The 260,338-nt window shown below is 45.1% G+C and overlaps 6 protein-coding genes across 7 annotated transcripts; 2 read left to right on the forward strand and 4 right to left on the reverse strand.

The window, feature by feature from the left end:
- Positions 1-52,539: 52,539 nt before the first annotated feature.
- Positions 52,540-107,196, reverse strand: BRIP1 (BRCA1 interacting DNA helicase 1). 2 transcript variants are annotated; one of them, XM_071575061.1, is made up of 20 exons: positions 106,720-107,196; positions 105,802-105,934; positions 104,949-105,060; positions 103,654-103,833; positions 103,231-103,358; positions 102,245-102,379; positions 96,889-97,182; positions 96,247-96,468; positions 95,777-95,976; positions 92,070-92,202; positions 91,413-91,564; positions 90,766-90,937; positions 90,516-90,653; positions 89,230-89,391; positions 70,067-70,226; positions 68,761-68,882; positions 58,147-58,259; positions 56,900-56,982; positions 55,481-55,753; positions 52,540-54,765 (listed from the first exon to the last, which is right to left on the reverse strand). In XM_071575061.1, exons 2-20 carry the CDS (start codon positions 105,892-105,894, stop codon positions 53,897-53,899), a joined length of 3,741 nt encoding a protein of 1,246 aa, XP_071431162.1. In that variant the 5' UTR covers positions 105,895-105,934; positions 106,720-107,196; the 3' UTR covers positions 52,540-53,896. The 2 variants fall into 2 exon arrangements, with proteins under 2 accessions (XP_071431162.1, XP_071431163.1); XM_071575062.1 differs by lacking the exons at positions 52,540-54,765; positions 55,481-55,753; positions 56,900-56,982; positions 58,147-58,259 and adding an exon at positions 63,246-63,504.
- A 1,485-nt stretch (positions 107,197-108,681) lies between these two features.
- INTS2 (integrator complex subunit 2) lies at positions 108,682-126,847 on the reverse strand. The gene is made up of 24 exons (XM_071575064.1): positions 125,687-126,847; positions 125,105-125,243; positions 124,325-124,427; positions 123,989-124,102; positions 123,154-123,284; positions 122,896-123,069; positions 122,124-122,350; positions 121,411-121,536; positions 120,488-120,559; positions 120,279-120,393; positions 119,560-119,628; positions 119,255-119,389; positions 118,630-118,806; positions 118,288-118,396; positions 117,231-117,335; positions 116,650-116,814; positions 116,281-116,482; positions 115,577-115,702; positions 114,659-114,848; positions 113,353-113,586; positions 111,984-112,091; positions 111,012-111,117; positions 110,675-110,851; positions 108,682-109,844 (listed from the first exon to the last, which is right to left on the reverse strand). The coding sequence occupies exons 1-24, from the start codon at positions 125,977-125,979 to the stop codon at positions 109,675-109,677; spliced, it is 3,567 nt and encodes a 1,188-aa protein (XP_071431165.1). The 5' UTR covers positions 125,980-126,847; the 3' UTR covers positions 108,682-109,674.
- A 4,120-nt stretch (positions 126,848-130,967) lies between these two features.
- On the reverse strand, positions 130,968-186,133 carry MED13 (mediator complex subunit 13). The gene is made up of 30 exons (XM_071575349.1): positions 185,835-186,133; positions 183,486-183,720; positions 173,743-173,911; positions 160,467-160,612; positions 159,305-159,502; positions 158,115-158,309; positions 157,033-157,195; positions 156,622-156,732; positions 153,999-154,679; positions 150,045-150,261; positions 149,102-149,186; positions 146,480-146,601; positions 145,259-145,349; positions 144,868-145,082; positions 144,256-144,452; positions 142,014-142,930; positions 140,455-140,622; positions 139,164-139,387; positions 138,424-138,613; positions 137,461-137,926; positions 136,595-136,814; positions 135,835-136,026; positions 135,464-135,687; positions 134,885-135,027; positions 134,499-134,657; positions 134,228-134,413; positions 133,908-134,056; positions 133,517-133,690; positions 132,341-132,441; positions 130,968-131,687 (listed from the first exon to the last, which is right to left on the reverse strand). The coding sequence occupies exons 1-30, from the start codon at positions 185,898-185,900 to the stop codon at positions 131,555-131,557; spliced, it is 6,537 nt and encodes a 2,178-aa protein (XP_071431450.1). The 5' UTR covers positions 185,901-186,133; the 3' UTR covers positions 130,968-131,554.
- Positions 186,134-216,228: 30,095 nt separating this feature from the next.
- RNFT1 (ring finger protein, transmembrane 1) lies at positions 216,229-225,145 on the forward strand. Its single transcript, XM_071575384.1, has 9 exons — positions 216,229-216,309; positions 219,200-219,597; positions 219,914-219,990; positions 220,560-220,660; positions 221,224-221,377; positions 222,434-222,592; positions 223,485-223,550; positions 223,972-224,073; positions 224,254-225,145. The coding sequence occupies exons 1-9, from the start codon at positions 216,305-216,307 to the stop codon at positions 224,386-224,388; spliced, it is 1,197 nt and encodes a 398-aa protein (XP_071431485.1). The 5' UTR covers positions 216,229-216,304; the 3' UTR covers positions 224,389-225,145.
- A 1,397-nt stretch (positions 225,146-226,542) lies between these two features.
- Positions 226,543-241,839, reverse strand: RPS6KB1 (ribosomal protein S6 kinase B1). Its single transcript, XM_071575383.1, has 15 exons — positions 241,650-241,839; positions 238,584-238,633; positions 237,497-237,617; positions 236,786-236,854; positions 236,243-236,390; positions 235,573-235,630; positions 234,657-234,757; positions 234,167-234,257; positions 233,896-233,986; positions 233,486-233,593; positions 233,141-233,203; positions 232,240-232,317; positions 231,394-231,501; positions 230,748-230,860; positions 226,543-229,789 (listed from the first exon to the last, which is right to left on the reverse strand). The coding sequence occupies exons 1-15, from the start codon at positions 241,719-241,721 to the stop codon at positions 229,552-229,554; spliced, it is 1,509 nt and encodes a 502-aa protein (XP_071431484.1). The 5' UTR covers positions 241,722-241,839; the 3' UTR covers positions 226,543-229,551.
- A 164-nt stretch (positions 241,840-242,003) lies between these two features.
- On the forward strand, positions 242,004-249,109 carry TUBD1 (tubulin delta 1). Its single transcript, XM_071574973.1, has 9 exons — positions 242,004-242,013; positions 243,029-243,223; positions 244,203-244,350; positions 244,949-245,165; positions 245,705-245,936; positions 246,624-246,788; positions 247,366-247,497; positions 247,986-248,169; positions 248,792-249,109. Exons 2-9 carry the CDS (start codon positions 243,052-243,054, stop codon positions 248,892-248,894), a joined length of 1,353 nt encoding a protein of 450 aa, XP_071431074.1. The 5' UTR covers positions 242,004-242,013; positions 243,029-243,051; the 3' UTR covers positions 248,895-249,109.
- Positions 249,110-260,338: the final 11,229 nt, after the last annotated feature.

Consider the following 260,338-nt stretch of genomic DNA (forward strand, 5'->3'; position numbering starts at 1 on the left):
TGTGCAGCAAGGACTGAAAACTGCAGTCCTGAGCCTGGGCCCACCTTTGGAACGAGGCCCTGGGAGAAGGAAATAAAACAGGCAAGTAATTAGTGCCAAGTGCTAATAATGCTGGTTCAAATAAAATCAGAATAATTGTGATTTTGTTCACTGGAAACTTGTTTAACAAAACAAAAGCAAAACCCACAGGAATGAAAATGGGAGGATTGGCTACAACAGGTCACAAGGCTCTTGTTCCACAGCAGAATATTGGTGGGGACGAGGTCTGAGTGAGTTTTTGGCAGATGCCAACATCTTCCATCTGGAGTTTTTTTGTTGTCATTTTCCTCAGTTTTTAGCAAACACTAATTTCTGGCTTCCAACTATACATTGCTACAGCTTCGAGGAGTATTTTCAGTGGGGTTTGTAGCTATAGACTGGTGGGAAGTGGCTTTGTAAAAAAGAAAAATGATGTGGAATGTCAGCACCATCTTCTTGGCCAGCAAGGATTTTAATAATTCTGAAAGACAGAACTTGACAAATGCAGCTTCTAGTTGGGAGGCTGACACTGACAGCAGGAAGCTGGGCCAAGTGTGTGTACTCAGCCCCTGCCAGCAGGAATGGACACATCCTTGAACAAGTATTTACTAGAGAACAACATGTCCAAAGAACAATATGTACATCACCACCAGTCCCCCTCAACAGCCTCTGTCTTGTGAAAGGCAGACAACAACGTGTGATGCAGTTCAGCAGAGAAGAAAAAGAATATTTTTGTGTTTTCACGCCAAAAATTATAAGGCTCAGTCCTATTTCTGTTGAAGTCAATAGGAAAACTTTTATAGACTTCAGTGTAGCAGCACCAGCCCTCAAGCTTCCTTTCCCCAGCCCAGCCTGCAGCCTTGGCCTGCAGTGCAGCTGAGGATTGAGCCTCAGGGTGTTTGAGTTTGATGGATGACACACTCTGAAAGTCACACTTTGCTCATGCCCAGTGCATCTGAGCAGCTACTGAGAGAGCAAGTTTGAATCTGATATTGTATCCTGTTTAACACCAGTGGTGAATGTGATACACAAAGGATACCTCAAAACGTAAGAGAATAAGACTCAAACCACTGATTATCCCCTCAAAATCCAAGCACTCATTTTAGCCTGAAACTTTAGAGCAGATTGCCCTGGACATGAGGAATCAATCACGAGACATCCTGGAAAGGTGATGAACTCTCTTGGTGCATCAGAGTAATATGAAACAGTCAGTGCAGGGGATACCCAGGCAAGGGGGCAGCCTCTGGGCAGGACACACATGGAGTGGGGATGGGGAGCAGTTCCACCAACAGGAGCAAATTAAAGCAGCCACAGTGTCTCACCTGATCAGGCATCTCTGGGTAGGGATTTGGTCTGAGCCTCACTCGTGAGAGCACCAAAGGTGACGAAGAGTAAAGGATTTTAGTCAAAAATTCTCCTTTAAATGAATCTGTTCTTCTCACTCATCCTTCTAAAGACACAGCCAGTTCAAAGCCTAGGTAGTTTTCCCCCCTCCCTCCCCCTTCCCTTCCCACCATTTATCATCATGAAGGCAAGTAGACAGCTTGGAGGCAGGAAAACCTTCCTCAGGGATTTCTGTCCAGTGTCACTGCAAAGGACTAGATTTACACCCAGCATTAGAGCTGAGCACATGCCTGTAGTTTCTCTCCATTTCCTCAGCAGTAACATGGAAGGAGAAAGGGGTTTTAGCTCTTGATAAACATTGTCCAAGCACTCCAAGCCTGGAAGGTGTCAGGCTGGAGGGGTTTGCTTGAAAAAGTAAAGGGGCAAATACTGTCCTTCAACATACACAGGACATTTAGCATGAGACAAGTGAGGGCTGGAGCACTGATGGCCTTGTGGATCCACTGACCACCCTCCCTGGAGTGAGACTGAAATGTGGGAGCACCAGAGACATTAAACCAAGAGCCTGGAAAGTGGAACAGCCCAAAGCTCTGAGAACCCAGGGGACAGAAGGACCGAGGCACTCAGCAATAGGACAAGGGGGCACGATGGGCTCAAGCTCTGCCAGGGGAAATTGAAGTTGGAGAGCAGAAAAACTTCTTTGCAGAGAGAGTGCTCAGGCATTGGAATGGGCTGCCCAGAGAGGGGGTGGATTCCCCATCCCTGGAGGTTTTTCACCCGAGCTTGGCCGTGGCACTGAGTGCCATGATCTGGTAAAGGGACTGGAGTTGGACCAAGGGTTGGACTTGATGATCTCGGAGGTCTTTTCCGACCCAATCCATTCTATGATTCTATGAGGCAGCACATCCCATGGGAGGGCACTGCTGTGACCTCAGTGTGTGCTGTGGCTGCTGCAGAGCCCCTCTCCTCCCAACAGATGCTGAGTTAGAGATGCAAAGAAGCCACTAGTGAGTCCTTATTTAGACCAGCTAGTCCTGCAAATTACATATGAAGCTAAACCCCCATACCTGCTGTACTCCTCTGTGAGAGAACAGCTCCAGTTGCCAAGGATGAAATTCAGGATTTGCAAATGCTCATTCCCTCAGCAATGATCCAGCCTGCAGCCTGCAGTGATGGCTTGCTTCTCTCTTGCAGAACATGGAAACAACATTCACTCACCTCTGGGAAGGAGTTAATTAGATTTGAAGTCAGGTTTCATCCTATTAACAGCAAAATAAGGAGAAGGAGGTCAGTAGCTGGAACTCAATGCAAGGAAAATATGAAATGGAAAACTCAAAAAAAGGGGAGAAAGGGAGGAAAAATGAAAATAAAAATAATGAAATATAAGTGCCCTCTTCTTGCCAAGGAGGAAAAGCACGTGGCAAGAGGCAAAGCAGTTGCCTGGGGCTCTGAGTGTGGCTGAGGGCATGAGGCTGTGATTTCACCTGGAGGAACAACCAGCCTGGCTGTGGCTGTGCAGTGAAGGGAGTTCCCAGGCCCCAAACTGAGGCTGGGACCCTCCTTTATCTGCAACACTGCAAAGTCTGGCAGCTTTGGGTGACATTGGGGGCTGTGTCCACTGCAGTAACACTGAGTGTGGAGTCACAGTGTGTGCCATGGAGAGGTTTAGGTTGGTCTCTTCTCTTGTTTTAGCCACTTCTCTTATTTCATAAGGACCTATGGATAACACAGACATGCTGCTCGTAGCTGAAAAACAGGTCTCTGCAAATGTGCAAAAAAGGAGAAAAGTAACTTTTATCCTATTTAAGACAGACTAAACATCCCCTTCCCTCCTGGGATCTCTTATTCCTTCTTCAGTTAAGTTTCAATTTTGCAGGTATATGGGCCAGTCCTGAGCATCACATTGATGCTAATAAAAAAATCCTATTAATTTCCAAATGACAGGGTATTCTCCTACCACATATACTGTATGACCCTTCCTGACAGGCTAATACAGTAATAATTCCTTACTTGGCTCCAACACCATGCTCAGATGTTTCCTTGGAAATGCTTTGTTCCTTTCTGTTGTTCCTCACTGTGGATTGAGGTCCTTTGTGTGGCAATGGTTCCTCGAATTGGTTTTCCACAGCATAACTTCCTTTGTGTCCTTCCCAGCTTTCCTCTCCATAGATACTGGAGTGCACCATTTCAGTGATTCATGCTTTCTCCTAATAAAATATTATTGGAGTCTGAAGCCAAAGGCCACATCTCTATGAAAGATTCAGAATGAGCAATAAGGACAGCAAAAATAACTTTTGTTCTTCTGTGTTTCCCTCCCCACCATCATTTTTGGGGGTCAGAGACTCCTTAGAAGACCAGTAGCATTAGAAGAACTGATATTTTATATCTTCAGTCCTGTTTAAGAGATACCTTTTCTGTTGCAAGCTGAGCAGGGAGGTGTTTCTGTCTTCCTTATGCTCCTGGGCAGGGCCATCAAGAGCCATCCCAGCTCTTGGGTCAACAAAATACCTGTTCTCTTATTCCCCTGAGCTTTCCCACCCATTTCTAAAGCACTGAAGGTGCCCAGTGACAGCTGGCAAGGGTCAGAGCAGAGGGTGTCTGGGGTAAAAGATCTTTCCTGAGACCTCCAGGCCCCAGGGGACTCTCTCTGGTTATTCCCCTCCCTGTCCCACCTCCCCCCTTGGCAGGACGGTGACCCAGCACCCAGCAAAGTGGTCACCCAAGTATTTGGATGGTCACACCACAGAGAGAAGCTGAGCCAGCCTTGCTGGCAGCATGGAGAGCTGGGAATGAGGGTTATGGTTCCTGGCTATGAATAGCCATTACCCAGAGACTCCAGGAGGAGGAGAAAAGTCAGCAGAGAGCACAGGACAAGTCAGTGTAACTTAACAACAGGGATACAAAGAGGAGCTGCTGTGTATGAGCCACCACACCAGTGGTGTTACCACAGCCCATCTGGCCTGGTGCACACCCTGTGCATTTTGGGTACTTTGGTGCCTGAACTGGCAACATCCCCAGCCCTTCAAGGTATCAGCAATGCCTTTCATGTGTTGCTCCAATGCCCCGAGCAGGGGAACGACTGGGAATTGCCAATATAAAGTGATAGTAAAGCCTGTCCTCACATTTCATTTAATAGGGTACATTCCTTTTTGTAATATTGCTGAAAGCCACTCAAATATAAATGAAATAAAAACTGTTCTTTTACTTACTGCTAATAACAGCCAGTTGTACTGTCCTTGAGAGCACATTCAAGAAATATTTTTAAATGTCTTGCTGTATGGTAAAATACTGCACCATAAACGAGACTTCTGGAGATGTTACCTAAATTAGTCTTGCTCAGATGCCTTTGTGATATTTAATCATAATAATAAAAGTCAGAGTGCTTTTGCCTTTCCATCAGAAACTAGTTTTGCTGGTCCCAGCCCCATCCTGGCAACGTGGTGTCGCGGTGTATAATTTCATAGACACAAAGACACTTCACTACCATAGCTCTCATTATTAAACAATATATTTTAATTGTCACCACCTTTCTCATATAGACATGGGCCAAATCTACCCTTATTGGCTTCAACTGAGCTCCACAAGGGATGAATTTGGCTCAATATATATAAAAAATACAGCAAGTCGAGTAATAAAAAGCAATGTTTGGGTTTCTTTTTTTATGGCAGTCAGTGCTTTTCGCCATACAAACACACATGCCTGGCCAGTAAAATCCCATGGTAAGGGACTGAAGTGTTTAAGACTTCATATGCAGAATAGCCCTTGGTGTTTAATTACAATAGCAAAGATGCCATGGTATAAAAGCATTTCTTACCTGGAGAAGGGATCCATGCTCTGCAGTGCAGCTTAATTACCCAGGGCACGCTGGGCTTTCCCCTCTGGCAATAACCTCTAACACCAATAACTCCGCTATTTCTTTTGACTTCTGAATAGCTGAATACTGTTAATTTGGGGGCTAATTTCCTTATTTGGATTATGGCTTTCCAGTGGTTTACTTCTGATGAAAGTATTGAACATTAGAAGAGCTTCATTCCTGGGACACTCCTCTTTCCTCCTCGCCTTTTCCCTGGAATTCCGCGCTCCCTCTGCCCGCTCCAGCTCTGCTGCTCCCCCATCTCCCCTCACCTTCCCAGCACGGCCCCAGATGGAGATTTATGCATTTCCCCTCCTGTGATCCTCTCCTGCTCCACCAGCAAGGTTTCAGCTTCATCCCAGGCCCAGAAGATGCAAATTTCTGCAGGAAGAATTTGCTTGAGACGTTAAAGGAAAGGCTTTGGCTGGCTGGGAGTGCCCAGCACTGCCGAGTCAGAGGCTTTACAGCCTCACACCCCAACACACCAATGCAGCCCCTCTGGAGGCCACAAAACCTCCTCCAACCAATATTATTTTGGGGAAACTGAATCCCCAGTATTTATTAAGTTATATCAGATTTACAGCTCAGAGTTCTCCTGATCTTTTAGTGATTCATAAGCAGGAGACTCAATTTTCTTTAGAAAACGCTGCTTTTTTCAAGGTGGGGAGGAAACTTCTCCTTTGGAAAGCGATGGGATCTCCAGCCATGATTTAGAATCATCACCTGCATGATCCTCCTCATCCTCACGCCTGGATCCTCAGCTTTTGATGAAGGCAATTTCCTGAGTGCATGTGAGAGCCTGTGGCTGCAGCCTGGAACAATCCTGCCTCAGTGCTTCCCTTGTGTTGTTGATCCTTTAATTTCCTCCAGCCCACTCCTGCAGGGGACTAACTCGAAGTTTTATGCTACTCTTTTGGACTAATCATTTACGACTGACTTAAAAAAAAAATAAAAATCCCTTCTCTGCTGCTACTGCTCCATGGAAGGGTCACTAATTGGGATGTACTTGTGGCCAAATGGCAACACAGGCTTAGCAGCAGTTCATGGGGACCTAAAAGTCCTGCCCAAAGCTTTATAACCCGAGCAGTTATTTGGAATCTTATTCCAAAATATGGTTGCAATCCATAAAATACCTCTGCAGTGCAAATTTTCACACCTTGGAAAAGCAGGCGAGCAGAAAGTCATATAAAAACTGATTAATAGATGAAATCACAGTGTCAAGAGAAAGATCTCCTGTTCTGATGGCTGGGAATGTTCCACACAGGGCTCTGAGCGTGGACACGGTGCTGGGGGCTCAAAGCACCCAACTGAGGAGGATCTGCCAGCTCAGGTCTGGAAGAAAGGCACATGCTGGATTAATACCTGCCTTGGGGGTAACTGCTGACTAATGGCAAAACAGGAAACCAGATGAAATACAGAAGGGACATATATTAATTTCTCCAAATTTTTGATGTTGGTACTCAGTAAAACGGAGATCAAAACAGGAATTGCTTTATATAAGAAAACCAATATTCATTTAAGGCTATTTTTGTAAAAAAATCTATTAAATTCCAACTTAAAGCTGAGAATCTGATGCTCAACCCTTTGGCAATAGCCTTAGTATTTTATTTTATCATGCTAATTGTGTAATCACAGATGCACATCCTTCCAAATGCTTTTTTTTAATAGTGCAGCTTTTTTGAGTTGTGCTGTTTAGGAATATCACAACAGTTGTGACCAAGCTTAAACACAGAGACATGAAGGATCAATTATTATAATTATTTTTGTATTTTTATACATTATAGATGATAAAATTGTTCTTGAAGAATTGTTTCATTACATTAAAGGATAATTTTATGCAACAATTTGATGTATTTTACACACCACCTACCACTACAAACTATTGTTAAATCTTTAAATCAATGCAAGGGTATTACTTAAAGTGAAAACAACCCCACACTCCATTTGCAGGACCAGAAATGAGGTTTGCAGCGATTTCTGCCTGTCTTTGTCAGGTCAGACTCTCTCCCCCAGTGTGGCTGAAATGAGGAATTCACCCATTTCACACGCCCATGATACAAACCTGAGTCTCAATTAAAAAAATCCCTGGCATCCTAAATCAAGTGTATTCCAGAATCCTTCAGGGAGCAGAAAGGAGGAGATGGAGGGGCTGCAGGGGTGGCTCTGGGGTCGGTCCCACAGGGCAGGAGCAGCACAATCACAGCCGGTTTATTCACTGCTAATTCCCTCCTGAGACAGTCAGAGCTGGGCTGGGCTGATCCCAGCAGGGAAATCTCTGCCTGGAGATCAGTGCTGGGCTCAGGCATAAGATCCTAATTATTTGAAAGGCATTTGTTTTCATAGCTTTTTTTTTATGTGTCCAGGTCGATGGCATTTTAATGCCTTATTAAAAGGTTGTTTTACAGCAGCCTGTCTGTTCTCTCTCTGTGCCCGTGTCTGTGCTTTGGGCTGCAGCATTTTGCCTTTCATGCTGCCCAAAGAAATATTTTCCAAATTCCCTGTAAAAGTTGTCGATATTTCCTAAGGCAAACAGTGTGAGGGTTTTTACCTGCTCTAAACTGACACTGAGCTGGGAGATGTGACACCCATGTCTCCATTTATGGCCTGCTTGCAAAAAAGGTTTGTGTTCATTAAAGGATATGCTTGGTAGCTTGGGCTCAATTTTGTATGACTTTTTGATTACATAAACAAATGCAAATGTTTTAATTTCTGTTTTTCTTTAATTCAGTTTAAATCACAGCAATACAAAATATGCCAACACTCCCCTACCATATTTCCAGCCCAGACATTTCCGTGTCTTTAAATGCACAAGAAATAAAAAAATGAAGCAATTCAAACTTGGAATAAAATGGAATTGATGTGAAGCTTTTATATCAAATCACTTTAAAGTGTTTGTAAGGTAAACAAACATTCAAATGTGAAAAGGTAGATTTAAATATGATACATTTACCAGCATTCAGACAATAATCCCAGTGAAATATTTCCTTCAAACATATGGTGAAGCCTTTGCTTTGTTGAAGTTGAATGGCAGGACCCCCACTGAGTTCAGTGGGGCCAGAATTCATACCCAGGTAACTCCTTCCCATCACTCACCCCCCAACATTGTGCTGCCTCTCCACTCGTGCTGAGCAGCAGCTTTATGGGAGCTGGCATTAAATAACAAAGTACTTATCTGTCTTATTAGTCCTGATGAATACACAGCCTGGATCAGCAACAATCTTTTAAGGTAAAGTATGATCTGAATTGCCTGTTTCCAGTTCTTGAGGGTTGTGCAGCAGCAAGCAAGAATGGACAGATGAGGGAAGCAGCCAGACCTACAAAAGAAATAGTATTTTAAAAGTACTGTACTTAAGGGGGAAAAAAGCTTTGCCTTTGTACATAAAGAGCTCTATTCATTAAAAGAAGTTTTTACAAATGTGGTTATTTCAAATAGTTAAAAAGTGTGAAATACACTTAAAATGAGTAAAATTTGTGGGTTTTCCTATGGGTTAAATATGTGCCATACTAATAAAGCTCTCCTCACACCTCTTCCAAACTCAGAGGCTTTGGCCTCATTCTGCAAATGTTTTGAGTGGAGGGAGCTCAGCACTTTGCTGGAATGGACCATTAGTTCTCTGAGTCCCAGCTCTGCAGAGATTACTGGGCTTTAAAGGGACCCAGGGCAAACCATGTCAAGTGGCTGTTCAGGGTGGCACAGAGCAGTGCCCTGCACAACCTGCTCCTGAGGGAGCATCCTGTGCTGCCACAGCTCCTGGCAGTCCTGCCCAGGATCCAGGGTGGCACAGAGCAGTGCCCTGCACAGCCCCACATGCTGCCACAGCTCCTGGCAGGCCTGCCCCAGGATCCCACTGCAGGGCAGAGCAGGGAGCAGCTACTCGGAGGAGCAGCTAGTCAGAGGGGCAGCTGTTTGGAAGGGCAGCTACTCAGAGGAGCAGCTACTCAGAGGGGCAGCTACTCAGAGGGGCAGTTACTCAGAGGGGCAGTTACTCAAAGGAGCAGTTGCCACACTGAGCAGCCAAGCAGGCTCAGTAAGGGTGGAATGAGAGCAGAGACCAAGTGACCCAAGTCAGGAACATCAGGTAACCTCAGAGCTTCCCCCACGCAGCCCCAGCAGGTCAGATTGTGAAGCACAGATGGCTCTGCATTCTGTGTAGGGGCTCAGATCTCAGTTACTGCAGAGCCCAAGCACCTCCAAGTACACACCTACATTTTATGGGGTCATTGATTCAGAGGTCTCAATATTAGGCATGTGGAACACCCCAGTCTGTTATTTACTGACAATGTGCCTGCAGGAGGGCTCCCACTTCCCATGTCCTGTTGCTCTCCTTCCCATTCCTCTTTTTAAAACATACCTGGCACTTACACTGTATAAAACCCCCATCAACAGCTTACACATGAAAGAAACCTCCCTGCCTCATGTTTCCTGAAGGTACCCCTGTGATGCTGGTCAGCATTGCTGGATAACCCCCAGGGACCCTGCAGTACATGGGAGCTCAGTCAGCAGAGCTTTTCCAAACTTTGCAGAACTGATTTGCCAGTGGTGGACCCTTCCTACTGCCTGAAGAAAGCTTCAAACAGCTTTAAAATGAAACAAATGTGTTAAAATCTGATTATTTATAAGTACCCACTTTTCTTGCTGTTGTGCTTTCAGTTTTCAGCTGCAACTGATGGCCAGAAATTGAGATATCAGTGTTTGACATGAACGTGTTTCAACCATTTCCCTTTGATTCTGTAACTCTGGAATCACAGTCTGTTGCTGCACATGTCACTGAGACACTAGAAATACAACATGACATCTCCATGGTGGTTGGCATACAGAAAATTCAGACATTTGGGAAAGCATGGCTTGGATATCAAAATTTTAAAGCTGAATCTCTGTTTGCTGTAGCAAAATCCCCTCAATTTTTCATAGCACTTGGTTTAATGCAGCAAGAAAATGATGAGTCTGTTACTGACTTCATGAGCATTGACCACAGAAATCCTAATGATGTTTTATGCATGAATAGGGATACAAACACATATATTTCAGCCATGTGGTGTTGTACCAGCCCCTCACTAAGGTAGAGATTTGCTTTGCTTCATCAACCAGCAGGGCTGGAGGATTTCACAGCAGCACATCTTCTTGAACACAGACAAATTAATACATTTCATTTTATTGCCACATACTTCTGTCAGGAGAGACTAATGGAGGACAGAGCCATGTGTTTCCTCAGCACAATTGTGCTTGTGTAATGAAACCAAGTCCATAACTCTGTGCACAGCAGGAATCCTGTCAAAGGAGGGATGTCTTCACACCCCTCCAACGCCTGTCCCGAGGGAGCACAAACTGTCAGAGACAACTGGGGATCAGACTTCCCCAGAGGTTCCCCTGTTCCTGATGTTCTGGGACAGGGCAGTGCTGGGGATGAGCCTCCAAGGCTGCTCTGTGGATGAGGCTGTGCTGGGGCCTGTCCCCCCCTCGTGCCCTGCACAGTCCCAAGGATTTGTGCACACCATATATTCTTCTCCAAGTAAAGGACAGCGCAAACCTTCTCTGGATTTAACCACTGTCAGGTGTTCTTTGAGCAGAATATTAATTCCCCTCCTGAGAACATAAATGTTTCATTGTAACAAGCCCCCAGCCCCTCAATGCTTTGATTCCCCCTGTCAGGGCTGCCTCCAGTCCATGAGCATCTGTATCCAGTCTGGGAGGTGTTGGAAACGTGGGGAGTCAAAAATGGGAGCAGTTACAAGAGCCTTTTTAAAAAACAGTTTTGAAAACATTAAATCACCCTGTGCCAGCCACTGGAATGGTTTCCTTCTCACCAAACTCGTGCAGTGGTTTGACAATATTAACAAAGCCACAAAAAAATCTGTCTGAAATAATAGCAGTAATCCTTAAAAAAACCTTAAACCCCCCAGGAACCTTTACCTGAGTGCCACTGTCTGGAGAGCTGGACAAGACTGTCCTGCCTCCATGTTCCTTTGGTCTGTGAAAGCATTCCCTGGCTGGCTGTGCACTCACAATCAACCACTTCTGCTTCCAATGATCCACTTGTCTTTGGAGTTGATTTCAGGTTGGGGACTTTCAGCATGTCACAGACCATTTGTAAATACATCAGTTCACATTGAAATGTTTTACTTTGTACCAAGATACCATCTAGAGCTAATCTGATCCAGGCCTGTTGGGTCACAGCTCCTTCCCATCCTCACAGTGCTGCAGGTGCTGGGCCAAAAGCCATCTTTTTAACTTGCAGTAGGTCTTGTCCTGCTCTAAAAGCTGCTCCCTCCCCCTTTTCCTGTTACTTGGCTCCACAGAACCCACTCAGGCCACCATTGGACTTTAATCAGAACGGTGAGTGAGGTCCAGAAGGGCTGGAAGCTCCATTATCCCATCCCAGTTCCCCTCCTCGCTGCCCAGTAGCACCTCTGCCTGCTGTGCTGTGGATGGCTTGGCTTCCCTCAGAACCCACCTGTGGCAGAGCAGGCTGGACATTTACTGGATTCACAGAACTGGTTTTTAACTGCAAAACACTTTCAGGGATCTGAAAAGTCCACTGGGCCATGGGAACTCTACCCTGCTAACAGAGGCCCCAACAGCACTGGTAGACTGGGAAGGTCAGTGGAGCCTGGAGGTACTTGAAGGACCTTTAGGACTTGTACTGACCTCTGAGCTGTTGTATTTCAAAGTTACAATGAGCTGTGCCAGCTGGAGCAAAGCTGGAGCAAGGACACCCACCCACCTACCTTTGGCACCTCATGCTGTGAGGAAATTACCTGAGAACCCACTTAAATTACTTTAGAACTTAAATTTCCTAGTGCAAGAGAAAATCACCCTTCCCTTCAGACCTAGCAGCCAAGGTTTCTGTAAAGGCTTGGCCCTTAAAATACAATTTGCACCACTCTAACCTTTATTTTGGTAGAGAGATGCTGCCACCAGGACCTGCTGGAGTGGCTGACTGATGTGCTAGGAAACCCTCCTTGCTCTAAACCAGTTATCTTCAAATACTCTGCTTCACCTGGGCCACTTAATTAAAGAAAGTTTCCAGGGATTTAATTTGTAAGACAATACTTCCAGCATGTATTACTCTATTACCAGCCATAATGAACTCCAAATCCTTCCATAGCCTATCCATCATTTTAGTTCCATTTCTTGCTCAGAAAAGGATGTATTTCCTCAGTCAGTCTCCCACCTCTGGAAAGCTCCATGTCTGCCAGCAGTCACTCTCCCTGCTTGAGCCCAATTTATTCTTTTCCAGTCCACCTTGTCCAATAACTCCAATTTGAGAAAGGGGACTTTATTTTATTCATTTCACAGACCCTAATACACATTCACAAAGTAAACTGACCAAATCTAGAGCAAAGCTTTAAGCTTTATCCTCATTCCTTTGGAGCTCAGCACTTTCAGCTTCATGTCCTCACATTCCCTGAACTGATTGAAGAGCATTCCCCAGACATTTCTGAGGCTCTGTCCTGGCCAGCCTCACAGCAGCTTTTATGGCCAATTTTTTCATAAGTCTAATATTAAACTGAACTACTTCCCTTATTTTTTTCCCAGCTGCCAATTTTCCTTGTTTTACAAACGAAGATTATCACTTTTCCTAATTGCAGAGTAAGGGCAGGGATCAGATTAGGATTGTCCCTTTTCATCATTCATTTTGCAAGCAGCACTTGACTTGCAGGACTTGGCAGGCTCCCCTTTCTGCCCACCTTTCCAGCCACTCATCAGGGCTGTGATGTGAAAGCACCAGATGTGCTCCTCCTGAAACCCACAGCTCAGAATGGAGGGTTTGGTAGTTTTTAAGTTGACCTGAAATATCCCATCAGGCTATTCTTACATTTCAAAGCATGTTTTTCCTCCTAATTTCTCCTCTCACAGACATCACTGCCTGACTATCATTTTTTTCACACTGTGGACTTCAAATGTGACATGAAATTCTTTGATTTTGTTCCAGAATTACTGTTTTAGCTTGTATCTTCATCTGACCCAAACTTTCCTCCTTCCTGCTATTTTCTGGTAACCTTTCTGGGTGATGGCAGTCAGATTGCTGGCTGAGACAGTGACCTTGCCACTTCAGCCCTGGAGCTCTCTATCCAGCTCTGTATCCAGCCTTCCCTCTGGCCTGAGAACTCTGTAGATGTTCCCAGATCTTTTTTTCTCATCACAGGTCTCAGCCTCTCCAAAAAGGGCTTCCAGATGTTGCAGAGTCTTGTAGCAATTACATCTGAACACCTTTGATTACTGTGAGTCCTGCAGAAAACAAGGTACTTGTGAGAAAAAAAAGAGGAAAAAAAGAAGCAACAACTTTTCAGATACTGGTGTTTGAAAACACTGTCTGGATGTTCTGAATTAATATTGTGTTGGAAGAAGCCAAATGGCCACATGCCAAGGCTCAGCCCAAGGTGTATTTTTATGGCAAAGCCATAAACCCACAAAATAAGTGGTTTATAATGGAAATTCTGACACACTTTAAATATTAAGAGCAGAAATATACTGGTTGTGGCAAGTAAGTGTTTGACAGCTGTGGCACTCACCTGTCAGCTGCACTGCCTGAGCAGCCCCTCTGGAGGGGAGGATTCTCCTGCAGCTCATCCTCCTTCAGCCACACAGGCTGGGGCAGGTGGGTCCATCTGTGCTCAGCAGTCCAACCTGGTGCCTTTTTTCTGGGTCCAGCCCTGCTCAGCAGTTCCTCCTGGAGCCTTTCTGTGTCCAGTTCTGCTCAGCAGTTCATCCTGGAGCCTTTCTGGTTTCAGTTCTGTTCAGCAGTTCATCCTGGAGCCTTTCTGGGTCCATCTGTGCTCACCAGTCCATCCTGGTGCCTTTTTTCTGGGTCCAGCCCTGCTCAGCAGTTCATCCTGGAGCCTTTCTGGATCCATCCTGGAGCCTTTCTGGGTCCAGCCCTGCTCAGCAGTTCATCGATCCCTTCTGGGTCCAGCCCTGCTCAGCAGTTGGTTCTGGAGCCTTTCTGGGTCCATCCTGGAGCCTTTCTGGGTCCAGCCCTGCTCAGCAGTTGGTTCTGGAGCCTTTCTGGGTCCAGTCCTGCTCAGCAGTTCATCCTGGAGCCCTTCAAAGGCCTTTTCCTTGCTGATTACAGAGAAAAGCTCCACTGGGAATCCCAGAGCCCTGCAGTGGGAGAAGTTCATACCCAGCTCCAGGAAGAGCAACTTCCAGCAGCTGAAAGATGGGGAGGTTTCCTTGACAGTGCTGGTTTTGAGTGGCACTTCCCACAGGGAAAGAGGGTTGGGGAGACCTGTGGGACTGAGCAGATGGGCCTTGCTGTCAATGTGATATTCAGTCAAAAGCCATCCCTGGAAACCTGTTGATTCCCAGAGCTCTGGATCAGCCCACACACAACTGGAGAAAGGAGCAGCCTTGGGCAATGTTTAGGGCACATTATCAGTTTACACAGGTATAAAAGTTATTGATAAGCTGTGAATGTGATGATGATAATAGAAAATAGTGGCAATAATGATAAAGGACTAAAAAGAGTTCCATAAAGCTGAAATATCACAGAATTAAAAATTTTCTCTAACACAGTGTAACCCTAATTGGAGAAAAGAGAAGGGACAGTTTTGTTTGCACATGAGTGCTCTGTCCCCTACATCAGCAGTCTCCCATCATCACACCACTTACAAAATACATATATATATATCTATAGATCTAGAAAAGCAGGAGGGAGAAGAGTGAAAAGGCAGAGTAATTTTTCAGTTCTAAATTCAAGATGACAATATTCAGTACAATGGTATGTGCTGGCTCTAGATCTGATCTGTCTGTATGGCAATAAAGCTGAGATTTCCAAATACAGTTAGAGAGGTTATGGATTCTTTTCCCATCCCAAGCACCTTGATTTGCAGTCATATTCTTCAGGAAAATCAAGAAAGAAAGGATTCAAGCTTCTGCTGCCAGAACAGAAGTGGAGACCTGTGTACACACTCTTATATACACAGCTTGAACTTATTTCATACTTGAGAAAAGACTGGGAGGCAAAGTGAAGGAAATCTAAACAGCTGACAAATAAACACAGGCTGATGGATTGAATCCCCAAGCAGCATTCACGCCTTCTGTGTTGGGAGAGTGACTTTTAATGCACAGATTAAGTACAACAGCAAATAATAATGCAGAGAGAGCTTTCTTTTAAATAAAATAGAGGGGAAAATGGAAAGTCACACATTACTTAAAAATAGTCTGTCTGGAAATGAACTGAAACGTTTGTGAGTACGAACCAGAATTCATAGCTTTACTTCCAACATCTTCAATTAAGACCCCGAGGAAATTTAACACAATTAAATTAATCTTCTGGAGGGTGTGCTGGATGGAGGGAAGCAGAGCCTGGGGCATATTAACTGGCTGCAGTCTTTAGGAGAGTCTGAGAGCTTAAAGACACAGCAAAGTTTACTTGCATCTTGAGGATATTATTCATAAATGCACATTAGCTTGGTTGGGTAGATTCTGTGGGCATTCATAGCCTAGAACTGAGATCAAAGCTTAAAAAAAGCCATTGTTTTGTTTTGAATCACAAGCAGGACTTGTCTGAGATGGGAAACGCTCTGTGGTTCTCCACAGAACTTACTGGGCAAACTAAACTCTGCTGAAACCACTCAAGGCAGGGCTGAGACACCCCTGACCAACGAAAGTGCTGCACACAAGGCAAGAATTGGATGGAGGCTCATGGAAAGACAGAATACAAATGAATCTTAGCAAAGATACCGCTGAAACATCGATAATTAGACAATTAGGAGCGTTCAAAGGGCTGCGAATTCAGGAAAAAGTCGGTGCTTAAACAAGTTTGTGCTTCCCATGCTGGGTGAGTTGAACTGCAGCCCGTCAGTCACGAACCCCTCGGTGGGTCTGTGCTCTGGTGTTTGCCTTTGGAAGTGCAGCCAGGAGGTGAGACTGAAACGTCCCGTCCTGAGCCTGGACTGGGAGATCATTCAGAGGCAACACAACCTCCCTCCCTTTATCAGGTACAGACAACACTGTTTTACAACGTGGCCCAAAGCACGTTGTGCTCTACCCAGCACACATATCCCTACAGCATCTGGTCTCTGGACCTTTAATTAATTATTTCAGTTGCTCTTTTTATGATGAGGGTTTTTTTTAACATTTTGGTGATGGAGGTTTGTTAAGGCAAAGTTCTGTCACCAACAGAAATACAGATCCTGCCTCCTGAACAAGTGGTACCTGCTGTGCTTTGGCTGTTTCCTGCAGTAAAGCCTTTTGGGTGCTCCAAGCACATACACACAAACATAGTTAGAAATGAACTCGAGTTTTTAAACTCTACAATCAGCTCTGATGCACCCTGGGGAACTGCAGGGCAGCATCGACGTGTCTGGGGAAAGAGCCTTGGCAAGGGAGTTTATTCTGATTTCTGGGGAGTTTGGGCTTTTCTTTATGATTAGTTTCTTGCTGATGAGTTGGGTTAATTTTGAAATACAAATTCATGTCTGTGTTAGTTTAATCTCTATTTGGAGGCTACTGGAAAGGAGCCCCAGTGCTGGGACATGCCCAGCTGTGCCTTGCAAAGGAGGAAAAGGAAGGGGATTGACAGCAGCTCTTGTTGCTGCCCAGCCCAGCTCAGCAGACCTGCAGCAGCCACAGTGCTTTCCTTGGACCAGCTCCCTGCTTTTATTAGCTCCTAGATGCTTTCCTGGATAAGAAAATCAATGGAAACTGGATTCTTCAAAATATTTGTTTTGGTGTAAAACAAAGATAGCCCAAGAAAAGTACTTCAGGCAGAAACCTCAGGACTGAAAAACTAAACTGGTAAGATTTTAAGAGCAAGTTAAAAGTTATGGGGTTTCTTGGGTTTACTTTCTTTGGAAGCAACAGAAACTTAGAAACCCTTTTTTGGTACAACAATGCCCAGGACCCTTGAGGGTCTAAACATCACCTTCTGATATGATTTAAGTCAAAAGATTTTTCTTAAGTAGTATTAACTAGGAGATTTAAATAATTTAGATTTAAAGACAGCTACACAACTTTCACCACTGAGATGTAAAAGATTTAACAACTCAGACCCCTCCAGCCCCAGCACAGAAGAGCTCCAGTATTTCCACTATGGCATGGAAGCAGGATACGGAAAGTTGGAAGGGCAGTGGGGAAACTGTGCCACAGGAGCTCCATTTAGTTCCATTTTGAAATCATCAGGGGAAAATAGAGGGGTCCAAGCCATGAGTCCAACCCCAAGTAGGGGGAATGCAGCCATGAGGAGCTGCTGCAGCTCTGGGTCCACAGCGGGAATTTGGGAATTCCGCTCCCAGAACAGGCACTGAGAGCACAGCCCATTGCACAGAGCAGGGAATGGCTCCACCTGGGAACGTGTCACGCTGGGTGCAGCAGAGGAGTCCTAAAACCACTCAGGCAAAGGTAAATCTGCTCCTCAGGTCGTGCCCAGAGCCCAGGAAGGTGGGCTGTGTCCCTCACTGCCTGGGCTGCATGTGGCCAGATGGACACCTTGGATCATGTCCATGGTTGGATCATGTCCGTGGTTGGATCATGTCCATGGTTGGCCCTGGCATGGCTTTGCAGGACCGGTGCTGGCTGGAAATACCACACCACCAGCCTTGGGAGGGGCAAGACCAACATGTCCAGCACCAAAAATAAGGAGTTTGTTGAGCTACTTCTGCTCAAGCCTCATCTGCAGCCGGACAAGGAAACGCCAACTTTCCCACGCAGAGCAAAAACACGGGAGGTCCTTTCCTTGGAGAAGAGGACAAGTCCAGGAATAATTGTTAAAATAAATACTTCAAAACTTGGCTCTCTTTCTTCCCCTTCACGAAAAAGAACAGTTAAATCCATGAACCAAAGTTTCTGACTAACTTGTACAAAGTATTTCTCCTTTGAAAGAGTTAAGCAGCATTTCTTTGATCTTTGTGCATGAAATACTTCAACTTTTAGAGGAATAACAGTCAATGTCCAATCTCATTTTAAAGTACAATTTGTGGCTTTAATATTTACAATGTTATTTTGAGGAAACACAAAAAATATAATTCAGTCAGGATTGTTTATGTCTGGTGTGCAGTCACACATGTTACAAACTCAACTTCAGATCTTCACATTTTTTAACATCTTTTGGAATTTTAAACTCTGCCTCTATGGGACAAAATTTCTGCCTTCCCAAGGCTCCTTCCCTGCCTCACCTCCAGCTGATTTCAGGGTGATTTGGTTTCTACCTGACAGTAGGAGACAGAAATTGGCTAAAAGTAAATTCTGCATCATATGAAGGATTATTTTGCATTCCAAGTAACAGTATCCTGAAAGTCTATACAGGACAACCCACTACAGTCAAGGAATATTTACATATGAATTATTTCCATAAAAAAGAGACTGATTGAGAACTACAGCACAAACCTGTCTTGCCTCAGGACTGTGCCATGTGCAGAGGGCTGTCAGAAAGGGGGAGCCCAGGGTGAAGGTTGGGGGACACAGTGAGAGACACCCCTTGGGGTGTGGATTCATGGAAAATGAAGAGCTGGAAGATGTTCATGGACTCTAACAGGGAGCACAGCAACAATTTAAACACAGATCAACAACAAATAAAAGTTTATATTGACAGAAAGATTATCTAATATAACACATACCATTTTCTATGTAATAACAATTTTTAAAAAATAGAGAAAAAGGATTGGCTCAACCTTGTAAACAGTTCAATGGGAGTACTGACAACACTTCCATGTTTTCCTGTCTTATTTGTGATTGTTTTTATAACGTTGGATCAGCTGTGTTACCTTCAGTTGCCTGAGGAATCATCTCTCTAACAGCCTGACAGTGCAAGTCATGCAATACTCCTTGTGAAAACAAGGACTGAGTAAAATGACAGCAGCGTCTTTCCTTGGAGTTCTTTTTTCTCCCAAAGAAAACTGCTGTGTGCACCTTAGATGAGAAAATACAACATTCCCTCCTGTACAAACCAGTGTTTTATTGGCATTCATTTCATGCATTTCAAACAGAAGTGAGTGCAGAAGATCATTCTCAGAGGGCAGAGAAAAGAAAGGCTCCCGTGCCCTCGGAGCTGTCGCTCCCAAGAGGCACCGAGAAAATTAGAAATAGGTGGCAAAGATAAAGCTAATTAAGTGCTTATAAAAAAAAAAAAAAGGAGCATCCCCCTATCTCTGTTCCTTTCCAACAGCCATCTGGGATTTATTTCCAGAGTGCCCATTGCTCCTCACGGGTCCAGCACACCCATCTCACACCGCGCAGCGCTGAGAGCCCTCGGCGCTCCCGGCGGAGCCGCCGCGATTCCCAGGGATGCAGCTGATGTGTCAGACTTGTAAAAGAGCTCTTAGTGCCCGAGCTGCATTTGGGGAAGGACGGAAACTCACTTTAAATACTTCAGCCTTTAATATCTAGTCCATTATGCTGCAGCAAGGTCTTGTAAAGAGTCAATTATGGGATCCTTCTGATTTGATCCACATGCGAGGGAAATCCGCTTCTCTGCCTTTAAACCCCGGCCTAAGTGTCCTGTTTAAATAATTAGTGACACTTTTTCTTTGATCAAATTGATTCACATTGTTATTCTTTTATGTTAATTTAAAGCTTAATCCAAGTAAAATCCAAGACAGATCTCGAGCCATCACTCAGGGAGCTTTTACAGAAAGGCACTCTGGTGAGATTGTCCAGAAAACACGACAGGTTAAGGACAGTAGTGAACCAAATTGAAGGAAAATGCCTTTTTTGTGGTGGTTTTTTTCCCATCTGAAAACACGTGAATCACCAAGCCAGTTTAATGGCAGTAGCATTGGTAAGCAGTGGGACAATTTGGAAATAATTGGGAGTGGAGACACAAAGCTGGCACAAAGAGCAGCACAAACTCTGCTCTCCAGCAGATTTAATAATGAAGCCAAAATCTGGGCGTTTTCGGCTATTAAAAATGTGTTAATAATGGAAAATATTTTAAAATAAACTGTGGCCACTTTTACTTATATTCTTGTTTTCTACTCAAAGCTTAGTTGCCCAGGTTACAGGGGAGTTACCAGCAACAAAGCTGGAAAGGTTTTCAGCCAGACAGAGCTTGTTAAGGTGTCAGCCAGTCGAATACACAGGAGAAAAAACACTCTCAATATTTATCATTTCACGTCCATGCCACTGAATTTGGTAAGACAGTTCTGTAAATCTATGAATGAGAGGCTGATAATAGAGTTACCTCTGTAAGTACAGGTATTTAAGCTTTGGCCAAGCCCATAAATTCAACAGAATGCCAACTCTTCCCTTGCTGTACACATTCAAATAATTGGAATTAGTGTCTCTATGCTGAGGTGAAAATTAGTTCAAGTCTTAATAGAACATGAATAATGATAATTTCTGGATATCAGTTACATTCTACTGTAACATTTCAGATGTTTGTATGTTTTCAGTTAAGAATTAAGGAGTTCAGTTTCCAGACAGCAGCACTGCTGTGCAATGACAAATGAGGCACAGGAACTGAAATATTGATATGTAACTTCCAAAGATTTGATGGAGGGGCACTCCAAGTGTCTCCCTAAAATATTACTGCAACAAAGAAACAACGACAGAAAGTACTCCACAATAATTATAGAAAATATTAAGGCAAACAGATGATTGTTTTGTTTATCTCCATGACAAAATCCTCGAGCAAAACTCTTTTATTAAGTGACTAATAGGATGCAATTGCTGCAGAATTCCCACGTGGATGAAGAGCTGGCTCTGGAGGACCTCTGCTGTCCGGGCCCTGCACAGCCACGCTCTGCCACCAGCTCTGCTCAGCAGCCACGGGGACACCTTGCCTCATCTTTAGCAATTCCTCAGGCTCGGAGTCTTAAAAGCCTTAAATATTAGGAAAATATTTTACTTTTTACTGAAATACTTAAAATTATTTCGTTTAGGATAAAACCCCCCAGTGTTTCTGTAAAGGAATATCTTTCAGGCATCTACCATTTAAAGTCAGAGACTGCCACGAAAATTTCCATGGCTGGTATTTTGATTCACTTACATTTGGGCACTGGTGATGGAACATGGAGATTTGGGTGTGTTTTCCTCTCGCCATTTCACAGAAATTTGCAGAGAGCATCAGAGACACCAAAGCACTGGAAATACAGTCAGGTGAGCTGCACCCGGACAAATCCAGATAAAGTCTTCCCGGGGCTCCTCCTGCACAGGAACAGTCTCCACCTCCTGGACAAGGCGGAACACACAACACCCAGAGCTGGGACAACCCCAGAGCCCCGGGAGGCTGTTCTGACACCCCAGGGCACCCCAAACAGCACCAGAACCGGACAGCTCAGTTAACAGGAGGAAATGTCACTGCTCACAACCACCAGTCACTGCTCACAACCACCAGTCACTGCTAACAAACACCAGTCCCTCTCGTGTCCTTGCAGAAATACCTGTCAGGGCTACACTGGGCACTTAGGAAAAGAATGCCTTGCTATTAAAGCAAGGAGGCTTTTGGGAGGCATGAGAAAGGGAAGACCCTCAGGCTTTGGAAGAATTCCCCTTTCTGTGACAGCACAGAATACAGAGCTCATACCCAATCTCAGGACTTGCATGTACTTATAAAACACACACTACATATACTTGTAAAAGCAGCTGGGGCATATTCTGATCTTGTTAAGCCACTGATTTTCCTTCAGTAATAATAATTTTGGGTTTCCAGGAGAAGCTGGGCAGCACACTGCTGTGCCAGCCCCTGCCCCCCGGCTGTGGAATGCCCTGGGCAGGGAGGTGCCCAGGCAGAGCAGCAGGCAGGGCTCCATCCCCACCAACTGCCCTTGACAAGTATTCTCCTTTCAGAGGTATTAAATCTTGGCAACATCCACTGCAGTTCCCACTTAAGCTGAAGTAAGTACATGTACAGAAGGGCTCTGTCAACATATCTGAGTGGAAAGATGTTTGGATTAACTAAGAAAACCTATTTCAAATCTCAGATAATAAAATGTCCTCCTAAATCCTAATTGCAACTTTCATCTTGTGTCTTAGGCCCTGCCAGCAGCTGATGTGCCGATACAGATCAAGTGTTTAGTTTGATAAATGCGGCTTACGAGGGTCTTGGTATTGCTGACTGACAGAGTAGCTGAATAGGATCCAGGCTCCTAAAGGTGATTATCTGCCTAAAGAAGGAAGAAGATGAGCACAGGACAACCTTGTTTGTCATTTTGTGCACTTAATCAGACAAAGCTCATAATGCTAAGAGCTTCTCTATACCATCAAAAATAAAACAAAAGCAGCTTTCAAATAAATTACACTACCATTTTACAGAGGGGGAAATCCACGAGCATGCATGGGAGAATTATCTTTCAGTTGCTGTTTTCCAGCAAAAGAACTTATAACTGGAACATTAAACCATATTCCCAGTATTTCCTTACACTGCTGAGGATTTTGCAGGGGGATCTCACTATACAGGATATATAAAGCAGCTTTCTTGCTTTAAACAGGTAGAAAATCACGGGATAACAAGACCTGCCCTTTTAATTTGAATTGATATCTTAAAATACAATATTTTTTGCAGGAAGACTGTCCAGGCTCACTCACTGACACCCTTTCCTGTGTTAACCCTGGGGTGTGTGGTCACTGCTTTAGCTTTGTGTCTGTACCAACAATAATAATAATAAATGCAGAAAGCACTTCAAGTGAGATGTGACAGAGAGGTGCTTTTCTCACTTATTTCATTTATGGAGCATCATGTTCACAGAAGGACAGGGAGCAGTTACACCTTCCCTTCAGCTTTGTTTTATATGACACAGGAAAGAACAATTTGTTTGCATGGAGTTCTCTTGACTTCCAAAAGGGAAAATCTGAGAAAGGGAAAGAAGAAAATTTTGGTTCTCCTTCAGGATTAACACAAAATCTACAACTCTGTCACAAATGTCCATTTTGTAAAATATCTGTGGTATCTACTTTGCATTTCTTAACCAGGAGCTTGCAACAGATTTAATGCAATCCTGAATTAATCCTTCTATAAATGCAAATGGAATATTAAACCCAGACATATTCAAAATACAAACAAACAGGATTTTCAGTGGGGAGTGCCCCACTGGTCAAATGACAAAAAAACAAAACCCCAGACCTGAAGAAGCAATAAAGTTGCCTAAAGAACACCATTTTAATACTAGTATTTAAAAAAATAGTTAAAATCTCAACTGAAATGGACTCAAAGCAGGGAAAAAAACCCACATTCAGATGGCAATTAATGTAATTGTCGTTATTAACACAACTTTACAGCAATTGAATTCCTATTTCATGTTGAAAAGTCCTAGTCTTTTCAATATGGGCAGTGCTGACACCAAGAGCTGCCCTTCTTGGTCCTTCATATTTCAGTTCCCAACTGCTAAATTTTACAGATAATTTTTTCCATATCGTGTATTCCTCTTCATTTCACAGCTGAAAGGTTTTGATTACCAGCTCTGTCACTCCAAACAATTTCCAAGTGTCTGGTAATCACACCTAATTCCACATCTAAATCACGGGGAGGATGAAGTTGTTATACGTGTAATGGTATTTGTCCTACTTTGAACATGACCAAACTGTTTGCTCTAATCCTTTAGGAAACACCCTAATGAGGCTCATCTAATGGCTTCGACTAGTTAGGAAGGCAAACTAAAAGATTTAGCTCCTCAGCCCGTCTCTAAATCTTCTAAGTGAAAGATGATTTACAGCTAAGCTACGAAAAATGTGACCACTCTCAGGTCTGGAAAGCCTCAATGTGATTGCAGCAAACTCCAATCACGGCCAAGGATTGTGTCTCCCTCCCCACAGCTTGGCTTACCTGGGCAATCAGCAGCTGGTGTGAAACATTCATTAACTTATAAAAGCTTTATAGACTTGTCTGAGCTTCCATTAGGAAGAAAATGGTTAGATTTTTCACTGCACACGCTGATCTGAAAGGTTAAGTTTATAACTTCTGTGTCCAAGACCTAAAATAATGTTTTTCTGTCCCACTTTGAAAAATGTTATAAAATCAAATACAATCTAAATTGTTATGGTGAGAAAAAAGAGTCATGTCAGTGCATTAAGACATTTACAGAAGTGAAAAGAGAAAGTGGGGTGGTGCCTGTTGGGATGATACTCCAACAGAAACCTGGGCAAGAGCCTGGTGTGGGGGTCCCAGGGCCCAGCACCCTGCGGGGCTGAGGGGGCTCCAGGCTGAGCCCACACACACAAACACTGCTCCTCACTTCGTGTTTTACTGCAGAGCTTGGGCTTTGCAGTTTCTTGCTATGACAACACTGAAAATGTACTTTGAAAAGGTTCTTTCATTCAATGCTCCCCATTTGGCTGCTGAGCCGTTCTGGGGGTTTGTTTGTTGTTCCCCGAAGTTGTTGTTGTTAGCAACTTGCTATTCAGAGAACCTGTGAAAAGTTTAGTTTAACTAAAGATCAACTGAAAGCATCCTCAAAATCACAATGACTTCAGGGTGTGACCCAAGATGGGGAGCTTTCAATATTATGTAGTGTTGCTTTAGCACAGAAATCCTGTATGGAACCTTTATCAGACACAGAAAAGCCCTTCCAGAGCTCCAGGTATCAAAAGCTGATCATTGTTTCTGCTGAATGCAGCACTGACAAAGAGAGAACACTACGAGGTGTGGCTCAGGCGGAGAAAATGAGCATCTGAAGCTGTGAATTGCTTATTTGTCCCAAAGAATATATTCAAAGTTCGCTTTGAACCTCCCCGTGCTGTGAATGGTGGCTGGGAAGAACAGGAGAGAGTGGAGGGAGAGCAAACACACCCCATTTCCTGATTTGCAGCTCCATTGTCCCCAACGGGGCTTTTTACCCCACCTTTGCTTTGGGAATAACTGTGGGATTAAGGAGAAGCTCCTTTATTCACGAGAAGCTTTGATTCGTGGTCTCCTTCATCTCACAGCGCTGCCGATCCATCCACAGCCACATCAAACAAATAATTTGTATTTAATTTATAAGCATTCCTATAGTATTTCAAGTTTTTAGGGACAAAGGTATTTTGACAAATGGGAGACAGATTATTGTTGTTCTCAGCAACAACTGCATTGAAATTCAGGTAAAATTATTGTCAAATCAAAGATGCAGGAGTACATGTTTGCCAGAGACAGGAACTTTTCCTCTCCTAGCTCTGATAGCACAAATTATCACACGTTCTTCAGAGAGGGAATTTATGCCAGGCTGACAGCTCTTCAAATAACTCACTTCCAAGTGGGTTATATTTTTATTATGCTGCCACTTACAAATATTTTGTCCATTTTAATAAATTTTACAGGATTCTCTACAAATCCATCTGGCAAATCGCCCACTCATGCCTAAAGTCACAGTGTTAATCTCACCAGTGCTGAACATTCCCCGTCCTTTTTTATGTACAGCACCTCAGGGAGACTTACAATTAGTAAATAACTGTATCTGCAGGTATCAGCATTCAGATTTAGAGCTCTGGCAGACCAGAGTGCTCTGTAACACTGAAGACAAAAATTAGTCTTATTTAAAAAATAAATAAAAATATTTCCAGGTTGCATATAAAAATGTAAGTTTTTTCAACAGCATAATCAACTTCCATGTTATGAACTTTTACATTATTAACCTCAGAATAGTTCACTTAGACAGTGGGGCTGGGTAAAATAACACCAGTGTTCTGCTGCCACCTGCAGCTGAACCAAGAGCCCTTGTTCCCTCAGCAGAGCTCGTGGATGAAGTTGTCAACTATTTTCAACCCTTACAATGGTTCTAATCCCCAAACCTGGGTGGGTTTTATTATCTTGCATTACTGAAGAGAGAACAAGTGAGAAATTCAAAAGGCTTGTGCACTTATTGAGCAATTCATAACAGCCAGGAAGAAATTAAATGTACTACAGCATTTCCCAGCCTGGGGATCCCACGGGACAGGCTGGAGCAGCTGCTGCCCAGCCCCAGAGCTCCACTGCAGACCCTGCCCAGCCCCAGAGCTGTCCCTCCCTCTCTGCCCAGCCCCAGAGCTCCACTGCAGTCCCTGCCCAGCCCCAGAGCTGTCCCTCCATCCCTGCCAGCCCCAGAGCTCCACTGCAGCCCCTGCCCAGCCCCAGAGCTGCCCCTCCATCCCTGCCAGCCCCAGAGCTCCACTGCAGCCCCTGCCCAGCCCCAGAGCTGCCCCTCCATCCCTGCCAGCCCCAGAGCTCCCCTGCAGCTCCCTGGCTCTGCTGCCCACGTTACCATCTTGGACAGCACAGTGAAGCCCTAAAGGCATTGTAATTGAATCATGGCCCACAGCAGAGTGGTGCTGTGCTAACAGCCAGGGCTGCCCTGGCCTGGATTTGTGCTGTCAGAGGTAAGCACATCAGTCACCAAGAGCCACCGTGGCACGTGTTTACAGCCATCACAGGTCACCTGGTATTGGTGCCTCAGCAAAGCCTTGGCACAGATGACACGAGATCCATGTTCTGTATTCCCAAAGACATGAACTGCAGTAGATCACGTGGAGTCTCAGGAGCTGAGAACACAACACTGACAACAAAACCATCAGGCAACATTTGCTTATTAAGTTCCAGGAGGATGCCATGTCTGCTACTGGCACCCTCTCCCATTGCTGCTCCTATTGATTTTGCAGCTTTCCATTTTATAAAAAAATACAGCTCCTCTAAATGTGTGTGTGTGTGAAACTCATCACTTCTGGTAATGTCATCAGCCATGAATTATTGCTGAGCTACATCGAGACTTCTTTCAGAGTTTCTTTTGGCACTTCATGTGTTCACTTCCACTTTCTGTCTGAAGCATTGCGAGATCATTAGCTAAGTCTGGAATGCAACTGGAGAACAAGCAGGCTTGACAGAAGGATCTGAAAGTTGGATTCCAGAGAGAAAAATAACTTATCAGGCAGATATCCTTATAGCTTTAAGTCTGTGGCACGGCGCTCGCCGGGAAACGGCGCTGGGTGAGAGCCACAGACACTGCCGGGAGCTCCTGCTGCGTTTACTGCAGCTCCTGATGGCAAAACAGTGCTCACATCTGGCAGCAATCACAGCTGGGCATGATACCAGCCTGTGATGCAACTCTGTGCCCCCCAAGGGAGGTAAAAACCATCCTGACCCTTCTCATTCCTGGATTTACCTGTGTGTTTACCCAAGGACTGCAAGAGCAGTAAAGCTTTGCTCCCCATGGCTGTCTCGCATTCTGGGTCGTGCCCACGTGCTGACAGAGCAGGTCTGAGCCTTCTTAGGCTGACTCCAAAGCAAATAACACCCCAAGGATGCACAATGACTGTGCAACTGCTTCTTTTTGTGGCAACTTCTTCCTGATTCCTCTAATGAGGACCTGCTCCAGCTGCCAGTGTTCCCAGGTGAGGTGAGCACTGGCTGTGTGTGACACTCAGCCCCAGCTGAGGAGTGCCAAGCACACTCACAACAGAGGCAGCGCTACCTGGGCTGTTCATCAGCAGATGCAGAGCTCTCAGACTGCCCACACGACCAAACGAGTTATCCAGCAGGACAATACTAGTCTGAAACCTTTTTTGGTGGAAAAACACAGGAAAAAGTAAAAAGAAACAAGCAAAAGGGCAAAGGGGGAAAAAAAGCTCTAACTGCCAAGTCCACACTGCCTTGCCTGCAGCAGCTACTTGCACTTCCTGGATGGTCACTTAATGAACTAATTGGTTCATCATTTCTTAGTTTAAATGCTATGTGCCCGGACAAGCTTGGCTTTTGTACATCTCTAATTCCCTCATCCTTTGACTGGCTCGAATGCAGCTCAGCAGTGACTCAGGCCATGAAGGAGGGATGCACAGGTTTAGTTTGGGCAGGAATTCAGTGGCTCTCCAGTAGCAGCAAGTTTTTCCTTCCTGCCCCAAATGCTCTTCCCCCTTGGCACACCATTCTTCCATTGTGGCCCTGATCAAATAAACTGAGGAAAGCAAACATCTGTGATTCAGGAGGTGTTTGATCACTGCCTCTCCTGTGCACTGGAGCCCTCTGGCAGGAGCAGTGCCCCCTCCCAGGGTGGCACAGTGACTGCCTGGGTGCTGTTGTTCCAGCGGACATGCTTAAACCACCTATTGTGTGCACCATCCATAATGCTGTTGGGGGTTTTGTTCCATTCTGGCTCCTGCTCTGTGAGCTCCTGCCTCTCCTAATCCTCTTTAAATGAATGAGACACAGTTCTGGGGCCCAGAGATCCTGTTACCAACAATTACCGATTTCTGCCTTTTTACAACACTTAAGGAATCAAAGGTACAAAGAGGATATTAAGGATCTTTCAAATACATGAATCAATAAGTCACATTGGATTAAAAGAATTTATCAGCGACCCTTTAATAAATCTGGCAGCATTAAAACTAAGAAATATTACAGTGACCCCAGGTTAAGCACAATAAGGGCACAGAGATGATGAAACATGGCTAATGATTGTACTGAAATACATGTGCAGAGACACACAGGAGGCTGCAAATGCAGGGTGGGTTACCCCCTCCTCTTAATCTTGCACCACAGTATTATATTTATTGTGTAGGTACACCAAGAATATCCACAGTCCATGGGACTAATTAAAGCAAAAAGCCCATTCTTCATTACAGAAAGGCTCTTTAAGAAACTTGAGGTACCTGCAGCCCTGCAAGGCCTGGCTCTAAAGCTTGATGGAAATCAGAGCTGGGGGAAAAAACCCTGTCTTTAAAGGTCAAAGGTATCTAATGTTTGACTGAAATTTGAAATAGAGAATAATAAAAATTACATTGAATTTGGGACACAGCAAAAACAAAGTGTAAAAAAATCCACTTCCATAATAAAGCCAGTCTTGTTTTTGTGTCACTTATTTGATGTATAAAAGGGTCTTATACCTTACCAAAGCTACCAGCTACACTTGTATTGATTTAATTTAGTTAAACAAACAACTGCAGGATTACTGAATATATATTTGTTATATTTCAATGAACATCTAAGAACTGTGCCCCTACAATAATCATATTCATTCCAGAGATAAATATTTTATAGCAAGACCTTACTGCAAAGTAAGTATATTAACTACATTCTTTTCTCAAGCACAAGAGACAAATTAATATCCACTCTATGCTGATACCACACATAAAAGGTACTTAATTTAATTGGAATAGCTGGTGGAGTAAAAGGAAAAATAATATTACAGACTGTACTGGAATACTAACACCATTTCACAGTCCTTAGTATATTTATTTCTTTACTGCCTAAGTCTGAGGGTTTTATTTTCTTTCCTCTATACAGAACCTTTACATCTAAGTGGGATTTGAGAGATTAGAAGGTGGATGGAAATTTTTCATTGCAAGTGGCCAAACTGTGAAAGCTGAACAGCCTTTGGCGGGCGAGGGCAGAGCTGTGTGGGCAGGAACACACACCAGTGCTCTGAGAGGGCAGGATGGCAATGACTGGGGTCCCCCACGACCCCACACAGGTGAATCCAACAGCAGGGTGAGCCCATGCCCAGCTCCACCAGTGTCAGCAGCACCTGGCTCAGACTGGGGCAGAACTGAGGGAACAGCCACAGCCCTGCAGGTTCTGGAGCCCCAGGAAAAGAGAGTGGAGAGTTGGGCCAGCCCAGCAGAGGCTGCAAGGGGGTCACAGGAGTGGGGAGTCCCAGAGGAGCAGCTGGGAGTGGGCTGGTTGGGCATGGAGAGGAGCAAGTGTAAAGGGGACACAGCAGCAACTCCTACAAGGCCCCTGAGGAGGTGGAACTCAGCTCCTTCACTGAGCTGCTGTGTGGGACAAGAGACTGCTCATGAATGAAAACAAAGCTCTGACTGGGATGTAAGGAAACAAAAAACCCTCACTGAGAGGAAAATTGAGCTGTGCAACAGAGGCCAAGAGAGGCAGGGAAATCTCCACCCTGCCTTGGAAGTTTCCGAGGCTGGACAAAATCCCGAGAAACCTGGTCCAAGTTAAATCCTAAGGCTGGACTACAGATATTCCAAGGTCTCTGCTAACTTCAATAAAGCTGGTCTGGGCCAGGCTAAACATCCACCTGAATCCACAAGACCATTCTGAGAGTGGCCAGGAATGACCATGAAGACAAAAAAAGCAGGAGAGCTCCAATGACTCACAGCCCAGGTTCCAGTTTATGGGTTTCCAGAGCTGGTAGGGTGTTTCTTCTTTGTTAGCATCTTGTTTTCAATTCTTGAAATAATGAGATCAATTCTGGCTGCAGAGCTTTCTTCCATGAGTATTTCTAATTGCTTTTGGAATCCATTTATGCACAAGGCACATGTTACAACCCGTTTCAAGGAGTCTCACAATTTAATTCAGCAATGCATGAGAAGTACCAGAGGCTTTCATGTATATCAAACACTTCTGCTTCATTGTTGAGCTCATTTTTTTCCCTCCTCATTAGAAACCCTGGGTTTGGGTTATTATTTTTAAATAAATAATTGAACATAAGTTTCCAGTGATTCCTTTGGAACAAAGGTAGCACTGATAAAATGTCCTTTTCAGGTTTGTTTGTCTTCTCTCACAAGCCTACACACAGACCTACCACTACTTGTGACCTCCAGCCAGCTGAGGTTGCTCTCTGGCTCAACCACTGCCCTCTGGCTCAGCCAGGCTCCGGGTGGGCAGGACCTGACACAGGGCTCATGCAGGAGCTCACAGTTGCTTAGGATTTGCTTTGTATGCAATTTCTTACCCTGAATATATCCCTTCTCATTCTGACAGTTCCAGATCAGGGAGGTTGACAACAATGAAGGGCTGCCCTACTTGTCTTTCAGCAGCTGTAACTCTTCTTCTGATCTTTTGCACTAAATTTAACTTTGCATTGTTACAAAAGTTGACTCCTCCCAAACCTTTCAACATGTGCTTGATGATGTCTCATTGGAAACTGTTCTTCTGCTCTGCTGCTGGAGACACAAGCAATGAGTTTAATTTGCAGCAGAGATTAAGGTGGCACAGGGGAAGCCTTTCCAGCTCTAGGCAGCACAACACGAGAGCAGCTGCCCAAGGAGCCTCTGGGATCTCTTTCAGTGGAGCTTTTTAGGATGACAACCACTTGACAAGGATGGGCTTGTTCTGTTTGATCTTGTCTCTGTGTGAGGGCCCGAACCAGAAGTCTCTTTGCTCACGTCCTGATGAGTTCTGTGATTGACGACTCTCTGTCGAGTTTTCCCCTCTGTGCCTTGAGCAAACAACCCTTTGCTTCCAAACCACTCCAGTCCCTTCCCATCCATCAGACTACAAAGCTGTGCACACTGTAACACCCAAGCAAGTACAGCCCATGCCATGCAAACCTAAACATGTCTGAGGAAGTTTTGTGCCACTCCAGCAGATCACAGGGATTGCTTCTCTTCAAAGGCATCACCAGAGTCTTGCCTTATTCTCCTTTCAGAAGTGTCTAAATGCACTCCTCACATTTACCATTCATGCACAGACCAACACACTCCAGGAAACTTGGTAAGTTTTAAAAATCTTATTACAGAAAAAATGGCATTTCCTTGGCTCCCTTGTTCTACTTGCTGAAGTTTGCTTTAAAGCCCTATATCCTATAATTTGGCATAAACTGTTTATATCAAGACAAAAAAAATTTCAAATGAGGTAACTTGGGCAAGTCACTTCTCTTAATTTATCTTTTGCAAGGGAGAAATGAAAATATATTTACTCCAAAACAGGCAGGTTTGCTATGGGAAAAGGAAACATTACTCCAATTAAACCTGTAGAACCTGCTTTAAACTGCTTAAGAAACATTCTTGAAAATGCTCTAATACAATAAATACTTTTAGATGTATTTTCAGACAGTTTTATCAAGAGGCAAATAGGGCAAGTTAAGAAGAGAATGATGAACTGAAATATGAAATTCATTGATACTTTCAACAATACCTTCCATGTTACTGCAACATATTTTAATAGAATTTAAACTAGGCAGAACCCCCTGTACATCATCCATAAACCTCCACTGGGACAAATCCTCAATTACTTTCTGCATGCATAACACCACTGCATAATAACCTTAAACTTCTATGCAAGAGGAGTTGGAGTTTTTAACCAGGGATTTAGTCACACTTCATCAGTATCATATTTACATGAGCTCAGCCAAACACGAGTGAAAGTTTTACTGTCAACTTACTTTGCATGTTGTGTTATTAATCCATACAAAGCCCATTGAGGGCGTCCCCAAGGCCCAATGTTGTGAAGAGTGCTTAAAATCGAGGCTAAATGGATTTGCCAAGGCATGGATTCTGTCCTATGGCAAGTTTAAAATGTGTAGGGCAATGAAAAACATTCTGTAGTACCAGGTACCAGCTTTAAAGAGGACAGGGAAGTGATGCAGAATATTAAATATGGAGCACTGTGGTTTGGTGTGATTTGTACATACATGTACATTAGAGATTTGAAAATAAGTGCATTATAGAAATCATATAAAATTATATATTATATTATATTATATATAAATATATCTATCTAGACAGACAAGTCCCAACTGTGTTAATGGTTTTGTACATCCTATAGACAAAAGATACAAAACAAACACTTACAACATTATATGTCCACGTACCTTTACAAGTGTTTAATTTATATTTCTATGTAGTAACAGTAATTTTTAACTCTTTAACTACCACAAATAACCAGTGGGATGTGTACATGGGAATTTAAGGTCTAAAAAGTAAGTGAATATGAACTATTCTTAAAGTGAGTCCAATAAAACTGCACTTTTGAAAGCCATAAACTTCCCAGTCTATTAGAAATAGAGCACGTTTGTATTTTAAGAGGTTTTCCAAGTGCAAGTGTGATTTACATTGTTCAGACACTTACAGTTATTATTCCTTCCCATGAAGGAATGCCCAGGAGAAAGGCTCTGAATGATTCATCTCCAGCTTGCACAGGTTCTGTACTTTCTGTTTACACCTGTGGCGATGGCAGAGATTTTGGTGGGGATTTTTTATCCCCCACAGCTGTATTTTCCCTCTAAACTACCTAAATAAACATTACACCCCTTCTTTTACAAATATCTGCCATTCTTGCAGAATATTTAAACTCTTCTATGTGCTAGAAAAAATTTCCACATAGTAGTCAAGAACTATCAAGGTCATGTCCTTTAGATGAGTTATGTTTTGTCTGGATTTTTCCATTTTTTTCCTATGGCAACATATGGCCAATCAGAATAAGAAAATCCCATCTGTTTGCAATTGGTTTCAGCCACCATGTTTTAGTCTGCTGGAGATATTTTGAATTCTAAGCTAAGTAGGACTTAAGCTGAGATTTTCTTAAAAACAGACCTTGACAAAGGAGGAGATTCCAAACCAGGTTTAAAGCAGCAGTGATGCTTTGAGAAACAATGTTTGTTTTTTCATTCTGTACTGTTATCAGAACAAAAGCCTTTGTATAATATCTGCAGTTCTAAAAGATGAAAGCACAGAGGAAGTTACAGACCCGCTTATGGTGCCTTTAATATTTGTATTATGGCTCAATAGAGCATTCAATGTGCTGAGAGATCAATAATTGAGTTCTGATTTAAAGCATTCAGTAGCAATAGTTCATAACAAAGCCTGGCTGACTCTGGCATTGAAACAACCTGACACTGGACTTGTCCAACCAGCTCTGAGTGGAATTCCTCTCTCATCGTGTCTTCCTGCTAAACAAACACCTGGGTGGGGAAAGGGCCTGGATGAACCAGGACTGCAAGCCTGGGCTACATTTATTTTCACTGGATTACTTATAATCCACACCATTTCTTCTCTCTAAAACTCTTTCATTTATCTATTCTTAGAAACTTTCAGTACAACGTATCACTTCTTTTAAAGCAGCTGAAGTCCTCTGAGAAGGCCAAGTGGCCATGGCATGATCACATGGTATATAGAATTTCCAAAAAGAGGGCAATATTTGCTATATTTAAGCTTATATTCACCACATGGTGCTGTACCAGGTGCTCTGAAGGGTGAGGCATCAACCAAACCAAGCTGCATTTTCCCAGGACAAGGCAGCCTTTAGGATTAGTGTCTGATAAGGGAGCAAACAAACCCTACACCAAACAGGAATAATAACCCAAGCATTTAAGTTATTAAACCTACTGTGCATCAAATCATCTCAGCACGGTGCACGACGAAAACTTTTGAAAATAAACACCTGATAAATCTTCTGTGCAGAGACACAGCTAAACACCAACCCACCCAACACCCACGGCCAAAGGAAACTTCAGGACAGATTTATTAGCTTGTGGATGTTCCCAATTATTTGAAAAACTATAGTCTTCCTACCAATAGTAACAACAGCCTGTAATAAGACTCTAAATCTTAGGGGGGGAAAAAGGGTTTAATTTTCTCTCTCTTTTTATTCTTCAGTCTTGTAACACAATGCAAACCCGGAGGGCCAGGGTGGTGGAGCTGCTCTGCTCTCCTGCCACTGCCAGCCAGTGTGGGCTCAGGGACACAATGCAGAAGGCACAGCCCAAGGAAGGCAGGCAGTGATTTACTGCATTCAATTATTTTTGTTTAAAAGTTTCCTCTGGGGCACAAGCACGTAATATATTGGACTTTCCATTACCTGGTGCAAATGTAAAACATACCTGAGGAACACATTTCATGCTTATAACATGTTAAAACAACAAGTAAGATGTCATGGCAGGGGCTTGATAGATTAACTGCCACTTACTGCTGTTGTACTATATTAGTTAACAGCAAATTAATATCATCAGGCATATTTCCTCTTTTATACCTAAAAAATATTAGTATGGAAACAGAAATTCCCATAAACTCTTATCACCAGATCCTAGAAGAGGGCTTTTAATCTAACCTGGGACAAGATAAGCAGCAATTCATACATTTGTTTGCAAATGTATTAATCATTCAAACCTTTTTCTGCTGCAGATGCCTTTTGCAAATTAGAAAATTGTTATCCAGTAAGCCCCAAACCCACTCAGGCTGTGTCCCCGTGACAGTGATTCTGCCTGACACACACAGAGACACACAGAGTCACAGACACACACACATACAGACACACAGACAGACAGACACACACACACACAGACACACAGACAGATACAGACACACACGCAGACACACAGACACACAGACACACAGAGACATACACACAGAGACACACACAGACCGACACACACAGACACAGACACACACACAGACAGACACACACAGACACACATGCAGACAGACACACACACACAGACAGACACACAGAGACACACAGAGACACACACAGACACACACACAAGAGACACCCACACAGACACACACACACACACATGAGACACCCACACAAGAGACACCCACAACCACACACACGCACAGACACACACCCACACATTCACACTGCTGTACTTTCTGGTGCAGCTCCCCAAAAGCCTTTCAGCAGTTTGTACTCAGGCTCTGGAACTGTCCCTGCTCCAAAACACCCTTGGGCCCTTTCGTCACCCACTCTGCTCCACACCAGTGCCAAAGGTGGATTTAAGGTAATCTCAAACACTTCAATCACCACACGTTTTTACTGTTATGTGTCTGGCATTTCGACTATTCATAAACTTAATAATTTTAAAAAAGCATTAATAGATAAAAGCCACAAAACAGAGGCAGACCAGGGCTATGTTTCTACCTTTTCAGTGCTCTGGTGTGGTACTTATGGTTTAATAAGGAGTGCAAAGAGTGTCTCAAATGTTAACATTTCAGCTTTGTTCTCTAGCATGAAGCACCAGAATGGCTGATACTTCCATCCTGCTTCCACCTCCATTGGAAACCAACTCCTCTGCAGGGTTCTGATGCAGACCAAGGGCTGACAACATGAACCCGACAGAGCTGAGAGTCATGTCACAAAGACACAGTCAGGGAGAGAGCTCTGACCTCCAGCTCAGCACTGACAAACAGGCTGCAGGGCTTTGGCCAAGCAGAAGAGCAACAGCATCTCTAATGACTGGCAATCAACTTAATGATACCAAACAACTGGCTGAGAACCCTCCTGTGATAGCAACAGGGCTGTGTTAATACAATAAAATTGGAGTTATAAAGTTGAGGAACAGCTCTGAAGAAGAGCTTGGCTGATGCCAAGAGGCAGCTGGCACAGCTGGAACTGCAGAAAACAAAGATCTGAAGGGTCAGGATTCAGTTTATTCTAAAAATATTAGTAATAAGATGATAAACAGAGGAGAAGAGAAAAATTAGTTACATTAATTTGTGCTATAAACCCAACTGCAGAAGTGAGTAAACATGAACCTCTATTAAATCCTTATTTTCATATTTTCCAGATCCAGACCAGAAGGAAGTATAGAGTGGAGGAAGTGGGTTCAACTAATTAAAAAAGAGGCAATACAAGAGTGCAGCTGTTCCTGCTTAAGCAACAGCTTCACAAGACTTGGTGCAGTTTTACACCCTTGATCTCAAGGCATTTCATCCTGGTTTCCCTCAGAAGAGGATGAAGAACTTGAATAATGCCTTACAACGTGGCTAATGTTTCATCCAGAGTATCTCTTGTGGGTTTTCCTCTGCTTAAATTAAGGAAAGGCTTTTAAAAATAAATTTGGGAGAAAAAATTAGTAAATAATGAAACATAGCTGGTGAATTAGAAAGCCAAAATGTTCTGGTAAATTGTTATTTTAATATTTTGGAGTGCTAAGCTAAAACTGTGAAATAACTTGTGTTGCATTTAGATTATTATAAACAATAGAAAGGAATGACTGTGCCTGGTTTATTTAGGATCTAATGAGTGCTCTCAGTGCAAAGGGGGGAAGGAAGAAGTTCTGTGCTGGAATCCTAAAAGAGCAAGTATGGAAAAACCAGTGAAATGTGCAGCCCAGTGAAAGGTCCAGCATCGAATGACAACAGCACAGCAGTGATTCAAAAGCAAACAAATCCTGCGAGAATGAAAAATCAATGAGCTTTGAGAAGTTGTGACAATGAGAAGGTCCCTCTCCCTGTGAGATCAAATGGAGAAGCCCCATTAGCAGGGCAGCCATCTGCCTTTTCCTGCTTCTGCACAACCATCCACACTCTACTTTCTCCTTCACCAACACAAGGACATTCCCAATAGACCAACCAGGCCCAAAATCTGTGGGGAAAAAAAGGAAAAATGAATGATCTTGGGTGACACAGAAGGGTGCCAGAAATCAGCCTTTCAAACCAACTAAACTCAAGCCAGAACAGTATCTGGGAATCAGAGAAATGACTCCTTGCTGCACAGAATATCTCCAGTGCCAGGGAAATGGATGAATCCATGAGGATCTGAGCCTGTGCCTGTCCCACACAGAAAACATTATTCACTCACACAGAGATTAAACATTCGTAGAAATGCTTTTGTAAGGGGATCCAACACAGTTTATGGAGGCCAATGTCAAACAAGGGAGATTTCCCTGACTCAGCTGAATGAACTTCCAGATGAAGGACAAATCTGGATTATTGACAGGCCCCTCTTTGACTTGTCCCCTTTGATTACCCACCATGGCAGTGCCTTTCCAGCCAGGCTGAGCATTTCTGACACAAAGGCTGAAATACAAACTGTGCAGAAAGACATTTTACAAGAGACACCACATAACAAAGTGCAGTAGATAACACGAGTTTAAAAGAGAACAGGAGGAAAAATTCCACTCTCTTGAAGAGAAAATTGGCTCTGACTCATTCCCTGGAGGTGACATTCATAACAAAATCCAAAGCAACAAGTGGTTTGTATTTGGGCTCTGTTTTATCAGCTGATAGCTGAGATCCAGCTGTAAGAAAGGCAACGTTCTGCTTCTATTCATGGCACTTCTCCTGTTGCTTTGCATGACTTTCAAAGCAACTAAATAGTTGGGAAATAAATTAATAAAAGTTAAAGTACTACTCATTAACATTCAGACATCTGCATCTCCCAAACCACCCAACCCAAAGCTGGCTCTTGATCCCAGTGGATCATGTGGCCAGCAGACTGTGGGGGAATGCAAGGAGTGTTTTGGCTACAGCACTAACTCTTTTCAGGGAATACATTTGCCTAAAAAGTAATGCAAAACATACATATTCCTTTCCAAATTCCCCAAGTGCCTCCTCTTCTTTTCCCCAGCCTGTATTCAATGGACAAAGGTTCCAAGTCCTTCCAGCTAATTAAGAGGATGTGCCAGTTCTTTACCACTGGACTCCAGATCTGTTTCTCTTCAACAAACTCTATTCCTCAATAAAATTTATACTGAAGGTATAGAATGAGCAGACTTTATACAATGGGTCTCACGTTTATGACATGGGAAAAACATTTTTCCTATTAGTATAAATTCTAATGATTCATTTTAAACCAGTAAAACAGGGGTTCAGCTGCACTGATGAACTTACACATGCACCGTGGATTCATCTTTTAAAAGCACAAGTAGAGCAGTGCATCAGAAAACCCAAAGCCAATCACCCCTCAGCTTGTGGCTTTATGAGTTCCAATAAAAATAACCTTTATTTATTTCTTTTTCCACCCATAAACATGGGAGAAGGTTGAACTTTGGCATGATACACATGCATCAAGCAAAGCAGGCTCGTGCAGTGATGAAAGGGATGGCAATGGCTTGGGAGATAACAAGGCCTGGTTGTGGCCCAGGAGAACGAGGTGTAAGTTCTTGGTAGGGGGGGTCCAACAAAACAACATTTACCCCAAAAAACCCACCCCAAACCACTCTGTGAGCTGCACATTTCTGACTTTCAGAAAGAATGTGCAGTTCTATCATGGCTTACTAGGATTTCTCAGATGATTTCCAAATGTTTCATTTCTACAGAGCATGGGATACGATTTCTGATCCAGATGCTTAAAAGAACAAATCTAACAAAGAAACTTAATCTGAGCTGGACTTGGCAAATTTTCCAGAAAGAAAAAAAAAAGGAGAATGATGTTTTGGAAGCTGCTCAAACAAAAGCCAAAATGGAAATATGCCTCTTTCAACCATACCCTGGGCTGCTGTTAAAAGTAAGAGGGACACTTAGAGTTTCCACAAGTGTGAACTGCAGCTGAGGTTTATGAAAGAGAAAACCTGGATGTTGGAACTGCCCAAGAGCAGCTCTTCACTTTTCTCTTAAGCTAAACCCACCACTTTCTATATTGTATTAACTAAAAAAGAATATGAGATGTATTACATACACAGGGAAGATTCTGTATCCATTAGAAGGAAAACACTCATCATTTTGAAATTATTATGTCTTCAAAAATAATCTGTAAGTGGCAGAAGGCTGACACAAGTTCCCTAAGCAATAATAACAATGATTCAGACTGTTAGATAGAGTTTAACATCACCATTTCAAAGCAGCTGATGAACACAAGATCAGCTTACACAGAAGGTTGTTCCACCCCTACAGTGGGAAACTGTAGGAAGAGCCTGAATGTCTCTGGAGTCAGGTGGGACCTACAGGGGTTCAGATGTGCTTTATCTGAGAACCTCCTTCCTCCCCTGAAGAAAGACATGGCTAAATCTTTGTATAGCCACACATCCACCTATAAACACCAGAACTTCAAATCTTAGCCAATTCTCTTTATTAGTACTATTATTATTATTTCAAGCCATTTAGAGAGAAGAAAGAACCAAATTCATTCTTGGCTTCACTTACTTCAGGGTAACACTTTGGCCAAATGTTTGTATTTCATCAAGAGGAAGAAACTATGAACTCAAACAATAAAAATAACCAGGACCATATACAAATTACATATGGAATTGTATGGTGGTAATTGTCTGTCTTTCCACCCCACAATAATATAAGTATTACTGCTGTATGGTTGCAATTTAAGAGCTAGAGAAGTTCCCAAACTAGAATTCCTCCAGTGAAGGAGCCAGAGGTAACCACTGCAGGGAGTGTCCCTGCTCTCTGCTGGGCTCATACACAGCAGGCACTTTAATTATGTAAAGCTAGAAGAGCATTTTCACCTTCTATAAATCAATTTTATCCTGATTTCTTACCAAGGGGGAATGGCTCACAGAACCCAGGGGTATCTGAGCCACAAAACATCTGCAACAAATCTAATTGTTTCATTCTACTACAGCCACTTGGCTCTCAGGGTGTGAAAAATGGCTATCACTTAGTAAACCTGGTGGCCAACTACTTGAAAGCACACTTGCTTTGAGAATAAAAGCTAAATTATAAACAGCACAGAAATTTATAGGAAGGGCAAGTTCAGTATATAAAATTTCTGATGAGAAGTTTAGATGCTTTAACTACTTCACCTATATTTAAATTGTGGCACAAGATACAATTTTAGAAAAGGCCTTGCCCTAATCATTAATATGGGACATTTGGACTCCTGTCAGTGGATTGTGGAGCTTTTCCTTTCCCTGTGCTGGTCTGAGTTCTCCCCACAATGGTCAGAGTTTCCCAGAGTGATAACAAAGAGGGGTTTGTTCCCCCTTGGAGGGGTCAGTGGCAGCTGCACTGAGTGCCTGCCCCAATCAGGAGCAATATTGCTCTGCCACAGTGGCTGCTCCCTGGGATACAGAACAGTCGGAGTGTCCAAGCTGGAGTTTCTGCAGCTGCTACTGGACATTTCCCACAACTTTGAAGCAGCAGCTATCAATGCACTAACCTTGGGCTTCTTCACATCCCAGGGCTCGTTTTAGTGATAAAAAACACTTGGACCACAAATCAGATGCCTGAAATAAGCCAGTACAAAATTAATCCCACAAAAATGGCAATATTTCTTAATCCAAACCATCCCAGAGATGCCTTTGGCAAGGCAGATTCTCCAGGAGTTGTCCTCATGGGGCAGAGGGACAGACTAAAGCCCAGAGACAGGAGCAGGGGAAGGACATAACTTTTCCATCTGCAGAGATACCTGAGTTTATTTAAACCAAACTTGGGTCTCTTTTGCAGCATAAGCCAGTAAAATGATTGCATTTTGCCACTCACAGCTTCAGTGAGCACTGGCCTTGCTGATGAAAGATTGCTTGATTATCAGCACCAGGCAGCCAATAAATCAGTGCTGGGACTGTCTCAGCACTCTGAGAAAATTTTAATACACATTGGGCAAGCATGATACTGTGTTTTGTTCCTGTATTTTTAAATATGTATCTCTCTCTAAAGATATTCAAAGAAATTGTACATATTTTAAAGCAAATTTCAATACAGTGAAATTTAAATAAGGCTGAACTTCAGAATGGCAGCATGAGAAGGGAGGTAGGAGATGAATCAGTGCTTCATTTATGCTGTTTATCTACTAGAAAAAAAAATACTCAAGTGGCTTGACAGTCTAGCCTGGAATTCAAACAATAATTAGCTGATCACTAAGTCCTTTCCTTCTCTCCCCCCATGGACAGACCTGCCCCACATGGGCCTGATTCCCAGACTAGTCCCTTCCACAGTGCAGTCCTGGAGTGACAGAGGCAGGGGATTTTGGGTCCAATACCACATTAAATGGCAATAATCTGTCAGCACCAGTGACAAAACCCCTCCCCAACAACAAGATCCTCATGGTAAAAGTGTGTTGTATCAGATGCTACGAACAAACCTGCAATGCTCAGGGGAGGCTGCACAGCTTGTCCCTAACCCAGCCAAGGAAGGAAAGATACACTTCAGGTGGGAAAGATGTTATCACTTTTACTGGCTTGTCCCCAGCCACTGTCCCTCTGCTGCCCAGCTCTCTGAGCCGTGTCTAACCCCCCCTGACTCACCAGCTCTGCCAGAGCAGACCAGTGTTGCTGCCCCAGCCTACAGAGACCTTGGCACACTCAGTCCCCTCCTAAGGACACCTCCCACTCCTGGAGACAGCCCTGATTAATGAACTCACCTGTGTAACGAGGGGAAATGCTTCTCTTAAAAGTTTAAAAATCAAACTGGGGAAGGACAGTAACTTGTATCCTGAGACTATCAGGAGGCAATAATGGATTTGATGGTTTCAGAGTCGGCTTCGTTCCTGCCCTTTACAGGCCAGTTTCTTACCCCTTCTTGGACTGGGGTTATGGGGCAATACACTCCTTAACTAGGTAGTAGTTACTCAAGAGTTATCCCTTCTTGTCAGTGACTGAGTAAATACACATTTGTACAATGTGTATAAACTTTTAGGTATCTGTTACTATAATTCAAGAGAAGGAAAATTCATGCCTTAAAAAAAAGGACATCAAAAGCACCAGGAAGTGTAAGACAGCATTGAGAGGCTGATGTGTGTTTCTCCCTAAATAAGATTTAGCTTCACTTAAATATAGATCTTAATGAATTAAAGAATAAAACCTTCAGCCCCTGACACCAAGAGGTTCCAGCCTTGTAAGCACAGGTATGGTGATAAATATATGGAAGATTTTGGAGTGATAAACATTAACACACGCACAGAAGCATTTACTGAAACACTGTTTGGCTTCTTCCCAGAGTTATAAACCCATTTTTTTCTTCTTTAATAAGGCTGCCCCTTCAGCAAACCCCAATACCCCCAGAGCTGAAAGCAGCACTGAGACAGAAGGAACAAACTCCTTCTGGCCAAGTGAAAATAACCACGTTCAGTGTCAAGCACAGGCAAAGCAACTCAGACAGATAATTCCTGGGAGACCACTGGTTCTGGCACCAGCAGGAAAAGGCAACAAGAAAAACCTTTTCCAAGATCATCCCTGGCTTTTTCCCTCTGACAATGTGCATACAGACCCCTGGAAATTATTTAATGGATTGACACAAACTCAGCTGAGTTTCAATATTCCCTGGGAATCACTTGTCAGAAATTCTCAACAATCCTTATGCTCAAGATTGGCTGTGCTGGGGGTGCAGACTTTCACATGGAATACACTGAAAATAACACAGATTAGATTTGAATTCATCTATTAAAATTGGTAACTAAACAGACCAGTTAAATTCAAAGTAGCAGGGAAAGAAAATACCCAGAGCAGGAAATGTCATTTCATAGGAACAAAAAAATATGGATTGGAAAGGAAAATTGTCAAAAAAATGGAACACTTCAGTGTCAAACCACTGTGGACACAAGTGCTTTGCAGCCTGATTTAACAATTAGCTGCAATGCTTGTGAGTGCTGCTGTGAAAGGGAGTTCACATGCACTGGTATTATATTACAGACACATCAATGTGCAATATTATCATTGAAAATTCAGAAAGCATTTATTAAAAATTACTATAATCAAGCTCCCAGAACCTCTATGTTGATAGTACAGCTGAGCCTGTTCATAGCAATATATTCCCTACCATTTCAAATAACCCACTTAAACCCTTATTCCTGCAATGCCACGCAACTATTTTCAATTTTTATCAGCCAAGTGATTTATCAAGTCAACATCCACATGCCCAGCAGTGAATGGGGCAGTAAAGAGAATTTGGCCTCTGCAGAACAGTTTCATTTTGATTTTTTGGAAGTGCAATATAGGCCTGTCCTTCATAAATGCTCAGTAATGATCTATTATATATGAAATATTTAAGGAATATTTTACAGCTCACGTGCTCCGTTTAACTGGCATCATATGAAGCCACCTCCATGTGGAACTGGTGGTATCAGCTGACATAAGCAACTATTTAACATCAACCAAATGCAGTTAGACTCTAAAATTACTTAATGTAAGTAATGTCAGATGAATGTTATTATCCTCCTAACCCTCCAAGATATCTGTTTCAGTGCTCATATATAATAAATAATTGCCAGCCACAAATACTTTGCCTCATAAAAAGCCACTCTCTGACTGGGGTGACACTGTCAACAAAAGCAACCTCAGGAAAACTGCAGCTGATGTCATGGTTTTCATGGCATCTTTTCGACAACAAAGCTTGGATCCAAGATCTGACCACTCACAATTTCTAAACCAGATTATAAAGCTAAATCCACACAAACCCTGAATGGATCAGGATTTTATTTCCAGCGCCGCAAAAACTTCGGCTGTGGCCAAGTCTTATCAGCTACGGTGGCAGACAGATTACAGGAGCTGTGCCATGGATAAGTAGGAGGCACTACCAGCTTAAACCAATTACACACTTAGCACAAAGTTGTCAAACTCCAGACAGATGCCAAAGCCTAACATGGCACTCCCATCATGCTCACAAATTTTAAGGAGAGTTATAGTGAATAAAGAGTTTGTAGGAAGTGTGAAATGTAGCTGGGAAAACACATGGTGGAAAGAGCAGTGTTTGGAGACACATCAGATTGTGGTGGAGTGAATAAGGAGGCCATGCTAACCCAACCTTTGCCACTGCACCGTCCGCTGGGTTTCTTACCAGAAGCCCCAGTTCAAACTCCTCTGTATCTACTCCTTGGCAGATCTATTAAATTATTGGCCATCTGGGAGTCACTTCTTTTACAATAAGCAGCGTAGTGAGAGGTAACTACAAAGCAATCCATAGCTGTCCTAATTGCTCCTTCCAGGCAGGAAAATGTGTGATAAAATGTATGTTTTGTGGTTGCCTTGCCCTGCTTCTCTCACTCCAGCACCGTTAACCTGTAGCTCCTGATGGCCTTCTACAGTGCTCTTAAACCATATGAAAAACATCTCGGCAGACAATCACTGTACAATTTAAGGCACATAATTAGCAATTATTTCATGCACACTTCACAATAATAATCTGTTATGTACCAAGGGAAAGAAACATTAATGAGCTACTTCTGGTGCCGCTCTGTGTACTGTGTTTGCATAATAATGAGCTCCAATCTGCTGGAAAACACATAATTAATAAGGTCGTCATTTTTGTCTAATGATGCTTAATACAGTTTTAGCAATCTGCTCGAGACAAAAGACGGGCACTCAGACATAGCCGATTATGCATTCGCGTGGCAGCTGAAATCTTTATTAAACAGAATGATGATGAATCTGATTACCATGGAATCCCAACGCTGCAGGCTGTGCCGGGCCCTGGCACCTCCGCCCGCCCTCCACGCCGGGGCTTTACCCAGATTGAGGTCAGTCCGCAATTCCCCGTAGGCGCATTAAGATAAAAGTTTGCCAAATGTGGCAACATGATGAACAAAACAATATCCTGTTATGTAAAGGCTACTGTCTCACCAGCTGACTGTCTAATCAGCGAGAGCAACGACTCCTTAATAAGTTTAAATTTTTAATTGTTGGTTTCATTCACCTTTTAGCATCTGAAAGACAGTTTATTACTTTAGCTAAAGCAACCTGTGGCCCCTGCATTTATGGCATCAAAACATTTTCTCTAATGCCAAAGTACTGCCTTCTATCCCATTTCACACACACAGCTGCAAACAGGAACATAAAATTCATTAGGTTATTTTAAGGAATATAAAGAATAGCATTAATTTCCATGCCACTGATATTAAAGACAGTTTATTACATTAGCTAAAGCAACTCATGGCCCCTGCATTTATGGCACCAAGGTATTTTCTCTAATTCCAAAGTACTGTCTTCTCTTCCATTTCACACACAGCTACAAACAGGGATATAAAATTCTTTAGGTTATTTTAAGGAACATAAAGAATAACATTAATTTCCATGCCACTGACATTAAAGACAGTTTATTACATTAGCTAAGCTACACCCTAAAGCACCACGAGTCTCCTGCACTCATGGCATCAAATATTTTCTGTAATTCCAAAGTACTGTCTTCTGGTGCATTTTACACAGACAACTGCAAACAGGAGTATAAAATTATTTAATTATTTTAAGGACTCTAATAAATAACATGAATTTATATGCCACTGATTTCACATGCAGTCTGGACATGTTAATGGAGGTTTCTAGGTCAGTGGGAAACATGATGCAACTGAATCAGTAGAAACGGAGCAGCAAATTTAAAAATCTAATTTTCAATACAAATAATTGATAGAAAAAGTAGGTTAAAAACGCCCAAAATGTAATTTGTTAATCCCATCTTAAAGTCATAGTGTTGCCTCTTTAAATGCTGACCAAATGTAGAAGTAAAACCAGCTATTAAATCCACTGTGAGCTTGCTTTGCTGGAGCAATGTGATCCCTATCAAATGAACAATTCCTTGCCTTCCAGAAGCAACTGCACTTGATTTATGGACAGCACATGACACCCAGTAATTTAAGATGCCACATGATACCTCCTGACAGTGTCCATGATTTAACACAGGATAGGCAGCAGGATAAACCAGAATGTTGATTTTATCTCCACATACACACAGCTCAGCAGCAGCAGGATCTTGTATTCAGGAGTCCACAACTGGCAGCTAAGACTGACTGAGTCACAGCTTCTTCCCTTTAGTGCGTGTGTGTTTGCCTGGGATGGGACAGCATGGAATAAATCAGCATTTTTAACTCCTTTCACTCATTCTATGTCTTCAATTCCATGGATATATTCCCAGTTACAAGAACACAGCCACCACTGGATTTAAAGCAAAGAGATGATAAAATTAAAGCCACCAGCATTCACCTTCAACCCATCCTGCCTTTCTAAATAAATATTTTCACACGCAAAACAGAAAACAAAAAAATAAAAGTTTCCTTCTTCAACCCCCAGCTTTCATTGTAACTCAGAGGATTCCTTTATTTCATGTTCTTCCACAATAAATTCCCTCAATGGAACATTTCATTATCTTTGATACAAAATGAATGCTCAAAACAACATGACATTTAGTGGTAGTGTTTGAAATCCCCACATTCACAGCAAATAATGCTCCATAAACTTTGTCCCATCATCACACTGTCATTTCAGAGAGCCTGGACAGTCATACTGACACACAGGCCTGAACACGAGGATCCTACTCAGTTTTTGGCAAAGATTTAGTCTCAAAAATGTCTCCTTCACTGCAATATGATTTGATGCCCAGTGTAACTGAAGGGAAATCCAGAAAGGCAGAGGTGTCCTGGGCTTACCTGCACAGCTCCCTCAGGGTGGAGCCTCACCCTCTGTGCTCTGAAGCACTTCCAAGAGTACAACAAAAACACAGTTTTCTCACCCACATTTCAAAGGGTTCTACTGAGAATTGAGTTTGCTAACACTGTTGGAAATACAATATGGATAAACAAATTTCTTCCTGGTGACTCCTTTAGACCTTGTCCATGTTCATCCATCAGGGGCTGATTAACTCTTTTTTTAGTGCCAAAAATAACATGAAACCACAGGTCAGAAAATTTGAGTCTATAGAATTTGTGCAAGTATGTTTTGTTCTGGTTCTCCTCTCATGGAACACGTGGATGGCTGCTATTTTCATATCACTTTTCATAAGACACTGAACCAAATCAGGTATAGACAATTACAAATACATTAAGTGACCTGAACTCAGCTCTTAATTCTTCAAATCTCTGTGGTTGAAATCAGACGAATCATATAAAATTTATTTAGATAAAGAAAAGTGTTCATTCTACCTTATAGAGAAGTGATATTTTGGTATTTACTTATGCAAATAATTCAGTAATCACTACAATATACAAACTGAACTGATTTGACTTACCCAAGACTGCACTTTGTTACTGAAATGAGTGACCTCAGCTCCCACCACAGGACAGGGAGAAATGGCCTGAAGGACACAGCTCCTGCATTGTAAGTAACTTGTCAGAGAATGGTCCTTCTCATTCCAAAGAGCATTGAAAGACAAACTGCCATTCAAGTCTTCCAAAAAGAAAGAAAAAGCGCTTTATGGAGGTGTCAGGAGAGACTTTAAAACAGATAAAAGTCACAAGTCACACTTCACATTTCCAAACATCATGTTCTTGTTTTGCCAGAGAGTGAGATGGTAAAGCATGCTCAGGATTCCCTGTGGGTTTAGGAACTCCTAAAAGTGAGTCCCTGTGGCCAAAATCACGTATTATTAACTGTGCCATCCAAACACCAGTGGAATGCAACAGAACTGCCCACATATGAACTAAAGCAGGCACTTTGCTTTTGGTCACCTGAAGAACCAGAGGGTTCCACATTCCTTGGGCTGAGCCCTGGAACCACTTCCTGTGACAGCCACCCCTTCTGCAGAGCTCTGCTCCAACCACAGGGAAACACCCCAGTTCACACACTTCAACTTGGTATGAGAAATGTAAAGGATTCTGTTCCCATCATCCTCATCTGTTCCATCAGAATACTGTGTAAAGACCCGAGAAATTTGGGAGTGGAGGGAAAACTGGTGCTGATCTTCAGTGTTTGGTTAAATGTGCAGAGTCCACAGAGCTTTGAGCATCAAAAGGGAAAAACTGACCCTCAGCTTCCCAAAAGGTCAAAGGGAAGGGGTGTCTGTTGTGAATGGTCCAGCTCAGAGCAAGTAATTACATATAATACACTTTCTGGCCAAGTACCACTGTCAGTAGCCAAGTCTCCAACTTCTGTATCTCCACCTCCTGACAAAACCCACTGACCCACATGGTGTTGCTGTTCTCTATTAGGTTTATTGGCTTTCCAGCCAAATGTTGTGCCTTGGACAGTTAAGACTCTGCTTCCTTACTCCAAAAAATAGCTGAACTTCTCCTAAGCTTAAAATAATCATCCTCATTTATCTAAAGACCTGGTTACAGTTGTCATGAACATCTTTCAGCATTGGTAGTAGAACTGGTGTGCTTGTTTCAGATATTTCCTGAGGTTTCAGAAACATTCACAATCCTTGGCAAAAGGCATAAAAATACCAGAATCTTGAAAGATTTGGTATTTTCCTTAAAAAAATCATTTGTTTTAGAAGCAAAATGTTCCTTTTAAAAAGTTGTGGAAAAGAAGGATATCCTTGAAGGAGAAAGTGAATGGCCAGAGCGTTTCATTCATATTCAGTAAAGAATTGTTAGATATCGGATTTCCTTCAAACTCATGGGAATTTCAAAGGAGCAAAGGAAAGGAAGGGAAGTTAAGAACAGTGGGGACTCACCCACCAGACTGTGGCAATAAACACAACACTGTTAAACTAAACATCTCCTCAAAGATGTACTGAAACAAGGTAAGAGATCACACAGCAAACCCAGCCAGAATTGTTGATCAATAATTGAGCAAAAATCAATACCAAGAACTTACTGACACAAAAAAAGAGGATCTTTTTGAAACCTCAGGTGTTTCTCCTGGTTTACAAATGATTTCCACTAAAAATACCAGCAAAATAGTGCTATTTTGAATAGTTAGATGTAGAGAGGCAAGACCCTTCTCCATAGGAGGAGATTCCACACACAGATCAAGAGATTAAAACATCATCAAAGCAGGAAGGAAACAAGGCGTTGTATTTAATTTAAAGGTATAAGATCTGACAAATGTTAGCTGGTAGTTATCAGGAATCAGTAAGATTTACCTTCACTTTCCACTGGCATCTGATAAACCTTTAAAGTTTCCTTCAGACAACCAAGACTTGCAGGATCTGAGATGACCAACATCATACTGTCATCTTCCGAAGTGGCATCCAGCTCACACATACAATTCTTAATGGATCCTTTACTTCTTATACTGGTATTTCTGAAGAGTTTCCAGATTACTTTCACTTCACTACTACTGTAGCAAGCTTTTCTCAAAATTCCTATAATTTAAGAAGTGGGGTGTAAGACTTGTGTACACACATGGCTTTGAATACAGCACTGTTCGACCACGCTGCAGACTTTCCACATTTACAAGATGGGAATTTAGGCCCTGGTCCAATACCCACTGCAGGCACTGAAAAGACTTCTATTGCTGTAAATGGACCTTGGAAGAAGGCCTTATTTAAAATTTTTAATGTGTCCAAAATTTACTTTTCAACAGATAATTTTCCCCTTGTTATTACTCCCAAATCAACCAGTGGGTTTGAATCTACTTTGAATAAAGCCATTATTTTTTCATTTTTAGATTTTTTAAACTTTCCTCAATCAACTGGAATCTGAGATTCAGTTTAAACAACATAAAACTTCTCCCTGACAAGGGGCAGCCTGGTAACTGTGGCCATTCATGTACCTCATGGATTCAGAGAGCTTTGTCTTCACACACAGTGATTCACTCCACAGGTTCTGCACCAAATTGCAAAGATATGACAATGCTGATAAATTTGTATTAAGAAAAAGAATTAAAGTCTACTGAGGAGATTGCACAAGTGTTAAAGGGCACCAGGCACTCAGCAATAGGACAAGGGAGCATGATGGGCTCAAGCTCTGCCAGGGGAAATGGAAGTTGGAAAGCAGAAAAAACTTCTTTGCAGAGAGAGTGCTCAGGCATTGGAATGGGCTGCCCAGAGAGGGGGTGGATTCCCCATCCCTGGAGGTTTTTCAGCTGAGCTTGGCCGTGGCACTGAGTGCCATGATCTGGTAAAGGGACTGGAGTTGGACCAAGGGTTGGACTTGGTGATCTCGGAGGTCTTTTCCAACCCAGTTCATTCTGTAATTCGGTTCCTTTGGGAAGACAGAGACATTAAGTGTATTAAGCATCTCTGTCTAATTGTTTCTGCATGTTACTGATGAGACCACCTTGTAATTAGGTCATTACCACACCTGGCCCAGTAACCTGAAGGTGGGGCTCATTTTAAATAAAAGGAGCAGAGTTGTTATTATCAGCCTTTAGACCTTTCCAAACTAAAGTGCCTCACAGAAACACAATTTCCAAAGGCATCTAATGCCCATTTCCTACAATGTATGACCCCAGGACAAACTCCAAATTCACACAAGGCAGAGTAACAGCATCATCACAGGGCTCTTCAGGAAGACTTTGGATAGTTCCACCAAAACATGGAGCAGATTCCCAGAGTTACTGTGCCAAGAGGTTACCAAACTTCTCTCCCAAACTGGAAGCAAATGAATGCCCAATACTAAGCAGGAACACCCTCAGGGAACAGACCACTCTGGTACAGATCATTCCTTTCTGCCTCCCTGATGTCAGGAGCAGATGCCTCCAGTAGACTCTGCAATACCTGTCAATGCCCACGGCAATTCCAGACAGGGCAGAGTGAGCACCACCAGACCAGGCAACAGAAATGTGCCAGAAAAAGCAGCTTATTTAAACAGCTGTCACTGGGACAACTCCCTCTTTCTCCCCCCAAAAAAGACCTCCTGCAGGTCTTCAGCGTGTTTGTTGCAACTCCTCTACTGGTTCCCAAATCCAGTGGAGAAATGAACCAGTTAGTCTAAAATATCCCTCCAGTACCAAAAACTGTGGAAGTAAAAAGGCAGATCAGAAATGCCACCATTCCCAACCTAAACACTTGACTTTCCATGGATCTTACCCTCTGCTTTTGGCAGTATTTCAGCTCCACAGACAACACAATACAGTCCTTTCTTGCAAGGCTGGTTGTGTGTTTCCTTCTAACAAGGCAATACACAAATAATGTATGTAAATACTGCTTTGGGTACAGTAACTATGCAGATTGAAGCATTTCAATACAAATAAAATATAACAAAACTGCTTCACAGAAATACACTACTTTAAATATTCAATCTATTTGAGTAAATGTTTATCATTTATAGTAGCTAATCATTAAAATATACACTATGCTAAAAATACTTAACCTAACTTACATAGAAATACTGCCATATAAAGTGCTTTATACTCTCCAAGACTCCTGGCTATCAATTTATTTGGAATTTTGCATAGGATGAGGGCTGCCTTTGTGCTTCCCATGAGAAACTGAGGTATGTGGGAGTGTGCAAATTGCAGAGACCTACAGCAAACTGTGCAGGTCATGAAGAAACTGTTTCATGTATCATTTCACTGAGGATATTATACAATAAATCACTCTCATTTCCCCTGCACCTTCACCATCCCAGCAGCCACTCAGGACAGGTCCTGCCCTCCCTCTCTGGGTACCTTTCTCTCCCGGGTGGAGCCACTTTGTCTAACTGGAGCTTTTCTTCTCCTGCATTTCCTCCGAACTTTCAGTCCTTGAATGAATTCAAGATTTTGTTATTATTTTAGACAGCAGAGACTATACTTAGTTACTATAGCAAAGTGTGAGAGGAATTTTCAGTCATTTCTCACAGATTTGAGCAGTGCACGTAAATAATTCTAGGAAAGCTGGTGAATTGACTTCCCTTCTATTTGCAGGCTGGGCAGTATTTAATTCTGGGAATCACCATAAATACATTAACCATAAAGAGCATTCTTACCACCAACATATTCTATAACTTAGTTATTAGATATAAAGACAAATTAAGAGTGGATTCACACATTTTTTACACAAAGTAAACAGTCCACTCCTTATCCCCAAATCCAGCAGGAATACAAAGGATTATTGTCCATCAGTTTTCCCAAGAAACAAGCTCAGGATTTGAGTCTTTTGTGGATAGAATTTTTCAAGAAAATAGAGGATCTTGTAGGAAAAGTGTTGATATTCCACATTTTAAAAAATATGGTTAAGGAGAAATTTGCTGTAAAAGGTAGATGTTGTAAATTAGCACAATGTATTTCACATGAAACAGGTCTTGTCTTAAAGGATTTCTAATCAAAGTAAGACGCAACACAAGATCAAGAAAGGAACAATCTGCTCCAGATAAGGAAAGGGAGATGGATTTTCTTTTTTTTTAATGTTATGGATTTAAAGACAGACAAATCTTCTGGAAGACAAAGAAGGGCCGTGGGCCACGGGCTGAGCAGACAAGCCACAAAGCTTAAGTGATTTCTGTGATTGAGGGAGATACACATGGATGTGAGCAGTGGCTTGGGACAGAAGATTTGGTTTAAGAAAACTGAGCTTTAGAGACTCCAGAGGATCAAGTCGATGGACTCTTGGGAGTGTGGCACAACCACCTGGCCCAGCATTTGCTGGGGATGTGGGACAGTCCCAGCCCAGCAACCCAATCATTGCTAACCCTAAATTAAGTATTTTTATCTTTAGATGTGCCAGATGTTTAAGTTGCTGTCAATACTGGAGCTTCTGCCCTATCAATACTTCAAACCCAGCAGGCTCCAGTGACTCAGTGACAACCAGGAAAGACAAACCAAGAGGACATGCCCCTCAGGTGGCTGTTTTTTCCCATCTTCCCAACCAGATGCCTTACACCAAATGCTGGCCCTTAGGGAATTCCAACAGCCTTCTTGCCATTCTTGCAAACAAGTATCTAAGTTTACAGAGATGCATTTATTGTGGAAACAAAGGGTACAATTTAAATCCTATTGATACAAGAACGTTCACAGCTCTGGGGAGATGGATACTATTTAGATGAACCTCATTGGAAAATGACCAGTTAATAACTTAATTTCTATTCTCAGACAAAAAGCATCAATACCTATGAACCAATCTGAAGATTGCAAAAATCCTGCATCTTCTTATTAATGTGTGATGGAAATGAACAATCTTTTCTTGAAAAGTCAAGCAGAGTATGTTTTATTACAGAAAAATCCTGGCTGTTCTGATTGCAATAAACAAAAGACATTTATTAAATAGACTGAGGAGGATTGGAAGACCTTTGTGCACAAATTCACATTGTTATATACTGCATATAAAAGGTGCTTGTATGGCACACAAATGAGACCATGTTTTGATATGAATACACAGAACCTGATAAAAAGAAAATGAATTCTTGCACAGAAGAGAAATTTAAAGAAACAGTAATTTTTATATAACAGAAAGATCTCTGAAGAAGCCTCTGCTCATCATCAAATATCAAAATGTTCAGACACTTGTACACTGCTCCTGATAGACATCTGGACATAAGAAATTTGAGGGAAACAAAGTAATGAAGAATACACCTACTTTGGTGTCAATCTGTCGTATGACCTGACCTGCAAAGATGCTGTTCTATATATTTAAATTTAAAAAAAAAAAAAAAGAAGCCCTAGCAAATGCAGAAAACTGTAATTTGATTGTGTGTTTTTGCTTTCTGAGGAAAACACAATTATTTAATGGTATCTAATGGTGAATTAAGCCTGTAGTGGATAAACTTCCTCAGCCAAGTCAGATCCTACTCGGGCTTGTATTTAGAGTTTCCAGACACGATGTCCTTTACCATGCAGTTAGGATGAGGAATCTTAATTGCACCTATAAAAAACTGCATATTGCACAAGTTTGACAGTGAAAACCAAAAAAAGTAGAGTGAGAAATTGAGTCTGAGAGTAGCCTGTGTGAGATGAGCAGGAGGAAACCATCACTGCCCTGTGGTGGGACAACACTTTGCCAGCTGCTCACTGTGATTCCCACACAGACTGTCTCCAGGTGCTGCTGTTGCTCCGTGGAAAAGAGGACACACCTTTATTTCGTGTTCTGGACAGGCTGATTTTCCGTTTGCTGGTGCCCAGCCCTGGAGCTGCTCCTGCTGCCCCAGCCACCTCTGTGTCATTAACTGCACTGTCCTCGCTCCTCTCACTCTGCACCACTCCAGGTGGGCTTGTGCTCCTGCCAGCCTCCGGTTTCTCAGCCACACTTGGCGTTCCTGAGGTGCTGATGGCCAGGCCACCATCGGGGGCTGTGGGGTTTGCACATGGCACCTGATTCCTGTTTGTCCCACAGGCCGGGACGGGGGGCTGGAGTTCCTGTTCCTCTGGTTCTGCATCATCATAGAGCTCTGGGCTGAAGTAAATACTCTCATCCTCATCCTCATCTTCTGCAGACACGTTCAGTGCTGGCAGCTCAGCCCTCCCTGCTGCTGAAGGGCCCTCTCTGCAGGGCTCAGCTGGGAGATGCTCTTCAGCAACTGCAGCCTTGGCATTTTTAGCTGGAAAATCAATTCTTTCCAAACATGATTCTGGTCCACATGGTTTATGTTCTGCAATTAATGGTGATTGGCATTGATTTAGACTATCAATAAGTTCTCTAGGCCGAATCACATTCTCCTGTTTGCTGTTAGCTGTGAGGCTGCAGTTCTTGGCTGCAGGCAAAGGTGTTGAAGTCAGTGGTTTAAAGCAGCAATTCTCTGTCCCAATATCACCATTAGTCCAACCATTCATCTTTTCTGTCTCTGTTTTAGTTGTTGGCACTTTGGGTGTGGAGTCCATATGTTTTCTTCTTTGTTTTACATGGTGAGAACGACTCTCTACCCCAACTTTCTGGCCACCTGTGAAAAATCAAGACATAAATTCATTGTATATGTCTTCCCCACAGATTTACAGCATGTTTAGCACTTCAAAATTACCACTGTTTTATCAGGTTTGCAGCTATTTTACAACACTCATTAGGAATAATACAAAGAAAAGCCCAGATATTACAACTCTATTTGCATAATTGTCTTAATTCAATCAATGGATTAACTGGAGTATGTAAAGAGAGTATGACTGGACTTCAAATTTGTAATTTTTTGTTATTGTACTCTTATCTTATTCATATCTTTCTTGACTGAAGTCATAAGCTTTCCTAAAATTTAGGGATGGACAAATATTCAGAGGTAAAGATGGTACTGAAGGAGATCAATGAAAGGTGTCTCAGCAATGCCCAAACAACAGACATAGGTTGAACCAGGGCACCCATTTTGCAATAATCTTAATCTTTGTATTTCCAATTTTAAATTATTTTCAATTTTCAATGGGAAAAGGAATATAAGTGAACGCATTTTGACTGTACTGTAAACTTATCAAACATTGTCAACTGTTTTAAGACACCCAGATGGAATGACAATTCATTTCTGCCTGTTCAGAACAGCTCAGACTTTGTGAATAGTTATCACTTTGCACCACAGCACTTCTGTAATTCTGGAAAACCTTTGTTTCTTCTAAAAGAGATGCAAGTTCCCACTTGCAGTGCCAAGGGAGGTTTCAGCACCGGGGATGACCCACCTTGCTGCACTGCTGGGCTGGCCAAGCTGGGCTGGGCTGGCCCTGCAGGACTCGCCTCTGACGCCAGACTGGGCTCCTCGCTGTGAGCAGCGACATCTGGGGACAGAGCTGGGGTTGCCTCTGGCTGAGAGCCCCGGGACAGCTCCTTGGAACACGGAGGGGGGTGGAGAAGCTCCCTTTGCTGGTTCCTCACAGCAAAGGCCTGCAGGGACTTGAGGGCACTGCCAAAGCTGCCGTGGTGCTGGATTTGTTGGCGAATCCATTTAGACAACCCTAAGGAAGCAAGAAGTGTTACCACAAAATGCCATCAGTAAATAGTATCCTAATACTGCAAATATTTCTGTGCATAGTCAGATTCACAAAGATTTCAAGAAGTTGTTCATCAGGTACAATAACTCAGTTCCTCCTTTCCAGGGCTGGAAATTTGCATTAATCAATGGCAGTATTTTCATGGGGAATACTAACAAAAGACCTTTTTGTAAGTTCAAACTCTTGCACTGCATAAACATCATGATATTTCTTTTACACCTGTTCATTTTGCTTGTTATTAGGAGATATTTAAAAGCAACTTACACAGAGTACAGGTATTTATTATCATACTAACAGGGTCTGATAAAAATTAGAATATAATGAAGCTTTTCACAACTTGGTCTCAGGTTTTGTAACAGTAGCTCAGATTTTCAAGAGGAATCACAACTGCCCAATACCTATAACATAATACAACAAGCTCCTATCAGAATAATATTTAAAAGGCTGTAATACCAGATGTCTTGAGCATAGAGCTGTCTAGATGATGTAGGAACACACAAGGGAGAAGTAAAAACTGCCTTCCTTGATTTCAGAAAGTGCTTTGAAACCCATTTAAATATTCTTTGAATATCAATTGAAAAAGAAAAAATAACAACTGAGAACTTGATTCTTCTGTTGAGTTGTACTTTTTAGAGGCAAGTCTTGAACACACAGATTATCTGTGTTACTGCATGTTTGCTGCAGCAGTTCCAGAGCATTTTTGAGACAGACACGTGAGAAGCAGTTTGGACTCAACTGCAGCCGCTGAGCTCCACCTGCTGACAACACCCAGCACGGGCTGGTCACCTCAGCTCTGCCCAGCCCCTCTAGACAGGACAGGAACAAAGAGAAAAACCACATCCCTAAGCAATTTCTTTCCTGATTTTTATTTCTTTGTTAAGGTAGTGTCCACAGCCTGTTGTGTTTCATCTGCCTTTACTTCTACCCAGAAGAGAACTAAGAACAGAGAACACCCGAGTCCTGAGCGTTTGGTGGTTCCATTTGTGCTCAAGGGATATTTCTGCATGGCTTTTCCTGCTCACCTGTATTTGCACAGCCATATTTCTGTAATTCTGAGTTTCCCCTGTTTGCTCACAGTGGAACTCTCCCAGAGGGGTTTGTGCAGCTTACCAGTGATGTATTTATCGGGGTTGTTCCGGAACCGATCGTCCACCAGAATCAGAGCCCCCCAGTCATTCCTGTGTCTAATGCACCTAAAAGGGAGCAACAAAAGGGTGTCTCTGTAACCAGAGGGCACAGAGCAAACATCTGTGGGGATCAGGAAACATCCCCCTCAGTGGAATGGCCTGGCTTTGTCCAAACAGTCATTACACACCATCATCCTTCACCAGACCTCAGGTTACAAGAGCTCAATTAATGGTTTATACACAATTTATACATTTGAGTTTAGACCAGCAGAATGTCATTGAAATGCTAAATTGTACAATTAGCAATTATCACTAAAACTATATTACAGTTAAAACCTATTTCACAGCATAATTTCTTACTATTATTATTCCATAACTTCCTTACATTTTTCTTAAATTTTAACTAATGCTTTTATATTCCCAAGAGGAATCTATGAAATCAGACCTGCAACAACATTTTACTAATGTTCCTATTTCTCTCAATTTTCTTTCTAAGCCTTCATTTATGTCCCCACATTTGCATTAGGTCTAACTCAAATGAGAAGACTCTTCCAGCTGCTGTTTCTCATCCATAAATCTGTGTTTCTACCTCTGCATACCCATGACAGACATGTAGCATCTCTGATAGATATGGATGACAGCTATAATCTTTATTTATACGATAAACGTTGCTGGAGAAGGATGAATTAATTCTACCCTGTTAATAGAATTTGGGGGAATTTTCCCCTCCAGGAAAGTAAACTGTACCACTTCTTCTAAATCTGGAAAGAGATCAGTGAGCACGATAATTGAATTGACCTTTAGCAAAGGTCTGAAAAACCCCACTGCTATTTCTCCCTTTCAAAAATACTTGTAGGCTAAATATCAAACAACTGTTCTGAGCCCACTGAGAGTGTGAACAATTAGTGCATTTGAAAAGCCCTAAGAATTTTCATTGTTTATAAGCCCAGAACTATTTGTCTCTGCTAATGCTTCCCTTTCTATGCATCTGCAGGACAAGCAATAAAACCTGCAACCAAAGTGAAGGGGGTTCTGAATGTAAAACAAAGACTGAATTATAACAACACAGGTTGAAAACCAGAGAACTGCCAGCACAGAGCAGCTGAAGAGACAGTTCCTACAAGATGAGGCCTTATTTATGCTCTTTGTGTTAACAGGGAGGAATTCATCCTTAAAGATTCCACAACATTCTACAAATACATGTTTTTAATTATGTTCCATTTCTCTCACCTTCCCAGGGCTTGGTTGAGAGCTCTATAAGCTTGAATTTCATACCACTGACTCCCTGATAAAAGGCCTCTTGTACTTTTGTGCAGGTCATTGTATTTCCTCTTTAATTCAACCTAAGAAAGAAATCATGAATTATTTGGTTTATTAATGATGATGAAAATGAAATATTCCAAAAGGGGAGAACAAGCAAACATGGATTAAAGAAGAGAAGACACAAAGTGTGCTTCAGCAGTTCAACTGTATTCTGCATAGTAACCAGTTATGGCTTGTGCCCTTCTCACATTATTCTCAGCTGTGACCTGTTGCAATAATTTCACTCTAATGACACCAGCACCACACACCTCTCCAAATCCCTGTTCCAGCAAGGGAAGGATAAGCTGTTCCCACAGGCAAACCCACCCCAGACACAAGGAGATGGAGTCCAGAGCCCAGTTTTATTGGCTCATCCGAAAGGAAATGACCCAATGGAGACCTCGAGCCTTCCCTTGATCACAAACTCCTGACCTACTGCTGGGACCAGAGCACCATATTCTCAAGTGAGGATTAAGCAAATATAACTTTTCTTCTCCCCCAGAAGCTAAGGAAGAGCTTTAGGGACAGAGTGGCCTGTCCCAAGTCCCAGGGGTCAGCAACACCACCCCCAATTCCCAGCTTGGCCTCTCCCTCCATGCTTGGGGACCATTTCTGTGGCTCAGGGAGAACCAAAGCCCATGGGCCCTGTAGGGCAGAGAGGAACGTGCTCCCCTTGTTAAAAACACTTTCCCTGGTGCTTCAAAAGCAGATCTGGAACCAACTGCAAAAGAAATGCCCTTTCCAGTCACACAGCAGCCACACATACAATGCCTGCTCCCAACTGGACACTGCAGACTGTTCCAACAAATACCAAAGGATTTGTTATTATTATTCAGAGAGCAAGACTGAATTTTATTTTTTTAAAAATAAACAAAACTACACCAAAAAGGGTCTTCCCATTGCTCTTTTGTGCAGGATTAACCTTTCTAAACTGACAAGTGGAAGGACACGCTTCAGGAGAGAAACCAGCAGCCTTCTAACCTCTTCTGACAGTTAACTTTCAAGTTGCATTTGGATAAGAAATTTTATTTTATGTACTTATGCCCTTTAAATTGCCTGTCAAATTTACAAATTCAATCTTTACAGCCAGAAAGTAAATTCAGTTTGATTTCACAGATTTAATATTTGTTCCAGTCACTCAGAATTTATTGACTGGCATGTGAGGTTTTCCTTTGGAATTTTCCAAACAGAAGATGATTTCTTCTGAATGGTTTATGAACATTAAAACCAGTCCTTAAAAAGGAATGTGGGTATAGCTGTGCATTTCTCCAAATGGAAATACTACCTGGAGAAACGAAAGGGAACCCCCTCAGCACTGGAAAAATGCACTGAAGTCTTTAAAACATAATCAATGAGAATATACTCCTGTACATATTTTGTATTTTGTGAACTCCTGGGAAGTTTTATAACTGACAAAAGTCTCTTGAAGCATTTCTGTTGTCAGTAACATTATGGCCAAGTGGAAGAAATGCAGCTGCACCAGCCTCTTGCTTTGCTCTTGGACTGTTCAAACCAGCATTAGAATAATTAGTCACGTGTCTTACACTGAAAAAATGATGGTGTTTTTAATTATGTGCATAAACCCACTGAAGTAACAGGAGAATGCAAACCAGTCAGGTCATCTGAATAAAATACAAGACTTCTACATTCTTCTAATACATGTCAGCATTATGCAAGTGTTTGTTCCTTGTACTGCACATCAACAATGACATTTCATTGCTCAAATTACATAAAACCCCATAAGAGTGTAATGCATCTTTAAAACTTCTCCTTTCCTTTTAATTTCAAAAGAAAGGGTTAACAGAAAACAAACCTTCTGTTTTCTCACTTAAATGATCCTGTCTCAGCGGGAGATGACAAGTTACATGGCTGGGAGTTCAGTTTGCATTGTAAGGCTGCTGAAGGTAAAAGGCCAGAGCATGTCATTTTAATGCAATCAGAATCCATTTCATTGTATAACTCCTGCCTTGCCACCCATCAACCCCACGCCCGATCCAAAATGACATGTTACATATGTGAAAAAGCCAGGCTCTCCTGCTAGCAAATATCCTGGATGTGCAGGAAACCACAGGCTAGAAGGGATTAGTTAAAATGTCAAAAGACAGCCTTTTACTTTTACCTGTTCATCCTTAAAAACACACTGGCAGCTGAGGGGCAGGATTTCCAGACAAAGAGCTGCAGCACAAGGCCCCTGGCAAGCTCTGCCATCCTGTAGCTGTCACCCAGATTAGGCTTTGATCTGTCTGGGAGGTCATGGGCACATCCACATTAACTCGAGTCTCCCGACATTATACCTGCTAACTGCTCCTTCCCTTAATGCTTAATTACCTCCACATCTTTCACCGGCAACATCAACTGAGAAACAGCAGCACAAAGAGAAATGCCACCGACTAAGGGGTTTTATTAAGGCTTGGAAAGGTATTTTGAGGCAGTTTCTGCTACGATTCAAGAGAATTTTCAGGTGTATTTTTCAATCATAATTAGCAATACGATTTTTTCTTCCATGACAACAACATGAAACAACATTTGTTATATCAGATTTTAAGTGTTTGATAAACCACCAAGAAAAGTCACCTGTGGTAACATCCCTTCACATGAAGACACAGACAGACATGGAGGATTCCAGTGATACATAAATACATGATGTGGATTTATACTGTGCTGACCAGGGACTGTATCACCAGCTCATGGCACTAACTCAAAACTAGAGCTTGTCTCTGACCCCCAAAATAACCAGCAAATTCAGACCCAGAACCTCAGCCTGTTGCCTTTTTCCCAACACACCAACCTGACCCAGATTTATCCAGAATTAACAAACACACTGCCTGCATTTAACAGCAAGGGCTACAAATACCAATCTATTATGGACTGTTTCTAAAGAAATATCAATCAGAATATTGTAAACTGACTTATCAGTGCCAACACCACGTTGAAGGTTGAATAGGCTAAGCCATAGTATCATTTTGTTTTTATTTTGTGCAATTTAAATCAGCAAAATAAACAGTGTTTGGTTTTATTTCATCTGGCAAGTTTTGAGATTTTTTTTAATGCATTACTTTACTTAAACAAACACAGTCCTACTTTGCTTTTTAAAACCAAACAGTAGTAACAGTGAAATTCTTTTGTTTAACAAGCCAGGCCTGTTCCTTGACAGGGTATTGCCTCAAGAACATCTTCACCTGCCTCAGATTTTGTCAGGTAGATTAAAACCAATGTCCAGTTTGCAACCTGTGGATTCCAAACCAGAGTACCCAGAATAAAGACAAGACAGAAATCCATGGGCACAATGGCACGTTGTGAAGAGTTGAACTGGACTCAGCTAAACCTGCATTTCTCTGTCCCCCTCTGTGTTGAGACAGCCCAGGCTGAAGGAAGAGGCAAGCCCTGGAAAAGGCAGCTGGGGCTGGCCCTGTCACTGCACACAAACACACACGTGGCACCTCAGCACACAGGTACAAACCATGCCCTGCTCTCCCCTCCACAGAAATACAACTCAGAAAATGGATATAAATGTTCCCTGCCACTCCACTCACTTGTTTCTCTGGTTTTATGAGAGGAAAAATGGTAATGAAAACAAAGCCCATTGCTCACATCATCGAAAAAAACGTTCAAAGACACATTCATGTTTAACATCTACTCATTCCCCACGTCCCAAAAACAAACAAGCAGAAAAAATACCAGGTGGTCACTCCCCATTTCCAACCCCCAAAAAAGACATAAAATGCTTTTTAAGCAAATCTCCCATGCTAAAAATCTCATGTGTCCACTTAAGAGTCTCCCTTCCACCTGAAATAGCAATAATTAGAATTCTTCAGGAACACACTTGCCATCTACTTTCCTCCTGACGAATGCCAAGGAACCATAAAAGTCTGTAAGTGCAGGAAAGTTAAGACATGAAACCCCATTTCTTTTCTTTTACATCTGAAAATTCTCAAGTAGAAGCAGCATTAAACAGTGCAGTATTTAACTCTCCCCAGTTGACTTCAAAAGCAGGAACAACTGTGAGGTTTAAGACAAATAATGCACATTGAAAGGCCTGGGTGAGTCCCAGAACGAGCTTCACTCCTCAGCAGAGCCACTCAAAGCTGTGCCTAAACACAATGTCTCAATTTACCAGCCCACAGGAAAAAGAAATTATGGTGGGATTTATCTTTAAATTCTCCAAGCATTCCAAGTGCACTGTTAATACATAAACAATATGAAATAAGAAAGGTTTGTTAGCTGTATTTTACCAAATTTGATTCTGTATATTACAATAATTTATTAAGGCCATTCTAACCATCCCCCTACACCTAAATGTGGTCACTAGACACACATAACACCTATTTTCACATATAAATACAGCATTTCCTTAAAAAAAAACAACAAACCCCCAGCCTGTGAATGAGACATGATCAATACTTTGTACTGCTGAATTATGAGCAAGATGTTACTCATAAATAGTTCAGGTGACCTTTTCTGCCTGAAAAATTTTATGTGCACTTAAAATTTTTGCCTTTCTTGGATACCACTGACTAAGGAAACAACACGTGTGCAGACCCAGATCTCAAACCTGTCTCTGACAGACTGCTGCATGTAAACAGGAGATGTGGAGAGATACTGTGGGATTAAACAGTGCATGAAGGTATAACCAAATTAGAAAAAGTTACTGAAATACACCAAGAAAGGTCAGAAAAGTGGCAAATAAGAAACTATATGGAAAAATGGTGCTGGCTTGTTTGCCCCTAACCCAAGAGGTGAAACGTGGGGTGTGACTCCAAGCAGGCAAAGCCAGAGGAGCAGCAGGGGTGGGCAGGACCCCGGCCCGGGGCAGCACCTGGGCTCTGGGCAAAGCTTCCCTTGCTTTGAGCTCCCACAGCCCCTGGTGGCCCAGTGCTGCCCCAGGACTCCCAGCGGTGCAGAGAGGGGAAGCTCAGGCAGTGCTGGAGCTCCCAGAGCCATCAGCCCCACCATGTGGCACCCCCAGCCCCGGGGCTGCCCCGCTCTGACAAACCCCCCAGCACACCCACCCCCCCACCCCAGGCCCATCGACTCATCTCAGCCTCGCAGGCTTCGAGGGACTGCCAACAAGGGACTTGATTAAAATCTAATGCAACCAAAACTCTGCTCTGAAGAGAAAATTCAATCCATTTCCAGTGAAGCAGAAGTGAAAATAATCCAGCAGGTTCCCTTGAGGTCCAACACGGGTGCCTGTGCTCGGCGTGCTCGGCGGAGGGGAGTGTGAGTGTCAGTCAGCCCCACAAATCCCCACGGTGGGAGCTTCACTTCTAGAGCTTTCAACGTACTCTGACAGCAAAGCAAAAACTTAAAGGTCACCACTACTTGCTAAGGACAAGAGAAACACAAGAAAATCACTTGGAAAATTTTGATGGATGAGGGAAGTAAAGTATTAAACGTAAAGGCAAAGTTTTGATTTGCTGTATTATTTATCCAAAGGCTTCACTCGTGGATACATTCAGGGATGGTTTCTGTGATCTGTGCCAACACACTGACAGCAGCAGCACAGAACTGCCAGCCCTGATTCTGACATGTTACCTGAACTCACATGTTCCCTCTGCATTCCAAGGGATTTTCCAGCTGCTCCCACAAATTAAGCTTCTGAAATCAATTTTTTCCTTGATTAACACAATTTCTATTGGATATGAGAAGTGTGTGGACAGCTTTGACTTTTTCCAATCATTCTTATTTGTGGAAAAGTGGGAAGCAAAATGCTTTTGAGGTACCTTAGTTGTTCAAAGTGGAGCACAGAAGACAAATGTGTATTTGTATGCAAACACACACACTGCATGTTGTCCTGTTCACTACCTCCCTCCTAGAGAATACCTAATAAATAATATCACAGGATGTTTGGCTCTCCCATCAAAGTTCCAGAAATCTTTTTCTGTTCCTCACTTTCTATTTATAATTTTTTTCACAGTACTGGAATGAAGACAAAAGTGGAAGTTTTCTCTCTCTAATGAAATCCTTAACTTCACAGGGAATTTTCAAACTCTACAAAGATAAACACAACAAAGACCTTCCCAGTAAACATCATTTTCTGTACCAGTTTGCCCATATTTTTTTAAAAAGAAGTGAAAATATGTTTCTAAGTGATGCAAAGCTACGATGAAATTAATACAGTGCAGGGGATGTTTCTCAACTCTGGTTAAGCATCTAAAATAACAGTAATTTTCTCAGAAACCCATCTTTTCCTAGAGTATAATAAAGAAGAAATTAAGCATTTCAGCAACCACTTATGTAGCACATGATTCTTTCTCCTTTCATTTGGCTTAAAAACTGCCACAAGGACTAGAAATTAACTTCAACATTTGGAAAAATGCCATTATTCTGAAATGATAGAAATACCTCAGTTTGCTGAGCCCTGGAGAAAGGAGGAAGAAACTTCTGCCAGAACTGCAAAATTTTTTGTGTCATTAAGTTACATCTAACCCTGAAAATTGTAATTGGAGTGATGTGTTCCATCATGTTACAAATTCTGTTACTGGAAACAAGGAGGGAAACATTCCCCCTATGGCAGCCACGGAAAATGCTCCTCACTGATACAAACTGAGCACTGTCCTGCACACTCACCGAGCTCATTTTCCCTGCACTCCTTCTGATTGCAGAGCTCTGACTCTGCTGTGTTTCCCTCTGCATTTGGGGAAGGCTGCCCTGGCTGCCCCCGGATCAAAAGCACCTGGAGAGGTGGGAGTGCAGCAGAGCTCCCTGGGAAAGGCGGCACTTCAGAGCTGCCCATTCCCAGCCATTCCCAGTGAGCTCTTGACTTTCAGGTCCCCGAGGTAAGAGCAGTAAATTATGACTTGAACTAAACAAGTCACACTTGGCTCCAAAATCAGATTTTCCTACCTCTACTTTCAGGTCCCAGAGGTGGGCAGAGGAAATCCTGGTCACAGCCAAAGAAGTCGTTTCTGGCTCTGAAATAAATTTTCCTGCCTCACTCGAGCCAAACCCTGCCATTGAGAGCACCAGAGCTTTAAGCAATACTTGAACATTTCTTTTATATTATTTTGTTTTAGCAACCTGATTCTGCAGCAATATGAAACCATTTTAATAACACAGAATTAGGGCTTTGGCCCCTTTCTTAAATCAGCTTTGTTTATTATCAAGTACAGTTCTGAGCCTTAATCATTTCTTTCTCCCCAGTGCTGACAAAGTGTTTCAGACTCTTCTCCTTGTGAAAATCTAAGATACAATATGCTTAAAATTAAATTAAATTACTCTCTTTAAAGCCTCTGCAGAAAATACTGTAGCTTATAAAAGCCTACAGTTACTTAAAGAATCCAAATGTTTGCCATTTAACACCAGGACTTGTGGCACATGTTTAGCACAAACATATGGAGAAATTAAATTTGGATATTATACATCACACTTGACAATGAGCTTCTTGCCCAAGACTGATGTCTGGATCCAAAATGTTGCACTTAAAATACAAAACAGAAGTTAACTAACAGTATGTTAGCATCAGATAACAAGTCTGTAGGATTATACATCTCTTTCTGCTACATTATTTATGTTCTCTAATATTACAGCTCACTGGTATTCAATCAGGTTACAAATCATAAAACATGTTTTGAAAGCAGGTTGATCACAGACAAGTCATATTAGTGGAGATGAGCCAACATCAAACTGCCAACATAAAATATTGGTCTCCAAAGGTCCCATTCTCCAAACCCCTTTGGTTGTGCACAGTCCTACAAGCATTAAAGGGATTACTCACACAAGCCAAAGCTCTGTGGAGAGTAAGGGGTTATGGAATTGAGGCTTAAGAGGACTTTTACTAACCCAAAAAGCAGACATTCAAGTGCTTTTTCATGTAGAAGCTGAGCACTTTTTAGTGATTTAAACCAATCCCAGAAGTACATAACTCCTGGATATGCCAAAGGAATTGCTAATCACTTGCATTTCCTATTTTTCAAGGCTGTCATTATTAACCACCTGGTCGGGTTCCTGTGCTGAGCATCTCTTGCTGTGGAAGGACAACACAGACCTGTGCCCTCAGCTCTGCCTGTGTCAGTCCAGCCTGGCTTGGTCTGAATTTCTGTAGAGAACTCAAGGTCCTCCCCAAACCCTCCAGAGTTCAGGCAGTTTTCTGGTGAGCCCAAAACATCTAAAGAGGCACTAACCAACCACACCATAACAGCCAACGCTGTAGCTATTCCATGAACTTCAACTGGTTCATTTGGGAACTCCAATTCTTTCTGAGCTGACACGCTGCTGAAAAAGATGTTTAATATTCCAGATTCCCTTTGTATCTGTGCTTATGTTTCTACAAAGCTACTAATTAATCTTACTGAGTGGATATGTGACTCTCATTCCTTCACTATCCTTCCTGCAACTCAGCTGGGAAAAGAAATGTGCATTAATCCAGAAATTTCAGGGGTATGTGATAAACCTAAAGCCTTGGGCAAAACAGAACACTGTCCAATTTAAAGACACATTTCCAATAAAAACTATTTCCCTGAGCATCCTGCTCCAGGAGCACCAGCTCTGCAAAGCTGATGCTGAGAGACTGGTGCCTGCCCTTCCCTCATCCAGAATTGATCACTGCAGGGCTTTGTGCATTCCCCTCTCTAAACACACACACTCAAACCTTCAGCTGCTTGCAATTTGGCAGCTACTCTTTCTCTCCATACTGAAAAATTCAGAGGTTTTCTTCAGGCTAATTAAAAAACCCAACTCAGTACAACACTGATTTTTAAAATATAGTTATCAGAAATGGGCTGTACTGCCTGTGATTCTGTTACATGAAATAGTCAGTGGAACTCAAAGTAAAGTCAAATCCAGTATTTTAATCTTAAAGAACATAATCCACTGTGAAGATAATTCACCCTTGACATTTTATATCATTTAAAAACCAAAAATTCTGACTTTCAGGAAATAATTTCAAATTATTTGTGAAGTTTCAGCCACAATACAGACCAAGGATTTCCTGTCAGCACATGCTCCTAAAACACAGCATTTCTAACTCTAGAAAGAAGAGTGCTGAGTATCCTTTGAATGGAAATGTTTTTATACTACAGTACAGAGTATTATATTCTAGGAAGACAAAAAAGGTTGTGGCTGAATAACTGCTCCAAGGAATTCTGCAAACACTGGGAGGACATTGCCCTGGGCAGCCACCACTGACACAGCCCCCCTGGTCCTTCAAGGATGTGGGTTTTTCCCAGCAAGGCTGTAATTAGTCACCACTGCAGACAACAAAGAACCCTTTGGTTGTTCCCCTAAGCTCAGAACACATCTCTCAAACCAAAGCTGAGACTCTTTGGGCTTCAAAGTGCAAACCTATGATTTTCTTGTTTGATTTGGCATTAGTCATAACCAGAACCCAGCTGCTCCTGGTATTTATTTATTCTGTGATACCTCACTTTGTTTCTTGGCTTCACAAAGAGCTCTAAAAGGAACACCTAAGATGGAGCAGTGACAGTGACCATGATCACTGGAACAAAGTGCCAGCACCTGGGTGACATGTGGCATGCACAGGCCACTGAAAATAAGTGGTATTGCAAACTAGCCAATAATAAATGTTCTTTTTCAGTAAGTACAAAGTCTAGAAAAACATTTCTCCATATTCATTGGCTTTCTTTTCCTTTCTGAATGCCTGGCTTCCACTGTGAAGTGCCTACTCTAATGGAACATCATCTGTCCACCACACAAGACCTGCTGAAGCCCAAAGGAAGGAAGGAAGTGTTGATGTTGGGCAATTACACAGCAGTGCAACAGGATGCTGCTTTCACCACCTACTGACAAATACAAATAGTTACACATTTATTTAACTGGAGGCCTTTCAAAATACTATTTTTAGAAGGCACTTACAAGTTTTTGCCTAAAGTTACACTAAGCTTGAATTTTCAAAACAGTACCATCCTCAGTGTCCAGGAAGAGCTTATTTTATGTCATAAATTCATACAGCAAAACTGTAGGCTAATAAAACTGCTCAGGCTTGGAAAAGGTTTGCATTTCTGCACTCTTTGTAAGTGGAACACACAGTTACACTAAAGGCAACAGGGACTAGAAAGGTGCCCTCTTGCAATCAGTAAGGATCTACTGTGACACATGTGGTTTCACTGTGTTATTATTTTACAGTATAACTACCCTTATCTTCCCACCTATTTTCTGAAATAACCTGCCTTATTTAAAGGAGTATTTTCCTAGCATTCATCCCAGACCTTCACAACCAAACATCCCACCAGAGGCAGTGCCTTTCCTTCCATACAAACAACACCAGTTTCAGCTCTCGAGAACAGGCAAGTGCAATGGGAACGTGTACAGCTGTTTGGCAGAGTATAAAGTTAAGGAGCATTTTAACAATGCAACAGCCTGCACTGGCCGTGCCAGACCAAGACTGACATCTGGCATGAGGTCTGTTCAGTCAGAGTGGCAGAAATGAGCCCACAGACACGCTGTGCCGTCCCTCCTCGTGCCGGTGAGGAAAGTAACTCACCCAATTCAAACGAGTCCAAGGGCAAACAGAGAGATAAAACACTTGGTGCACATTTGGAAGATGACACAAGAGCACAGTGCCAGCGTGGGCTGCTGCCCTACCTGCAGGTCCTTGACGTTGGGAAAGGGGATGCCCACAGTCAGCACCGCACGCGCATTCTCGTCGCAGAAGTCGAGCCCCTCACTGACCTTGCCCCGGCACACGGCGATGAGCAGAGCCCCATCTGCAACGAGCACAGCGGCACTGACACACCTGGGCAGGGCTGATGGCAGCAGAGCTGCACCACAGCCTGCCCTGCAGCTCAACACAGGACAGTGTAACACCCTGTGTGTCAGTGTCACAGGACAGTGTAACACCCTGTGTGTCAATGTCACAGGACAGTGTAACACCCTGTGTGTCAGTGTCACAGCACAGTGTAACACCCTGTGCGTCAGTGTCACAGCACAGTGTAACACCCTGTGTGTCAGTGTCACGGCACAGTGTAACACCCTGGGTATCAGTGTCACGGCACAGTGTAACACCCTGGGTATCAGTGTCACGGCACAGTGTAACACCCTGTGCGTCAGTGTCACAGCACAGTGTAACACCCTGTGTATCAGTGTCACGGCACAGTGTAACACCCTGTGTATCAGTGTCACAGCACAGTGTAACACCCTGTGTGTCAGTGTCACAGCACAGTGTAACACCCTGTGTGTCAGTGTCACAGCACAGTGTAACACCCTGTGTATCAGTGTCACGGCACAGTGTAACACCCTGTGTGTCAGTGTCACGGCACAGTGTAGCACCCTGTGTGTCAGTGTCACGGCACAGTGTAGCACCCTGTGTGTCAGTGTCACAGCACAGCCAACACCCTGTGTGTCAGTGTGGAAAAGGTGAGTGGATATAGACAGAGAGGGATGAGATTATCTCCACCTCCAGCAATAACTGACTAACAATAAGAAAATAATTTTACACTAGAGAGTGGTAATTACTTATGCAAGAAAAATATCTGCAACAAAACCCCTTGAATTTTGCACTCCATTTTTTGTACTGTTATTCCTTATTCTCTATGCTAATATTTAAGTATTTTGAGGAAAAAAATCCTATAGTGGCTGTAATATAAGATGGTAAATCACAGCATACAACGCACTGTAAGTCTGACTCTTTGAGAAGCCACTCTGCACCCCCTGGCACAGACCTGCACACCCCTCACTGCCTTTCCAAAATCACTACTGGAATTACACCCCTGCACCCTCCTGCAACAATACAAACAGCAGTCACTTTTTTCATTTATGATAACTTACTAAACTGAGGTAAATATAACTATGTATCCACTCCTTATTGCAACTGCCAAGCACTTAAAGAATCCCTTTATTCTTTCAACTTGAAGAGTCTGCATCAGCTGTTCTGTATGTCTGAAGAACGCACCTTTTTCTCCTTTACATTTGATGGCATCATAGTAGATATTGAGCAGCTCATCAAAGTCACTCTTGGCCCCTCCCTGGGGCTCTGCAATGACTGTCTTCACCAGCTCCAGCTTTCTCCACAAGCCAGTGTGAATCCAGCGATCCTTCAACTTGTCCAGCATCTGAAAACAAACAGAAAAATCCACAGCACTCACCGTGACTGTTCAAAGAAAGCAAAGACACTTATTTTAGAGAAGTGACATTGTTCAGGTTTCTCTGCCACACACCAGCTCAGCTCTGCAGCACTTGGCAAACATGGTGGCCACTGATTTTGCTAATTAGAAATGATGCAGATGTTTAAGTTACCAAAGCAACATTCTCTAAGTCTGTAAGACTGGACACGAAAGAGCATCTTCTGGTATTCCTGAAAGCAGAGGAATGTCACCCAAAATAAAATGGAAATTACCTGTTTTGCTGATTACCAAGTAAGAGATCCACAAGTGAGGCTGGAAACAAATTCTAAATTGCTTTGAAATAGCCCTTTAGAACTTGGATTTCCAGAAAACGTCAATATTTTTAAATTTACATAGTGAAGTTGAGTGAGGAAATATTGATGTAGGATTTATCAACAGGCTCCTCTGCTTCTTTAAGGGCCTGTCAGCTCTGTCAAGTTCTGAACTGTGCACATTTCATTCCCAAACAGAATGTGTTCAAGTCTTGCAAGCAAATGAGTTTGTTCCACATTTAATGCAAGTAATCAAAGTGTGTGTAGCATCACAGAAAGCAAAGTGTAAGGTCAGCACAGAACCCGAAGCCAGCTGGGTGAGGGCACGTTGCAGTTCTCAGTCATGGCATGTTTTAATTTCTACACTGGATTTTATAAGGCCAGGGAGCTACAAAGTCCCTCCTTCACCTGCAGGTCTGTCTCGAGGGGCACAGCACTGCAACCAACACACTTCAGAAAGAACCAAGCAGATCTGGTTCAGTGGACAGAGTTAAATACTTTATTTCACCCCTCTTACTATTCAGTGATCATTCCTATGTCACTACTGTGCAGTCACTGAGCTTCATCTATACAGGCTTGAAATTTGGATTCTGTACTAAGGGTTGTGCTCTTAATTTGTCTGTATCTCCCTCACCTCCACTCACTTAAGACTTTTTCCATATTCTGCTTCAGTCTATATGAACTGCTCCATCTGGAACCTGCACTTGCCCCAGTTTAACCAGTCAAAAAGCCACAGCATTCCTTAACTCCAGCCCACTTGCCTTTCCAGTGCACTCCAGCCAAGATCTTGGGAACCGGAATGGTTCGACTGCTACAAAATAAATCTGTCCCATGTCCAAGTACACACTTTAAGTGCTACAGTAAAGCAGAACTAATTGTAACTAACTGTTGTCACATTTGGGGTTTACAGAGAGAACACTTGCAGATTTATAGGAAACTGGTTACAAGACCCTTTCTATATTTCATGTCCTCAGCATTAAAGACCTGAACTCATTCCCTGACATTAAATGTTTGGATTGGTTCCTTCTGAGGAATATGGGGCGACAAATTCTCTGCTATTCCTGCATTTCCCTGGCTTTGGTCCAGTCCCTGCTCAGGGAATTACACTTGCTCTACTACTGGTGTGACACAGAGAGCAAGTGAGGAGCAGTAGGAACAGTTTCCTACGGGCAGAGACGTAACTACAGAATAAATCATCTCTGCTAAATGTGTCTTTCCTCCTGTTTGTCCCCTTCTGCACCAGCTCTGTCATTTCCTGGCAGCATCCTGCCTGTAATCTCTTTTCATAGAAAAGCTCCTAATGCTATGACAGAGCAATGAGTGTCCATCTTGCCATCCCAGGCTGCCACCGTGGCCTCGCTTCTTGGATGTGACATGGAGACAATTCTGGTAAAGAAAAAAAAGTCAAACATATTATGGCTCTGAGCACATCCATTTGGGAGCTCTTAGAGCTGCCAGGGACTGGGGCATCAGCAGCTTTCCAGATTTCACTCTTCCCTCTGTCAAACTGGAGTTGCCTGGGCATCCACTCAGCAATCCATGCTAAGCCCACTCCTATGCATGGAAAAGAACTCCTTACAAAACCCCTCAATTCCACTGTATTTATTTCACATCTGAAAGAAGTATAACTTCTATTCATAGCTGCAAAGATGGCAGCAGAAAAACTTCTTCCAAATTCTTAAGAAACCATCTTTTCTTTTCCCTTTCCTGGGTTCCCCAGCCCCTCTAGGCAAGGATCTCCTGGACCAGACCAGGTTCAGGTTGGTTTAATTGACAGCAACCATTCCAACAGAAAACCTACCATTTCTGATGGAAATAAGTGAATTATTAATGAAAATCTTTGGCAAGGATGAAGCAATTCATTTAATTCACACACCAGCTATTACCTCCTTCCATTAATGGGGTTTGCTAGATATGGAAACTTTCTTGTAGGCAGGAAAGTATTCACAAACATACAGTACCCACAGTACAGACAGACACTAAAACAACAGGAATTATGGACCTGACTGAATACAAATAAATAAAATATAGAACACACACATGCCTCATCAGAGCAAGGAATCAAGTGCAGGTTCCTCATGAAAAATTATTTCACTTTGGGTTGGAAAAGTGCAAATGGGAGCAGGATATAATGCCAGGAATCACAGGAAGCAACCATTAATGCCCCAGTCAGTCACTTCTTCTCCCCAAGGGAATAATAGTTTCTGCAGTGGAAGGCAGGCTGCATATATTTTATTAAATCCCGTAAAAATGGATTCTCAAATGGTTTATTAACAAATGGTCTTCCTCCAGGAGAGCAGAAAATCTTGTTAGAAAGAATCTGTCATCTTCCCATGCACTGAAGGATGTTTACTTGGATAGCTTTTCCTTTTTCTTTCTTTCTGCAATTTAAAGACACCTGTAAGCCACGACCCATAAAACCCAGGAGCTCAGTATTTAGATTTACCATCCATCTATGTCAGCATCCCCCTGTTTAAGCAGTTTTTGAAGCCTTCTTGAAGTTTGGGAGTGGGGGAAGCAGTTTCCTCACCACCTCTTGCCAATGTGTTGCACTCCAGGGCAAAACCCTCCCGTCCTGTGTCCACAAAGGAAAAGCTTTGCCCCTTCCATTTGCTGCTCTGTGTTACACAGTGCCAAAAATCACATTAGGGGGTTCCCAAGTCATGAAGCAAACCCAAAGATTTGTTTAATGTGTTTTAGCCTAAGGCAAGTTGATTGTAATTTCCAGCAGTGCATCCAAGTTAACTTGCAGCAGTGGGTTGCTGGGGATGCACTTCCCTGCACATCCATCACCTCTTGACAGGCAGGTCTGAGGTGGAAATTAGCTGAGAAGAGGGAGGGTCTCACAGAGAACAAAGACAGGGTGAGTTACTGATTCTGGCTTATTGCAGCTCTTGTCCTGCTACAAGCACCTGCCACTAAGTTTCTTTACACAAAATATTCCTTAAATATTTTCCCATTGATTCAATTAATGAATGGATTGCACCTTGCCAGCAGAGGAAAAGATATGACAGGAATAATCCCTCCACCAAAAGTGCTCAGGGAGGCAACAAAAGCCTTAAAAATATGAAGAGATGTTCTAGAGAAACACAGGATATAAAGAATGACCCAAGCAGAGTAGAATAACTCTGGCTTATGGGTTAGCTTAACAACTATTAACAATTACAAGTTACAATTTCAATGTATATGCCACTGCACCTTTTATACTACATGTTGCCTTGTTATACACACATTTATACAATAACTGAACAAAAGGTGTTTCAAGGTGAACAAAACTTGTACAAATACCTCATAACCCTTTCAAACTCTACCACTATACACTAAAAAACCCACTTCTCCAAACTTGGCTGGTTTTTCATCTTGTTTCCATGCAATGACACAAAGTTCCATTTTTCATTGTTATTCAAATATTCAGGTAGTTGAGGGGAGAAAGGGAACAGCCATTAGGTTTTTCTTAATAAAAATCACAGTATTGGCACCACCATCAGTGCAAAGAGTCAGAGATCCCCGAGGGACCAACATTGATCTAAAAGCCTTTTCCCAAGCAGCTCTTCCCGTGTTTGCTCCCAGAATTTTCTTTGTGAATAAGCACTGCTTCAAATCAAAGCGTGTCTCCAGCGGGCTGGAAACGTGTTGGAAGGGTCAAACAGAAGTTCTACAGCACAAAACTTGGGGAATGGCAAACAGGGCCAGCACTGGAGCCCCTGCAGCAGAGCCAGCTCTGGCAGGACTGACGGACACAGGACTGCAAGGGAGCCACTGCAGGAAACTGGGTTATTGTCCAAGCCACCCACATGGGAGGTGCCACAAAGCCACACAGAGCTGCTCTGTGTGCTCTGACATCATCTTTAAGTGTCAATTAATATCCATTAAGGCACATTCAACAGACACAGGCACTCAGCAATAGGACAAGGGGGCACGATGGGCTCAAGCTCTGCCAGGGGAAATTGAAGTTGGAGAGCAGAAAGAAATTCTTTGCAGAGAGAGTGCTCAGGGATTGGAATGGGCTGCCCAGAGAGGGGGTGGATTCCCCATCCCTGGAGGTTTTTCAGCTGAGCTTGGTCGTGGCACTGAGTGCCATGATCTGGTAAAGGGACTGGAGTTGGACCAAGGGTTGGACTTGATGATCTCGAAGGTCTTTTCCAACCCAACTGATTCTATGACACCAACATTCTGCACAGATGGAAATGGAGGGAGGAAGAGGAGGAGTGTCAGTGTTAGAAGCAGCTAAAATGTCAGAACACAAACATTTTCCCTTTCATTTCAAGCTGTGTTACACAGTGGCATGGTTGGGGTTTATAAATCAAGTACAGACAGACACATCTTAAGATCATGTCCAGCTTTGGTTTGTAAAACTGGGAAGAGTGGCCTGGGCCATTCCCTGCTGAGAGCCTACAACTGATTACACAAGGTATTTCCAGGGAATCCTAGGCTGGAGTTTAGGGAATCCAGACTGAAGTAGAACACTGCAGACATGCAGGAACTTCAAACATGCACTAAGGAGGCAGGAGAAGCTGTCCCGCTGAACTGGGCTCTCCCAGGCCTGTCACAGCCTTACAGTGGGAGAAAGGCCATCAATTCCCTTCCACGCAAAACCAACCACAGAGTGAGGAAAACGTATCCAAAGGCAGTTCCATCTGCCTGGAAATCTGGCCAGGATGAGGAACAAAGCTAAAACATACTCCTTTAGATGAAACAACACCACTTTTTCCAAGACATGGTGCTCCAGTGTCTAAACTAGTGATTCTTCTACTCCCACTTGAGTCACACATTTGTGAAAGTGAAAAGGCACACCTGCATATTTTAAATATTTATTAATAAGGTCTGGTACCTTTCCAAAGTGTGTAACCCAATGTCTTACCAGCATTTCAATATCAAATTATAAAAGAGAACAACTACATCTTAAGATAGACCATATGAGATGCAAATCTGATGAATACTGTGACTCAGTAACCAAAAATCCTGGAGCTGACACTCCAAACATCTATCAATAAAACTTTATAGTATTAAATAACTTTAGCTCTCTGTAAAATCTTTAGTTAAAGAGTACAAATCAAACCTTCTCCACACACACACTACTGAAGACAGCCCTCACCAGCAATGTCCAAAACACTGGAAATAGCTCTTCCTCAGGTTTCATACTGGATGTAAATAGAATTCAAGCCTTCCTCAGTATCAGAAGACATTAATTTCTGTATCTTTGCTCTCCTCCTCTCCCACTGATCTCATACACTCTGTTTTGCTTCAAGACAAGTAACCCAGCCCTCAGTGAGTGCTTTTATCTTATCAGAGCCACAAGGCAGCAGAGGAGGAGGCCAAGGAGTGCAGAGACCAAACTCCTACCCCGAGTTTTATCAAATGTTTTTGCTTCCATGCTGTGCTTGTATCTTGACAGAAAAACAACAGGTGTCAAAACCAAACAAAGAAGAGGCTTTTTTCCCCCTCTGCATCTTCCTGAAAACCCTTGAATTCAGAGAGACTGTCATGAAGAAATGCAGTTTTCTTGTCTTACCACAAAATGCTTCCCCCTACTTGGGCTGCCTGCAAGAAAACAAGTGCAGGTTGTTTTATATCATATCACAGAACAACTCAACCTGCATCAGCATCAGCTGCCTCCTCTTTTGCTCTCAGTAAAACTAAACCTAGAAACAAACCCCCCCTATACACTCTGACAGCTCCTTCTGCAACTCGAAGCTGTTGGGCTGGAGGACATCACATTTTCCACTCCAGTAATCCCGATGATCTCAGGGCACAGATGTTTTTATAATGTATCTAATTCCAGAGGTATTGCATTACCTTTAATAAGGTTCCAGGAGGATATTTGCTGAGTCAGCTGCTTACCTCCAGCTGCAACTTTTTGTTCCAGCCCCTCTCCCTCTGGTCTCAAAGCTCCAGTCTGCTCAAATGAGGGATAATTCCCTGGATGAAAGTTCTACTTCTGTTATGAAAGGATGGAACTGTCCCTACGTTAGTGATAATCCTGAAATATATTTGGTCATTAAATAAATGCACTTAGTATGTTGATTAAACAGAGTGGCCTTAAATTAGTCTTATTTCCAAGTAACCCTGGGGAGTGGGGCCTGGCCAGGCTTCACCTCTGTTTTGGAATTACAGGTTCCTCTTAAATGAACTTCTTCAAGGACTAAGATGGTCTGGAAAAGCACAGGATTAGCAGAAGTTTTCTGACAGTTCTCTGCAGTAAAAACTTCTCCAAGTCTTGGTATGAAGTGACCCAGAATCCTACAGGTAACTGACCTCCAGGAGTGTTGGAACTCCTCACTTTGGGAGAAACAGGATCACTAATTTATTCCATTTCCAGCTTTAGTTAAAAAAATGCAACCAAACAAACCCAAACACCAACAACAGCAACAAAACAAAGTCCTTTGACGTTAAAAAAAATAACAGAAAGGAAACAACAGAAGGAAGAAAGTAAACTGAGGAATGAAGTGGGAATAAAAGAATGAAGGGACAAGGAGAAACTGCCTGGAAGGATTGGTGTGAAAGGAAAAAGCTGAGTTTCCTTCCAAAAATAGGAGAGAAAATATTTGGGCTAACTAACCAATAAAATCTAATGTCCATTATCCAAACCTTTCAAATACATTTGGAATAGCACTCTAGAACTATTAAAAATAACACTATAAAAGCACAATGTCCCCTAACAAGAGTAAAAGGTCACATGTATGAAAAGCAAGCAATGAAACCCAACCACATTTATCACAACCCCCCAAAACGTTTCCCCCTTTCAGAAGGACTCAGAACATGCACCTTTGGGCCACGAGTCATTTACCAAATTGGCAGAAATAATTTACATCTCCCCTTTTTTCCTCCCTAATCAACCCTTACACTTTCTCCAAAGGTCATTTAAATCATATTCCTCCTCAAAAAAAAAAAAAAGCAAAAGCAAAAAGCCTCCCTTTTGCCTGATACCCAGAGACTTGCTCTGCTCGGGGCTGGGGCTCCACCAGCCAAGAATAACTGAGGCCCTTCAATTATTTAAGCCGCTGTTCGCACTCAATTAGATTTTCATGAAAGGTTAAGCAATGGAGTGATTCACAGCCCCTCCTCTGTTCTGGGAGGGATCCTGCACAAGACAACCAGGCATTTAAAAGCCATTCATTTGAATGGCTAAACCCACACGAAATACAGATGTATCTTTGCACAAAAAAAAAAAGTATTTAAAGCTTCAAGTTCCATTTTCTCCATTTCCAGTTCTAACAGATTTCATTCAAAGAGAACATGAAAATACCTGTGCCAAAAGACCTCGTTTTTAAAGTCAAATTTACATTCAAAATAAAGCATTGAATTCCCACTGTTATTGGGAAACTGGAGAAAAATACCAAATGTCCATATAAATACCCATTCACAGGTAATCTTTGTGCCAGAAGTAAATTGATTTAATGCAGCATTTTAATGGCAAAAGGCCACACAAAGGTGTAATTCTTATCAAGCAGAGGCTACACCTGCTTTGTACTGCACATTTCCAACAATTCATTGTCATCTCTCATCAGGGTTCTGACTCAGTCTGGTTTCCAGAGCATCAATTCCAGGGGAATTTCTGCCCAATTTCCCTTCCCAAAGTGTCCCAAAGCCTCTGGAATGAAATGCCCCATAACAGCAAAATAGAAAATAGTAAATAAAAAAAATTATTCAACATTTTTTCTGTAAATCATAAATGCAATAATTAAAGAATACAGGGAACATGGTATGTCCAGGGAGCTGGATTGCTGTGGATTAAGGAATATGAAAAGCAGGCAATACAGAGAGGAATTTTAGTGTGGGTAGAACATGAAAAGGCCTGAAACAAAAGCAGAGCTTGTGAGGACTGAGACCATGTCATGTTCCTGTCAGAACTTCCAGAGGGACACACACATTCCTCATGGTTTTCAGACCTTCTCCTCATCAGCTGATGAAGGTTTTCTAATGAGTAGTTAAGTGTTAACTCTTACCATCCCCTACAGCAAAACTCTAAGCAAGTGCAGAAAATAAAAGCAAAATTAGCTTAAAGGAGAGTGATTTAAAAAACCTGAACTTGCACAGACAGTCATGATTCCAAAACTCAAAAACCATCAAATTGCTGAGGTTGGAGGAAGCTCAGCAGGTTCTGCTCTTCTGTGAGAAAATTTACATTTCATTGGAAAGCCTTGAACTGTGCAGAGATGGAACCCAAGGAGCTGCAAGGGGACCTCATGTCACACGTTTGTTCTGGTGTTTTACTTTCCTCCAGAGTTATGAGGAAAGAGCACAGAACCTTTCCATTTTCCTAGCAGGGGTCTGTCCTCAACACATCCCCTGGGAAAAAGCTGCCCCTCCACTGAAACCTCCACCACTACTGCCTGTGCTATTCCAAGGGACTGTGCACTCAAATCTCCCACCTTTTCTTCACCCCAGAAAAAAAGGAGTTGGAAGAATAAAACTTTAAAACAATCTAAGTGTCATTGGCAAGAACCTGCATGGAAAAGGTGTCTCTAAGTTGAGAAGTGCTGATTTTCTCAAGGAAAAATTTAAACAGGAAATGAAAGCAAATATTCAGGGCTAAGACTGGTGTTGAGATACCCACAACATGCTGGGAAATGCAGGTAAAATCTGTGTTAGCCCACGAAGGCTCAGCAGACACTGAGGGGGAAATAAAAAAAAAAAAAAAAGAAAAAAAACAGATAAAGCTCCTGTGCAACTCAGCTACATAATTAAACTAAAGCCCGAACATGGTGAAAAACTCTGTATTATGAACAAGATTCTGATCACCATGTGCACACTCCAGCACAATACAAGGTGAATAATTTATCATCATTTTCCAAGGCACAGTATGCATCACTCAACTTGGGCCAAGCACAGGGGATTGCACTGGTATGATTTTTCTTTAGGGACAATGACAAAGTGCCGCTCACCAGCAGGAAACTGAAGCACTGAACTGTGCTCCATGTGCCATAAATCAACACTGCAGCCCACAGGATGTCTCTCTGGTACCAACATACCATCAATTTTTCAATAACCTCCTTAAATAATGGAATATGTGAACGGCGACAACAGTAATGAAAAATGAAATGTTTTGCACGCCAAAGACTCAAGAATAACACTGTTAATATGTTGCTCCTACAGCTAAAGAAGCTTTTTTTCACAGAAATCTTTGCCCAAAAAACCTAACATGTTTTCCCCCCAACCAGCCTGGAGAGCCTTTGAAGTGTTCAGTGTCTGAGCTCCATCGCAGGTGTTTAGAAACAACCTGGTTCAAAACAGGGTTTCTTTTGTGGTTTTAAAATTAACCAAGACAAGAGCTTTGTGTGTTCCAGGAACTGCTTGTACATCCACCCTAGGCTATCATTACACCTCCTCCTTCCAGGGAGAGAGCAATCTTTCATGCCAGGAGAAGCTCTCCAGAAAAAAATACTTCCCAAAGCCTTGTTTAGCTCCTGGCCTGGAATAAAACCCTGAGTGATAAACTGTCCTGGAATGAAATCACCCTCCCACTGCTGCCCTTCACTGGTCAGAGCCCAAGCTCAGTCATCTCTGACCTCCTTTCCTCCCAGAATAAAGAGGAAAAAATCCCAGGTTGTCTTGGTGGCACATCAGCAGTGAAGCACAGAACACCTGGCAAAGCTGATCCCAAGGGAGCAGAGTGGAATCCTGGGCATGAGACCATGGCCATGGTGCTCCAGGTGCCTGTCCTGGGGAAACAACCCCAGGCTGGGACAGGAACAGCTCTGAGCTTTCCCTCTGCTCTGAACACCACAACTGACACTGACCTAGACCATCTCTTTTCTCAACAGTAAATGCTGAATATACTTTCACCACATGCCTCACACAATTAAAAATAAAAAAATAAAGAAGTTAGTCTAAGCATTTCACCAAAGTAGACAACTTGATCCCTTCTCCCTCCTTCCCTTCTGGCCCCCTAAAAAAAAGTAGGAATGGAGAACAGACTTTTCAGAATATCTCAACCTTAAGACAATAACTTCTCACCTCATGATCAAAAAAGGGAAGGAAAAGCTGAAAACAAAGTTTACAATGTAAGCAACTGCAAGTTATTGTTTCAAAACATTTTTGCTAGAAATAATCCATTAACAAGCTGTGAACTGAATCCAAACGCAACCAATAGTCTTTAGAATACACTGTCTCACTAATTAAGTGTTCTCACTAAGACTGGGTGCCCAATTAGCAACTAAGAGGATTTTCCAAGACACAAGTTGCTGCCTTCCTGACTCCCCAGTGAAGTAGAATTTCTCTGCATTTAAAACAGCCCAAGCATTCCTTGCAATGCATTTACTATTCAGATTCCTGTACATGCTGCTACATTGCTGATGCAGAACATGCTCCCTAAATATATCCTTTCAGGGATATTTTGTCTCATATACAGGGTTTTTCACACATGAAGAAGTCACTTCTCTGCCACATCAGCCACTGAACCTCTCACAGAAACCAAAGGAACCAGAACTCTGAAGGTTTCAATGATTCAGAACAACGTGAATGTCAAAGAAAACTGGCCAAGAAACACTTTCTTCTTAAAAATACTGTTGCTTATGGATATTGTTCCCTACTCATGACTGCTGTTTCCCACCCTTTCTTACCCTGTCATGAAAAGCTCTGAGGAAAGAAACATGTTGACTGTAATTGTTATTTACTGTCTGGACTCCATCACTCACAGAGTGCAAACTTCTTGACTGTGAAAACTCATTTTCAATGCAGTTCCTATTTAAATGGGAGGAAAAATATGCAAGCAGAAAGTGCTAATTACAAGGGAAATTGGAGCATGTGTTAACTAGATACAACAATTCAGCTTGCAGCACTTCCACAAGTCCCAGCTCAGAAGTGAGAAACAATAATAGATTTTTAGTTTATTTTCCTGATGCTGTAAGCTCAGGGTATTTAAATTAACAGTGTAATGAAATATTAAACTGCACAGCTCTCAGGGTGTGAAATTCCCAGGCAATACACTCATCTACCAGTATGGCATCTAATTTTTTCAGACATAATATCCAATAATCTGCCAGGGCCTGTCGCTGCGGATTGTGCTGTGTGTGCAGCGCAGCCCCATCACCAAGTGTCTGCTCCGTGTAAAAAGCAAGTGCCACAGGGCACCTGAATAATTGCACAGCCCTGGCTGGTCACTCAGCAGCTCAGGAAGTCATGGGGAGTGTATTGGTTCATTCTTTGCAGCCAGGAATTCAAAAGGATCCTGTGGGATCCAACCCACAGCTGGAAATGTCCCCTGAGCCGGCAGGGCTGAGGGAGAGTCTCGGACCCCCCAGCAGGGGCTACTGCACAGTGAGTGAAGGGTCTCACTGCAATGAGAGGGGCAGGTGGGCAGCAAACAGCCCCATCCCACTGCTGGGGGCTCCACAGCACGAGCAGTCACAGCAGTTCATCACTTTCATGTCACCTCACCCCAATTGCCACTCACCCAGAATATTCACCTGAGTGAGTCTCCGGTTTCTTGGTTAATACACAGCCAGACACGCTCAGGGACGCTGCAGCCTCACACCAACAGCTTCAAAACATCAACCACATTTCAGGAAAACATCAGAACTTCCAAACAAGTATCCTTGCTCTCCTAGTAAGCTCAACCACCGGAAAACATGTCTAAAAAAAACCCCCAGTAATGTTTCATCCCTGAGACTGAAATAAGGGATGCTCACGGTCCCTGCCTTGAATGTACAATATCATCCCTTCCCTTGAGCTGCCTGACACTTCCCTGACCTCCTGAGGAGCCACCTCAGTTCACAAGGCCACCTGAACACTAACCAGGAAAAAAAATAAAACAAAAAAAGATGAAAACTTCTCCTTTGTTCAGGAGATGTGAACAGCTTACACGGAATTCACAATAGCACAGGGAGGATGGCAAGGACAGAGGGAAGAATCCAGACATTCTCCTGGATCATCTCCTCTACCTTCTCCTGATGTTTGGATTGTCTCTGATTTCCCAGAAATCAGGAAAATCACTCCCTAAATGTTGCATGTATCTAGGATCCTGTCTCATTTTTCAAGAAAGAAAGCACATATTGTGCAACTGTCCAGATTGTCAGTTATCACCCCCAAGGATTAGATTTTATCTTTGATGTAGCCCAACATTTTCTTGGCCTGTTCTTGGTAACCAAGCAGTGGGGAAAAGCAACCAACAAAAACCCCAAACCCAGACAACTAAAGGTCAAAAAGCTGTAAGTGAAAACATTCTAACAAATCATGATAAAGTTCAGGAGGACTTCAGCTCCTTTGGAGCATCATCCTGCACTACTCTGGCTGTGTGTTTGCTGTGGCCTCTGTAACTCCTCAAAAATGATCCTGTCAGGGTGTGAAGTGCCAGCTCCATCTGCAGACTTAGTTGGGCACAGGAATTTGATTGAGGACATGAAAGATAAATATTATATACCTGAGTATAGAAGAACTCTTGTTCTAATCATTTGTGTACAAACTTCATTATTCCTTCTGCTACTGTTCTGTTTGAACCAAATTCATCACAACAGTCTCAGAGTCCAAAGCAGAGCCACGATGGAATGGCTAAAAATCTTCCCTCACACAGTGATGTTCAGAGACGTCTGTGCCCAACTCCATGGGAAAAACTGGAGACTTCAGAAATCACATCAGACTTACAGGAGCTGCTGGAGCCCTCAGAAGACACCTCAGATAATGTACATTGAGTCTGAAAATTGTTCTTTTGGATGGATTTGAGCTTCAATAGCTGGACAGTTTATTTTAGAGATATTTAAATGATGGAAAAATAGAGAATTAAACTGAAAGTAGATACTGTATATGATTAATGGCAACAAAAAATCCCATAAAACAAAGAAGTTGAGATAAAGTTCAGAGAGAAAACTACCAGTGCAGAGTAAGATTAGGTACAAATGTTGAAATGAATAATTTTTGAGTCATTGGAATTCAGCTTTTTTAAAGCACATTTTGCCAAAATCATGTCTCAGAAATCACTTTACCAAGATTTTCACCAGAGTGAGGCAAAAGGCCCAGCTTTAGAACCTGGCAATGAGCTTTTTCCTTCCAAAGAAAACTAAGAAACCCCAAAGGGTCACTCCAGTGTCGGGAGGCCTCCTGAGCCCTTGAGCCACCAGAACAACTCCAGAGCCTTCCAGGGGCATTGCCAGTCCTTGGTGCCAGCACAGGGCCCAGAGTGCTCCTCACAGTTGCCCTTCCCTCACTCTGCTCCCCTTCCACTGAGAGAGAGGCTCTTGCCCGGGTTTGAGGGAACAGGCTGACAGGATTCTAGTCCCCAAAGCCCTCTCCTGGATTGAGGGTTTCTCTCATGCTGTCCCAGCACCACTGCAGCTGTTTGGCTCCAGCACATGAGGAAGCCTTTCCCTGGCAGCAGAGAGCAAATGCTGGGCAGAAAGTGAGGAGCATTATTAATTGACAGTTATTTCATAACTTACCCCTGATATGCCAAACCTTTTTAAAGGCCTCGTCTCCTTTCATCCCAGGGAATGTGATGTGGGGTATGAGCCGGAGTCAAAGCAACTAAAACTGGATGCCACACAAACATCCCTGTTCCCTTTAAAGGCTGTAACAATGTCAGTCACACTAACATTGAAATTATACACAAAGTTAATGTTTTTGTAACTTTAAAGAACACATTTCTGTAGGAAACCACACTTGCTGCACACAGATCCCTGAAACCTGCAAATATTTACACACAAGAGTGAATCCCTTCCTCAAAGCACTTCTACAGCTGCCAACAGAATATCAAGGAGAACACTACTCTGATAAAACATTTATCCTGTATATAATACATGGATCCACCTAACAGGATAAAACCCCCAATCTTATGGAACTAACTAGATAATTCCTCACATAAGCCCTTCAATCAGTGTGACTGAACCATCTGTGGAGCAAACAACTATTTTCCTATTTAATTTCCAATCCACCTTTTAACTGCACAAATCTAATGGTTTCCAATTTTCCCTCCATACACATTACAAGCCAAAAGACACTGAGGAATGTTTATCTCTTATCTGGATATTGTCATTTTACTGTCTCAAACTTCTTAAAACAAGCTTTTGGCTCGGGAGGAAATCAGTCAGCATCAGACCTAGTGGGGAAACCCTGCACTTGCTCAATGTCTGTGGCTTTACATAGTTCCAGATGTTCAGAACATTAATAATGCACTACCTCAAAACCTCTTTTTGAAACTTTAGAATGTGCAAATTGCATTAAAACCTCTTTGCCCTCATTAATGGTATTGTTACAATCCCAGTCCTCTGGAAAATGTTTTTTGGCATTTGTTTAACTTTGTGATATTGCCATTTACTCATTTTAACAGCCAGTGCCTGAATCTTAATGCTTTTAATAGGCCTGGCTAAACAGACTACCATCTTTTGGAAATTTATTGAGGTAATTTATTAAATAAGTAAAAGTTGTCTGAAGGCAGCACTGGTTTGTTTTATTGATGGCAGAAAAAATTTGGTCTCTTATTTACAAATCCATGTTTTGGGCAAGTTTTAGAAATTCAAATATTCTGTTGGTTTTACAGTGTTCAGTTCATTTCCTGCCACTCTGAAACAGACTTGGTGAAAAGAATAATTTCCACCAATCTCATGTACCTCAGCAAGAAAAGGGTTTGTCTCACTCAAAGAATAGGAGGACATTCAGAGCTAAGGATGGACTGGTCTTATAGAATCACAGAATGGATTGGGTTGGAAAAGACCTCCGAGATCATCAAGTCCAACCCTTGGTCCAACTCCAGTCCCTTTACCAGATCATGGCACTCAGTGCCACGGCCAAGCTCAGCTGAAAAACCTCCAGGGATGGGGAATCCACCCCCTCTCTGGGCAGCCCATTCCAATCCCTGAGCACTCTCTTTGCAAAAAAGTTTTTTCTGCTCTCCAACTTCAATTTCCCCTGGCAGAGCTTGAGCCCATCGTGCCCCCTTGTCCTCTTGCTGAGTGCCTGGGAGAAGAGACCAACCCCCACCTGGCCAGAACTTCCCTTCAGGGAGTCTCCCTCCTTCCTCTGTGTCACACAGAGGGGTGGCACAGTCACACCCAGGCCAGGGCACTGCATGTGCCAGGGCTCACACCCAGGTAGACACAGAGGGCAAACTGAGGTCCCTCCTGTTTATTCCACTCTGTCTCTGCAGCTCCCCAGCCAGCTCAGCTCTGCTGCCACACTGTCACACACTGTCACACACTGCCACACTATCACACACTGCCACACACTGCCACACACTGCCACACACTGCCACACACTGCCACACACTGCCACACACTGCCACACACTGCCACACACTGCCACACACTGCCACAGAGCCAATCCATGTCCTCCAGACCTGCCTGGCTGCACTGGGTGGCACTGTCAGGAGGGGTCTGGCAATGGGAGGGTGAACAGCACCTGCCCACAGCTTTGGGTGATCCCTCACACCTGGAAAGGGAGCCAAGCAATAAACACAGAGCTTCCAGTCCAAAGGGACTCACTGTCACCCAGCCCTGGCTGTTCCACTGACAAAACACCCTCAGCCCTGAGCGCAGGAAAAGGGGATGAGACTGACAGAGCTTCAACCCTGAGCTGGCAGCTCTTAAAATACGAGGTACACAGAAGCTCAAATGTGAAATTTAGTGTTTCGTTTTGCTACTTTTTATCACTATAAGCCTTACCCCAATACGGTCAAGCAGAACAGCCAATGCAGTGCAGCATTAATTAGTTACATGCCCATACATGCTAATTGTGCCACCTTCCTCACTCACACAGTCCATGGCAATGCCAATTTATGGTCACAGAATATTTTGGGCAGGAAGAAACTTTAAATGTGATCCAGCCAACCCCCCTGCAGTAAGCTTGGGTTCTCAGGCAAAGAATTATCAGTTCATAAGTTTCCCTGTTAAAAACAGTCATTCAAACCCTCAATTTAAAACATTTTGTTTCCAAGTTAAGACTTTTCAATTAGCAGCTACAAATTAACCATCAATCCCTCCCAGGAAAACACAACAAACCAACCACACCAGCATTAACATCATTCTCCAAAGCTTACTTGGTATAAAAAAAAAGCTACTAAGAAAGGTCAGTTAATTCATCATGATGGATTATCACTAAAATTTATAAGCATTAGCATTTTTCTCCTTGCTGGATACCTTGACTTTGATATGACACATATTGAATGAATCATCTAAGATGCAGCACCAGGCAAGATATATCTTAATGCAGACAGGTCGGCAACATGAGCTCTAATGGGCCTTATCTTAATCTTGTTTAAAAGCATCTTAGATTTCTGGGTAATCTTTTCACCTTCTGATACTCTCTTTTATAGAGTGTTTTTGCCAGAGTTGCTACTGATTTTCACATAAATGCATTTTTGTTGCATACTATCACCAGTTTTCACAGCCCTAAAAATGACCCAGGTTTGCAATTTAGTAACTGTTAAGATTAAGCTTATTTTTCAAAAAGTGTGCCAGAAGGCCAAAAATGACAATAAAATTTCGAATGCTGTTGATAAATAATCCCACTGATGGCCCATGGCATCACAGCTGTGCAGAACAAACACCTATCAAACGTGCCAATGTGTTGTCTGCCCATCCATGTTTTCCTCCAGGGCATTATTCACTCCAGATATTTGCCATACAGGTATTTTAAACAGTCACTTTTCAATTAAAATATATTTATTCAAATACCTGATGAAGATAAAGGTAAATGTCTCTACTGTTGCTTTTTTTTTTGCATTCCCATTGCCAGCAGTAATTCCAAACAAACTCAGTGTACATGCCCAACCAAATTGCAGCTCCAGCAAATTACCTGGATAGATATTACTCAAAATCAATGTTGTCCTCACTTTCCAGACATACAAAAATACTTCATTTTTCACTTATTCCAAAGCTGAAGCTTCAATTCCTCAAACAGGTGGAGCCCTCAAGGAATCTGCTTAACTATTAGTAGTGAAGTCCATGACCACGTGTATTAATCAGATCTTGACAGCCTTGAAAAAATCCTTTAAAAGTTGTAGTTTTTAAAGAGAGGCAGCAATTTCCTGAGAAAATCTCCAAAAATCAGTTTTGAAATGCAAATATTCTGGATGATGATGATAGAAAAAGACCTTGTTTTCCCCTGTACTAACATGCTTACATTAGTCTGTGCTTTCAACTTATTAATCTCAGACTTACAGGCAACCCAATCCAGAATAAAAGTAGTAGAAAGAAAAAGGGCATCCATAGAAAAATATTGGCAATGTGATTTTAAAATATCATCCCTCAATTGTGTGCAATTTGTATTTATCAATACTTTGCCTGGGCTCAGGGCAGTATTCCCATAAAGAACAGCACACTGGGCATGGAGCGGGTTGACCTTTCAGAGAGACTCAGGGACGGGGCTGGGGGAAGGTTCCAGAGCTGCCCAACAAGCCCTTTCCTCCCCCATTAAATGTCATTACAAAGGCTCTCTATACTTGCAATTCATATTAATATTCTCACACAAACGTTCAGAAATGTTTGTCAGGTCTGTATCTGTAAGATCAGCCATGAAGGTAACACTGAGAACTGAAATGTGCTCCAGCTCAATTCCTACATAAAATCCACGTGAAATTTCCTGTCAGATCACTCCCTTCGCATGTAAGATCGTGGGTTTGTAGCTGTGTTAAATAAGTGTACAGTCAGTAATCTGCTTTTCCAGTGGCTTCCATTACCCGGTCTGATGTGGTCACCCAGTGGTTGGTGCCAGGAACTGCACTGGTGGCTCCAGTTCCTGAGGCACGGCCAGGAAATCTTTGCAGCCCCATCAGTCAAACAGTAAAACATGGAGGGTTTGCACAAAGGAATAAATAGGTTTTACTTCATTTTGTGAAATATTCTCTGTTAATGAACTTGAGAAATGAGAGGAAAGGTCTGAAACCTTTATTCCCATTATACTGGAGGCAGTCGATCACTTGGGAGGATTTTTTGAGGGTTTTTTTTTGAGATGTTTTTGGTTTCTTTGTTAAAATTATTTTTTTAAATCATTAATGATTATTTAAAATTTTCAAAAGTCAGACCCTTGCAAGCATTACAATGAGTATGAATTACAGAATTATACTGCAGGTTTATATTCCTGTTCCTGCCCACAAATAACAGCAGGAGCCAACAGAGAAGAAAGCAGAACTACTGGGAGGTACAGATTAACCATAATTAGGAATCTGTTGTCAGTGAAATTAGATATTGCATAGTTTGAAATGCAGAAATTTGATTCCTTTCAGCCACTGCCAGTGAGCAATTCCCTCGACTCAAGAAAAATATACTCCAATCTGCAATGCAGTGAAATGGAACAAGAAACAAGGGAAGAAGAAATGAACTGGATGAATTCTGCATTCCAACAGCACAGAAGGGATATGCAAAGGCATCCTTGTTCCTGAGCAACACACATGCAGTTTCCTTCCATGACATGTGCTTACATGGAGGAGAATATTAAATGTTAATAAATAATTTCAAAAGCTTTAAAGAAACAATGTAAGAAAATGCAGATCAGTGTGGCTTTTCTTGGGTAAAACTAATCAAAACAATTGCACTCATAACTAAGACAGACAACTGATGAAAACAAATATGAACATGTTTGAGTGCCAGGAAGTATAACCACCCAGCAATGACAATATAATCACTCTGTGTTATTGCAATACATTTTATAAATACTTGTGTATGTTGATGCAAAAGCACAAGATTACACAGTGCATTTCCAAGTAAGGGGTGTGGCTTCAGTGGAAGGAAGAGTGTGGCTCAGGATGCCCTTACCTTGTAGGATGGCAGGAAGCACAGGATGCCTTGGCCCACTGCCTGGCACACCTCGAGCAGCAGCGCTCCCACCTCATCCTGGAACTCGAAGGTCTCGGTGTGCCGGAAGGTGGCACACAACCTGCGCCCGCTGGGGCCGGCGCCCACCGTGCCCACCCACACCTGGGGAGGGCACAGCACAGGGTCACATCAGGAACACAGCACGTGGGAGCAGTGCAGCAGTGACACTTCAGGGGTGAGGGAAACACTGAGATATTTCTAAAGAAATTCACTCCAGTACTTCATAACCTGATTCCAATGGGATGAAGTTCAACAAGGCCAAGTGCAGGTCCTGCCCTTTGCCCACCCCAAGCCCTGCAGCGCTTCAGGCTGGGCACAGAGTGGCTGGAGAGCAGCCAGGCAGAGGGACCTGGGGGGACTGAGGGACAGGAAGCTCAACAGGAGCCAACAGTGTGCCCAGGTGGCCAAGAAGGCCAATGGGATCCTGGCCTGGATCCAAACTAGCGTGGCCAGAAGGCCCAGGGCAGTGACCCTTCCCCTGGACTCAGTGCTGGTGAGGCCACACCTTGAGTGTTGTGTTCAGTTCTGGGCCCCTCAGGTCAGGAAAGGGATTGAGGGGCTGGAGCAGGGCCAGGGAAGAGCAACGAGGCTGGAGAAGGGACTGGAGCACAAGTGCTGTGGGGAGAGGCTGAGGGAGCTGGGGGTGTTTAGCCTGGAGAAGAGGAGGCTCAGAGGTGACCTCAGCACTGTCTGGAACTGCCTGAAGGGGAGTTCCAGCCAGGTGGGGGTTGGTCTCTTCTCCCAGACACTCAGCAATAGGACAAGAGGGCACGATGGGCTCAAGCTCTGCCAGGGGAAATTGAAGTTGGAGAGCAGAAAAAAATCCTTTCCAGAGAGATTGCTCAGGCATTGGAATGGGCTGCCCAGAGAGGCGGTGGATTCCCCATCCCTGGAGGGTTTTAAAGTGAGCTTGGCCGTGGCACTGAGTGCCATGATCTGGTAAAGGGACTGGAGTTGGACCAAGGGTTGGACTTGATGATCTCGGAGGTCTTTTCCAACCCAATCCATTCTTTGATTCTATGATAACCAGTAAGGTGGCCATTACCAACACAGCATGACCTCAGCTCTCCCAGGGAAGTGCATGCCTAAAAATTGCTGCTGTTTCAATCCAACAACAGTCTGCTCTGGACAATTCCTTTAGCTTGCAGAAGGGTCTGTCACCCCTTTTCTTTACTGTTCCCTGCAGCACAGACAGTGTTACAGCTCGGGGAGGGAGCAGAGCTTACCTGGGAGTTCCGAATCACGTGATTCGCCTCCAGCTGAATCGAAAACTTCACGCCGAGCTCTGAAGAAAATGAGTCCATGGGAGAGAGTGTTCCAGATGTCAGGACAATGGTCCTGACCTCACTGAGGTCAGAAAAAGCCTAGGTGGGAGAAAGAAAAGAGGGAATTGAGAAGAATCAATACCATCACTTTAAGACAGGTATTTGTTACCACTCCGGTTCCTTTGGGCCTCCCCCTCCACACCCAGCTCACCACAGCGGGGTTCAGGCACCAAAAATTCAGCATGTGCACGAGGGTTTTCTGCCTGGACTTCTTTCTGTGCCTGGGCCTGGCAAAGAAGGAACTTGAATCTGAATCTTCTTGTTGGTTTTCATTCGTCCAAGTGTAAGTTTGCTGTAGAGCAACCCTGTAATCATCTGCAAACCTGTAAAGAGATATGGAAAGATCAGTAAAAACTAAAATTAAGCAATCAAATTGTGAGCATTAAGCTCATAAAGTTGAGACAGTGTTGTTTCAATGCATTTATAATTGAAGAACAAATCATTTCCAAAAAGACAGTGAAACCTTGCAATACTTAGTATTTTTAAAATAAGGTTTAAATCAGTAATTTTTAGTAACTTGCTGGCATTAGTAGTCAAAATTTGAAGACAGTCAAATGATAAGTGCTAGACAGAGAAATGAACAACATACACATTTCATATGGCAACATATCAAATAAATTTCTTCAATATTTAATTTATGAAGTGAAAACCAATTTGGTAGTGTTTAAATTCTGCCCAAAGGTGAGCTTTGCTCAGAAGCCAAACTCTGCAGCTGAGGTGTTCCCACATGAAAGAGGCAGTTTGGCAAAGCAGCTCAGCTAAGGCCAGCCCAGAGCTCAGGCCCTGCACTTCACTGACCTGCTGTTCTCTTTGAAGAGACACAGAAGGACCATGAAGAGCCCTTTCAGCACTATCTGCGTGGCAGGGCTCACAACTGGGATCTCAACAAGTTCTTCTCTGCCATGCACAGACATTTTCTCTTCTTTTTCCAGGACAGTCAGAAGATGTTTCTGCAAGAGGCAAATTCCGTATTAAAAACATGCTAAATGTCTTCTCAAAACCCAAGTTAGTACAGATACAAAATTCACCTCAGATACCCAGAAAGCCAGAGGGAAGGGGGCAAAGAGAAAAGGAACAATGCCCTTCATTTTTAACAATGCTTTTAACATATCTGGCTTACTCAGAAAGGAGGGATCAGCTTGAAAATAGGGTAAAAACGTTTCAACAGTCAATAAAAATGCAGCTGGATGCAACTGCAGAACTATCACAGGCTCAATAGTTCCATTGAAATAATTGTATGTGATCAATTATATCCTTTAAAGCATTGATTCCTGATGAAAACCAGGAGCAATCCACTCCAGCTACTGGAATTTGTGGAGGACCATTTTCAGGTAACTTTTCAGTATTGCAGTGAATTAAAAGATCTGTTTGCATTTAACTCATGTCCATTTTAAGATGTTTAACAGCACCAGTATTATGCACTGTGGTACTCATTTATACAGCACACAACATTACCTGTAAAATGGGAAAAGTAATACCAGTTATTCCCATTTTGTGCAAAAAGGTGAGCATTTCTTTTCCACTCCACACCTTACAGAAACTTTCATACCCTCTCTCTTCCAGCTGACCAGAGCTCTCCTGTAGCCAGCTGGAAAAGAGGAAAAGCAGAAATAACCTCAGCATTGATTTGAGAGATTTACAGATACTTTGCACATACAAACCAAACCTCAGAAACTGCACCAGATTTCTGTAATGATGACAGATATTTTACTACAGATAAGGAGAGAGATTCTGCTTTCCCTTTATGCCTGTTTTTCTGTTGATTAAACTTCTCCAGAACTGCTCTTGATGCAGCTCCCTGTAGTGAGAAGAAAATGGTTATACTTTATCATCATATAGTATCTTTATTTTAAAGGATTAAAATGTCACTTCCTTGTGATATGTCAGGCTCATTTAAGAAATACTTCTCTGCTTTTACAGCCAAACACTGTTGCCCTGATGCAAGTTGATTTAGCATCCCTATTAATTGCAGGCTTTCCTATGAAGAACAAATCTTGAAGCATGAAATGAGCAATTTTAGTATTTACACATGGAAAGTGAGGCAATTTACACCTTCCCACAGGTATTGGTCACTGCTGCAATTTGAAGATCACAGAATCATAGAATGGATTGGGTCGGAAAAGACCTCCAAGATCATCAAGTCCAACCCTTGGTCCAACTCCAGTCCCTTTACCAGATCATGGCACTCAGTGCCACGGCCAAGCTCAGCTGTAAAACCTCCAGGGATGGGGAATCCACCCCCTCTCTGGGCAGCCCATTCCAATGCCTGAGCACTCTCTTTCTGATCTCCAATTTAAATTTCCTCAGATTAAGCAGAATAATTGTACATACAACGCAAAACAAGGTAAGACTTGCTAAAAACATGACCTAAACAAGGAGATCACCTCATTTGTGGCACAGTTCAAATTTTCTCCGTGCCCCACATCATCCCTGCAGTATGGCAAGACCTTGCCTGTGTCTGCAAAGGCAGCAGGTTCCTCCCTCCCAGAAAGGCCGGAGCTGTCTGTTCCATCAGCCAGGAGGAGGCATCAGAAGGACAGCTGTCACTGCTGCAACAGCTCAGAATATCCACCTGCACAGGCACTTAATCATTATCAACTAAAGCAACAAGGCTTCCTGACTGCTTCAGCTCCAGACTGCCTGCCCTGTCACTGCAAATCATCTGATCCAGGCAACAATTAAAATAAAACTTCCCTCTTGCCAGGTTAAATGCAAACAAAACCCCATAAATACTGTCATAAAAATCACTTCTTTGGCTGTTAATTTGTTTTATCTCATTAAGGAATGGTGATCACAAACACAGGCAGAGCATCAGCAGAATAGGGCCCCATTTCCTCAAGTCCAAAAAGACCTGAACCAAAATTAGGAAAAGGCCACTACAACAGAAATGAAAGATTTACAATGGATAAAACACTTCAGGAAATGTAAAACTTCTGTTTCCCTGTTATGAACTTCAAACACCATCACATACTTTTGAAATGGTTATGCTCTAAATGCAAATACAAACTTAACACAATGGCCTTCCTAATGGCAAAGTATCACCAAAACCCACCTCAAATTCTCAAATAAATTCCATCTAACATTAAGGCATTTACTTGAAATACCTGGCAAATTATTTTTAGAGCAAAGCAGTAAGCATAAATAAAACTAGCCTGATTCCCAGAAAGGCATCTATGGCTTTGAAGAGAAAATTGGTGCCTGCAACATTTCCAGGAAAAGATCTAATGGATGCTACAAACACCTTCAATTCCAGAAAGTGTATCTGCTGCTTCCCTCATTACCAGAAAATCCCACTGCTGACACAGCATATTCCATTGAACCAAGTCATTTGTCCAGGTAAATGTGCATCTCATCAGCAAAGTTTGCCAGCTCCACTGGTATATCTTCAAATTCCTCCCAAAGGTCACTTCAGCACCCCTGTGGCACCAAGCCCATCCTTAAGTGCCTTCTGGAACGTGGGCCCAGGATCTTTATAAGTGAAATAAGACTTTTTCTCATTACCCATGCATTTGGCAAAGCCATGTCACAATGCAACAGCATTTTAGCCATTGTTGGCTATTTACACCCAGTCTTCTGCTTTCCAACAACTGCTTTTCATGCTGTTGGCAGATTTGCCAAGACAATCAACCTGAGTTTTCCTGATAAGGTTAAAAAGCTTGAGGCAATCAAATCTCCAGCCATGCTGTTCTTACCTTTTACTAAAATGTAACATTTGAAACAGCCAAGGTAGGAGAATTAGCTTCTGGAAAACTGAAAAAGTCACCTGTCCCTGTGACACATACACATCAACCCTCAGAACAGAGAGGGGATGGGAAGATGGTGAGCTACTTGCTGTGCTCTACTGCAAAAACAACATGATGATATGACAAGCACTGAATCAGAGTTCAATTAACTACAAAGCCACTTGTATCATCATTCACCTTTTTCTGCTGACTTATTGTTAAGTTGATTCTTCCACCTCACCCAAAAGACTTTGCCCTTTACCCCCTTGTTTCTTTCTGGGTTTCTGTACATTTGCTTCTCTTCCATCCCCTCTCATGACTTTCAACTTATGCTCATGTCTCCCCCTTCCAACAAGTTGTTTCACAAGGAAAATGAAAGGGCATAACTGATAAATTCACTTTCAACTATGAGAAATTTGATAGATTCCAATCTGATTCCAAGCACAGACTCCAACCTGTTCCAAACTCTTCCTGTCCAAGGCTCTGAAAGTATTTTATAAATGTGAACTAATTAATTGTTTGACAAAATAATGCTGCTGTTTGTCAAATAACTAAACAGCAGCATGTGAAATATAATAATTCATCCTATGCAAATTCTCATACTGAACTAGGAGCCCATAAAAGCCCACAAAGATCAGCACATCATTCAAGAGCATAACATACTGTGCAAACAAGAATGGCAATGCTCCCATTTGAGTAAGACCAGCATTTTTTGTGATTGTTCAAAACCCTCTGGATTCCTCAAGTGAACAAACATCAGATGACTGCAGAGTTTGAAGAATACCTCTGCTGCATTTTGTCTGATGTGTTACCTTAAAAGTCTGTAAAAAAGACTTTGAGCCAACTTATAGCAGGAGATAAGGGGGAGTTCCTTTAATGAGCAATCCGGCTCATCCAGGAATACATCGACGTGCACGTGTGCAAGCTTTGATTTCCATGGCTTTTATAATATAATCTGTCCAATCACTACTTTACACATGCCCAGTTCCACCTCTGTCCCCTCCCAGTCCCCACCCCCTGTGGAATTTGGGCTGGGGGTGATGAGACCCCCTTCTTCATCCACCTCCTCTTCTTCAGCGTTCAAAGGGCTTTTGGATGCTTTCCAGTGTTCTGGGTCACTCTGCTTCCTGCTTATGTTTTTTTCTGATATTCTCCAATCTTGTACCTTGAGAAAGAGACTAAACAGCTAGAGAATCTTGCTGCTTGTTCTGAGGCAGGGGTAGAGATAGAAAGACCTTATACTTAAGTTGCTAAATATTAACCCATTAAAATCTACTGCTACTGTGTTCCTAAAATCTACAAAATATGAAAATCAAAAAATCAAAAACCCCTTCGGCATCAGATGCAACACAGTAACCTGTAAATTCCACCAATAGAAGGACTCCAAATGCAATTTGAAAAAGCCCTAATTGATGCAGAGGGATGAAAGAGCTGCCTTACTTGCCCAGGGAGCAGCAGACGGCCCGCAGGGGCTCGTGGTCCTTGCGGCGGATGTCGTTGCTGACCATGAAGTCGAGCTCCTCCCGCGCCGCGCGGAGCTGGCTCTCCGTGACCCCGAAGCTCACAGACTCCCGGGCACAGTCCTCGATGTTATGGGCTTCATCCAAAATCACCACCTGGCCCTTCAGGTTAATGTCCATCTAAGAGAGGAAATCATTATCTGGTAAAACAGAGTGAAAGAGAAATAGCAACTAACAGGATTGTGTTAAGAAATGCATATCCTGTATTACGGTGCAACAAACTTTTCAGGTTTTGATCTGATTTCCATAACCTAGGAAATATCCACGGGGGAAAAAAACCCCAGGAGTTATTTTGTTGATAATATTTTGGATCTCAGCAGACCACTGGAACTGAATATCATGTTTCTTTTTAACCTCAGTTGTTGCAAGCTTTGTTACAAATGTACTTACGCTCTCCCGGATCTGCGGGTCGAGGAGATAATTGTAAGGACAAAACACAATGTCTGCGCCCACCATGAGCTCTCTGGCTGCAAAATAAGCACAGGCACGAAGCTTCCTGGCCAGGCTCACCAGATCCTCGATGTCCCAAGCCTGGTACACCCCATGTGCAGACTGCAGGGCATGGTGCTCACTGAGCTTGTGGACACCGTGATAGTAAGCACAGGACTTGCCCTACAAGCAAATAAGTGCAGACAGTGGGTAAGAGAAGTAATGAAAACCAAGTAAGTTTAAATCCCCCAAGCTGTTACATGCATCTATTTCTTGGAAACATTTCTAAGACAATAACGAAAAACACGTCATGTCAGGCAAATCTATGTGCCTAAAACGCACATCAATAAAGGACACTTTTCTTCTTCATCTGTAAACTCAAAGACAAATTAAGCCTTACTAAAACATTAAGCTGGCAGTCATACCTACCAGCCCTACCACCATAAGATTTTTCAGTATTGCCACAGTGAATCAACATTTTCTAACAAACCAAATTACCAGGAGGCATTTAACCAACACAGTATAAAGAAGTAAAACCCATGCCTGGTTGCAGCTGTTCCCCTCCCTCAGATCTGCCTGTGCCTCAGGAGATGAACCACTCACGTGTTTGCCTTCCAGCAGCTCCACGCACAGCTCATTCCTGTTGCTGACGCTGTTGGACACCACGGGGTGGATGCAGGTGTGGTCCCTGCTGGACAGGATGGTCATGGGCACAGAGGAGTAGGCCGTGCGCTGCAGCTCCCGCACCACCTGCGCGATCTGCTTGTGAGTGCGCGTCCCGAAGAAGATCTTGGGAATGGACACCTCATCCCCCTTTTCTTTCTTCTTGGTGTGACTGGGATCCTTACTGCGTTCTTTTCCAGAGGAACAGGAGCACTCAGTGCAAGGGCTGGAAGACTGAAAGCCAAGACACAAAAAATTAACCAAACCCCAGTGTGGGATGAACATGCTAAGCCTGCTTATGGTTTGTTTAGGAAAGGCTCTCTGGGATGGCTCAGGAGAGCCTGAACAGTCACCAGGCTGGCCTATCAGACTCCAAAAACTTACATGTTAATGCATCACACCGTGTCCTGATGCCTGAAAATCTTCTAATAAAGCTTTTAGCAATCACAGCTTTACCATAATCCAATCACAGAAAGAATTGTTAATCCAGTGGAATATTTATACATGTGAATAATGCAAATAAACTCCTCACATTTAAACTTCAGCCAAGGACACTCCTGTTACAGAACAACGGTCCGGTACCTTCAATGAGGAAGACTGGGAATCAGACACCCAAATTAAAACATTGAGAACACTTTTCCTCCAAGCAAGCAGAAGAAATCTAGACAGTTCAAGGAACTCTGTTTGCACATAAAGCAGACTGTGTCACATACTCTCCATTAGAAGCATGTTTGCTGTGCCATTATGCCAAAGGCCATCCAGTAACCATGAGAATAAAGGAACACAGGGAGTAATTCTAAACAGAACATAATCCTGTAAAATATTTGTTACAAGCCATTTGTTTTTCTTCCTGAGAAGCACCAACTTTCATAACATTAAATATCAGAAAAACCAACATGAAGTTGCAACAATTAATGTGAAAAGACCCATGGAAAACAAAGAACTCAAGAGCAACCACATCCACACACACCTCCCATGAAAAATAAAGAGTTCTTCCAGTGTCCAAGAGTTGGTATTTGGTTTAGTGCAGGTACCAACAAGCAGCTGCCTCCTCAAATCCCCCTCCCTCCCCTTTCAATTGTATCAGCAGGATTATCCACTCAAACAAACGCCAAGTCCTGCCCTGTGTTACACCACAACTCTGGGATCAAGCTGTCTTTGAGCTGCACCCCGAGGAAAAGCCAGTTCGTGTTACCCTCAGTCCCACTCAGCCTTGTCCACCATTAAATATTACAATACATGATAGAAGGCATGTAAATGTAACCCTCTGAGCTGCCACTCACTGGGATAAAAGGTGCACTGATGTGCCAAGTAAACAGGCCCTCAAAGCAGCTAAAGTTACACCCATGCTGGAATTGTTACATTCCCCTCTCAGGTTGCCACTAACAGCAGATTTCATTACCCTGTGCTGCCACATTAAATAGCCAGTTCCAAATATCCTGCCTTCTATATTGAATAATTACTTATTCACTGAAAGGATAAAAAGAAGAGTTATGAATGGGGCTCTTGTCACCAGCGAGGCAGGAAACAGCTGACATATGGTATATGTTACATACGTGCAGTGCTCAGAGTGCTCACACAGAAAACACCAGTGCAAATGGCACTGCCAGCCCATATTCTGAAATAATAAAAGCCACATTACAATGCTAACAATTAATATCACCAAATCATTTGCTGGGTAGGCCCTTTAACAACACGCTTATCTTTTAATTTTAATTCATGTCAGATGGTGCTTTCAGAGGGAAAAAGAACACACAGAATGCCAAGATGATGCTTTACCACCAATACTTCACTGCTCATATTCAGTTTGCCAAATAAAAATAACAGGAAAATATTAGGACTAATCAGGAAGCTATTTTGCAAAAGTTCTTAGAACAGGAAAGAGCAGTTCAAATTGATATAAACATGACCAGAATGCTCTTCTGTGATGGGCTTAAAATACCAGATATATTTCTTTTTTATGAAAAGAATTAAAAGTGTTCTTAGGGGTAAGGCTTATAAATTACAGTATTTTACAGGTGGCCTTAAAAGTTTGGCTTAAAAGGTTTGCAATTGGTATAATAGTGGCATTAAGAAGCACTTTAGCCATTATTCCAGTACTAAAATGTTACCTTTAACTTTGAAAAGAATTTATTTAAAAAAAAAACCAAAATACTGAGAAAGTTGTAAACTCGGGCTGATTTTATAGCAACCAGAAAGAGTATAAAACTGCCTGCAGTAGTCAGAGCAGTTCTGAAAGCTACAGACACCACTAGCCACAAATACATTAATAAATAAAACCTTTTCAGACAGTCCTTCGTAGTGAAGAGAAACTTTAGGAAAATGGCTAAAACACAGTTTAAAAGCCCAGTTCCTCCATGTTCTTTGCACATTACTTAATTGTGTCAATTTGCCCTTGAATTCTTAAAACACATATTAAAATTTTATTAACAAACCATTTTAATCCTGTATTTCTAGAAGCAGAATTTCTTGTGGCTATCATATAGCCAAACCCAAGGTGGGGTTCTCTGCCATTGCTGCAGCCAAAGAAATGAGAACTCTCTCCAGCTGAACAAAGTAACCCCAATGTAACAGTTTCCTTGGCACTTTGTCTCAAAGGACAAATTCTTACACTCATCCCACAGAGATACTGATTGATATAATAAAATTTAAAAATGTTTTGATTTACCTATGAGAAAATTAGAGAGGAGGCTGATTAGAAATAATTCATATTAACACACTAGAACTGTATTTCATAATACCCTCTGGCTTCAGAGCTAAACCTGTTTTCAGTTGTTTGAATCTGAAATAGAGATTTTCATTTGGAAGAGAGGAAAAAAAAGACACTCCCCTACTTTCTGCAGCATTTAATCAGAAACACCCAGTAACAGATGCTGTTAGAGATCTGACACCAGACTATATGGACCTTAGGCTAATGCAGCTTGTTTTTACTGCTGTCAGGGGTAGATAAAACAGCCTATCACATCAATATTTATATGGCCAAAACGTGGAAGTCCGATTAAAAAGGGAATAATCAAGTCCACCAACCTGTCCTGTGTGTAAAACTGAGCTAAACAAACACTGGGGCTGTGATCTTTGAAACACAAAGAGGTAAGAGGAGTTCCTCTATCTCCATCTACACTGCCCAGTTACAAAGCCACCTGAATGATGGAGCCCTGAATGCCCCTTGTGTGAAATATCACACAAGCACAATCTGGGGAGATATCAGCAGTGACATGACCAGAGCTTTTCAGCCCTCCTTTGGAAGCTTTCAAAGCCCAGTATTCTGCTGCTGCTGCAGCCTCTTGATTCAAGCACACAAAGCAGCTGTTTATCCTCCCCCAGTCACCAGCAGGTGAACCCGGTTCAATATTTATCACAGGCTTTCACAGATCACTGCTAACCAAGCAAACGTTTTAATTAAGCTGGAACTTGCTTCAAAGGGCTCATTCAAAACGTCAATCAGCGGAAGGGGATCAGATACGGTGTCAGGTGAGAGCCTGTAATACAAATCCACAACTTTCTTCAGCCCATCGTGGTAAATTAGCCCATTCTGGAGTCCAGACCCTGATTGTAACAGGCTGCCAGTCCCCTGGAATGTGTAACAGAAGTCACTCAAACCCCATTGTGAGGGTTGTAAGCAATATGTTAAACTGCAATGGGCTAGCACATTAAGACAGATTCTTTTCACAGTTGTTTTCTGATACCCCAAGTGTTTGTTACACTACTCTCCATTTACTGTTTACTTCTTTACCTGCTATAAATGGGGTTTCCTTGAGCCAGCTGCCCCAGTTTCTCAGGCTGTCTGCTCTGACACAAGCAATCAAGAGAGCACCATAGGGGTATAATTTCCCACTTAAACCCACACCAAAACTGCCCTGTCCTGCAGGGATTAATAGCAGGACAGGGATGGATTCCCAGGCTCTGGTCTGAAAGCAGCTCAGAACAGGCTTGGATCCTCACCAGCAAGATCTACAGGTGTTCTGATACAGCAGCTCTGGGCTGCACCTCTCGTGCTCTTCCAGCAACCATCCCATTCTCTCCCTTGGATTATAAACAGGACTTGACAAGAAACTAAATTTGCTTTTAAACAGAGGGTTGACTACAGTGAAACACAGGTCATACCAAGGCAGGGCTACTTCAGTGATGAAGAAAATGCTGTTATGACATTATTGTATCATCCCAAATACACAGGTCATTATGATAAGTGCTGAACATAACCTCTGCTGACTTTAGGTCATGAGCTACACTAGAAAAGCATTTCTGTACCTGACAGCCTATGCTGTGATGCTCTTCATGTTTTAAACTCAACATATTTGCCTTAGTAATTCTGAGACATAACTAAGGCCTTATTTCTGCTACTCTTTCTCAATACCAGACAAATCCTCAATCTGCTAAAGCAAATGTTGATCACAGCAAAACAATACTTTATTCTTTCATTCTTAGAAAGAAACCTGAACAGAAATAAAGGCCTTTATTTTTTTCCTGGGTTTCTCCTCTCTAAAGATGCAGCAAACACTACAGTGTTTGAATAGCACAAACTGTACTGTCTACCTGCCCCATGGCTGGCACATCTCAACACACACAGGTACAGTTCACCTCTGGGAGCTGTGAAACAGTTTCCCTAAGAAAACTCTTCATTTTCTAAGTATTTTATTACTTAATTAGTTGAACTGTACTAAAAGTTTTCAGTTTTCTCCACTACAGGAAACCTCTAGAAGTTTTATATCTAGTTTTTCAGATACCCACATCAAAGTACCAAAGGAAATTTTACAATGAAGGAAGAAAGGTCTTTTAATTTGAAAATCAACAGCACACTCTGCTGGCCTTTGGATTTCAAACCATCAGTTGAAGCTCAGTGGCACAAAGCATTTCAAATGCTACTCAAAAATCTATGGAGTTTTCCAGAACTAATAAAAAATTACTTCCCAGCACAAGATCTACAACACAGATTCATTTTTGTTCAGAAAATATTTAGCTCCTCATGTTTTAAAGTAACACCACAGCTTTTGGGGAGTCAAAGTAAAACAGCTGAACCCACTGGGAAGATGAACGGCTTGGAAGAACAACTACCACAGGATAACTTACACCTTGCACACCTCACACCGGGGTTAAAAGCACTGCAGTTCTCACTATTCATAGAGACAAGATGTTACTTCAAAGCAACTTACACACTGGGCAGCCTTTGCATCAGGTGTGATGCAGCCAGAGGTGCAATTTTCCTCCAACTGCATCACTTCACACATCACCTCTTTACATAAAATGTTTTTTAAAGTTGCTCCTGAACTGCTCTAAGAGATATCACTGTAGTACTTACTGTTTGGGGAGAACAAGCAGAGCTTTTCACACTTTTTTCAGAGTGAACAATCAGCTCTCCATTTTTCCTCTGATGATAAACTTCTAAAGCATCAACAAATTGGACTCCTCTTGCCAAACAGTGGCGTTTTCTGACCTGTTGGGGAAAGAACACTGGGAACAAACGCCCTGGGCAGGAGGATGTGCTCACTCTGGCACTCATGGGTTTGCTCCAGCTGTTTTCACTGGGTCTGTTTCAGTAACACTCTGCATTACTAATGTTTGTTAGCAGTTTAAGCAAACCTAAGCCACATAAAAGTCATTAGGGAAAGCTATCAGGTTTTAATTACAAAAAATCTGCAATTATTGCTGTTCTTTTCTGCTTTAGTTTCTCACTGTTACAAAACTCACAGGAAATATAATGTAAAGATATAAGCAGAAAATTTTCTTAACAAAAAGAAGAAATGAATTCAAGCCATATTGCTGTAAAAACTCAACCAAAAGGAAACAGCTGAGCAGTGTCTGCAGAAATGTAACAGCTTTTTAATGCACAGCTGAACACAAGTCCTCAGCCCTGTGATACCAACACTGATACAGATGAAAACACACCAGAAATATTGCACTCCACACACCAGGCCAGAGATACATCTCACAGGATACAAACCAGAACTCTGCATTATTTGAATTTCTCCTACTTATTTTGCAGAGCACTTTCAACTCTAGAATCTCACACATTGGCTTAATATTACAGATCAACTGGGGATAAACACATTTTGGGGATATTACTTGTTAGAATATGCAAGATATGATTTAGGACAGGGTATTACAAACAATTTAGTGCAACAATGGACTCCTTTGTAAGAAGTAACAAAAAAATGAACAGAAACCTGTCAATCCAAGCTGTGCCTGTGACATGACTCAACCACACCCCTCCCTGGAGCTGACTGGTATTTGACAGCTTGGTTTAGCTGCACCTGGCTCATTTCACAGCCAGAGCACTGTGCTCACCTGCTGCTCTGTTTCTAAAGGACGAATCCTTTTCCTGTCTACTTGAAAATCATCCTTCTCACTCTCATGTAGAGATAACTTCTTTTTGGCAGCCAATTTTGAAGCCAGTGTTTCATTTTCCTTCTGTTCTGTAATTAATAAAAGAAAATAAAATTCATTCCCACTACTAGAAAAGCATTAAGTAAGGGCAGCATTTTAAAAACAGATTTTACCACAAACACACATGCTGTAGGTAACTGTATTAGACTTCTCTAGACCCATTAACCACCATACAGATTTCATGCAGGGCAGAACTATGTAAGACTCTGCTATTATGGTAGTTAAAAAAAAACACATCCCTGGCTTGAAAGCACAAAGCCTGACATCTCTGGCTATGAATTTTACTTCCAGAACAGGTGTTTAGCTGCCCCTGTAGAAGGTTACCTGTGTTTGTTAGTGGGCTTGCAGGGTTCATGGAAGTTGTTTCACAGCTGTTAGGCCAAGAGGCACTGGGAGGCACAGCCTGGCTGCTCCTGGGCTGGGAGTGGCACCGGCAGTGACACGGTGGGGACGGCTCTGCCCTCCTGTCCTCCTTCTCACCCGATGAGCCCAGCACAGACTTCTCTGGGGACAAAGGCATTTGTCTGTCATTAACACCACCCAAGACTCACAGGAGACCCTGGAGATGAAAGCTCAGGTACAGCTGTGAACCTGGGTCTCTACAAAGGCCACACCTTGAGTGTTGTGTTCAGTTCTGGGCCCCTCAGGTCAGGAAAGAGATTGAGGGGCTGGAGCGGGGCCAGAGAAGAGCAACGAGGCTGGAGAAGGGACTGGAGCACAGGTGCTGTGGGGAGAGGCTGAGGGAGCTGGGGGTGTTCAGCCTGGAGAAGAGGAGGCTCAGAGGTGACCTCAGCACTGTCTGGAACTCCCTGAAGGGAAGTTCTGGCCAGGTGGGGGTTGGTCTCTTCTCCCAGGCACTCAGCAATAGGACAAGGGGGCACAATGGGCTCAAGCTCTGCCAGGGGAAATTGAAGTTGGAGAACAGAAAAAACTCCTTTCCAGAGAGAGTGCTCAGGGATTGGAATGGGCTGCCCAGAGAGGGGGTGGATTCCCCATCCCTGGAGGGTTTTAAAGTGAGCTTGGCCATGGCACTGAGTGCCATGATCTGGTAAAGGGACTGGAGTTGGCCCAAGGGTTGGACTTGATGATCTCGGAGGTCTTTTCCAACCCAATCCATTCTGTGATTCTATGGATGTGGCACTGAGTGAGAATCCACCACATCTTGATCCAACCCCACTGTGATCACCAGCCCAGGGCACAGAGTGCCCTGGGCTGGTGATCACAGTGGGGTTGGATCAAGGGTTGGACTTGATGATCTCAGAGGTCTTTTCCAACCCAACCCATTCTATGATTCTATTCTATGAAAGCTGAGTGAGTTTCCATCACCCTCTGAAGAACTGCAAGGAGTGCAAGGAGCTGTAACCACCTGTAGAAATTAAAACCACCTCTCTCTCTCAATTCAACCCACAAGTACTTTCCTCCAAAGTTCCAACACCCAAATAATTCCCTCCTGATATCTAAATCCAGCTCAGCACCACTGGCCATCACTGCTTGATGCTGCCAGCAAGGTAAGACCTGCAATGGTGGGCAAAGACCTGAAATGCAGGCTAATCAACAGCAATTAATTATAGTGTATTTTGGTGATAAAAATTGTATAAAGAGACACTGAGACAACTCACCCTGCAGAGATTGCTGCCAGGACAGTGCAGAACAGAGCAAGGCCAAGCTTTTGCCACTGCCTGTAGGGCTCTCCAGCAAACAGTGCTGCCTGGTATTTAAGCCTTTAACAATCTTTAGGGAGAAAAACAAGAACAAAATGAGAATTAATAGAAAGCAAAGCAGCTCCCTGTAGCTAATCTTAGAAATAACTTCTAAAAATAGGTCAGCACACCTGCTGGCTTGTAAAAAGAAGAAAAACAAACCCCCAGTCACCTTTAATAATAACAGGTAAATGAAGCTTAGTCATACCTCTGCCAGGAGGAACACACCTCATTAGCAATAACCAGTATCAGAACAGAACCAAACCATCAGTCAGACAACCAAACCACTTGTCCCACAGAAAAAAAACTGTTTCAAAATGGTTAAAACTCTTCAAAAATTTTTAAATGCAAGTGCAACAGTTCATTTTTAAAAACTCTCAAAGAAGTGAAAGCCTATTGAAATACAGCTGTGTTTTATTATCCTATTTAAGAGAGACAGATGTTTTATTAAATCATTGCCCCCTCAAAGTTACACACAACTTTTGCAACAGCAAAGCTACATAAATAACCACATATATTATATTCCACAACACACAACTTGTTTCTCAGCATAAACACAAATCCAAAATGCACCTCAGCACTCCCTACTCGTGGTCCAGACATTGCACAGCACAGAGAACAGTCAGCTGTTCCAACTGAAATCCTCAAGACACTGGAGGGTCTGAATTTCATACCTCAGTTTTCTAAACGCTGATCAGACACTGGAATTCCAAAGAGTGAAAAGAAAACACAGGCTCTTGGTTTGGCAAATATCAGGGTAAGTTCTACTCACAGCATTCATCATGGCCAGCTGGGAGGGGTAAGCCTTGCAGGGGAAGAGGATCTTCACCCCCCCAATGGTGTATTCTGCCCCCTCAGAAGGCATTGCTGCTGCTGCTGCCTCCCCCTTTACTTCACCTTTACAGCTGCAACAAGAAAATACCCTCAGCAAGTCAACAGTAACAACCAGACAAGGCCTGAAACGAGACTGAGCACCAAATGAAAACAGGCAGAAGCTGTTCAGCTGGAACAGTTCAGGGTCTTGACAGAACTGGAGTGTGGGAATTGACACCACAAACCATCAGCTCTGACTTGGTCCTCCTTACAAAGGAGGGCAAGTTGTCACCAGCCAATGAGTGACATCAGCAACTGCAATAAAAACACCCTGAACTGCACACGGGTTCACATCTCATTAGCCAGAGTGGAGCCTGCTGGGAGATAAAAACACAAATCCACAGGGAAAAAGGATTTTAGATATTTAGTAATGAATTTTCAATTCTGCAGGTCCATCAGCTTGAACTCCAAGACTCCAAAGACACAAACCCCAAAGATACAGTAGCTGGTACTGTTCCTTTTATAACAATGAAAAACAAAACTGGGCACTGACCTTAAAAATGAGATGTTTAAAAACGAGCAACTTTTCTTCCACAAATAACACAGTAATTTCTCAGGGGAAACTCTGTGTCAGTCACTTGAATATTCTGTGATTATTACCTTCAATATCTCTCCCTCTAGATAATAAACGACAGGTAATTTCCCTCTCATGCTAAAAAGCTGAAGTTATTGAACTAAAAATACTGAAGAGGCTTAAATGGCTTTAAAAGAGACCATGTATTTTAAACAACACGGGTTGGGTTTTTTACAGGTTTTCAGCCTTGACCAAGTAAGAGCAGCTTTAAAGTGGCAGATTCCAGGTGATAAATCAACTCACCAAACTGTGTCTTCATCCGACTTTTAATCATTAAAGTACAACAAAAAAACACCACTATGCGACATGATTCAGCTTCACCACCGGGTTTCTCAACAGCAAAAGCAATCCTCGCAAAAAAGAGACTGCTGACATGAGTTCACATCCTACCCCTCCTTCCAAAAGGAAGGGCCACTCCATGAAAAGGCTCTTCCCACACACACAGTGTGGGGGGCTCCTTAAACGACCGCTGCTCCGAGCGGAGTTTGGCCCCGGGACAGCGGAGAGCCCCTGGCGGTGGCAGCGCGGCCTCCTCAGCCCGGGCAGCGCTGCTGAGCCTCGCGGCGGGCAGGCGGCGCTGGGGAAGCGGGGCCGGCCCAGCGCGGCCCCCAGAACAGCACCGGGTGCTGGTTTGCGGGTTCGCCGTGTGTGCCGTGCCCGGCCCGGCCGCGCTCCCGCCCCGCGCCCCTCACGGCCCCGCACCGGCGCCCTCAGCGCCTCCGTCCTTCCCGCCTCCCAACCAGCCAATCAGCTCACGGGACACCACCGTGTGCCGCCAATCGACGGGCCGCACACTGCGCCGCTCCCGCCTTCCCCCTCCGCCCTCAGAGAGCCAATCGCAGGCCGTCTTGTTGGCTTCCGGGTTGTGTGCGTTGCTAGGCGACGGCGCGGTAGGGGCGGGGGCCGTATTGCGAAATATTCTTCTATTGTTATTATTAATTATTATTATTAGTTAGAGTTGGTGTTGTTTATATTATCTTTACCGTTATCATTGCTATAATTATTGGTCGTTATCTTTATTATTTTTTTTTTCTATTGTTGTTGTTACTGTTCTTGGGGGTGGCTGTTTTTTGTATTGATATCTTTATTGTTACCATTGTCATAATTATTGGCTATCATTATTTATTTATTTGTTTGTTTGTTATTGCTGTTACTATTATTGGTGATGGTTGTTTATATTATTATTTTTATTGTTATCATTGTCATAATTATTGGCATTATTAATAATAAATTTATAATTATTATTATTAGCGGTGGTTGCTGTTTATATTATTAGCTTTATTATCATTGTCATCATTATTGGCTATTATTATTAATAATTTATAATTGTTATTAGTGGTGGTTGCTGTTTATATTATCTTTATTGTTATAATTGTCATAATTATTGGCTATTATTAATAATTTATTTATAATTGTTATTATTATTATTGGTGGTTGTTATTTATACTATTATATTTATTGTTATCATTGTCATCACATTGGCTACTATTATTACCATTATTATTATCATTAGGTTTCATTATTAATGGCAATAACAATATTCATTATCATTACTATTATCAGCCTTGCTCTAAGGACAGTGCCCAGAGAACACTGTGGGGTCTGTTTGGGAACAGCAGATGAAACCACCTGGCACTAAAAATGACCAGTTTCTGTGAGTTGGTGACTCTCCAGCCCTGCCCCCACAGCCCCAGGGCTCCTGTCCCTGTCCTGTCCCATCCCTGTCCCCTGTCCCTGTCCTGTCCCATCCCTGTCCCTGTCCCGTCCCTTTCCCTGTTCTGTCCTGTCCCGTCCCTGTTCCATATCCCCTGTCCCGAACCTGTCCCTGTCCCCTGGCCCATCCCTTTCCCTGTTCCTGTCCTGCCCTGTCCTGTCCCTGTCCCCTGTCCCATCCCTGCTCCCTGTCCCTGTCCTGTCCCCGTCCCCTGACCCTGTTCCATATCCCCTGTCCCGAACCTGTCCCTGTCCCCTGTCCAGGTCCCTGTCCCTGTCCCGGTCCCCTGTCCCCGTTCCATATCCCCTGTCCCTATCCCCTGTCCCTGTTCCATATCCCCTGTCCCTGTTCCATATCCCCTGTCCCTGTTCCATATCCCCTGTCCTCTGTCCCTGTCCTGTCCCTGTCGGGGTCTGTGCCCCAGGGGGTCCCTCAGGAGAAATCTGGGATGAGTCTGCAAAGCTCAGGAATCAACACCAGGCAATCCCCTCTGACCTTCAGTCAGGGTTTTTACTTAAATACCACTACAGCATATAAAATTACACTTAGAACTGAGGGAAAAACCCACATTTAGATTATTTACATAATTTACACAAAGATGACAAAAATCCCCACAGTGGGCTCGATCCTGGTATGGAAAAGAAGCACCGAGGCCCTGCTGGGGCACAGAGGCCTCCTGAGCTGCTGGCCCTGCTCTGGCCATTCCCCCACCATCCGTCCCAACACACATCCTTAACATCCCTTTCTTTTTTAAATCCTATCCTCATGACAACTTAGGACTCCTTTCTTCACATCTTTCTCATCTCTTTTAAGGTGAAAAATACTAAACCACCAGAGCTGCATGAAAAACACCCATTCTTTAAAAATCACATTTATACAACTCATTCTTACTATTAATAATTTTTCAAGCACCTTCTGGGAGTTTCAAACCCTCAGCAAAAGCTGTAAATGAATGTAAATGGAGTTCCTGATTCTCATGAACTGAAACTTTGACCAATGGTTTGACAAACAAATAAAAAAAGAGAACATTTTCTTAGTACTCAGTGAGATGGTGCAAGTTATGACACCACTTCTTCAAGTATTCCATGGAGTACTTTATTCCACCTTGCTCTGCAGAGCTCTGGAACAGCAGCTCATTTAACTCAAGCAGAGCACTTGAATCTCCAATTTTTTTACCCAACATTTTGCTGTTTGCTCCACCAACTAAATGCTCCCTTTTCAGTGCTCTAAAACCCTTGCAGGTGTGTTGCTGTATCACCTCAGAAACTGGGCAGGCCTGAAAATGCTGCTGCTTCCCTGGGAACCATTCCCTGACCCCACCATCCTCAGAGGGTGGCACTGGAGCCAACATGAGCCTCTGGAAAGGATTTCCTTCTCAGCCATAACTGAACCAAATGAACCAACACCGTGGACTTCTGCTCCAGCTTTCCCAAATTTAGGCACCACAGACAGTGGGACAATCTGCAAAGAAACTGGAGCTCTTCCTAAACCCCACTGACACTCATGTTGATTATCTCAATGATGGTGTTCTCCACGCACTGGCACAGCCGAACGTCGGGGTCCAGGCTGGCCACGTCCCTGGGGCAGCTCTTGTTGGATGAGTCTTTACACAGTCCTGAGAGATCATGGGGTCTCTCCTTCAGTTGCTGGAGACCTAGAAAATAAGGTAGAAACAGCACAGCATATCTTAATAAGTTGTTATTTTACACCCTAACAAAAGCATGTGTTATGAGATTGCAAATCTGAGCCATCACTCTTTTATTCCCCAGGCTTCCCTCCACAGATCATTTCGAGAGACAACATTTCTTTTACATTTAACTGTCTGACTCCTTTGGGGGCTTTTTTATACTCCCTTTTAATGCTTCCAAGATAAATATCCCAGCACAGACAGCAGCAGGGGACTTTGTATCCCGTCAGCAGAGCATTTCTCTTTAGACAAAAAGAAAAAGAGACAAAAACCTGCCCAAGATCAGCTGATAGAGTAGAACAGCCAAGCCCTGCTCACACAATCACTGTGGATTTATCCAACCACACCGTGTCATGACTAAAACTTCAGGCAGCTCCTTAGACTTTGCATTTCCAACAGATGAGGAAGATTTCCATGGCCATTATGCCTCAGCTGAGGGGCTGAGATGTCCTTCAGCTCCAAAAACCAGTGGCCTCTGCTCATGTCTTTAATCCTTAGACTACAATGGCAAGTTCTCTGCACAACACTTGCAAGCCTGATACTTGACATGATAAAAGCAGGGAAATAGAAGAGAATGAAGCAGTACAAGGATTAATAAGTAGGGTATTTTCAGCCCCTGTAGCCTCTAAACTCTCTTCTCCAGTCCAGCAAACCACTTGTCCCTATTCCTTTTGTATTTCAAAGAGCACAGCAGTGAATTCCACACTGCATCCCAACCACACTCAAACTCTGGAAACACCAACACAAGTTTCTCCCCCTCCCACGATGTTACTTTGGAAATCAAGGCATTGACTTACGAGTGATTATGGGGTCGAAGTCTCGTGTCTGTGTGGCAACATCAGAGGCACAAACTTGTCCTATTTGGATCAGCAGAGACATGATATCCTCATACAAGGGAGGGAAGGCTTGGCAGAACGACACCAAACAGGGCAGGGTTGGCATGAAAAAAACATAGCGCTTGGACTGGGTCAGCACTGCCAAGGAGAGGGAGGTGGTAAGTGAAACCCTGTCAAGAACTGCTGTTACTGTTACAACAGAAATGGCCACAGCAGGGGCACTCAGAGAGAACTGCCCTCAGCCTGCACAAACCATCCTGACTCACACAAGGAGTTTGGGGGGTGCTGGAGCACTCACCTGTGAGCAGGGTCCCCATCACGTTGATGGCCAAACGAGCCACACTGAGAGATTTGGGCAGTGCATACTGGATACACAAATAGGAAAGTAACTGGATGGCAAAGATCTGGAAAGCAGGGGAAAGGCAAAAGAGAAATGAGGAATAAAGTTACAAATTGCTTGCACTTTCTGAATCCCAGACTATTCTGAGTTGGAAGGGACTCACAAGGGTCATCGAGTCCAACTCTTGAGTCAATGGCCCACACAGGGGATTGAACCCCCATGACCTCTGTGTTACTGCAACCAAGTTTTAACCAACTGAGCTAATCTCACCTAAACCTTTTCATGTAACTTATGAGTTAGCCAATATTCTGTATGTTACCAATGAGGAAATTAAAGCCAAAGAAGCCTTACTGTTATTCTAATTTTTTCTTTCTAATATTTACAAAAATAACCCACACTTGTTTACATTAATCAAAGTGACGGTATCAGCGTTTCAGAATCGCCCCCACAGACACAACTTGCTCCAATATTGATGATGAACAACAAAAATACACAGCTTACAACCCAACCCTTGTAAAAGCTGTTTGGGTCTGATGTGTTCTAGTTGAGTGTCTTCTCATTAGCAGTAATTAATACTGAGAAGAGATTAAATAAGATCCAACTATAAAGTTGGCTTGATATGGCAAATTGGTCCAGAGGGAGGTGTCCCTGCCCAGGGCAGGAGGGGTTGGAATTAAATGCTATTTAAGGTCCTTTCCAACACAAACCATTCTATGATTCTATATAGAAACAGAGGAAACTTCACCCAACAAATTCCAGTTACCTGCAATGCCAGGCCTTTAATTTAAGGTAAAAGTGCCACAAACACTACCTTAATAGCCCAGGCAAGTCAGAACAGGACCTTTTCAGTGCCTGCTTTTTCTCCTTAGCCAGTATTTCATCAGGGTTAACTACCCACAGTGATTCCCAACCCAGGTGCCTGCACAGTACCTGTTTTTCAAGTTCAGGCTGGGCAATGAGCTCTGGAATGAAATCCAGACAGATGTGCATGGATGGAATCCCTGCCACTGTCAGTGCCAGAAGTTCACATGGATAGCCCTGTGGGATTAAGGACAGAGATGTGTCACAGCTGTTTTAAAGATTCTGCACCAGCCAAGATTTTAAATTAGATCTGTGGCACTGCTTTTATCACCATGAGTACATTTGTAGCTCACTTTTGCTCAGTTTGCAGCAAGCCTGTAATGCCAAGGCAACAAGAGGCAGGCTGGGTACAACCCCAGGGCCTGACTCAGTTCTTTGCCCTCCATACTCGGGGCATTACTTGCACAGAAACTGTCCCTCCACTCCTCAGACAAAACCAGACTTCAGTGGTCCTTTCCATGTTCCAAACTGCACCATCAGCCCCAGTTTGCTCATTTCACAACTGCATCATAATGACTTTTCTTTAGTACTTAATCAGTTCCAGGTCAAGGCAAATTAACTCCTTGTAAAGAGTCTGCCATCTGGCAAGGAGCAATTTAACATGCATTAAAAACACATTTATATTTTAAAAATTTCTGATCTTTCCCCTCTTTTTTTTTGAAGGTGCACAGCTGCTTTGGCAGGAACAACCATTCTCCTTCCCCTCCAAAGAGATAAACTGTGCCCTAACAAAAAGCAGAGATAAGATGTTTACATTTGAAGCCAACTGAGTTCTGAATAATGGGAATACTGATTTAAACACATGGCCAGGAAGAAGTAACCCCCGAAAGATGTGGAACAAGTAATGAGGCCAGTTTTCCTTGGCCTAGATGGACAAACTATGAAAAAGGGCAGAGGCCCAAACAAAGCACGTGTTCAATGATGAAGAAGAGGCACACTTTAAGTGCTCCCTTCTCTCTACAACAGAGTGCAAGCACTGAAATAGAGAAGAAAAGTAAGTCATAGAAATTTGGTGAGACAGGAAGCAGAAGAATGGGGCACTATTTCTGAGAAACACAAACATCCACAGCATTCAGCACCCTCTGACCATTCATCTGCTCCCAGGCACTCAGCAATAGGACAAGGGGGCACAATGGGCTCAGGCTCTGCCAGGGGAAATTGAAGTTGGAGATCAGAAAAAAATTCTTTCCAGAGAGAGTGCTCAGGCATTGGAATGGGCTGCCCAGAGAGGGGGTGGATTCCCCATCCCTGGAGGTTTTTCAACTGAGCTTGGCCGTGGCACTGAGTGCCATGATCTGGTAAAGGGACTGGAGTTGGACCAAGGGTTGTACTTGATGATCTCGGAGGTCTTTTCCAACCCAATCCATTCTGTGATTCTGTGATCTGGCTCTTTCCCAACCTGAGGAGAAGGGCAGAGGTGAACCAGTGCCAGTCAGACCTGGAAGTGGACGAGTTTGACGATGTTGGGGTCAGCGATGTACATCTGGTGCAGCAGGCAGCAGATGAGGCACTGCACCTCCCGCAGGTTACACAGCAGGCTGTCCCCGGCCTCTGGCTCTGCCCCTGGGGCACTGGGCACACCCAGCAGCAAACCAGCAGAACTGCTGCCCTGGCCCTTCTCTTCTTCTGTGGGTAAGCAGATCTCCAGAAGAATCTGCACAGCAGCACTGTCCTGTGGAGAAAACAAGCCACAGAACATGCATTAGGCCCCCAGTGAAATAAAACCAATCAAACACAGAGTAATGACACTTTAAGGAACAGCAGCAGGCTGTCAGGTGACCAGGATCTCCAGCTAGAAAATGTTTTTGTATAGAATCAAAAGGACTCAGATCAAGAATCACACATGGGGAGAGGCTGAGGGAGCTGGGGGTGTTTAACCTGGAGAAGAGGAGGCTCAGAGGTGACCTCAGCACTGTCTGGAACTCCCTGAAGGGAAGTTCTGGCCAGGTGGGGGTTGGTCTCTTCTCCCAGGCACTCAGCAATAGGACAAGAGGGCACGATGGGCTCAAGCTCTGCCAGGGGAAATTGAAGTTGAGATCAGAAAAACTTCTTTGCAGAGAGAGTGCTCAGGCATTGGAATGGGCTGCCCAGAGAGGGGGTGGATTCCCCATCCCTGCAGGTTTTACAGCTGAGCTTGGCCGTGGCACTGAGTGCCATGATCTGGTAAAGGGACTGGAGTTGGACCAAGGGCTGGACTTGATGATCTCGGAGGTCTTTCCAACCCAACCCAACCGATTCTATGATTCTGTAGAACATTAAATAAAACCCTAACACTTGATCTCAATCAAGACTCCAAGGAAAAAAAGGTTAAATCCAACAGATAATCATAACCACTGATCAAAAGAGTAAATTCAGTGGAATCTTATACTGCTTCAAAAAAAATTCAAAGCACCCAGATGAGACAAAATAAGGACAGGGCCATGTAATTCACAGAATTTATGGGAGATCACCCTGCTCATTTAAATACAAAACTTCCTATTAACTCAAAAGTCATATTGTAATGGGAACTGTGTAGGTGACAGGGAACTATGTATGTGACAGGGAACTATGCATGTGACAGGGAACTATGCATGTGAGAGTGTTCCAGACAGAGGGCTGAGGAGACTGTCTGTGACACAGGACTACTCAACAATTTCCCCAATGTGAAGCTAAGGAGGTGAAAATTTGGTAAAAAAAGAAATAAAATTCCTCCTTTTATCACTGCGTTTCCTCACATTCTTTAATATCCATTTCTTCCCCCTTACCTGAGCAGCAAGCAAAGCATTTTTTAATTCTTCCCTTGTAACTTCTGGGGCTTCTGGACCCATTGCATTGTTCTGGGATGGCCTAATGTCCTGCTCTGCTGTTTCTTTGAGGTGAGAATTGAGGTAAGCCTTCGAAGCAAGGAGATAGCCATTCAACATGTGCAAAATTATATCCATCAGGGGAGGGCTCCTGATATGGGAACACATGATAAAAGACAGACATTCCAGTAGGCAGAACCACAAACAGTGATAACATGAATGAACTACAAGCATTCCCCAAGGCTCATGTGGGAGTCTGGCTCAGAGTGAAGCTTTTTTTCCTAACACAGCAGAAGGTCCCAGTCCCTTCTGCCACACTGCCATTCACTGCTACTCCTCTCATGCACAGACAGGTAAATATACACTCTACAAACACAAGGAACTGCTCTGAGTGGACTCATTTATGATGAATAAAGAAAACTTGAAATGGGTCAGATGTACATAAAATAAGGAAAAACAATTACCTGAATGATGGAGGAAAATAAAGCAGACCAGCTCTGAACTGCTTCCATAATAGATGGAGTTTTCAGATCACACTGCATAATAAATCTCCCTAACAGTCTCAGAAAGGTAGGATTTTCAATTTGCATCCTGGGCTGAAGGGGCATGTATTTAAGTATTTCCCCTATGGGTGTGAGGCTGGCCAACCACACACTCAGCTGGACAGCAGGACGTGCTGGAAGAGCACACCCAGCTCGCTCAGTCCTCAGATCAGGAAGCTTAAAGCAAAACAAGGAGCTTACAAGCCCAGATGATTAGTTTGAAAAGACGTTTTCAAGTTCTGAGAGCTTTTAGAAGCTTCCTGTGAGACAGCTTTAAGTTCAGCATTCACTCTGTCAGTACCACAGAACACAAGAAGCTGCAGGAGGAGACACTCACCTGTGGACTCTCTGGTCACACCGCAGTACAATCAATGGGTCAATCATCAGGTCGTTCTGGGTGTATTTCTGCTGCCGGACTATTTTGACTGAGGGCTGCAGGGCATTAACAGTCATCACCCACAACCTGCAGGGAGATTTTGATGATTTTTAAATAGATAATCCAAATAAGACAAGGAGTTCCTGAAGCATTTGGACATTCACCTATCTCAGTTCTATTTCTCTAGGCCTACCCAGGAGCAAAAACCCCCCAGTTCATTTGCAGCCCTTGCAGTTAACCAAGATGCAGTTGACTTCCACTCACTGGAATTACACCAACCAAACTGTTTTCACTGCAATACAGCCTCCTATTCATAACAAAAGGCATATTTTTACCAAAGGAAGTGAATGTTTCATCTGTAATTCATCATAAACAATACACACTATAAAATCACACTCCTGTATTTTAAGTCAACTGCTGACTTCCTTTCCCCTAAGAACAAGAAGCATCTTCCTTTTAAATGCAAAGGATCAAAATTTCAGCAGAACAAAAAGGAATGCAGCTCCAACACATGCTATCCAGTTACAATTTCCCAAGTCAAGGCATTGTGTCACTATTTTTAAAACATAAAGAGGTCAGAACTGGATGATCTTTAAGATCCCTTCCAACCAAACCATTCTATGATTCCACGTGCAAGAAGGACCCAAGCAGTGTTCTGATCCCACCTCCTGGGCATGACGGTGTTGAGGACCATCCAGAGCCTGTTGACAGCCTGCAGGATGCCACGGGGCACGCCGGCCTCCAGCAGCCGGTTCATGTTGGACGTCAGCACCTCCGCGTACGGGATCAGCTCCCCGGCCGAGAGCAGGGTCAGGTGCTCCAAGATCTGCATCAGCTGGGTGTGGTTCCCAGGCAGCATGGAAAAGGCTGGGAAGCAAACACAATGAGATCTTGGCACAGCTGGACTTCTGATGGTTTTTCTGCCTTGATGGCAGAACATTTGGGTTATTTAAATGCAGTATGATCAGCAGGCTTCCAAATTCACTACATTCCAACACAGCTGGAAAGAATTCACTTCAAGTGAAGTTACTTACCTTCTTGGAGCTGTTTGGGAGAGTGATTCTTGGCAATGTTTGTGAGGAGCATCCTCCTCAGCAGGGCATCAGTGCCTGTGATCTGCTCCTCACAGATCCAGTCGTCCACGATGCACAGGTGGGGGTAGTTGGTGGCGAGCAGGCGCAGCAGCGCAGAGTGCAAGCCTGAGGGGCATGGAGAGTTCACAGCTCAGACCTGAGCAGCTGCACCGCTCACCTGAACACACCTGTGCCCTTCCTGTCAACCACAGACCTCAACTGAATCGCTGCCTTGAAGCTCAAGGAGTCTGCACGTTCATCACCCGACATTCTAACTCCACCAGAAAGCAACAATTACCTTTTGAAAAGGTGGGAGGAACCATTCTTGGGCAATTCCTGCTCTAAAACCTGCCCTAGGCTGAGACCCACTCTGAAAGGAACTGCCTTCCTCACACTTTCACTGTTACCCCTCAAACATCTCTATAATCTCACGGGTTACTGACAGATTTTAAAGGAAGGCAAACCATGAAAGAAGCCACAGCCACCGAGCCGGAGACCCTGAGCCCTCCTTCTCATGCCATTAGAGCTCCACTCAGACTTACCCCCCAGCTCCTGCTGCAGCCCCTGCGCCTGCCGGATGAGGTACTTGATTGGAATCTGATCCATTAATGCTGAAGAGTAAGACTTGGGTTTTTTCTGCATGGCAGCTACAAGGGAACAGAAGAAACCAGTTACAGCTGGAAACAAATATTTCCCCAGCTCAATCAATAAAGGAAATGTAAAGCATTTGTCTCTATATAATCCAGGTAAAACAGGGGAAAATTTCCAACAACACACCTCAGTCCTGGTAAGGTATTAAATTAAGCTCTTCAGAAAACTATTTCTGTGAACATTTTCATCTAAAGATTTCCCTGGCATTTAGACTTGTTCTCAAGATCCCTGTATTGCCTTTGAAAGCCCAGCTGATTTTGAGATCATAGCTCAAATGTGCACTTTCTTAATTTAAGGGCTTTCATTCTTAAAGAAACTCATTGTACCTGGAATTCAAGCTGTTGGCACACACAACATCCTGCAGTGAGGAGGAAGTTATAAATGCAGGAAGAACTGTAATTGATTTGACAGTATTTCAGGTTTTCTTAAATAACATGAACTGATGGCTACTGGAAGTTCTACACCCTAAAAAGGGATTGCAAATACACCCACCAGACATAAACACACTGTTTTCACTGGAATTTAACTCTCAGTAAAATACACAACATTCTTGCAGAATTTCAGTTTCAATGGGAAAGAGTGATCATTCAGGATTATCACCTATAAAGCTGCCAACCCAAAGAAATGTGCATGCAAGTTTGATGACAAATGAATAAATGAAGATCTCAATAATGAAGTCGTTTTTAATTGTTGCTGTATTCATTAGATGGTCACAACCATTTCTAGTAACTTCTTTGCCAGATTGGACCTTTTTTCATCTGGAAAACAAATTACTCAACCACAGTTTTAGCAGAAACTTTATCTCCTGGATTTCTACAGCAACGTGGTATTTACCACAAGAACCTACATCTTTTGTGCTGTGCTTGAATCTGACAGCACTGTGAATTTTTCCAGCCTTTGCATCTAATTTCCAGTCAATCTGTTTGCCCCTGATGCACTCACACATACCCAGAATCTTTGTGTTTGCCAGGAGTGCTTCCTCATAGGACAGGACGTAGTAGAGGACGAGCAGCTGTGTTGTGATGCTGTAGCGCTGAGAGGGACGAGTGTTTTCTCCCTGTGCAAAAAACCACATACAGAGGTCATGCTGCATCCCTGAGAACAAAAACAGGGATTCACCTACAAATATGAAGGAAGCACTAAGAAGATTCACCTCAAAACACATGATTATCACTGCAGCAGAAGGCAGTTTACAAAGGTGAGGTGACCACAGAGTGTGTGACATTCACACAGAATTTTGAACCACATGCTCACATTGAAGTAGATGAAAGAACCAAACAAATCATTTACCCCAGAGAGTCCTTGGAAAACATTCAGTATCTCCTGTTCTGTGACAGGCTGGTTTGTGGCCTCTGGGTTGGATTTAGATGCAGGAGTCAGAATGGAGTTGATGTAGACATCAATCAGAGGAAGCAGCTGAGGATGGAGTGGGGTGGTGGTTTCACAGAGCTGCCGATAGATCCAGTCCTAGGAGAGAACATCCCATGACAGGAGCACTTGCCAAGCTGGAGGGCAATTTGTTTTGCCTGCAAGTACCTCCCCTTTCAACTAGTTTTAAAAACTGTAACTAGAGGTTTTGACTATGAGAAGTGCAATAGCAGTTCTGAGTTGGTCATAGCTGTGTACCCTGCTCTGTACAGACTCATAAACAAAGCTTGTTCTGACTACAATTTTATTTAGCAGAGGTGGGGGAGAGAGAGAACATTTTTATTACTTTTAACTTCACTAAGTTGTGGTCTCTGGATCTCTGTGATCTCTGGGTACCCTACCTTAATACACAGTTCTTCCTTAAATTACATGGTAGTGGGGTATGAGGTTCATCAAGAATTCTGCTCCAATAATTCAACCAAGAAACCAGCCTGCAAAAGCTCATTAACATTCACAGTTATGAACAGAAACAAAAGGAAGGTCATACCTTAATGGAGACCTTGTGCTTGGTGAAGGAACGGCTCTTTAAAAGCTGGTAAATGCAGTGGATGGGTAAAAAGCCAGTGATGTTGGCACTGAGATTGCCTGTCACAGGCACTCGGACTGCGTGGGCTGTGACAACCTGCAGGGAGGGCACAAATCAGCAACAGAAACACCACAAATATCCACTCAGTACCACTGCACCAGGGGACAAAGTCACACAGCTACAGCCTACTCTGCATTTCCTTATTTTTGGTGGTTTGGAAGTTGAAGGGGAAGGGAAAAGGGGAAAAAACCCCTGGCTGAAAATACCTGTTCAGTGAAAATCTCCTGTGTGAAGATTGTCTTCATTCTGCTGAGCGAGCTGGGCTTAATAACAATCTGAAATTAAGAATTGCAAGTTCTAGTTTTCTCCTAAGCAAGGACTGCAAATTTGTTTTGTAAACTGTTAACTTTCAGCCTTCTAAAACTTGTCTTGACAGGGATACCAGAAAAACATCCATATCAATACTTCAAATGTCAAACAAAAATATTTACAAATGTCAAAAGTTCATTGCTCCATGTCCCCCTTATCCTAAAAACTCCCTACCCAGTTTTTATCTTTGATGAGACATTTTTCATGATAGTAAATTGTTGCCAAGTCTCCCTTGGTAATTTCCTGAAATTATTACATATATATATATATATTTCTTCACTTAAAATTAACAGTTTGCAGCTCAGTTTGGAAACTACTCCAATTTATCTTGTAAAAAAGTTTATTTCTTGCAAATAATGACTTCAATGAGTCAGCATTTTTTGAAGATACTTTTATCATAGCATTCCTCTGTATCCAGAATCATGAGTAACTTAATGTTCTTCCAGAGGAATTAATGGGATAGTTACCTAATTTTTTCAGGTTATATTTGCTTTAAGTAAATTAACAAACCTAATGTTCTTTATATCAAAACTGAAGGAAATACAAAAGCATAAAAACACAGTAGAAGTTGATTTTAACAGTGAAATGTACATGCCAGGAACAGCTGAGGCTTTACCTTCATTCCCAAGGTGGAGCAGACCAAGTCAATGATGGCACTGAGCTGGTTACTGTGGAAATACATGGCGACCAGGAGAAGCATCTCTCCAAAGGAAGCAGACACACCAGAAATGCTGGTGAGAACCAAGGGGAACAGTTAGTTTCCAGCAGGACATAAGTAAATGTGGGATTACTGGAGTCATTAAAACAATACAAGCCTGCTCTCACCTTTCAAAGTAAGCTTCTTCCTTTATCATCCAACTGAGCCACATGACCATCAGTTGCTCCTGCTCTGGGGTGCTACACAAAGGAAATCCATAAAAGATCATTTTCCCCAAAACCAGTGCTCATTTTACTGACAGTTACTCACAAAAGAGCCAGCATTTGAGGAATCCTCTGCCGGGAGACTTTTTGTCACTTTCTCTTTAGCATCCAACAGCTGATAAGGAGTGAACTTTAGCACAAAGGTCAGTCCAGCTGCCAGGGAACTTCCTGTCTGGAATGCAGCCAGCAGAAAGCTACACCCCTTAAATATCTGCACTGCTACTCTTTTGAATAAGGTCTCTCAAGAATTTAGCCATCAACTTGTTCCATGGAAAAGTGAACTAGTCAGGCCTAATTCACTCTTCAAAAAACCACTCCAAACTAAGCTAATGCTCTTCCCTCAAAAGATTTGCTAGAAACGAGGGAGAACAGAGTGAAATACCCATTTAGTCAACACAGAGTGAGACAAATCCCTTCCATCAACATACAGAGATCTATACAAAGAATTAAGGGGGAAAAGCTGTGCAGCTCTGGGGAGGGCATTGCCTTAGTGCTGCTAAACCAGCAAGACCTTTACAAGGCTCCTCCTTGTCTGAGAGGTACCTGACCAGGGCGGAGAAGGCCAGCAGCATGCAGAAGGACAGGGACACAGCCCCTGCTGTGCTGAGAGGTACCTGACCAGGGTGGAGAAGGCCAGCAGCATGCAGAAGGACAGGGATACAGCCCCTGCTGTGCTGAGAGGTACCTGACCAGGGCGGAGAAGGCCAGGAGCATGCAGGAGGACAGGGACACAGACCCTGCTGTGCTGAGAGGTACCTGACCAGGGTGGAGAAGGCCAGCAGCATGCAGAAGGACAGGGACACAGCCCCTGCTGTGCTGAGAGGTACCTGACCAGGGTGGAGAAGGCCAGCAGCATGCAGAAGGACAGGGACACAAAGCGGACACCGGCAGGCGTTGCAGGAGGGCGGCTGGTCATCAGCTGTAGGAGCTGCTCAGCTTCTTCATCTGTTGGCCTGAACAGCACAGAAAACAAAACAAAGCCCACACTGGTAATTCAACAGTGAAGAGATTTCCAATCTCATCACAATGGTTAGAAATTGAACTTTCCCTGTTATTTAATCTGTTCATCAAGTTGCTATCTATGAGTATCAACATTAGCTGGTAATTCTTTCTGGAGTTAGATGTAAAAATCTCTGTTGAGAGACAAGTGAGATAACTTCCCCAAGATATAATTCTGCCTAGTAGTACAAAATACTTAAATTAAAACTGATAATGCATAAAGAAAGTAAAAACAAAGGAATAGAAATTCAAAATTCATACAATGTATGTTGACAGAATGACCAGCTACTTTCTCTTCTCCATAGTGCCCCAACCATGTGGGCTTAGACTTCTTTTAACAAGTCTGCAGAACTGATTTTGCAGCAATAAAGAGCCTCCCCTAGAACCGAAATTGTTGGGTCCTGCCACGCCTGTTTCGAGGACACAGTGGCATTAAAACACAGTGTAATTAAGACACAGCTCATGGGAGAAGTGCCCACAGCTCTGAACCTGTGCTGAGATGGAACACGATCAAACTCCAGAGCAAGAGGAGGCTCCTTACTTGAGGCCAGCGATGCCCATGAGGGCGCAGTAGAGGCGCAGCAAGGCGCTGGCCTTGACCACGTGCTCCTCCTTGAGCCCCGAGTACACGGACACATTGGGCTCGGTGTCAGCATCCGCCTCCTCCGCGACGCGCGTGCTGCGCACCGTGGGCAGGATCCCCATCAGCTCCAGCAGCAGCTGCCGCCTCATCTGCCACAGCACCGAACTGATGTTGTCCCTTTTTCTCTGTGTGAGAGGTTACAGATGAGAACAGCCATGTGAAATTCATCCCAAATGATGGCAAATTCATCCCATCCAACAAGGTGTTATGCAAGAGCTTCCAAAATGAGGAACTCAAGGGAAAATAAGAAGGAAGAGGATTGGTTTAGGGGTCTTTTGCACTTTCCAGTACCAGGGCAATAAGCAACACATGATCACATTACAACAGCTTCTTACACCAAAACATAAGCTTTAACTAAGTCAGCTAAGCAAGACAAGATGCACCTCCCTCCTGTGAACACTGAGGATGAACATACTTCTCAGGTAAATATTATCAACATACAATTCCCTGGTTCCCATGCCTAAAAACCTCTTAGAGGAACACCCAAATAGCTGCTGCCTTCAGGGACACCGTTTATAGACCTGACAGTCCCATAAGAGGAGGTTGCCCTCTAAAGGTTCCTCCAAGAAGGTTTATGTGCATTCAGACAAACATGGGTGCCCACATTCAGAAGGGTTACAGCAAGCTACAGCAGTATTTTTTTAAGCAGAATATTCAAAGGTTTTCCTACCTGTTGGCCATTTCGGATAAAGGTTCCAAACCAAGTTCGGACCTTTGCATTTGTTCCAAGCAGCAACCCACTCACAAAGCACACCAGGTCACTCACTCCATCATCCGAAGATTCATTTTTGGTGTGATCCAAGGTCAAAGCCACACCAAGACCTGGTAGGTGACATTCTTCCACCTAGATAAAATGCTCAGGCTCAATCAACTTTGTTGGTTTTAAAGGTCTAGAAAGGGTCATAGTTGATTCCCATGCCAGACTCACCACCATGCCCCGGACCCTCAGAGCCTGGGAAGGGTTCATCTTGCACAGGTGGCGAAGTGCTTCTGTCCTCCGCCGGCCTCCAACACTCTCCTCATCCTGCCGCTCCCCGTTCTTAATCAAACCCCTGCAGACTGCACAGCCAACAGGAGCTGTCAGGAAACCTGCCCTTTCCAACAGAAAGCCACACACTGGCACAGGTTGTCCAGAGAAGCTGTGGCTGCCCCATCCCTGGAAGTGTCCAAGGCCAGGTTGGATGGGGCTTGGAGCACCCTGGGACACAGTGGAAGATGTCCCTGCCCATGGCAGGGGCTGCAATAGATGATCTTTATGTTCCCTTCCAACCCAAACCATTCTGTGATAAAGCCAAGCTGATCTGCTCAGCTCACCATGATCTATTAGCTGGGCCATGAAAGCCTTGTTTGGGCAAGAACTCATGAGCTGCATTCTAGGAGCAGAGCAAGGAAAAGGTCTTCCTCCCCAGGTAAAGTACAGGGTCATTACAGATTACCCAATTACTACTCATACCCTACCCAATGCAACCTGGGCACCTGGCAGCCCTGGACACTGAAACCTTATTGCCAGGTAAGGGATGCCAAACATGCACCATCGATACAAATTTTCACCTCATAAAATGTCTCAGTGTAAGGGACAAGATCTGTTAGCCAGGCTAGAGGCAGCCCATCAGCATCTCTAAGTACAAATGCATCCAAATTATATTTCACAGGCCAAAGACTCTTCACTTCAAATGTACCACGTGGGTTAGAGAATTATCTACACTGCTGGAAATCATCCCAAACCTGCAGCAAAAGCTGGACAAAAAGAAGCTGTGGCTCACCCTCATTGAAGCTGTCAGGGACATTGGCCACCAGAAGGCACAGGAACCAGGCCCCGTTTTTAACGTGCAGCAGAGCCTCAGCCACATCCACTATTGGCAGCAGTGAGGGCAGCTCTGCATGAAAAGAGGGTGTTAGAGGTCACAATGGCTCATGGTAAGACAAGCAAAGCCTTGTTTTCAATGTACATTTAAATAACATGCTCAAATCAATGAATGTATAATCAATCTGTGAGCTGCACAGGTCAGATTAACCTGAAATCCCTCACAAAGGCTCCAAAAGCTGTTTTGTTACATTTGTAGGAGGTCAGAAAACACAATAAACACAGAACACCACACCTGCTTGTAGAATGCAGAGAACATCTGCTGCCTCTTCCAGGTAAACAGGACTCTCGAAGAGCTCAGAAGATTTGAGAAAAAATTCACCATTTGATTCTGACACCTACAAGACATTTATCACTGAATGGGTTTTATGAAGTCATTTGTCTACATCTGATTTAAACCCAGCAGATTTAATAGATTAAAAACTGTGCAAAATGTACAGCTATTAACACAGAACAAGCAGGAAAAGTGCTTAGAATAAGAAATATTTACTACTGGAAATACTTCAATATGGATGCTACCACTGCTTCTTCCCAGAAGAAAGAAAAATAGCTCACTGACAATTCTGAAAACATTCTAAGTTTACACAAGGAAAATAAAATGCTGGGGTGGGTGAGGAGTGGAGGGAAGTGAAATATGGTGGCTAATACCACACTGCAATAGGAACAAAGAATTGGATAAAGTCGTAATTTCATCTTCAAATATGATTTCTGCGCTGATACATCACCAAATCATGTTATATTTGAGTACAACACGTTACACAGTCTGCATCATATTAGCAAAGACTGGGCTGGTTCTGAGAAACAAAGGCTTCCTCTAGGATGGTGGGTTCACAAGGAGTTCAATCAACAGCCACCATTCAGTCAGAGAGGTTTTAAGCCATAATGAAGCAGGTAAGGACTGAGGAGTGCTCACACCACCAGCAGCCCCAGAAACAACCAAAAACCGTATCAACCCACCCACAGAGCATTTTCACCAACCCAAACCCCATGGACGTGCAGCTCTGGAGAGGTTTACCTTGTTCATAATGGCCAGCAGCTCGCTCAGCACCAGCCGCAGCCGCCGCGGGGAATCGCTGTGCTCGAACTCCAGCGTGAGCCCGTGTTGCAGCTGCGACACCAGGATGCTTTCTCCACTGCCACCTCCCAGCTTGTGCCTGCACACAACCAACAACTGTTACATGCTTCTGCAAACACAGAAATGTCTTCACTCAAAGGAAGGCAAAGATCAGAAAAGAGTGTTGCAACTGTGCTGCCTGAAACCTAACTGGGTAAATTATCAAAATTTCAAGTGCTGCTACTCCTCAGTAGCACAAACAGTCAGGAAAGTGCACCCACATGACCTGCCTGTTTAATCCCAGGCCATTCCCAGGCCCTTCCCGGCCGGTGCAGCTCCCCCGGTGCCTCCCACACCCCCCGACCCGCCGTTCAGCACGGGCCGACAATCAAACCCCGCTCCGGGTCAAACCCCGGGCCTTTCCCAAGACATCCTCACGGGACACGAAGGGCCGGGCCGGGCCGGGCCCTGCACAGCAGCAACACCTGGAACAGCTGGAACAGCCGCACAGGCCCTCCCGCCCATCTCCGCTCCCCGCCTTACCGCAGCTGCTGCTCCTTGCTGGCGTCCTGCTCCAGCGCGTGGAAGTCCACGGACAGCAGCGCCACGATGGAATTGACGGCCTCGACCCCCGAGAGCAGCCGCAGGATGAGCTTCTTGTCCTGCGCCCAGCTGTGGCTCTGGTCGGCGGGCGCGCACAGAGCCATGCGCACCAGGCAGGGCAGCAGCAGCCGCAGCTCGGGGTCGCTCAGCGCGGCCAAACGCACCACGTCCACCTTCTGCATGGCCTCGAAGGCGTACGGGCTCACGAACTGCAGCGCCGAGCAGTCGGACATGGCGCCGGTGGCTGCCCCAGGGCCGCTCACGGCCCCCAACGGCTCCCTCACGATTCCTCACGGCTCCGCCAGGACCCTCTCACGGCTACCCGCGGGCCCCTCACGGCCCCCAATAGCTCCCTCACGGCTGCCCCAGGGGCCCCTCACGGCTCCCTCACGGCTCCGCCAGGACCCTCTCACGGTCCCCCCAGGGCTCCTCACAGCTCCCTCACGGCTGTCCCAGGACCCCCCTCACAGTCCCCTCACGGCTCCCGCCGCCACCACTACCGGGGGAAGCGGGAAGTGACGCCACGGCGGAAGGCGGGAGGGCTGAGGGGAGGGAGTGAGGGGCGGGAAGGACTGAGGGAGGGGCAGGAGGAGGAAGGCCGAGATTGAAGGGCTGAAAGGGGGAAGGTTGAGTGGCAGAAGGGCTAAGGAAGGAGGAAGGCTGAGGAGGGGGAAGGCTGAGGGGGGTAAAGGCTGAGGAGGAAGGCTGAGGGGAGGAAGGCCGAGATTGAAGGGCTGAAAGGGGGAACGCTGAGTGGTGGGAGGGCTGAAGGAGGTAAAGGCTGAGGAGGGAAAAACGCTGAGGGAGGAAGGATGAGGGGCAGGGGGGCTGAGGAGAGAGAAAGCTGAGGGAGGAAGGCCGAGATTGAAGGGCTGAAAGGGGGAAAGCTGAGGGGCGGGAGGGCTGAGGGAGGTAAAGGTGAGGAGAGAGGAAGGCTGAGGGGCGGGAAGGGCGCGAGGGCTGAAGCAGAAAGAGCTGACGGAGCAGGAAGGGCTGAGGGAGGAGGAACGTTGAGGGGAGGAAGGGGCTGAAAGGGGGAAGGTGAGGGGCGGTAGGGCTAAGGAGGAGGAAGGCTAAGGAAGGAGGAAAGCTGAGAGGGGCGGGAGGGCTGAGGGAGGTAAAGGTGAGTAGAGAGAAAGGCTGAGGGGCGGGAAGGGCGCGAGGGCTGAAGCAGGAAGGGCTGAGGGAGGCGGAACGTTGAGGGGAGGAAGGGCTGAAAGGGGGAAGGTGAAGGGCGGTAGGGCTGAGGGAGGTAAAGGTGAGGAGGGAGGAAGGTTGAGTGGCGGGAGGGCCGAGGAGGGAGAAGGCTGAGGGGAGGAAGGCTGAGAGGAAGGGCTGAAAGGGGGAAGGTGAGGGGTTGAGGGAGGAAGGCTGAGAGGAAGGGCTGAAAGGGGGAAGGTGAGGGGCTGAGGGAGGAGGAAAGCTGAGGGGAGGAAGGCTGAGTGGCAGGAGGGCTGAAAGAGGTAAAAGTGAGGAGGGAGAAGGCTGAGGGAGGAGGAAAGCTGTGAGAGGAAGGCTGAAGAGGACGAAGGCTGAGGGGCACCACCCCCTCAATAAACCCACACTGCAATCAAGGCTTCATGAATAATTTATTCCATTTGAAATTATTTTTGTTTTTTTAAAAAGTATAAACCTTTTTTTTGTTTCATTTCCTCGATCACAATTTGTACAACTCAGTGTTTATGGCATTCGGCAGCAATAGTGTTTGTTCCTTAAATCGCTTTTTATTTCTGTTTGTCACGATGAGTACGAGGCGACTGCACGAGGCTCCCCGGCATGTCCAGCCGTGCCAGAGGCATTGGAGCAGCTCCTGGCCCTGTCCAGCCGTGCCAGAGGCATTGGAGCAGCTCCTGGCCCTGTCCAGCCGTGCCAGAGGCATTGGAGCAGCTCCTGGCCCTGTCCAGCCGTGTCAGAGGCATTGGAGCAGCTCCTGGCCCTGTCCAGCCATGCCAAAGCAGTGTTGGAACATCTCGCCAGTGCATCCAGCCGTGCCGGAGCGGTGTCGGAGTGGCTCCCCAGTGTGTCCCGCTGTGCCAGAGCGGTGTTGGAACGGCTCCTCCGTGCATCCAGGTGTGCCATGGGGTGTGGGAGCAGCTCCCTGGTGTGTCCAGCCGTGCCGTGGGATGTTGGAGCAGCTCCCGGTGTGTCCAGCCGTGCCAGAGGGGCAGGCAGGGCGACATGTCCAGTCCCGAGGCCACAGGCTGTGTCCTCCCAACCTGGTGCTCCGCAAGGTCCTCACCATCCAGTTGACTCGGAAAAACCTAAAGCTCAATGAGTAACGTCCTGAAAAAGTGACCCTGAGGATTGTGGTAGGTCCCAAATCCAGTTTTACTGTAAATTAAGCTTTACTCCACTGAAAAATAAAAAGTACACCCAGAAATAATAGTAAAAAAACCCCTTTAAGTATGAAGTATAGTCCTGGGTCCTTCACTTAAAAAAAAAAAAAAACAAACCAACAAAAAAACCCGGCAAAACCCAAAATAAAACAAAACGACCTTCCCAGCTGGAGGCTGAGAGACAGTAACGTTGTACAATGTCACCTAATGAATGAATTCTCCAAAGAAACCCAGATCAAAACAAGGTTGGTGCAGCATTACCACCCAAACAGACTGATATGCGGTGCCATACTGTTGTGCAGCAAATTATATGGTGCAATAGTTTTTTTTTAAAAATGTTTTACTCTTATTTTTGAAAGCTTTAAAATAATGCAACGTAATATTTTGATATTACAGTATTAACAAATAGTGCTTGATTAAAGACATTGGCAAGTCTTCATAGCAACACACCAGGTTAAAATTACCATCAGAGGTAAATATAGAAATACAATAATCTGCGCCATAACTGACAGCTAGGTAAGAACATAGCTGAGGATTTAAATATAAATCCATTTATGTTTCATTATTTCAGAGAACGTTAAAAAGATCTAAATGTTACAGCTACTTTAAAAGGGTTGTTACAAGTACAGCTGGAGGCCTTGCTGGTGTAGCAACAGGGTTTTCAGCAACCTAATTCCAATAGTAGTGAGTCAAAGGTGACTAAAAGGCTTAAATAGAGTAATATCTGGGTTAAAGTACATATTTTTAATTGGAATGGAAGAACCTCAGATTCTTCTTTCACTGGAGGAGATAAACCTCCACAGCTACTTAAAGCACTGCCAGGAACATTTTCTTGCAAGACCATTTTGGAAAGCTGTAGCTGAAGTTTTCAACTATTTAAGCTTGTACTTGCTAAACAACCCGAGTTACTGGATTGTGACAATTTGATTTATAAACCCGCTATTATGTGCACTTAAAATAGTTAAATGAAAGTATCTAACAACAAAAAGTATGCCCAATATAGTAGTTGGCTCCATGGTGCTGGCAGGTTCCATATGTACATTGCCAGCTGTGACTCCAGAAATGGCCCTTCTAATCTTTTATAGTGGTTATAATATTATCCTTTAATTGCATTTGAGATGGGGAGTGGGAAACTGGCAGCTTTCACAGTAGGAGAGTTTCTTTCACAGGGAAGGCTGGTCCAGGTAACAGAAACAGTTACACCAACATTCAGGAAGCTGATTCACTTACCTTTAGGAATACAAGTCAGATTTAACACAAACAAAGCCACACCAAAACCCAGCCCTTGGAATTTGGTTAACTGAGCCAGGGTTAAAAATGACAACTTAGCGACAAAGCTCAAAAATAAAAGGACAGACCCTTGGAAAATTCCAGTTTTAGGAGCACTTTTCCACTTCAAAAATCTCAGGCAAATGAGAAAGAACCTTCCGTAAGACAATAATGTGCCGTTTAATCTGCGGTGCATTACCGAGATAAAGTCATGGACAGACCCAGTTTTTAACTCTATTTATCAAAATATGCTGACTTCTGATTGCACTCATGTTGTTTTGAAGAAACGACTGAAAATTTTCATCACCAATTGTACAACTTCTTTATACAAAACCAGAAAAGTTGCTAATATTGTATGTACATGATTCAGTGAGACTGTTCATATGAAAAATCATCTCAGGCAGGTATTTTGCATTTACGAAACGAGACTTTCCATGAGCACAGTAAGTTTGGTAAATGCAGGCAAGTTCTTCCTTGCAGAGGATTAACAGTGGGTGCACAAATGGATCCTAACCTTGCTCCTTTACAGGTTTAAACCAGTGAGACAGACAGTATTAAGACCCAGGACATGGGTTATCGTGACAGGCTCCCGTCAGCGCTGCAGGAGTTCAGTTTTTCATCTGGCAGTCAGATAAGGAACCCAGAAAAGCATCTGCAGCTGCCCTTCAGCACCCGTAGGGGCTATTTTAGAGCAGCATCAGACATTTGGCATGTGCTGGGAAAAAGGAAGGAAACTACTGAGAAAAATGGTGACTGCAGCTAGAGGGAGACGTTTAGGAAAGCCTTGTGGTTTGTCAGTCCCTTCCTTGCGGAGGGCAAAGCCCCCTTGGCACATGCCCCAGCCAGAGCCTGAAAACGGGACCCGGGGAAGGCCGTACACTGATACTTGGGACCTTCACCACAGTGCCAAAAGTACATGAAAAAGGAAAATCTTCGGGGCTTCGTGCTGTTTTTTTACTAGTGGAATAAAATCTGAATACCAGAATTCACTGAGGATCTATTTACACCACATTTTAGTTAAACACACACCAATCTTAAAGTCAAGATTGACTATTTTTGCATTTGTGAAATGGCTAGAGCTGGGCTAAATTTCAGCCTTCCAGGAGGCTTTGGATAAGGTCAGAGTTTTCCGTGTGTTCCGCCTCAGAGTGGCGTCTTATCGCAGACATGGAAGCAAACAGTGCAGTGAGCACAGTGCCAAGAACACCCAGGGAACAACAATGCACAGCACAGAGTCTTGGAATATTAAAACTCGTGTCCTGGAAGTGGATCTGAGAACTCAGCCACAGCCCTGAACCATAGCACAAATTTCAGCTGAAGAGTTTATTCGTTTTATTCTCACTACAAGTTAAACCACCTACAATATCACTTATATATTGCCATTGTTACTCTGTAAAGGTGTGATATAAAATGCTGTAAGACCCGGTACCTTTTCAATTTATATAAACACAGTGAACTTCATTACTGTACATGTACTCTGCAACTACAGCTTAGCTGTAAATCCCCCACACACAATGGTATGGACATTAACCCCTCTATCCCCGTTAAACTGTACATCAAGACAATACAAATTTACTGTCCCCACCCACCCCTTACAAAAAAATAATACTCTAAAAGCAACCTACTGCAACTTTTAATTAAGACGATTACATATATTTTAGACCAATTGCTTTAAAGCAAGAAGGCAGTATAAACCTTCTAGGAAAATTTTTATAAAAGAGGTTAAGAAATATAAGACAATTTATACATTTAAAAACTTACAATAAATAAGAGATGCAGGCATTTTTGAATACTAAGTACTATAATCCAATACAAGAACATCTTGATGTTCTGAAGCCATAGGTTGAAACTTAATTGTTCCTCATGTTTCTTCTCATCTCCATGCTTTTAAAATTCATTAACCATGACTGGGTACTATGGCTCATTACTCTTCACAAATACTGTGGCTGGGGAAAAATGGTTAATTTTGCTACTAAAAATGTTATAATACACTTTCTGATCATCATTCTGAAGCGTCCCCCATAGTCAGTGACTCAAAGACAGCAGGGCAGTGGGTGCCCCCTCACAAGTCAGAACAATATTTGCTGGAAGTAACAAGATTCATACCCCATCACAAACAATTTGCACTGAGAAGAATTATAACTTAGTCCTGCAGTGAAATATCCCTTTTCCTCATTTTTGTCTTGCAAAATTCAGATGAAGATCACAGCATATTCATGATAAAGTTATACAACTGATTCAGCACCACAAAATGAATTGGGAGACATGACCGTCTGTCCTGGGTTGCAGGATCACAGGTTAGCCAGGAGAGTGCATTGTACTGTTCCAGAACAAACCTGAAAAACAAACAGCCTTCTGTCAAGCCAACAGATTCTCTCACCAGGGTTTTACAGCCCTAACTTACTATAATCCAGTTTTTTTGGCATTAAAAACATAAAATAGGTTTGCCAACATTCTGAAATAACATGTCTTCCCAATTATTACAATCAACTCAGAGCTAAACTTGCTTTCAGTGGAAAACTGTCATTGCAATTGTCTGTCCTTAATTCATGTCAAGAGGTTCATATATTAAAAAAATACAAAGAAAAATAATATGATGTTTTATCAGTAAGTGCCCCATGTTTACAGGAGTCTGGGCTCCTTCCTTCAGCACTGCAGATTTTCCACAAGATTGCTGTGCAAGATTCTGGCTGAACTATTACTGTGTTCTGTGTTAGACATCAAACCCCCTTCTAGTTCGAGAAATTCACTGTCTTTCAGACATTTGCAGTCGCACTCAAGACTGATTAGTTAAAGAAGGGCTTAGTTTTAATTCCACTGTTCTGTGACACTTAATCACTTAAAGCACAGCATTTATCTGCCTGGGATGCACTAAGGGTACCTGCAGCACAAAGGGAAAACTAACAGCAAGGGAGACAGACAGGAGCTTCACTGCAGCAGCACTGAAATGAAGTGCACCATATTTTTGCAGTTGATCAATCATAAATACCTGAGCACATCAGAAGTTTGATTAGAATCAAGTGGATGGGAGTGTTTACTGTGGAGTAGCTCGTCTGATTGCACTGAAGGCACGTGGAGGTGCAAAGAGGCCTAAGGGAGGAAGAAGGAAACCAGAAGTTACTGCCCCGCTCAACTACACTGTGTTTTCTTCCCCTCACGTTTTTGACCAGTACTTGCAGTCACCTGTCTCTGACACACAAGCCAAAACCAATCTTATCCTTGGGCCAAAACCAAGGAACCATCAGAATATAAAGGTTTCCTTTACAGTCTTTCACACAGGTCTTTCCTAAAAGTACAGTGCTAATAATGTGCTATTTTAGAGGGTTTTTTTAATCCCTCTACTACATGAAGTGGTTATTAAAAAAGCAACTCAAGTGGCCCAATATATCTAGTAACATACAGACTTGGAAGTTCAGTAGCTCTCCATAGGACTGCTCTAGTTATATTTCTTATATACAGCTGCTTAGTGTAAATAATAAATCCCCTCTTCAAAATAATATCCTACACCAAAGCCACAGCTGAGCTTAGGCCAAGAGGAATGGCTAATCCAGACCCAAATAAGGCTGCAGAAGATGTATCTGTATCATTGGAAAACAAAGCAGAGTATTAGAGATGCTGATTTATGTCAGAAGTGAATGATGTTAATACAGAAAGTTTCTCTGTATACCAACGTATGGCCTTAAATGTGCCAAGGATGTCTTGATTGTGCCATAAAATGATAAGGGGATCAGACAATATCCAGACAGACAATACAATGGCTATAACTTGGCAACAGCCAATGTGGGAAAAACAGCTTTTATGCTTTGTGCAGTACAGAAAGAGATTCTTCTATTACTTTTTCTATATTGCACTTGTGTACCTCCCTCTCTACCACCACTTAACCAGAGCTCTGTCCAGACACTCAACCTGTTCTCACAAAATCCTGCAGCATAAAGCCAAAGAGTCCAGGCTACTGTGAAGAAATCATGAGCACAACAGAACCCCCAGAACATTTGCTGCTCCCATGATTCAAAAAGTGACCATAAAAAGCCAAATTCAAGATCTGCACATCCTCTGAAGCTAAAGCAGAGCTATCCCAAGGGACAAGCAGTGACTTGGTTTGAACACAACAGTTTCCCAGCCCCGGGCCCTGCCAGCCCTGCGCAGGACGGCGGCTGTACGGTACCTTAAGGAACAAGGGACACTGATTTTGTGCTTGAGGACACGCTGACCAAAACCAGTCAGGCAATGGACCTGCTTTGGCAGTGGACACAAAATAGCCGAGGGCCAGAGGCTGCTGCAGTATGTTGGTGACTTCGTCGTGAGATTCCGTGGACAGCAATCGATCTGTGCCTTGACCCTGGAACACAGCAGGGAACAGGTTCGTGTTAGGGGAGCACCAGCTCAGTGGGAATTATGTACCTTTTGAAACACAAAGCATCTTGAAACATCCAAGCATTATATGACAATCAACTACCCAAGTCATTCACAGCCTATCACTGCACAAAAGGAAATTAGCAGGTGGGGGCACACCAGACAAAACACAGACACACAACTGTATTTACTGCAATAGTTACCTTGCCCATATCACCTCCATGGGGGTAGTGGGACCCTGGAGAATGCACCGGGGATCCACCAGGGGACGCAGGAAGAATATTTATAATATCAGGATCAAGGTCATCTCCAGTGTCTAACAAGTCAAAGATTACCATTCCATCTGCTCCATCTTGAAAAAGAACAAGACCAGTTAATTTTTACAGTTTCACTATGTACAGGATATAACAATGCATTCTGAAATAAAATGGTCTGCCATGGAAATGGAAACAGCTCATTAGGATGAACAGTCTACTCTTATTATAGAGGGTTTTTTAGGCAAGAATAAACACAAGGCACAAACCATTGTTTGTGTTGAAGGCCAGATCCAGGTTCTCAGTGGTATAAGTGGATGATGCCACTTGCACGGATGCAGACGTGGGGAACACCAGGATGTGAGTGCAGGACGTGTCCTGGGGCGTGTTCAGCTGCGACGTTTGCATGTTCAGGGTGGTGCTGCGCCCAAACACGGAGCCCGTCGACACAGAATCTGGGGGGAAACCAATGTTTCCTCAGTTTTGCAAGGTCTCAGCTATCAGTTCCCATGCCAGAAAGAGAAAGAGCTCCCCCAGTACCTGGCATGATGATGAAGGATCCCTGTGGTTCCATGGCCACCAAGCAAGCACTGAGGATGCTGGGGGAGTCTGCAGCAGAGATCCCACACATCCTGCACATGTCTTTGAGTCTCTTGCTCAGGGACTGCAGGTTCCGGCGGCTCAGCAAACAGCTCCAGTCTGAGGACACAAAGGACACAGGTTTGTCTAGAACAGTTCCTGCTGCAGAACACATGTTTTACATGTCATTGCATGTGGTGCAAACACCAGGTCTGTTAATGCAAAATGCACAAAGAAACTCTAAAATTAGTTACGTTTTCTTCCAGGAACAGGGACAGAGACTTGATGTTATTTCAAAAATCAAAGCTTCAAATCAAGTTTTAGAGTCTAAAACATGCTAATGTTACCTTTTAACTCCCCATGTCCTATTCTTCCCAAACGGCCTATTACAACTCTCCATGGCAAAGAGCTCATCTGCACGAGTCCCAGGCACCACTCCCAGAGTTTCTGAAGACCAAGTCTGCGGGCAGAACCCTTTTTCCTGCGAGCTCTGGAAGAAAGAAGGCAAAACAAAGCTAAACCCCAACTGCAACAAATATTTATTGCCACATTTGGAACTTATTGGTATTACCCTGAACATTCACAGGACCCAAGAGTGTTGGTATTGTAGGACACCAGTTGCAATTTCAGTTTGTTTGGGGTTTTTTAATTAATCACATTCTAAAGCCAGTAAGTGTGGAGGGAGGTATGAACACACATACAATAACAGTCTAGAAGCACATGAAACTAAATCATGTTCTTCTAAAAATTTAACTCAAAACAATATGCACATAATATGGGAAAGATCTGTTTGCTTTAGCCAGGGTTGCAACACAGGGAGTCCACAGAAGTCAGTTATTCCAACAGCATCAAACCCAACCTAGTTCTTCAGGGGAATGAAACAAGATCCACATGCTACAAATTACTTAAACCAGTTCGGTTCTTACCTGTTTGGTACATCAATATTAATGATGCAGGTTTCTAACTGCTCTCCATAGAGGTCTGTACAGGATGCAAGAAGCCATCTCTGATCATGGGACAAACAGTAGCCTACAAAAAGCACGTTGTACTTCTGGCCAGCTTCGCCAAAGGTTTCTCCCAGTTCTGTTTGCTTGTCCTTTACTGGAGCCAGTATAAAAGGAGGGGTGTAGAGCCGAATACACTCAGGTCTCTGTAGAGGTGACAGAACAGACAATGAAGTTTTGGGCAGCAAGTCTTGCTAACAATTCTACTCAGTGAACATGAAAGAGGCCGGTTGTTTAATAAGCAGGGACTTCTCTCTGATCTGCATATTTACACAATCCCTTCACATACTCACATCAGGGCTCTTGAGAGCAGTTTCCATGGCTAAACCTGGGCCAAAGCCAGTTAAGGTTTTCACATTGGTGGAAGTTGGGAGAGGCCTCCGGCACTGAGTAAAAGCTGAAAATGCCAAAGATTTTAAATGCTGAGTGTAAATCTGCCGGTCTTCGTGTTTCACAGGCTGGAGCAGGTACTGGCATGGCACAATCTAGAACAAATTGGAAGAGAGCAAAAATAAATCACTGTTTCATCTTTAGATAGAAATTCTATCTTTCAAGATAGAATTTGGGCCCACTGCTTTTTCAATTTTACTTTGCAAACAAATTTCTCTGGTTCTTGACTCGTGTCACTTCTTCCAAAGCTATGGGGGTCTTCAAGCAATTATTGTCATTGGAACTTTTCTTCAGAGGAAAAAATAATTTTAGTGATTCCTCCCAAAAGCTGCCCTCTGTTATGTAGCTGTGCAGTGCAGTGGGGTGTCTGCTGGGAAGGAGAACTGCCTGGAGCCCAGAGGTAGGACCAGCAGCTTTCCTAAGCTTCCCCCATCAATGGAGTGGGCACTGCATTTCCTCTGAGGCAAAACTGATGAGTTTGGAATGTACAATGGGATTTGGCTTTGGTTGCACCCAAACTGCCCTCATGATTTAACAGCTGCAGAACTGGAAGAAATGTTTGCAGAGTACATGAAACTTTCACCCTGAGGGCGTTATCCCCCCCAAAACACAGCCCAAGCCAAGGACACTCTGTCCAGCACCTTTCTGGAAGTGCTGGCTCACCTGCACAGAAATGATGTTCCTGATGTTCGGAGGAAGAACCTGAACCATCTCCAGGAAGCAGCGCAGAAGTCCAAGTGTCCACAGACTGGATGAGCTGCTGTTCTCATCCTTTTTTTCATATGTGAAAGGATCAATGATGTAAACTACAATTGCAGGTGGATAGGTGATAGCATGTGAATCTCCATCTGTAGGGACTCCGACTTTATCACGGTCCATAGTGCTGGAAAGGAAATTTTGAAACAAGTTACAAAAAGCTGAGTTTTAGAAAGACTTATTTCCACTTTAAAACTAAGATAAAATTGTCAAATATTAATCTGAAATATCTTTGAGTCAACTGTGGTGCAGAAACAGTCTTTTTTTTTTGCTTTTTGTATGTGAGTTTATGAGTAACTCTGAATCTCTTGTCTTCAGCCTTTTTTGTTACAGCAGCTCAACTATTGCTTAGCTGGGGAACAAGAATACCTACAAGGCCAGTCTCTCGGTAAGAAGCCATATTCACTACTATAACTTTGATTACAGAAAATAGAACTCTAACATGGTGCCAATTATCTATTTCTCCCCCACTTCCCAGCCCTTTAAAAAATAGGAGTGAGTGTTCTGGTAAATCTCTCTTTAGAGTGACAAGAAAAAAAAGAAAGTTTATTTCTGTACCACAGCAGACACTGAGATGCAATTAGAACTGCAGCTACAACTGGAGCCAGAAAGTTCAGCTCCACCATAACTGAACTGTCAGTCTCCCTGACAGGCAGCCTGGTGACAAGAAAACAAACACAGGAACTTTACTGAGAGGACAAGAGCACTGAATAGGTTCCTGTTAGCTGAGCTGAGGGTTTTCCAGGTGAAGGTGTGAGTGAGCAGTTCCGTACCTTTCAGAAACCTCTGGATGGGGCTGTGCAGGAGCTGCAGCCGCGTCCCCAGACATGGCTGGTGTCTGCAGTGTGGGCTGTGGCTGCTGCCCTGCTGTTTGCCCGTTGGGCACCGGCGCGGCCTGGGCGGGCAGGGGGGCAGGAGTGGTGCTGCCCATGCTGCCGAAGGGCGGGAAGGAGGAGGGCTTGCTCGTGGGAATGCCACTGCCCAGGCTGGCAGAGGAGGAGGACGGGGCGGTGGTGGTCAGCGTGGAATTAGCTGTAGTGGCTGCAGAGGACATGGCACTGGTGGATGTCACTGTAATGGTGCTACTGGTGGCAGCTGCAGGAGCCGACGCCGGAGTGTTGGGATTCCCAGCGCTGGCTGGCACTGGGGGCAGAGCAGAGCCCGGCTGGCTGGAGGGAGGGACCAGGTTGGTTTGGGACAGCAAAGAATTGTCCAAGGGCTGAGAAGCAAGGTAAGGACCTAAAACCAGGAGAAAAGCATACATTTGATATTGGAGCTGTTTTGAAGTTTATTTCACCTATGTAAGTCTACACTTGTAACAAAACAGAGCAAACCTTGAGCATGTTTCACCTCTCAAGTTAAAATACCTGTATTAAATTTACAAATTATAATATTTTCATAAAAACATTTTAAGAAATACCCAGAAATCTATTTTTAAAATAATTTTTTTCCAGCCATGTTGAACTGCTGAAAATCACTGCTTCAGAATCTAAGTCACCAACACGAGAAGACAACCAGAGTCCCTGTCAGGCAGCAACATTCCCTAAAGGCACTGCTGGATAAGAGGCCATTTTAGCACACATTGAAATAAGGGGGCATTGGATTTTTCCCCTCCAAGCTTAAAACCATAACACTGCCACAAACAATATGACAACAAGCCATGGTTTCTTCTCTTCTATTGGAAAAGAGTAAGTGGTATCAGTATAAGACAAGAAACACTAAAAGAGAAGTCATACCCAGCTCATATCTGCAAACTTGAGCGTAGAGTTTGAGTTTGGAAAAGGCTTCGTTGTTGGCATTGGCTGTCTGGGAGAACCACTCCGTGACCAGCTTCTCCGAGAGCTTCTTGGAGGCCGTGGGGCCAACCCTCATGATCCCGTCAGGCAGTAACTTGCAGATGGGCCTGTGCTGCCCCAGCCTGCAGGACTGCAGAGAGGGGAGAACAGAAGGGGCAGGGTGAGCAGCTGGTAAGCCTTAAAAAACCCTTAACACCAAACAAAGGGCATATCAGAGAACTCTCAGTTCAGTCATGATGTTCCAAAGCAACATTTTATTTCTAAAATTACTGCAGGATGAAATAATGGATAGCAATTTTATAGTTTATTTTCAATATTTCCCTAAATGCAGATAGGCAGGTTGATACACCATCTACTTTAACCTTTACCACAACCCAAGCATGTACTTAAGAATTTAATGGAGGTAAAACAATTAGCGTGGCAATACAGGGGTTTGCCACTGAGTGGCGTTTGGCGAACGAGGACTGTGCAAACAGCGATCCCTGACAGGAATGGGGAGCAGCACCAAGAGCCGTTATCTTCCCAGAGCCCATTCCCAAATCCTCCCGAGCAGCTTCCCCAGATAACACTCTGTGAAGCTCTTGTATCAGCTCAGACAAGCCTGGTAAGTCCTCATGAGCACATATTACGAACAGCCTTTCCCAGCTCCGTTTCCCTGCAAAGCGCCGCCACTGCCGCACCTCGTAGATGGCAGTGAGGTCCCTGAAGAAGCTTTTGGCTCCGTTGAGCAGAGCCTCGTTCTCGGGGCACACCACGACGTAGGCGACGTCCCGCTGGGATCCGTAGGGCTCCAGCATCAGCCGCTCCCAGTACGGCAGAGCAAACGGAGACAGCACCAGGAAATCGTAATCGTAGCCCAGCAAAAACGTCGGGATTGGCAGTGGTTCCGGGGACTCGTCAGTTCCTGGAAAAGACAGACACGGTTTCCAATTAAGCAGGAAGCTTAAAACTAACACCCTGCTTCTAGGAAATGGGAAGAGCACAGCACCAGCCCCCAGCTCCTCCACCAGTGCCAGAGTTCCCATTTTAACAGATCCAGATGGGAAACCTGAGTGCAGCATCCAGCCCTCTGCAAAAACACCTGCTAATTATTCCCATTCGACAGCTCTCAGGGCCTCAAGAAGAAGCTGCACAGTGTTTAGTATTCCTGTTAGTTCACAGACAATCAGGAGCAGCTCTGGACTGTCCAGGAAACCTCTCCCTGTGGAGCCAAAGCAATCAGGGACTGAAGACAGGGAACAAATGTAAATATTTTAAGCAGATATGTAAAGGGCCAGAGAAGGAAACAAACTGAAGAATGTGCATTTACATGTACTGTAAATGTGTAATTGCCATGTTCTAAATATAGCTCCAGAAGATCTGCTGGTGAAAGGTCACTCTTGTACACAGTGGTAAATCAATCTCATATGCTAATGAAGTCATTAAACTGTGAGTGCATAAAATTCACCTTTATCTGGAAATGTGCATCACGTGTTGGCCACTCCAAATATTTATCAGAGACAACACACTGGAAAACCTCAGATCTGTAGCCACCAAGCAATAAAACACACTTTTCCAAGCATTTCAAACACACTGTTCTTAACTATGCTCTTTTTAGAGTAATTAAAATGGGGTAATTCTTCTGAATAAAAGAATTTTGAGTAAGAAAACCCCTGAGCAGTAACTCTGTTTAACCATTAAACCCATCTTTGAACCTCAGTCCCTCACCGGGTGAAGTGTCAGGTGTGTATAAACAGTGCAAGTGAAGTTGTAAATTTTAAATGCACATCTTTAATTCATTGACTGTTTTAAGGAATATAAATATTTTGTGTTTTTCTAAAGAGAAGAATTCTCCCCTGTCTAATAGCTCTCGTTAGTGTAAAGAAAGGTCAAGTGCTGCTTAGAATTCCAATAGGCTGAACAGCATCCACCCCCCGGGGTTCGGTGGCGGATGGAGCAGTGGGAGCAGAAGTAATTCCATGGATTCGTTACCGTAGGAGCCTCTCCCAGCCATTTTGTGGAACTGCTGCCACGTGAGGGGTCCCTGCACGCCCCAGGACCGGACCGTGCGCTTCTTCTGGATGGCGTCCTGCAGCACGGGCTGGAGCGAGAGGAGCATCCGCAGGATGTCCTGGGAACACTGCATGCTCACATCCACCACTGCAAGGACACGACAGTCACACACAGCAACGCCCTCCACAGCCTCCAGACTGTGGGCACAGTCTACACTTGAAATACCATCAGTCCCTTTGGAAACACCCAAAGGCCACAATACAGAAAGTTAAGCACACACTGATTTACAGCCCTCCCTCTTCCCCTCCCAGCCACTTAAAAACACACACAGATTGATTTTAATCTTTTTCTCTACAGTTTTTCCCATTGAAAGTCTCCCATCTTAGGAGTTAAACTAATGGAAAACACCCTAAAATAAAGACAAAAACCAAACCAGCGAACAATAACAACCCAAAACACTCCAAACAAGTTGCAGACCCCTTAAATCCCATCTTCCCCCCCAGCAAAGGCGGGTTTGCAGACTGCCACCCAGTGCTCACTGCAGAGAAGTCCAGAGGAGCTCACACAGCCTCAGCCCATCCCTTTCCTCGTGTGCCACCACTGGGCCATTTCGGGTACAGGGTTTTACAACAAAAATCTGGCACATTTGGTACAGCTGCAATTTCCAAGCCTTCTGTTTCAAAGCACCCTTACAGCATTTTATCCCAAATACCAAGGGCACAGTAACACCACATCTTCTCCTGAAAACACCCGTTTACCTTCAGCTGGGGTCTCAGAGTTGATCCCCCAGTGATGAACGTGGCTTTGTCCTCCTGTCAGTGCTCCTCATCCTCATCACCACTGTGAATTCCAGCTACCTGGGATCCATAACTTCACCTTTCACCCCTAACCCTCTTGAGCTGCAACTTGACAATACTGTCAGAAGTATGTGAGGACACCCAATAAAGGGCATTCCAGGACACAGTGCCCCATCAGTCAGGCCCAGAATTCAAAACCCAAGGCTCTCTGGCAGATCCAACACACAATGAAGGCTACAGGAATGCTTTTTTATGCCACACATGCCATCAACCTATTGCCCCCCTCTCCTTAGAGAAGGGGGAAGGCAAGTGAATCGGAGCTGCTGTTTCATTCTGCCACAGTGGCCTTGACCACACAGTCAGCACTGGAGCCTCTGCACTTCCCACAGGCATCACTCCAGAGCCTCTGCAGAGCCAGGCACCAGGAGCTGCTTTAAAGGATAAACCCAGGGAGGTGTTGTGGACAGTGACAGTGGTCTTGTGTTACACCTCAAGTAGATATCAGGAATTTACACATGATGGCAGCCAAGGCCTTACTCTGCTTGGTGCCTCAGCACAGAAGCTAAAAGGGTTGGTTATTCTGAACACCATTAAATACAAGTTTGCGCAAACATGCAGGTGGCAAAAACAGTCTTAAGCACCCGATATTCACAAAGGAAAACCACAAAACAGGAACCTTGAAAAACAAAACCACCAGAAAACAGGTGGACAAGCAGAAAATAAGCTGTTTTCAATATTTACCATTTCTTTTTGACCAGTGGTGCAAGCAAGTAGTTTTCACAAGTGCTTCATCAACTTTCCCTCCTGACATATTGTCCATGAACTGCCGTCCGTGTTCCAAGGCCAAGTAGCAGTCATTGCAACAATCCCTTTCTTCCACACGTACCACGTTGGGAACAGCCCCAGCTTTGGGAATGGAATCTTGATCTGCCGCTCCAAAGGGTGAGAACAAGTTGGTGCACTGATCCTGCAGCAACAGTATCAACTCATCGGGCAGCTTCTCGGGCTCCTTCAGCCCCCCACTGCCGTGCTCGATAGAAGTAGCTCTGAGGGCCTCGAAGCGTTTTTCCGCCTCTCTGCCGCACTCCGTGTTCCGCCCCAGAATATCCAACTCGTCCTCCAGGAACAGCCCAGAGCTGTTGCCAAATTTTCTGTTCATAACAGCACTGAACCCACAGGTACACCTATACTGTGCCTCTTGCGTGGGGTCGGGGATGTAAACTCCAACGTCAGCACCTTTGATGTTCATGTTGCAGACGCAGATGCAGCAGCTGTCGAAGTTGCAGTCCTTGAAGAGGTTCATGACGGACTCGGAGAGGATGAGGTTCACGTACAGGCTGTGTGCCTCGGGGATGGAGGGCACGGTGGCGGGCTCCACGGAGTTCAGGGGCCGGCACGTGGAGGGCGTGGAGGCGGGCGAGTACAGGTCGGAGTTCTCGTACTTGACGGAGCCCTGTGCGCTGGCGGGGCCGCCGGCGCCGCGCGGCGTGCGGGGGGTGCGCGGCGTGCGCGGGGTGGGGAAGCGCGGCGTGGACGGGGACGGCAGGATGCCGGCGCCGCTGTTGCTGGGGGGGGCGCTGCTGGGGGGCATCCCGAACGGCGTGTGCGTCTGCGGCGTGTACGCGGCGCCGTACTCCTGGTCCAGGGCGCTGCCATCGCTGCCACGGCACAGGGAGAAGGGAAGGGATGAGTACACAACACACGGGGCTGGAAGTCTAAGACTTGCACTTCTAAAGAAGGACCTTCCTAATTAATATTTGCTTTTTTAAGCCAGTCTTTCATAATCCACAGCAAGATTTTCGTTCCCTAAGGAACTTCAAGAGCATTTGTTCTAAATGACTTTGCAGGACTCCCACTGACAGCACTGTTAAAGAATCTTTCCCTGACTCCTCTCATCTTCTCCTTTGCACAAAGCTCCCAGGAAACAAGTGTGGTCAGAATAAATTATAAATTCTGTGCCTGTATGGAGTCTAAAGGACACCTTTTTTATTCATGTTTTATTTACGTGTGTGTTGACACACACTCTAAGAAAATACACCCGGTCTATCAATAGCAGATGCAGCTGAATCTACAAAGAAAGTATCACCTGGAAACATTTAACAATTTCTTTCCTAAGCAGCTGAGCATCTCCAAAGACCTATAATGCTAATAAGACCTGGAAACATTGCTTATGAATGACCTTAACAGAAGAAACATCAGTATTTAATCCAGGATTTGGTAATCATACAATTTTATCAATTATCCTTGTTGCCCAATCCATTTATACCAGCTACCAATGCAGGAGAGAAAGAGGAATGAGTCTTTTCCTCAAGAAGAGCTGCCAACAAGACCCTCCCTACCCAGTGTGGGCACAGAAATGCCTGTGGAAAGCTGTGACCACACACAGGCTCACAGGGCACAGCTTGCACCCAGAGGGAATGTTTTCCCAGTCCCAGCACAGCTGAGATGGTTGTTACTTTAGCAAATAATTTCAGAAGGAGTAGCACCACCTGCTAAGCCCTAACAGTCCCTACTACACCACTGCAGAAAGTCCCAGGTTTACATTTATCTTGATTGTTACCAACTTCATTACATATTAAACCTGGACTTGCACCATTAAGCTTCCCCAAGAAACCTTTAAAGGAATAAAATGTATGTACAGTTAAGAAGCTATTTGAGAAGAAGTCTCTTACAGCAGGTTTAACCATAAGGATCTCTTTAAAGACCCTTGTCAGTTGTGTGAACACGGTGTGTCTACAAACACTTGGTGGAAGAATCACAGAATCACAGACTATTCTGAATTGGAAGGGACCTACAAGGACCATTGAGTCCAGCTCTTAAGTCAATGGCGCACACAGGGGGTTGAACCCATGACCTTGGCATTATTACAACCAAGTTTTAACCAACTGAGTTAATCTCAGGGTCTTCTCACTACTGATTTCCAAAATAAGTATTCTGTGGTACTTCCCCCAGGGTGGCCCAGAGCCCACAGCACAGGTCATACCCATCTTTGATGAACGGCATGGCAGGGCCCGGAGGGAGCAGGTCCAGCTTCCCCACAGCCCAGCTCTGGCGGTAGATGCATTCCTCTGGCAGTTTGATGGGAGGGAGACACTGGCTGGGGAGTGTCTTCAGTGGTGCAAACATGGAACAGCCCACCAGAGCCTGGCAGTTCTCAGGTTTATAAACATAAGAATAGTCCTGGAAGTCAGACACGGGCAAGCATTAGTGTATAAATCAGATCACTTCAGCAATTCAACTGCTTCCCCAAGCTCATGGCCAAGTTCAAGCAGTAGCTCTTTCACACAAAGTCCTGGCACAGCTGCAAGACTCAGCTGAGATGTGTGCACACATTCACAGCCATGGGCCTCCACAGGGCCCTGTACAGCACAGGAAAACAGTGAACTGCAGGGCCTGAAAGGCATTTCTGCAGCTGACTGATGGCTCTTTATGTTCCACTCGTCCTTAAGATGTAACATACTAGAAAGAGTATTACCTCCCCCAGTATAAAGCAGGACAAGTTCCAAATAGTATTTAATTTCCCAGCATTCCTACTCAGATTTCAGCTGCACAATAGTCATTACAAGCATTGCCCAGGACTATCAGCACTACCCACCTTGATCTCAGCAGGTTTGGGGCTGCAGAAACCCTCATCCACTTCAATCCTGAACTGAGCCCCCACCGTGGAGCTGTTCCCTTCAAGTACTGTTCCTCCAAGTGTAGTGTCCATGCTGCCATATTCCTTATTGTTCATGTTCATGGGAGAAAACCCCATAATGTGCTGTTCCAATGAAGGTGGAGTTGGATACATCTTATGGAGATCTGCAGTGCCTAATTGCAGATGAGAAGGTGACTTTAGAGCATGAAAACATTCTGAAGTGTTTCCTGTGTCTCAGAATTTCAGAAGGGCAAACAAAGGGTACATTTCCAAATTCCCACAACACATTAGAGTCCAATGTTTAGAGCTAGTATTCCCTTTAGGAAAAAACCCCACAAACAAAGCTTACTTATGCATGACAGTGGGTCCAGGTTTCCTGCCTTTGCCTCTTTGCAGTTGGATTTGTCATCGGCGCCATTCCCTGTCCGTTTAGATCCAGGCTAAGGGAGAACATTGCAATGAAATCACTTCAGACATGCTCATGTGTTCATGTTTCCTGCTAACAGGAAATTGCACCTGCAGTGCACACACACAGCTGAGACTTTGTAGAATGTTTAGGGAAATTAAAACAAATCAGAAGCCCAGTGCCAGAGGTTGGGGTTACACTTGTCCTCCCTTAGCACTTGTAACCCAGAGACAGTTCTCCCATCAGATCATGGTGTCATTAAAGTGAAAAAACAGCTATAAAATAACTCTCAGCACATGAACAGACAGCAAAAAGCTAAACAGAGCTGCCCACAGCCTGCCAGAACAAACCACACATCCCCCCAGAGCTCTGCTAACATCACTGGTGTTACCAACAGGAACAGAACAGACAGAGAAACAACTCCTGGAGCAAGAGATACAGGGGAGAAAAACTGTTGGAACTAAAAGAACAAGAGACATAGTTTAGCATGTTTAGACAGTACTAATGTCTACAGAATATAATGTGTAAGAGCAAACATACTTCCTTTAGATACTGATGACCTTTGATGGCTTTAAGATCCCTCAGCCCTTACTCAGCTGCAGCTCCCATTAAAGTTGATGGGCATTTTGTCTGGGTAAGGGGATTTAGGATTAAGCGTGGAGCAAAGCACAGTTCAGAAAGACAACTGATTACAAACTGTATTGAAATAGAAACTGGAAAGATAATGGATTCAGAGCCATCAGAGACTGCAAGAGAAACTGCTCCAAGATAATAGCTGCTGCAGTGAAGCAGCTTATTTGGCACAGTGACACATGTTTAAATGCCTTTTCTCTCTCAGAAGTTGCCGTTTGTTTCAGCATTACCTTGATTAACCAGTTAAACAGAACCCAGGCCACAGGAAAAGAGCACTAGGACCTGCTGAATCTGTAGTTATAACTATAGGTACATTCCTGCAGCATGTACTGTGTGGATTGTAAGGAAATAAGATCAAAAGGTTGTTTGCATCAAAAATCCGACTGTGTGAGTCAACCAGAACAGAACGTCTGCACTGAGCAGCCACAGCACTTGTTTACACCCGTGTTTTGCAACCTCTCCTACGAATGCCAGGGGGAAAAAAGGAGAAATCAAGCCCTAAACCACAAAAAGACAAGACTTGTTCCTTACTGTGAGTTCATCCTCGTCGGAGTTGAAGAGATTGTCGAGGTCGGTGTAGGACACCACCAGGTCTGTCTCGTGGAACAGGCTGGTGGACGCAGTGCGGGCGTGGGCAGCGCCTCGCTGGGCATCTGTGGGGACACGGGCACAGCGTCACACACGGGGCACAGCGTCACACACGGCACAGCGTCACACACGGCACAGCGACACACACGGGCACAGCGACACACACGGGCACAGCGTCACACACGGGCACAGTGACACACACGGGGCACAGCGTCACACATGGGCACAGCGTCACACACGGCACAGCGACACACACGGGCACAGCGACACACACGGGCACAGCGTCACACACGGGGCACAGCGTCACACACGGCACAGCGACACACACGGGCACAGCGTCACACACGGGCACAGCGACACACACGGGCACAGCGTCACACACGGGCACAGCGTCACACACGGCACAGCGACACACACGGCGCACAGCGTCACACACGGGGCACAGCGTCACACACGGCACAGCGTCACACACGGGCACAGCGTCACACACGGCACAGCGTCACACACGGCACAGCGACACACACGGCACAGCGTCACACACGGGCACAGCGTCACACACGGCACAGCGACACACACGGGCACAGCGACACACACGGGCACAGCGTCACACACGGCACAGCGACACACACGGCACAGCGTCACACACGGGCACAGCGACACACACGGGCACAGCGTCACACACGGCACAGCGTCACACACGGCACAGCACAGGACACGGGCACAGCGACACACACGGCACAGCGACACACACGGCACAGCGTCACACACGGCACAGCGTCACACACGGCACAGCACAGGACACGGGCACAGCGTCACACACGGCACAGCGACACACACGGCACAGCGACACACACGGCACAGCGTCACACACGGGCACAGCGTCACACACGGCACAGCGACACACACGGCACAGCACAGGACACGGGCACAGCGACACACACGGGCACAGCGACACACACGGCACAGCGACACACACGGCACAGCGTCACACACGGGCACAGCGTCACACACGGCACAGCGACACACACGGCACAGCGTCACACACGGGCACAGCGACACACACGGCACAGCGACACACACGGCACAGCGACACACACGGGCACAGCGTCACACACGGGCACAGCGACACACACGGCACAGCGTCACACACGGCACAGCACAGGACACGGGCACAGCGACACACACGGCACAGCGACACACACGGCACAGCGACACACACGGGCACAGCGACACACACGGCACAGCGTCACACACGGCACAGCGACACACACGGCACAGCACGGGACACTGACACCAGTGTCACACACAGCACAGCATGGGATGGGACACTGACACAAGTGTCACACACAGCATGGGACAGGACAGGACACTGACACCGGTGTCACACACAGCACGGGACAGGACAGGACACTGACACCAGTGTCACACACAGCACAGGACACTGACACCAGTGTCACACACAGCATGGGATGGGACAGGACACTGACACCAGTGTCACACACAGCACGGGACACCGACACCACTGTCACACACGGCACAACACAGGACACTGACACCAGTGTCACACACAGCACAGCACAGGACACCGACACCAGTGTCACACACAGCACAGCACAGGACACCGACACCAGTGTCACACACGGCACAGAACAGGACACCGACACCAGTGTCACACACGGCACAGCACAGGACACCGACACCAGTGTCACACACGGCACAGGACACTGACACCAGTGTCACACACAGCACAGAACAGGACACCGACACCAGTGTCACACACGGCACAGGACAGGACACCGACACCAGTGTCACACACGGCACAGGACACTGACACCAGTGTCACACACAGCACAGAACAGGACACCGACACCAGTGTCACACACGGCACAGGACACTGACACCAGTGTCACACACAGCACAGAACAGGACACCGACACCAGTGTCACACACAGCACAGAACAGGACACCGACACCAGTGTCACACACAGCACAGCACAGGACACTGACACCAGTGTCACGCACAGCACAGAACAGGACACCGACACCAGTGTCACACACAGCACAGAACAGGACACCGACACCAGTGTCACACACAGCACAGCACAGGACACTGACACCAGTGTCACGCACAGAACAGGACACCGACACCAGTGTCACACACGGCACAGGACACTGACACCAGTGTCACACACGGCACAGCACAGGACACCGACACCAGTGTCACGCACAGCACAGCTGGCAACGCCTGCACCGAGAGCTGCTGCACAGCTGGAGGGGCAAAGGAGTGCTGTGTCCATGGGCCCACTCACCCAGCTCACACACAGGTGAGGGCCCTTCGGCTTGATAACATTTAGATTTTTTTATTGCAGCACAACAGTAGGTAATTTACTAATGAGGACAATAAAACCACATTTATTTGCAAGATGCAACAAAGAAGTGTTCCAAGCAGACTGAAGGGGCAGGCAAATACAAACCACAAAACTCAGCAGCCCATTGGAATCTATTGACTATTCAAGATGTCATTAACACAGCACAATTAAAAGAGAGAGAAAAAAGCCTCTTTACCTTGTTTGACAGAAGGACTAAACAGAGACATTGCATCCTCTCCTTCATGGGATAAAACTGTAACACTGGATGTACCATCCTCAGCCTATTAAAAAAGGAGACAAAAGTTTGCTTAAATTAATTGGAGGCGTGGGAGGGATTTCATGTCCCTGGGGGATTCTGTACCCGTGGAAGTCTCTGGTTCCTGCTCCCCTGTGAGCTCAGCCAGGGGCACTGTGGGGGTCTGGCACTGGCACTTGCTCAGGGAGAGCAAAGCTCAGGGTACAGACAGCACAGGGTTTGTGCTGGGATAAATCTAAAAAGCAACTTGTGGGTTCTTGCCACATCTCCTTGCAAAACCATTGATACCAAATGCTGCACATTAACTGTACAGGTACTGAGTGGCACTCCTGCCAGGAGGGCATCCACAGACAGGCCTAAGGAGCAAACTGTTTCATACACAAGCTCCCAAATGCAGACAGATTTTCTCCCTTCCTGTAGGCTGCACTTTTGCTCTCAGTACAAGTCTTGTGTAGCTGTGCTAAAGTGCCAAAAAAAATTTTAAAAACTGCAATTCACTGTCCAGGCAACAAGTCAGGGCTCACCTCACCTACCCCCAGACCTTTCCACTCAGGAGCAAAGCACTGGGCTTGTTCTTCCTCTCTCCCCAAGCACCTGCCATCCCCTATTTCCACAGCAAAGCCACTGAGGCAGAGTGATCTGTGTTATGATCTAGCAGTGCCCTCCCAGTGCAGCCCACAGACCTCTGCAGTGGCACCACCAGCGTGTCACACACGGCAGGTGCACCTGCAGACAGGTGCCTGATCCCACTGACCACTTCTGCCAGAATAGAGCATTTTTACATTTACTTTCAAACAAATAGACATGGATTCCAGTTGTGCCTGGTGCCTAAAACAATCTGGTTCAATCTCATCACCGATTGTGCCCTCGCTCTTTCACTCACCTTGTGTTTCTTCCCGGCCTCCCTCTCCATGTTCTGCCTCTCCTTTTTACTGTCAGGAAACAGGAATTCCACATCCCCATCCACAAAGGCATAAGGATCGATTTCAGGTTCCTGGTCAGCCTCTGTTGCTACAGCTGCCAGGTATTGGTTTTTACTCTGATACTGTTGCACCAATTCATCTGAAACCTTCAGAGGTTTCCTACATTGCACCATTAATCTGAACAGAAGAAGAGGAAAAATCACCAAATAATTATTTAACATCTCTTACATGGAGTTATTTCTGCTATCACACAGCCTTCACAAGAACAACCTCATCTTCCCTTCCCACCTCCCTCCTTCCCACCTCAGCCTCGCAGAACTTTTTGGGATAAAGATGAAGTCATTAGTCCTTTAAAATCACCTCCTTGCACACGTCAGACACAGCACTGTGATTCATCCTGCCCAGCTCTCTTCCAGCACTGTCAGTTCACATAAAGATTAGGAATTTATCCCAGGTCAGACCTGTCATTTATTATAAAGTACAAGTGTATTAAACTACCCACATCCACTAAAAGAAACTCAGCAGGTTGGAGAATTACTCACTGCCATTCCCAAAGAGAGCCCCAGCAATAACCACAACTAAAGCACACCAGTGGCTCTGTGTTTAGTGACATTTATACCACTCAGATCAATACAAAGGAAGCTTCCAGCACACCAAGACCTAATGTACTAATGAGAATAATAAACCCCACGTTTGCCTTTATCAGCATTTTTCTTTTCTTAACATTCTAAGCCAAAACTTGAGTTGGTAAATACACAGAAATTAATTTTTTTTCTATCAGGACTGTTAGTTTCACAAATGTAACTTTGCACCAGGAAAGAGAGATACTGATTATGAGCTGTGTTTTTCCTGGACATCTCTGTCAACTGCACAGTGTGAGAAAGAACACGAGAACAGTTTTACTTTTTCACAGGCCCTTCCTAGAAATCAAAAAGCACCTCAGAGCCAACACCAGTGGCAAATCCATCCAAGCTGGTCATCCATACTCAATAAAACCTTTTTTTTCCTAAACCCTGCGAAAGGTGCCATCAGAAAAGGCACAACCAAGATGGAAACTACTTTCTAAGAACAAGGAATTAAGTGCCTTTGCTGTATTTTTTCCAGGTAAGTAGCACTTTCTGGTATTTTTGACCAGCACAAAGGAAGAGAAGTGAACAAACATTCTGGGGGGAAAACTACTGTTTGCTACGTTGTTAAAACAAACTGGGAGCCACACAAGGGAAGACCATGTCTTGAACAGAAGAAAGGGAAATACCTGCTTGGTTGATGTGAATTCAGGGCAAAAAAAACAGCACTGAAAATCCTATAAATGCACATCTTGGAAGAGCTGAGACATGCACTAACTAACCTAAACTCTCCACAGTGGGCACAGGATGTGTCTAAGGGGCTGTGCACAAGCAGAGAAGCACAGACACAGCTCCAGCACAGCCCTGTGTGTCACAGCTCCAGCACAGCCCTGTGTATCACAGCTCCAGCACAGTCCTGTGTGTCACAGCCCTAGCACAGTCCTGTGTGTCACAGCCCTGTGTGTCACAGCTCCAGCACAGTCCTGTGTGTCACAGCTCCAGCACAGCTCTGCGTGTCACAGCTCCAGCACAGCTCTGCGTGTCACAGCTCCAGCACAGCCCTGTGTGTCACAGCTCCAGCTCTGTGTGTCACAGCAACAGCACAGCTCTGCGTGTCACAGCTCCAGCACAGCCCTGTGTGTCACAGCTCCAGCACGGCCCTGTGTGTCACAGCTCCAGCACGGCCCTGTGTGTCACAGCTCCAGCACAGTCCTGTGTGTCACAGCCCTGTGTGTCACAGCTCCAGCACAGTCCTGTGTGTCACAGCTCCAGCACAGCTCTGCGTGTCACAGCTCCAGCTCTGTGTGTCACAGCTCCAGCACAGCTCTGCGTGTCACAGCTCCAGCTCTGTGTGTCACAGCTCCAGCACAGCTCTGTGTGTCACAGCTCCAGCACAGTCCTGTGTGTCACAGCCCTGTGTGTCACAGCTCCAGCACAGTCCTGTGTGTCACAGCTCCAGCACAGCTCTGTGTGTCACAGCTCCAGCACAGCTCTGTGTGTCACATCTCTGTGTGTCACAGCTCCAGCTCTGTGTGTCACAGCTCCAGCACAGTCCTGTGTGTCACAGCTCCAGCACAGCTCTGTGTGTCACAGCTCCAGCACAGCTCTGTGTGTCACATCTCTGTGTGTCACAGCTCCAGCTCTGTGTGTCACAGCTCCAGCATAGCTCTGTGGGTCACAGCTCCAGCACAGCTCTGTGGGTCACAGCTCCAGCACAGCTCTGTGTGTCACAGCTCCAGCACAGCTCTGTGTGTCACATCTCTGTGTGTCACAGCTGTCCTGCACATCTCTGTGTGTCACAGCTCCAGCACAGCCACCCCTCGAGCTGCCACCACTGCCCCAGTCGGCACAACCAGCCCTAGTCTGTGCCTCGGGAGGAGCTGCTTCAGCTTCCCTACCACAAATCAAACACACCACCTCCTAAAAAGAACACAAAGGCCCTCAATAATTGATACAGGAAGAGTCTCCTTTGGTCTAACAGGGATAAAAACACGTGGACCAAAAATAATCCACAGCAAATGGGTTGGTAGAGGAGCTTGGGGGAAATCCCGGATGCACTTTTTGATTCCTCAATCGCAGCCCAGAGCCCAAGTTCGTCACCTCTGCATCCAAGTCCCAGCCCTGGGAATCCAGAGTCCTGTCCACAGCCCTGGCAGCACCTGCAGCTTCCCACTGCCACCCCTGTGGCCTCCCAGGCAAGTGCTGGAGAAGGTGGGGGAGAGGGAGAGTTTTACTCTGGGCAACAGCAAAGGACACACAACCCAAAGGTTTTGAGTCAGGCTTTTTGGTCTTATAGTTTGGGGTGTTTGGGTGCTGGTTTGAGGGGCTTTCTTCTTGCTTTACCAGTTAAAGAAAACACAAGTTCATCCATTCTGCAGTAAAATAGAGCTCAAACATAAGTTTTAACACTAAAACCACTGGTGTTACTCTCTTCCTCCATTGCCCCTGAATTCCATAATTTATTAAATCTTAGTATCAAAAAAAGGTGACCAATTCCTTTACCCTGATTCAAACAGCAGCAGAGCAGAACCTTTTACAAGCTGGTGCTCAATAACACTTAATTTTCCAAAATAAATGCTATTTATTCAACAAAGCCCTATTTCTAAATAAAGACTACACATACTTGATTTCAATACAATGTTATTTTACGTAAAGATAAAATAAATAAATGTTCTCATGTCCTAATGAACAAGGGTTTCCCACACAACCTGAGGTCCCAGAGCAGTTCACAACAGACACACCAGACATTTGTTTTCTTTGAATAACCTCAAACCCTCAAGCCTTTTGCACAACACAGAGAATGTACCACGGGCAAGAATGTCAGTTTATGCCACTTATTCCAAACAGGAGTTTCCAATATCAGAAAGTGATTCCTGCCTATTTTAAAGTGAACATCTTCCAGGGAAGCAGAGGAGCTTCCTCAGGGTTCATTTAAACACCAGCTCTTCTGAGTGAAGCAAAGAGCAGAACTGAGGGAGAAGCAACTTCACCATCACCAGGATAGTCTGCAGCTGAGACCACCCATGTTTTTTTAAATAATGAAGGAAGCAAGTACTAAAATGAAAAGTTATTTCTTTTTTAGGGGTTGGGAAGAAGGGACTAAGTCCCAAACAGGTATAATTTTGCTACAGATTAATTTTACAATATAAAAATAAATGTCATTGCTATCTGCTAAATCAGAGTTGAAATCAGAAAAGGCTGGCAAGTCTTGCTACAGATTTTCCTGTGTTTTGAGCTCACATTTCACAAACACACCTTGTACTCAGAGCTGCTCCCACATTAAGCACCAATTAAGTGCCCCCCACCCTGACAAACCCCCTCCCCACTGCAGTATCAAGCACTACTTACTCTGTAACTGATGTTACGTTTTCCTGTCCAGCAGGCAGCACTGGATCATCTCTCAGCTTATCACTGGGAAGCTGAGGCGGCAAGAACTCCACATCCTTTTTCTTTGGAACTTTGTAATACTTCCAAGTAGCATCGGCCTCGTCCTCCTCCAAGTTCACGGCAGTGCCAACGTACATGGTGGGCTCGATGACCTCGGGGAAGGGCGCGGGGAAGGGCTGTGCCAGGCCATCCAGCCTGTCCTCCATGGCCTTGGCGGGCACCAGCGGGTCCGGGGTTGGCATCTGGTAGAAGTGTTGGCTCTGGGGCGTGGAGGGCGCCTTGGGCACGGCCTCGTCGCCGTCGCAGGGGTGGGGGCTGAGCGGCGGCGGCTGCGGCGACCCGGCCATGTCCGTGCCGTGCAGCGCCGGCGCCTTGGCCACGTCGGCCGCGCGGATGGCCGCGAACCGCACCGGCCCGTCCGGCGCCGCCATCACCAGCCTCTGCCCGGCCGAGTCGGCCTCCATGGCCACGTCATCGCTGAGGGACACGCGGTGGTGGAAGGGGGTCAGGGGGCGTTTCTGGGGCTTGTCCCCCTTGTCCTGCTTCTCGTTGGCCTTGTGCTTGGGGGCGGCCGGCGCCTGCGGGCCCGCGGGGGGGGCCTGTCCCTGCTGACCGGAACTCCTGGGCTTGAGATTCTTGTGCCTACAGAATTCAGATGGGAAAAGACTTCACATTAATCTTCCCAATATGTCTGTGGTGTTCCTCCTCACTAGATAAGAACCTGCTCCTAAGCCATTAAACAGCCCATTACAGAGCACTGAAACCGATGCTGCTCTAAGTGAGGCTGCCTAGTCCTGACCATCACCTGAGAGACTGGAGTAGCACTGCAAGACTTCAGAATACCATTTCAAACCCCATCAAATCTGTCCTGTGAGCCAAACACACACATAATCCTCAAAATGAAGACAGCATTTTATAACTGCTTTAACAGAAATAGATTGTCACATGAACACGCCGTCGCTTTTAACTCCTGCCAAGACTGATGAATCAGTAGCACAACACATGAATTAGTGAATGGCCCCTGAATTCAGGCACCAGTACCAACCAATAGTGCTGCCCAAGCATCAGTGGGTTAAGGAGTTGAGAATTAACATCAAGAACCAAGAAGCTCAGCCCTACAAAAGCTGTTTCAAAGCTTTTGTAGTTGTTTACAAATTTAGCAAGTGTGGGAAAAAGAAAAACTGTCTAAACTGCATTCCTGCAGTTGGATTTGCACAGTGTGAATGCACTTGAGCTTACATCTCATCTGGAAGTTGAAGATGCCAACTTTCCAGACAGGATGAGGCACATGCAGCACTGAGGTCTGGAATGAGATGTTTATGACTGAGCTATTGGGCTGCACACCCATCCTCAGTGCCTGGATATTCTGTGCCACTCTTCCATTAGCAAAGTTAAGAAGCACTCGTATTGAAAAAACAGGATTAGGCAGGGATAGAAGGTAAGAGGTATCAAAATCTATTTTTACCTTAAACTCTCGTACACATCCACATGTTTTTCACCACTTAGAATTCAAAACACAGGGAACAATGAGGAGGTTTAAGTCTCTCCAGTTTCTTTTAGGCAATTGCATATTTCTTATACACACCTCAACTAGTTAATTGATTGTTTTCTCCTAACTAGTGCTATCAGAGCTAAATTCTCCTTTAACAGAGTATTTAATCCTCCCCACATCCCAGCCCTTCCCAGGACACAAGAATTTCCACAGAACTTGCACCAACCATTTCAATAGAAGAGGAAAAAAATGCATTTCTTGCAAAATGCTCCATCTCCAGACGTGAATTCTTTTTTAAGATACTAATGTTCATTGCAAGGCAATCAGTGTAACATTAAGTCAGAGAGAGCATTTAAACCTTTTGCAACACTTCGGTCACCTAAAGATTAGTATTGTGCCCTAAGTACAGACATGGAGACTTCACTGAAATGAATGTTCCCATTTATTGAAGCACCTGCATTAACAGGCTGTGGCATTGCAGCATTAGCAGGCTCAAAAAAAAAGCCATAACAAAAACAAAGTCAAATTCTGGATTTCCCCTGGGTTTTGACCCCTTTTTCCCCCAGCTAATATAGAACCCACATAGTGGCATCCCCTCAGACCAGCAGATTTCTGCACAGCCACCCATGGAACAGCCAGGCCAAACTTAGGGCTTGGCTCTCCTCTCACATTCATCAGACACAACCCCCTTGCTCCTGACAAACAGCTTTCTGACTTCAAGGCTAATGCCACAGCCCTCTAGTAAAGGTGCTTAAATCCAAATAAAGAGGCATTCCCCTTCCCTTGCAGCCTGAGAGGGTTGCCCATGAGATAGTTACTGCCCATCCACATATGGAATCCCAGCCCAGGACTCAGGAACTGTCCCTGCACTGGCAGCTCAGATGAGTCACTCCAATCAAACCTCTGCATTAACTCACTGGGCAGAGCTTCAAGACCTACAATGACATTTAGGAGAGGAGATACAAATTCTGTTACAGCTTTTCTACAAGCAGCTACTGCTTAATTACTCCTGAAGGAGTGATCAGGAGCCCTCTCCTGAGCACTTCAATCTCCTGGAACATCTCTGGGCTGCAGCTCTGCCAAGTCCTGTACCTTGAACAATTGCAATTTGTCCTCTGTGTGGCTTCAACAAAATCCCAGGATGCCACCTTGTCAGCTGTCTCCTCCTCACACAAGCCATTTGATGTAGCAGAATACTTCCTCCTAGGATTCAATACCAGGAGAGTTATTTGGGATCAACATATGTTCCTTTCTTATCTTCTGGCAAAGCTCAAGAGCAGTTTTGTGACACAGGATTCAGCAAAGAAATTATGAATAGCCTTTTACTGACATATTTAACTGAGAACTAAATAAATCACTCCTAAATAGCTAGGAAAAAAATAACTCCTTTAAAATGGTTTATTATAAGAGTAAAGCACCTTCTACAGCCTCTTTAACAGAGCTGCTTTGTGCCAGGAACACACAGGACACTGGTGGGTTTGGTTTCAGGGGGTGAGTACGTACTTGTTCTGAGCTCTGTTCATGTTGCACTCCTGCCACACTCTGTCCACCACCTGGTTGGCCAACTTCCTGGGGATTTTGCCCCCGTGGTGGCTGGTACTGTCAGAGATAAATCCATCCGAAACCGAGGAAAACTTCACCCATTTCTGGGCAGACTGAGCATCAACTGAAAAGCAGCACCAGAGGAACAGCTTTAGGCAATGAGGCAAAGCACTCACTGCCACTGCTGCTGCAGTTCAGTCACCACAGGAACAATGGCAGGGAGAAGTGTCTTCTTGACTCAAGGTTAAGAAAAAAAAAACACAGAAAATTGAGGAGTAGCAGCAGATTATTATAGGACAGTTCCCTCATAATTAAAAAAAGGCACCATATATGTTTATAACTGTGCTGGCTACCCTTTATTTTTGAATAAACTACTGACCTGAAAAAGCAAATAACATGAGCAAAGCTAACACTATTATTTAAAAAAGGGTCAGACTTAGGTAACAGAAGATCTTTGGGGAGAAAAGAAACAAAACCTCTTGTGCACAAAAAAACTTATGTAAGTCACCTGAAACTATCCATGAGTGTTGCCTGCCCTGAGCCAAGGCAGTTTCCCATAAGCAGACCCAGGGCTCACACCCAGGGCAGAGGGCACACAGCCTTACTGGAAACTGAGCCACTTGGGCTGGGACAGGACATCACCCTGCTCACTAAAGTGACTGCCCAAGGTTCACAAAACTATGGCAGAACAAACACAGAGGGGGAATCCCAAACTGCCCCCCAGAAACCTGAAGGACTGACTGGCTACCAGCCACAGCAGCTCCAATCTCAGCACCTCACACAAGGGCTCCAGTTCATTTTGCCCACAGCTGGACAACACCAACTGGGTTTGCTACAACAAACTAAGAGCTAAACAAAGGTGGCTTTCCATAACAAGTCAGTTGCACAGAGAACATCTATTTAGAACAAGAGGGCTTAAGCTCTGCCAGGGGAGGTTTAGGTTGGATATCAGAAATTCTTCTATCTGAGCCCCTGCAATCCTGCTGGGCCCAAGGAAGAGCCCTGGGAGGGGTTCCCCGCACACAGAGGGGGCTGTGCCGTACCTGTCTGCACCTCCTCTGGCGACGTGGGCGGGGTGAGCGTCACGGAGGACATGGCAGGGTCTCTGGTGGCAGCAGGCACTTGGTGGACACCCAGGCCGGTGGCAGAGCCGTGCGGGGCCCCCACAGCGCTGGGCACGGGCACGTCTGTCTGGGGCACCAGCACGAAGCACGCCGGGTACACCATCCTGACCCCGGCTGCAACGGCACAGAGACAGCTCCTCCTCAGCACCTGGCACCCCACGGCACCAGGGGCAGCTCCCCACGGCACCAGGGGCAGCTCCTCAGCACCTGGCACCCCACGGCACCAGGGGCAGCACCCCATGGTACCAGGGGCAGCTCCTCAGCACCTGGCACCCCACAGCCCCACAGGCAGCTCCCCACAGGCAGCTCCTCAGCAGGCACTGCCAGCCTGGCCACCCTGTGCTCCCACTGAAGGGTCTGGCAGGACAGACACCTGCTGGCACCCTCACCGCTACCCTGGGGTTTGTGCCATACAGGAGAGGTGGGTGAAGGAAGGAATGAACGCAGAGGGCTTTGTTACACAGGCAGAGCCAGCCCTGCCCTGTCCCTGCTGCACCTGCTTCTGCCATTCTGTGTTTTACAGACTGAAAACACACTTTTTATTCCCATGGAACACTGACAACAGCCCCAGCAGCACGAGGGGCTGCAGCACCTTCCAGAGAAGGGACTGCATCAGTGGGCAAACCAAAGGTCAGCAGGACAGGGCAGGGAAAAAACTGCTGCATCCAGGGACTGGGATTTTAGGAACAGCAGCACAGAAAGGCAGTGCCTGAGTACAGCAGGTTCTCCAGGACTGTGGGTTTAAGACAGCCCTGAGAGGCACATCTGTTCTGTTCCAATTTGCACCAACTCTGGAACAGGACAACTTGCTTTTGATGCAGCTCAGAGGTCAGCAGTGATAGTCCAGGGGGGTTTTATTCTCTTAATTGTTTAATTTTTAAAAAAACCTTGCCTCTCTGAGCACATAAGAAAAAGACCTGCTGCTAACAGGTCTGCAAATTTCACTTGAAAAGCAACTCAGATAGTCCTGAGCATCAATCAGAAAAACAAACCCCAACAGCTACTGTAGAGAGTCCCAAAAGAATAAAGTGGGGTCCCTTTTGCATTCAGAATTTTGCAGACCTAATCAGCCCATTTATTTGTAACTAAAAGGTAATCAGAGTACTCACCAACAAGGACTTCAACAGCAGCTAAAGAATCGTCCTCCCAGTCCATTTCTTCTTGCTTTTCCTCAGATCCCTCCTTCAGGTTGGATGTGACAGGATAGAACTGTTTCCATTCCCCAATAAGCTTTTTTGTGGATGAGTCAGAAAGCTTGAAGGACTGCCCTGTGAGTGTGCCATTCAACCCAAAGGGGCTCAGGATTACTGAAAGGGAAACCAAAATACACTGGAGATTATAAATAAAAGTACACTGGGGATTGTATCCACCCAAAATTCCCTCTGCCCCACTGAAACAGCAGCACTGGTATTTCAGCCACACCACAACAACAACTTACCACTGGTAAGTCAAAATGCAGCCTAATCATGTTTTACTTTTAGCAGTAGATACAAATTGTTAAATTCATATGTACTGTAAGAATTGAGGGACCACAACAAGAATTACAAACTAATCTACTCAAACAAGCCACAGGCAAGTTCTCATCTTGGCTTGCAGGGAGAGTCTCAGATGCAGGTGGGATACAGAAACACTTCCAAATTCTGACAGAGTTAAGGTGTTTCCTCATCCTTTCAACAGAGGAAACACAGGGAATCATCTGGTTCATGTTTAGTCTTGTCCACATCAGGGAAGCAGAGCTGCTGGTAAGTTGCATTCAAACAAAAGAAGAACGTTGGGCCACTGAGCATTAGTAAGGAGGGCAGTGAGAGCCCATGCAGGGCACTGACCCCCAGAGCAGCACGAGGGGCTGAGCCAGGGCAGGGTCAGAGCCCACTGAGCAGCCTCAGGCCCAGCACCCCTGTGTGTGCCAGGGCACAGCCTGTGCCTGCTGGTGGGACCGCAGGGATTGCAGGCAGGGGAGAGCCTTTTTTTTCTGAAAAAGGGCTGATGAAAATATACGGGGGCCATAAAGCATGTTGAGAAAGCAAAATATTTAAGCCATCAATAGGGCAGTCCTTGGAAACTGAGTTTATTGTGTGGTTAAGACAAAGTCTTTGATTATACACCAAAAGAGGAACATGCAAAGGACCCACCTGCAGGAGAGCTGGGACACATCACCCTCTCTGTGCAGGACAGGGGACAGCAGGTGAATCTCTGTCCCCACAAGTCCCCCCTGTGAGCAGCCCCAAGGCCCAGCTGGGTGTGCCAGGGAGCCCAGGCCTCAGCACTCACCTTGGAAGGGGCTGTTGGACTGCTGGGCCAGCGTGAGGTGCTCCTCGCTGAGCAGGTAGACGGGCTGGTGCTGGCTGATCTCCACACTCGTGCACACGTTGCTGTCCCCGTGCAGGAAGAAGGTGAAGGAGCAGGACAAGTGCTCGCTGGGGGAGGGAAATGAGAGGGTGAACAGGGTGGAAGGGAAAGAAAACCAAATCTTAAGTATAGAACTTCAAATTACTTGATGTCTTTTCTTTGTATTTATTTGAAATCTCTAAAAGTATTTCTGAACATTGGTTACTTTTAATGAGATTGTGTCTGGGTCCTCCTGTCACAGATCCACTAAGCAGAATTTAATATTAGCCAACAAGTCATTTATTTGAAAGCAAAAAGAATGGCAACAGCTTGGGGAAGTGCTTTTGTTCTGTTATTCAAACTGAGCCTTATCCTCATGTTCCTGAAGCCAATAAAGTCACTAAAAATTAAATCCCAATACCTGCACACAGAAGGGAAGATACAATCTATTAAAAAAAAAAGCTCTAGACACTGTTAGTTAAAGTCATTGAAGCAAGTGTTAATGTTTAATACCAGATGCTTCACTGGCAGTGTCTCTTATGATCCAGAGTTTTAGCAAAAAAACAACTTGTACAGCAAAACCCACCCCAGCAATAAATGTTACTCCTTCACACACCTCTCATCAAACGCTGTTTCCCCAGTGCTGGACTCAGCTACCAGTGAGCACCTACACGAGACCCTCTCCCAGGGCCAGGCTTTGGAGAATTCCCAGTTTCTGCAGCCCTGCTTGCTGCTGTTGTGTTCCAAAAACACAAGGACAACTGGCACATTTTACACTTCCCCATCAATTCAGTGGTTTATGTGACAAACATTTTACCAATTTTAATTCAAGGGCAGGAAGAAAGGAAGGCAAAAGCCAGCAGATGCCACAGGAGGGGTGTGTCTGCATACCCAGCTCCAGCTGAAAAGCTGTTTTTTCCCTTTTTAAAGAAGCTGTATAGGCACACCATTCCTCAGTTGTATTGGCTACAAGTTCCCCCAAGCCTGTGCCAGACTAACATACTCCCCCAGGAAAAGAGCAGATGTTTAAGAGCAGAAGATGCTGCTCACGTTGGACACTAAATCAGGTCCAACATCACAGACAGAGAGGAACCAAAGTCAAGGAGAACCTGGGAAGTACTTCTTAAACTATGGGACAGAAAATAAATCTTCCTGTGTGAGGAGGGAGCAGCAAACACTGCTCAGTCTCAGGGGAAAAAGGGATCAAGTCAAGGGAAGCACCATATGAAGCCAGTCAGAAGAGCAGATCCACGTGGGGGTTTGAGTGGTCCTGTGGAAAAGACACTCCAGGAACTCCTGTCTCCTCAAAAGCTGTATGAATGCAGCACCACAGGAACACAAGGGCAGCCCCGAGCCCATGCCCAGGGTGGGGTGCAGCCCCTCTGGCCTCGAGTGGCACAGAAAGCCAGCTCTGCCTCCCAGGGAACACCCACAGCTTTGGGGCAGCCCCACTGAAACACAACCCCCACTGCTGCACCTGCTGGGGGAGTTGGGGGCCATTCCCAGGAGGGTTCCTCCCCAGGGGCAGATGCTGGGATGGGAAAGAGTAACAGGAAAAATGTTTGTGGCAGTGGCACAGTCAGACAGATCCATGAACAGGGATATGGGGTCACCGAGTGTCACCCCAAGGAGCAGCACAGACACCACAACGAGCAGGAAGGTGGGCACAGTGACAAATACAGGGCTCTGCCAACCAGCAGGTGTGAAACTGAGGGTCAAACCAGCTCAAGGATGAGACAACCCACAAACTGTTCCCAGAGGAACAGGAGGAACAGCACAGTTTCATTCCAGCACCTTAAAGCAGGATGTGAGTGACCTCACTGAGGAGCTGCTCCAAGGGAGAAGGTTCTCCAGGATTGCTCCTCTGCTGGTTTGGGGAACCAAAGAGGGAGGATCCAGAGGAGTGAATTGTCACTATTCACAGACACCACTGAGCACAACTGCTTCAGTCCTGTGGCTCTGGGCAGGGCTCCCTGCAGGGCACAGGAATCCCAGGAAAGTTGTTTCCAAAAGGCCACGGTGGGGATGGAGCTGAGCATCTTGTTGATGATTTTAAGTTCAAGTGAAGTCACGTGGCCAGGACACACCACTGAACTCCTGTATGGAAATCTGATTAAACTTTAATCCTTATGCAAATAGTGGAAGATTGATTTTCCAACTGAATTTTATTTTTAAAACCATATTGGATGGTTTAAGGTGAAAGAGTTGATGGTGTCTCAGTTCTGAGTGACAGACAATTCAGAGGCTCGGGATAAGTGAGACAGAATTTAAAGATAAAAGCACATATTCTTTAAATACACTTTAAATGCAATTAAGCTACATCTCTTGTAAACACCCCATTGTTCCCCAGATAAAGGGCAGCATAATCTGATGGAATTCAGATACACCAAGACAAAGAGAAGCTTCAGCATGATAACAGAAGCATCTCAATCCATCACACTGCAAAACCAGTCCTGAGGAGCAGCAAGGAAAATTCAAGGTCACCACGCAAAAGCCAAACCCAAAAACACAAACAAAAAAAAAAAACAACCCACCAAATTAAAACCCTTTTCCTCCCCAACTCGGCAGGGAAGTTTCCAGCAAAATAAGAGAGCACCCAGTGCTGTCCCTGGCATTCCCCAGCCCTGGAATGAGACACAAACACTCTGCTCCCGTGGCACGGAGAGACATCCACTGGGCTACAATTCAGCTGGAAAAGCCAAATGTTATCAATTTTTCACTAATTCTGGTTCTAAATTGAAGCGCTGGGCAGCAGAAGGACTCACAGCACCAGGGCGGGGTTTCTCTCGGTGCTCTCAGGGGTGCAGCAAAGTCACTTACACACACCGGGGTGAGGCTGTTCCGTGGGAGGAGCACACGGAGAACACGGGGCTGTCCCCACAGCCAGCCCAGGGGACACAGCCCGGGAGGGGACACACACAGCCCAGGGGGGGTGACACGCAGCCCGGGGAGGGGGGGACACGCAGCCCGGGGAGGGGGGGAGGGGACACAGAGCCGGGGGGGGGGGGGGGGGGAGGGGGCACACAGCCCGGGGAGGGGACACACAGCCCGGGGAGGGGACACACAGCCCGCGGGGACACACGGGGCACCCTGAGCACTGGACTCGGCCTTAAACTAAAGCTCAGCAGGGAAGGCAAAGCTGACACCTCATGTACTCAAACACAGCACCAAGTCTCTTCCCAGGCAGTCACGCTCAGGAACTGGAGGTTCTTCCCAAGAACATCCTTCCTGTGAGGTCCCAGAGCTCCAGGAATCACCAGCGAGTGTGAAATAATCACAATTAACATCAGCGTTTCTATCGGGTTACAGAATTTGAGGAAATATCAGTGCGTGGGAAATAATGGCAAGAAACAATGCCATTTAAATAAAAGAAATTCTCAATGAACAACGAAGGTGTTTGCAGGGGATGGAGGGAAGGAGGGGGGAATATGAAGAACCAGAGCTCTGCAAGGTGCTGGGTGTCCTACATATACTCATGTATGGACCTGGCAAGAAACATGTGTGCTTTTAATATTTCTTTTAATTATTCCTCATGCACAATTGGGAGGAACAGTCCAAACCTTTCAATAATCTATTTTATAAATATATATATCTATCTCCAGCATTTCTCTAAGTGTTTCTCTAATCTTCTCAATAATTCAACTCACAGTCAAAAACCCTCATCAAGCAAAAAAAAATCTTCCTACTGGTCCCCTCGGGGTAAAAAGGCAAGTTCTGTGTGGGGCTGAGCCCAGGACAGGCTGGGGGGCTCCTGCTGCAAACCAGCCCCCCACTCCTCTGCAGGCTGTTCAGGTGGCTCAGAAAATCTCTGATAAATTGTGCAGAGATCTCAAACTGAAAGGCAAAAAACCACCTCCATATCAACAGAGACATTTTATTGTGCCTGAACAGTCAGAGGTGTCTTTAAGGTGCAGATACAGCCAAAGGAAAAAACCCATGGATATCCCTTCCCCTTTCTTGCACTTTTACATCCACCATCAAGTTTGTTGCACATATTTTAACAGAAAATACTGAAAATAAAATCCTAGTTTTCAAAAAAACTTTGTCTTGTCTGACCCTGAATATGTTGGTCCATTAACAATCCTAGTATTTCTAATTAATTTAATTTCATTGAAGTCCTAATCACAGAACTTAAATATCAATAATCCCACTTCTATCTGATCTCTGAACACAGATGTGATCAAGAATCATCAGAACAAATTGAATTTTCATCTGAACACACCAGAATTCAGTCAGAACAAGTTCCAACACTGAAAACAACTTTAAAAGCAAATAAAAAATAAGAAAGAGACACTCCTTGGGAATAATGTTATTTGAAGCAACATTCAGCCCTCATCTACACTCCATTAGAATACATTTCTATAAACCCATTTGATTCCCCCACGCTCCCACTCCACTCTAATCACACAAATAAAGATGTTTGAGGTTCAGAGACAAAGGATTATGATTTTTATGTGGAAAAAAAAACCCAAAACAGAACCTGCTGTGGAAAATTTCAATACAATTTCTACCTTTGCAAGAAAACCTGAAGGGTGGGAGGGGAAACCACACTGAAATTCACATGTGCGTGAGGTTTCCACATCTCTGAAATCTTCCTGATAAAAAGGTAATTAGATCTGGGTTTGTCTCCACATTAGTACCGATGGAGGGCTTTAGATCTTCAAAGTGCCTCCCAAACACTGGCTGCATTAGGGGCTCACTAATCCCCACTCAGCGGCTGAAAGCCCCAGACGGACACCAGGAGCACAAGGAAGGCTCCAAATAACAGACTCTACAGCACATTTAGCAGTAAATTAAAAAAAAAAAAAGTCAAGCATCCAAATGTTTCAACTGAGGGAGAAAATGTTTGTTTTATATAATTACTATCTCCTGTTTCCCTAGACTGTCTTTGTAAGCTACTGCTGAGCCAAAGCACTGCTGACCTTACCAAAATATTTACCAAATCCTTGTAAAGGACACACTTTGTGCTGCCTCTCCCTGCGCGAGGAGAGCGGGCACTGCGAGCAGAGTCTGCCCCAGCTCTGCCCTGGGACGGGCACAGCACACCTTGCCGGGAGCACAGACACACCGGCCACACTCCCAAGTCTAACGAATTAATTAATCAATTAATTCTAAGCATCGCTGTTTCAGTCTGTCACAAGTGACTGCCAGACACCGGGCAGCACCCAGAGCCCTTGGGGCATTCGCACCACCATTATCGGTGTGTCAGGACTGGCTGGCACAGCAGGCACAGACCTGAGGCGTCCCAGAGCTGCATCCCCAAGGGTGCTCCTTCCCCACAGACTCGTCCTGTCTGTGTGCTGCTTAAAGAACCTCCTTTAAAATGTGACGGTTGCCTTGGTCATACAATATGTTCTTTTGGAAATAAAAATGGGCAAAGGTTTGGGGTGACACACTCTGAGACCCTTCACGTGCAGTTCTTGGTTCTGCTCCTTCTCCTCTCCCTTTCACCAGGCCCAGACTCAGCTCTGGCAGGAACCAGCACAGGTGAGGTGCTTGCTCAGAGCCCTTTTGGGGACAGTCCACACCTCCCAGGTGCAGCTGGAACACTCCAGAGCACCAAAGAGAAGTGACCCCTTCCCCTGGACTCTGCCTTGGGGAGGCCACACCGTGAGTGTTGTGTTCAGTTCTGGGCCCCTCAGTTGAGGAAAGAGATTGAGGGGCTGGAGCGGGGCCAGAGAAAAGCAACGAGGCTGGAGAAGGGACTGGAGCACAAGTGCTGTGGGGAGAGGCTGAGGGAGCTGGGGGTGTTCAACCTGGAGAAGAGGAGGCTCAGAGGTGACCTCAGCACTCTCTGGAACTCCTTGAAGGGAAGTTCTGGCCAGGTGGGGGTTGGTCTCTTCTCCCAGGCACTCAGCAATAGGACAAGGGGGCACGATGGGCTCAAGCTCTGCCAGGGGAAATTGAAGTTGGAGAACAGAAAAAAAATGTTTCCAGAGAGAGTGCTCAGGCAGTGGAATGGGCTGCCCAGAGAGGGGGTGGATTCCCCATCCCTGGAGGTTTTTAAACTGAGATTGGCCATGGCACTGAGTGCCATGATCTGGTAAAGGGACTGGAGTTGGACCAAGGGTTGGACTTGATGATCTCGGAGGTCTTTTCCAACCCAATCAACTCTATGTAAGAAGTGCCCCAGCAGCACCTTCACTGCTGTGCTGCTCCAACAGCCCATCCTGGTTCAATTCCTGTCACCACAGCCCTGAACTACCAACACCACATCCTTAATTCTGACTGCAAAGGACAGGAAATAAAGTATCCATTTGCTGTCATCAGCAGAACAGAAAATAAGTAAAATACTAGAACTAGGTTGTTTTATTAACACAGCACCAAAAATAATTGCTGAAGAAAATGTTTGAGTTTTCTTGATTTAAGAAATGAAAGACAAAAAAAATGCACACGAGGCAAGAACACCAAGTGTTTAATTATTAAACACTTCAGAAGGGGGTTGTTGTTCTATTTTAGTTATTTTGGGGGGATTTCTGCTTTTTAAAGCATTGGGGGCTGAGGGAAGTAGAGGATAACATCAGCTCCTTGTTCTCTAGATGAACATGCTCCTGTAGTAACTATATATATTATATATTTTGTTATATAGTATCATATATCATGTTATGTATCACATCAGATATTGTATACCACAGTGTGTATATTGTATATCAGAGTGTATATATCATAGTATATCTATTATATATTACACATTATATATTACCCTGTGGCACTGCTGTTTCTGGTAAGAGTTTGGCTCAGAAGGTGCCCCTCCTGTCCTGGGCTCCCACCCCACCCAGCAGGGCTGTCCCAGCCCATCCCAGCACTCACAACGTCCCTTCTGGGGGAGCCCAGAGACCCTCCCCAAACACACTCTGACCCTTTCCAGCCAGTGCATTCCTAACACTGGGCCCCAGGACCCCAAAATGCAGCTGCTTCGCTCCCTCTGGCACAGAGAGGGAGCAGCAAACACCCTCCCAAGGTATCCCAGGAACTCCCCGTGGCCAGGACAGGGAATGCAGCACCAGGCTGGGCTGGGTGGGAACACAAAGCAGGAAACAAAAAAGCAAAGGAGAAAAACTTCCAGTTCAAAGCACATCACTCAGGACTCCTGCTCTCCAAAGACCCTCCCCAGCTGGGGATGTTGGGGTTTTATTTAGACCACAGAGTCAAAAATATGTCTTTATTCCATAACCACACTATGTGCACTGAAACAAATATAAATGTAGTGATCTGTATTCCAGAATAGGCCACAGTCACCCTAGACTTCCACATTTATAAATTAACTTTGCTATTAATGAACATCATCCCAATAAAAACATGGTTGAAACTAAAAAATTTATTTTTGCATGCACTAAAACTCCACCACGGTATTTTAAATAGCAGCAAACTGATTTTTTCAGAAATACACATGGTATGTACACACACACACACACACAAAGGTGTGTATTTCTCCAGATACAAATACAAACAATACCATAACAAGAGTTTGTCCACGTTCCTGAACTTCATAACTTAAATGAGACTCATAAACCTGTCACTCACATTTCAGCATCCTTTAATTTGAGGCTGCAAATCTCAGTTCTCTGGAGTTGAGCTTTCCCACAGAAACATTCCAGTGCTATAAAGGATAAGGACCCAGAACACATTTGGGAAGTGGGTAACAGTTACACATCACTGTGTTTCAAAGCCAGTGTAACAGCTTCCCATGTATTGCTCTTTCCCATCCTGAAACATTTACAAACATCTTGTTAAGCCAGATTTTTTCAAAGTTCAAAATGGAAATGCATTATAAAATTGCCATTTAACAAAATCTCAAGTATCTGTATGGGTTTTGTGTTATTTTATTGTTCAGTGAACAAAAAGAGCAGATTTACTGTTGAAAGCTGAAAACCAAGAGCCGTATCATTTTTTCCTGATGAACCAACTACCAGTGTAATTTAAGCTAAATAAGAGAAAACTGCTTTGTGATGTAAAGTGCTAAATTTGTCTGCTTGTAGTCTCTGTAGCAACCCAATATTCCAAAGAGACAATCATGTGATCAATGCTCTCAGCTCCTGCTGTTTATCCTGCACTGTCCTACTTACAGCAGCTCTCAATTCCAGCTGTCTCCAGTCAAAGGAAAAACATCACCTGCTCTCCTGCCGGGACACGATGCCAGAACAGCCTCATTAGAGCTGGTGTAAGAAATGTTGACATTGTTTGATTTAAAGATTAACACAGGGAGGAAATTTATACTGCAAAGGCCTGAGCAGCCTTAATAGAAAATATTCCACCAGTAGCAAGGAAGAGCCACTTGGTTCCAGCTATTACAGCTTTAACTAAATACACAGAAATAAACCCAAAACCTGTGGCTGCACGTTGTTCTTGTCCTTACCTCGAGTATGAAGGAATCTTTGAGCTTTAGCACACAGAAATCTCATTCTGTTCCTTCATAATAACTCCCAGCATCATTCTGGGGGATGAGAAAGTACAATATTCTGTTCCTGCGGGAGGATGAGCCGTGGGAAATGGGAAAAGGCAGCCAGACAGGGGTAGGAGGGGGGATGTGGGTCAAAGTGACCCAAAGCACAGCAATGCCTTGGTGGGAGGGCAGTGAAGAACAAGCAGCCCCCACAGATCCCACCAGGGCTGGTACATCACCCACAGACATTTGGGGGTCAGCAGCAGGGCCACCTCCAGGGCCCAGCCTGAACCCCAACACACCCCACAGCCCCCACAGTCCCAGCCATTCCACTCAGGAATCACCACTGGGGCCACTTCTTCCTCATGGCAAGGATGAGGTAGAGGATGGAAAAAAATCCCTCTATCCAGAGCTGTGATAAATACACCTTCAAATCAAGGTAACTGTATGTACAAAGGTTTACAACAAAACCAAGCTGATACCTGGAACGTTTTCAGCAGTCATTTCCCAAGAAGTTGTACACTTGCTGTTTACATCAGGTAGCTAAAATTGGATTTCCATGGAAAAAAAAAAGAGGATGGTGGGCTGGCATTGTAAAAGGCAGTCCCCAGACTGAGGGTAAACAGCATTGCTGGGAAACCTGTGCAGCAAGTCCCACTTTGTGAACTGTGATGAGCTTATCACTTGTGAGGTTTGGGGGGTTTTATTTGTTTTGGGGGTGTGGTGTTTTTCTCTGGTGGTTTTTTTTGCATTATGTTTTTTTAAGTGAACTTGTCAGACACAAGTTCTGGTTTGCCACCCACTGCAACTGGTTGTAATATTTCCCAATAAGAAGGAAGAAAAGAAAAAGCAGCTATACAAGTAATACAGCAGCTTTTAGAACTCTAGATTCTCTGTTGTCTGTCAGATCCACCCACAGAATCAGGATTACTCAATTATTTGCTTACTGGTATTTCAATTGTGTTAAAGTTTAGCAAGTTGTAATTATTACCAAAACTTCAGGAGATCCCCCCACAGGAACACATGGTACTTGTGCTCCATTAGGGGGGTCATATTTCAGCTCTATTAAGAAACTATACCCAAACTACTATTTAATTAATGGTATTTATTCCAGGTATACACCTCTAATGAGTAACAGCCTCACCAGAGACAGCTCCTGGAGCAACACAGCCAGCACAGGCAGGGGGATGCAGCAGATCCCAATCTCATATATTTATAGGGTGGATTTTGGAATAAAGCACAGACAACCTTATTCCTCAACAACACAAGTGGCTGGGAAGAAGAAAAGTGAATGACATTCCTATTTGTTAAACTTTAATTTAATGTGCAGTTGTTTAAACCACATTATTGAGCTTCTGTGTCTCCCTTGCTTTAAGTGACCAAAACAGGTTGTGACAAACACAGGGGCAACGATTCTGTTCCTGTTTGGTTACAACTCAAACCATGTGCAAAAGCTTCTCTCTAGTCTTTTATTTTACTGCCATTCTGCTGCTGAACTCCATCACCCACCCTGGAAACCCCAAATCACCCTTTTCAAACCCAGCCCAGCACACCCTGGAGGGTTGGCAGCTCCACCCCTGCCCGAGCTATAAACAGGAGTAGAACCCACATACTTGAAACCCTCAGACAGGGCAATCGTGCCTTGCTCCAACAGATCAGATTGCACCCAATCCATGAGTGCCCAGTGCTGGTTTTAGGCTGGGGAGCAGCAGGGGAGGGAGCAGGTCACGGTTATTCCCTCAGCACGTGACAGGGCAGTGCAAACAGCTGAGGGCTTCCTGCTCCCACAGCAACGCTTTTGAGAGATATTAAACCAACCTCCTATTAGTTCATAAGTTTATTTGGGTTTGGAATCACATCATGAAGCAGCAAACACTAAAAACTAATTCTTGCTCCCCTGGTCATCTGTTCACACACTGCAGTGGCATCAGATTACGAACAATGAGGACTGTCCTTTGAAAATTAAAGTGTCTGATGAAATGGACTTTTTTTAAATATAATTGATACAAGGAGGGAAAAAACCAAACAGGACAACAGCCAGGAAGCCAGAGGTGCTGGAGGATCTGCTATCCCAGGCAAACACCTATCAGAAACCCCAGCTCCACACCACACACACGAGAGGCACAGCACGACTGACTTCCATTGTTGGGAGAGCAGAGAACAGAAAATCTCACGTTCTGGAACCACATGCTTTCAAACAGAACTCAGAAAAATCCAGATGGGATCAGCTTCCAATGAAAGAAACAGCTCTATTTGCACATCCTTCAGAGAGGCAGACAGGGGCAAAGCAGGGCTGAGGTTCCACACGGTGCTCACTCACAGCTCCACCACCAAGAGCACGGAGCACTCAAAGGCTTTGAGACTAAAGATTGCCAGCAAGAACAACCAACCTGCCTGAAATCTGGAGTTGTAAAACACAGGGAACAAGTCTCTCTAGGGCCTGGCCAAGCCCCAAAGTGCAGGGTAGGACAAACTCTGATCCAAAGCACACTGGCAGCAAACTGGAATCACCAGGACACCAAATGCCTTCAAATTACACAGCACTGAACTCCTTCCCAGGGCTTGGGAATGCTCATGCAGAGAACAGCCCAAAGAGCAGAGCATGGGATCAAAGACAAGAACAGCTTCAGAGCTGATATGTACATCCACACTCAGGAACATGAGCAGCTTTGGGGAGGGGCTGTGGTGGTTTAGTTTGGTTTTTAACAAGGTCAGCCACATCTACAAAAAAAAGGTAAACTTCCAATAGGTCTGGCTGATTAAATGGATCCTAAGGAATGAAAACCATGCAAAAGTTGTACTGGGTTTAGTTTTTGTTAGCTGCAGACCAGCTGGCTGGTAAGGAACATATCAGCACCCCAGATGTGACATTCAGAGCAGTCTCCAGTCCCTCTATGTTGAGTTTGCTGCAGTGTCACATTTGACATGGGATAAGAGAGAAATGTTCCTTTTGACTAGAGGAGTGTTCCAGTTTACACAAGGCACCAAACCCACTCAAACCACTCCCCTTTGGACCAGCTCTCAGGCACAGGGTAGGATTCTCAGGGTGTCCTGCACAGAGCCAGGACTGGCACCTGATGACCCTGATGGGCCCTTCCAGCTCAGGGTGTTCCAGGATTCTGTGATTCTCTTCACATCTCCCCTTCACTCAGAGGGTGCCAGACTTGGTGGCTGCAGAGGTGGCATCCCAAAGCACCTCTTGCCACACTGGGGTTTCTCCCTCAGGAAGTGGTTGGGGGCAGCAGAGGCCTGAACTGGTACCTCTGAGCAGCCCAACTTCCCAGAGCACCCAAACTCTGGATGTTCCCAGAAGGGATGAGCCAAACAACCGTGCCACGAGTGTACACATCTGGGAACCACTTCCCTCTCTTCACTTCCTAAAAGCCACTGCTCAGAACATCACGTGGCACTCAGCTATCTGGTAGGAAATGCTGAAGTTTCTCCACAATGAAATCTCTCACCCAGATCTGTCAAATATTTCACGTATTTTTCCAGCAGTTCTGGGCTATACATGATGGAGTTGTGTGGGTAAACACATAATTCCTTCACTTATTTTCATCAAGCAGCCTGATCTTCTGACCTTCTCCAAGAAAGAATCAGGCTCCAAATTAAACAAATGCTGCTGTTTTATTTTAAAAGCTTTCAGCAGCTTTTCCAGCTGCTCTAGAGAGCTTTATAGAATTACTGTAAGAGATGCCACAACATAACTAATGCTTGTTTCAAATGGCAACTTGGTAAGCCAGTTCCTCACAGGAGTGCCCAGACTGTGCCAAGACAATATTGGCCAAAATAGATAAAAGTAAACTCTTTATTATTGATTTACAGCAACAACCAACAGAAAAAAATGGATGGACAAGGACACCCCAGAGAGGAGACATTTGCCCTGACCAGGGTGGGGAAAGAGATGCCCAGAACTGAAGGACAAGTTTATACATAAATTAAAAGCAGCAGTTCACAACTACTAATAGAAACACACACAAACATGTGCTTCTGCTTCTTTTGCTCCAAAACAGCTTCTAAATTTCTTTCAAGTTTAAATTTATTGCAGAAGATGCCAACAATGGCCAACTCCACACCCAAAAAGCAAAGTCACTGATCTCAAAATTTCCTGCATGAAAGACTTAACAGATACATAGACACACACCAGAAAAAAAAAAGCCACACAAAACCCCATCATCTAAGCTCTAAATTACTCTGGATTTTAAAAGCTGATTTGGGAACAGCGATTAAACTTGTTCCAGCTAACCTAGTTTTTATTCATTTCATTATTTATTGCTAGGCAACACAGACCGTGTCAAACCACGTTAGAGCCATGAGAAGAAGTCCTTCCAATTGAGATCAGAGACTCTCTCCTTGCCCTGCTCCCCTCGGTGTGAAGGCCACACAGATCCTTTAACACTCCCTCCCTCTGCCCAGGAGCTGACATTCCAAACTCTGCTCTCAGCATCTCCCAAAAGGTGCATTTTATGCAGAGCTCATATGGTCCCTGTAAGGAGCTCTCCACAACAAGCCTCAGTGTGTACAGGCAGGATTAGTCCCAGTTGCTACACTGGAAATGTCTCTCCATACAGGTAGTCTTTTCCTTCCCTTCTAGAAAGCTCTGCCTTCCCCTCCAACATGCCCACACGAGCAGCAGCACAGAGCAGACTGCCCTCTGCACTCCCTCCTGTCTCATTACAAAGCCCTGCAGAGCTCCAAAAAGGCCAAAAACCACAAGCAGAGACCCAGGTTAATGAACAAATCACAAACAGAGCTCTCTTAACGAAGCCTTTCTTCCAGCACAAAGCTTGAACAAACCCTGCAACCTCTTCCAGGAGGCAGAGTGGAACAGCCTACCTTTTGTTGATGGGTTTCTCATCCTTCTCGTAGGGCTTCACGAACCACCTGCCGATGCGCACGAAGTTGCGGTTCATCAGGCACCGCTCCAGCAGGTTGTGCACGGCCTTGAAGAGCAGAGTGCGGCACTCGTAGGACAGCCCGTTCTCCCAGACACCATCCTCCTCCTCTGCAAGGCCAGGGGAGGACACAAATTAGAATCATAGAATTGATTGGGTTGGAAAAGACCTCTGAGATCATCAAGTCCAACCTTGATCCAACCCCACTGTGATCACCAGCCCAGGGCACGGAGTGTCCTGGGCTGGTGATCACAGTGGGGTTGGATCAAGATGTGGTGGATTCTCACTCAGTGCCACATCCATAGAATCACAGATCATAGAATGAATTGGGCTGGAAAAGACCTCTGAGATCATCAAGTCCAACTCCAGTCCCTTTACCAGATCATGGCACTCATTACCACAGCCAATCTCAGGTTAAAAACCTCCAGGAATGAGGAATCCACCCCCTCTCTGGGCAGCCCATTCCAATGCCTGAGCACTCTCTCTGCAAAGAAGTTTTTTCTGATCTCCAACTTCAATTTCCCCTGGCAGAGCTTGAGCCCATCGTGCCCCCTTGTCCTATTGCTGAGTGCCTGGCACTGCCTTCCACCCTGCTGTTTCAGACAGGTATCACAACACCCCTTTAATACATTCAATACCCCTTTAATACATTCATGGTGTAACACGCAACAAAAAAACACCTGTAATGTTCAGATACTCTGTTATAAAGCAAAGACAGTCAAGTGCTAAAAGTAATCAGCTACAAAAATATCTCATCCCCACCAGAAAAAGATTCAACAGTCAGTTGTACACAAAAGGAAACCACCAGCACCAGCCCTGTGTGCTGAACTGGCTGCAAGGTGGCTGTTTGGGTACTCTGGGTTATTTACCCTGCACAGTTACTTGATAATTCTGCTGAAAAATACATCCCCCAAAGTCAAACTTTTAATATATCCTGGTGTCTTTGAGTGGCATTGACTGAGGAAAGCCAGGCACAAATGTCATGGACCAGCTGACCCTCCATGTCCAACATCTTGCTGAAGACAATGAAAAAGCCATACTCAGATCCAGAAAACTGGTGAGAACAACCTGAATCTCCCCCAGAAGTCTCAAAATTGCAATTTTTCTTCTTAATTCAACACAAAAAATGAAGATATTTAAGCAGGGCAGTTCTGGCTCCTGATGTACACATAGAAGAGGAGAGAAAAGCTGGTGAGCAGCAAGGCAAAGCCCAGCTCCCACTGAGGGGATTCTGAAGCGAGGCACCGACATCGTATGTGTCCCACAAATCAAACACAGCCGTGGAGTCCAACTCACACCAGCCAAGCTGATTTGCCAAATTGAAAATGAAAAGCAAGACTCATTACAAGCATCTGCAGACTCTCCCACCACTCTGGCTCCTCAGCAGGGCTTGAACACAGTTGAAGGGCCTCTCGAAGCACCAGCACCGTCACCACAACCCCACCACAATGAGGGGCACCTGAAAGCTCCTGTGATACCATTCACTCCCAGCAACACTAATAAGGAGGATAATATAATAAAACTGGAGCTCTTGCCCTTAAATCACTGGCAATCAAGCCTTATCTTTATGGCAATAATTCCCTGTATCTTGTGTTTTACATATATCCCTGAGGATCTGCTACTGGTCTCCTTGGACTAACCTGACAGTTATCTCCAAATGCCACTGCTTTTGTACTCCAGGCAGCAGCAGAGACAGGAGCTTGTCTGACACGGATAAGGAGACGTGTTTGTACTTCAGTCTCTGGGTAGAGATGGAACCATTAGTGCTGAAGGGACCTGTGGAGGTCATTGCTCCACCCTCCAGGAAGGTCCAGCCTGAGAACAGGTTGCTCATCCTCACTCTCCCTGTCCCTCACACCTCCCCTGCCCCCTCTGGGAACTGAGGCTCCAGTCCAGCTTTGGCTCAGTTCCACCAGCTTTCCATGGGTTTGCCCCATGGCCAGGAATCCTCAGCAATTCACAGCCAAGCCCTTGCACCTTAAATCCCCTTGGAAATAAACCCCTTCACCTTCATCTGGAAGCCACTTACAAGCTTAAAAGGCTGCAATATTATTAACTAAAGTCTCAATATCCTTAAATTAGAGAGCACCTAGAAAACCAGACACCTAGGAGTTTTATTTAGGCAATAACCTTACACATTATTACAATAAACAATACTCAAGACAGGGATGAGAAGGGAATTTCAAGATCCTTTTGCAACCAGAACCTGGTGGCCATGTTTGTGTATTGCTCAATTCCACACAAGTAAAACCCATTTCCACTCAAGAACAGCATTGTGAGTAAAAGCAAATTACTCCCAGTAGCCTTTTCTGAGGGACAGAATAAGAGTGACCAGACTTTTCCCATCGTTTATAAAAGAGGAGCTGTGCATCTTTACAGATGAATCATTACATGAAATCATTTTCTGCCAAAGACAAGTGGAAAAAGAAACAGCCTTTCCCACAGCAGAGACCTCCCCTTGAGTTTCCCATTCCACTCCAGAGCTGGAGTTCAGCACAAACTCGGGTTTAAAACCTGTGAAGCTACAAGATAATAGAATAACTCAGTAAAGAAACAGTGTCCAAGACTCTTGCAACAAGAAGCACCAGAAGCCCGAAGTCCAAGGGTACAGACGTGTGAGCCAAGCCCAGAGGTGTTTCCCAGCTGGGGGGGATGCCCAGGCACAGCCCTGTCCGAGGGCAGCTCTGCTGGGCCAGGCTGGTGCCAGACAGGGAGCTCAGCACAGCAAACATTAACCACAGAGCTCCAGGATATTGGACTTTAACTGCACAATCAACTCCACACCATTTCAAAGGTTGAACACTCGGTTTGGATAGAGCTGCTGTGATTTCAAAGACTCATTCTAAGCACATCCATGACCTAACAGAAGAGGGAGTGGAAAGAGCTATTTCCAGCTTTATGCCTGGTTTTGTTTTGGCACATTAGTGTGTCCATGAGAGGGAAGGTGCTAAAATTGCAAAGACACTGAAGTGATTCAAATCCCATATTGTGATGTCACTCTGTTTTCATGTTCTGAGGACACCACCAAGGGCCAGGTGTTCCTTCACCATCCCCAGCTGTGCAGACACCACAGCATGGACCAGTTTCCACGCAGGAATTTCCCACAGGATGCAATTCTTCCAAGCTCTCCTACCTGTCTGAGTTCACTGCTGGAACAGAGAGCTCCCAGAAGAAAATATTGTGTGGGAAGATTAGATGGAAATTACAATTAAACCCAAAGCCAGCTGAGGAAGAAGGGCTGGTCCCCCAAAGCAGAGTCCCTGCCCTCACTGAAGTGTGTCCTGCTCCAGAAAGAGGTGAAACAAGCTGAGAGTTAAAGATTCCCTCATTTCAGAGCATTATTCAAATTCATGCAGAAAACAGCAGTAAGTGTTCTCTGTCTTTTTGAAGCCTATTTAGTCATTCCCTCTCCCCCATTTTTACAGTGGTGGATGGAAGGAGAGGAACACAACATCTGCTCACATCTGCCAGCTATTCTTCCTAACTCAAATTCCTGGGTTTCAACATGAGAAAACCCCTCCCACCATAAACCATTCATCAAAGGAGAGGAAGAGGCACCGTTGTCTTCTAACCCTTCCTAAACAATAACTTCAAGTGATACCAAACCAAAACATGTTGGTGACTCATTTTCAGAAGGTGATAAACCACAATTTCACTTTGGACAAGTGTTATCCACAAAAGGGCTCTGCCAACCTGAGGGTTATAAGTATTTTATTTCTGGTTAGTTCTCTTGGCTGTCCAAGCCATTCAACTCCTCTGCAACACATTTTTATGTCAATCCACTAAAAAATTTGTTCCCATATCCCACTGTAACAATTGTCAGTCTCTCTCTCTTTACAGCACACATCAGGCAGTGTTTTCCTCAAATGAAGCTTAAAATGATCAAGGAAAGAAGAATTAATTAAAATAATGGCCAGAAAAAGGCAATTTTCATACTACACATAAATAAACTCTCTCAACCAACACCTCCTTGGTATCACCACCACCCAATTTCACTGAGAGTTGAAGGCCACTCACCCTCAGGACCTTTATGTTCTACTTTATATTCTTCACCTGAAACAGTAAAGTTCATTTTTAGTGATTATGCCTTTCTGTCCGTGTGGTGCTCCTGGAGAACAGGAACCCCTTGCAATTCTCTGTGAATTCTGAAAAAGCAGCATCTTTAAACCTTCTCATTTAATTCAAGGGAGATTTTTAAACCCTATTTTTAAACCTTAATTTTTACTCACAGCTCTTGAGCCAAATTTATTAATCAAGGATTTCTAGGAAATAACATATAATGACAAATCTATATTTGGATAAATACACAGAGTTGAAAATATAATTTTTAAGAAGGCAATTGAGAACATGGACTTTCCCCTTCTTCCTTTCACACCCATCCACAGCAGCACCACACACCAAGCACCAGTTCCTGCAAAGGCTGAATGTTGACCATACCATTAAAAATATCTTCCTAATGCTCAAAGAACCTCCAAAATAAACTATGCAGAGAGACAAATCCCAGCCAGGCCTCCACTTTGGGCTGCAAATCCCTGCAATGACACAGAGGAAACACCCACTCCTTGGAATCAGGACCCAGAGGTGTCTCTGGGAAGCACCACAGACCCCTCAGGCTGCCCCTCTGCCACCCATAAGAACACACTCCTATAAACCTGATTTGTACCACAAACCTCCCAGATGAGCTTCAGGTTACAAGGGAAGTGAACGAGCCAAGGGGTGTGAAATTGCTGCCCTCTACAATATTGCAATAATATGACAGAAACACTCATTGTTTGCTATTTTACAAAAAAAATTTTAAATTCAAATACTTTGAATCCAATTGCTGAAAGCAAGAATTACTCAGTTAAGCTGATGGAATATAATTTGGAGGGCCTATATCCCTCATGAAATAAGTGAGAAGCAACAGATCTTGCATGGAGAAAAAGGAAATCAATACAAGTTCCAAATACCAATTTAAGAATGGAAGTAAGACAAATTTGTTTCTAGTAGAGTTGTGCCTGTTACCTGCAGTCACAGAAAAGTCTAGATACAGGACTAGCTGGGAAATGTCATGTCTCAGAGGGCAGCACTGGCCAAACTGCCCCAGTGAAAACCTCCAGCACCATCCCAGGTCAGGTTTTGTGGTGCTCACCCTCACCAACACCACTCTCTGAGGTTTCACACTCCCTCCCAGCACAGCAGCTTTCTAAATACTGAAAATGGAACAGGATGACCTGTCTGTAAGTGTGTAACTCATGCACAGGGATAAGCTGGTAACAGAGGATTGTTACAACCAAGTGTTTCCAAGGGTAACAAGGGACCTGCTCGCTGTTTGTGTGTCAGTTTGGCTGGGCTGCACAGCCACAGGAAAACTGAAAAACTTCCCAAAGAAATGATCCAGTGTCCTCCACACTGAGTAATTCCACAAGCAGGAGTATTTATATTGTTAAATCTTGCATTACTATTCACACAGGCACATTATGTATGTGGCACTGTGCATACAACCAACACGACAAGATGCCAAATCTTCTTTTACTGTGACAAAGTATTTGTCACCTTTCCCCACAGGTATTTCACGGGCATGTTGGTCAAGAAAAATAGCGGAAAAGTTCAATATTTGTCACCTTTAGCTGGTACTCACCCCAAGCCCCAGAAGTTTGATAAAACTGCTCAGCAATTTCTGCATGATGCTTATCAGCAGTTTTCCTGAAGTGGCTCCATCTCTAACATGGAGGACTGGAAGTGCTGGGGCACTGAACACTGGGAATGCCTCTCCTGACAGCCAGGGAACACACAGAGCCCTCACACAGAGCTCCTGGGGCTCTCTGTGCTCACATCAGGTGCAGGATGTTGGAAAAAGCACCCCCTTTTTTGTTTTAATTTATTTTTGTAGGAGTTAAATGGTCTTGGGGAGCAATTGTTATTTGAAAAGAGCACCACTGGCTGGACTCTGTTCCAGGCTCCCTCTGCCAACTCCTTGCGGTTGGCAGGGTTTGTGCAGCCCCTCGGAATGATCACTGCACATCCCCTGGTTCCCATTGTGCTGCAGTAACCAGACACTCGGTGCTGACATCAGCACAACCCAGCCACTCACAGGGATTTTGGAGACAGGGTTTGATCTACTGTGCACATGTATCCAGAACTACAGGACACATCGGTGTTTGCTGCTGGGGCTGTTGCTGTTTTCACCTCAGCAGCCACAGACAAGCCCCTGGATTGTCCCCAGCTCTCCTCCCAGCAGCCACAACCAGCGTTATTTGTACACATTCATCCCCCACAGAAACATGAGGAAGAGTGTTCAGCAAACAAAAACTGATTAACTTGATATACGACAGGCACAAGAAAAATTCCTTAATTTTTAAAGTAAATTAAGCAAATTTAATAGACACCAGAATGAAAAAGATGCATCTTGCAGCTCCCCATTTAACAGATGCAATGTGAAGGTCAAAGCCATAGAGCAGCGTTCCCCCATCCAAGCATTAATCACATTGTAACCATTTCCTTGGGACCGTGTCTTGTACATAATTCATACCCAACTGTTCTCAGGTTTGAAATCATCTCCTGCCAATTTAAAAAATAAAACTCCAAGTGTGTAGGTAGCCACTTGAAAACAAGAAAGAACCTCTCTGATAAAATAACTGCTGATCAGAGCAGCGAGAGCCCGTTGGCTTCTGAAATTGGAAGAGATGTCCTACTTTAAGGTTTGAGTTGCAAGAATTACTATAATCAAGCCTCACTGTCACAACAAAAACATAACCTTTGAGGTTGTTAGAGGATAAAATAACATTTCACTAACTTCTGTCTGCCTCTAGCTACGCTGGGGTAGAAACAGACTTCTGTTTTCTGGCACTATGTACAGTAAGTAGGCTCCTAGGGAAGGAAAAGAGAAATAAATGATGGAGTGAAGTCAATATTACTGATCAATCAGCATCTCTGAACAAGTCTCCTTTTGACATGCCCCCAGGCAACAGCAGTCCCTGACCATCAGCAAGACACTTATCCAAGGCCTGGTAGAGCTCTGACAGAGCCAGTAGCTGCACTCAAATGTGTCTCCAGGGCAAGGAATGAACTTCTGGAATGTACAGCTGAAGAGAGAGACATCATTTATTTTTTTAATCTGATATGCATAGATGTACATCCACAAAACTGCACATTCCCTTTTGAAGAGATCTGGGGAGGGGGACAAGGATTACTGAAGGCTGACATGTTTCCAGTCTCTGAGGGCTGATAACCAAGATGTGCTGCAGCCACTGAGTGTCCATTGTTCACCCACACTACAGATCTCCAAGAAGTCACAAACTGTTGGAACAGCAACCTCTCCTTAACAGGCAGAGTGTCACACCAAAGGCAGCCAGAATCAGGAGTTATTAACAGCTCTGGCAGATTCACAGAGTGCTGTCTCTCCCCAGGAGCAGTCTGTCCACAGGCACCAAGGCACAGGCTGCTCCCAGCCCCCTCTTCCTCCCTGTCCCCACCCTTCAGGACAACCCTTCAGGATAAGCCTTCACCTATCCAGCAGAAAAGTTCTAAACGAGGCAGCACCTCGACCTTCAGCAGCAAACAGTTTCCAATCAATTTTGCAGGTAACAAGCCTCTGCTAGGAAGTCATTCATCATTCCCATAGAAAATGTAACAAGCAATCATTGGGAGAACAAGGCAGTGTGAATTACCAGGAGGAATTGTCCACCAATGAAAAAATCCATTAGGCTGCGACAAAGGTCAGATAACATTGTTTGGGTTCAGCCATAATTCTCTCTTATACCAGATTCACATTAAGATTTTGTGTAACAGGAAAGAGAAAAAGAGCAGGTGTGGGCACCCCTCGGCCACCTCCTCTGCAATCCAGCTGAGGAGCTTCTCTATCAACTTTTGGTCAGAAGAGACAAGCAAAGCAACAGATTGTAATGTCTCTTTTTAATTAAAAGAAGACAAAAACATGCCTGCAAACCCCAAGATAGCAGATACATCTATACACAGACTTAGCTACAGTTTCAGGAGTGATGAGCATTAAGAAGACATGTGGAATGGCTCTGTTGCACACAGACATCCACAGGTGACCTGAACAAAGGAAACACCCAAAGCTGTGGCTGGGAGACTCTAATCCTCTGCTCTGTCTCCCTCGTGCCCTGAGAGAAGGTAAGAGTTGGTAAATCCCTGGGATGATACCTGCTTATCTACCTGTGCACAGGGCAATGCTGCAGGAGCACAAACAGGCCGAGGGGACACCCAACCCTCCCCAGACCACCAGCACACAGAGGAGGCAAAGGAAGCTGCTCAGACAATTAATTTCACTTATTTAGGTGAGGTACTGCATATCTGCCCTTTGCAAACAGCTTAACTTGCACTGGATCTCCCACTCCAAACACAGTGTAGTGTTTGCCTCAGTTTAGTCCCTCCAGCCACCAGCACACAGAGTTCACACAGACACTTTCACACCAGAGCTGGTCCTGGCTCAGGGCAGGCCCAGGCCAAAACCAGCATTCAATTCAGCCCAAGGTACATCCCAGTCACACAAAGGATATTCCCTGCAGGTCAAAACTGAGATTATTTACAGGGCAAAATAAGGAAGCCTTAAAAGCACTAAAATATCAAGCAAAACACACTGTAAGTTCCATTTAAGATGCAAAGTTTCTAGATCCAGGACAGACAGGAATACAAGCACCATCCCAATCTTTGAAGTCAATTATTCAAAGAAATAAACACCTTTTTAGGGCGTCAATTGTGTTTCAGTCACACTATTTTTGTATGAAAATTCCACACCTTATTAAATTGTTTCAAGTCAACTTCCTCAGGGGCACTTTAAACTCCTGTTTGTTCTCCAGCTTATCCACACACACAGGCAGCATTAACAATTTCTGGTTACCAGGTCACCAAACCTTGGTCTCATTTTACACTTCAGTAATCTGAATACTGCACATTATTTGAAAGGAAATTGGAGTGATGTGTTCAGGGTTTGTTGGTTTGGGTTTTTTTTCCCTAGAATTAGTTTAGTCTCACCTTTAGACTCCCACAATTTAAATATCTACCTTCGTCACCTTGCTGATAAGCAGCTGGGAACCATCTGGGAACCATCTACATGGGGAATGGAGCTCAACAAGTAAACAGTTCCAAAACAATGTGCCAAATTTGAAGTACAGCATTATTGAGAAATACAAATATTGTCAGTCTTTCAAAAGGCTGGGTCTGAAAGCAGGTTCAGAGCACTGGGAAAGGGGGAAGAGAGAAATGGTGAACACACAAGGTTTAGGGATTTTTGCATAAAACCAGCTGGTTATTCCAGGTGCCACCTGAGGGCTTCTCACCAATGGTGTGACTTCCAACCAAACCACTCCAAATGGCTCAAGAGTTCCCCAGACTTCACAATCCTTATTACAGAATAAAACGGGCTTTACTATTTGAATTCGAAAATTCTAATTGCCCAACAAAAGGGATCTTATCAAAACATGTTTAAGACATCACTTGTGAATCACAGGCACAGCTTTCAGTACAGCTTTCTCCTGGAGAAGCTGCCAAAATTCATAAGGCTTGTGGTTTATTTTTTCAAGGAAACAAGTGGGGGGCAAAAACTTTTTCCTTGAAAATCCAGCAGTTTGAGGCAACCTAAACCCACAGCAGGTGCAGTAATTTGTAGTATTAGACCATATTCTCCCTGGCACACGTTCTCAAGGGAAGGATGACCAAGGGAAGGTGTGAACGTCCTCCTACCTGAGAGATCATGATGGATGAGGTCGGCAAAGTTGGGGTCATCCCCCCACCAGAAGATCCAGAGCTCCCTGCGGCCGGGCCGCTGGTCCCGGCGCCACACGCTCAGCACGTCGGCCTTGAGGCAGCGGCTGAAGCTGCTCAGGATGGGATCCTCCTCCGTCACCGGGAACAGGATGGGCGCAGACGTCGGGCCCTGCCACACGTAGCGCTTCCATTTAATGCCGGTGAGATCGGCCTGCGGGGGGAAAGGAGCGTCACATCGGGCAGAGGGCCCCCACACGGGCAGTGAGGGCAGCGGGCCCCCCCCACCCCGGCCAGGTGAGGGCAGGGAGCCCCCCCCCCCCACCCCGGCCAGGTGAGGGCAGGGAGCCCCCCCCCCCCCCCACCCCGGCCAGGTGAGGGCAGGGAGCCCCCCCCCCCCCCCCACCCCGGCCAGGTGAGGGCAGGGAGCCCCCCCCCCGCCACCCCGGCCAGGTGAGGGCAGGGAGCCCCCCCCCCCCCCACCCCCGGCCAGGTGAGGGCAGGGAGCCCCCCACCCCCACCCCGGCCAGGTGAGGGCAGGGAGCCCCGCCCCCCCCCCCCCCGGCCAGGTGAGGGCAGGGGAAGGGGACGCAAGGGCTGAGCCCACCCAGTGGGCCAGAAAACATCGGTGAGTTTGGTGAAGTGGAAATAACCAGTACCCTGGTTTTAAAGTCTCATTAAATAACTGCAGCAAAGCACGAGCTGCTCGTTTTCGCTTCAAGATAGCACAGAGAAAAGGCAGGTTTGACTCAAAGTACAGGAGTGAAGGATGAGTGAATATTGTAATTATGCACAGGCTGCATCTGTCCAAGCTCCCAAACACTCCTCTTAGCAAAGAACGTCTTTCTTTTTACTCACTTACACATACACCAGCTTTTCAACCCAAGATTGCTCCGTGGGAATGGGTAACAGCAAGTCCAACCCAAGCACTTTCTTCCAGCCATCTACTACTTTGGAAAATTTCACAAGTTCCTCCATTGTAAAACATTTTCTGCATCTCCCCCAGGCAGCCTCTCAAGTTCCCAGATTTTACCAGGAGCTATCATACTTTTTGTTCCTCACACCCCCCTCAAGAACTCAAATCCTGGTTTTATCATTAAATTACACGTTAGACCTGCATCCTCATTGATTGTGGTCCACTAAATCCCCTCCTGGGCAAAAATTAATTTGACTTTATACAGGGAGAGAGTCACTACTCTGTCTAATGGGGAGCACAATTCCTGGATTATCTTCATTGCAAGCCCAGATTTTAGCGCTGAGTTTTGTCACTCGAGGACAGTCACCCCAAGGCAGGAGGGCAGGCCCAGCCCCGGGTTCTCCTGGAGGAGGGACAGCCAGGCGGGCTGGCATTTGCTACCAAGTTACTATTTTTTGCCTTCCCAATATGACAACACACAAAAGATTACTGCAACATTTAAATGTAACATGGCAGCCTCCCCACCTTCAGCAGGAGAGCGATTCAGATGAAAGGTTGTCTGCAACAGTTGATACTTTAGAAACACTTACAGATTTAAAAATACACTGTTAATATGGAGCTGCGGGCCTGGTGCAGGCAGCAGGCACGGCCAGGCTGCCGAGATCCCCCTCCATCCAAAAATATTAGTGCCACAGCCTGGCACGGGATTGTTGTAACAATCTCTAGAATCATAAATATCGGGCAGTCAGCTAAGATTAGCTCATTTGCATTAAAAAGCTGATGAAACAGCTCAGCAGAGCCACTAAAAATTGCATCACAGCCCAGTTATATCGAATTCACTTTGGGAGCCACCAAAATCGACAACGTGAGCGATTTGATCCTTGGGTTAAAAGAGGCTACAAAATGGTGCACATCAAAACACAAGCGAGGGCATAACCAAACCAGCCCTCCAGGAGAAAAACACGCAGGGAAAGGGATCAGAAGCGAGGGAGGGGGCAGGTTTCGGCTCGGATTTGGGATGCCGCGAGTAGGGAGAGGAGAGAGAAAGTTGCCCGAGATGTGGGGCTGGAGAGAGCAGGGCCAGCAGATCCATCCCCGCGAGAAACCCCACGCTCCGAGGCAGGCACGGGGAGAAAGGAGGAAAAGTTGGGAGGCACGGAAAGGGAAGGAAAAGGCGAGTTGCAGGGAGGATACTATCCAGGAAGAAAGCGGAGGGAGGGGCGAGGCGAGACAGACAGCGATGGAGGGGGAACCAGAGGGGCATGGGAGAGTTGGCTGCTCCAGGCAGGGCCTACTCCGAGGGCTCATCCAACAGAAGCTCTGCTAAAAATGGCTGCTTTGCTCGCACTGCCCCTTCCCCCTCCGCCCCAGCGCGATCCGGCGCTGCGGGTCCCCGGCGCGGCCACACTCACCAGGCAGAAGAGGTTGGAATGGCAATCCTCCAGGCTGGCCCCGTTCGGCACGAAGCAGGAACTCATCCTCACAGCCACAACCCACACGCCATTATCCCACAGCCTCCGACAAGAAAGAAAGAGACAGGCAGGGAGAGAGAGAGAGAGGGAGAGAGGGAGAGACAGACAGGGAGAGGGAAAGGGGGAGGGGGGCTCTGCACACGCACAAATAATAATACAATTAAATAAGGGATTTACACACACACACGCGCCCGCGAAATAGGGGCAGGGGAAATAGGAGGAGCGAGGGGGGGTTAAAAAATATATTTAAAAAAATAATTAAAAAAAATTAAAGGTACTCAGAACGTTTTCTCGTCTTCTGGATCTCAAACGGGGGGGTAAAGCCACGGTGGAAGGGGAGAACAGAAAGAGGGAGGTGGTAAGTAATCCAACGACGGGAGATTAAGATCAAAATCCTCCCTGTTCCTCTTGTCTTCTCGTTCGCATAAGGAGGGGAGGGAGAGGAGGTGAGGTGAAGGGGTAATTGATCCAACAAGAGAATAAAAACGGGGTAATTAATCCAGGGGGGCTAGGGGTAAAAATCAGTTGACATCCCTCCTTCCTCTCTTCTCAGATGCCAAGCAAGAGAAGTAGGAAAACATAAATAATCCAGCGGGGGCAATTAATCCAGAACCTCCCCTTTTCTTCCTCCTGTTTCTTTAGTCATCAGATGAGAAAGGGGCAAATTGTGGAATGACTGGAAAGGATTGGCCGTGGGAGAGAGAAAAATCCAGGCTCGTCTCTTCGGAGTCCGAGGGCAACAGGGTGTGGGGGGGTCAGATTCTTCTCCCCTGCTCCAAAAATACTCCAAATAAATTAAAATTTCCAATCATAAAAACAAACTTCAGGGGCCAGGAGCAAGGCCAGTCTGAAGAATTCGTAAAGGCAGGACAAGAAAAATTTCCTGGGGTGTACCCCAAAAAAACATCTGCGGGGGCGGGGGGGGGGGGGGAAGGTATTCCTTGAGAGAGAAAGGCCGCAAAAGTCTCCTGAGCCGCCCCGCGGGGGGTTCAATTCCCGTGCGGGAACCCCCCTCCCCAAAACGAAATACTCTTCGCAGCGAGGGCGAAACCAAAATATCCTCCGTCGGGTAAAAAAAATCCTTCCGTGGGGAAAGGAGGGAGGGGGAGAGAGGGGTGGGAGGAGGAAATCGCGGGTGAGTCTCTCCGGGGAAGGATGGAGGAGTCTCCGGGAGGCCGATCCGCAGCGCCGGCGGGGGAGGAGGACGGGCCGAGCCGGGGGCGTCTTCGGGGGCTGTGCCCGCAGGTGTCGGGGGGCACCCACAGTCCGGGGGGCACCGAGTCTGTCCGGGGGGCACCGAGAGAGCCCGGGGGGCCCCGAGTCTGTCCGAGGGGCACCGAGAGTCCCTGCAGGCACCGACCCCGCCACAGCCCCGGGGGCGGCGGGGCGGGCACGGACCGGCCCCCGCGGAAAGGCCGGTCCTGTAAAAAATACAGGAGAAAAGAATAATAATAATAATAAAAGAAAAAAAAAAAAAACAAAAAAGAGAGAGAGAGAAAGAAAAAAAAAAGAAAAGGGGGGAGAGGGGGAGGAGGTGGGGAGGAGAGAAATATCGAAAATATATATCGTCTTGGTCCGGCGCGGCGCGTCCGCGGGGGCGGCGGGGCCCGGCCCGGCTCGGCCCGGCTCGGCTCGGCTCGGCCCGGCTCGGCTCGGCCCGGCTCGGCGGTGCTGGCGGCGCTCCCTCAGCGCGGGCCCCGGGCGGGCCCTGCTCGGCCCCGGGGGCGCTCGGACCCCGCGGGGACGGGGTCGGTGCCGCCGGCGGCGCGTGGGACCCTCAGCGCAGCGTGTGCCGGCGGCGGCCCGGCCGCGGCATGGCGGGCGGTGCCGGGGCTGTGCGGGCGGCGCGGGGCTGGGGCTGTGGCTGTGGCTGGGCGGGCCCGCCGGGCCGGGGCGGGAGCGGCGCCGCTCCCGGCACTTCCCAGACCCTTTTTCTTTAATGGCGGCCGCGGGCACGGCGGCCTGAGCCCCCCCCGCGCTCCCATTAGCCGCCGCGCCGTCACGTGGGCGCGCTCCGCCATGGCCGCCGGGCGCGCGCGGGGGCGGGGGCGCGCGCGGCGCTGCGCAGCTGGGACGGCGCCATCTAGCGGCGGCGGCGGCAGGAGGGGCAGAGGCCGCGGGTTCGAGTCCCGCGGGGACCGGTGCGGAATCGGGATCGGGGTACGGGGATTCAAGGCGGATTCGTTCGAGTGCTGGGGTGCGCGTTCGGGGGCTTAGGGTCTTGGAGGTTCGCGTCTCGCGGGTTCGAGTTCCAGGGTTCTGGTTTGGGTGTTCGGGACTTTGAGGTTTGTATCCTCGGGGTTCCCGTTCGGGGGTTCCAGTCTTGGAGGTTCCAGTCTCTGGGATTTGGGTCTTCGGGATTCAGAACTCGGGGGTTCAAGTGCAGAGGGTTCCAATCCAACAGTTCCAGTCCTGGGGGTTCCAATCCCAAGGGTTTCAGTCCTGGGTGTTCCAGTCTCAAGGGTTCTGATCCCAGGGGTTCCAGTCCCAGGGGTTCCAGATCTGAGGGTTCCAGTCCAGAGGGTTCCAATCCCAATGGTTCCACTCCCACGGGTTTCAATCCTGGGGGTTCCAATCCCTGCATTTCCAGTCCCTTCCTTGGCCTGCAGCTCCGGGGTCATGGGTCAGGCTGAAAGGACCACACTGGCTCCTCCTGTCCCACCTCCCTGCTCAAAGAGGGGCATCCCACAGCACATGGCATGGGGTTACACCTGGAATATCTCCAGGGAGGGAAACTCCACTCTCTCTGGGCAGTGGGTTCCAGGGCTCGGTCACTGCACAGCAAAGTTCTTCTTCACGTTCAGGTGGAACTTCCTGGGCATCAGTTTGTGCCCGTTCCCTCGTGTCCTGGTGGCTGGCACCACGGAGCAGAGCCTGGTCCATCCTCCTTGAAGATATTTATCCCTGGGCTCCATCTGCTCCTGTGCATCATCCTGAGGCAGAGTTGGGCCAAAGTCCGGGCACAGAGTGTCCCACTGGCACAGGGTGACTGTCCCACCAACACAGGGTGAGTGTCCCACCGGCACAGGGTGTCCCACCGGCACAGGATGACTCTCCCACCGGCACAGAGAGTCCCATCGGCACAAGGTGAGTGTCCCACCAGCAGAGAGTGTCCCACCGGCACAAGGTGAGTGTCCCACCAGCAGAGAGTGTCCCACCGGCACAAGGTGAGTGTCCCACCAGCAGAGAGTGTCCCACCGGCACAAGGTGAGTGGCAGAGGCTTCCTGAGATTTGTGCTGGAGCAAATTCCATGCCAAAGATCCCGGAGCCTTTTTAAAAAGATAGGCAAGTACTGGGAAGGCTGACATTAATATTTAATGCAAGCACTAATGCTCTCACTAGTCCCACAGCCATCCTCTCTGCCAAAGCAGAACTTACTCCAAAATCCAGGTTTTTCATGCCCAGATACATATTGTGCAGTTCAAGAGGATGAAGTAGGTGGTTACTCTGTTACTATATGCACAGATTTGCAGGAGGACTGTGAGATTATTCAGAATTAAGATGCTACAGTGACAGTGAAAGCTATTTTTAAGAGATATTTGGAAAGTATATGCATCCTGTTAATCTTCTCATATTACACATTAATTTTCTCTGCAATGGCTTGCATGTAGAATGGAAAATTTTGAATTACTATATGCAGAGTTTTTTGACTGCAAATACAAACCAGTGCAAGGCACCTGAAGGGAAAGGAAGACCCGAATGTCTCAGTTAACATGACATTCACATTAAAACATGATCTGTTCGTGCAACAGCAGCACGTTGCATCACAACTGTGCAACATGATGATGTTTCAAAGGCCCTGCAAATTATTTCAGGACTCCTGAACAAGATGAGCGACAACCTTCTGCAAATATCTTGATAGAGTAGGAGGAAAGAAGGACACTCTATAAATAAACCTATATGATAAGTTTAAAAAAAAAATAAGTGAGGCTGGATATTTTCACCAAAAGAAACTTTGAAGATTTACTCACACTGAGCCTATTTTTGTACGTCAGTGTAGGCAAGAAAGATTCTTCTTTTCATCTAAATAGACCCAGAGTATTTTTAACACAGGAGATTCATTCCCTCACTGCTGGTGGAAACACGGCAGCTGGGGCCGGAGCCGGGGCCGGGGGGAGGGCGTGTGCAACCAAACCCTTTCCAAGGGGAACAGATGGTTCCTCTGTGGTGACTGCAGACGAGGGCCATGGCAAGAGGAGGATTCACTCCAAACGAGGACCATGGCAAGAGGAGGATTCACTCCCAACGTGCTCCTGCAGGGCTGCCCAGGGCCACACCGAGGTCCCTGCAGTTCTGTGCTGTGTCATTAGCGCAGTCACCTCCCACACGGAGGGAGTTGGGAAGTCACCCTCCCCACGGGAGGAATCCCAGGCTCTGAAGGAAATGAAAGCAAGCAGCTTTTGGCATTAATACATAGGAGTTGGTGTGAGTTTACCTCTAAGAGGAAAAAGAATCCTGGGGTTTGGTAGAGCGAAGGGAAATCCCACTCAATGGCTCAGTGTGGACTTGAGGTGCTCTTGAATCTCCCCATGGATTTCAGGGTGGCACTGAATTTTCCCTGGCTGGAAATCCATTTCTTTTGCCCCAAACAGCACAGCTGAAGGTCTGGGGGAGAGGATCAATGTCTGGCTGGGTTTGGCACTGATTTGCCTCCCAGTTTGTCTGTTTGGTATCCGGTTCTTTGGTCCCAGCATACTCATCCCAATAAATCCTTCTACGAGATCCCAGCACAGTCAAGTGCAGAACACAATTTTCCCAATAAACCTAAATACAGGATAAAGAATAAACAAAATATCAACAAAAGAGGAAAGAAAACTAACACATCAACTAGAGAATGTTTAAGTGGTTCTCTTCCTGACGTGGATCTGAACCAGAAGCCCTTGGCTGTCCCAGTTCCATGCGTGGCACTACAGAACACTGAGGCACAGTGGAGAACAGTCATATCCACGCTTGCCAAATCTGGGAGCTTGGACATCACCTGCCTCGTGAACACTGTGTGTGCTCTCTGGGAAATAAAGCCTCCTGAAACACGGGGAGGAGGCAGAGGAAAATCAAGCATTGTGGAAAAATTGCTGCTTTTGAAAATATGCTTTGTTTTGTGGATGGGTTTTTACAGAGTTCTCAGCTCTGCAACTTCCAGAAGTGCATTAAGCTGCATAATTAGCATCTGTCACATGTAGCCTTTCCCTTCCCTCTCCCTCTCCCTGGAGGGAAACTGCATGAAGAAATTTTAATATACATTTTAGTATCTACACTGTGCAGTGCAATCACATTAGGGAAGCTACAGGCAAGGCAGTTTGTGCTCAGTCTTAGGTTTATCTTTGTGCAATAGAAACTTCACTGGTTAAAAAAAAACAGCTGCTGATCCAATTTAAAAATTAACTACTCTCTTGAAAAGACAAAGGGGGAGAGGGCAAGATGGCCCCTGTTGCACCAGACTGAAACCAATGGAATTGTGAGGAAATGGGCAGTTGATGCCAGTCACTCAGCCTGGTATTATATCCCCACACTCTATCCAGCCAAAAGGATCAGAGGATGGATGAGATCCCCCTTTAGTCAAAACTATTTATTTTGAAAGAAATATTTATATTTTTACACCCACCCAAACAAAAAGTAGGAATGCATATTGCCCTTTCATTCACATTAAAGGATACTCCACTGCTGAATATAAAAGTCAATGGACTACAACATCTGGTGAATCTCTGTAGAAAACTTAAAAGAAGATGCTGCCTTTTAGAAATAAAGATTAAATAGAAATGCAGCTTAACAATAGCAACATGAAAAACAATGGCATCATTCAGCCTTTGATTTCCATTCAGACTCTCTCCTACTTTTTCAAAGTATTTATGTTCTACTTAATTATTCAAAGGAAATTGAGACTATAGGACTGAACACATTGCCAGCAACCTGAGGTATGGAGTGCAGAGTGAGTGCTTGTGCTTCAGCTGCAGAGGTGGTAATTATTGTAATTGGTCCATGTGAAGCAAATAGATCAGGTAGTGGAGAGTTCACACCCGTGCCAGTCAGTCTCCAGTTGGCACCAACAGTTCTATCAGGAGGATACAGAGTTCTCAGCAGGACTTATTATTGGCAACTGTTCAACAGTTCTCTTCTCCAAATGGTTTCAAGGGGATTTGGGTGGGAAGAAAGATAATTTTTAACAAATTAAGCTACCTAAGAATGGCAAGGTGCCCAGAGCCACCTAGTCTGCCTTAGTCACTACTAGCAAACAATTTTAAAATGATTAGAATTATCATTGCTGTGAAAATTGTCTTCCTGGCTTTAACAACACAAACAGATCTCTGCAAAGTTACCCAAACATGTGCTGCACACCAGACTACAAGTACATGTAAAACATGCCCAGAGTGAAGGGTAGAGCAGAATAGTCCCATAGAGTGTCTCCAGAAAACAACCACCTCAAGTTACCAGAATCCAAGTATTCCCATAAGGAGGAGCTATATAGTTCCAAGAAATTCGAAGACCACTTAATTTTTAATACAAAACTATCACATAAAATTCCTGTTTGTTTCCTGTCAGTGTTTCTCTCCCAGCATGTGTAAGGTGCCCATCACTGTGGTGTGAACCCCCGTGGGAGCTCCCATGGGACCCCCTGCCCTGTGCCACTGGTGCCCAGCTGCTTTGTTCAGACCTTGCCAGTTTGTTCAGACCTTGCCAGAATGCCTTTTTCAAATGGGGAATGTGTCAGTTTTCAGCAGAGTTCTCCCAGAGAAGATTTGGGTTTAATGCACAGCAATAAAAAGAGGAATATGAGAATTCTGGCTCTCTTCACTGTCAGCTCTGGTTAAGACGTATGAATGCACATGAATAGTCTTGGCAGAATCTCTGGGGCTACTGACATTCAAGATCTAACATATTATTCCCTCTGACCAGAACATTAACTGATATGCAGTAGGGAGAAGGGAAAGAGGAGAAAGGGAAAAGGATAGAACCACTCCCTAATCAGACAGAAATTGGTCTGTATTTCTCTGGCTGGAAATCTCTGAACAGAACTTCTCTGCTGTGAAAATACAATGCTTATGCTCTCCAATCTGAGATGAGTGATTGTACAGCCTCTTTAAAGTCTGCAGCAGGAAAAACAAAGAGAAATCATCATTTAATGCCTGATCTTGCTCATTTAATTCCTGGAAAGCTTCCTAGTTAACTGATAAATAACGACTGCACCAGGAGGTGTTCCATCCTTGTAAAGGATGCTTATCAAAGAAAGGTTCTAGCACTGTGAGCTGCTGACTCCATTCCTCTCTGCTGAAAGTTTCTTTGAATCTCCATTTTCAGATACAAACAAGCCAATTAAACCATCTAGTTAAAGTAGCATAATTTTAATTCAGATGTCAGTGTTTATCAACTCTGGGTACCACTACAATGGAAAGGTTTGTTCACCAGAAGCAAAAATCTTAAAATGTGCTTCTGGCTGAGTTAACAGGAAAATGTATTTCGGATTTTTGTTGTTGTTGTTCACAATTTGTTGCCAAATAAATCCAAATTATTCAAAAGCACTGAAATTAGTTTAATCACTGTTTGTGTTCTGAAATTTGAGCTGAATGGGTACCTTTCACTTACAGAGCTCCAAAAGCTCCTGCCCTTTGTGACTGGAAGCACCTCCAGCCCCTGTTCAGGAGCTCAGCCCATCAGACAAAGGAGGGGATGTGTTTGGAGCAATAAATGATAGCAGACCTTGACGTGTTTGAAGTGCAACAGATGGTCCTTCCAAGGAGAACATAATGACTGGCAGACAGCACACTTCGTTAGAGTGGCTTGGAATGTCTTCAGCAATTACACAGGGAGTGCTCTGGGGGGAAGCCCTGTCATCCCCGGGATTCTTCTCATGGAAAGACCTGGGATTCCTCGTTTGGATGCTAAAAACTGTATCTTCCAAAGCCTGGCAGTGACCTGGAAAAGGAAGCACCTTTGGCCCTCCCAGGACTGGTCAGGATGAGGCTTCAGAGGTTTTGCCACCTGAGGAGAGATGTAAGTAGAAAACAAATCAGCACTGAGAGAAAACAATTCTGTGCACATAAGTGGAAAACTATTAATCCATAGCCAAGTATTCCATGGAAATGTAATTTCTGAAAAAAGGAAAGTTTAACACAAGGTTCTTCAGGGGTTTAGAAACTGGGAGGTCTATAGACACAGGGGCAGAATGCCTGGGGGAAACCCCCAAAGACTAAATTACTGAATAACAATCTCCTTCCTTTGGGAAGTTGGGGTGTTTTGAGGAGTTTTCTTCCACATGAAACACTGTGGCTGCTGCTCTTCAGGGCAGGGTAAAGAGAGCATTCTTGAGGTTGTCCATTCTTTTCCATTTTCACAGGCAAGCTATTTCACAAGCCAGCAATTAAGAATTATAATAAACAGAAAGGATAATAAAATGCTGAACTTCAATACTGTACATTTAGGTTAGAGAGATTTAACTCCTCTCTCTCTCCCTCCCACCCTCCTTAATCCCAGAATTGGTCTTTTCTCTTATAAAAGCCTCCCCACCAAATTCCCCCCCAGTAAAATGTTATGTGGCCACATAAACACCACCAAAACATGTCCTTTAACAATATAAGTTAAATGTTGATGGAATCATAACTGCAGTGCTCCCTCCCCAATTAGCAGCAGCATTCTTTATGTGTGCTTACCCAGCGGAAACTCTTCGCTTGTCACTACAAAGACCTTCTGTGGAGGACTTAAAAAAACAGCCCCAGCAATTAAAATGACAACAACAGAGGTGGACTGGGCACGATGGGACACAGCACATCCAGCTGTTCCTCTGCAGGAAAAAGATACACCAATATAGGAAATATTGGGACCATCTTTTGGCAGTCTAGAGGATGTTCTGGCAAAAATATGGATTTCCAAGAAAGGAATAGACTAATATAGAACTCATTCTGACCTCACATTTTCTGCACAATCAGAATTATCACTCATCCTTTTCACCCATAAGAATTTTCTTCTTATTTGCTAGAACTGTAAATACTCTATTTTGTGAGAAATTCTCTCAGAATAAGAAAAATGTTGGAGTTTGTCCTTGAAAATAAGCAAGGCAAGAGTAATAAATAAAATAAGCAAGGCAGAGAGTGATCTGAGAGGATTAGGACTAATAAATCAGATTTTACACTTACTTACTTTGGTTGTGTTAAAAACAGTCCAAGAGTTTATCAAGACCACAAGTCTCATTACAACCAATCTATTATTTATTAAACAAGAACCTCAGTTACAAACACATCTCTCTGCTGCTGGTTCCTGCCTGTTCTGCTTCTCAGCACTAACAATTATTTGTAATATGTGTAGGGAAATTCTAAAGTTGTTTTAAACATATATTTGAAATTATTTTATTAAATAAGTATTTATTAAATAATGACTATTAATTATTTATTAAATAATAGAAATAGTCTGAAAAGTAAATGTTTCAGGTTAGCTTTTCCTCATTAGGATTATAGGAACTGAAGTGATATATACATATATTTACATAAATATCTATCCTGAAGTGATGAGGTAACTTTGATTCCTAATACAGCCAGAAAGACAGTGAGAAAATAACTGACACACACAGATCCAGACACTCGGGGAGAGAAGAAACCCAAACACTGTCTATAGAATCCACCTACAGATAAGTCGTTGGGAAAAAACTGATGGGAAAATGATCAGGAAGATTTCCATTGCTGGTTCTTTTCTGGAAATTTTTGCCTCTCAGAACAGCCCAGACATGGCAAGTGATACGTATCAGAATTCATCCCTGCAGTGTATTTTGCACATCAGATTGATTATCCATGACTTTTTAGGCAAACACAGGAAGGCAGAAACATGTCAGCTGTTATATATAGAATACACGGGCATCTCACTCCTTGCTCTGCATTTAGAAAGAGCAGAAGATAATGAGCTCAGCCATCACCTGGAGAATAAATATCACCTGCAAGTTCAGAAGTATCTCTGGCTCTTCATCTGCTTAGTGAACCTGAACTTACAGGTAGCCCATCACATTTGTCTCCTGAGCTGTGTTTGTCTCCAGGGCAGTTGCCACGAGTGGGCAAAGCTTTAATGTTGTTGTCTTCACCCCTTCAGCCATGAAACTCTTCCCAAGCTGAGAATTTACAGACCCAGAGCAGTCACTGCAAAATGCAGAGGACAAGAAGGGGGGGAAAAAAAATAAAAAAACCCCAACTGTATTTTCCTCCCCCTAAATTCCCAGAATTCATCTTCAGATTCATGCCCGTGGCTACAAGAACCCCAGACTGTAATATCACCCTTCTCTGTTTCATCTGAAATAATTGCTTGACAGCAAACACCTCTTCCTCTGTGAGGATTCTGCAGTGAATTTATTCATGTCAGGAAAAACACTTCAGAAAGGGGTTTAGTGGGAAAGTTTGCAAACCAGACACCAATGACAAAAACCCCAATGTGACAGCACAGGCAGGACTCAGTCTGGGACTGTTCTGCTGCTTTGGGGACACACAGACAGACCACCTTCTCCCTCCACAGCCACCAGGAACACTAGAGGGGGGAGAGTCTTGGAATCAGGAGGTTTTGACAAAACAGTAATTTACCTCAAGAATTATTATTATTATTATTATTATCATCATCATCATCATCATCATCATCATCATTATATTAACAATAGAACCTCTTAATAATAACCTCCTAATAATTATATTATTATATTATTAATAATAAGAAATTAAAATAAAAATAAATAATGAATTTGAACAATATGTCACAAATCTAATTATTCTCTGCAGATATTTGTTATCCAACACAATGGAAATGTCCCACTGCACAGGGTGGCCAAGTGGTATCAGACACCAATTTTACTGAGACAATGAGCACAAGATGTTCAGTCCCAGAAGGTGAATTCCCAGACACTGGGCTGATAAAGCCATTTGAGATCCTGTATTATACATGTGTCATACAATAATTGCATCTCATCTTGTAGTTTACAAATATCTGCTCACAAAATACAGAAGCTTCTCATGCTTTTTTGCTTTCAAAGAATAACACTCACCCATGTGAACCATCTGATTTAAATCCCTGTGATTGCTGGCAGATGAAAATTACTGGATAAAGCAAATAGTGTCTTCTTGGAATGTGTTTGAGACACAGAAATCAAAGCTACAGCTTTGAGTCACTCTTACTACTTAGATACTCAAACCTGACCAGGTTTAGAAGCATCAGGTGGGAATATCACCTGCTTTCAAACACACTGGCCTTGCTGTTGGCAGGATCCTCACAGGATTCTACAGTAAATCAAAAAGAGAAGACTTGAAAACTCGAAAACTTGGCCCCTGATGACAGCAAAATCCAAGGAAAGCACAAAGCTGCAACTGCAGTGCAGGAGTGGAGGTGGAATTCCAGTTGGAAGTTCAATCAAATCCCCTTGTACAAAGTAAGTGACCATTAATTGGTATCATATTAAAGAAAATCAATTCTATGATTCCATGACCAGTATAAAACTGGCTCCCACATGTCCATGTATCAAAAGTTTCAGCATGCTTAGTCTAAAAAAGTCTTATTTAACTAGAAACTTGCTAGAAGATTGATTGATGTTTGATGAGTACTGGAGATGGTCTGAATATCAGCGTGTTTCACAAAGTGTAATTTGGCAGTGGAATTCCAGCAAGGTCTTGCAGAGCTGAAAACCAGGGAGAAGGCAAAACTTGTGCTGGAAAAACCTCAAAGATGCGCTGAGGAAACTGGAGAGAAGTGCCCTTGTCTGAAAGCACAGCCCCAGCAGCTGCAGTGGGAGAGGTCCTACAAAAGCCATTAAAGTGAATACATTAAAGAGAAGAGCAACGAGGCTGGAGAAGGGACTGGAGCACAAGTGCTGTGGGGAGAGGCTGAGGGAGCTGGGGGTGTTTAGCCTGGAGAAAAGGAGGCTCAGAGGTGACCTCAGCACTGTCTGGAACTGCCTGAAGGGAAGTTCTGGCCAGGTGGGGGTTGGTCTCTTCTCCCAGGCACTCAGCAATAGGACAAGGGGGCACGATGGGCTCAAGCTCTGCCAGGGGAAATTGAAGTTGGAGAGCAGAAAAAAATTCTTTGCAGAGAGAGTGCTCAGGCATTGGAATGGGCTGCCCAGAGAGGGGGTGGATTCCCCATCCCTGGAGGTTTTTCAGCTGAGCTTGGCCGTGGCACTGAGTGCCATGATCTGGTAAAGGGACTGGAGTTGGCCCAAGGGTTGGACTTGGTGATCTCGGAGGTCTTTTCCAACCCAATCCATTCTAAGCCAAGCCAACACACAGCCACAAAGCAGGACATTCCACCAACAGGTGGATCCTGGAAGCTCAAACCTGTGGAATGCAGCACCTGGAAGTCCCAGAGAGCCCAAACCCCCTTCTGCCAGGCAGAGCAGTGGCCTGTGCCAACAGGAGTCACACGCTCACACTTCTGCCCAACAGGGGCACTTGAACTCGAGATAAGCAGCTCCCAAAAGCCAGGGGAGGGCTGTGCAAACCCTGCTGCCTCCTGAGCCTCGTCCAGCACAGGGAGGGGAGGGCTGTGCAAACCCTGCTGCCTCCTGAGCCTCATCCAGCACAGGGAGGGGAGGGCTGTGCAAGCCCTGCTGCCTCCTGAGCCTCATCCAGAGCAGGGAGGGCACACCAGGCACCAGCACAGTATCCCAGCCTGGAGGAAGGGGGAAATGATGAGCAAGAGGAATCTTGTCAACACACAATCCCCTGGAGTGTTTGAGGGGTGGGAGCACAGCCCTGATAAAGCACAGGCACAGACACAGCCAATACATCAGTGAATTAGAATATGGTGAGCATGCTTACCACTGAATAAAACTGTAAGTGCATCTCCCTCCTGAGGAAGGATTTAAGACTGTTCTCCTTTTTTCAGAGGATGTCACCAGCGAAGCCCCAAGAGTGAATATTCTCTTGCAGATGAAGTGGTTGTGTTCACCTTTTGGCAGCTGCACTCACAAGTGCTGTACGGAGCAGATCCTGCCAGGAGGTTTTCCTCCTGTGAGTAATCTCCTTGAAGAGAGAGGAGAAAACATGAGCTAAAACCACTTGCACAATCATGTTTCATAACTGCTCCTACAATGGTGTTGGTTCTTCCCCTTTTCAAGTACAAAAATGCACAAACTTTTCTCCCTCTTTTCCTAAGAGAGAAAAACCAATCCTACTTATCCTTGGATACACAGAGAGTTTGGAGGAGCTCAAAACAATGGAGCACTGTGTGCCCCACTCATCCCACAGACACTGAAACAAGTGTGGCAAAGAATGCACAGAGTGTGTAATTACTGTTTCAGGAGATAATTTCATTATTAATACATCCCCAAAGATAGGATGCACAGAACTGCAGTTTAATTAGATGGTAACTGGAGGGGGTTTGAATTTATGAGGTAATAAATATATTTTGGACTAATAAACTCCAAGGCTGAAGTGTTTATTAATCTACAATATAAAGATTACATACTTGATAGGAGACAACCTCAGGTTGTGCTGAGATGCCTGTTGTTAATATATTTCAAAAATGATAATTTCTGCCTGTTGGGAGCTGGATCAGAAAGCCAAGATTGCTGTGGATGGTACTGAAAAACATTAGAAACTGTCCAACAACTCTGTGTTCTCAAAGGCAAAGACTGTTTAAGCCTGTGCAGATGTTGTGTTTTTAAAGTTTCACCTTTTAATCAATTTGCCCCCTCCTAAAACACGAAGTGCTGCCAACAAAGTGCCTTCTGACAGCTGTCAGTGCCTCATTCTGATGGAAGAAAGGACAGATTCCTCACAGGGTAACTTGACAACACTAACAGATCCCTCACCTGCTCCCCACACACACTCAATTCCAGCTCTGCTTTCCTGCCTTTGGATCCACCTGCCAGACCACACCACGATCACGGGAACAGCACATCAGTCTGCGTGTCCCTCTGAATTTCCCTTCCCTTCCCACGTTGTATAAACTGTTTGTCTCATACAGCACTTTAAGGGTTTGGAAACTCACTGTTCACTGTTGGGAGGATTTATATCCCAACCAGCTGTGCCAAGAAGTCAGAGGAATCAAATGGTCTAATCTATTAACTTGTCCTTGGGTAGTTCCAACCAGAGCTTTATAAATTGCAGGAGAGTTCAGTCCATTTAAACTACATTTCTCTGTTGTTTTGGAAGTGTCAGTGCCCCACACGGGCAAGGCACAGATCAAATTCAGCCCAGGAAAAAGTGGGCATGATTGAAGGCAAAGACCAGGTTGGTGAAGCCAAAGCTAAATTTAGGCCCGAGGGAACTACAGAGGCAAAGAGAAGGAAGAAACCTGAGGAGGAATAGTTTGTGGTGCCTTGCAGGGGAAACAAGGCTGGCAGATGCAAAGGGAACTCTCTGCACACCTGGGTGAGTGTTGGTGCTGTGGCAAAACCAGGGGAATGCTGGATGTGCCAGGAGAGTCACAGCACCCTGGGGCAGGAGCCAGGAGAGGAGGAATGGCAGAGGCACATCCCATTTGATGGGAAGGGAAAATCCTCCTTCCCTGAGCCTGCCCAAGGCCAGTGCCTGCAGGAGGAAAGTTTCATTACTGGGGCTGTAAAGGTGTATAGATAGTTAGGAAAACCTTTATTGAGCAGTTTAGGTGATCCAAATACAACTGGCCATGTGTTCAGCCAACTCCCAGCCTGGCTCCAGAGGTCAGAGCACAGCCCTGAGGAGACTGCACTGATAATTCATGGAAGATGATGAAGAGCCATTTCCAAAGCTCCTGCTTTTCCATTCCCAGGTTTATAGACTCTCCCCAAGTGAAACAAGCCACAGAGCCAACTTTCCAATATTAAATCTCTAGGCAGCATGTTATTCACACAGCTTATGGAGATGTCTTTACCCTCTGGAAAAACAAAGTTTAAGAAAAATGGCTCTATCTTTGGGGAACAGTTTAAGTCTCAGGATAACTACATTAGGAAATCTAACTCTATTACTTTGTATCTTACATTTTATTACTAGATTGGTAATAGGAAATTACCAAATAAAATTGGTATTTTACTTGGTAATTTTTTTCCATGGGCCTCGTCTAATATGAAAGATGGTGATCATCAAATTTATTCAAGTTTTCCTGTCAACAACATCATTAACCAAATCCCTCAATTTCAAAGTAAATAAAAGCATCTGGGCTTCTCGCACAGCAAGACTGACTTGCATATTTAAGCCTCATATATAGATGAATCTGCACTGGACCAAATTTGCATATTAATGAAGGACTAATTGCTCTTTGCAGTCAATTTTATGCAGATGAATTTACTCCTCTCAGTACAATTTTCATAATGTTCAGAAAGAACCAAAAAATGTAAAACTTTTAAAAAGTACACAAATGCTAGACAATCAAGGAAGAAATATCATAATGAGTTCAAACAGCTTTACATTAAGTTCTATATAATTCATCTTTTATACTGTTGCTTTATTTTAACAGCCTCCCACAAAGAACAGAACAATCCATGGAATAACTTCAGCCTATTCCCTCTCCTCGGTCTCACATTTTAACAGCTTGTAACAACCCATTATATTCTCCAGTTTCCAGCTGGAAGGATGGAGCCTGAATTTTTAGGAGAAGTCAAATTTGCTAAACAGGAATTTATTTCCTCCCAGTCACCCTCAAGTCACAGGGCAGTGAGGACATACCCTGCCCACACAGTTATAAGGGAGTTTCTACCCAGTTTTGCACTATTGAGGTAAAAACTCAAGGCCCAAATTGCTGTTCAGGTACAAAATACCAAGGAAAGGACAGGAAAGTTCAGGGGAAAGAAAAACATCCACAAATGCTGAGGGAAAATGGTATCATTAGGAAGCGAAGGGGGAAAAGATAAATACTGGAGAAGAAGAGGAAAAGAAGTGGAAAGGGAAGGAGAGAAAAATGATGATTTGATGTGTATAGGCAGGTCTGGCTAAAAGGGGAACACTGAAGGACTGAGGAGAAAGTTCAAGGCAAAGTGAACAGAAGAAAAAATGCAGCCACAAATGTACCCACAAAAAAGAAAAAGAATGGGAAAGATAATGAAACCAGAAATAAAATGAGAATTGAAGAACACATGTTGCATAAAGAAATGGATAAAAGATGATACAGAAAATACAGTTTTTCCTAATTCTGCCAGAACAGAAGGGCAGAGTTAGTGGAAATGCATCAGGAATCTGAATTTGCATGCATAGCCTTCCTCCTGCCAAAGAAAGGAGACTTATTTTAACTGTGAAGACTGATAACCATAATATTTATATGTATCACAAAATCACTTACAGAAGACCATTTTAATCCAAAAAGGAACAGCATAAAAGTTACATCTTTAACTGCCTTGGAGGCCTTTTGTAGAAGGAACACAGAAATGTGGTTCCCATTCCCCTCACCTGGCAGATCTTGGCATTCTCTGCTGGTTTGCCAAGCCCTGGTTGAGGCACAGAGCACTCACAGGCAGAGGGGGGTTTAGGAGGTACCAGGAACTCCTTTGTGGTTTTGCTCCATTTGGACTCCAGCAATTCTTCACATCCCACTTGCCCCCTGGCCCACAGAACACTGAGCTCACACATCTCCTTTGTGGCTGAGAAGCAAGAGTTTAGAAACAATATTTCATGTTCAAAATAAAAGAGTCTTCAGTACAAACACCTTTGAGCTGTCAGGTCTTTCCCACAAAAGACTTGAAGAGCTCCCGAGCCTCTGATGGAGGGAGGGCACAGAAAAGGTCACTTTGCCATCTCTCCTCTTGGTCTTTCCAACCTTGATGACAAAAGCCACAACACATGGAGCATTTTTAGGGATACACCACTCCATGAGCAAGAGGGACAATGATCCAGGCAAGATCCAGCCACTGCAGGAAGAAAAAGGGGGGGAAAGGGTTTGAGGGCAGAGGAGTTGGCAGAAAATATCTCAGACCAAGGGGAAGGAAAGGGAAAAGAACCAAGGAGCTTTCACTGGTGTTCAACAAAAGAACTGACCACAGAACAAAGACAAATAGTTATAAAATAATAACAACAATAATTGGAAAAGAATGAAAAATACTCCACCAGGAAAATACTGGATGCTACTGCTGAAGATTTCTCACTGAGGAGACAGGGCTTGGTTCAGAGGGTCAGCCTGGAGGACTCAGCTTTTAGAGTTATTTGAAACCAAATCAGTTTTTTGTGTACTTTGAGTTCTGGATTATAATTCAAAATGTGTCCCTGTTTTCCTCATGGAGGGGAATGAAGGGAAAAGCATCTCCCTCATGATTTCTGTACCCAGCATTTGGAACCTGCTCTGGGCACCCTCTTCTTCTTCCCCCAAAAATGCCTGGTTTGAGTGATTAATGCTGTGTGAGAGTAAACACTGATAATTATTCAAACAAGAACAAGATGTTCCACCCAAAATGATTGGCTTGTCGGTGGCTGAGGTGCCTACTTCTAATCACCAAGAAAGGTTAACCTGACTAGATTTAATTAGCTACTCCATACAATAATAAATATGCATAAATAAAGGGTGAGAAAGCCTGAAGGGGCAACACTGAACCCACCAGAACCTCCAGCAGGCACAAAGTCCAGGCTGTTTGCACAGGATTACTTGGGTAAGAATTCCTGAGTTTTAGTATCCAGCAGAGATGGGTTAGCACTTGGTTATACTTAACGTCACCTGATTAATAGCTGGTTTTAATTATTATTAAACAAACAAAAAATCAAGAAACCACATTCCTAAATTTCAATTATAAAACAAACCCAAGGATATTTATATGCTTTGAATTCATAGATAAAATTAGCTGGTTTGTACAGACTGCAGCTCAAGGGGAAATAAGTTACTATTTACCCATATATAAATATATATAAGGAGATATCAGACAGATTTTTCAAGACAGTTACTATTTTCAGTGGAAAAAAATATAGTCTGACTCTGCAATATTCCCTAAAAATGAATCAAAAGCTTTCTCTTGCAATAATAAAGTAACTTGCAAGTATTTAAATGTTACATATTGGAAATACTGCAAAATACATCACATTTCAAAGAAACTTAGGAAATTTTATTAGCCTTGTAGCTCTGGATAACACTTTCAGCACTTGCTGGTGGAGGCAGGTTGGATCTCAGTGTCACCAAACTGGGAGTATTAAAGAGCAGGTCTGGGCATCAGACTTCCCATTTTCTTTCAGTAAAGTTTAAACAGCCCTTAAAATAAACAATTCAGTGCAAACCCAACGGATCTGATATTGATTTATTCCATTCATAAAAAGTAACAACATCATGGTAAATTCAATCTAGTCAGTGAGAAGTTTATGAGCTTAAATACATCAAAAGGGCAATGAAAGCTAATATATAGTGATTAAATAACAATCTGTGAGGGAAAGAGACCCAACTCCATGACACTGGAACCACTGCCTGGCAAAAAATGGGGGGTTGAATTGTTTCAGAGGACACTTCAGGCACTTGCCCTTTTTGGACAGCTTGGAATTGCACAAGGCAAGATGAATTTATAATTTCACTGAAGTATATCTCAAATAAAGTTTTCTGATTAAAATCTGCATTTCTGTGCCTGCTGGCAGTGCCAGTACTGCTGGAGCAGGACAGCAGCTGCAACACCACCCCCTCTGGAATAAACCATAAACTGCAAATCAGTTTTGTCCTGCTTTAATATTGGTTTAACAATAAAAGGAGAACTTTGATGTTTAATATTTGAAGAGTATAATTATTCCTTTAGAACTAAGTCCAGGAGGAGCCTCCATGGGTACCCAATGTGGAACAGCAATAAGGAGAATGTGGGTTTGCTGCATGAGGTTTGCAGGGGGCAGTGAAAGGTCTGATTTCTGTGCTGGAGGTGCCTTAGAGACTCTGCAGAGGGAAAGGCTCTGCCACAGTGTGGGACGGTGCCAGTGCACCCACACACAGGAGTGAACAGCAGAGCCCAAGCACTGTCCAAGCAGGGGAGTGGGAACAAGACCCAGGGCAGAAACCACCTCCAGCTGGCCTGGTTTGCAAACCCAGACACCAGGGCCACTTCCTTCAGCACTGGTTTGGAAATCAAGGCTCCAGCAAGCAAAGCCTTCCTTTCCATTTCCCCTCCTTCCCACCTTTTGTCACTTTGGGATGAGGTGACACAGGGAAATGCAGATTTTGGGGAGGAACTTCTCAGTCATGAGCTGTGTCATTCCAATGTTGGTACAGAGAAATCAAAGGTGAGCAATCCAGATCTCTATGGACCCTGTGAGACTGAAGGCAGAGATCAGCTGAGAAGCAGCAAGGCCAGAGCTGCTGCTGATCAGTAAAGGAGAAATCACTCCCTGGGAGTTCTCAGCAACTCTCCAGAAGTTACTCATGAGAACTCCTCAGGTTTCCCACAGGACACCAGAGATGTTCCTGAAAAGAGTCAGGATGAGTTCACCAAAACACTGGGCTTGTGAGATATGGACCATAACCAATTGGGGTTTGCAGTTAGATGGAGTGAGATTCAATTTAGCCAACAGAATGTAGCTTTAACCCTTTATAAACTGTGTGCAGTGTGTAATAAATGGCATTCACTTGTTCACATTGGTCTGGTGCCCTTATTCCTCCATGTTTTTATTGTTTACTTTATTCCAGCAGTCAGGGAAGCAGGAATGTTCAAATGCAGTAATTTTTCTGTTCTGGAGTGAGGTTATGGAGGAAGTTCTGCACCTGCACAGAACCAGGAGCACTGGGTGAGTCAGCTGCCCATTCCTGCCAACCCCAGGGACTGTGGCTGGTGCCTGGGGGGGATGGACAGGTGTGTCCAGGCAGGAGGAGCCCCGGATTCCATGGATTCCATGGACAGAGCACACACGTGCAGCACCTGCATGCAATAGGAGCACAGTGCTGTTTGCTGCCTCACACCTGGGCAAGCCCACTCTGCAGATCCCTGCACACTTGGGAATCAGGATGGCATGGCTGGAATTCTCCCTCTCTTCTGAAGTAACTCAGGCAAATATACATTGACAGTTCCTTTAAAGACTCCAACTTACCCACTTTACAACTTTCAGTTGTATTAAACATAAACACACAAACCCCAGGTAGCACAAACACTAAATTTGTATGACTCATATACAAAACACACTAAGTCTGGGTAATCTGGCAATTGAATCATAAACTAAAGCAATTTGTACACCAAGTTGGACTGTCCTTGGGACACATCAGGCTCTCAGGAGCACAGGCTGCACCCAGAGGGGAGCTGCAGAACAGAGTGATGTGGCTGCACTTCCTGAGGAGACTGAGGAATGGCAAATAGATTGAGACACCTCTAGACCCACTGCTTCCTACCACATCCAGAAAGATCCAGCCTCCTGGGGCATTATAAGCCCCTGTTCAGACCAGCTCTGCCAAACACAAAGTGCAAGCCTTGTGTTAAAGGACTCTCTTATCCATAGCTCCTACTGAGTGTTTGCCCCAACCCTGCCTCACTCCTTGTATATTCATTTATTTGTTGCTGGGCATAAGAAAACCTCAAATCATAACCCTCTGAAATACCAAATGATTCTATTTCCAATCGAAATTTTAATTCACTATTTTACTCCAGCATTGCATTTTATCAGCACAAATTACTTGGAGGAATAGGCAATACAGAAGCTCAATAGAACAACTGAATGCATGAGAACAAATATTAAAATACCTGCTTTGAAACTTCCATTTATTTTTCTACAAATTGTTTAAGAAAATATATTTGGTTGGTTGAAATAATGTACAGACACAGTAACAGACTTATGAGGTGCCAGAAGAGAATGGACCAGATCCTTGTAAGTCAACTCCATTTTACCAGGCACATAAAACTAAACTGGCCTCAGCTTGATGCAACTGATATATCTCAAAAATGAATGCCAGGAATGAAATAGCAAAAAGGCTGGGGAGCCAAATTTATCCCAGGGAGGGTTTTTTTGCTATTATTCCCTTTCTAGTTTTCAAAATGTCCCTTAATGCTCTTTCCTTCCAGAAGGAAATGTAAGTCTCTCAAAATAATATTTACAAGCTCAGCTGCAATCTCCTCCATGGTAATTCACTCTGGCTGCTTGTTACTCTTTGTGAGGAATAGTTCTGCACTGAGGAGAAAACAACTCTGTTTGCCTGATATACTTCATATTCAAATTATTCCAAGGTGTAGAAGGGAGAAATGGATTAGATAAGGGCATAGGAAATGTGTAGTTCACCCTTGGCTGTCGTGATGAGCTCACCAGCAACTGAGAGAGCTTTGAGCATTAAAATGAGGGGAAATGATATCAGCCTAAATTCCAGAGTTATCATCACTACCTTTAAAATAAGGAATCAATTACAATTTTTTAACTTGCACTCCAGCAGTGTCCACTGATAAATAGTTTAATATCCACCTCTGCTTTCCATTAAAATACCTTTATATTGCTGCTTAGATAGATGAGAATTTCAAAAGAATCTCCACCTTAGTTTCTATGGTTAAGAATTCCACATTCTTTCCTCTGTAACTAATTCAAAGGCAGGTGTAACATACACATCTCTTAATACTTCCTAAGGCAATAACATTGCTTTCTGCAGCCTTTCATAAAGTTTCCAGGTGAAAACAGCAGTGTCCAGTGCAGAGAGTTATTTCTACCACAAGATCATGGAATGGTTTGGCTTGGAATGGACCTTAAGGCTCATCCATGAGGAGGGACCCCTCCCACTATCCCAGATTGTTCCAAGCCCATTCCAAGCTGGCCTGGAACATTTTCAGGGATGGAGCAGCACTGGCACAGCCCCTGCCCTGAGTTCCTGGGGCTGTGGAGTCCCTGCCAGGGATGAACACCAGGTCACATCCCTGTGTGTGCAGTCACACCCCGTGCACAGCGAGGAAACTGCAGCTACAAAGTAACTCATGATTAAGATGAGCCATCAATAATCATCTATTTTAAGTACAGCATCCTATAAATCCTCCTAATTAGTAAACTAGATGTCTTCTTTTTAGCAAACAATCCCCAGCCTCCCTCCTTATTTATTTCCCTGAATTCAATTATGTTTGCACCTGCTGGCCCAGTCACCTAAATGACACATTCCGGATGGAAGGGAGAAGCTGGGCCATAAACAATAATTTCATTAGAGTTCAATTTAAAATACTTGCCTGCACCTATTTTCTCTGCTTTATGGAGAATGTTGATGCCATTTCCTCCTCTGTGGCTCTGCTCTCCTGTCAGGAGACACAGCAGCACCAGCAAGAATTTCTCAGTGTTCCTGATTTATCCTTCACTGCCAACTCCATAGGAAGCAAAACTCAGATTTTCCTGCAGGAGAGGGACCACAAGAGGCTGAACAAAGAGGGAAGGAGTGACTTACAAACCTGGACTGAAAAACTGATAAAGGTCCAAAAATTTAGTTGGTTGCTAAAAAGAATTCTTGGTAAAATAAAGGTGAGGAACATTTCTTTGGAGTATAGAAATAACAGAATTTCTTTTGCCATGAAAAGGCAAGGAGGAGGGTCTACTCCTGATGTCATTTACCTGTCACAGGACTTTAAAATCCTCCTACTCCTTTAACCCCATTGTTTACTTTCCCAAAAATCTTCCTGAATGAAATCCACTCTGTACAGGAAAAATCCTGAATGAAATGCTGAAAATTCCTGAATGAAACCCAAGCCATTCTGTGCCTTGAAGGATTAAACAGATCCCTTTTAGACTGTGAGACCACACAGGCCTGTCCTGGATGGGCACAAGGAAAGATCCAAGACTGAAACCTGGTTTGGTCCATTTTGTTCTTGACTGGACACTCAACAGCATCCAAATCACCAGGTGTTCAAAGAAACCACATTTCCTTCCATCACCTTTTGAAGCACAACGTCCAAACCCAACTTCAAAGACTCACTGATACATTCTGATACCACTATACCTTCCCCAACCCCCACCAAACACCGGGAAATCTGCCCTTCCAAAACTGACTTACCAAAACTCAGCATAGGCACAGGGATGGTAAAAGCAAAGGTCCAGAGCCCTGAGCATTTCCACCACTTCCCACTATTACAGGATACATCAATCCACAGTTTCCTTTATAATTGTGGGGAAAAAATCCATTATCTCATTGCATTCTTATAACTAATTAAGATACATATAAGCATGTTATTCTCCAGCAATTCATTCATTCCACAATTCTGCATGTTTCATTTCACCATCCTCTCTCAGATTTACCTTCCACTGACTTTCACAGTTTGAAAACAAATGTTAAGGCAATATTGGGCAAAATTATCAATTTACCAATAAATAGTATTTTGGGTGAGTGTGTAAATCTGTACTGTATATAAATTAAAACAGTAACCAAAGGGGAGGCAAACAGCCAGTTAATGCCCTGAGAGAGGAGCCTTGGAGGGAGGAATTGCACAGCATTTTCATGTGGCACGTGAGAAAACTGTGGAACAAGGGAGTTTGGGATGCTAATTCTGCAGCTGCACCAAATCCAGGGTGCCAGACTCGGCCCGCAGGCAAACCAGCACTGGAGGCTGAGAAATGGTTAACTCGGGGACGTTCAGCCGAAGGAACCTCTGCTCACTTCAAAAAGATCAGCCAGGAATGAAGAGCACCTGTGAAACATTCACAGGAGCAGTTTGTGTGCAGACAATTACATGGCCTATATAAAGGTTCAAATTAGCGATCAAAGAGGAATGCATCTTCCAATTACAGTTTAGCACTGTGGCAATTCTGGTGATGGAGAACAATTACTGTGTCATGATCTAAACAATGAAACACCAAGTCTTTCTGTTTCGTTGCTCTGGGCCTTTTATCTGCTCTCCTGTCTGCCTCTGGTAAGATGTCAGATGGGTATCTGAGGGACCCTGGGCAGGACTCTCAGATATTATTTGGTTGTAGTGTTTGATATTTCCTTAGGTGTTAAAAGACAACATTTTATTGCATTGATAAACACAGGACAAGCTCTGCTCAGCTGCTGCTATCACTGGTGCGTTTCAGAAATTCAGACCAACATGCAGCTCCTCTGCAAAGCCTTGGATTGGTTGTTTTTCTGTAACTGGTCTCACTGAAAACTCTGCACTGATGATGTTCTGCAGGCCCTTTCTGACAAGAGGCACAAAGACCTGCTCTGTACAGAGAAGTTCAGTCAGGTGGGATGCAGGGCTGGAAGTCTGGAGCAGGCTGTGTGCTCACATCCACACACACAGGTTTGAGGCCTCTATTACATTGTAGCTGGGGTCTAACAGTGCCCTGAGGTATTTAATTTAAGGTTTATTTACTATACCTGTCCCACTTATGCCATTATTCCCAAGCTCTCTCCCCTTTCACTGAGCTGAAAGGATTCACACTGGTCAGGATATCCTCAATCACATGATCCTTGGCCACAGCTCCTGCTCACACAGTTGGCATCTCCACTTGATCTTCTCCTCTGTCAAAATACAATTGCAAACATTTCTGAACAAACACACACCCAAGCAGTGTAATGGGATGAGCTCCTATCAGAAGCAGAAATTACAGTGGTAGACCAAATTTTCCAAATCTAAATGCCTGAAATCACACATCCAGATCCTTATTTACACACATTAGGAAGACTGTTTTCCACCAGATGTGCTTGGTTCCCCCAGTTACTCAGACTTTCTGCATCATTCAAAAAAGGCTTTTTATTTAGGAATTATCTTTGTATTTCTTGCCTAACTTTGAACAATCAGGTCCTACAATTTTCAATTACAAACTGTCTTGGTTTGAGGGGAAAAAACCCAAAATGTTTACTCACAAGCGGAGGAGGGGAGGGGCCTCCTCCACAATAATCACGCCACTCTTTACCAAATTTAAGGAAAGGAACTTTAATCAGACAATGGATACAAGAAGGATAACTGTTCTTGACTGATATATATATATATATATATGTAAACAGACCAGAGCAAACTGCTTCTTGTTTTAATGTCTTCTGAAAGTATGATGAAAGTGTAGGGAAATTAAGATGAATTTCAATATTCCTTAGCAGTGTTTCATTTCTTAAGTAGTTCTTGGTAAAGCAATAAGTACTTTTGTAAGTATTTTCCATTAATTCTTTCTATTAATGAAGAAAAGTACTACTCAAGCTAGAACTCTTAAATTAAGATAATCATTATCATAAACAGATGTTTTATTTGACAGTTTGAGGGATATGGGTGTGCTGTGATTTAGTTCAGTGACTTCAGCTCAGCTGAAGACTCAGACCATGAGATTTTAATTAAAGAGCCTTACCCTTGTCTATAATTGTATCAAGCATAAAGTCACCACTCTGAGGACAGAATCTTTAGTTTTGCTCTGTGACATAAGGGCAAACAGGGTGCTACTAAACTGGTTTAAATGCACCCCTGCAAGAACAGTGGACAGACAGCAAGATAACACTTTGTGGCTTAACCACCACCCCTGTTATCTGCACTGAGCAGACACCCCAGAGCTGGGCCTGCCCCTTATCCAGATGCTGAGACAGAGCCCTGAGCAGGTGGGGAGTCAAACCCCTCACACTGCCATGGATCAACTTATAATAATACCTAAACCACTGAAAAATGAGCACAGAGCCCACTGTGACACACTCAGGAAATGCATGGGGGAAACTCTGCCATGGAAGTGAAGGGCCATGTTTGGAAATGCAGCATGGCCATCTAAAGGGATCTAAAATTCATCCATGGATTTCCTCCTAAGCCATGCAAGTGTGACTGAAAAAATGGCTAAATTTGTGCTTGCTTTCCAAAAGAAAAGGAGGAATACTCCAATTTCCTTTCAGAAACCTCTGCCTTCTGAATCAGTATCTGCATCCTAATTTTTGCAGCCTAGTTTTTACAACCTCTTCACCAAGCTGTGCAGTCTGGACCTGATTTTGTAGTAATCAGAGGGGCACAGGATATCCATAATATCAGCAACAGGATACCCAGAATCAGCAACTTCTGCATCATTCAGGCCCAGGTTTTTCAGTGTCCCTGTTGCATCCCACACTGAGAGCCTCAAGAATGTCTGCAAACACAGTCTGGCTGCTGATGAGGTCAAAGGAAAATCTATCCCTGATTTCAGCAAGGGCAGCTCTGGTAAAATTATAGACACCCTTTTCTGTGTGATACATATCCTAACAAATTCTGTAGTGAGCAACCAGAACTCCAGAAGTTATGCAAATATCAGGATGTCCTCTCCAACTAAACCATTTTTATTAATGAAATCAGAGAACAATTACCTATATATGGGCATAACAGGCACAAACAATTAGTTTTAAATTTGGTAATATATTTAGTCATTCAACTCCTTAAAAAATCCTTTCCATACTTGTAAAATGTTATAGGCATAATCTGGATAATCTTATTACATGTCAAACATGGTCTTACTGGTGGATAACACTTCCTAATAAACTATCACATCTCTCCTAATATAAAATCTCTTGTTGTTAGAAAAGAAGTTAAAAAGCCCCCCATACAGTCAGAGAATTGCAATATTGTCACCAAACTAAAACCAGCCAGTAAATATTAACTCTGTGAAGTGCAAGACAAGTTTTATTGACCAGTGAGGTAAATATTGACTGAAATAAAGCAAATATTTATCTGCTGATGGTAATGGGACAATCCTGTTCAGCACCACAAACAGAATTTTGCCTACTGCATTTTTGGGATTGTGTTTACCCTGAAAAGTCCTAAAGGGAATATCTGGAAATCTGTCTACAATGGCACTAATTTTTAAAATCAAAGTTGTTTTTCCTTAGCAGCTGGATATGTGTCCAGAGGCCTGGAATATTCTGGCCTTGAACAAGACAGAGGTTTGTCAAATTGTTTTCAGACAGAACACGTTAACTCACTTAACTAAAATCTGACCAGATAACACCCAAGGCTCCTGTTTAACTGATCTCTAAAAATGTAAACAGAAAGTTAGCAAAATTCCCGTTTATGAGTTATGTTAGACCACTCATTTGGAGTTTGAACCTAAAATACCTTACTCCATGTCACACAGATGGGATTTTTGGGGCTCTTCTCTGCAGGGCCAGGATTTATTTACACTTTGGTGATCCCAGTGAGTCCCTTCCAACTCAGGGTATTCTATGATTCTGTGGTTTACCAAGGCAAAGAGAGAATAATTAAGGATATAACTATTAGCAGACACAAAGGATGGAATATAAATTAAAGAACTTATCTACTCCTTCCTAGTGAATCCACTCATTTTTACATACAGGAGAACTCATTGTCCAATTGAACGATGCACACGAGGTTTCACACACTCAGATTAGCAAATTAGACTGGAAAAAAAGCTAATTCTGAGAAACTTCAAAGACTCTACCGAAAATTCTGGCACCTTTAAGGACACCCATGAGAGGATGCCAACGTCATGATCATTACATCTCCTGACCTAAATACCTCCGCGATGGTTTTACAAAAGCAATTAACACACACCTTCTCTAAATTCTTTAACAGCTGAATACTTTCCGAGTCAGTGTATTTAACAGATCCTTCAATGTCACTACAAGAAAAGACCAGTTCAGAAAACAGCTGCTCCACTTGGTTCCAATGACCGCGGGAGTCGCTCTTTGCTGCGGATAAAGACAGAGGCTGAGCACCCTCCTGTGCAGGGAGCAAAAACTGCAGCTGCCCTTTGTGGCTCCGCTGGCTAATTCTCATTCAAGGCTTTATCTGTGTATAAATAAACAAGACTCCGGGATCCAATTCACCAGTTTTGTAACAATTACATGACACCATTGCAGTGGAATTACTCTGAGTTTAGAATGACTTAACAGGAACGAGCACACAGAGAGCTGGGAAGATTTCTGGAAACCTCAGGGAGCAGGATGATGTCATTGCAATGTAAAAATATCTGGTTCAAATTCCTTGCGAGTCTCCTTGACAAAGCTCCCAGGATCAGAGTTCAGGAGTGAAATGCGGCTCCTCTGCCATTCCCCCAGGGATGAGCGTTCCAAACTGGCCTCCACCACGCAGGGTCTCAGATTTGGGAGCACTGGGGCTGTTTTCTTGTGCTCCAAACACGAGCTGAATAAGGGTTGTGTAGTTGCAGGAGCTTGTTTGAAAAAAGATTGAGCATTCAAAGCTCAGGAAACATTCGAATTTTAAAGATTATTTGAGCCTCTTGACAAGACTTTCAAATCCTTCACACAGTTTAAACTAGACTCTCTTAGTTTTGCAAAATTCTTCCATACTCAAGCAACATTTTGAGTAAAATGAAGACAACCCATAAAGCCTTTGAATATTCAGGACATTCTGCTATTCTACAGACTCTTACCAAAAAAACCCGATTTTTTGTCATATCATTAACTAAAATTGCTCTCCGTGTATCTGAGATCAGCTCCTTTAAGTCTCACCACAGATGTACGCTGTGCATCTCATTTCAAAGCACGGCTCTTTCCACACCTCCTGATGAAAGAGGGCGATACAAAAGATGCAGATTGTAATCCCTCAACCTGCTCTGCAGGACGCAGAGCTCCTCCAGGAACTGGGCTTAGGATACAAAATATTTTCTGCTAATAATTCTGTGTATAGAACAAACTCTCAGCGACTTTTAGGGCAGAGAAAGTGTTGCAGAGGCAAGTCCTGAGCTGGCAGGGCATCAGTGGGGAGAGATCCACGAGGATCGCTGGTTGTTCCAATGTCCTCATGCTCTGAACCCCAGGGAAAGCAGATCCGCACCGATCAAACCTGCTGATTGCACCAATTAAGGAGGTACTTGGGAGGATGGGGAAGTCTGGGATACTGTATCCGAGTGTATCTACACCTGAAAACGTGCCCGGACACCGATCCAGCCGGCTGAGTGAAATTTATTGGCATCCTGGGAGTGGAATCCAAATACAGACTGGCAAATTTATTACTAGGTATTCCACGACCTAATATGTGCAATAACCATGGGAAAAGACCTCCAAGTTTATGTGAGTAATCTGAAATCGTTCTTGTGTCAGGAGTTACTAAATCCAGAGGTCATTAGTGGGACCAGGAAAACATACCTGTTAAATAGCAACTTCTCTGAAGAGTTACACACCTTCTAATGAGCTGTGAATTGGAGATAAATCAGCAAGTGACCTGCATGAGCAAACAATTATTGATTAATAAGCTGCCACGAATTAAATTCATATTTCTAGTCCACGTAACAATGAAAAGCAGTTTGGGAACAATGTTGATTTAAAGCTACAGTCATACTTAAATGCATTTTATAGTTACAAAAAGAAACAGCTGAACAAATCTTTTATATTTATACTCTTCCAAACGATGTACAGAAGGCATGCATAATTTCCAACCATAAAATACTATTTAAAAATAAAAGATTTATAATTGCTTTTCCTGATTTGTGAATCAAATTAAGATTTTTTTTTTCCACGTTGTCCTTCGTAATCCAAACCCTCTGTGAGTGACTGACTGAGCAAAGAGTGGGAGAGTGAACAACATGGCACAGCATGAGCCAAACACAACAGGTCTGTGTTATCCTTGGAAGGATGGGGACATGGCCAAGCACTTCTCCAAGTGCTTCCAGCCAAGCATCTGAAATCTGAATTGCTACTGAGCACTGTTGTGATAATTAGGCAGAAGAATGATATAAATTAGAAGGTTTTCTGAGTTCAGAGGTCTCAAATGGACAGGAGGTCTTTGTGTGTGTTTAATATTAAGTGTATCTGCAGTAACTAGTCCAGGTTTCTTCCATTCCATCAGCCACAGCCCAAGGGAAACGCAGAGGGGATGAGGCCTGAAACTTCCAGATGAGAAATTCTGGGCACAAAACATCATAAAGCAGACCAGATTGCTGCAGATGCCTCCTTAAAACCTACCTCCAACAGCAGCGCAGATACATCCAGTGTTTGCAGCAACTTCCTTGGAAATAAAGGAGAAGGTTTGTTGTCAGACTGTGTCACTGAACCACTCAACTCTTCTAAATACTTAGTTTTTCACCTCATGAGATCCGTGTCTAAATGCCCGTCCTTTCCCTCTGCTGGGGTTACCGACCCTCCAGCATTTCTGTATTTAAACTTTTGAATTACAGCATCATTTCTAACACAGCACAGCACCGAGCTCGGGTATCCTGTGAGCTGCATACCTAAACACTCCCAGAAAACCACCCGAGCCAAGGAAAACAGATGCCATTTCTGGACACAAACTAATTTATTCAAGAGCATATTTCCACCGAAAACCTGTATTTCTTCCATTTCCAGCCTCTCCCCGGAGCCCCCGCAGCGTTAACTCGGGCAGCGCCTCCAGCAGGTTCCCCGGGGGGCAAGGCCGGTTCCCAGACAGCAGCACCTCCCTAAGCAACAACACACACATATTTATATATATATTCCCTCATTCCCTCCCTTATCGCAGCCCCGCCAGACTAATTTTAATCGAGACTTTCAGTAAAATCAGGCTTTCCCCGCATTTCGGCGGGGCCGGGCCTGAGGGGACCCTCCACTCCCTCAGGACGCGAGGGCCCCAGCGTTGCCAGAGCAACGCGCGGCTCGGAGCCTTCCTCTTTGCTTTTCCCTTTTCCTCCTCCTCCCGGTCCTCCCTCACGGCTCCTCCTCTTCCTCCGCGCCGGCAGGGCCCGGCGATGGCGGCGGCCGGCGGGCGGGAGGTGCCGGGCGCCTCATGAGGTACCGCGGGGAGAGGGCGGCTCTCACGGCCCCTCCTGTCCCCTCCCACTCCCTCAGGGCCCCTCGTGGCCCCCTCTCTGTCCCTCATGGCCCCTCATGTCCCACTCATACCTCCTCATGTCCCTTCACGCTCCCTCAGGGTCCCTCATGCCTCCCTCTCTACCCTTCACGGCCCCTCATGCCCCTTCGTGCCCCCTCACGGCCCCTCATGTCCCTCTCATGCCCCCTCACGGCCCCTCATGTCCCTCTCATGCCCCCTCACGGCCCCTCATGTCCCTCTCATGCCCCCTCACGGCCCCTCATGTCCCTCTCATGCCCCCTCACGCCCCCTCATGTCCCTCTCATGCCCCCTCACGCCCCCCTCTCTGCCCTTCACGGCCCCTCATGCCCCCTCACGGCCCGTGGCGGGACCCGGCGCGGGGCCCGGCGGCACAAACCCTGCCGAGGGACTGCCGGGGGTCCGGGCTCGGGGGAGTCTCAGTTCGGGGGTCCCGATTCGGGGGGTGCCGGTTCGGCAATGCGGGGTCGGGGGGTCCCGGTTCAGGGGTTCCAGTTCGGAGGTCTCGGCCTGGGGAATTTCCGGTCGAGGGTCCCGGTTTGGGGGGTTCTAGTTCGAGAGTCCCGGTTTGGCGGTCCCAGCTTAGGGGTCCCGGTTTGGGGGGTACCGGCTCGGAGGGTCCCGGTTTGGGATCCCAGTTTGGGGGTCCTGGTTCGGCGGTGCCGGCTCGGAGGGTCCCGGTTTGGGGTCCCAGTTTGGGGGTCCTGGTTCGGCGGTGCCGGCTCGGAGGGTCCCGGTTTGGGGTCCCAGTTTCGGGGTCCTGGTTCGGCGGTCCCGGCGGTGCCTTCGTAGTTCGAACCCTGCCGAGGGCCGGGGGGAGCCTTTACCCAGGGCTGTATTAGAGGGGAACAAAGTCTGTGTGCGCGGGGGGTCTTGCTCCAAAATCCTCCGTAACAACTCCAGGGATCCGAGAGTTTGCTCTGGGTGGGATCGCTGCTTTTCAAACACCCAGCTGGGAGGTTGGGCAGGAGCTGCTCCAAAACACCTGAGTGTTAATCAGGTTTTGGGGGTGTTTTTATTCCTCTGTTAAAACCATCACTGGTGTCCTGATCAGTAACACTGTTCACATGAGTCAATACGATCTCCAGTTCATCAGCTTTATTCCTCTGCATTAAAGTACAGGCCTGAATTTTGGCTGGTTTGCAGGGTGATGTCATCTTTGGCCAACAAAAAAACAGTAGTAGCAGCAGCACTTGTAAATGTTACAAAGCTCCCATATTCATGTATTAAATTAATGTGACTTACTCTTTAATATAATCTCCTTTATAAAGGCTAAAGAACTTGGGGGTTGTGCAAATGCATCATGAACTTTTTGCTGTGCAAAACCAAGTTTGCTGTAACCCTTCTGTATCCTCAGTGAAACTAGCTGTGGAAAAAATAATTTCAAAGAGAAATCTGTAGGAATTTGAACAACAGAGAGAGGATTATAACAGAATTCCCAGCCTTTCAATAATATTACTCCATAGTGACAAGTATTGTGCCAAATCCAGCTTCAAGGCATTCTCCAAAATCGTTACTCTGATGTCACACCAGTCCAGAGAAGTTGATTTAACACTATTTGATCAGAGTAAAGACTGATACAAAGTGAAAAACTGCCTAGGACGACAACCAAAAGATGCCATGGGAAAGATAAATGGGACATCATTTGGCTGCTCTCACTGTTGAATTATTTTGTTGGCTGCATTTCATTTTTCACCTAGACCCAACCTCTTTTAAATGCTTTTACAGTATGGCCTAACCTGGCTGTGCTCCCTTCCCCAGACAGGATAATCTCAGTAATCTCATAATGGCCCTCAGTTTGCAGTGGGTCTGAACCAGCTCTCCCCGTTTAATGGGGGCTGTAAATATGCTCCTTCCTTCCTTTCCTGTATTGCTTTGCTCCTTCCCTGGCTACTGCTCTTGCTGTTTCTGTGCAATTATGCAGCACGTCCAAGATCTCTCCTGTATGAGCCGCTGCTGGTCTCCTCTCCAAAATCACAGAATTATAGAATCAGTTGGGTTGGAAAAGACCTCCGAGATCAGCAAGTCCAACCCTCGGTCCAACTCCAGTCCCTTTACCAGATCATGGCACTCAGTGTCACGGCCAGCCTCAGGTTAAAAACCTCCAGGGAGGTTGCACTCTCTCTGCAAAGAAATTTTTTCTGATCTCAACTTCAATTTCCCCTGGCAGAGCTTGAGCCCATCGTGCCCCCTTGTCCTATTGCTGAGTGCCTGGGAGAAGAGACCAACCCCCACCTGGCCAGAACTTCCCTTCAGGCAGTTCCAGACAGTGCTGAGGTCACCTCTGAGCCTCCTCTTCTCCAGGCTGAACACCCCCAGCTCCCTCAGCCTCTCCCCACAGCACTTGTGCTCCAGTCCCTTCTCCAGCCTCGTTGCTCTTCTCTGGCCCTGCTCCAGCCCCTCAATCTCTTTCCTGAACTGAGGGAGCCAGAACTGAACACAACACTCAAGGTGTGGCCTCCCCAGTGCAGAGTCCAGGGGAAGGGTCACGCTAATTTTGATCCAGGCAGGATCCCATTGGCCTTCTTGGCCATCTGGGCACACTGTTGGCTCCTGTTGAGCGCCCTGTCACTCAGTCCCCCCAGGTCCCTTTCTGCCTGGCTGCTCTCCAGCCACTGTGCCCAGCCTGGAGCGCTGGGAAGGGAATCATTCCATATGGCACATGGGACGATGTCCTGTGGAGACGGGGTGTGGACCCAGAGCCCTTCAGAATGAACACAGACAGGATCTTGCAGAATCCTGCCTTTGCTTCATGCAGAAATCACTCAGTACAATATACTGGATTTCCCCCCACTTTTATCTCTAACTGTTCCTTTTCATGCCCCTCTGTAGGAGACACAGATTACCAAGACCCTGGACCAGCAGACCCCTCGCCATGCAGCCAACCTGTGCCCACCTGCACAGCCTCCCGGGCAGCGGTGACGGCCATGCCCCCTCTCCGAGCACCCCCCCGGGGCGGCTGTCGGGGGACAGCTCATGCCCCCCTGGCACAGGGGCCGTGCACATCCAGCTGGGCTCTGCCCCGGGCGAGGCCAGGGACAGCACCAGCCCCAGGCAGGGCTCCCAGGGCCGGGCACACGGAGACGCCGCGGGGCTCGAGGACCCCGCACCGGAGCCGGAGGAACACGGCGGGTCCCTCTCGGAGCTCCGGTACCTCCTGCAGTGGCTGCACCGGAGCCTGCCCTATCTCCTCATCCTCTGTGTCAAACTCATCATGCAGCACCTCATTGGTAGAGTATAACAAAATAAGGAAACCCTCCCCCCAAAGAGACAGACTAATAACCATGCCTGAAATATAATTCAATTTATTTTTAGCTTTATTTTTATTTGCTTTTCTCATCAGAGAGAGAGATTTGCTAAACTACATTTCAGTGGCTTCTGTTTCCTTTGCTGGCATATGTACAATGTGCTTAATTATCCTGGCTTGAGAGTCTGAGCTATTAATTGTAATTACAAAGACATATTAGAAATGGCTGCTTTTTAACCCAGTTCAGTGATTTATTTTTTTTCCTTTTATGTGAATAACTGATCCTATTTTCCTAATAGGCATTTCTCTTGGAATTGGGCTGCTAACAACTTATGCATATGCAAACAAAAGCATAGTAAATCAGGTTTTCCTAAGGGTAAGTATCACACTATGACACAAAACTCTCTCAGTTAACCAAGACCTTTATCCATCAAATTTTGAAAGACATGGGAATGGAAATAGTATTTTATTTATCTAATATTTTTGGGTAACAAGATTTCAAGATGGATGTAGTCTTAATGCTTCTGTACAGTGTAGAACTTCTCAAATAGTATGGATAAAAAGGGGGGGGGTTCCCCCCTCTGGCTTTGACTACTGAAATCAGTTGAACTGATAAAAGCCTTTTGTAATTTATGGAAGAACTTAACTTTACTTGGAGATTAAACTGTTTACACTTTCTCTGTTCACTCCCAAAGGGAAACCTGTTGTTTCTTCAGAGTGGGGTGGGTTTGGTTGTGTTTTTAGAAAGAACCTTGATACACATAGACGTTGGTATTTTGAAAACATTAAAGTCACTGCTTTACCTTTCCACTGAGTTCTATTTGATGTGGCCTAAAGTCACTAAGATAAAATCCTCTAGCAGTGACTGTTCAGGTGCTTTGGGGATAATGTCAGACACTGATCCCGAGGTAAGGCCTGCAATGTGTCTTCACAATTCTCTCGCAGGAACGGTGCTCCAAGTTGCAGTGTACCTGGTTACTGCTGTACCTGACTGGATCATCTCTCCTCTTGTATTACACCTTTCATTCCCAGTCCCTGTATTACAGGTGAGCAGAGAAACACCTCCACTCACTCATAAATTACTCAAAATTAACTGGCAATATTTTATTGGCTGTTTTTCTTTACTTGTGGCACTGGTTTCTCTTTCATTCAATCTCCATTCCTCCCCTTCAGTCAAACTCAACAGGTGCTGTCCTTAAAACCAGTATGCTGGAATTTCCTGGACCCCATAATGGACTTTCTGGCCCTGCTGTGCCATGGGAACATTCCTGGGTTTGGCCCCTGGGAATACAGGACATAGTTCTGGGGCTCTGAGCAGTCCATGACTCCAAGTGACGCTTTCCCCCTGACCCCTCTGTGGCTGCAGCCTTGGCTGTAAATCAAAGGCTGAGTGCCCAAATGAGAAAGCAAGCCCAGGGATAAGGGTTTGGGTGAAGAAACAGCAAAGAAGCTTCCAAAGTTGTCAGAGATCCTGGGGATCAATTTACAGCAGTTCATTTTCTTGGCAAACGTTTCTGCTTTGTGTCAACCAGGTTCCCTTCTTTAAACCTGCTGTGACAGTTCCCTCTAAATAGGGTGCTCCAGTAACTTCTGATACTTCTTTTTGTAGCTTAATCTTCTTAAACCCTACTGTGGATTTTATGAACTTCTGGGAGGTACTTTGGATTGTGGGAATCACAGACTTTATTCTGAAATTCCTCTTCATGGGCTTCAAGTGCTTTATTCTCTTGGTGCCTTCTTTTATCATGTCCTTTAAATCCAAGGTAAGGAAACAATATTTTTGCTTCCTTGTGAAGATTCTTTTATGGTAAAATTAACTAATCATTAAATTGTACCTAGAGAAAAGTCTTAATTAAAGATCTGTATAAAACCCACCACTACACCGTGGGGCAAGAAAACCCTGTGGATTTCCTGTTCTTTCCTGCCTGGTGCTAAGAAAGGTTTTCAGTCTGATGTGAAACAATTGCCTGTATTATGTCATTGGATAAAAGGGTTTATCCCTATCTCTGAATTGGAGGTTGAAGAAAGTTTTTATTTCCTGCACTGTCAGGATGTGTAAAGGGGCAGCTGGCCTGGAGCAGCAAATTTGTAAGTGCCTGACAATAACTGTCAGGATTTTGAGGTCTGCACAGCCAACCAGCTGTTTTTTTCTTTTCAGAAGTAATTCTGAGTTCTCTTTTTTTGATAAACCTGAGCAATATTTGTGTCAGATCAATGAATTTGATGCATAGCTTAATTTCTCAGATCAGTGAGGTTTAATAATTTTCTCAGGAGCTCACACTGATTGGTGCTGTCTTTATTTTTATCAGCTTCCCGAGGTGAGGCAGGCAAAACCAATTACATTTTATTTTAAAATTGCAATTATTAGTGCTGGTTCAAACAAAATAAATTAACAAATACAGTTTCATGTGATAGCATTTGAACAGGGTGTTTGGGGAGGTTTTATCTCTTAAAATGTACCAAAACAAATTCTTCCCAGGTACAACTGGCTTCTCTAAATACTGATTTATAACCAAGATCTGGGTTTTTTTTCTGCAACTAGTGATGTAACATCTAAAAAACAGTTATTGAAATTTCCTTACACCAACTGTGACCTGAACTGTGCCTAAATTAAAGAAGGCATCTGGTCAACAGTGGCAAATTGTGGCATTATAGAAAGGGCACTTCTTCCCTGGCACAAATTCATGCTTCATGTTTAGTTGTTTCAAGATACCATGAGAGGAAGCTGCTCAAAAAGAATAACAATGCATCTTTTCTCTGTATTTTCCAACCCCTTTGTGTTTGAAATCTTGAGCTATTCCTTTGCATGTCTTGCTTAGGGCTACTGGTACATGCTGTTAGAAGAACTCTGCCAGTATTACCGTATGTTTGTCCCCATCCCAGTGTGGTTCCGATACCTCATTGCCCGAGGAGAGCTGGACAGTGTCCTGGGATGGACCCTTGGGATACTGCTGGGCCTTCTCTACCTCATCCTGAAAGTATGTAGAGCTTCATCTTCCTCTCAGCCTTCTGCAGGAGGGGTCTCTGCAGGGTTAGACACACAAACAACATGTTTCTGGAGTTCCCCTCTGGCCTGACTGGCAAGGCAGGGCTTCAGTTTAACTGATGCAGCCTCTCAGGACCCTGAATCATCATTTTCCTGTCCCTGTTCTGGGCATGGATTGGGATTGCAAAGCAAAGACACTGGTGCTGTAGGTCCCCTCACACCAGGCACTGATCAGATTGTTGTAGGACACTGAGGAAAGAGCTTGCAAAAATTAAATTAGTGGCTAAAAGAATCAGCATTTCCCAGGAAGGATTTTCTCTCTGCTGGAGCATCCTGTGTGACACCAAACAAGGTAAACACGTTCATAACTGTCTGTCTGCTCCACCAAAGGGCTCATCTGGCCCAGTGGAACCAGACCCAGGACAGGTCTGGCTTTGTACATCACCAGGACTTGATCATGCCCTGGTGCTATAATTAACAAGTCTAAGTACTGTTCCAAATATGATAATAGAATCAGTTGGGTTGGAAGAGACCTCTGAGATCATCAAGTCCAACCCCTGATCCAACCCCACTGTGATCACCAGATCATGGCACTCAGTGCCACGTCCAGTCTCAATAATAATGGTGAGATATTTGCACTCAAATGCTTCATTTCAGAACCTCAGCACTAGAACAGACTCCTACTGGGAAAAAAACACCTTCAGCCTAAATTCTTAGTCTGGTTACAAATAACTAAAATAGGCTCAGTCTGAACTATGGCTTTGTGTTCCTGGTCCATCCAGCAGTAAGGCTTCCAGTGCTGGAATCTACCAAAAGCTTGGAAGCTTTTTAGTACCCAGAGATAAAAACACTAAGCATAACTCAAGTTTTCTTTCCCATTTCAGCTTTTGAGCTTTTTTGGACAATGGAGAAACTTCAGGCAGGTCTTACGGATATTTTTTACACGACCAGTGAGTACTGACAAAATCCATAAAAATAAAACCATAAATCCAATTTACATGGGAATACTTTTTAAATACCTCATTCCTATATTACTTTGTACTGTCCTAAACAAATGCATTTTTACATTAAGCCCTGTATATCCTTTTCCCACTTCAGTCTCAGTCCCTTGGCTACATGAGTATGTTGTCATCTGAACAACAACAAACCCCCCAGATCTCCTCTGTACATCCTTTCTGATAAAAGGATGTGAAATAACACACTCTTTTTGGCCCTGATCTTAAAAAGTTAGCCATGTTTCCTTGGACTAGGGCTTCAATAGTTTTCCTGACACAGCAGCCCTCATTCCAAGTTCCTTTCTGTCCTGGTATTTGCTCTTGGCTCTTTCATCCCCCTCCAAACTAACATTTGCTGCCCCCCTTTGTTTCCCAGCTCTATGGTGTGCCAGCCAGCCAGAGACAGTGCTCTGAGTCAGATGATATCTGCTCCATCTGCCAGGCTGAATTTCAGAAGCCTATCCTGCTCATCTGTCAGGTAACACACATCACCCCAATTATTTTTTTTTCAAATTAAAGTATATTTTAGACAACTAGTAAACAAAACAAAATAAATGTGTGTTTTATGATCCTGTTTAGAAATCAGGCTGTGCAATTAATACAGCATGTTGTACACTGAGGAGCTTAGAAGCTCTAAGTTCTCATTCTTTTCTTCCAGCACACATTTTGTGAAGAATGCATCAGTTTGTGGTTTAACAGAGAAAAAACATGCCCACTCTGCAGAACTGTCATTTCAGACCATGTTAACAAGTGGAAGGATGGAGCCACATCTATGCACCTGCAGATTTTCTAAGGCTTGTCCAACAACTCTGTTTGCTCACACTGGGGTTTTCCAGGTTCCTGCCGTGGGAGGGCTCCCAGTTCTACACCCCAAGCCTCCCTCAAATGTTCCAGTATGGAAATCAGTGCAGAAAATGGTCACTTTGCCTTTGTGAAGTGCAGAAGGCCAAGTTTTCAGAGTGAATGTGGAAAAGCCAGCATTGCTCCTCTTGTGACTGTCAGAGGAGACAGTCAAATCCTTGCAAGAGGCTGCACTAATATGTAATTCAACATTTTATTTGAGCTCCACACTGTACTAAACTGTATTTATCCTTCTAACATGACTCAAACCCAAAAGGTCAACCTGCCAATTTTATTGAGATTATGAGCAGATTTTTACTCTGGACTACAGTGAGAATTAGAGCTCCTTGTCACACTTGGCATTAGAGATCCTTTAATGCTGCCCAGTAAATGAGAGGAATTCTTACTCAGGCACCTGTAACAGCAACTGTTTCTCACTGTGCCTGGAGATAAGCACAAGAATGTTTCCCCTTAGGTTCTTGTAGGCTTCTAATGGACCTTTAGCTTAATCTTTTGGCATAAAACCAACCACTGATGTTAGTTTTTTACTTAGCTTTTTATAAAGCTGGTATTTTTAAAACAAATCTTTAATACTATATTTTTTGTCATGACAGGAACCAGGTTTTCTAACAGGGGAGAATCTATTTTATACTATATTTGCAATTTGTAGTATGCATAAAAATCAGAGAGAATAAATGCATTTAAATCTATTTGTTTGGTGCATGTTGAATAAAGGATTTGTTACTGTTTCAGTATTAACTTACATATAAGCACACGAGCTCAGTGCCAGGTGTAGCTTTCCTGCTGCACTTTTAAAGTCTCTGAAAAACAAAAACCCTTCAAATGCTACAATTTATTCATGATTAGTCTTTATGTTAATTATAACACTAACTTATATATAATCTCACTTTGTTTTCCTGTCTTTTCTCACCCTGCTATTCAGGCAAGACTGAATAAACCACTCAAATTACAGTGTTACAGGAAAGTTACACTTAGTTGCCATTAACTTGAGTTTGTCTTCACTGAACACCTTTAGAAAACTTCTAAACTGAGGAAAATCAGGCTCAGAAAGTGCCACACTTGCTGAATGATGCACAACTCCAGGGCCAGGCAGGGCCGAGCCCTGCAGAGCTGCAGCTGCCACAGGCACGTTCACAGGGCTGAGGGGAGAGGGCCTGGAGTGGAGCAGGAGCAGGTTCTGAGGAACTCATGCCCAGGAATGCCATCCCCTCTGATCCACGGGGCATGGAATTAGGATGCAGCTCTTCCTGCTCCAGGCCAGGGTTGTGCTTCCCAACCCACCAAGAGCCACCACGTCTGACTCTGCAGGGGCAGAACAGAGTGACAAGTGACAGCAACAGCCACTTCCTGAGAGCCCCGAAGGCAGGGGAGGTGCCAGGCCTGGGTAACACAGGCTGATCAGGAGGAGCATCCCTGAGGGAATTCCTCCTCCCTCCCTCTGCCATCAAAGCTGCCACAGAGGACAATGATTTGGATCCACAGTCACACTCAGGGTCTCCTTCCAAAAACAAACAAAACAGGTCACTTGGATTGCCCTGTGTTTAGATTTGCATTTAGTTGCTGTTCACACCCATCTTATTTAGCTCTTGAGGACATTTAGTTCAGTGAACTGTGAAAGATGAACACCAGAACAGGGAGGCAGCTCAGGTGCGTTTGTTGCAGGAGCTACAAATGGAGTTAACCTGGAAAAGAACAGTCTGGACAAGTTCATATTTGGGAACTGCACACAGTGATCACCACGGACCTGCAGGGAGAATACTCAAGTAATTTAACTTGTTCTTAATGACTTTTCCTCCTCCTTTACCCCTTAGGATATACAGGATTTCCCTCTAAACTGGGAAAATGGAACAGCAACTGCCCTGCAGAGACAGAATTTAACACACCAGCCAAACCCCCAACATCTGTCCTAAAACAAATGTCCTCCCTCAACGTTGGATGCACTTTTTAACAGTGAGAACAGGTTGGAAGTTCATATTAAATGAGAACAGACCCCAAATAAACACCCATTGTAGAGTGGACTCAAATGTTCTCCAGCAGTTCAGCTTTTACAGAGCAAGACCAAAAAAAGGGATATTCAAAAGCACAGTTGACTCGTTGATTTTTATCTTTTATTATGAGCTAATACCAGGATGACATTCAAATGTCAGATGGCACAATTAAGACAGTCTTGGTAGGAATTATTCCAGCATTCCCAAAATTACAATTTAGTACACGAATGGCGTCCAATGTATGCATCACTCCCACAAGAAAACTGATGGAATTCGGAATATCTTATACCAGAAGAGTTTCTGCATCAAATGGGAAAAAGAAAAACTGCTGGTAACACAGCTGACCTTGAAACCTTTTCTGATAATGACCTGCAGAACAAAATATTTCCCTATTTAACATCTAGTAAAAAAAAATATGACTTTTGTTCAAGTTTAAGATTTAATACTTTTATATGGTTAGCCACAACAGGTATTAACCTCAGGTATTTTACTATATTTTTGTAATGCTACAAAAATCCTATAAAATCAAATTATAGTGAATTTTTCAGTGATTATAATTAAAAAAGCGCAGCTTGTACAAAATAAAAAAAATAAGATTCTATACTCTAATGAAAAATTTAAGACATTTTTAAATGAACAAAAGAAAGCACTTGTTAAGCTCTCCAATATTCAATGCATTCTGCACTTATCTGAAATAGCCAGACAGGAGCTACAACTCCACTCCCCTCAGTTCACAACTAGTAATTTTGACACTATTATATATATATATAGAGGATCTATGTCTGATATTTTTACAAATAAATACAGGATAAACCATATTGCATAGTGTGTGCTTGCTGTCTGAGTCACACTCCAAAAGTTTCACAGTCATGGTAGGGAATTCAACTCAGAATCCATGGGATGAAACATTGCCAGTACATGGAATTTCCTCTGCAAACCCACGAGCTGGGGTTGTGACTCATCAGTGAACTCAGACAAACAACTCTTGCCACTCTTGCCAGCCATGTCAAACCAGTTCCACTGGACACCCCTATCCAGCCAACCAAGGAGCAACTGTTGGCTGGGACTGGGACCACCAGACCCGCCTCCAAACATTCCTCTTTGCTGACCAGGTTGCTCTGCCCTCAGGGAAGGTGCCAGGAGGCTGCAGGTGCTGGGGGTCTGCACACACTCAGTGCCAACCACCCCTGAGCACCTGCATTTCGGGGTTACCACCACGCCCCCACCTGCACAAGGGCAGCCTTCCTGCAAGGGAATTATTTTCCTTACAAAATTAATTCTTCTAATGAAAGGCTTACCAGGGAGGAAAAAAACACCACCAATTTTTGCTCCATCTTTTGCTGTTGGTTCTTTGTTAGTATCAAGATGCCACTGAATCGTCCCGACTTGCAAATCTGAGCAAAGAGCGCAGAGTGGCTTCAATGCTTAGAGAGTTTTATGGCTTGGATCCTATGGCTCAAAAAGGTTCAGTATCCACAGAGTAAGCAGAATCCAGAATAAAAAAATCCCTACTGTTGTGAAACACCAGAAGTAGACTTTGCACAGTTTGACTGAAGATAATGCAACGTGTGGCAGGCAAAAAGTGACAGGACTTGTCTGCAGCTGGTCATCTCCACACACACGCACACACCAGACACACCTAACTAGTGTAAAGCTCTGCAGATATCAACCCTTGCACCAGCTATGCTCATGGAAATGCTTTCTTTAAGGCAGGAAGTATTTAAGGAAGGTAAAATTTACCTTTATTTTATTCTTTGTACCTGTAAGTCATTTGTACAGATTGTGACAGTTTTAAAAACATAAATAGTGTCCTTAGAACATGTTTCCTAAATGAAGTTTGCTGAAGTTCTGACCCACTGTGGAAGACATTCACTGAAAGGCCATTGAACACTTTTCTCGTACAATCAGCAAATTTATTGCCCCAGCATAGAAAAAAATGTTGAGAAATTTAGAAATGTATAATGGCAGGGAACTCCCATAAGCAAAGTTTTATTAATAATAATAATAGTAATAATTAAAAAAAATCCTCAAATTCTTACCCGCTGGTTACAAAAATAGTTATTTCCTTATACTATGTAGGATTTGTCTGTTTCCTGTGGTACTTCCTATGTGTCTCTACTGACCTTGTGTTCTGATGCACTGTTTCCTGATCTTTCTGTGGGTAAGAATCTGGCTGTGCTGAGCTGCCTCCAGCTAAGGACCAGCAAAAGTGGACAAAAGTGATGTTTCCCAGTGAAATGTCTGCTGAGGACAGGGATGAAATAAGCAGGACGTGTGTGAGCCCGTGGCTTCCAGTCAAGCCTAGAACATAGCAGCATTGCCTTTTGATTAGATCCATTTGTCTTTGCAGGAACAGGGATTTCAGCTGGGTAAGCAAGTGAAACAGTCCTCGCCCACCCCACACTGCCAGGCTGGTCAGCCAGTGATTCACTGATTGATTTGTTGTTTCATGAGGAGAAGAATCAGAACTAGAGCCGTGAAACTTTCTTCACCAATTATTCTGCATTTGCAGTTTTGGGATCCTTTCCATAATGAGCTGAATCAAAAAAAATCTATTTGAAAAATATATATATTTATATATATATATAAAAAAACTCATTATGTTTTGAACGTGAAATACCAATTAATTTTAGCTTTCATCTTTGATTCCACCCCATTGTAGGAAACCGCTTAATGAAGCTTGCACGCTAATTACCCCTCAGCTGCAAGCACAGGCATTTCATCCTCTGCCTAGTGAAAGGGCTAACCCTCCTCGACACATCCACCACTACACCAGTGATTCTGGAGCAACATCCTGACCCTTAATACTGTCAGTTCCAAGCTATCAAGCTGAAAGATCCTTGATAAGGTGAGCAGATGTCACTGGAATCAGTTAGATGACGTGCCTAGAGTTCTGCAATACCATTTGCTAAAGTTTTTTATGCACCATTGATTGACAGAAAAAGAAAAAAAAATCCGTTTTTCTTTGCTTTCCAAGTCTCTCTGTGCAATGACTGACTCTTTGATACTGTCACTTTTCCCAAGTAAACCAAAGCAGCCCTCGTGTTTCAGGTTCTGGGCTCAGGTCCGTGTCGGTGTCCCTGCCGAGGCGCGGGCGGGCGGAGCTGTCATAGGTTCATGCGCAAGTGCTCTGGTCGTTTGGAGATCATGGGGAAGGCCGGCTTCTTGTAGGGCCCCGAGTGCGGCTGCCGGATGGGCAGCGGCGCCGAAGCCTCTCCACACACCGTCACATCCATCTGCTCTATCCCACTGGTCTCCATGGGGTATTCCACAGGTGGCTGAGCGGTGGATGCGCCGGCAGAAGCACCTCTGCCCCAGAATTCCCCGGGGGAGAACTTTACAGGGCTTTAAAACAAGAAATACACAAATCAGAGATGAAAATACAGCAGCAAAGTGCATCTGTTACTCTGCAGGAAGCTGAACTCAAATCCTGCTGAGAAGCATTTCTAATTCTTCCTTCCACAAGTTTGAGAAATTGCCCTGCGTAGCTCCTGCTACAGTCATAGAATTATAGAATGGATTGGGTTGGAAAAGATCTCCGAGATCACCAAGTCCAACCCTTGCTCCAACTCCAGTCCCTTTACCAGATCATGGCACTCAGTGCCATGGCCAAGCTCACTTTAGAAACCTCCAGGGATGGGGAATCCACCCCCTCTCTGGGCAGCCCATTCCAATGCCTGAGCACTCTCTCTGCAAAGAATTTTTTTCTGCTCTCCAACTTCAATTTCCCCTGGCAGAGCTTGAGCCTGTGCCCCCTTGTCCTATTGCTGAGTGCCTGGGAGAAGAGACCAACCCCCATCTGGCCAGAACTTCCCTTCAGGCAGTTCCAGACAGTGCTGAGGTCACCTCTGAGCCTCCTCTTCTCCAGGCTAAACACCCCCAGCTCCCTCAGCCTCTCCCCACAGCACTTGTGCTCCAGTCCCTTCAGTCTCCTGTAAAGTACCTGTCTCTCACCTGAGGATGCATTTCTAGGTGACTGCAGAAGGGATTTTCTGCATTAACATGGCTCTTTAGCACCACAAAGTACTTGGGATGTTCTGAAACTGTTCTAGAGCAGTGGTGTACCCAAGTCACCCCAATGAGACTGTACCAGCACTGAAAAGCAACTAATTGGTACCTCCTGTGCTGCCAAACCCCACAGACTTGTCTTTAATAATGGGGCTTGTGAAAAAGGGTCCATCCTGTAATTCAAATGGAAGTGCTGAGCTGAGAAGCGAGGCTGCATTTTTAACTTGTAATGCAGACCTATTTCAACTACTTGTCAGAAGGTGCATTACAAAAGCAGGACTAAAAGCAGAGGTACCTGACTGGTGTCCGAGGGCTACCGATGAATCTGCGAGGGGAGCGGATTTTTGGTTCAAAAGAAAATTTCTCTTTTACGCTTTCAAGTACAGATGGAGCCACGTAGGTGAAACCCTGGAACACAGAAAGGAGGCCCTGAGCCCACAGTAACACTCACACTGAGCACCACTCTGCAGGGATCACAGGAAAACCTGATTGTCACAAGAACTTTACAAAAGGAGGAGTAAATGTAGATATAAGAGCTCCTGCTCCTTGAAGCAAACAGTGGGACTTCAGGGAGTTCCCAACTTGCTGCTCCACCCCAGCTATTTCCCCTCAGAGCAGACTCAATTTAATTAATGTTGCTCTATAGACTGGACATTGTTCTCTCTGCATGACTGAGAGAGCAGCCCCGTGGCCAGGGCTCACAATGCAGCTCTGATTCCCAGTGCTGACATTTCAGAGAGGAAGCACCATGTGCTGGCTGGAGCAGAAAGGAAACGTCAGCAACAATCAAAGGGGTTCCAAACCACATCAAACCTGTCACAGAGTTTGTGGTCAGTCATGAGGGTTTGCTTCAGGTATCAGCTGGGGCTCAACAGAGTTAATGTACCTCAGTGGCCCCATTCCCAGCAGCAAACCTCCCTCTCCAGCCACCCCTCACTCACCAGAAAGACCTGGTTGGCACTTTCACTGAGAGTTGAGTCATCTGGGCTATCAACAGGTGTCTGACGTGTAAACTTTGAATCAAACTGGCTCACATCCTCTTCAGATTGCTTTGCAAAAACAAAATGATTAAGGGTTTATATTACAGATATCAACCAAATGGCCCAGCGGTGAGCAGTGCAGCCTCTGGATGGAGTTCATTCCACAGGGTTTAGGCAGAGCTCTGCTGGAGGAAAACCCTGGAGTGGTGTCGGAATCCTGTCGCTGCCAGTGGGAGGTCACTATGGGCACTGACACTGAGAAATAAAGGCAAGGGGGAGGGGCAAAAATCATGGATCAAAAAGGAATACAAATTAAAAAATTGCCTTGAAAAAAAATCTCAAATTACAAACAAAACCCTTTTAGAACTACAGTGCCAGTTGCTTGCCAAGTTTAGCCCTCAAGAGTTGCAACACTTAGATCTGGAACCTCTCCAGACAATTTAAATTTAATCCCATTTCTGCAGATACAGAAGTGTTTATTCTGAGGGACAGAGGAGAACTCTGGAATGAGTGACTGTGAAGAATATTGTTTAATTTGGTCACAGAACAAGAGTAACTCTGAGATCCCTTCTCTCACTCCTGTGTGGAAAGGCAATAGGACTCCCCTGTGCAGGCCTTCATGGGTTGCACATTTTGAAAACTCCCCTGGTTTGTACAAGTAACTTATATACCATTGCTAACAACAGAAAAACCCAGGAATCAGTGGCACTCCAGGTTGTAAAGTGAACGTTTCTCAGCTTTAGAACCCACATTAAGATCTCTCCTCAAGGCACACAAGGAACATCTCCCAGCACTCCCAGTACATACCAATAAGGGTTTAAAAGGAGGTTCCACCTTTCGTGCCAACAGCTCGTCCCAGTTAATGTGTCTGAAGAACGGGTGAGCCTACAAGGGTTACAACAGCACAGTCAGCAACGCCCCTGGGCACCAACCACAGTACCTGAACCACTAACACAGGCCTTTCAGACCCTTCCTCTGGTGGCTCTGTCCAAAATCACAGGGGTTTGGTGCAATACATTCTACAGCAGCAAAGCTGAGAATTGGTACCACACGTCCAGGCTGGGCAACACGTGTCCCTGTGAGGTTTTCACACGTGCCCCTGTGAGGTTTTCACACGTGCCCCTGTGGTGTCCTCCTTGAAAGTGTTAGAAAAAGCTGATTTACATGCAAAATACCTCTACATTATTCAACTTTGAAAGTTAGATTCTAAAAATCATGACAAAACATTGTATTAATGACAAACTAACAGAACTGTGAAATAAGGAGGACTCTCTAATACATCACTGATGTCACCACAAAAACCAAAGTCAAGCTGGGAGCAACAGGAACTAAAGCCTCTGCCTTAGCTTGTAACTAACTCTTCCCTGGAAAGGGCTGCACCAAAGCAAGGGCTGGCAGGTTCTTCACCAGCCTGCTCAGAGTACCCTCACTCCCACAGGGCTGCACAACTAACACTGTGCAAGGAGCAGAAGAAATCTCCTGGAAGGCAGAGCTAAAGAATAAAAGTTATTTTCCAAATCTCAAATTGTCCAGTAGGTGGACAGCTGCTTCAGTTCAGCTTTAAAGCTTTCAGAGTTTGATGTGCTGTCACATGTGGAGCCTTTCTGCTCCTTATCCTTCAAGACAAGAGGGACTCTCCTATTCTGATGTAACCTCAAAGCTGTTTCCTTTTACTGAGGTAATTTAAGAGTTCTTAAGGGCCAGTTACCTGAACTTCTCCAGCATCTCCAGGACCAGCTCCTAGACGTGAGGCAGCATTTCTTTTTAGCAGCTTCATGAGAAATAACATCCAAAAAAGCAACATTAGTTATGCTGTTATGACTAGACCACTTCTGACATGAATCATCACCATGCAGAATGAATACAGAGCAATGAGGAAACCTGCACTTGTTAGGAAACAATTGTATTTTCAAGGAAAATCACTTTCTGTACCAGACAACACAAAACTGACTGACTTAGTACTAAACCAAGCGTGGACTGAGCAGCCATAAGAGTATCACTACAGATCTATTTCCCACACAATGTGTAGCACTGACACCCATCAAAATTGTACCTTTTTAAGCAGATCTCTGGCTTCTTGTGTGAGGTAGGGAGGCAGGTTGAGTTTACACTTGAGAATCTTGTCAATTGTTTTCTTTCTGTTCTCCCCAGTGAAAGGAGGCTGGAAAGCACCATTGCAACAGGAGGAAAGGACTTGTTCAGATCTTTTTTAACTGTACACACACAACTCACTTCAGTCAGTTGCAAAGCAGGAAAAATCACTACAAATAGCACTTGCAAGTCAGTGTTTGGATAAAGCAGCTCAGGAGTGTATTCAGCACAACTTCAGCTGTGTTTTGGGTATTTCTTACTTGCAGTCTGCATATACACACACTATAGGTAATTATACATGCATCTGAGTTAGGATACAGGGAGCTACAACAGGCAAGGAGGAAATACATGCAATTATAACTGTGCACCTACTGCTCCAGTCAGCATGTCATACATTAATGCCCCCAAACTCCACCAATCCACAGCACGGTTATGCCCACTCCTCATCAGGATTTCAGGGGCCCTACAAGCAGAAAAATTGAAAATGTGAAAGTATTTTAACAAGCTTAATACCAATTCTGTATGTTTTCAAACAAACCCACGTTTATCAAGTTTTTGCCAATGAACCACCAGTTAAAAAAGGCCAAGTTGAGCCATTCCCCCCAGGGCAGAGCAACACTTGGTGTTTGAGGAAGCAGCTCACATGTATTCAATGGTTCCACAGAAGGTGTGTGTGACTGTCCCATCATGAATTGACTCCTTACATAAGCCAAAGTCGGTCAGTTTGACGTGACCTGAAATCAAATATACAACATTTAGGGCTTGTCACAATTCTGTATTCTCTGTAAGTGACATTAAAAATAGAAAATTTAATGTGTACTAACTCCCAACTATTTACAGGCATTTTCAATGGTCTGACAAAGCAACAGTCATCAAACAGAACAAGGTAATGATGCTTAAAACCAAGTGCTGCCACTCAAACAGAAACAAGACCAACTACCCAAACTTATTCACATACAAACATGTGGAGCCTGGAGCTTGCTGGGGCCCAGTAAGGCCAGAACAGCTGTGTTTGAGGGTAATTAGCTCTGGCAAGGCTTGTTCTAAGGAAATTCCCCCAAGAGGGAGGAGCTGTGGCCTTGCAAGAATTGTTTTCAAAAGACTGCCAACCTGACTCACTACTAGATTTCTACCTTGATGATTGAGCATGATATTTTCTGGCTTCAGATCACGGTAGATGATTCCTTTTTGATGCAAGTGCCCCAGTGCCATGGAGATTTCTGCCAGGTAAAAGCTGCAAGGAAACACAAGCCACAAAATTAGACATATCCAATCATGCACAGCACCTCAGGCACTATTATGTCCACAGCAACAGTTCTTGAAAGGATCATTGGAAGTCTGTGAGGGAATAAAGGAGAAACAGTGGTGCCTTTGAGGCTGGTTTGCCTGAAAGTCACACAGACCCCAAAAACTACAAAATTACACTATTAGGTTGGGGTTTACCTGCTCTGTAGGTACATTATAATGAAGGTATTTGGAGGATTTGAATTCACCAGTTAGTGGTTCAATATAAGCACATAATGAAGCTAAGGGGGAACTGGCCCACCCAGAGCCCCACATGGCCATCAGAGCCCATTCCAAGGCATTATCCATGGGAAGAACAACTGCATCCAGTTGTGTAAAGCCTCATCAATAGGAGATATTTCAACTTCTCTATATTTAAAGTGACACTACTCCAAAGTACTTTCTCCCTCATCACCACAGTTATCCCCTCACACATCTGGGCATCACAGTGACCTGCTGAAACTGTGTGGAACAGAACAAAACTCCTGCATTTACAGCAAGTCCTTCACAGCCTTTTCCCCAACACCCAAACACCTCCCTGAGCTCAGCCCTGTGGAAACAGCCTCCCTCAGCACCCAGCAGTGCTCCCTCCTCTGTGGGAGAACTGGAGCTGCACCAGCACACACTGGGCAGTGAGCACAGGCACCTCCCCAGCCACTGAGCTGCTCTTTCACTACAGTTTGAAATGACTGAGTACTTATATATAGTTTAAGCACTTGGAAAAAAACCCCCAAACTATTAATTTACAAAAATAGCTTCACTTACCAAGCTGTGTCTTCCATAAATATCCCTTCTCTCTCTAACTGCATAAATAGTTCTCCTCCTGTCATGAGAAAAAATAGATTATACTCAATTGAAGTCTCTTTTTCAGTCAGTCAAAAGACTGTTTTCTAGGAAAACTATGAGCAACAGGTATTCTTTCCTGCTGTACAACATGCCTCACAAAAAAAGCCCAACTAAGTCACAATTCTGTTACCCTCAGAATTCTGGCAGCCTAAAGAAATCAGGAGCATTTCTCTCCCTGGCTTTTGCTGTTACAGCTTCAGAAAACTGTTCCTAATCTGTGTCTGTCCCTGAAATGAAGGGAATTCTTTCTTCTGTCATAAAGAACCTGCAAGAACTGACCCCTCAAGTGCTCTGTGCGACTGCACCCAATCCCACTGTGACACACAAAAATGCCAAACCTAAAAGACAACAGACTAAAACTCCTCCTCTCCTGCACTGTCATGGAAAATAACTATTTTATGTCTCATTCCTCTTTATTTCATTGAATTAGAAGTTTATTTATGCTGTTCCAGGTGTTTTTAATGTTAACCTACTGCCCATTTTAAGACACTGAGCCAACTGTTAACTGGCCTTTTCCACACGGGGTGAGAACCCCAATTTGTTGGCTGTGTCAGACCCCCAGAGGCAGTTACAGATCTCACATACTGACCACTGAGATACTCAAGGATGAGGTAGAGTTTTCCACCAGTCTGAAAGGCATAAATTAAGTCCACAATGAAGGGATGTTTGACTTCCTCCAGAATGTTCCTCTCTGCTTTCGTGTGAGCTGTATCCTTGGCATTCCTGACAATCATTGCCTGCAGGGACAGGTGAACACACAACATGCTAAGCAGACCTTTATATTGAGTTCAGCTCTGAGTTTTTTCAACCACAACACCATGGATGTGTCAGCAACAGCATAAAAAAGTTAAATTTCACCACAGCATATACATGAGATGTTTCTTGCAGAATTTTAAGCCTTTATTTCATAGAATTACACAATAATTTAGGCTGGAAGGGACCTCTTATCTATTTAAATAAGCTGCTAAGAACCACTCAGACAGAAAATGTAAAGTTTAATTCTAATTCCAACTGTATATACACTAGGATTTATTTCTAGGTCTCTTGAATCATGAGATAATTGTCAAAATGAAATGGCAGCACAGATTTTTTTAGGGTTCAGGTAATGGTGAAACATGAACATTCAAGGTACCTTTTTAAGAACTTTCATGGCAAATATTTTCCCGGTGTTTGCTCCGGTTACTTTTCGTACTTGGAACACCTAAACAGCACCAAGACAAAGGCAGGCACAGGTTACAGCTGCATGGATTGAACAGCACAGTTCTGCTAAAGACACACGAGATGGGCCCTATCGGGGTCACCCTTTATTGGGGTCCCCTTGTCCCAAGCAAGGGGGCAGCGGGAATGACAGAAGAGCTGAGGCACAGCAGCATCAGAAGGCTTGATCAGAAGGCTTACAAGAGTTTATTCAAGATAGTTTCACAGACAGTTTCCTCATAGCTCATAGTTCATAGTTCTATTCTCAGTAACATCCACACCTTTTATATCCTCTGACATCCAACATGTCACGACATTATTGGCTGGCCCATTCACCTCACATTCACCAAAGCATCTCACTGGTCACAGGACCCCACGCACACCACACGTAGCTCTCTTCTCCTTAAGGGAGAACTCTAAACTGCCTTCCTTAAGGGATGCACTTACAGTCACCCCTACAGACCCCCAAAGCACAAAGGGGCTGTCTGAGGGGGCAGAACCCAGAACCAGTTCGGGACATTCCAGCTCCAGCATCCCCATCCACAGCACCACCCCTGGCAGCCCTGGGGTTCCCTGTGGCAGGAGGAACTGGCAGGACACAGGCTGGGGAGAGCAGGGCCTGCCCAGGGCGGCAGGGAGGGCTCACCTTGCCGTAGCCACCCTTGCCCAGCACGCGCAGCAGCTCGAAACACTCCGGCCGGATCTTCTCGGGGCCTCTGTTCACGCTGGTCTCGGAAATCTCAAACTTCTCACAATGCTCCATGCCCCTGGGGAGAACAGAAACAGGGGTGTGAGCCCCCCTGAGACCCACAGCTGAGCACTGAGTGCCTCTGTGCAGAGCACAACCTGCCTGACCTACAGGAACCACTGCCTGGGGCACTGGGAGAACTCTCGGCACCAGGAACATTATTTGGCTGTGTCAACCTGCACAGAGCAGATTCCCTGCACATTCTGGGGATTTAGAGTATCAAGATTTCCTTCAAATCCCTTCATTTTAATGCACAACACTTTGCACTACACCAGAATTAAGCTCAGAAGATCAAAGGCTCAAACTGACTTAAGACAATTCTTTGAGACCTCAAAAAGACACAAAGCTCTGAGGTGGGATGAAGGTTCAGGTCACACTCAGCAGTCACAGTGAGGCTTCCACAACACAAATATTGCAGAAAAAGCTGTAGCAAAGGAACTCTCCTAACTCTGAACCCACCACAAAAACTGATCCAGAATGTAATGATGCTTCCGAATTGTGTTACAGCTCTGCCACAGTGGATCCTGCTGAGGTCAGTGTGCCTGAACTGCTGAACTCTTTCTCCTCCCAGCAGGGAGATTGCTGAGACAATCTGGGACCCAGAAATGAGGGAAGCTGAAGGTGTATCCTGAACCCTGGATCCTGCCCTGTGAGCAGGGCCCTGGTGGAATGAGCAGCACACCCAGAGCCCTGCAGACAGTGCACTGCACCCACCCTGCAGACACAACTCGAGCACAGGAGATTTCTCTGGGGAAACAAGGATTAAAAGACAAACAGGAAGTTGCAGCAGGATTTGGTTTCATTATTACTTTACTTCAAGGTACAATTCATTCACTTTAATGTGAGGAAGTAGTGAAATGTCTGGAAATGACTCAAAGTTGAGCCAGAATGACAACATTTTCTGTTTACCTTAACAGTGGGGCAAAAAGAGAAGGTAAAAGTAGGTGGCATGAATGATACAGGATATTTTCCAGCAGCAACTTACAGGTCATATTGGCCAACTCCTCCATGGTCCATGCTCTCACTCAACTGACCCTGGGGATGGGAGGGGTGGAAGGAAAATTATTAGAAAAAGAAAAAAATCAATAAAAATAAGTGCACTGATGCCTTCTGTAACTTCTTATATTAGAAATAAATATATATATAATTTTAACTTATAAAATTAAACAAGTCTAAAGGTCAGGAACAACAATTTCTCAGCAGAAGATAAAAGAATGTAGAGAATTCTGTGCAAGCCTTTCAACACCTCCACATATCCCAGACAGTGACCAGGGAACCACTGCCTTACCTGGCTGTGCTGTGCAATCACTCAAATGCCAGAGGTGCAACTTCCCACCCCCAGGTGCATTTGAGAAGTGGTCAGATACTGCATTTTATTTTGTAGTTCCCCTTACATATGAATTTTAAAGTCCTATTGCAGCTCTATGCCAATTAGAACAATAATAATGATTATGGGAAGAAATGAGCTGGGACTAGAATAATCTACTGAGAAGGTTTTGTTATTTATATTGGAAATAATCAAGTCCCAATGTAAATAAAAGAATTGAGTTTTCCTCTATGATAAATACCCTTTCTGACCAATAATCCTCCCACAGATCAAGGCATGTCAATATTCCTAAAGAAGGTCCAGGCACTTCAGCACCAGAACCAGTCACCAGTGAGGAATGTAGTTAAATTTTGGAGAGAGATTTTCTTCAAAGAATTTTCAACCTGATCCCTTGTGCAAGATAATACTCCCCTCTGCCTGTGGCTCTGCATGGCCAGAGAAGTGCAGAGCCAGCAGACAGCTGGGGGAATACAAATAGCACGGCACGGGCTGGCTCCTGGGGAGCCCCAGCACTTCCAGCTTCAAAAGGGTGGACAGAATTAACAACTGCAAGCAGATATGAAGATATATCTGGAGTGATGTGTGACATTCAGAGAACCACAAGGGAAAGAAACACCACTGAGAGCTGCAAAAAGCAGCCCAAGCCAAGGAGTGCATTTTAAATATTATCAAGTGAAAACACCAACTAAACAAAGCCAGAAACTTTCAGCAGCTTCCAGACCATTTAAACCTTCAGGTTTAGAGGGGCTGGTTTATTTTGGGTGGTCTGAAGGGGAACTGAACTGCTGGTTCCACCATCAAGCACCACAGGCAATCAGGGAGCCCAAAAGGTTTGTTTCCAGCTCCTGTCCTGCCCTGGCATTTATTAGAGAAATCCAACTTATTGACAAGTTTCACAACAGCCCCACTGAGGCTGCCCTTGATCCCACTCCTGGATGCCAACAAATGAATTTAAAAACACTCAGCAAACACAGAGAATAAACACCCATCATGTTCCCAGAGCAACCCCCCCAGTTGCCCAATGGTTCTGGAAAACTTTCTGTGTGCTGCTCTTGCTCCTGTGAACTTTGGGTTTCATTCTCAGTATTAACTTGGCCAAAATTCACTCTGGGCACCATCCTGTTGTTTTCAGGGTTTCTCCTCATCCCACAGCACCGAGCAAGGCCAGCAGCCCTTCAGTCTGTGGGTTCTTTCACTCATTAAAAACACAAAAATTAAGGCTGGTTGGTTTTTCACACCACAATAATTAGTGCAAACAACCACATGGCTTTTGAGGAAAAGCTCCACTGAACAATTCACATTTTCTAGGATGGCTGTGCCTGTTCCAACCCACAGCTGATCTCTCCGGTTCCCCCGAGGCTTCCAGAAGGTACCAGAGGTGAGACAGGACAGCCCTGACCTCCCACCTCGCCCCCTTCCAGGTTAGTGATCTCAACAGCACCATCCTTCTGTTCCTTGTAGGACACACACCCAGACACCTTCCACTGGAACATCCTCCCTGATGTTCCCCTCCTTCCCTGCCTTGCAGCTGTTTCAATTCCCAGCCCATTCTCGCCCTCCTTTATCTCTCAGTCACCTGAGACCCCCCAGGTTACCAACACCCATCCAGGCAGCTCCATCACAGTTTCTGTCACGGCCCTTTTAGAAATCCACAATAACCCGTGAATGGTTTAATTGTTCCCCAGGATTGAATTATTGGAACAAAGACAGAACAAACTCCACGTTCTCGCCACCCCCCTCAGAACCTGCTCCTGGCAGCATTAACTGTCTGATGCAACTACAGTTTGAAGCCAAGTATTTTATCGATTATTAAGGTGACAAACAGAGCTTTTCCCTGCAGGTCGAGAAGCTTTCAGCTGTCAAACAACGTCCTACGGTTTAACTGGAGTGTGGGGAACCATCTGGTTGGTTCCTGAAGGGAAGAACCTGAAGGGAATCTACAAGAAACATGGAGAGAAACTTCTGACAAGGGCCTGGAGGGACAGGACACAGGGAATGGCTTCAAACTGTCAGAGAGAAGGGTTGGGTGGGATGTTGGGAAGTAATTCCTCTCTGTGAGGGTGGGCAGGCCCTGGCACAGGTGCCCAGAGAAGCTGTGGCTGCCCCATCCCTGGGAGTGTCCAAGGCCAGGTTGGAGCAGCCTGGGATAGTGGGAGCTGTCCCTGCCCATGGCACGGGGTGGGATGCGATGATCTTTAAGGTCCTTCCAACCCAAACTATTCTACAACCTCAAAGACTCCAAGAATGCTCTAAGTGTTTAAACAGCAGGGCATACACACAGCAGTAGTTGAAACGACAGCAAACGTTTAACACACAGTATAGAGAAGCCACAGCATCACTGGCAAAATAAACACGGACACTGCAATAAAAAGCTCCCGAAGCCCTGACAGAGCCCAGATGAACGTCCCAAACCGTGAGCTGCGGCGGGCGGGCAAAGCACGGGACATGGACCCGTCAGAACCGGGTTAGAGCCGCGTTAAAGCCGCGCTCTCACCTCCCCGGGACAATCCCCCGAGCGCGGAGCGGCAGCGCGGCCGGGCACAGCACGGCCCAGCGAACAGCCCCGGCCCAGTACCCAGGGACGCCCCGGGACACCCCGGACAGCCCCGCCGCGGCCCGGGAGCGCCGCTCAGCTGTGCCCGGCCGGGCCGCGCCGCCTCCCGCGCCCGCCCTGCCTCCCTCAGGCCCCGCGGCCTGCCCCGCTCCCCGCGCCGCCTGCCTCACCCCCTCCTCCAGCTCCTCGTCCGAGCCCGCGTCCTCGGGCTGGTCCAGGTCGATGTCGAACACGCCCGCCATGGCGCCGCCGCCGCTCGCTGCCTCCGCCGCTGCCGGGGCCTGGCCCGCCTCATGGGCCCGCCGCCGCCATCGCCGGCTGCGCGCCCGCAGCGCGCCTGCGCCGCCGCCCCGCCCGCGCGCCCCGCGCACGCGCAGCGCCCCCTCCCGGCGCGAGCCGAGCCTGCGCGGTGAGAGGGGCCGCGGGGGCGGGGGGGGGAAGCGCGTGCGCAGAGAGCGCAGTGAAGCCCGAGAGACGGAGCCGGCGCCAGCCTGCCAGCACTGCCCTCTGCGCATGCGCGCGGCGGGACCGCAGGTGCCGGGCGGGAGAGAGAGCGGGAACGGGAATGGGAATGGGAGCGGGAATAGAAATGGGAACGGGAACGGGAGCAGGAATGGGAACGGCAATGGCAATGGCAATGGGAATAAGAGCGGGAATGCGATTGGGAACGGGATTGGGCTGGAGGAGCCGCACCGGGGTGGCGCTCCGGGCCGGGCAGGGGCGGGCGCGGGAAGGGCTCGGGGCGGCCCCTGAGGGGCCGTGAGGGGATGGGCCCGACCCGGCTGTGGGCTCCGGCCGAGCGGCACCGACACGGGCCTTCCCGGGCCGTAATTCACCCGTTACTTAGTTACTTAGTTAGCTCCTTAGTTACTCTCCGCGTGAGGCGCGACTCTGTTGCTACGAATGGAAAAGGCAAAAAGCAGAGCTGCTGTAAAATGCTGAGGGAGGAAAAAAGACCAAACGCAGCAGAGCCGAGTGACGGGCTTTGCTCTGTGTGCTGGAAGCAAGAGGAATCCTCCAGGGAAGCCTTTTGTCCCCTCAGCAGGCGCTGGCAGCAGGCCTGGAGCAGCACAGGGCTGCAAATCAGCTGCAGCTTTGAACAGGCTCAGCATTTCTAAGGGCATGTGGAACTTTCTTACTCTGCTTTTACATCCTAGTCCAATGACTGAGTTATAATGATTTGTTTCTATCCTGCCTTACTGGGCAAAGTAAGCAAACAAATCATTTCCTTGCTGTGTGGCTGGTTCCAGCTCCCTCCAGATGCACAGCAGATTTCCTGTGAAGTGCCATCCACACTCCTGGTATTCAGGATACAGGATATTTTCCAGAAGCAACTTACAGGTCATATTGGCCAACTTCTCCATGGTCCATGCATGGTCCATTCAGGAGAAGGTGCTGACAAGCAGCTTTTCCCCAGAAATAACCAGGGGTTGTAGCACAACCTTTTCCCTTACCAGGATTCTCAAAAACCAGCCAAACAGATCAGGGACTTATTAGAACTATTTCCCCCTGTCTTTCCCACTTCTTAAAGACATGATTTCTCTTCCAGGAGCGCGTGCCCGGCGAGGGAGGATGTCCATAGTGACGGTGCAGCTGGGGCAGTGTGGGAACCAGGTTGGGCACGAGGTGTTCAGCTGCCTGTGCAGGGACCTGCACGGCCCCCACGGGCTGAGCTCCAGCAGGGACAGCCAATCCTACCAGGATGCCTGCAGGGAACGCTTCTTCTGGGAGCAGCAGTCTGGAGGTACAGCCTCAAAGGGCTTCTTGTCAGCACACAGACACAGAGCAGGTCTTTTACCTTCAGCTGAACAGGGAATTGCACCTCCAGCCTCGAAGGGCTGTCACAGCCCTGTGCCCTCTGGCACTGCCACAGTCACAGGAGCAGTGAGGGGTGTGAGGCCACAGGGCCACTCTGCCCCTGGCACAGCTGGAAACAGTTCCTGTGGACACATAATCCTTCCTTTCAAACATCTGCACCTCCTGTAGGTACATCATATCTGAGGGCAGGAACCAGACTGTCCAAATTTGACATTATCAAACACACTAAGTGGTTTTTTTCCCTGAAAAAGCTCTGGAGCTCAGATTCATCTTTGGCACATACATGGGCATGGCCAAATCCCTTCTGTGCCTGCCTGTGCTGTGCCATGAATAACTTGGATGCTGTGGGTGGGAGGAACACAACCTGGGCTGTGGGATCCATGCAGGTCCATCCACCTCACATTCCATATTGGCATGTTGGAGCAGGTCCAGAGAGGAGCAGCAAGACTGGAGAAGGGACTGGAGCACAAGTGCTGTGGGGAGAGGCTGAGGGAGCTGGGGGTGTTCAGCCTGGAGAAGAGGAGGCTCAGAGGTGACCTCAGCACTGTCTGGAACTGCCTGAAGGGAAGTTGTGGCCAGGTGGGGGTTGGTCTCTTCTCCCAGGCACTCAGCAATAGGACAAGGGGGCACGATGGGCTCAAGCTCTGCCAGGGGAAATTGAAGTTGGAGAGCAGAAAAAACTTCTTTCCAGAGAGAGTGCTCAGGGATTGGAATGGGCTGCCCAGAGAGGGGGTGGATTCCCCATCCCTGGAGGTTTTTAAACTGAGATTGGCCGTGGCACTGAGTGCCATGATCTGGTAAAGGGACTGGAGTTGGACCAAGGCTTGGACTTGATGATCTTGGAGGTCTTTTCCAACCCAATCCATTCTATGATTATTCTTAGCTCTGGTTCTCTTGCTCTGCAGGACTTGTGGCCCGGGCTGTGCTTGTGGACATGGAGCCCAAAGTGATCAGCCAGACTCTCTCCATGGCTGCCAGGGCTGGCTCCTGGAGGTACAGCCACCACTCCCACTTCTGTCAGAAGCAAGGCTCTGGGAACAACTGGGCCAACGGGTATGCACAGCTGCTCCCAGTGTCTCTGGGGGACCTGGGGGGCTGAGGAACTGCCTGCACTCTCTAGGAGTGCAGCTGAGTATGGAACAGCATTTATTGTTAAGTTAAAGTAGAAATGTGTATATAGCAGTGAAGCTTTTAAACTGATTATTGCCAGATGAAATTGGTGTTTGAATCACAGAATCCCAGAGTAGTTTGGGTGGGAAGGGACCTTAAAGATCATCTTGTTCCACCCCCTGCCATGGCAGGGACACCTCCCATCAGACCAGGTGGCTCCAAGCCCTCTCCAACCTGGCCTTGGACACTCCAGGGATGGGGCAGCCACAGCTTCTCTGCCCAACCTGTGCCAGGGCCTCACCCATTTGCAGTAAAACCCATTTTCAAACTGAGGGAATAATTTAAGAATAGGAAACAACAAGGACAGTTTATAAACAGCTGTTTTGCAAAAGAAATCTCATGGCTGAGGATTGTTTACTGCAGATAGAATGGATGACTATGCAAAGTTATATAAATAATAATAAGCCTTTGCTTTATGAACAGCTTCACTTTTCTGCTTTTATTTTGATGTAACTGCCCACGTGTCACTGTCTCTCCACAGCTACTCTGTCCATGGGCCCAGACACAAAGAAGCAATAATGGATCTGGTGCAGAGAGAAGCAGAGAGGTGTGACCGGCTCGGGGGATTCCTCACACTGATGAGCATGGCGGGGGGCACAGGGTCAGGCCTGGGGGCATTTGTGACCCAGTGCCTGAGAGATGCTTTTCCCTCCTCATTCATACTGAACCACGTTATCTGGCCCTATGGCACTGGTGAGGTGAATGTCACGTTGCCTTTTTATATATAATTAGGTGGTTTGTACTTACATAGAGTTTATAATCGCTGTTTACTTGTTGACAAAGTACAACAAACAAGAAATAGGTACATTTACTTTTGAAACCTTCAGTGACTATGTAACACAGCTAAAGAATTGTTTGCCTAATATTTGGTGCATGTAATTCCACCAAAAAGAATTCCTGATAATTGACATGCTGAAGTGATGCAGTTTCACAGAAAGCTCTGTTGTCTCACTAGAAGTCTCCTGTTAGGATCTTATCTCAGCAGCACAGTCAGTTCCCAGACAGATTTGGTCCTGGCATGTTTGTATGCAGAGAGATGGATAATGTGATTTTCACAGGTCTTGCCCTCTTTCCCTGGAAAAGCTCTGAGCTCCTGACCTCACTCCATGCTTTGGCAGAGAAAATGAATCACTTCCTAAAGCATAACTGAGGAAACAGCAGTAGCCAGAGGATTATAAACTGGGAAGGGATTAAGTTTGACTCTCTCATTTGTTGTTGGTTTTTTGTTTGTTTCCAGGTCATTGTTCAAAACTACAACTCTGTTTTGACTCTGTCACATCTGTACAAGTCGTCAGATGCCCTTCTTGTCCATGAAAATGATGTCATCCACAAGATCTGTGCTCAGCTGCTGAATATCAAACAGATCTCCTTCAGGGATGTGAACCAAGTCATTGCCCATCAGCTGGGCAGTGTTTTCCAGCCCACTCACCCAGCAGAGGGGGGCTCAGACTACTCCAGAAACCCTTTAGGTACAACCCCTGTATGCCCACACACCTTCCTGCAGTCAGGTCATGTGTGAACTGGAGTTCTTCAGCCTCCTCACACAATTAATTGGATACATCTCAAGTTCTAATACAGCAAAAGTAGAGGAAAAGACTAATTTAGAAGTTTAATTCCAGTGTTGTAGCAGAGTCCAAAAATAAATCCCCCAGCTTCTGCTTTCATTCTTTACCAACAGAACCCTGTTTCTCCTTTTCCAAGTGATTACAGACACCCTTGTACCCATTTACATTGCAGAGGAAATTTGTGCAGGATGGCACTTTGGAGAGTTTCACATTTCACTTTGGGTGAGAAGTTTGCATGAACTGAAGCAAAGTTTTGTGCTTTGCTCAGGCAGAAAGCAGGGGAGCAGCAAGCAGCAGCCTGGCATTTGTACCTTGAAGGAATTAGAGAAAGTTACTCTACTGCTTGTAAAGTTAAACTTTCACATCTGTCTGCCAAAGGCTTTAGCAGTGCAGAGTCCTTGAGATTCTGAGCCAGACTGTGAAGTGAGACAAGGCCCAGGTGTGAAGTAAGAGCCTGTTTAGAACTCAGTAACACACAGCAGGTTTGCCTTTATTTGAAACTGCTAAATCTGTAACATTCTCTCTCCTCAGTGTGAGCTGCCCTGTGCAGTATTTTGTCAGACATGAGCAGCTGTTGTTTTCCTCTTGCAGGAGACCTGGTGGAGGGGCTGGTCCCACACCCCGAGTTCAAGGTGCTGGCGCTGCGGAACATCCCTCAGATGCCCGAAAACTGCCTGGCCTTCAGCACCTTCAGCTGGCCTGGGCTGCTCAAACACCTGAGGCAAATGCTCATTGCCAGTGCCCACATGGAGGAAGGTGGGGAGCTTTCTCATCTCCTGCACTTCTTTCTGCACAGGCAGCTCACTGCAGCCCATTCCCTCAGCAGGGATTTGCTCCTTACCCCATTCCCTCAGCTGCCACAGCAGCCCCAGCTCGCTCCTGTCTTTGCTTCCAGACATCTCAGTTAATTACAACCATTGAAAACAAGCAAACCAAACCAAGTCTGTGGCTGTGCACTTAATTTACATAATTCATTTGGAACATTCTTTGGGTAGCCAGTTCTGCTTTCTCTTTTTACACCTACTCACAATAATCCTGCTTTGCTCTCCCATATCACTCACGTGGGGAATTCAGTCAGAGCTTCCAGTTATGCAGGGAATGGGCTGGCAGCTTCCTAAGTACAGAAACAGGTATCATTTTCTCTGGTAGACAAGTGACTAGCAGGCAAATTAGCACTGCTTTTCTCTGGGAATTGTGTAATTGCTGCCTAATTAACGTGCAGTCTGGTCTCAGGATGGGGCACAGTGATAGTTCCCATCTGCCTCTCCTAGTCCTAATCCATATTTCACAAACCACTAACTTTGTTCTCCCTCCTTTTTGCCTTTCCTCACAGGCATTGACTGGCAGGTCCGAGCCCCACCCCCAGGCCCCTCCAGCTGCAGCCACTCCTCAAACAAGCCCTTCAACACTTCCATTGCCAACCTGCTGATCCTGCGAGGGAAGGACGTGCACAGTGTGGCCTTAGGTGAGCAGGGACAGCCCAGCCCCTCAGGGGTTCTGCTTTCACATCCCTCTGGGTTCTCTGCACCCACAGCTGAGCAAAGGGAAAAAGGCCCAAGGCCACATGTTTCACTGCTGAGGTCAACATTCCCCCTAGAAACGTTTCGCTGTCCAGTTGCTTTGGGCTGTTGTGTTTACAGCAGACTTTGTGTTTCCTGAAGCACTTCAGGAAGGAGGAAGAGCCTGAAGTCTGTGTGTTTGATGAAACTCTTGGCTTTATTGTGGGGAAATGTGTTTAGCTGTTTCTGGAGTGATGAGCATTGCTGGCAGTACTGACACAGGAGTGCTCCCAGAGAATCCAGGGAATCTCTACAAGTTCTGTTTTCTGCAGATTTGTCCCAAGGTCTGAACTCCTCTGTAAGCTTTGGTTGGGTCACACAGGACCACTGGGGCCAGGCTGTGGGAGTTTGTGGCCTTCCATTGATCCAAAGGACTGTGTTCTTTCTGATGCAGGAAGTTTCCAGGATCCCTCACTATACACATCCTGGCTAAGCCCTCAGGATGCTTTCCATGCCTGGAAAACACCAAGAGCATTTAACAAGTATGAGAAGTCTGCAGCTTTGGTCAGCAACAGCCAGTTCCTGCTGAAACCCCTCGACAGCATTGTGGGGAAAGCCTGGAATATGTTTGCTTCCAAGTAAGTGGAAACAGTTCTGCTGGGACCTCACTGAGAACTGCCAGTAGGAATGGGGAATGAGCAGGAAGGCTGTTCCCACACTGCATGGAAACCTTGTTCTGCCTGAAGAGCATGATGGCAGGGTGAGGAGCAGAGCCAGAGCTGTTCTCTGGGTAAGTGGGACCACATATTCCAAGTGCTCTATTTTCTGAGTACCAAAACTCTCCAAATTTAGTGCATTCCAATTTGACCATTCTAAAAATAACACATAGAAGCTCCTTTACTGATGGTATAGTTTCCAAAGGCTTCCTGGCTCACTTAGCAGCATTGAGGGCACTTGTGTGGTCATTAAGGCTCCCATGCCATTAATCCCTTCATTTCCCAGGTAGCCCAATTTGTCAGCTCCAATTCTGTGTCCTTAAGCAACACACAGAGTTATAAAACCCATCAGAAACAAGTCAGGACTTACTGATAAGTAGGAATTACAAAATGAGTTCAGGAGAGCAGAGTGAAAACTAACCAGCAGAGTTACTGGGTGGAAACCAATCCTGATTTTTTTGAGGTTTTCACAGTAAATGTTCACTCTGATTCCATGTGGCAGATTCCTCACTGACTTCCCATGTCTTTCCCACTCAACACACAGGGCTTATATTCACCAGTACACAAAATTTGGAATTGAAGAGGAAGATTTCCTGGACAGCTTCACCACCCTGGAACAGGTTATCTCCAGTTACACCACCCTGTGATTTTATTTATTTTTAAATGGCCTGAAATTGAGCTGCTCTGGAAGAGCCCAGCACTGGCAAACTTTCCACCAGCTTCCTGAAGTGTGGAAATTCCTGGGCTGGAGCTGTCATCCTGAAAGCAGAGTGTGTGTGTTAGAGCAAGAACTGAATCTGAACTGAATAAATTCAAATGGGCAGGGATTATTCTTATTTAATATATCTAATAAATACCTATTTTGCAACACATTTGCTATGTAGTGTAGCTACATCTTTAAACATAATTTTTTGGCACTTTAACATAAATTATCATTAACTAATGTGTGACTGCAACAGCAAAGCATTCCTAATCCTCCAGTTTCAAATTTTCATTGTGACACTTTGCCCAAAGAATGCTTCAATAGTGATAAAAAAGAATCATTAATCCAAGTCCCATTTGGGTGCCATTCCAGAGACAACAACGTGGTACCTGGTCCTTTAAATTCTATTTTAAGCACATTAACTTTGAGAAAACAGCAAAGGTTTTGAACCACCTTTTAAGAGAAATATAAAGAGTTCTTCATTTTCCTGTCATCCTCAAGTTATATGAGAGGTTATAGTTCATTGTATCCCTTCTGACCCGTTCCCTGTGCCTTCCACTTGGGAAAAACAAATCCCTACAGCACAGGAGAGGTTTTGGCTCCCTGTTATACACAAACCACATGTTGAAAGCAAAACAACTCCTGGTCTTGCTCTGTGTTAGAAGTTAATTAATTAGTTACTTATTTAAACCTATTTGGGAGGAGGAGGGCTGGTAGATTTCCAATATAACAGAATATAGCAATATTTAATATATTTCTAAATATCAAAAGTCAGTTCAAGGAGTTGGGTGTTTTCTGCACAAGTTTTACCACGACCACGAGGTGGTGCCCTGGAAGCTGCAGCTGCACCAGCTGGGAGGGAGGAAGGGACTGAATCCTTTGGGAAGGCACACACTGAATTCCTGTGAAATGAGAGCCCAGAGTGAAGGATTATGGTGTAACACTGACCTTCCTTCTCCTCTGGTAGCTTTTCCCTTTATGGCAGGGAGAGCTGGGGGAACTGTGGCCATTCCTCCCCCCATGCCACACTCATCTCCCAGAGAAACAATCCCACATGCCAAAAATGAGGAGTTAAAAAACTCAAGTCTCGGGGACTTTGGAGAGTCACATTTTGGAGAGTCCCTTCAGTTTTAGTGCCAGGTCATGCCAGGCCCTGCAGCCTTTAACTGAGAGATGGCAGCTCAGAGCTGGGCACTGCTCTGGTCAGGAGGGATTCCATGGGGTGTTCTCCCTTCCCACCATTGTCCAGTTTGGGTGTTTGCACCGAAACTGGAGGGAAGATTTGCACCAGTTCAGACAGCACAGCCATTCAAGCCTGCAAGGAACAAAGGGTCAGGAAAGGGGACCATGGGCAGCTCCTCCCTCCTGCAGAAGGCACAGCATGTTCAGCAAACACATCATTTTCCCTGGTGTTTCCAAGAGCTCCCAGAACAAGAATTTCCAGATCAGAAATGGGTAACTGTATGTCTGAAAAGAATGGCCAAGGCCCAGGAATGCACACTCTTCCTCACTGCTGCACAGAGCAGGAAAGGGAGATCTTTAAAAAGCCAAAGACAGAGAGGTCCTCTGAGAAACAAGGAAGAGAGCAAAGGGTTATGGTCCTGCTGAATCAATAAGTGACTTTATTGCAGAAATAACCTCCTGTTATCTCTGTGTATTTGCAATTCTGGGCTTGAAGCAAATACAGCAGGTGCTTTTAGTGCACCTGTGGATGACACAGGCCCATATTTATCATTTATGGCCTGTGGTGTTTCCAGCTAATGGAGCAGGTTATTGGAGGGTTTGGTGAAGTTTGATGGCAGAATCTGTGCCATGTCAGGAAACACAGCACACACCTGAGAGGTACAAACCCAAGGCAAACTTGGAGATGCCCTTAGAGAGAAAGGGTTGTGCAGCTCAGAGACACAGCCAGGGCAGCAGGTCCAGCTCTGCTCAGCAGGGACTCCTCTGGAAGGGCTTGTTCCCCATTGGGATTCAGGGAAAACACTCCTGCTTCCATGGGGAAGAGTCTTGCAAAGCAACAACAGAAGATCATAACCATCAACACAGATTCCTCAAAACTGTTGAAAAAAAGGAGATCAGAACAAAGTGTAGATGTTGTATTAACTGTTCTAATCCCTTTCCTTGCTCTGACAGGAATTGTTTTAGGCACCTTTAGGCTTCTTCCTGTGAGTGTTTTTCACTGCTGACCTCAACCCTGAAATTCTCCCACCCTTTCCCAAACTCAGCCTTCATTTTCTGACCTATGACCAGATTCCTCTGTTTTTTTCCCCAGGATGTGCAGAGGGGCAGAGTGGCAGGAAGTGAATAACTGGTGTCAAATATTCATCATCTACAACTCTATTAGAAGGTGGAGCAGTAACTTTCTATTCATTTGATAAAATTACTCATGTAAGTAGTCAGAACCTGGAAGAGGGCCTTTATTTCATTAGCAACAAAGTTAATGAGGTGGATCAAAGGTCAGAGACACAAGCTCAGAGACAGGAACAGAGTCATGGCCTTGGCCTTGCTGGGTTCAGGCAAAGCCCCCACAGGATGTCCATAAACCCAGAACAATAAATGCACCAACCTCCCCATTGTCTGGGCAGGGACAGGTGCAGCTCACTTGGAAGTTGATTCAAGGACTCCAGAAGACATTCCATGAATAGGAGAACTTTTATTGGCAGAAAAAAAAACAACCAAAAAATTCCAACCCAGAAACAAAAAGCTTAATAACCTAAAATGCTTTAAACACATACCTGGCAAGTGACAGCAGTTAATGTATTTATAGAGACAATTTGGACATATTTATTTGGAGATTTGGTGCTTTTAAGGTTAGACTCACTACCAGTACAGGAAGGATGAAACTTGGGTAAATATATAAGGGAAGAAAAAAATTGTGGCTCCCACACAACCAGGAATTTATCAATATGGAAGCAGGAAGTTGTATTCAAATTACCAGCTGATACACTACTGGGGAACACTGAGGTACAAAAGGGTATCAAACTAATAACTCAGTTCCTTCTGCATTTGCTAATAAATTTAGTCTGGATAATTATTATGAAATGAGAGCCCAAACACCCCAGAGGACAAAGTCCCAGCTGACCAAGTGTTCTTTAAAGAAATGTGAGTTTTGCTGGGCACCACCTTAAAAACTGCACCAGAGTCATCAGGGAAGTGACTCATGGCTCGGACTGCGAACGGACCCTCCCGAGCAGATCTGTTCCCTTCCCCTGCTCTCCAGGGCAGGCAATTCCAGCCTCCCCAGGGCAGCCCATTCCCATTCCCGCTGCAGTCCCCGCCCGGCTCTGCCCCCTCAGCTGGAGCTCAGCGGCTCCGCCCCGGCCGCACGTGGAGCTGATAATGCTGAATTTGAGCCTCGCAGCCTTTCCGGCTCTTTCAGTGCCACCGCAGCTCACAATGGGCTCTCTGCGCTGCCATTGTGTGGTTCCTGCCCCTGCAGACGGCACTTCCCTGCGCGGGAGGGGACGGAGGCACCCCCGGGCCTGAGTCAGCACAGCCCGGGCAGCAATGCTGCCCAAAAACTCAGCACAGCTTTCTTTAACCCTTCCCAAAAACTCAGCACAGCTTTCTTTAACCCTTCCCAAAAACTCAGCACAGCTTTCTTTAACCCTTCCCAAAAACTCAGCACAGCCTTCATTAACCCTTCCCAAAAACTCAGCACAGCCTTCATTAACCCTTCCCAAAAACTCAGCACAGCCTTCATTAACCCTTCCCAAAACCCCAGCACAGCCTTCATTAACCCTTCCCAAAACCCCAGCACAGCCTTCATTAACCCTTCCCAAAACCCCAGCATAGCCTTCATTAACACTTCCCAAAAAACCCAGCATAGCCTTCATTAACATTTCCCAAAAAACCCAGCATAGCCTTCATTAACACTTCCCAAAAAACCAGCATAGCCTTTATTAACCCTTCCCAAAAAAACCTCAGCACAGCCTTCATTAACCCTTCCCCCCCCCAAAAAAAAAAAAAACCAGCACAGGCTTCCTTAATCCTTTCCAAAAACTCAGCACAGCCTGGCCAGCAACACTTCCCAAAAAACCCAGCACAGCCTTCATTAACCCTTCCCAAAAATCCCAGCACAGCCTGGCCAGCAGTGCTTCCCAAAAATCCCAGCACAGCCTTCGTTAACCCGTCTCAAAAAAAACCCAAAAAACCAGCACAGCCTTCATTAATCCTCTCAAAAAAACTCATTACCTGTCCATAACCCCTCCTTCAGCACAACCTGAACATTAATCCTTCCCAAAAAACTCAGCACAGCCTTCATTAACCCTTTCCTTCAGCAAAAGGTGTTCATTAACCCTTTCAAAAAAACCTCAGCACAGCCTGTTCATTAACCCTTCCCAAAAAACTGTTCATTAACCCTTCTCTCAGCATCCCCCTCATTAACCCCTCCCTCATTAATCCCTCCCAGCAGCTGCACACGGGGGTGCCCAAACAAAGTCCTGCCAGCCCCGGGGAGCAAACTGGGAAAGTGCAAATGGCCTCAGGGGGCAGTGAAGCTGCTTCTGCTCCCGAGGGAATAAATATAAAGGCGATTTTTAGAGGAAATGTGTCCCACGGTGAGGAAATCTAAACTGTAACCCCAGGTCCATCCAAGCCTGAGAGGCTCTGAAGTGTCACTTCTGGGAGAGGGACAGCTCTCTGTGCTTATCAGTGTGAATTTGGTGCTGGAAACCTTCTCATCTGTTAGTCTTAAAAACAGCTTCTTATATAAAGTTACACCATAAGATAGAAAAATAAGTAAAATGAGGGTACTCTCTGGGCCAAATTCCTATTTTAATGTCAGGCAGTAAGTAGAGAAACTAACTAAAATAAGCCACTGGTTAAACAAACAAACAAAAAAGGCAGAAGGAACATTGCTTGAGCTTTTGTTGTACTGGTTTGTGTGATGAGGAGCAAAGCCCATCTCAGATGGTGGGTTTGCCCTCCTGCCACTTGCAAAGAAGACTCTGGGAATGTCCTCCCCACCACTGAGGGCAATCTCAGCCTGTGGCAGTACCTGGCTCTGAGTCATCTAAGTCAGCAGTTGTATTTATGTGTTTATTTGAAGGTGGAAATTTCTCCTTTCTGCACTGAATTTTGATGAAGAGACCTAATGCAACTGGTAAAACTGCTAAAGAAACATAAGTTTGGCAACCAATGAATAAATACCCAATTAAACCTGTTTCCCCCACGAAGAAAGCCTCCTTTCCCTCTCCCCCAGCCACTAACTCAGGGTTTCACATTATTTTCCTCTACAAAGATTTAATCAGACTCCTCCCCAACCCCAGTGTTCTCACTGAGCATTCCTACACCAAAACAACCCTGGGGTGTGCTGTGACAGCCCAGCCCGTTCCTCAGTGACATCAGAAAGCAAACCTGGACATGTGGCTCCTGATCCAGCCAAACAAACTTCAGTCACCAGGCCTGGCCTTGCCCAAAAATCACTCCATACCCAGGGCAGGGAGAGCTCAGGGGAGGAGACACCAGTGAGTTTTAACCAAGGACTGTCAGGCTCTGCCAAACAGTTACACCTGTTCCTTCCTCATTGAACTGGAACCTGTCTCTGTCCCAGCTGAGATCTGTGCCCACACGACAGGGACTGTCGCAGCTCCCCCCCTCCCCCGGGCAGGGCTCTCCCTGCTCAGAGCCTGCATTGGATCTGCCACACGGTGGCTGTGCACGAACAGCTTTGCACAGAAATTCAGGGAGGCAACAGCATTAAAATCACCAATTGCATCAGCACAGATCCAGCAGCAGTGGCTGCTTGGAATGGGGGTTTTTGGCATCCTTTACTTTGAACTCAACTAAATACCCATTTCAGGCATCTCAGAAGTGTCTTCCTTGCTGCTCCCCACCTGGACTGTTACACAACCCAGGGGTGAATGGGACTGTCACAAGAGCTCAGCTGGGCTGAGGAGAGACCCACAAATCAAGGAATCTGAGCAATGGAATCTGTTGTTGTGAAAATATCTAAATATTCCAGCTCCCGAGGAAACAGCTGCAGCAAGAGGCACTGGGAGCAGTGTGGTTTCCAGCCAGAGCAGGGAGGTTTGTGGAAATGGCAAGATTTGTATAATGTTGCAAATCTAAATGTGTGTTTTCTCTATTTGCAGGTCCAGTTTCTTTCAGAGGCAGCGAAATGTTGAGCACACAAATCTGCTTTCTCAGTCCCCAGGTGGAAAGGGCAGTCTCAGGGAAGGCACAGTCCCTAAAAACTCACAGTTCCTACATGTGTGAGCCTCACACAAGGTCTTGATGTGTTTTAATCAGCAGCAGCTTCTGCAGGAGAACTGCCAGATTATTTCCTGACATGTGGCAGGAGGACAGAGGTACCACGAGGTCACTGCATGTGGGTGGAACAAGCTTTGGGAATGCATGGGATCTCTTGGGAATTTCTTACAGAGGGGCCACTACCAGATCCATGCCACCCTCCAGGGGAAGGCTTTGGACCTTAAAAGCCAGATCACCCGGTCCCCCTGCGAGGGAGGAGGTGACAACCCACAGGAGGTCACAATCTGGGTACACCCAGGCTCACCCTGGACACCTCAGTGCTCCCAGAACTTGCACCAGACCTGGGAACTGAGCCTTAAATCCTGGGTGTGAAGCAGAGCCCTTCCCTGGGCAGCCCCTCCTGCAGGCACAGCACAGCCCTCCCAGAGAATCCCCTTTTTCCAGGGCCAGGAGATGTTCCAGGGGCTGTTATCGGCAGGGAACAATCCCCAGGGTGCCATCCCTGTGCCCTGCCCTCACCAAGGGCAGCAGCTCCTCCGTGCCAGCCCCTCACCAGGGACAGCAGCTCCTCAGTGCCAGCCCCTCACCAGGGACAGCAGCTCCTCAGTGCCAGCCCCTCACCAGGGACAGCAGCTCCTCAGAGCCATCCCTGTGCCCTGCCCTCACCAAGCACAGCAGCTCCTCAGTGCCAGCCCCTCACCAAGGGCAGCAGCTCCTCAGTGCCAGCCCCTCACCAAGGGCAGCAGCTCCTCAGTGCCAGCCCCTCACCAAGGGCAGCAGCTCCTCAGTGCCAGCCCCTCACCAAGGGCAGCAGCTCCTCAGTGCCAGCCCCTCACCAAGGGCAGCAGCTCCTCAGTGCCAGCCCCTCACCAAGGGCAGCAGCTCCTCAGTGCCAGCCCCTCACCAAGGGCAGCAGCTCCTCAGTGCCAGCCCCTCACCAAGGGCAGCAGCTCCTCAGTGCCAGCCCCTCACCAAGGGCAGCAGCTCCTCAGTGCCAGCCCCTCACCAAGGGCAGCAGCTCCTCAGTGCCAGCCCCTCACCAAGGGCAGCAGCTCCTCAGTGCCAGCCCCTCACCAAGCGCAGCAGCTCCTCAGTGCCAGCCCCTCACCAAGCACAGCAGCTCCTCAGTGCCAGCCCCTCACCAAGCACAGCAGCTCCTCAGTGCCAGCCCCTCACCAAGCACAGCAGCTCCTCAGTGCCAGCCCCTCACCAGGGACAGCAGCTCCTCAGTGCCAGCCCCTCACCAGGGACAGCAGCTCCTCAGTGCCAGCCCCTCACCAAGGGCAGCAGCTCCTCAGTGCCAGCCCCTCACCAGGGACAGCAGCTCCTCAGTGCCAGCCCCTCACCAGGGACAGCAGCTCCTCAGTGCCAGCCCCTCACCAAGGGCAGCAGCTCCTCAGTGCCAGGGCAGCCTCTGGGCAGAGCAGGGGACAGTGAGGTGGGAGCGACTCCCTTGAACATGAACAGACACACACTGACCCGATCTGGGCAGGGCCTACAGAAACGTGGCCTTTGCTTTACTGCTGGTGCAGTCAAGGCTCTTGGAGTCATTCCATGGATTTTAACAATAATAAACCCCTCTCAGCATGACAAGGGGCAAACCAAACCCAAGCTTGGCCCATTCCACAGGTTACACTTGCACCTGTGTTACCACACCTGGGCACCAGGAGCAGTGAATGAGCTGAATAACCTCAACACCCCTTTCACTTCAAATTCAGCACAGGCAGTAGTGAGCTTTTTTGACCAAAATACCCTTTTTCTGAATTCCTGACACATACCATAAACTGCTGAGCCCTTGCTGTTTGCCTGTACCTGGGAGGGGACACCACCAGGGACAGTTTGAGCTCCTTTCCCTCTCCTGACAACAGGCCCAGGCCATTCCAGCCTCTCCCTTCCAGAGGAGTTTTGCTGCCTTTCATGAGAGCAGAGGATGCCTCAGTAAGAAAGAGAAATGGTGAAAGAAATCAATGCCAGCATTTCGTGCCCTCAGGGAGGCACCTGAGTCAGGAAAGTCACAGCAGGCTCAGTTTTTCAGTATAATCCTTCTCAGAGCGAGTTTGCAAGAGCAGATGCAAATATTTGCCCTCGGTCTCTGGAGGCACCAGAGGGTGTTCCAGGGCAGGAGCTGCTCCACTCCCAGTTCCTGAGACTCCAGCACTGCAGCCTCACCTGCCCAGCCCTCCCTGCTCCCACCAGGGGCCACAGCCCAGTGGGATTCCCTCCCACTCCCACCAGGGCTGCAGTTTGGATGAAGTACTTACTGTTCCTTCTTCAAAAAAAAAAACACAAAAAACACTCACCTAAATTTACAGGAGAAACCCACAGAATCTGAACTCTCAGAAGAGCCATTTCAATTACCTTATCCATTAATTAGTCAGCCTTTTGACTGCTGATTACAAAGTATTTTTAACCACGTGCTTCAGTGAAAACCAACCACTTTCACCTCCAAGGAATAGCCCCAGCCCCCACTTATCTTCACACCTGCAATCGGTTTTGTTCACTAATATTTCTATTCATGCTTGATAATCAGGAAAACATCCCCAGTGTTTGTGCCTGCAGTGAGAGGGAGGCTGATGGTGACAAATCAAACACGTAACCCGAAGGCACAGCAGGGAAGGCCCTTCTGGAGCAGCATCAAGTGTTAATGACAAGTATCTTTGAGCAGGAACAGGCGGTGGGGGAGCCCAGGGGGAGCTGCTGCAGCAGAGACAGCGTGACAGGGGTGGGGGCAGGACCCAGACAGGGAGCAGGAGCTTTCCTGGCTGTTTTCCTGGAGCTGAGGAAACCTGGGGCTGGAGGATCTGACCTGGCACGGGCTCTTGGCTGTCCTGGCACAGCCACTGTGACCTGAGCTTTGCTGCCACCAGCACAGGGGCACTGCCAGGACAGGGGCAGAACAGCTCTGGCATCTCCCACTGCCCCCAGGGAACACTGTGGGCAGGCAGGAAAAGCCAGGAGGATTGAGAGGAGTTTCAGCTGACCTCAGCTCTGAGGTGCTGCTCTGAAGTGCTTATTTTCCTCTCATGGAAGCAAGAGGCTCAGCCCTGTCCCACAGACAGTGAGACACCTCCAGCTCAGCCGAGGCATCTCTGAGGTTTAACCAACCACTGGTTGTCCTGACCAGGCTGTCACTGCCCTGTGACTTTCAGCAATTCCCAGGAAGAAAAGCAAGATACTTTATTCAGTGTCTAAACTGAGGCAGCAGCTCAAAATAGTGATCTGTGCCAAGATTGTTTCTCTTTCAGGAGCTCCCTCTGGATTTGCCACTCAGGAGGAGGTGAGTGACTGCTCCCAGTGCCTCACCGAAGGGATGTGCAACACAAGGAAACTGGAAATTGCAGGGGAAAACCCCCATGTTTCAGGTGAAATGCTAAAGACTCCAGGTCTCTGAAGCCCCAAAATGCAACTGCAGATGGATCTCCTCCATTCCCACTCACTGCAGAATGTTTGGGACAAGAAATGTCACAGTGTTACCAACCCAGTTCAAGATACACAATGGAAACAATCCAGCTGAAATAAACACTGGGAAACGTTATTTCTTTGTTTATTTAAGCAAACATAGAACTATCCATTTGCAAATCTCATGAGGTTTACTTTCATTTCTGTGATTTTTTTCACCTTTTACCAAGTCTTATCCCAGCAGATGAACAGGCAGGAGCAGGTAGAAGGCTCAGTTCCTTCTTTAAATAGTGTTAGAAAACTTTGAAATAACAGCAGAGCTTATTGGAATGGACACATGGAACACAAGCTGAAGAGCAGTAGATTATTTCACACTGCATGTATGTAAACATTGAACTAAAAGTGGGATCAAGCTGTTTTTCTAGGGATTTTCCAGCAGGTAAGAGGCAGAATTTTAAGGACAGCTCTAAAGCTCCAGTTTCTTGGCTCAGCTTTAGGGAGAGGGTTTTTTTTTTTCTTTTTTAGCTGTTGTTACAGAGTGTCCTCATTTCAGCCCGAGGGCACGCAGGTAAATGTGTCACCCACGGGGGTTCCAGGACAGCACAGAACTGAGAGAGGTAAATAACTGTGTCCCTCAGGTCCACAGCAGGTTTGAGGACAAAAAAGCTGCCCCTAAACTGGGGAGGGCAGCAAAGGGCTGTGCCTGCCCCAGGGCCCTGAAGGGGTGATGGGACACCCTGCGTGGGCTGCTGAGTCACCTCCTCAAAGGGAACACTGACGTTTGTAACAGACTGATAGAAGTGAAGCACCAAGCAGAGCTGTGAATTCTGGAGTGTCTAATGCATTAGAGGGCATTTGTGACTGTATTTTCAAAGATCTTATTTAGGCCAAAAAGTGAAAAGATTTAAGAAAAAAAAGAATTGAAAAATTCAAGGAACAGTGTTCACCTCTAAAAAAAACCCCCAGGAGCACAGGAGCACCTTTGTGCTTTTAACTGCCTTGACCCACCTCCAGGGTTTCAGTATTTCAATTCCCTCTGCCCAGAGCATTCCACGGGCAAAGCCTCCCTCGTTCAGAGCACTGCTGGAAGTTCTTGCAGCAAACAAGAGGAACAGGGTACAAACCTCACGCACACTGAGATGAAGCTCTGAAGGTTGTTGTGCAGAACTGGTGACTCCCTGGGCTGGGCCAGGCCCGGGCTGTGCTGCTGGAACAGCTGGAAGGGCTGAGGGCCCGCAGAGATGGATGAGAGATACCAAAATGTCAGACAGCCTACCGACTGTTGTTGCCATGACATCCAACAGTCAACATCAGTCTGATAAGCTATCCGACAGGATGGTGGGGATGGATGGCAGGGCAGCAGGCACAGCCCTGCCCTCAGCACAGCCAGGCCCCCTGCCCTGCCCTGGGCCACCTCCTGGGCCACTCAGGACAGCAAACCCAGTGCTACTTACCCCCAGGGCAGGAGTAAACCCACTAGTCACAAGTATTAGAGCACTGCAGATCAAGGACCCAAGAGGGAGAAGAGCCATTTTAATGTTCTGTTGTTGCACATCGGAACTGACACACACACTGATTCACAACAAGGCTTCAAAACCACCTGACTTTAAAACCATAAGGTTAAGATTCATCGAAGTTCTATTCTGGACATCAAGCTGCTTTCAGCTGGAATCTGAACTCTTCCCCCTCTCTCCTCCACTGCCCACAATTCTGGGATCAGGGCAAACCCCTGAGCAGAAGAAATGTTGTTTCCTGGATAACCTATCTCAGCCA

The sequence above is a fragment of the Pithys albifrons genome, chromosome 21 (assembly GCF_047495875.1).
Source record: "Pithys albifrons albifrons isolate INPA30051 chromosome 21, PitAlb_v1, whole genome shotgun sequence".
In the NCBI taxonomy this organism is placed as follows: Eukaryota; Metazoa; Chordata; class Aves; order Passeriformes; family Thamnophilidae; genus Pithys; species Pithys albifrons.

Coding starts and splice junctions, on each gene's coding strand:
- RPS6KB1 (XM_071575383.1), bottom strand. CDS start 241,721: ATGGCGGGCGTGTTCGACATCGACCTGGACCAGCCCGAGGACGCGGGC. Junction 233,987..234,166: donor TGTGGAACCATTGAATACAT/GTGAGCTGCTTC, acceptor TTCTGCTTGTAG/GGCCCCTGAAATCCTGATGA. Junction 229,790..230,747: donor AGCCCTCGGACACCAGTCAG/GTACCTCTGCTT, acceptor CTTGTTTTAAAG/CCCTGTAAAGTTCTCCCCCG.
- RNFT1 (XM_071575384.1), top strand. Junction 221,378..222,433: donor TCATGTCCTTTAAATCCAAG/GTAAGGAAACAA, acceptor TGTCTTGCTTAG/GGCTACTGGTACATGCTGTT. Junction 224,074..224,253: donor CTATCCTGCTCATCTGTCAG/GTAACACACATC, acceptor CTTTTCTTCCAG/CACACATTTTGTGAAGAATG.
- TUBD1 (XM_071574973.1), top strand. CDS start 243,052: ATGTCCATAGTGACGGTGCAGCTGGGGCAGTGTGGGAACCAGGTTGGG. Junction 244,351..244,948: donor GGGAACAACTGGGCCAACGG/GTATGCACAGCT, acceptor GTCTCTCCACAG/CTACTCTGTCCATGGGCCCA. Junction 246,789..247,365: donor CAGTGCCCACATGGAGGAAG/GTGGGGAGCTTT, acceptor CTTTCCTCACAG/GCATTGACTGGCAGGTCCGA.
- BRIP1 (XM_071575061.1), bottom strand. CDS start 105,894: ATGCCTTCTGAGGGGGCAGAATACACCATTGGGGGGGTGAAGATCCTC. Junction 103,834..104,948: donor CTGGCAGCAATCTCTGCAGG/GTGAGTTGTCTC, acceptor CTTTGTCCCCAG/AGAAGTCTGTGCTGGGCTCA. Junction 58,260..68,760: donor CCAACGTCAAGGACCTGCAG/GTAGGGCAGCAG, acceptor TTTCTTTCTTAG/GTTGAATTAAAGAGGAAATA.
- INTS2 (XM_071575064.1), bottom strand. CDS start 125,979: ATGTCCGACTGCTCGGCGCTGCAGTTCGTGAGCCCGTACGCCTTCGAG. Junction 118,807..119,254: donor AGCACAAGGTCTCCATTAAG/GTATGACCTTCC, acceptor GTTCTCTCCTAG/GACTGGATCTATCGGCAGCT. Junction 111,118..111,983: donor AGCCTGAACTTGAAAAACAG/GTACTGTGCAGG, acceptor CCTGCTTTCCAG/ATCTTTGCCATCCAGTTACT.
- MED13 (XM_071575349.1), bottom strand. CDS start 185,900: ATGAGTTCCTGCTTCGTGCCGAACGGGGCCAGCCTGGAGGATTGCCAT. Junction 159,503..160,466: donor GTCCAACAGCCCCTTCCAAG/GTGAGTGCTGAG, acceptor TTTCCCTTTCAG/TAATCCTGAGCCCCTTTGGG. Junction 156,733..157,032: donor ATGAACAGAGCTCAGAACAA/GTACGTACTCAC, acceptor ATTGAATCCTAG/GAGGAAGTATTCTGCTACAT.